Below are 288,358 nucleotides of genomic sequence, written 5' to 3' on the forward strand. Positions count from 1 at the left end.
AGACTAAACTTATCCCGGGGGGGGGGGGGGATAATTTTTTGTTATTATTTTTGAAATTATCCATCGATCAGACTCCGTTATTTTTTTCATACAACTTCAAATACATTTTAATGGCAACATTTGTTGGAGCTGACTCAGTTGAAACCAACGCTGAACCAAATGACGTCAGTTGAAACAATCTGAAACCTTGAATGGCTGTTTTATAGTTTTTAGTCTTCATTATAATTTCACCTCACTTCAATCACCGTATAATTATGTCTGCAAACATAAAAATATCCCATTGGTCATGGATAGGCTACTGCATACAGGGTTTTAAACCAGATTTTAAATTTATTTTTCATGCTTAGCAATTTTTATTCAAGCAAAATTTACTTTTTAAACATTCACAATTGATGAAAATGGCTGTTTTAATGTCAACTGTATTTTATAGCTCGTAGCCTATATGTCGTAGGGCCTATAGCATAGCATCTTTTCACATATAAACTAGGTGGGCAATTGCCCACCTAGTCCCTTTGCTTGCCCCCCTAGCCCTTTCTTTGCCCACCTAGTTTGAAATTAGGTGGGCAATTTTTAAGACTTAATTTTTGTTTAATTTAGATCCAAGTTAAAGAATGAACAGCTAAATCAGTGGTCCTTAACCGTTTTTTGGCTGTTACTTTTATCTCCACCCTGAAGTGAGTCAATTACCCCGACGATCAACTTTCAAAAACAAAAGCGTTTATTGCTATGTATTTCAAAGGGCTAACTATAACAATCAAAATGCAAAACAATGCTGAATACAAGATAACGATGCGTGGTAAACATTCAATGCGAAGTTTGGACCTGGACTTCAGCCGCCAGCTTTGTGATCCTGGGCTTTGTGGTAGGCCTACTGAGGGCGATTCTTATGTCGCTTTTGACATCCAGGCGATTGCGCTTCTTTATCTTCATTCCCAAGACAGTTGAAAACCTTTGTTCACAGCGATACGTTGTTGAAAAAGATGTCAGGATATTTAATGCCCGTGTCGCTAATGTTGGTGCGTTCTGGAGTCTGCCAAACCAGAAGGGTTCCAATCCAACTCTTTCCCCTTGAAATCAAGTTTCAAAACGCTTCGTTCATTCGGAGAGCGATAAATTCTTCTTTGGCCGGAAAGTCGTCATCATCCACCTTGCTGTCATCACATGTGAAGGGCTCAGTGTAACATTGGAGACTAGCCATGTCCAAATTCGGAAAGTAGTTGACCAATGTCCATCTTCTTGGCTTGCTGGCCTAAGTGGTCAGCTATGTCCTCCTTCAACGCCGCTTTCAACTCAATTCCATTGCCTTCGAAGTACATGTCAAGCGTCTGAAACTGCACCACTGTGCCTCTTCCAACTCGCTTGTTCCACAATTTAACCTTCGCGATAAATGCTGCTACGGCTACTTTGGTGTCGATCACAGTTACATTCTTGCCTTGAATTAAAAGATTGCCTTTGTTCAATTCACCAAAGATATCAGCCAGGTAGCACACTTGGGAAATTCATTGTTGGTTAAGGAAATATTCAGCCAAGTCGGACTTCTTTTCCATCAGAAAAACATGGACAGCCTCACGAAGTTCGACCAGGCGGTTTATCACTTTGCAACGAGACAGCCATTGTAGCCTACTTCTGTGTAGGGCACAGAAGTAGGCTATCTGTGTAAGCTATAGCCTATCTATAGCTTATCTGTGTAGGCTATATAGCCTACTTCTGTGTATAGCCTACTTCTGTGTAGGCCTACTTCCTACTAACTGTACTTAAGTCGGCCTATAAACTGACTGATTTTGTTGAAGTATGAATTTTCAAACTACGATAGGCCTACTTTTAGTGTTTTTGCTTCGTCCTTTATGCTAGCAGTCAACAGTTGTTGTTTTTGCATAGGTGTTTTTTTTCTCATACTACTTTTGTAGGGCATGATATTTTTTGATGTTTCAATAAAACCACAGGAATCCACTTTTTTGTTTACATTTTTGTGGAACTTATGCTTATCTTGTTTGCAACGTAATGCCGATGCTTTACATTTGTCACATTAAAAACACGAGAAGCAGCTGACTCGATGACTAATATAGTCTTTCGCTGCTTCCTGTCTGTTGTTGAATATATTTGTACCGGTTTATATTTGTACCGTATAGGCTACTATTTTTTGCAGCAGACAAAATAAAAGGTTTCTCTCTCTCCCTCTCTGTGTGGTACAGTAATACTTCGTGGGCTATCTTTCTCCCATCTTCTTGCATAACTCCTTGAAATGACGGTTGTTCAATTCCTTCGCTTTTATAAAGTTCACAACCTTCACTGTTTCCAAATCGGGTCTCGTTACCCCCCAAAAATAGGCAAATTACCCCCGGGTTGGGAACCGAGCTAAATGGAAAGCTTTAGCATACATTTAGAACTTATGAGCCTACCTTTGACCTTACGTATAATATCCTTAATGTTCCATTCAAGCAGATTAATTAGCAATTTGTGTTATGAGTATACGGTACCTCAAATTTTGTGTGAGATTCTAAATGTCTGAATTGCCGAAGTTTGTTTCCTGATTTTCATCAAAATAAAATACCAGCTCTTTAGAATCATCTAATTCTGCAAAGATTCAACTCATTATAATATCTTAGCAGTTGTGTTTCATATAGGCTATTAGCCTATCATAGTTGTTTCTTTTTACTTTAGTACCAGGCCCGTAACTAGGGGGGGCGCAGCCCCCCCTACAATAATGCTTGCCCCCCTGGCAAAAATATTTTAATTACCTTTGTTTGCTAACTTTTCAGTTTTATACCCTATTTTTTTGTGTTGTTTAATTGTAAACACTGTGTGTTTAATGGTTTGGTCGAATGTTGTGTTAAACAGACAGACTCGAGATTTATTGCTGGTAAGATCCAGAGTAGGCCTACACCAGTTTCCAACTGAGCTAAGCATTGTGATAGCCGATCAGTCTCCAGAATACTGTGCAGTTAACTGCCACTAAGCGTTATTAAAGTACCGGACAAGGGACAACCACCTTGGCATTTGCGTTCTAGGTAGCGGTATTGTCATATTCTGTCTGTTTACTGGTGTATTATATACAAAAATAACATGCACTTCCACTGTGATTAATTACTGACAACAGAATGTACCTCCGGGATACTTGCCAGGGTTGCCAAAAGATATTCTGGTAACCGGTCATAAGCATAACATAATAATCACATTTCAATACACTACATCCCTTCCTTCTTGGTTTAAAACGTAGTTTTCAAAGGCATTACTTCTTTTGATAAAAACAATTTTACATTAAATGATTATAACCGGTGATGATAACCATGAGCACTTGAACCAAAAGACGCATCATCATTAAGTTTCGATTACGTAAGCATCATTCATGCAATCTATGGTATACACAGATTAACTTATAAGTACCAACATTTACTGTCAAAAGCAATATAGCCATACCCCAAAGATCATGATTAACACGTTTGATTATACTTTTTACACTTTGAACTTGAAATTGTAATAGAGAACAATTAAATAGATTACCACTCAACTGACGTGACGTTTAAACAAATAGACATGCATTCCAAAGCTAGTCTTTATAACGAAAGAACAAAAGAAATCATAGACACACAAGTCTGCATTCTTAATAGTCACTTCAGGTTACATAATCATCAAAGCGGGAAGGTTTACTGACATTACGTGTCGGACAAGTACGTACAGGTATTGAGGACTCATTCGATTCAGCGTTCACGGTCATGTCCGCAGGAGGTGAGTTTACATTTTCATCACTGGTGTTCAATTTTTTAAAAAACGACGAATTTCGTGTCAATTGAACACCTTCATTGTTTTGTACTGTCACTTCCCCCCTTTCCTTCCTAACTACCTGTTGGGTAGCGCTATCAAAATTTGCAGAAAGTTTATTTGATTTTTGACTTTTAACCAACACTTCATCTCCAACCCGAATATCTGAGTCGACAGCACGTCGCTTAAAGTCAGTATATAGTTTACCGTCTATTTTACCCTTCCAGTCTCTGTCTCGAATTCTTTCATCAAAAATCTGAGGTTCTCGGCACAGTTCAGGTAATTTAGATTTCGTTTCTCTGCGAAACATCATACTGTATAATAAGGAGTAGAACCTGTAGAAACTTGCGGAATTGAACGATATGCCATTAGAAATTTGTTGATCTCATACCACCAATCTTTCTTTTCAACTTGAGCAACTTTGATTGCCTTTAACAATGTTCGATTTTGACGTTCCACCTCACCGTTTGCTTGAGGCCATAATGGTGTTGTTTTGCGGTGTATTACTCCATATTCTTCTAGAAAATCCTCAAATTCATTCGATACAAATTGTGGACCATTATCAGTTCGCAATGAGTAAGCAGTGTTGTACGCGTCATTGAAATAATTTGACGGTGTCAGCGTCAGCGCGAATTGCCTAAAAACTTTACGGCGTAAAGGACTGCGTAAGCTCTTAAAGAAATTGACAGCGTCAGCGTCAGCGCTAATTTCTAGCGCTATTTTTCGTCAGCACCTCATAAAACGGAAATATTTCAACCAAGTTCAGCCTAACAATAGCTATAAATAAAGAGCAGGTATTATGTTTTGAGACTGTATTGTAATTAGCTGCTCAGCCTATTAGTTATTTCCTTGCAGAAAAACAAGCATTTTAAAACGTTTGTCTGACAATCTGCTGCGTTTGGAACGCATATTCAGGGGCGCCGGAGCGATTTTTGACTGGATGGGCAGGAGTATGAAAAAAGGGCACTTTTGTTGCTGAAAGGCCAATTTTTTTTGTAAGTTTTAAGATAAGATATAGCGATAATGCTCATCTATCAGCTCATTGTCGAGTAATGATACAAGTGTCCGCTATACAAAGAACAATGGCACGGAAGGGCATAATGCTATTTTATAATGATGTAATATAACTTACTGTGATGGAGAATTTTGTGTCGTGAACATTATTTTGAGGCAAAAATAGAACATTATAATTAGGCTAATAGCATAAATTGTTATAATGCAAAGTGTGCAGTAGCTTACATGACCTTAAAAGGGCACCATTGCCCCCTCTTCCCTCCCCATCCACAGAAATTTGAGGGCAGGGGGCATTCGCTCCCCCTGCTCCCCACCGCTTCCGGCGCCCCTGCGCATATTGTCCTTTCCAAGTGAAAACATGCGTTCCACAGCAGCGCTGGCTGGTATTGGTGTGTTGTATTTCAAAAACAAGTTGAAAACGTTTAGTTGGAAAGGTATCACTGTTCCAAGGGTGCTGTGATAGTTTAGCATGTATAAATCTTTTAACGAGGTCCACTGCACCAACATCGCTCTTTTCAGGGGCATAGAGCTCTTGAAATAAAGTAGGCTATATTCAACGTCCGCGATGCCATTCATGGATTTTTCGCTTTCTGTCTCTGATCCCTCGTTCTCAATACATGGGTGATCACCATTTGGCGAAGTTCTTCCGCATGTATTCCAGGGAGCCATTCCAACCAACGCAAAAGCCGGTAATTCGGATGAGTCGCGCTGGCCAGAATAAGCTACATTGTGAAACTCTTATTGTGAAACGAGATTTTCCATGAAAACAAAAATGACGCTTAGCGCTTAAAATCGGCAAAATAGTTGACGGCGCTATCACTTCCGTCAACTGAAAAATAATTTGACGGCGCTAGCCTCAGCGTCAACAAAAAGTTGACGCCGACAAATGACGCCGTCAAATTGACGGCGTCAACGTACAACACTGTGAGTAAGGTACTCCAAACCTTGAAAACTTGGGCAGAATCGCTTGAATCAATTTTTTGCTTGTGATTGATTTCAAGATTGCAATTTCGTAAAAACGACTAAAGTAATCTACCACTACCAAAATGTTCTCACCTCTTGGTAATGGACCAAGAATATCTGCCGCACAATCTTGCCAAGGCCCACTTGGTGGCAATATCCGAGCAATTGGTTCTGGTCTGCAAAAGTCACTGGTGACTTGACACCCGTGACAAAGTTTACACATCTTTTCTGCATCAGCATCGATCTTTGGCCACCGCCCACCACACCTTTGTGCGTAATCGATTCTTTGTCTTGACAATGCCTTGGTGACCCTCGTGTGCCAAATTGAGCACCTTTTCACGCAATGTAGCAGGTATAACGAGTCTTGTCCCTCTGAGCAACAAGTTTCCATATGTACACAGTTCATTTTTTACATGCAAAAAGCTTGTGTCTGTACACTTGGACCAATTTCCTGAATGAATATAGTCCCTAATTTCTGACAACTGTGGATCAGCAGCTGATTCTTGTTCAAGTTCTTTTGTAGATAAAGCGACTGGCATACTTTGCAGAACAATAGATCTCGCATAATCATAAGGTTCTTTCAAATCTTTGCTTTCTTCATACGGCTCTTTATTTAGCCTTGACAATGCATCAGCAATATTAGTTTTCCCTGGACGATAGATAACACTAAAATCAAACGATTGTAAACGCAATACCCAGCGTTCTATTCTTGCTGATGGTCTTGATTTCTTCGTGTAAATGTATTGCAGGGGCTTATGATCTGTTTCAAGTTCAAAATGTCTTCCAAATACATACAAATTGAATCTTTCACAAGACCAAACCAACCCTAGAGCTTCTTTTTCCGTTTGGCTGTACTTCTTTTCCACATCAGACAAACTTCGAGATGCATAAGAAATGACTCTCCACACTCCATCTTGTAACTGAGTCAACACAGCACCTAGACCAACTGGAGATGCATCTGTCACAATTCTTGTCTGACAGTCATTCCGGTAATATGCCAATGTATCAGCCTTTGTGATCGCTGCTTTTAATTTCAAAAATGCATCTTGGTGTGCTTTATGCCATGCAAACTTTGCAGTCTTTTTGGTCAAGTCTAGTATAGGCCTTGCAATGGTTGCTAAATTTGGGATAAACTTAGCTGAAAACTGAACAAGACCCATGAATGATCTGACTTCACTAGCTGAAGTTGGAGGTTGTGCTTTTTGAATAGCTGCAATTTTCTCTGCACTGGGACCTACCCCTTGTTGGTGCAAGTCATGTCCAAAAAATGTAAGCTTTGACATTCTAAACTGACATTTTGTTTTATTCAAAGTCAATCCAGATTTTAACAACTTTTCCAGTACAACATGTAATCGACTGTCATGTTCTGTCCTATCTTTTCCATAAATGACAATGTCATCTGCAATGTTAGCAACACCATCGCAGTTCTTCAATAAATCCCAAATAATTTTCTGATATTTTCAGGAGCAGAACTCAGTCCAAACATTAGCCTTTTATATCTGTATAGACCTCGATGTGTAACAAATGTTGTAATATGGCGGCTCGTTTCATCCAACATTATCTGATGAAAACCCCATTTTAAATCCAACTTACTGAAAACAGTACCGTACTACCATTGAGTTGATACAACAGTTCTTCAACAGTGGGAATTGGATGTCTCTCTCTAACAATAGCCTGATTGGCTTGTCGCATATCAACACAAATGCGAATGTCACCATCACTCTTAGGTATGACTACCAATGGAGAGATCCAACTTGATGATCCTTCTGGGACTTCTATAATATCAGCGTCAAGCAATTCATTTAACTTTACATCTACCTTCTCTCTTAGCGGAAATGGTACTCTTCGAACAGGTTGAGCTACTGGATTAAGAGAATCATCAATATGCAATTTTAACTGATAATCTTTTAACAAGCCAACACCAGTAAATAAACCATCATATTTAGACACAATGTCACTATCAACTTGAGGCTCAACATTATTAGCACCAGATTTAATACCATTTACATGTATTGGACCAACATGCAACAAACCTAAAGTCTCTGCGGTGTCTTTTCCCAATAATCTGTGTCCATTGGTATCGGCTACCACAAAGTCAGTGTAGCGCTAGAGAGCTCTGTCGTCTCTGTCAACACATACTTTTTGTGTAACTTTTGATTCAACCTTTGCCGTAAATGTTCGTAATGTTGGAATTGGCTTCTTACTTCCATACGCGTACAATGTTTTAGCAGATTTCCTTGTAGTTGCATTAATATTACATGTCTTCAACCATTCCCAAGTTCGCTTGTTCACAATGTTGCATGATGCACCGGAATCAACTAACATGTCTCCCACAGACACACCACCAATGTTTAAATTTACACTGCACAGCCCATGTGCTGAACTTTTCATTGAAAAGACATTACTTGATGCACCAAATTCATTTTCACCCAATCCTGAATTATCTATTTGATTGGTATTAGATTTTAAAAAGGTCTTAGATTTTGCATTTCTTTGTTGATAAAACTGTGTTGTATTCCTTACTTTTGATCTGCATTTCTTTTGAAAATGTCCCAGATTTCCACATTTGTGGCACTTCTTCCCTCTTGCAGGGCACTGCCTGTCAAGTTTGAAATGACCAAATAATCCACATGCAAAACACTCTTGTGTGTCTTTGACATGTTTTGACTTAATGTTACTCTTTCTTTGCATAGGAACTGAATTTACTTCATGCCGCATGCTAGGTTCTAAGGATTTTCTTTCCATCATCTTAACCTGTGAATTAATTGCTTCATGTGCTCTAGCAATAGCTAATAACTTATATCATTTAACTGCACATCTCCTTTTTCCAAAAACTTTCGTCGTAAATTATTGGAATGACACTTATCAATTACTTGATCACGAAGTTGGGTATCCAATGAATCACCAAATTCACACATAGCTGCCTGTTGTCGCAGTCGGCTCATCATGTTTTTGCATCAATTGCCTAAAAACATGGCGTTCAAAAGGTACATTAGCCTTAGGAAGAAATTGATCATCCAACAATGTTACAGTCTCTTGAAGAGTTTTACCTTCATTGTCTGGAACCAAAGAAAAATAAATTTCTTGCACATCCAAACCAGCAGTATGTAGAAGCAGAGCCTGTTTCTGCTCATCACTGGTGACACCTTTTCCAGTGATATACAATGAGAATGCCCGTTTCCATCGCTTCCAACGTTGTCCCTGGCTTTGTGCATCACCATTGACATCAAAGGGTAATACAGCTGACACCTCGCAGGTAACTGCAGCTCCATTCATGATGCTCACTAGTAGTTTGGACAACACGATAAAAACAATTCACTGTCTGCTTGGACCTCTTGAACTAATAAGCTACAGATTTAAATATTTTCCTCGTCGCCAAATGTCATATTCTGTCTGTTTACTGGTGTATTATATACAGAAATAACATGCACTTCCACTGTGATTAATTACTGACAACAGAATGTACCTCCGGGATTCTTGCCAGGGTTGCCAAAAGATATTCTGGTAACCGGTCATAAGCATAACATAATCAATCAATCAATCAAGTTTATTTCGGCATAGCTCCACATTTATTTTCAATTTACATATCAGGAGATACAACAAATCGCTTTTTTTGATATGGAAACTACACCATGGAGGCACCGAAAAAACCATGCGGTTATCTAAGTCAAGGTGCCCCCACAATAAACGCCCACGATAAAAATTTTTATGTAAAAATACTACAAAAATAGGGCTACAATTACAATCGACACTTGCCAGTGCAACAAGGGCGATTTTAACCACCAGCTGAGGGTAAACATAACAAGCCCAAATCCTTCTCTTCAACAAAAGAAAAAATAGGCCGAAACTTACTGCACAATGAACACTTGCAACAAGGGCGATACTTTACAGAACTACACACAAGTTTCCTGAACTTTTCACCTTGAAAGCTTAACGAAATTATGATGTCACAAAATAAAGATTCAGCAAAGTTAAAAGTTCAGGAAACCGGCTTAGTGTGACCAAATGAATTGAAGGGAAAAAATTAAGTCCAAAGTGAAACACAACTAAGTACAATCAAATACATACTCCCATTTATTTTTTTAGATAAAGCTTAAATAATAAATTTTAGTTGAAGGTTATAAATATTTCACAAAAATTGAAAACGAAATAAAAAATTTGGTGATTTAAATGCATTTATAATTTCACAGAAGGTAGACTTAGTGAAAATAGTTTTAAAAAATATTTAAAAGCAAATTAAGGAGAAAGATTATACTATAATTGCAACAATTTTTATAACAAATTAAGCCACATAAATGAAGCAGTTTTGTAATAATACGAATTTTAATACACATATCCAATAAGGTCTGGCAGCACTGTTTTTAGAAATACAGGTTAGGCTACCAGCCAACAGTTAATAGACCTTTTGCACATTCAAAATCACCAGAGCGTGACGTTTGAGTTACGCGGAGTCTGAGGGTTGAGAATCGCTTGTTTGTTACGGTTTATGAAGGCGTTTCTTGTTATTGCAAGCAAGCGTGAGGTCGATGGCAGGTGAAAGTAAATTTTTTGTGTTTATGAATTGTTGTAGGTTATCGGTACACTTCAATTCTTGTTCGTTTTAATTATAGTGTTGGCTAACAGACTAGGAAAGGCAATTTAGGACGGCCATTGTGAAGCGTGTGCATTTTGACCGGGAATTATGGACCACGATAGTGGCACCTTGTCTTGCAACATTTTATTTTCATTCTGCATAACATAATATGCAACGAACCAACCACACTTCATTGATGATACCAAGCATAGTCACTGGTATTTTCCTATCGAAGATGTGAAATTGACGAATTTTTTTATGGTCCTCTCTATATGAATGAGATGGCGTGCAATACTTCGTTTATTCAACACTTCGTCCTCACTCATTTGAGGCCTTTTACCTAGGAACGGTGAGATATTCAAATGTAGACCAATACCATGTAGGCTAAGTCTTTTTCTATAAGAAACCCTTTATCGGCCATAACAGCATCATGAAGTGCAGTTCATTAGCAGCTATTTTTTGCTTCAAAAGGTGAAAAAATCTACTTTTCTGACATATTTCTTTGTCACTCATATTACTAGTGTACAACTGAAATACAAACATATTAGGCTACCCCTATTTGGATCAACTCCCACTAATGACTAATGCCTTTGCAGTGTTCGTACTTTTATAGTTCGTTTGAGACGTACTTCAGTGCAGTCGATGATGATCATGGTGCTTGGGTAGTCCTTTTTGAAGTCTGGCTTCATGGTTGCTATGATAACGTCACGATGAGGGAATAAGTTCAAACTAATCAACCTTAAATACATGAGGTGCATTGTACAGTATGTTACGGCCAATCTCTGTACAAATCAAACGTCATATAAAAACCGTTCAAGTCTACTGAATATTACGTCATGGAAATTCCTAAAACATGAGCCAAAATTGCACCAGCGTTAATAAGACTTGTGTCAGACCTGTTTAAATCTGTTTGGACCTGTTTGGGCCTGTTTAAACATGAATGCATTGGTTCACTAGCTCGAACACCTGTTGAATGACTTCATAATTGTTTTTCATTATTGCGTCACAGTACTGCATACGTGAATTTGAGATATTGATATCTATTCTGGTCATTCGTAAAATGATTGCTTGAAAGTTGGCCGCTCATTTAACTGTTGGCTTAGTGCTTGCTAGCTGGACAAAGGTTCCGTCTTTTATCCAATTAATCTGTATTGTAGTGACAGTTTTTTTTAGAGGTGTAGGCGTTACACCTATTTTCGATAGCCTCGGGCTAATTTTACTGGAATACACTGTTTGAATAGACGTTTCGAAAGTGTGTTTATTTTTGGGTCATTGCATGCAGACGAACGGATTTGGGAATCTTACGTTACAATTTTCCCACGAAGAGATTATGGTTTACCGCTGTGACCATAAAAAATAAAAGACGATTCTCTGTCTAGTGTTTGGCACAGAAGCACTTAGAAGCAAAAAAATAAAAGACGTTGTTGTCAGTTGGAACTTAGAAGCACAAAGAATAATAAAGAAGATCTTGTTGGTTGGTAGGCTACTGAAGAACTTTAAGCTAAAAAGTAAAGACATATCTTCTCAGTTTGGTACTGAAGAAAAATAACTTTGACAATCATTGGCAAGAAAGAAGATTAAAAGCAATCTATCTGTGCTTGAAGATTCAAGTGGAAGAATCCAAGCAAGTTTTGTGGACTTTTGGACTTCATATACTCGTACAGCTACGGTATCGTGCATTTAAATTCTTTTTTGTATTTTTACGGTCTTTGCAGTTAAGTTTTTTATAACTACTGTAATTTTGTGTGTTTGTGTAACTTAATTTTTTAATTGTTAAATTTAGCCCTAACATTTAATATGTCTACACTCGGTGGTGACAAGGACTCGACCGCCGTAGACTCGACTGAGTTTAAGCCTGATGATGTTCTTTGCGGTCGGGCAGGCCATTCTGGGGAGGGACCCAATAACGATGAGGCTAAGTCAGTTCGAGAGGCCCGGCATCTTAGACGGGATATTTTGACTCAAATTGGGAAACTTTCTGTGGCCCTAGGTTCTTTGAGTGATAAGCAGGAACTGCTAATTTTTCGATCTAACTTATCTACTTTAGAAGAGGAATTACGGCATTTCCATGCTCTTTTGAGTAAAATTGTTAACTCTGCAATCTTGGCAGAACTTCGTGATAGGGTAGATCCCGAATTTAACTCGTTAAAAAATAACTTCGAACAAAAAGAAAGTGATTTCTCAGATAGGTTAGATGCTGACATACATCCTGAGGATAGCGCCTCAAATGTAAGCACTAGGATGTCTGAGAGCTCGTCACGGATAGTTGCACAAATTAACCTACAGCTAAGACGAGAGGAGCTCCAGATACAAGCCGAGGCCGAAGCAAGAGCTGCTGAGGCCGCCGTGAGAGCTGAGGCCGAAGCGAGAGCTGCTGAGGCCGCCGCGAGAACTGAAGCCATACGAGTTGAGGCCGCCGCGAGAGCTGAGGCCGTACGAGCTGAGGCTGCCGCGAGAGCTCAGGCCGAAGCCAGAGCTGCTGAGTTCGCACTCAAAGACGCTCAGTTGAGGGCTGAACAACGTAAAGAGGTAGTTTTAGCTGAATATCGTTCTGAGTTGGGCTCCCGGCGTAGCTCTAGGAAGGGCTCTTCTAGGCATTCCAGAAGTGAACATCAATCGCAGTTTAATTTACCTAACCTTTTCCAGACGCCTGTTCAATCTGTAAGTGGACCAGTACAATCCACATCTTTTCAAGATGTTTCAGGAGGTCTCGGGGCCGCGGCTAAGGGTCTTCCGAAGGCTGTAGAGCCAAGGTCTGTGAATTATAACCGATCTCCTCCCCCAGAGCGTACAGGTCACGGGGCCGCCATTAGCAGTAATGCTTGGCCCCCTTCAAAGTTTTCTGCGCCGCTAGTTGCTGATCGCCCAGCTACACGTAATTTGGGTGGTTGTGAGAGGCGTATCGTGTCTCCTGATTTTAACGTGTTTGAGGATCGTGATCGGGCTGTGCATGTGACTGAGCCCACTCACCCCCTTAAGGGATATAGCTTGTCTTCTCCCGCTAAATCGAGTTCTCAACAACAGGATTGCTTTTTTGAATACCAAAATAGTAGGACGTTCTTCGATAAGGCGGCCTTGATTGGTTACGATGGTAATAATATGCCATTTGTCTTCTTTAAAAATCGTGTTATGGCCTTGATGGCAGCTTCGCCCTTTAAGGGAACTCGTTTGACTTTGTTGCAAGCAGCTTGTGTTAAAACAGCTGCACAAACGATTGCTAATTTGGTTTCTGACACTCCTGGCTTGTCAGAGGAAGACAGGATAGAAATGTCGTTAGCTCGCTTGTCCCAACGTTTTGGAGTTCGTGGAGGTCTTTTCGCAGAACCAGAAATTAGAAAGTATCGCTATGGTAGCAAATTGACTTCTATCTCTTCCAGTGATTTGAAAGAGTTTAAAGATGAATTATCGCAGTGTTTGCTTTACGCGCAAGCTTATGGTCAGCGTGACAAATTGGAAGGACGTTTTGTTTTGGATTTGGCTAAGCGACTCCCGTTTGACGCTAAGCAGCGTTATCTTGACTTTTTAGGTGATCAGTATGGTAGCACTGAGGAACCTACCTTTCAGAGTTTGTTTGATTTTGTAGTACGAGAGGAAACGCGCAAGTCGACTGATTTTAGCATTATGCTAATGGGCGATTCTGGTGAGTCGCAGCAATTTAAAAAGTTTGGCAAAGGAAAATTGCCTTCATGTCCGGTTAGGCAGACGTCGGTAAAACCCCATGATAATGTGATTTCAGGGAGTTCGCAGTACTCGACTGCTGTTGGCGCACCGCGCGGCGGTGTGGCCAGACGTAGTGACATACCGGCATGTTTTTGTTGTTCGTCACGTGGTCAAGTTGAATATCATTTTTTGTCTAACTGTAAAGAATTTTTGCGCTTGACACCTAAAGATCGGAGAGATGTCATTGTGAAAGCTGGCAAATGCTTGAATTGTTTGCGCCAGCATATGGTTAGAGACTGTAATCATGCAAATAACTGTCGTAAGTGTGGGCCTAACAACGATAGGAAACACTATTTTCTTCTGCATGATTTTTATGTGACGTCACGTGATTCTCTGGATTCGGTCGGTAAAGATGATGCTGGTGCCAGAGTTCCTGTGCGTAATGTTAAGATTGGAAATGTTAAAGCAGCCTTTAACCGCGTTACTGCTGCTCGTGTTTTGAATCCAATGACTGGCAAATTGAAGTTGGTGTATTGTCAGCATGATCCTGGTTCGCAGTTGACCTTTGTTTCGAGTGACTTGGTGTGCGAACTTGGTCTTAAACCGTATGATAAAGCGTCGTTTAAAATGGATACTCTGGCTGGTCAGAAACCTACTTGTGCTGACCTTGTTAAACTCAACATCCAGTCGTTAGAGACTGATGAACTGTTTTGTGATATAACCTCGGTGGTTAACCCAGCTTGGGCTGACGATGTTAAAACTTTACCCCATAAACAAGATTTAAGTGGTTTCCGTCATTTTCATGACGTGAATATGTTTCATTTGAATGATTGTAGTACTGTAGATGTACTGATTGGCAACGACAACGCTTATTTGATGTGTGCAAAAGAAGAGCGTGTTGGTGACAATCGTAGTGAACCGCATGCTTTGCTCACTCCTCTCGGTTGGTTGGCTTGTGGTGGTAAGTCACCCTTAGTTGAAAGCGTTGCTAAAGTGTGCAGAGTGCAGACGTCTTCAGAGTCGGATGTCATCTCTGGCTTTCAGCGTAAAATTGAGTCTCGCGATATGGAAATAGCAGACCTGAATAAAGTCATTCAGGATTTGACTTTGCAAAATGAAACCTGTGAATTGTCTCGCAATGATATTTTGGCTAGAGAACTTGTCGAACCGAATATTGAGTTGAAAGATGGTCGATTTGAGATACCTGTTCCGTTGAAGGAAGATATTGATCTACCTAACAATTTTGTGTTGGCGTCAGATAGAGCTGCTGCTTTAAGAAAGAAAGCTTTAAAACAACCTGAACTTCGTGATTTCCTTACTGACACCATGAAAGATCTTAAATCTAATGGCTATATTGAGCGTGCGGGTGAAGCAGGAAATGTCAAGGGATTTGAATGGTATTTACCATACTTTGTGACGTCACAATTAAAAAAGCGCATTGTTTACGATGGCAAGTCTGAATTTCGAGGAACTTGTGTTAATGATGTAATGTTTTCGGGTCCTGACTTGTTAAACCCTCTGGTAGATGTCTTGGCTAGATTTCGGCTTGGTAGATTTGGTCTCATGGCTGATGTGACTAAATGCTTCTTTCAAATAATGTTACCTGAGTCGCAAAGGGATTTGTTTCGTATATTGTGGTTTGAAGATGATGACCTTGAAAATGGTAGGATGGTACCATTTCGTTTTTGTGTACACCCTTGGGGAATAAAGAGTAGCCCATATATCGCTTGCTTGGCTATAAAGAAAATGATCGAGCAGAATCCCAGCAGTGCTGGTGAATTGACTCTCTGCAATATTGCAAAGAATATGTACATGGATGATTTTATATTTTCGGCTGATAGCTTAGAGGAAGCTCAGCAAATCACTCATGAATCAATTGCTTTGTTTGATAGCCGTGGGTTTAAACTTGTTAAGTGGAGTGCTAACAAGGAGTCTATGATTGTCTTGTCAAATTTGGATAATGAGATGCTTTCACCTTTGATTCGTGACATTGACTTTCAGACTGAAAATATGACTTTGCCATCAGCGAAGACATTGGGTTGTGTGTGGCAAACCGAGTCTGACGAGATGCGTATCGCATGTTCCTTAAAGCCCTTAGCTAAACACACGCGCCGAAGTATGCTCAGTCAGCTTGGACAAAATTTTGATCCGCTAGGCTTTGGAGCGCCATTTTTTCTAAAAGCACGCCTTATACTTCAGCAATTGGCGATAGACAAGTTTGATTGGGACACCGAGGTCCCTGATAGCTTTGTTAAAGAGTGGGAGTCGTGGCTTCGCTCTTTAGACCTGCTTAAGGATTTTTCGTTACCGAGATGGTATTTTGCAAACTCTGGTGTGTGCAGTCCTGATGATATTGTTTCATATCAATTGCATGGGTTTAGTGATGCTTCGAATCAAGCTTTCTCTTCTGTTGTTTACTTACGTAGACTGGTTAACGGAGTTCCGAGTGTGTCTTTCGTTCTGGGTAAATCTACCATTGTTGTAAAAAATCAGTTTTCTTGGCCGATAGCTAGGAAAGAGCTTGTTGCCGCTTTAAATACAGCAAGACTCGTGAAGCAGGCCTACGAGGCATTGAAGATGCCCGACTGCAGTAAGTATTTTTGGTGTGATTCTCGGACTGTGTTGCAGTGGGTTAAGAACCCTGATTTACGTTTGAATAAGTTTATTACGCGTCGAGTTGAGCATATTTTATTGTTGTCTGGAGCCCAGGATTGGCGTTTTTGCCCTACCGATATGAACCCAGCTGATGTTGGCACAAGGCCAAATCTTATTACAAAGAAAGAGTTTCGAGAGTTGTGGTTAAATGGTTCTAGTCTTCTCTATCAGTGTGAAGAAATTCCATCTGTAGAAAACCCCACTCCAGTACCTGTCCATAGCCTATATCTTCGTGACGAAGAGGGGTCGCTTGACGTTGCACAGGGTGGCCTTCACAGATTGATCGAGGCCGCACCTTCTTTGTATGTTATGAAAAAGAGAATTGCTTATTTGGTTGCTTTTGTTGAATTTTTGTGCTGTAAAACGAGAAAGCGTAGCTTTGTGAAGCCAAAACTGGACGCCTCTTATCTTAATAGAGCCTTAGACTTAACTGTGAAGTTTGTTCAGAAGAGCGTGTATGGCGATGTGTTACATTTAATGACCAAACGATCGCCGGATGCACTTGAGGAAGTGATAAAGCGGGGTAGTGTTGGCGCTTCGCAACGTGAGAAGGAACGCTTGAAGGAATTGCGTTCACTTAAAAAGTACAGACCTTGTGTAGATGATGCTGGTGTAATCCGCATTGAAGGGCGCTTAAGTAATTCTCCCGAGATTTCTCTAGAAGCAAAGCATCCGATTGTTTTGCCTTCGAAACACCCCTTCACTAGGCTTGTTGTACTGTCGCATCATAATCGAAATGCGCACTGTGGAGTACAGCACACTTTGTTGTCTACGCGACAGAAGTTTTGGATCGCTAATGGTAATGCTTCCGTGAAGAGGTATCTTAATGATTGTGGTGTATGTGTGATTGAGAAAGCTCGGCCTATAAGGCAGCTCATGTCTGATTTACCTTTGTCTCGCACAACTGCCCATAGGAAACCCTTTTTTGATTGCGGCTTAGACTATCTTGGACCATTGACCTTTGTTGAAGGTAGGAGTCACAAAAAAGCTTGGGGACTCTTATTCACATGTATGGCATCTCGCGCTATTCATGTTGAGCTGGTCACGTCATTGTCGCTGAGTGATTTTTTACTTGCCTTTACAAGGTTTACAGATTTACGTGGGCAGGTTAATGCTATCTATTCCGATAATGGAAGTACCTTTCAGGCAGCATCTAAGAAGTTACCCGAGTTGATAGAATCAGCTGAATTTCACAACGCCCTGAGACAGAGAGAGATAAACTGAGAATTTATACCTCCGTATGCTCCGGCGCAAGGTGGCGCCTGGGAGGCAATGGTAAAACAATTTAAAATCGCATTTTTTCACATTTTGGACTCTTCAATTCGTAAGCCCAATTTTATTGAACTGCTTACGTACACAGGCAGTGCCGTTCGGATCGTGAACGAACGCCCTTTGGTACCTTTGAGTGACGACCCTAGGGATTTTACTGTCATCACCCCTGCCTCACTTTTGACCCCATACTTAGACCCATACTGTGCTGTTGGGCAACCACATGATCGTGACCAATTAAGAAGGGATTATCGGTTCAATTTGTCACTTTCTCAGCAGTTTTGGAATAAATGGATCGATTTTTACTTGCCAGGTCTTCAGGGCCGGAAAAAATGGCTAAAAATGGCCGAGAATTTGGAGCCTGGTCAACTTGTAGTGGTAGGTTCTCTCCAAGACATTGGTAAACGTGGGAAGTATCAACTTGAGAGGGTGCATGAGGTAGTTCCACAAATTAGGAAAGGGAAGCCTGTGGTTCGTAGAGCCAAAGTTGCCGTCTGCAACTATGATGAGAGTACGGGGAAAGTGAAAGTAGACTACGTGTTGAGGGATATTTCGTGCCTCGCCCCCGTAAAGAACACCTAAGTGTTAGGGTTTGAGCCTGGTTTTGTCTGCGGTGGCCGATACTTGTCTGAGCCCGGAACAGTCGGTTATTATCGCAACTATTGTATATAGCGTCATTTAGCGTGTACCTATGGTACCAATTTCATGTATCGTCGTGTTTATTCTTATTGCTGTTCATTCTTTGCATGCCCTTTGTATTTGCGTATTAACTTAAACGTGAGTGATTCAAAAAATTTGTGTATCGTGTGTTTTATTCATTGGCTCACGATTGTCCTTCAATTCTTTTTTAGTTATGCCATGTTAGACTGTCATAACTAGGGGTCGCTATGTTACGGCCAATCTCTGTACAAATCAAACGTCATATAAAAACCGTTCAAGTCTACTGAATATTACGTCATGGAAATTCCTAAAACATGAGCCAAAATTGCACCAGCGTTAATAAGACTTGTGTCAGACCTGTTTAAATCTGTTTGGACCTGTTTGGGCCTGTTTAAACATGAATGCATTGGTTCACTAGCTCGAACACCTGTTGAATGACTTCATAATTGTTTTTCATTATTGCGTCACAGTACTGCATACGTGAATTTGAGATATTGATATCTATTCTGGTCATTCGTAAAATGATTGCTTGAAAGTTGGCCGCTCATTTAACTGTTGGCTTAGTGCTTGCTAGCTGGACAAAGGTTCCGTCTTTTATCCAATTAATCTGTATTGTAGTGACAGTTTTTTTTAGAGGTGTAGGCGTTACACCTATTTTCGATAGCCTCGGGCTAATTTTACTGGAATACACTGTTTGAATAGACGTTTCGAAAGTGTGTTTATTTTTGGGTCATTGCATGCAGACGAACGGATTTGGGAATCTTACGTTACAATTTTCCCACGAAGAGATTATGGTTTACCGCTGTGACCACAGTACGAATGCAGAACTAATACCAAACCTTGTGCTTTAAGTCTGTATAAATCAAACCCAGGCGAAGCTTCAACACCAGCAAAAATTCAATCTTCCACCGCTAATCTATGTAGATGCAGTGCTCCTGTAGCATTTTGAGGTATTTCGAAAATAGCCTCGTCATTAAGTTCTGCATCAGTATTTTGATGTGCATGCTTAGCTTTTGAAGCTGTATAATGCAAGAAATTATTCCTATCTTTGCCTGGCAAGATCGCTTCCAATACAGTAAAGAACTGGTCGAAGGTTGACACTTCTGTAGCCTAAGTTTACAACTCAAAAGAGTTTTTTTTTTCTGGCACATTATACTGAAACACTGATACACGCCTGTAAAGACCACAAAACAACAGCTCAAGCAAACGTTAAACAATTTATTCGCCTGCAAACTACACCACTAACCCTATCCCACAGCATTGTAAACAGCGGCTAGTCGTTCACGACTCCAACGTCACGCTCTGTTGGTTTGTTATGCAAAAGGTCTATTGTAGTGGCAATTTAACGACAAAATAACTATTTAATACAAATTAAAGTTGCATTTCAATAATAATTTAAATAATAATAATTAAAATAATAATTTTAATAAAATAATAATAATAATTAAAATAATAATAATTAAATAATAATCACATTTCAATACACTACAGGTATGCTTCTATACATGCAGTTTGAAACTCAGATTTGCAGCTAATTTATGGTTTTACACATCTGTTCGTGCCCTTTCAAGAAAAAATAAAAACTTCTTGGACCGTGAATCGCTCATTCCACTCAGCCACTGTATACGAAAGTGAAGATAGATATTCCATCAGAGGCAGAATTGCAAGTCGCAAAACAGTTCCTGCATGATCATGTGGAAGTTGCAGAACACCAGGATTCCAATATAGTACTGATACTGAAAGAACTGTACAATTAACGACTGACATTCCTGAATGTATATAAAATTGCCGCTACTGTGGCATCATTTGGGTCCAGTAGTGCGGTTTGTGAGAGTGGCTTCTCGGTCTTATCTCGGATAGACAAGCCTACACGCAGGTGTGTGTTCCAAGCCAACTTGGTTCTGTTGGCGTTTGAATAGGAAATGACCGAGAAAATGGACCTGAACGTTTTTTTTAATAGATTCAGTGAAGTCCATCCACACCTTCTGTTAAGGACCTATAACCTATCTTTGGCGAGGATACATTTCACTGATGGTGTGAAATAGATTCTCACTATTGTCATTAAAGGATTGATCTTGAAGAGAGGATTGTTGATTCTGCACTAGAAAAAATGAGGTGCATCGTATAATTATTTACAAAACGATGAGTGGCAGGTGCAGCAGCTGCAGCGCTATTTGATCATAGTTCAACGCCTATTTTCTATGTAGCCTAGCCTATAGGCCTAGTAGGCCTATATTTTGTGTGATTTATGCAGCTCATTAGAGGAAAATGTAAATAAACTAAAACAAACTCAAAGTTCATGAAAGGCAATGGATTAACTAACAAAAGAATCAACTACAAAATAATAAATTTTACTTCGGTTTCTATGCCAATTTTTAACCAGTTTATCACTAGTTGATGGTCAGATGTTTTAAAAATGATTTTGCTTCTCAATTTCTATGCTGTCGTCATTATAACTGTTTAAGCTACAGCATGTAATTCGCTCTATAATGCCAGTTCGCGCTGCTGTTTGCTAATGTAAACGTTGTATTACGATTAATGTTTTTGCGCAAATATACCCACATTGTGTACAAACGTCGATTTCGTACATGGTACGGAAGGTAAAAGTTGGGCCCCCTCTGGAATACTTATTGCCCCCCCCTAGCGCTCCAAGCTAGTTACGGGCCTGTTTAGTACAAGAGACCTCTGCAACTATATGTTGCTAGATTAAATTTTATTACATTATTATGTACAAAATATTGTGGGCGGGGATGAATATAGGAATCAATTATGGGTCTCAAAAGTTTAGTCTAGGTAGCCTATAATATGCCTTTTTACCCACAATTTGCCTGAGAAATCTTCATTTTCAAGCTTACATGTTTTACGCTCGGGAACAAAATGCCCTTTTTCCCATCATTTACGCGCAAAAAGTGCCCTTTTTAACATAACTCTCGCGTTAAAAGTGCCCTTTTTTGAAAATTTGCCCACCTAGTCCCAATTTGTGAAAAGATGCTATGGCCTATAGTATCATTGTTCATATGTGTTTTATCTTTTTCTCTCTTTATAACTAATTTTCAAATTTTCTGCCTCGATCCAGAATCAAACCACTGAGATTGAGGTAACCGCCGTGCTTATAATTAGGCTACCTTCAGATACCAGTTGGATGCTTTTATTAATTGAGTTACACTGCCGCTTACGTGATTACGTGAAGTAGGCAAAATGGTCTTGTTTATCCCATGTGGAAACCACTCACTTAACCTTGCAGGAGTTTACGCAGTGGGATCGTCGGAAGTTTCTGAACCATTTTTTGCTGTTGTGAAAAGGATTTATTTTAACAACACTGCTTTAATTCTTCTGTTGTGTGGAATTTTAATCAGGTTTTACGACGGTGTTAAGGGGGTGGGGGGCGGCATTTCGTGCAAAAATCCAAGGGCGGCATATTGCGTTGCTACGCCACTGAGTACCGGTACTGTAGCATCTTACAATTTTTTATAAAATATCAATGTAAGGCCCAAGTAAGAAGATGTTCAGATGCCAGAAAAAAAAGGTTTTGAGAACAAACCAATCACCAAAATTTCTTTCATACTTGCGATGTTGTACCTACGGTATCAGGATAAAGACGAGTAGTTATGGTATCCGGGAGGTAAAGCTTACCATAGGCTACTCAATGGAAGTAGAGGTTCTGATTCAAAATTATTGGCAAAATCTTGCAACGTTCTTAAAAATTAACAGTGGTGATCAGTGAAAAGACATTTGAAGCAAAATCTGTTAAACGCGCTATCGAATAAAACTTTAGTAAAACGAAAAGACATAATCCATTGCAAATTTGGACGCATGTTAAGACAATTTCACAACTTACTGATCAATGTAGAACAATTTAAACAGTACAATGTTAATGAGCTTGTTAATGTTAACTGAACTCTACTCTTAGACTGGTTGCAGTCAAGCTCGTGACATCTCCCTAAACAATTTGAATCTATAGCGACATAAAAGCTTGTGTTCTTAGAAATAAACTTAATTAAAACAAGTTTAGTAACTTGGTCTTGTCTTATGCAGTGGTTGTGGAAATGTTTGCATTAAATTCCGCTTTCTCGTGCATGTCATCTTAGGTATATTTTAAGCTCACTTTTTTACAGCATGTCACGTAGGCTATAGCTAGCCTGTAGTTTTTCAACAAAATTCTCAAAATATAAGTTTACTGCAGAGGCGAATTCAGTAAAGCAGCCTTAGGGTGGGCGATTTCAACAACAATGATGTGGATTATGTGTAGCGTAGGCTACATTAATCTAACCTTGCAAATACACCATGAATAAAGTTATTTTCTGTGTTTTAGCGTTATTCCCACAAAAATATATTTTAATAAGTGAACGGTGGTTGCGACAGCATGGTGTATTTCAACACGCAATAATCAGACGGAGATGTTGAGCAGTTTGCGTTATCTGTCCAGCGTTAAACCAAAATATCTGGGCTCAGTAAGTGGGAGGAATTAATTTATTGAAAATTTCTCTCCGCCACAGATTAAAAACAGAAATGTTACAAATTACAGTAATATCCGAAAAAAAAGGAAGTTTATTCAACCTTCCTGTTAAGATTTTTAGCCTAGCAGGCAATACAAAATTTTGTATGGCCAACTCATAAGCATACATGAGCTCATAGCATACACTGTATGCTATGACTTTTGATCGAAAAGCGTTGTCTAAACGAACTACCAAACTGAAAAACAGAAAATTTTGACAACAGTTTTGAGCATAAGCGCTGTTATAGGACATAAGGTTATCTGTTACGAGTGATCGTTACCTTTTATTAGACAAGATACTATGCTTATCGCAGTCGCCATGTACCTAATAAACTACACTTGACTTGGAACAGCAACGAAATCGCCTGGCGCCACGATGACGTCGCCAACGACACATGCTTGCACCCAAATGGGACGTTCTGTCTGCGGGATAGCAAATTTAATCTCCCATGGTCAGTCAGTGCAATAGACAAGCAACTTTGTGGATGAAATTCGATCAAAAGTGGTCACTGGTTAAGACGTTATTTGTTCATGAGAACAATACAACACGCAGTGTATATTTCACATACGGTACTACAAAATAATTGAACTAGATTTGTAGCAAACCAACAAACGTGTACTTTCTGAGAGTACTGTGACAAAAGCATAGAATTGACAAAACATTCGAAGAAAAGGTCTCTTGTTTGGTGAAACCCCAAAGTATATAAAAGTATTTTGGTTAAAATCATTCTTCAAGCGACGATTTACTGTCACCAGTTTGTTCTATACTTCGACCTTTTCCTTTATTTGAATCATTCTTCTTGGTGTATTCGTTTGGTAAAACCTTTAAAGCACAGTTCCGAGGAAACCAACCTCGTTCTCTTGCTCCTTGTTTAACTAACTCTTCATCAAGTACTTTGTTTCCATAAAGCCAGTACTTATTACCTCTGGATACAATTATACGATCTCCTGGCTTAATCACAATCCGTGGCTCATCAGAACAAGGTACTCCTAAGCATGTGCACACACCATGAACACATGGGAGCCAGTAACCAGAGTAAGATTTAATTACATCAAACGGCACTAGACGATCACGCTTCTCAATTTTTTGTTGAATTTGCTCAATTGTCAGTGTAAATTTTGTGCAACCTTGAACAACAGGCCAATCATATCCATTGCCCACTGGTGTACATCTGAAATTAATCACTTCTACAATATTTTGCATTCTCCCATAGTTATATGGATAAATAAATTTTGCACCTGGTCTCTCACTTCGGCGGTCTTCAGCTTTTTCTATGATCCATTGTTCTATTCCAGTGGTGTTAGAAACAACGTTTTTGGCCTGATGATAAAACAATATACTAACAGCAACAATTGTACCTAAAGCCAGGCCACTAGCAAATAAAGTCACAAAAAAGGCATTAAGAGAAAAATGAACAGGTTTGAGGGTAGTCATATAATATTCTTGTCGATAGTAAAGCTGATTCCAAATGGTTCCCACGAAAACAACAAAAGCATGAATACAGCCAACTGGAGCAAAAAATACAAACAAGACAAAGTTGGTGTGGTTAAAGTGTCCGCAGCAGTTGTTGATCCATGGACAGTGGTGGTCCATCTTCAATACACACCTTTTACAAACCCTGCAGTGATGCGCTCTTGGAGGCTTATAGCCTTGACATACTTGACAAAACTGCAAGTACTTTGTATCTGATTCATTTTCCGGCTTCCACTTCTTCGGTACATAACCAGGACCTCCTAAAATTGCCCTTAAAAAGTTTCTCATAATTAACACGAGCTCAATGGTAAGAATGATCACATTGAGTTTTCCAGCAGTGCTATCAGTTGGCATAAACCATATCATGCTGTCAATAAGAGAAACAAAATAGCACACAAAAATTATAAACAATGCTATTAAAGGACCAAAGTGAAAGATACGACGACAGGCATTCATGATCTATGCAATTTAGTAAAACTTTCCTAATGAACCTAGAAACAAGATATAAATTATTCTGATAACAAATTCGGCCCACCACCATTCAGATAGAATTGCAATATTTGACTATTGCAGATGAAATCCAATATCTTTTGCCACATAACATTTTTGAATGGTAAACAAGAGAAAAAATAGCACAATAACAGAGCTGTTAATCAATCGGTTAATTGCATTAAATAATTCTATTGTTTTATAAATTTCTATCATTCAATCACAAAAACAGAAAGTGTGAAATATGCTGTGCAAACCGTTCAATAAGTTAAAGTTCACAGAGGATCATGAAACTTTGATTTTGAACTCTAAGCTAAATTTACTTGAAATCGCTTTGATATACCAGCCTTGGTGGCTTAGTGTGTCCACCTCTGAATCAGTAGACATGACACTGTCGGAGTGTCGGGTCATGTCAAAGATTTCTAAAAAGTCGTAGGCCTACTGAATCTTATTCCTGCTTGGCACTCAGCAATGAAAATTATTCAGGTAACAATGTACTTAGTTGCGCCTCTATATGGATGCATTGACACAATCTGATAATTTTGAGGATCCAAATTGGCAAAGTGTGATCCATAGTTGGATCAATTACAATTTTTATTGAATGTAAATAATTACATATTTTCATGCAATTGTATTTTATTGAGACTTTTGGTTGTTGTGTAAGTGCAATTTCAAACCAGTTTAGTCCAAATTATAATTGTACAGTAAGGTGATTGATTGAGGGAATCTTTATCTTCGCACTTGAGAGCTTAATCTTGGCAGCTGCGCATACTTATAAAGGATTTGAACCACTGACGCAGGCCCGGTCACCAAGTTTGCAGAGATGTACGTATACCCCACAAATTCTACACCGTAGACTTGCGGCGTAGACTTTTTGTTTACGTGAACGCTTGTGGCCACATTTTTTTGGATAGTTTGCGCTTGAGGCTACGCCGTAAAGTTTTTGCGGTTTTTTAGCGCATAGCGTCAACGCATACTTTTTAATGTCTTTTTTTCGCTACAACACGCCAATACCTTCCAGCGCTGCAGTTGAAAGAATGTTTTCAATGGGCAAAGACATATTGAAACCAAAACACAGCAAAATGTCAGATGAACACTTTCAGATGCTTGTGTTTCTTTGTGGAAATTCAAAATAAAACTTGTTTGTTTCGAGTGGTTTATACCGTGTGAATGTTTGGCACCTAGCAAACAAAATTAGTCTACGCTAGTGTATGCGCTGACGCCGCCAACTTTTTTTACAAGTTGCATTGACACATACGGCGTATGGTTTTTTGAATGTTTGCGTTAACGCTGACGGCGTCAATATTGTTTATATGCACGTACATCATTGCAAGTTTGACAGAGTGAAGTTTCCGCTTTTGTTGTTGTCTGTAAATTATTCCATCAACCAGATGCCGCTGAATGAAGAGCTGTCTTTATTGTGTTGCTTAAGCGCATACCCCAAAAGTCGAATCAGCGTTAGTACACCCCGTTAGCACTGGATGCAACCTAATTCGTACCATGAACAATTTGTACTGTCAATTCATACCTTGAAAAGATTGAGAAAAAATTTTTTAAAAAGCCAAAGTTGCTGATCGGAGTTTCCGCAAAAAAACAAAAACTCTTAGGATCATTACCAGAAATTTTAAAATGTTTTCCGTTTTTCCGCAAACCTTCTTTTTAAAATGTTTGCGGAAACTGCGGAAAAACGGAAACTGCGATCAGCGACTTCGGCTTTGTTCTTTTTTTTCTCTCGATCTTTTCAGTTTGTTTGTTTGCGGAAACATGCTAACCCTAACCCTTTTAAAATGTTTGCGGAAACTCCGATCAACCCTAACCCTTTTAAAATGTTTGCGGAAACTGTGATTAGCGACTTCGGCAAACTCTTAGGATCATTACCGGAAATTTTAATATTTTTGCAGAAAAACGGAAACTGCAATCACCGATCAGCGACTTAGGCTTTGTTCTATTTTTTTCTCTCGATTTTTTCAGTTTGTTTGTTTGCGGAAACTGCAATCTGCGACTTTGGCTTTGTGCTATTTTTTCTCGATCTTTTCAGGGGGAAAATTTTAAAATGTTTGCGGAAACTGCGATCAGCAACTTTGGCTTTTTTTCTTTCGATCTTTTCAAGGTACGAACTGACTGTATGAATTGTTCATGGTACGAATTAGGTTGCACCCTGTGCACTTCAGCAACGCATTTCAAGACTGCTCTCCATTCAGTGGCACTTAGAGAATGGAATAATTCCCTGGCAACTACACTTCAACAACAAGAGGAAAATTTCACTTTGCCAATCTCTTTGGTTATTGGCTTTGTTTCAAAAGCCTCTACAAATATGTGAAACCACCAGGAATAACCAAGTACCTCTAAATACTGTCAGTGTTGCCGGATATTTTTAATTAAAAAAAGTGTTTATTCTATTGAAGTAAATTTGAATAGGAAATCAAAGAATTCAATGATACAACACTCCGGAACTGATACATATTTTCCACAACTGGAAAGCAAAAGTAGCTCGGATTTTACAGGCAAAACTTTCAGATCTGGCAACCCTTAAAAATTGTCAGGCATTGTCCACATTTTCAGGGATTGACAGGCATTCTAAAATAAAAGGTTGTCGAACCATAATCCTAATCTTGACCCTCAATTATCACCCTATCCGTAATCCCAAAAATTGGTGAATTTGAATTAGCGACCCTAACAATGCCCAAAAATGCCTGACAATGGCTATTTAAAGGAACCGTGAATAACTTATCAAGGCTATCCAGTCCGAGGATAAAGCTTCAAACTCAAACCAATGCCCTTTGATTTTACAGTTTCTTTGCTCGTAAAAAGTGCTTAATCAAAATTGCCTGTATGATCCAAGTACTGTTGTTGAGCTCCTATCTGGGTTTCAAAAGGGACTTCTTCATTGCAACCTACAACTATCAAGTGCAATTCTACTTGTCTTTGATAAAGTCATACTGTGAAAAATCATTAATGAACATAGCCTAATTATTGAAACGTTTAATTTTTGTTATGATTTAGTTTTGGATCTTCGTCCTCAGTCAGACTGATAAAGCCTTTGATGTTGATAGGTTATTCATGGCAATTTTGCATACTTGTAGTTGTAAAGGCTTTAAATCACTGACACAGGGACAGTTACTAAGAATGACCGAGTGAAGTATCTCTGATCACTGAATTTCGAATCACTGCATTCTGCTTCTGCACTTTAGGTTTGAAAATGACAAATCATATGTATCCAAATTACCAGTGTTGCCAGATGCTTTTCTGATTTCCATCATAAGTGACAAAGTCTGGTCCATTATTTATTTATTTACTCCAGTTACGCACACAAGTTACACATCTATATGGAGTTTCATGAAAAAAAAAGAAAAATACACGTGAAGGGGAAAGACTACAAACGTCTCAATTTTCCTTGTAACCTACAACAATTTGTAGCGCCTGCGGCTTTACTTATGTTTCCTTGCGTCTCAGTACCGTTGTGAAATCTGTGTTTGTTAGAAATTTGAAACGCTAGAATTTGGGCGCTGCCTTAGAATTTGTACCACTTACTGGGGTTCGATAATATACATGTACTTAGTTTTACGTCTTTTCAGCGTTGTGCATCTGCCGCAAGCTGCATTGCTTGCAGCACTGCGTTTCCCTTAAAATCAACCGCCAGAGAAACAAAAGTCAGTATCAGCCAAGGACGCCTTAAGTAAAAAACTGGAATGTTGCGATCTCGGGGTTTGTAACTTGAGTCTGAAGGATTAACGAGTTCTGGGCTGAAATAACTTCTAAAGAAGCTAGAAACACAATCTTGGATTCCCTATTGGAGTTTTTGAGGATGGCGAGTTCAATAGTGTAACTTTCAAAACCATCTGTGGTCATTTTCAAGGTCAAAATATTAGCCTATATTTTAAGGTCAAATTACAGAATTTTGGTCATTTTTGCGCATTTTTGCGTCTAAATCGTAAAGCAAAACTGTTTGAAAGAAGTCTGTGACGAAATATACTATTACATAAACATCATATGTATTTCTCAACACTATGGCCATTATCTAAAGGAGTCTATGATTACAATATAATATACAAATTGACAATACATAACAAGATGACACCATAATAGACAATGTCTATCACTAGTTGGAAAGCTTTTCTTGCCTCCTGAGGCATCCCAAAGACTTTTCTTTGTCACTTACATTGAGGACATAAGCTTTCAATAGAATGTTAGCTAAAGTAGTACAAGCAGCATTATTACTAGCTAAAGGTGCATCTACAAAATAATGATATCTAAAAAATAACAACTCAGCAAAATGAAACCGGCAACGCATTTCAGTCTTGTCATGCAAATTACAGCTATGATTTCAATAAAATGTTACGTCACAAAAGCTTGGAAAGTGCAAAAGCAGTTCAGTTCAGTTGTTTTTATTTCTGACCATCATATCAAAACAATACACGTCAACATAGCAAAGGTTGAGAAAAGGGTAGAAGCGACAAAACGCGAACGTTAAAACGTGCTTGAGATCGAAGTAAGTTATTGATTTGAAAGAAATTTGGCACGGTTGCAACACCTTCAGAAAAATTTAAGATATAAAGGGAAAATAAAAAAAGGAAATGTTACAAAAAAACAAAAAACAAATAAACAACATATATTTAGGCTATAGCTTTATTAGCCCACATAGCTTTAGCTGATATATTTAAGGTTTGTATGGACAGTTGCTATGAAGATCGGCCATGGTGCGTTATCAAGAGTGCTGATGGTCGTAAGGGGAACACGTCTTGATGCGTTTAGCTCATAGCAAAGAAGAGCAAGGCAGGCAAAGAAAACCCCACAAAGAAATCCTACCATGGGCAAAGCCATTTCAAGCGCAACGCACCATAGGCCTTGCACGACTCACAAAATAGATAGGCTATAACTTGACGACAGGAAAACAATGACAAAAACAAATAAAACAAACTAGCAAAAACAACATCATCATCTTACGGAAATTCAATTATACCCAGGGAAGTTATATCTTGAAGATATCAAGCGTGCTTTGATACAACTTGCGTTGATAAAGCGATAATTTTAGACCCCAGTCAACTAAACTCGTCACCTCCACACTGATCCAATGTTAGCAAACGTTGAATTAATGCAAAAACGACAGGCATCGCCTGCTGCGATGTAGTAGTGGCATGTCACAGTAATATGATAAATTTGGGTTAGGCTACTGTATGTTTTACACGTTAAACCATAACAAAATTGAAAGAAAAAAAATCCAATTCGGCATGTTAGAAAAATAGATAAACAATCAGACAATAGCATGACGATCCAGTCCAAGATATTGATATAAAACAACTATGAAATCACCAGAATATTTCCCAAAATAAATAAAAAGAACTTCAAAGAACTTACGCAGCGTAGAGAAAATATCTTACACGATAGATGCAGTAGGTGCACAATATCATATTTCGTCACAGACTTCTTTCAAACAGTTTTACTTTACGATTTAGACGCAAAAATGGGCAAAAATGACCAAAATTCTGTAATTTAATCTTAAAATATAATATTTTGACCTTGAAAATGATCTCAGATGGTGTTGAAAATAACACTAGTGAGCTCGCCATCCTCAAAAACCCTAATATGGAATCCAAGTTTGTGTTTCTAGCTTCTCTAGAAGTCTTTTTAGCTAGGACTCAAGTTAATCATTCAGACTCAAGTTACAAACCCCGAGCATGGGAGGTTCCAGTCCTTTACTTAAGGCGTAGATGACTTGGTAGGCTGTCAGTAGGCAGGGGCGCCGGAAGCGGGGGAGGCAGGGGGGGCGATCGCCCCCCTGCCCTCAATTTTTCTCTGGATGAGGGGGCAAGGGGGGCAATGGCGCCCTTTTAAGTTCATGTGAGCTACTGCACATTTTTCAATATAATAATTTCTGCTATTCGCTTTCAGCTTAATTACAATCTTTCATTTTTGCCTCAAAATAATATTCACACACAAAATTCTGAATCACAGCTAGGTTACATGATGCCCTTTCGTGCTATTGTTCTTTGTATACAGGTATGTAGTTTTTGTATCATTAGGCCTACACGATAATGAGCTATTGTGTAGGTGACTGTAAGTCACAAACATAATTTATTGAAATTCTACCACTCCTATGCTTTTTCAAAGACGGTTTTGTCACAACTATGTTTGATGTTACCACCAGCTGTGAAAATCAAACGCCAATGATTCGAGGCACCACTAAGGACTGTTTTGCATTGCATAGGACCAAAGGTAAGGCTGGATGGCCGGGTATTGTTGATGGCTGACTTATGAGAAAAGAAAATGTTCCTCGTGGTCTTGGTTTTACTTAGAAAAAAGATCTGAGTGATACAAATTTGTAGGAAAGTTAAGGAATGGTATAAACGTCTTAGCATAGCAAAGAGTGTGACAACCTGGAAGTTAAAATTGTTTAGAAAGAAAGTGTAAGTAAGCCGTTATGATATAGCGTCAAATTAGGAAAGGTGATTGCTGAACGCAGTTTTAACGCCATGAGGCGAGTAAAAATGTGGCTTAATTCGTACCACAATGACAGACAACAGCTAGTTTAAACAACCAAATATTTGCGACTATTCACAAACAGGTGATGGACACCATTGACTTGTTTGTGAATACTGTGGCTGTTGCAAATGAGCTCATTCGAGCATTCGACGCTCGTAAAATGTAGGCCTACTTTAGATTGGTTTGATATTGGTCCATATACAGTACGGTATACAAATTATCCGCGAACACTTTTTATACTTTGCAGCAGATTGTGATGCTATCAACGTAAAATTTATCTTTCGTTTCTTCTTGTTCAACCTATTTCAATATACAGTCGAATCCGCTTAATTCGGACACCGGATAACCCGGACAACCGCTTTATTCGGCCAAAATGCTCGGGAACGGAACAAAAGTAAAAATTGCACGTAAAAAACTCCCGTTAATTCGGACAATTCTCCGCTTAATTCGGACACAGGACACAGTATTTGAAGAATTACTGTACTATTTCAACCCTACATGTGTGTGTCACACAGTAATATTTTTGTTGAATCGCTTGGTATCGAAATACTGTACAGTACATCTAACCAGAAGTTATATTTTTGTGCGTTTTATGCGATCAGTGCCAATTACTGCAGAATATCGCAGCTGCAATTCATTTATTACGCAACAGAACGTTATTTTTAATGCGTTGTCTGCCTTTACGCATACCATGAAACTAGGGACAGTAGAATATCGGGATGCGCAATTACATCCGCTTTTGGCTTATCTGCAACACTAGAAGGGTTACGATTTTTTCTGATTTACAAAATAATGTACATTTTATCGGTTATATAAGAAGAATGAAGTTGGTTTTAAACTACTTTAAGGTTTTTAGTTGAAAACAAGCAAGCAACAAAGCGTAAAAAAATGTCAAATTGGCAATTGACCCTTCTAATGTTGGCGGAACAACGGAGTTGCGCGTCCCGTAATCTACCTTCCCTACATGAAACGAACAATTGATTTTCCGCTTAATTCGGACAAAGCCGTTTCTCCGCTTAATTCGGCCAAAAGTGAGCGGAACCAAAGTGTCCGAATTAAGCGGAGTCGACTGTATTGATAGCTCAATTGGTTAGCGCGTAACTTCTGGAACGAAGACGCTTCAAGATCAAGCGGCGCTGGTTCGACTCTCGGGGTGTGCGCTTGAGCAACGCACGCTAAGGACTGCTCTCCATTCAGCGGCATCTAATGGATGGAATAATTCCCCGGCAACAAGACTTCAACAATCGGAAACTTCACTCTGTCAATCTCGGTGATCGGGCCTGCGTCAGTGATTCAAAGCCTCTACAAGTATGCGAAACTGCTGGGATTAGGCTCTGCAAGAAGCTTACCCAGTCCGAGGACAAAGATTCAATCAATCAAATCAATATTTCATTCATTTATCTTCATCTGTCTCACATTTCAATTTGTAGCCTATGGCTAATAATAACGAACTGCCCAGCATTATCGCTATACCTTATCTTAAAACTTAAAAAAAGTGCCCTTTTTTTCATAATCCTGCCCCCCCCCCAGTCAAAAATCGTTCCGGCGCCCCTGTCAGTAAGCTATGGTTTTGTTAATATTTTAGTCAGTTCACCACGGATTTTTTTTCTTGGAATTCAGGGTGTTAATTTAGTTATGGTTATAGTCAGAGATGGGCGTGATCTTGATCTTGAAGATCACTTTTTTTGGTGATCTTGATCTTGATCTAAGATCACTTTTTTTTGTGTGATCTTGATTCCCCGGCAACAAGACTTCAACAATCTGAAACTTCACTCTGTCAATCTCGGTAACCGGGCCTGCGTCAGTGATTCAAAGCCTCTACAAGTATGCGAAACTGCCAGGATCAAGCTCTGCAAGAAGCTTTCCCAGTTCGAGGATAAAGATTCCACCAATCAATCAATCAATCTTGAAGAACAATAAGATCAAGATCACTTTAAAATTGAAGTTTACTTACTAGATAGAGGCATTTTTTTAAAACTCGTACTGTACAAAGTAATTAGTGGCAACTACTACCATTAAGCCACTGTTAATGTGATATGTGTCCAACAAAAGACGGTTTAGAGTCTCCATCTAATCTGGTCAGTGTTGCCATTTCAAATTTGAAAAAGTTTTTTGTGTTGGTCATAATAAAGAAGTCATCTTCCGTGTACTACTTTATGTTGACGTATAATAAATATGATTTAACTTTGTTCACAATTTCCATGTGTGAATTTTAAAGAAATGTTTGCTTTCTTTGATCCAGTTTTAGATGTTTCAAAAGTCTAGAATGGCGGTGTTAAAAAATTTAGAATCCAGCCGATTTTAGTCATGTTAAGTGGTTTATTGCAGCAAATCAACCAGACCAAGACTTGTTTAGGGTCCGAGTATGAAGCGGTTTGTCTGACCGCAAACCTCTGAACTTTTTTGATAGCAGACAACAGTATCAACGTTGCCAGGTGGATAAATGGTGCAATAAACTTTAACATAATACAGTGAAAGTTAAGAGTACTTAGTAACACGTATAAAAACTCCCACATGATTCAGACAAAAATTTGGTTAAAAATGATGCAGTTCAAAGATTATTTTTATTTATTTATTATAAATAAAAAGTATAAAACTAATTGCAAATTTTGCGACTTTTTCAGTACTGCTGTAATTGACCTCGGCCTTGGGTGTGACGTTGCGATTTTACGCAAACTACGTCAACAATTGATAGGCCTAATAGCAACAGTCACTAACTTAGTACAATTTTTAGGCCAGCGATCGAGTAGTTAAAAGTAAAAGTTAGCAATACCAATTATATACCTTTACCCAGGTTGCTTATAGTAATTATTTTTTGCAACATCATTGATCAAAAACTTCATTTTTTTCAAGTACATAAAAAGTGATCTTGAAAGTAATCTTGATCTTCAAGATCACGATCTTGATCTTCAAGATCACGATCTTGATCTTCAAGATCACATAGTTTGGTGATCTTGATCTTGATCTTCAAGATCACCTATTCTTGGTGATCTTGATCTTCAAGATCACCAATAGGCCTACTGGTGATCTTGCCCATCTCTGGTTATAGTTTAGTTTTCATGCTCTAAATCAGTTCAATTCGTTCTGTTTGTAATCAAGGCATTATTTGGCTGCAACTTTTCGACCTGGAAGCTCGTTCTTTCCTTAGCTTGTAATAAACTCATACTCACAGAAGAACAAGGTAGGCTATCATTCCTCAGATCATCCCCACTACCAAGCTGATAGGCTACTCGGGATGTTGCTGTAGCATTTACAGCTAGACATGGGCAGATGTTTAGACAATTCAACGTTGTTTTGTTTGTTTTATTATCTTTATCCTGCATTGCGGGAAAGCGGACTTGAGCGCTATGCATCGGTGTACGCCTTCCGACGTACACCTGACTCACGCTGCAGCCGACTGTAATGTCTGTTTCCGGTTGTCTACTCTACTTATGACTTAAATTTCGTACTACCCATTACTCGAAATCGATCACTGGGTAGAGGCAATTATCGTAAAGTTTCTTGCCCAGAGAAACAACAGCAAGTGCGGGTGGCTGGAGTCGAACATGCAGGCTCTCGACTGCGAGCCCAACGCGCTAACCATTCGGCCACTGCTGCCGAGTGGTTAGCGTCCGCTACATAAATTGATGACCTGGCGTGATGCGATGTTCTGTAACTATCAACCTTCGAAGAGAACCCGTCATGCTTACATAAATTGGTGACCTAGACGTGATCTTGCATCTTGTTGCTGTGAATTGTTGGACTAGGCTACTAGTTTACTACACTGTATTATTCTCTTCAATGGACGCTCTTCTGGCGACGGCGACGACAATTCTCACATCAACGTCAGAACTGTTCGAGCCATGCCGTCATTGGACCCGAGTTAAGTGGTGTAAAATTAATCGTGGATTGTAATGATTGTCAGTCACCGTTCTGAGAAAGACGTGAAACTGCATCCATTCTTTCGATTGCATAGTTACTCGATTAATTATAATTATTTTACCGTCCTGGGCAAGACGTGAAACTGCATCCAGTCATACAATCTTTAAACGTACCGGTATTATTCATTATTTTCGTGAATTTGCTGAGTCGGACTTCATCGGGCTACTTTAGCTTAATGTTTGCATTTTTGGGCTCATACGGTTCATTAGTGGTTTCATTTTAGATTGCTGTAAGCGCAACCAATTTCATGCAAAATTATTTTGTGCTTATGACATTCTTTCGCGTTTGCCTGAAATAGTGCATACGCCTGCCATTAGGCTATAACTTTTCTGAGCATGTGGCTGTTATGCCATATGTTTTGTTTTGCGTTTCTACATTGTTTGTCGTATCCAGGCTTACACCTGGTGATTGAAGATTTAGATTAAGTGAACGGGAAGGCAAGGAAGCCAATCTTCGTGTCCACCTTTTGGCATGCCTTTAAGTGTCCTGCCACAGACACAGCCGCATGCTCTTGAGTAGTGTCGAACCGGCGCCCTTTCGATTGCCGTTCCAGTGTCCAGTGTTCCAGTACATGTTGGTCATTTACATATACAGCTCACGATAATGGTGATCTACACTGTTGATGTTTGTGACTGTAGATTCTGCAGTATATGCACAGGCTATGCCAATGTAGGCTACAAACTTCAATTTTTCACTGGAGAATGTTCTGTTGAATTTATTTCAGTTGTTTTGTTGTTTTTTATTATAACAGCAAAAAACAATATATATCAAACATAACAGAGGTCTAGAAAACTGTAGAAAAACGTTTAATAGCAAATATGATCTTTAGCATAAGTTGCTAGTGTAAGTAGTCGTTAAAAAATATAGATTTTATGTAATTTTAGGCTGTGTTTGTGCTGCTAATATCATGTAAATGTTCGTACTTGGACTAGATTTTGTGACTTGTGTTGGAAATCTGAAAAGCATTTGGCAACGCTGGTAACAAAGTTATTTTTTTTTTTTTATAATTACACAACAATAACAACACAGATAATTTTTTTTTTTTTTTTTCTCTTCGCGCAACGCTCAGAGTTCAAGATGGATACCACTACATCTTGCAGGTTTACAAATTGTTTATATGGAATGGATTTGTTTCCTGTCTCATCATTAGTGCGTCCGCTCCGGGAGCCGTCCACACACCCAAACACTCAGCAGGCACACCATACTTACATGGAAGATACCTACCAGGGAGGCGAGGGACTCACTACGACCGAAGGGACCCACCGCGGTAGATGGTAATCTGTGGATGTAAATATTTGGTTAGTGGCTGCCTCAAGCTGATCTGCCTGTCTCAACTTTCCTCTTGCTGATCTTGGAGCATACTAGGAGATGGCGGGTCAAGCATGAGAACTAGCGCGTTTTGGTAGATAATTCATTTTTAAATTTTATTTGAGTTTGTTTGTGTGTGTGTATCTTCTTGTTGCCCGCTTCAAGAAGGGCACCTGTTTGGAGGAAACGAGCCACTGCAGTCTGACACCTCATTTGGCGGAGATGCCAGAGAGGAGCGGCCAGAGGGAGGGTAGCTTTCGCTGACCCCAGAGTCGTCTTGGAAAGGGCCGCTGCAATCCTGTCATCCCAGAGCGAGTGGGACAACGGAGAGGGACGGTTAAAGATCTCCCGCTGCAATCACTCTTCCGGCATCAGGCCGTTGCAGATGAGTGAGAGGGACGGGTTAAAGGTGGGTTGTTACGCCCTTGGCTGTCTAAACTTCTTCAAAGATGATCTACGACCGTACTGTGCTAGTGAGACCTACCGCTGCAATCAGTCATCCCTACCACCGAGGACGACTGAGAGGGCGGTTGAAGAGTGGATCTCGACTGGTTCTTCTTTCTTCTGACCGTAGGAGGAGGTTTGGAAGGAGTAGAAATGTCAGATGACAAAGGAATGTTATGCTTTTGTGTTATGTCTTTCGTTTTTGTCATGATGACCCACAGGGCTTGAATGGTGGACCGTTTTGTGTCCTGTATATATGTGTCGCCTATGTCCAGAGATTTCTTCTTTTGGATGATGGTGTGCTTGGCGACATTCATCATGGTCAAGAGAATCGGGTTGTTCTTTTGTTCTCCAGGGAGTTGGTTGTATAGGATCATGTCCTTTGTTACTTCTATGTCTTCCTTGGTTAGGTCAAGATATTGTTGTTTCAGGCGCTCCCATATTCCTAGCGCAAAGGAGCACTTGGTGAGGACGTGGGTCACATTATCTTCTTGTTTTCTGCAGAATTTGCAATTTGTTATTCTGTCAGAATGTATTGATCTATTAAAATCTCCCCATTTGTATCCTCCATGTGCAATCCGAAAGGACATGGAGGATAGGTGTGGTGGAAGGAGAAATTTAATTTCTTTATTTCTTAGAAGAATTTCGTTCCAAGGAATCTTCTTTCCGTTTTGATCAGTCTTGTCAATTTTCTTTTCATTTTGCGTTTTCAGATTGATGTAGATATTTTTGTAGGAAGTATTTTCCCAGTCGTGTTTCAAGCCTTTGAGTTTGCAAAAGGACTTGAAGATGTCCGCATACATTTCGTTTGGAATTGGAGCATGCGGAATGCTGTTGGAGAACAGATGAGGATTAATGTGTCTCATTCTGTAACTCAAATTGAACATGGCCCATTCGTGCCAGATTTCGGTGGCGTCTTCTAGTGTGAAGAGGTGGCGAATTCTGTCGATGCGGCTTGTTTGAAATTTTGATTGGATGTCCACCATGTTGATGCCTCCATCTTTGACAGGAGGAAACGTCTTGCTTCTCTGGAGCTGTTCGAATGGTGAAGGATACCAGAGGAAGTCGAAGAGGATTTTGTTTAGTTCTTTGATGTGTTGTTTCGTTGGCATTAGCACTCTACTGAGATGCAAAGTGACGGGTACTAAGAGAGTGTTGATGATCGAGATCTTTCCATAGAGGGAGAGTCTTCGTGGTTTGTGGATGTTGGCGATCGTTTGAGTTTTCTTGATGGCGGTCTGCCAGTTCATCTTGTCAAGTTGTGTTTTGTTTGTGCCTAGCCAGATGCCCAGGATCTTGACGTTGTTCAAGATCGCAGCTTCTGGAAAGAGTTGCTGAGCTCTTTGGGCCAGGTCAGGTTTGGACGCCAGGATCTGGGTCTTTCCCTGGTTCACTTTCTGGCCGGACATCGTCTGGTAGATGGCTAGTTCTTTGTTGATTTCCTTGAGAGATGGAATGTCTCTTGTGATGAATGTGGTGTCGTCCGCATATTGCTGGATTTTGATTGTCAGCTTGGAAAAGCGAAAACCGTTGATCAGATGGTTTTTCTCTATGCGTCGGGTGAGAACGTCAGCACAGATTATGAAATAGAGCATGCTGAGGGGACAGCCCTGTCGTATGCCCCTTTTAACGTTTATTCGTTTTGTTAAAGCTCCATTGATTTCTATTTTGCTTTTTGTTTTGTGGTAAACTAATGACAGGTAATTCATCATTATTGGTTTTACTCCGAGTTTCTTCAAGATTCCATAAAGGAAGGAGTGACTAACTCTATCGAAAGCTTTTTCAAAGTCAGTTATCATGACGTACAAGTCCCTGTGTTGAGTTTGAGAAGCTTCCAGGGCAGCTTGTATATTCATTGTAACATGCTCTATTCTGCGGTTTGGCAGTCCACATTTCTGATTCGGACAAATCAGGTTTGTGATCATGGGTGTGAGTCTGTTGGAGAGGATTTTGCTCAAGATCTTGTAGTCTGTGTTGAGCAGAGAGATCGGTCTCCAATTTTTGAGCTTTTCTTTTTCACCTTTTTTAAAGATTAACTTCACTTTTGCTTCTCTCATTGAGGGAGTCATTGTTTTTCTCAAGTAGCAATTTGTAAGCATCTCTAGAATGTCGTGTTTCAGGAAATGCCAGCATTTTTGGTAGAATAATGAGCCGAGACCATCTGATCCAGGTGCAGAATCCTTGTTAAGAGAATCGATGGCGGTTTTTACTTTTTTGAGACTGATCAGCTGTTCCGCTTGTTCAGCTGCGTCTTCCTCAATTTTGGCCTCTCCAAGAATGTTTAAGTAGTTGTTTTGTTCTTGAGAGTTTATGTTGTCTTTTACACCCCATAGGGAGTGGTAGAAGCTGTGTACTTCTTTGAGAATGTCTTCTTTCTTGGTGAGTGTTGTGTTGTTTGCGTCGTGTATCTCAGTGATAGAGGTACTTTTACAATTTTGTTCCTCTGCTTTGAAGAAGCTTTTAGATGGTTCTTCATCGCTAGTTGGGATAGTTCTGGATCTGATTTGCGATCCGACTGCTTTATAATCGTAGAAGTTGTTGATTTTCTCCAAGAATTCCGGGCGACGATCTTCCAGGACGTGGTCTGGATGAGCGTCCAGAGTGTGGAGCATATTTTTCGCTTGATTGTAATCTTCTCTACGCTTGAGTGCGACATCTTGCGAGAGTTCAATCAGTCGATTTTTCAACATTTTCTTGCCATGATCCCACCTTATAAGCATGTCTGGTGGTTCTATTTGTGGTACGTTTATGGTCCAGTTTTCCCAAGCCGTTTCGAGCTCTGTTATGACGTGAGCATATTCTAATATGCTGTTATTGATTTTGTATGAATATTCACCCCATTTGGTGTGTTGTTGATATTTTAGATGAATTATTGGTAATGTGCAGTGGTCTGATGATGTGAAGTATTCATGTTTGATGTTATGATAATTTTCAAGTGCATGTTCATTTATGTATATTCTATCTATCCTGGTCTTACTGTTGTGGTTTTGCCGCGTGAACAGTCTTTTGTAAGGATATTCTTGTCTGAATATGTCTGTCAATTGGTTATGATGTATTAATGTTCTAAGTGCTGTTTTATCCGGTGTAGTGAAGAAAAATTGCGGCTTAGCAGTGTCCAACGGATCAAGGATCACGTTAAAATCACCAAGTAAGACCACATGTTGATGTTCATATTCCAGCATAGCCTCGGAGAGCAGTTCAAAGCATGACTTTCTCTCTCCGTTGCTCTGCGGAAGGTATGCATTGAATATGTTTATGTTATTTTTACCACATTTGATGTTGAGGTGATGTATTCGATTTTGTACTATTGTGTGATGTGTGATTTCGGACCTATCGTGTATGTCCTTCTTTACGATGAACATTGTCCCTGCATAGAAGGGGGTTCTATCAGGTTCTATGTTTGTATATGTTATGTAATTGTTATGTTGAGCCCACGTCTCGAGTTGATCGGTGGGGATTCTGTGTGTTTCCTGAATTGCCAGTACAGAGATAACAAACACAAAGATATAGTACTCATCAGCACATCAGCAAGATGCATGCAAGTTCTAGCTCACAAACTATCTATGTCATGTGGTTCCATTTCAATTGGTGTTTTTTCAAATTCTTAAACTTTACGGCGATCACTCGCTCTGATTGCTGAGTTTCTTTTACCGTTTGAATAAACTGGGAAATTGTCGGGTTAGCTTCGGCATATTTGCATCGATAAACAACATATCGTGCGCATAAAAGTAAACAATTCAACAAATTAGAATTCACTGTTCCAAACAGAATCAACTGGTCATTAGCTATAACAGGGTATCTCAGTTTGGCTGATATCCAAGAAAAAAGCATCTTCCCAATAATTCTTTACAACATGACATTCACAAAACAAATGAAAGGTATTCTCCGTAGCAATTTTGCAAAATGTACAGAGGTTGCTCTCCTTCAGACCAAACGCAAACAACGCGTCATTGGTCACAATTGCTCTGAGGTTCAACTTTATTTGGAACGCTCGTAGTTTGCTCTCTAGCGTGCTGTAGTGTACAGATTTGTAAATGTTTTCTCACCGCATTAGGTTCCAATTCATTCCAGCAATGTGCTGCCATCTGTTTTGTTGCTTTGTCGGAATTAATTTGACTTTGTCAAGGTAAAAGTGATATGCAGTTTTTGTTGATTCGCATATTGTGTTTAGGTTGGATGTGAGTGTGGTAATGTTGGTGGTGTAGTTTGGGCGATTTAAATTGCTGTTTTCTCCATCCCAGGAAGGAGGTAATGATGAGATGAGTTCGATAAATTTAATAAATGTTTCGTTGCTGGGTGTCAAGTTGTAAGCTGAGCATATGTCCTCATAGGACTGGTACTGTCCGTTATGGTCTAGCAATTGGCCAAAAAAAAGAATTTGCGCCTCAGCTAATTCTTTATTATACAGAGATTTCCCATTGAGTTTTATTGACTTATTTAACCATAAGGGCTGATGCAAAGTCTCGGCGTGTGATGCGTTGTGGTGACAGTATAATATTTGCAGAGACTTCATGCAAGCAGAGGTTGACTGGAAGGGTATAATATTTTTGATTTTTTTGTTTATTGAAGTAAAGGTGCTGGTTGCTAGACACATGAGCATGGTTGGGGATACCAAAGCTTGTTCAACAATTTTCCAAGGAGCAGAATAATCTTCATCGAGCAGTTTGCTTATCCATCGAGATTGGAACGCATAGATGTAAGACTGTATGTCTGGCATTCCTATGCCTCCTTCATGTATATCACAGCAAAGAGTCATGCGACTTACTCGTTCCCAAGACGAGCCCCACAGAAATTGGAAAAGTTTTCTGTTGATGTTAGACAAAAGTTTTTTAGGCATCGAAACAGGAAGAGCGTTAAGTTTATACATCAACGTGGACGTCAACAAACTTTTAATGATTGTTTTTTTTCCCAATAATGTTAAGCCTCGCGAAGACCATATGTTTATCAAAGCTGAAATTTTCTGTAGACAAGGGTCAAAATTTAGAGTACCAATAGTTGTCGGTGATGCTTGTCTGACTGGGACAATAATGCCAAGGTAAGTAAAATTGTTTTCTGCCCAAGTTAGGTTCGGGCAAGCTAAGGGCTTGCTATTTCCAAAGTTTGTACCAATGTGAAAACCTGTAGATTTTGTTTGGTTTATTTATTATTTTACACCCGGAAAGTGAGCCGAACTTGTCAAACAATGTTAACGTATTACTTATCGTTTCTTCGTTGCCATCAGTGTACAATAAAGTGTCATCAGCCAGTAAAGAGGAGATTTTTATCTCATTGTCTAGCACTTTAATCTCCTTTATATCGTCGTTGGATCGCACGGCTATTGCAAGCATCTCTATGCATAGGGCAAAAATTGTCGGCGATAAAGGATCGCCTTGTCTCACACCTCGCTGAACATCAAACTTTTCTGAGAAAAAACCATTGTTGGTAATTACGCATGTAGGATTTTTATAAAAGATTTTGACCCACTCTATAACTTCGTTTTCAAATCCAAACGCTTTCAAGCATTCGAATATGAAATCCCATTCTAAGGTATCAAATGCCTTATAAAAATCTATTGAGAGTATTGTTCCGGGTATGCGTTTGTGTTCAGCGTAATCCATTATGTTAAACAATAAACGAATATTGTCTCCAATATATCGACCAGGAATGAAGCCTGATTGGTCACGAGCGACAAGCGCATTTAGATGCTGCTTAACTCTGTTATTGATTACTTTGCTAAGAATTTTGTAATCAGCATTCAAGAGGGTAATAGGTCTGTAACTATCTGGCAATAGTGGGTCTTTGTTTGGTTTGAGCAAAAGCGTTATTACTCCTTCGGACTGGGTAGGCGTTAATTGAGAATGCTGTTTTGTGAAACAGACAGATTTCATGAACACTTGCTTTATTTCAGGCCAAAACACCTTGTAGAACTCGATAGAAAAACCGTCTAAACCAGGAGATTTATTCTTTGCCATTTTTTTACTAGCACAAAAGCATTCATCTTCTGTGATTTCATTAACCAGCAAGTTGTCTCTGTTTACAGTTGGGATGGACAACGAAGAGAGAAACTTTTTGGTTTTTTGTGTCATAGAAAATGTACTTTGTGTTTTATATAAATTTTCATAAAAACAACTTAGAGTTTTAAGAATTTTTTTTGGGTTAGTCACGTCTGAATTATTCGACTTTAGACACGTTATCGTTTTTTAGACGCCTTGGCGTCTTTCCAAATTTAGAAAATACGCAGTGTTTTTTTCTCCTTCCTCGGCCCACCTGGCTCGACTTCAAACAATCGCTGCGCGGGTGCGAGCTTCCGCAAATTTATCAAGCTCAAGCTGCAGAGCCTTCAATGAATTTAACAACTCATCGTCAGGGCTTGCGTCAGAGATTCGTTGCTTGGTGTCTTCAAGTCGTTTTTCAATGTCGGTTTGCTTTGCCTTTAATTGTTTTGATTTATTAGCACTATATTTGATGATATGGCCACGCAGACCGCATTTTAAGGCGTCCCACAGTGTGTTGGGATTAACATCTGGTGTGTCATTATGACTAATGAACTCCCGAATGAACTCTTTTGTTTCAGTTGTAAACAAGCGATCGCTCAGCAGAGAGCCATTGAATTTCCAATATCCTCTCCCGCGCTGATTTGGAGATACGTTCAATAATAAATTGACTACGCTGTGGTCAGATTTTACGCTTGGTTGAATAGAACAGCTTTCGCATTGTTGGGTTAAATTCTTTGATACCAGGAAAAAGTCTAATCTAGAGGCAGTGAAGGGATTTGCTTGTATTCGTGTAAAAAGCTTTTTGTTTGGGAGCTTAAGTCGAAATATGTCAAGCAGTTGTAAATGCTCCATGTGGTGACGGAGTGTTTGACTGGAACGGAAGTTAATATGTTTTCGGGCACCTCCTTGCTTATCCAAATTTTCGTTTAAAACGAGATTGAAATCTCCACCCACGATTAAATTTTCGTGATCAATGCTTTCAAGAATTGAAAACAGGTTGTCGTAAAACTGCGGTTGGTCAATGTTTGGGCCATAAATGTTGAATAATGTGAGCTTGCACTCCCCAAATTTGATATTGCAGATAACGTATCTTCCATTTGTATCTATAGTTTTGTCCGTAATGCTATCCAATTTGTCTGAAAAGCGTTTCGAAAATAGAATTGCGACACCTCTGCTAGCTGAAGTACCGTGACTGAACAACACTTGACCCCTCCTTTCCATTTGCCAACGCTTTTCAACGTCAGGCGTGCTATGGGTTTCTTGAAGGAGAGCAACGTCACAAGCCTTATTTTTCAAATAATTAAAAACAATTTTTCGCTTTATCGTGTCCCCAAGGCCATTTACATTATAAGTGACAATCTTTAAGTTTGAAGTAGCCATTTAAATTGTAATAAAAGTGCAGTACATAAATCCTTAATATAAATCTTGTTTTTGAAAACACTGAAAACCGCATTAACACTGAAAAGGTTCCTTATCACATTCATACACATAAAATTCTTCACATTTACAGTACAAAATAACTCTATTGCATTTTATATTTTGGCAAACCTTACTTTTCGATTTTTCTGGCAAGGTGTTTAGCGTGTTACAAAAGCAAACAATGCCTTGCTTCTTGCATATACCACAATCGAAAGTGTTACCTTTTTGGGTCTCTGGAACTAAAAATGGAGTTGTAGGGTCACAGCATGCTTTCATCACCTTGAAGTTAGTTGAGCAGCTGGGGCAGTGGTAGGTCGAAGAGTTGTTCATCATCTTTCCTTCAACCTGACAGAGCGTGCATTTCATAGTCGTTTCTTGGCGTCTGTTTGTCAATTTGGAGTTCGGTTTTTTGTTATCTGGGCTTTCTAGGGGTCGTTTTGCTAAGGTTTAACTGTATTTTATAAAGATGTTTTTTGTATGTAGGCCTAGGCTTACTGCTGTTTGTCTTTGCCTATCCTAGGTTTGATTTGCTCAGCTATTTAGGCTACCATCTAGGCAGGGATGGAGGAACCATTTTAAAAGTAAGTGGGCCCAAAAGCGTAGCAGTCAAAGTTAATCAAACTTCTGGGGGGTTTCGCCCCCCAGACCCCCCATAACATTGTTGCAATCCTAATACTTCAAATCGTTTATAGCCTAGATTGTGTTTTCATGATTGCTTTTTGTGCCAACCAGCAAAAAATTTTCGTTTTGAGGCCCGATTTGGCCAAACATATTACAAATTTTTTAAATTGCTCTATAACACTCCACAAAATATGGCGATGTACACACAAATAAAAAGGCAAAATACACACACAGTTATAGGCTAATACCAACCTGGGAGAAATAATCTGCAGCATTATACAGTAGGCCTACGTGCATGCACTGCATAGTATGTAATGTTATCATTGTTTTAACCTTAGAGAACAATTAGATTGATTCATAGATTACTCCACCAATCACACGCTACCCCACCCACATGTGCTGCCCATCAACAGTTGGGCTCAACAGAAAAGTTTGAAGATTAGATTTCATCATTCACAGGCCAACAAAAATTTTTTTTTTATTAGGCACTTCATGTGAGAGTAATTTTAGGGTATTTCGAGGCCCCTGATTCCGAAAATGCACTTGCTTTTTTTCAAATTGGCTCTAATTTTTGAGATACAGCAAAAACATTTTTTTTTTGCAATTTTGAGCCCCTATAGATTTAACGTCGTGTCGTTTATTACATAGACAAAACTGAAAGTAATCCCAGGCACACTTCTGAGTTTTATAAACGCTATTTGGAACCAATCACGTTGAATACAACCCAAACAAACGGCTATTTAACGTTTACTGGCCTAGTAACAATCAAAATACGACGTGAAGCAAGCCTTAAGATACAATATTAAGATGTAGAATATAAAATCAAATGTAGTTATTACTATCTGAAGCCTTTACAAATTGTTTCACCTAACGGATCATCAGAAGGTCTGCAAAAAACATGTAAACAGTAAAGAATCGATAATTCTGAAAAGATATTAAATATTACAACTGTAAATTAATCTGCCAAAAAAAACTCTAAACCTGTCCTTCCTGAGAAGATATTAAATATTACAGCTGTAATTTAATCTGCAAAAAAAAAACCTCTAAACCTGCATTCCTGAAAAGATATTAAATATTATAACCGTAATCCAATCTGCAGAAAAAAAACTTAGAATATATATATGTAGAATATGTAGAATATATATATCTTGTGCTTTGCGTTAATATATTTGTTGACTTCAACAGTATCAGACTTACTAACTAAGCTACTAAGTACAAACAACAAAATACATAGGCTACATTGTTTGGCCTAACAAACTAGACGAATAAGCAAAACAAAGCCATCGATGAACAAAAGCAATTCTTTATTACGGTAGGCCTACTATAGCCTACTGAGCAACACCCATCAAGGTACGAAGGCCATTTACCGTATATAATTACAGAATACAAACTTGTGTTCTTCAATAAAGTAGCTGCTTAAAATTTTATCCTTGTTTCGGAAGAACGTAATCTTGGTTCGAAATTCAATTCCTGGTAGTTTCGAAAATTCGAAAAAACCAAGTGCATTTTTGGAATCAGGGGCCCTGAAATACTTTAAATTGACTCTCACCTTTTGTGCCAAAATTTTTTTGTTGGCCTGTGTAATCAAACTAGTGTGTATGAGTGAAGAGCTTTTTTTGGAACTCCTCTAATTTGCCGTTTTCGCTACCTTTTCGAAGAAATTTGGCTTTCAAAAGTGGGTGGGCCAGGCCCACCCAGAAAATAAAGTAGGTGGGCCCAGGCCCACGAGGCCCACGTGGTTCCTCCATCCCTGCCTAGGCCAGTGGTTCCCAACCTTTTTGACCTTGCGGCACCCTATCAAACAGATAAATTGTTTGCGGCACCCTGGCAAAACTGGATCAATTTTATGAGGTTTCTGTATTTCTAATAACTGCATAAAATAACACAGAATGAGTTGTACAATATCTTCAACAAATTGAACATGTTTGATCAGCTGTGATCTCCCATATGAACTGGTTCCATTTTGTTCTGTCTTTGTTTATTAGTACATGCTTTTTATTCCCATAATTTGCTTGATATTGATAAAATATTTCATTTTTAACGTCCTTTTGCCTTGCACCATTCCAGTCAACATTAAATTTTCCAACGAGTTGCTTCTTGCTAGGTATGTGTCCGAAATATCTCATAGCCTAATTATTTCTGAGGTTAATGTTGTTAATCAGACTCCATTTATCGTCTTTTTGTTGAGGAACAAATTCATTTGTTTTTCTTTCCATCCAGCTGATGCGTAATAGTCTTCTATGACACCACATTTCAAAACTTTTTAACTTTTTAGTGTTACGTTTTTTACATGTCCGAATTTCACATTCACATGTGGCAATTAGGAAAACGAGAGTTCGCAACAATCTTAATTTTGTTCTTTTACCAATTGAATTCTGTTTCCACACTGTTGTAAGTGATGTCACAGCTGTTTTTTTCCATAGCAATTCGCCTTCTAATTGTGCAGTAGGCTATAGCGCGCGTAAATAAATGTATTTATTCAAAAGTCAGTGTGAAATTTGGGTTTGACTTCTTGCACAAAGTCCCTTAATATCTGGGGGCACATTCGATAAAGCCACCAGTATTTCTTCCTCGACTATAAGCAGTCGTTCTCGTTTTTTAGTTTTTATGTTCGATAATAGGGAAAATCCACTCTCACATAGGTATAACGTGGAAACCTGCAGCAAAAGCACAATAGCTTTGTTTCCAACGCAAGGGTATTTATTTTAAATTTTTATCCAGAACTCGTCGAGAGGCATCTGCTTGTGAATAAGCTTAAAATTTCCATCGTTACGAATGTCAATTAATTCTTCTTCTTTAAGATTCAAAACAATATGAGAGTCCAGAAAAATGGATTTCTCGATTTCTTTGCAAAATAAATCATGAAACCTGGCAATAACGATGCATTTCAAACGTTTTTATGGAAAGAACAGCAACGAGTCAAAATCTCTGGTCACAACGGTAAACCATAATCTCTTCGTGGGAAAATTGTAACATAAATTTTCTGGATCCGTTCGTCTGTATGCAATGACCGAAAGAAACACTCTTCTGAAAACGTCTATTCAAGAATTGTATTTCTGTAAAAATAGCCCCAAGGCTGTCGAAGAATGGAGGAAACACCGTACCCACTAAAACTTGTCACTACAATACAAATTACTGACATAAAGACGGAAATTTCGTCTAGCTGGTAAAGCACAAGCAAAACCGTTTTAATATGCGACCAACTTTTCAAGCCACAATTTTAAGAATGACGAGAATAGATTACAATATTTCAAACGCACGTAACCATCTTCTGTGACGTAATAATGATAAGCATTATGAAGCTATTCAAGCATCTGTTCAATTTGGCTTACACCATATCTCGTAATTCAAGATTTAACGATGATGTAATGTTTCAACAGGTGTGACAAAGGTGATGCAATCTTTGCTTATTTCTAGCAAGTCCATGACGTAAAACGTCAGGTTCAGTAGACAACGGTTTTATGTGACGTTTGATTTGTACAGATATTGTCCGTAACATAGCGACCCCTAGTTATGACAGTCTAACATGACATAACTAAAAAATAATTTAAGGAAAATCGTGAGCCAATAAATAAAAACACACGATACACAAATTGTTTGAATCACTGACGGCTAGGTTAATACGCAAATACGAAGGGCATGCAAAGAATGAACAGTTGAACAGCAATAAAAATAATACACGACGATACATGAAATTGGTACCATAGATAGGCCTACTACACGCAAAAATGACGCTATATACAATGGTTGCGATAATAACCGACTGTTCCGGGCTCAGACAAGTGTCGGCCACCGCAGACAGAACTAGGCTCAAACCCTAACTCTTAACCCTTTGCTTTTCAACCTTTTTTTGCAAGTTAACTGCTCAAGGGATTGCTGTTTTTGGACCAAATTCAACCAGCTGTTACGTGTGATCTGCTGGTTCTTTTTGAACATAACTTTTACTAATGTGTAGAAAAATCACTTGTCTATAAGTTTGAAATATTAATAATCTGACATTTTGTATTCTTAACTTGATATTTCATTTTTTGCAAAGATACCCAAAAACGATTATTTTACTTTATGTTGCCGCCTTTTAATTACCGTGCTAATCCAATTTTACGCAAAGCGCTGCAAAACAATGAGCCCGCGCCAACGCAATGCGGAGTGTGTGTGCCAGCGTATCATATTAGATAGCTTAGCGTGAGAATCTTACATCGTGCTTTACTTCTGAAATCTTCGATGCAAAAAACCATAGATATTTTAGTGGTTGGAAAATCTGGCATTGTTACATTATGTTACAATGTAAACAATGACTGAAATTTTCAGTAAACAATGGCGGTTTACATTGTTGTGCAATGTAAAAATGACTAATTATATCGCCCTGATATTCAATGATTTATATTGTTTTCAGTATCAAATTGAAACAAAAATTGCATTTGTTTTTCAAAAGCCAATGCTTTCCGAAACTCATAATTTCTATATATTATGGAACCAAGCATCCCTTAGCAATAGTACCTAAACTATTAACTTTTTTGTTTGTGTGGTTTTGGCTTACAATCATAGAAAATTGATAGACAACAAAGTAGCCAAATTGGGTTGAAAAACACTAATCAATCCCAATTAGCCTACTTTGTTGTCTATCCATTGTCTATGATATTAGCTATGTAGAAAAACAAACTTGTAGCCTACAGCACATCACGTAATAAAGTGCAACCTTTTTTTCAATGCGATTTAGCAAAGATTGCGAGATTATGAAAACGAAAAGAGCAAGTTTTTTATTATTCAAACATATCCTGCACACATAAAATGTAATTGAATCTTTATGGCAATACTAGCAATCTGACGTGTGGAGTAAAGAAGCTATCAAATTGTGTTTACATCATTTACGTAATGTGTATGTATGTTTCAATAAATTGTAGGAATTGTGTAGGAAAGTCAATGTCATGAGATCATAAAAATACAAAAAAATAAACATAAAATAAAGGTTGATAAAAAATAGCCTATATAATTTCATATTAAAAGCCATTCATAGCTATATCCACTATCCAGTGGTGAAAATGTGATGAACAAAACAATGACAAAAAGTAAATGATCATCGAGTTTGGTATCTGCCTACCACCCAAAAAACACAGTGCAAAGTATCAACCTTGAATTCATAAAAACCAATAATCTACTATATATCGCTAATTAGGTTACACTGATTGCAGTTTCATGATAGATTTTCTCATGTTCTAAATGTTTTTTTTTTACGCAAGCATGAACAGTGAACAACTGAAAGTTGGTCTTCACCCATTTCTTTGTTCGAAAGAAGACTACATTTTATGTTTTGCAAACACTGCTGCTACGGTATGAGAATGTAATTTCGAATAAAATGATATTACACAAGGTTCTCTGCAACGACAGCACAAAAAAACTCTATCAAAGACAACAATTTACCTAATAGATCTACTAATACATGAATAAAGAACACGTTTGTGGAAGTTTTTATGTCTACGTAAAGCCTTCAAATCTAATCAGACACATTTACGGCAAATTTTGGTCATTTCATAGAATTTTGATTTATAGCCTATGGGTTTTGCATGTCTTTCGTACAGTAACGTATTGTATACAGCAATGGATATTTGTCGGATCGAACTTCTACTGTTTTCAATAATTTGAATGATATACATTTGGTGGTGGATAACTATTTCTCGAATCGCTAAAAATAAAAGATAGAACATATTCTTTTTGATGAACAACTGTGTGCTCACTGGCTGGTATATTATAGCACAAGAAAATGTTTGGGCACTGTACGATTTTTCGATGCAATGCTGTGAAAAAGGAGTAAAATGGTCTATTGTCCACCCAATAAAAAAATCGTTTCTGTTTTATATTGGTTTCACGTCTTGAGACGTTGAATCAATATAAGGAAGAAGTGATTTTCTGACTGAACTGCTCTAGCCATCAGCTCGGGACAAATTTAGGTCAAACAAAACAATTATGGAAAACTCCGCAATTTGGTGGTGGATTACTATGTCTCGAGTCGCTAAAAATAAAAGATAGAACATATTCTTTTTTATAAACAACTGCGTGCTCACTAGCTGGTATATTATAGCACAAGAAAATGTTTGGGCATTGTGCGATTTTTCAACGCAATGCTGTGAAAAAGGAATAAAATGATTTATTGTCTACCCAATAAGAAAATCATTTCTGTTTTATATGTATTGGTTTCACGTCTTGAGACGTTGAATCAATATAAAAAATAAGTGATTTTCTGACTGAACTGCTCCAGCCATCAGCTCGGGACAAATTTAGGTCAATCAAAACAATTATGGAAAACTCCGCAATTTGGTGGTGGATTACAATGTCTCGAGTCGCTAAAAATAAAAAAATAGAACGTATTCTTTTTTATAAACAACTGCGTGCTCACTGGCTAGTATATTATAGCACAAGAAATGTTTGGGCATTGTGTGATTTTTCAATGCAATGCTGTGAAAAAGGAGTAAAATGATCTATTGTCCACCCAATAAGAAAATCGTTTCTGTTTCATATTGGTTTCTCAAGACTACCTATATTGGTAGTCTGGAGACGTTGAATCAACATGAAAAAGAAGTGATTTTCTGACTGAACTGCTCCAGCCATCAGCTCGGGACAAATTTAGGTCAAAAAATACAATGCATAACTCCGCGATAGTCTCTCTGCTTGCGCATGTTGATTCACGGAGCAATTATGAGCTTATCGTTTGTAAGCGAAAAGAAATCGATTTCATGCTTTGCCAAACGTCGGCCAAAATCAGCAAAAATTTACTAAAATCTTGAATTTACAAACAAATTACACATCTTTTGCTATCAAACTTTACATCATCAGATCTGCCTTGCAATTTTAGAAAAAGTCAAGAAAAACCAAGTGCATGGCATTACTATGCTTCAAGTAATTAAAGGAAATGTGAGGGGGGGCCAGATCTGGCCTCACTTTGAGGATCAAAGTGTTAAGTGTTCTTTACGTGGGCGAGGCACGAAATATCCCTCAACACGTAGTCTACTTTCGCTTTCCCCGTACTGTCATCATAGTTGCAGACGGCAACTTTAGCTCTACGAACCACAGGCTTCCCTTTCTTAATTTGTGGGACTACCTCATGCACCCTCCCAAGTTGATAATTCCCACGTTTACTAATAACTTGGAGAGAACCCACCACTACAAGTTGACCAGGCTCCAAATTCTCGGCCATTTTTAACCATTTTTTTCCGTCTCTGAAGCCCTGGCAAGTAAAAATCTATCCATTTACTCCAAAACTGCTGAGAAAGCGACAAATTGAACCGATAATCCCTTCTTAGTTGGTCACGATCATGTGGTTGCCCAACAGCACAGTATGGGTCTAAATATGGGGTCAAAAGTGAGGCAGGGGTGATGGCAGTAAAATCCCTAGGGTCGTCACTCAAGGGTACCAAAGGGCGTTCGTTCACGATTCGAACGGCACTGCCTGTGTACGTAAGCAGTTCAATAAAATTGGGCTTACGTATTGAAGTGTCCAAAATGTGAAAAAAATACTTAGTCATATCGGCCACGAAACCAAATCTACTAAGCCGAAATTTAGCCAAGACATCTGCCAGAGGGTTTAACAAGTCAGGACCCGAAAACATTACATCATTAACACAAGTTCTTCCAAATCCAGACTTGCCATCGTAAACAATGCGCTTTTTTATTGTGATGTCACAAAGTATGGTAAATACCACTCAAATCCCTTTACATTTCCTGCTTCACCAGCACGCTCAATATAACCATTAGATTTAAGATCTTTTATGGTGTCAGTAAGGAAATCACGAAGTTCAGTTTGTTTTAAAGCCTTCTTTCTTAAAGCAGCAGCTCTATCTGACGCCAACACAAAATTGTTAGGTAGATCAATATCTTCCTTCAATGGTACAGGTATCTCAAATCGACCATCTTTCAACTTCTTATTCGGTTCAACAAGTTCTCTAGCCAAAATGTCATTGCGAGACAATTCACAGGTTTTATTTTGCAAGGTCAAATCCTGAATGACTTTTTTGTTTGTTTGTTTGTTTTATTATCTTTATCCTGCATTGCGGGAAAGCGGATTTGAGCGCTATGCATCGGTGTACGCCTTCCGACCCACGCTGCAGCCAACTGCAATGTCTGTTTCCGGTTGTCTACTCTACTTATGACTTAAATTTCGTACTACCCATTACTCGAAATCGATCACTGGGTAGAGGCAATTATCGTAAAGTTTCTTGCCAACAGAAACAACAGCAAGTGCGGGTGGCTGGAGTCGAACATGCAGGCTCTCGACTGCGAGCCCAACGCGCTAACCACTCGGTCACTGCTGCCGAGTGACTTTATTCAGGTCTGCTATTTCCATATCACGAGACTCAATTTTACGCTGAAAGTCAGAGATGACATCCGACTCTGAAGACGTCTGCACTCTGCACACGTTAGCAACGCTTTCATTTAAGGGTGACTTACCACCACAAGCCAACCAACCGAGAGGAGTGAGTAAAGCATGTGGTTCACTACGATTTTTACCAAGACGCTCTTCTTTATCCCACATCAAATAAGCGTTGTCGTTACCAATCAGTACATCTACAGTACTACAATCATTCAAATGAAACATATTCACGTCATGAAAATGACAAAAACCACTTAAATCCTGCTTATGCGGTAAAGTTTTAACATCGTCAGACCAAGGCTGGTTAACCACCGAAGTTATATCACAAAACAGTTCATCCGTCTCTAACGACTTGATGTTGAGTTTAACAAGGTCAGCACAAGTAGCTTTCTGACCAGCCAGGGTATCCATTTTAAACGACGCTTTATTGTACGGTTTAAGGCCAAGTTCGCACACCAAATCACTCGAAACAAACGTCAACTGCGAACCAGGATCATGCTGACAATACATCAACTTCGATTTACCCATCATTGGATTCAAAACACGAGCAGCAGTAATGCGGAGGCTGCTTTAACATTTCCAATCTTAACATTACGCACAGGAACTCTGGCACAAGCATCATCTTTGCCGACCGAATCCAGAAAATCACGTGGGGTCACATAAAAATCATGCAACAGAAAAAAGTGTTTCCTATCGTTGTTAGGCCCACATTGACGACAGTTGTTTGCATGATTACAGTCCCTCACCATATGCTGGCGCAAAAAATTCAACAATTATAACATCTCTCCGATCTTTAGGTGTCAAGCGCAAAAATTCTTTACAATTAGACAAAAAATGATATTCAACTTGACCCCGTGACGAACAATAAATGCATGCCGGTAAGTTTCTACGTCTAGCTTCACCACCACGCGGTGCGCCAACAGCAGTCGAGTACTGCAAACTCCCTGAAATCACATTGTCATGGGGTTTTACCAACCTCTGCCTAACCGGACATGAAGGCAATTTTCCTTTGCCAAACTTTTTAAAATGCTGCGACTCACCAGAATCGCCCATTAGCATAGTGCTAAAATCAGTCGACTTGCGCGTTTCCTCCCGTACTACAAAATCGAACAAACTCTGCGGGGAGGAAGACAAGCACCTTCACGTGGTCCCCCCCGTCAGTAACATACGAAATTATACAAAATACGTATGCGAAACGAAGCTTGTCAAACAAGAGCTAATGAGACTGTTCAGCGCAGGGTGGGTAGGGAAATGCCCTTTTTAAGGCACGGCAGTGCTCGCACTGTCGAAAAGTACCGACGACCCACCGTACCGCAGCTGAACACCGAGGGCATCACGGCCAGCAAGCTCAACATCATCGAGCACCTGGCCACCAAGCATCAAGCCCTCATCATCCTCAGAAAGTTACCACCGATGACGAACACCTCCCCTACTGCGCCGAACCTACCTACCTCGGCGTAACCCTGGACAGGTCACTCACGTACCGACGACACCTGGAGTCACTGCGCAAAAAACTATCTGCGCGCGTTGCACTTTTGAGGCGGCTGGCGGGTTCCGGCTGGGGAGCTGATGCGAAAACCCTTCGCACAGCTACCTTGGCCCTCGTCCATTCTACCGCTGAGTACTGCGCACCAGTGTGGTGCCGTAGCTCTCACACCCGCCACATTGACACCGCCATCAATGACGCACTACGCACTGTGACTGGATGCCTGCGTCCCACTCCAACGGACTGCCTTCCCATCCTTGCAGGCATCCAACCTGCTGAGCTTCGCCGTAAAGGAGCCATGATTTCCCTTGCTCGTCGCGCACTGGACCCCGACCACCTCCTCCACAGTACACTCCAGCGCCTACCTGGAGGACAGCAGCGACTGAAATCAAGACGCCCATTTGTGCCCGCCGCACGACAGCTTCTGAACAACGTTGAAGATCTTGGAATAAGTGCGGCACACTGGACGAACTACACATGGAACATGGAGTGGCAAAACAACACCTCCCGACTCCGTGATTTCCTACCCGACGTCGATCCCCACCCTCCGGGAATGTCCCTCGCAAGACTTGCGTGGGTCCGGTTTAACCGCCTACGAACCGGCGTCGGTCGCTTTCGTTCAGACATGTGCAGATGGGGTCTGGCTCCCTCACCGGGATGCGAGTGTGGCGCCACAGACCAAACAGTAGATCATGTCGTCCATGACTGCCCAATCCATCAACCACCACATGGAACGCTTGGACTGAAGGCCCTGGATGACGAGACTGTCGAGTGGCTGATGACATCATGTCCAAACATATAGTCCGGAAGAACAGCTCATACGACGAAGAAGAACAAACTCTGAAAAGTAGGCTCATTAGTGCTACCATACTGATCACCTAAAAGTCAAGATAGCGCTGTTTAGCATCAAACGGGAGTCGTTTAGCCAAATCCAAAACAAAACTTTCTTCCAATTTATCGCGCTGACCGTAGGCTTGCGCGTAAAGCAGACACTGCGACAATTCAAACTCTTTCAAATCACTGGAAGAGATCGAAGTCAATTTGCTACCATAGTGGTACTTCGTAATTTCCGGTTCGGCAAAAAGACCTTCACGAACTCCAAATCGTTGAGACAAGCGAGCTAACGACATTTCTATCCTGTCTTCCTCTGACAAGCCAGGAGTGTCGGAAACCAAATTAGCAATCGTTTGCGCAGCTGTTCTAACACAAGCTGCTTGTAACAAAATCAAACGAGTCCCTTTAAAAGGAGAAGCTGCCATCAGAGCCATAACACGATTTTTAAAGAAGATAAATGGAATATTGTTACCATCGTAACCAATCAAGGCCGCCTTATCAAAAAACGTCCTACTATTTTGGTATTCAAAAAAGCAATCCTGTTGTTGAGAACTCGATTTAGCGGGAGAAGACAAGCTATATCCCTTAAGGAGCTGAGGGGGCTCAGTCACATGCACAGCCCGATCACGATCCTTACACAAGTTAAATTCAGTAGACACGATACGCCTCTCACAACCACCCAAATTACGTGTAGCTGGGCAATCAAAAACTAGCGGCGCTGAAAACTGTGAAGGGGGCAAAGCATTACTGCTAATGGCGGCCCCGTGACCTGCACGCTCCGGGGGAGGAGTTCGGTTATAGTTCGCAGGCCTTGGCTCTAGAACCTTTGGAAGACCCTTAGACGCGGCCCCGAGACCTCCTGAAACAGCTTGAAAACGTGTGGATTGCACTGGTCCAGCCATGGATTGAACAGGTGTCTGGAAAAAGTTATGTAAATTTAACTGCGATTGATGTTCACTTCTGGAATGGCTAGAAGAGCCCTTCTTAGAACTACGCCGGGAGCCCAACTCTGATCGACATTCAGCTAAAGCTACCTCCTTACGTTGTTCAGCCCTCAACTGGGCGTCTTTGAGTGCAAACTCAGCAGCTCTCGCTTCGGCTCTCGCGGCGGCTTGAGCAGCTCTCGCTGCAGCCGCAACTCGTATGGCCTCAGCTCTCGCGATAGCCTCAGCTGCTTTTGCTTCGGCTTGTATCTGGAGCTCCTCTCGTCTTAGCTGTAGGTTAATTTGTGCAACTATCCGAGACGAACTCCTAGACATCCTAGTGCTTACATTTGAGGCGCTATCCTCAAGATGTATGTCAGCATCCAACATATCTGAGAACTCACTTACTTTTTGTTTGAAGTAATTTTTTACGAGTTAAATTCGGGATCTACCCTATCACGAAATTCTACTAAAATTGCAGAGTTAAAAATTTTACTCAAAACTGCATGGAAATGCCGTAATTCCTTTTCCAAAGTAGATAAGTTAGATCGAAAAATTAACAGTTCCTGCTTATCACTCAAAGAACCTAGGGCTACAAAAAGTTCCCCAATTTGAGTCAAAATATCCCTTCTAAGATGCCGGGCCTCTCGAACTGACTTAGCCTCATCGTTACTGGGTCCCTCTCCAGAATGGTCTGCCCGACCGCGAAGAACATCATCAGGTTTAAACCCAGTCGAGTCGACGGCGGTCGAGTCCTTGTCGACACCGAGTGTAGACATATTAAATGTTGGGCTAAATTTAACAATTAAAAAAATTAAGTTACACAAACACACAAAATATTACAGTAGTTATAAAAAATTTAACTGCAAAGACCGTAAAAATACAAAAAGAATTTAAATGCACAATACCGTAGTTGTAGGGGTATATGAAGTCCTACCACTTCTGGAGACTTCCAATCTAGGCTATTGAAAGTTCCACAAAACTTGCTTGGATTCGTCCACTTGAGTCTTCAAGCACAGATCGATTGTCTTTATTCTTCTTTCTTGCCAATGAATGTCAATGTTGTTTTTCTTCAGAACCAACAAAGAAACGTCTTTAATTTTTAGCTTGAAGTTCTTCAGTACCAACTGAGAAGAAACGTCTTTAATTCTTTTGTGCTTCTGTCCCACTCCCAACTGACAACACGTCTTTATTATTCTTGTGCTTTAAGTTCTTCTGTGGCCTACCAACCAACAAGTCCATCTTTATTATTTATGGTCAAAATGGTAAACCATAATCTCTTCGTGGGAAAATTGTAACATAAATTTCCTGGATCCGTTCGTCTGTATGCAATGACCGAAAGAAACATTCGTCTGAAAACGTCTATTCAAGAATTGTATTTCTGTAAAAATAGCTCCAAGGCTGTCGAAGAATGGATGAAACACCGTACCCACTAAAACTTGTCACTACAATACAAATTACTGACATAAAGACGAAAATTTCGTCTAGTTGGTAAAGCACAAGCAAAACCGTTTTAATATGCGACCAATTTTTCAAGCCACAGTTTTAAGAATGACGAGAATAGATTGCAATATTCCAAACGCACGTAATCATCTTCTGTGACGTAATAATGATAAGCATTATCCAGCTATTCAAGCACCTGTTGGCTTTGGCTTACACCATATCTCGTAATTCAAGATTTAACGATGATGTAATGTTTCAACAGGTGTGACAAAGGTGATGCAATCTTTGCTTATTTCTAGCAAGTCCATTGTTGTGTGTGACGCGAACACAACAGGTACGGTAATTGCGCCGGTGACGTCACGATTTTCCTAATCCACCCGGCAGGACTGAGCACTGTTAAAACACGCCAACTTGAAGAAATCACGCGGTTTCCGATGGCTGCTTCGCAGCAATGAAATTTAAATTGTTTTTCTGTCAAGAAATAACACAACATAAGACACTGGTCACAATTCAGCAAGCACAACAGTCGAACTGATAAACGTACCAAATTTGTTGACTAACAGTTCTCAATCCACTGTACGGTACACAAGTTCCACAGGTTGGCCAATGACGCACTGAATAAATAAATTCGCGATGTTACCTTTCACAATTAGTACGTAGTTACGTACCGTACAACCATTACGCTAGAGTGCTAGACCAAATCATTAGAAAACAAAGAAACGTGGTAATTCACATGGCCTAGTTAAGATCGGTTTGCGAGTATTTATTGCCATGAAGCTGACAAATTAGCGATTAGTCGATAATAATTCAGTAGTAAACATGAATCCACAATTCACGACACAAATCAATCGATCATACAATTCAGAATAATAAACGTACCGGTAGTATGACCGGATCAGTAAAGGCCAAATGATGCACTTGCACGGCGAAGGATTCTATAGCGATTGACTCTGCAATATTTAAGTTTGATATATTAGCCTAACAACAATTTACGCACACCAGAGATAGGCTACGTTACGTTTGTTCACGGTAGAAAGTCAACATTCAGCTACACAAAACATTATTACGTCACAAGTAGGCTCACCAGTAAGTTGAACTTTGAGAGATGGCAAGCTGCAAATATGGAAACAGACAGCCTATATGGTAGCCTACACGTAAATAGATATTACCATAGCAGTTGTCAAACTTAAGTCCTGTAGAAACACATAACAGAGAAACAGCTAACAAAGCATAAACAAACATCAACCAATCAATTTTTAGTCACAAACTACAGTAGCTAACAAGTTTGGCTAGCTGACAAACTAGCAGCAAACGAAATGTCTAGAAAGTCCCATGACAATTTCGTGGTGAATGTTGCCATTTACAAACCAGCGATAACATAACAATGAAGGGGAAACGACGCTAGGTGGCGAGTACACAAATTAACGGGAGTAATGCAATGAAACGAAAGGCAGGCCTTTCAAGGACCTGTTGAAAATCTAACACTCCCGGGCCAAAGAAGGGCCAAGCTGGGTCATTCTTTTCATGAATAAAAGTTTTTCAACAGTCTATTGCCATGTAGCAATTCAGTCTTTAGTCTCTTCCTCATCGCTCTGATCTTCCAACAGAATCTCAACGGTGTCTATTGGTGTCTCGTCTTCATCTGGATCATCTTCATCCTCTTGGACAATTACACAAAGTTTGGATATTGGTCTCTTCAGAGATCCGGTTGCAGTCCTCACTTCTAGGGAACGAACAACTCCGTGACGATCAGGAAATGTTTCAATTACTCTGCCTAGTGGCCATCGTTGTCTGGGAGCAGAGTCATCAATCAAAAGGACGATGTCTCGTCATCGGATATTCTCCTTTCTGTGAAGCCACTTTGTTCTTGACATCACAGATCGTGGGTATTCCTTAACCCACTGCTTCCAAAAGGTGTCTGCCAGAAACTGCACATGGCGGTATCGATCACTTGGTCGGTAGCCATCTCTGTCGCAGCTTAACATTGCGGCAAGTTCGCTGAAAAATTCAACTTCAATAAGTGGTTAGATGTAAGGGGTAAGTCGCCATCAACTTCCAGTTTCACATCGGTGAGAGGTCTTGAATTAACGAAGTCTTCTACTTCAAGAAGTAATGTGTGCAATGTGTCATCATCGAGTGGTTTTGGTAAAATGTTCATAAGAATTTGCCGTACTGTGCGCATCATTCTCTCCCAGGCTCCGCCCATATGGCTGGCTGTTGGGGGGTTGAATGACCATTCTATTCCTTGTTGTCGAAAGCTCTGGTGGACAGAGGCGTAGCAAGCGCCCTCCGACCGGAGGGGGCCCCGCAAGGCATAAGGGCCCCTAAAATGTTTGGGCGGTGCCTAATAATCCTAATCGCTGTACTGCGACTGCGAAAATATTCATCAATTTAAAGAGCTTTTCAAAGACTACCACCAACAACCTAAAACAAGCCAAGTTTGCTGTTTGCGCTACAAAGCTCTTTCAATCGTGATCTGCCTTCTACGCGCTGTGATAAGAGCAAATAACAACACGGTGAAAGAGAATGTTTGATTACGAATGTGCTGATGATTCGAGTTGTCTTCCTGTTGAAGAAAAATTCAAATCTCTATTTTTCTTGTTCTCACTAATCAAGCCATACGGTACCTTCTGTTTCTTCGCTCTTATTTGACCAACTCGTGGAGTGGTAGGCCTACAAGTTGTTTAGATTTCTGTATAATGCTAAAAGCCTAAAGAAGTGTCTCAGAGAAAATAAACTGGAGAATAATTGCAAAAATTTAAAAAGAAAAATGAAAGACATCGATGCCAACGAACTAATCATGGAATTGAATCGTTTTATTTATGTCATCGAGAAAAAGAGAGGACTTGTCACGGCAAGCAATTTTATAACGTACATATAAAAGAACAGCCTTCAGGAGATATATCCGAATCTTTGCATTTGCATCAGAATTCTTCTGACCACACCAGATACTGTCGCCAGTTCTGAAAGGACCTTCAGCAGAATGAAACTGATCAAGAATACCATGATAGATTACAGGCTTTCTGCTCTTGCAATTATCTCCATTGAAATTAGGATTGCCAGATCCCTGGACTATGATGCATTGATAAAACAATTTGCGCAGAACAAGGCTCGAAAGAAGTGCTTTGCGAAATTATAGAATACATGTACACACTGTCACTGTAGACCTATGTATACACAGTGGTAGGTGCCGCTAACGTAAAAGTTCCCGGCATCCCGGGCAACTGAAGAGGCGTCAGAAAAGAAGTGCAGCTGAACTTTAGGAGGAAGGCCGCTCACTTTCAGCTTGTAACAACGAGGAATCCTGATGTCTCTCAGGTGGAGCAAACTGTCTCTCCAGGCAATCCATCTCTTCAAATAAGATTCGTCGACCGCCTCATCCCATCCCAGCTTCTTCTGGCAAATACCGCTGTAAATGAGCCTTGCCTCAAGTATGACAGGTGAGACAAATCCAAGTAGGTCATAGAGAGAGTTGGTTATCGACAGCACCTTCCTCTTTGTAGGTGAATCCTCCGGTAAGTCAACCGTGAACTGGAACTCATCGCTTGTAACGTCCCAGTTTATACCCAAGACACGCTCTCTTGGGCTTTCTGAGGGCAACAAGTTAAGCATTGCCTTTGATTTTTCTTCATCAGGGAGCATCTTCATTATCTTCTCATTGTTGGATAACCACTTCGTTAAGCCACCCATACCCAGAAGCTTTCGTAAATCATGAACCAACTTGATTCCTACTTCTTCACTTTCAACCGTCACCAAGCAGTCATCAACGTAGAAATTTTTCATCACCACTTCAGCAATATGAGGGTCGAAGTACTTCCCGTGCTCTCTAGCGGTTTCGCGCAAGCAAAATGTTGTACAATTGGGAGACGACTTTGCAACGAAAATGTGCACTTTCATCCGATAAGCGGAAGGATCTTTGGATACGTCTCCCTTTGGCCACTAGAAAAATCTCATGGCATCGCGGTCACGTGGTGAGATCCTGACTTGGTAAAACATTGCTTCCACGTCTGAAATTATGGCTATACGTCCTTTGCGGAATCTCAGCAGGACGCCAACAAGAGAGTTCATGAGATCTGGGCCTTTCATCAGAAAGTCGTTTAGTGATCTTCCGCATGACGTTGCAGCACAGTCGTAGACTATACGAAGTTTGTCTGGTTTCTTTGGATTAATCACAGGATGGTGAGGTATGTACCACTTACGGCAGTCGTTGTTGATTTTGTCTTGAGGAATGATCTCAGCATAGCCTTTGTCCAAGGTGATTTGCATTTGTGCTGCATACCTTTCATGAAGAGCGCTGTCACGTTGTAGGTGCTTCTTCAGGCTGTCTAGTCGTCATAGAGCCATGTCACGGCTGTCTGGAAGCTCGACGGTGTCATTACGCCATAGCAATGGTAAGCGATAATGGCCGTCTACATGTTCGAGACATCATGTCATAAGCTATGGGATCTTCCCTCGAGAAATTAAACCCAAATTCTAACAGTTCCTTGTGGGTTCGTAGCAGATTCATCAGACCTTCCTTATCATAAAGGTCAGTGTCAGCTGTTGGAGATAATGTTTCTCCTTCATCAGTAATTATTAAATCGGACAAGTCTTCTACATCGGTGGGCCACTTCATGCCACGGACAAGAAAATTTGAAACGTCGGATTCAGCATCGAAATTGCCTAAGCCTGTCTCCTTTGGTCGAGTACCTCTAAGCAACCAGCCTAAGGGTGTCCTGACTGCATCAGGTCCTTGCTTCGGGTTAGGTGCAAAGCGGCTTTCAATGCATCGGTGGGCGACAGCATGGTCATTTCCGATCAACAGTGTAACTGTACCATGGTCCAGTTGCATCAAGTTAATGCCTTGGAGGTACTTGTGCGTTTGCAGAAACTCTGGAGAAGGCGCTGGAGTTGGCTTGGTAGGTATCTTGTCAACGACGATTACATCTGTCAGCTCTTGCACTTCGCTGCCAACCACTGGTAAAACTTTCAACGAAACAGTTAAAGAGTTAAAGGAATATGGTCCACTGTAGGACAGTGTTTGCACCTGGAAGTCACCAGATGGCTCAGCCTTCAGTTCAAGCATCTCTGCAAGTTTTCGTTCACAAAAGGTACGGTTTGAACCAGAATCTAGGAGAGCATAAGTATGTATTACCTTTCCTTCTCCTGTCACACGTACAGGGACGAAGTCCAAGTAAGTTGCCGAGTTGCTCGTTCTGGAATGGAAGGTTTCCACAACATTTGTGTTCCTTTCTGGTGGTCTTCTTTCAGGATCATCTGGCTGGCTGTCATTTCTTCTATTAGCAATGGGGTTAGGATGTCGTCTCTGGATTTGTTCTCCAGTTGTGGCCATATATCGATGTAAGAGAGAATGATGCAATGAGCTTCTGCAGTCAGTGCATTCACCTCGGCTTCTGCAGTCGGCACGTATGTGATTTGGTCCAAGATAGTTTCAGCACAGTTTGTTCTTCCTTACAAATTGCTATCGTTAGTGACAGATTTGGCTTTGAACTCTTTGCAGTGTTGCAAAAAATGTGTACTATCGCACAAGATACATTGTATGAGTTGCTTGTTGCCAATTCGGAGCTGTCCGGATCTTTTAGTAGGTTTTGTCACTACGTTAAACATAAACAGTGAAGCCTTTTGTTTCCCTCTGGTGTCAGGCTTGTTAAGTTTGTCGACTTCTATGGCGTGAAACTCTTTTTTTTAATGTCAAATTTTGATGAAAAGAGTTTTACGCCATAGATTGAATTAGCAATCCTAGATTCGTTCGTTATGAAGTCAGCAAAGTGTTGGAATCCAGCCACTTTTCCAGTGTCGTCATTGATTTTCAGAGCTTCAATTACCCACTTTTCTTTCAGAGACACTGGCAGCTTATTTGCAAGGCAGGTGATAAACTGCACGGTATCCAAGTTCGAAGCTTCGGTGTTAGAGCTCAATGATGAACAACATCTTTTTAACAGGACCGACAACTTTTCCAATTGCTCGGGTTCGTGGTGAGAAATTCTGGTAACAGCTCTCAAACGTTCCTCGCTAGCATGCGCAATAACGTGCGGTTGGCCATACCTCCGTTTCAATACTTCCCACGCTTCATCATAGCAGTTGTGACCTTCGCTGCTATCGGCAAGGTACCTTATTTGTTCACAGACTGCATCACAGCAGTGCTGCATGAGGTAAGACATTTTCCTGTCGGGTGTCAACCAATCAGAAATATGGGACTTAAAACGGTGCCAGAAAGCCCAGAAATCGAGCGGGTCACCAAAGAATTTCTTAACATCTGGTTTAGGTAGAAGTCGTTCTGAAAGATCAGATTGTCGGCTAGTATAATAACAAGGGTAATTTACCTTTTGGTTTGGCATTCTTGCAGATGTTGCAGTTGGATCTTGTTTGTGTCGCTCATCGCCGTGACGCAGAGGTTCCAGGTGTGTGTCTTTGTGAGTGAAGATTTGCTGTGGCAATCGTACGAGTGCCATTGATCCAATATTGATAACCGAAGAAGAATCATCTCGCCAGAGTGCGGCTTCAGTTTCGGCAGCTTTAATCTGACGCAGGTCTTCAGCTTCGGCACTCTCACGTTCAAAGCGAGCTTTATCCTGCTCCAACCGAGCTTTATCCTGCTCCATACGAACTAGTTCTTCTTCCTCTCGTCGCCTGGCATCATTCTGCTCTTTTGTCAAACGAGCTAGTTTCAATTTAGCATGTGCTTCACGTTGACGCAAACTATACATTGTACTCGATGACCGAATGCTTCCGGATTTGGAGCGGTGAGAATGGGTACGCGAGGACGAGTGATGTGAGCGAAATGGAGGAGTTTTAGTGTCTGTCCTCTCGCATTTCGTGAACTACTGTTTGGCTCTATCAGCAAATTCTTCTTTACCTTGAATGTAATCCCGTTTGGTTGAAAGGCCTCCTGGAATTTGATCATTGTCAGGGACATCGACACAAAGCACCATTAAAGAGGCATAATTTTTGTCAATTTCTAACAGGATAGTCTGTACTTCTGTGAGGTTTTCACGTTTGCTCATCAGCTGTTCACCACGCTTGTAACTGTCTCTCAAAGTATCAGCTGCTTGTTGAATAGCTTCGGCTTTGGAATCCATAACTGTGTATGCAAATCCGCTTCGTAACAGCATAAGCTAACTTCAGCAAATGAGAGATGTCACGTGACACTGATGGGAACTTGGTAAATAAACGCAAATTTGATCGTCAGGTTGGTGAAGATCAGCAGTTCGGTTAAATTGACGAAATCAGCTTCAGTTCAAAGATGGTTAAGCTTTGATGGTCAAATTTGAAAAACGATGTTGTGTGTGACGCGAACACAACAGGTACGGTAATTGCGCCGGTGACGTCACGATTTTCCTAATCCACCCGCAGGACTGAGCACTGTTAAAGCACGCCAACTTGAAGAAATCACGCGGTTTCCAATGACTGCTTCGCAGCAATGAAGTTTATATCGTTTTTCTGTCAAGAAATAACACAACATAAGACACTGGTCACAATTCAGCAAGCACAACAGTCGAACTGATAAACGTACCAAATTTGTTGACTAACAGTTCTCAATCCACTGTACGGTACACAAGTTCCACAGGTTGGCCAATGACGCATTGAATAAATAAATTCGCGATGTTACCTTTCACAATTAGTACGTAGTTACGTACCGTACAACCATTACGCTAGACCAGTGGTTCCAACCTTTTTGTCTTGGTGACTCCCTTTAAAAATTTTCGTAGATACCGCGACCCCCACTTATATTCTTTCCAAAATGCAAGTATACTATTAACAAATAATACAACAAAAGGAACCAGCTTTACCGTTTTAACAAGCATGGCTTCACAAGTGTTTCCCCAATAGTGTGAGGTTTCTTTTCTTTGGCAATTTCCAGTGCAACTTCATGGGACGCCTGAATTACAGCCACATTTGCCTGATGAAAGTTTCCAGTAGCGTCAAGCCGTTGCCGTTGAGACCAGCTTCATGGCATTTAAAGAATGTTGCATCCTTTTTAGCATGTTGAGGGTGTTTGGTTTCTAAATGGCGTTTCAATTTTGATGGTTTCAATGATTCTGCGCTAAGAACAACGTTGCAGAGAACACACTGTGGCTTCTCAACACCATTGGTCAATAAAGAAGTAAAGCCAAGGTTAATGTACTCTTCAACGTATTTTCGTTTTTTCTCCATGGAAAGATGCTCCATTTAACTATTTTTTAGCAATCTCGAGTATTGACTGATTTCTGTTGTCTAATATACAAGGCTACTTTGTTAATAGAGTTTCAATTTACACTTTTACAGCGAATAGTCCTAGTATGCGTTCGCTGTGATGTAACAAACGTGACTGTAAGACCTACAGTCACGCTTATTACGGCACAGTGGACGCATACTGATGCAATAATGTTGTGCTACAAGCAATCCGAATAAAATGGCTAGCGGACCGGTACCTCGTCCTACTTACATTCACTTTTGTTGTTGCATGAGCAACAGCTTCGCGACCCCCTATAAGATGCTCTGCGACCCCCTTGGGGGTCGCGATCCCCAAGTTGGGAACCGCTGCGCTAGACCAATAATCATTAGAAAACAAAGAAACGTGGTAATTCACATGGCCTAGTTAAGATCGGTTTGCGAGTATTTATTGCCATGAGGCTGACAAATTAGCGATTAGTCGATAATAATTCAGTAGTAAACATGAATCCACAATTCACGACACAAATCAATCGATCATACAATTCAGAATAATAAACGTACCGGTAGTATGACCGGATCAGTAAAGGCCAAATGATGCACTTGCACGGCGAAGGATTCTATAGTGATTGACTCTACAATATTTAAGTTTGAAATATTAGCCTAACAACAATTTACGCACACCAGAGATAGGCTACGTTACGTTTGTTCACGGTAGAAAGTCAACATTCAGCTACACAAAACATTATTACGTCACAAGTAGGCTCACCAGTAAGTTGAACTTTGAGAGATGGCAAGCTGCAAATATGGAAACAGACAGCCTATATGGTAGCCTACACGTAAATAGATATTACCATAGCAGTTGTCAAACTTAAGCCCTGTAGAAACACATAACAGAGAAACAGCTAACAAAGCATAAACAAACATCAACCAATCAATTTTTAGTCACAAACTACAGTAGCTAACAAGTTCGGCTAGCTGACAAACTAGCAGCAAACGAAACGTCTAGAAAGTCCCATGACAATCTCGTGGTGAATGTTGCCATTTGCAAACCAGCGATAACATAACAATGAAAGGGAAACGACGCTAGGTGGCGAATATACAAATTAACGGGAGTAATGCAGTAAAGCGAAAGGCAGGCCTTTCAAGGACCTGTTGAAAATCTAACATCCATGACGTAAGACGTCAGGTTCAGTAGACAACGGTTTTATGTGACGTTTGATTTGTACAGATATTGTCCGTAACAATCTCTTTCACGCTGTTTTTCCCGGGCGAGAAAACAAAGGCTTACCGCGAATTATCTACTTACCGCCAGCGGCTTTCCCACTAAGCGACTCCACAGAAGGGACCCGGGAAAGACTGCGAAACGCGAAACTTAGTTGTCTTTTTGCACCTTAGCTTTTCTTTTAGAACTTTCACATCTTAGAAAATCTGGTGCCATTCCGTTTATTTTTCTGTATCCACTTCTGATTAGTTTTCCTCCAACTTTCAATACCACGAAAAATATTTCAATCCACTAATAAGTTCTTGCTAAATATTGTTCTCATGTTGGTCACAACGGTAAACCATAATCTCTTCGCGGGAAAATTGTAACTTAAGATTCCCGAATCCGTTCGTCTGTATGTAATGACCGAAAGAAACACTCTTCTGAAAACGTCTATTCGAGAATTGTATTTCTGTAAAAATAGCCACTAGCTGTCGAAACCGAGGTGCAACGCGATACACCACTAAACTTGTCACTACAAAACAAATTACTTGGATAAAGACGAAAATTTCGTCCAGCTGGCAAGCACTAAGCAAACAGTTAAATATGCGACCAACTTTCAAGCAACAATTTTAAGAATGACGAGAATAGATTGCAATATTTCAAACGCACGTAAGCAGCTTATGTGACGTAATAATGATAAGCAATGATAAGCTATTCAAGCACCTGTTCAAGTTTGGCTTACACCTGTTCAAGTTTGGCTTACACCTGTTCAAGTTTGGCTTACACCATATCTCGTAATTAAAGATTTAACGATGATGTAATGTTATGCTGCAGCTGCAACGTTTTACAGGTCTTGCAATCGATGGTGCAATCTGCTCATTTTTTAGAAATATTCCATTACGTAATACGCTAAGATTCAGTAGACCTGAACGGTTTTATATGACGTTTGATTTGGTGAACAATTGTCTGGAACACATGTATTGCAATGGCTTTTTGGTCAAGTTTGGTTTCCCTTTCAACAGCGGTATTAAAAGCAGCATCGCTAATAAGGCTACGCTTGTTTTATCAAGAAAGCAATAATTTTTATGACATTAATAAATGTTGCATATACAGGGCCGTAGCCAGACCGCAGAGCAAGGGGGGGGGCAACTTTTTGTTAAGGGATAGCCGAAAAAACTTGAATGATTTTGGCATTTTAACCTCTTAAATACCGGTATCCACAAAAATTGCAATATTTCATATTAGTGTTAAGACCAACACTGGTCTCTTATTTTATCCTCTAGTTAAATCACGGCAACCATATTACAATAACCAACATAACACAGCAATTGTTGACTTGTTGTATAAATAGCGGTACTTGTTATGAGCAAAAACTTTAACTGGCTCGAAGAAGCTAGTGCCTAGGAATTTGATATAGTGTATATGATTACATTCCGCCTATACACCCGTGAACTAGTCTATCGCAATTGCAGTCGCGGATGTTTGGATGCAAACCGTCTCACAAACAAGTCTAAATCGATAGATTTCGATACAGAATGTTCAAAGGCCATAAGCACCAAGTTTGCCTGTCTTGGTTGTAACATGCTCCGTCTAGTGGGAGCGTCAACCCTTGTTAACACTGAGAGTGAGAATCCACACTCACAAACGGCAGTGCTAGATCCAAATGTAACAATATCTGCTGCAAGGTTGAACACTTCACAGATCAGAAAACTAGAAACAAAATTTATTTACACTGATTGGATTGAAGAGAAAAAATAAACACTGCTTAAAAGATTACGGGTTTATATTTTGTATGCGTTGTCTTCAAAAACCACTTGCTTTACCACTGCACATTTTGCGATTTATCACTGCACAAGTTTGGTTTATCACTGCACAAATTAGTTATCACTGACCCTTAGAATTAGGTATGGTGCCGAGAATAGCGACAGCTGATATCAAATAGCCTAGTTTGTACCGGTTTGTAGGCCTGCTAGAAAACCATTTCCTCTTTGTTAGGTTATCATTGTTTCTCAAAACATTTTTATTTTGCACAGTTTCTAACGATTTTTCTACCAACTTAACACGTGTTGGCCTAGGTTGAATTCAACATGTTGAAGTTGCCAAAGGAGGGGGTAGGGGGGGGGGGCGAAATTGTTTAATCATCTTAGCTGTTAACTAAACAAAACAATTGTAGTTAATTGGCCTAGGTTGGAGCTCTGCAATGGGAAAGATGGGCAAAATCATTATAATTGTAGCTGTTGCTCGAGAATGTTGGAATTTTGCCAGGGAGGGCAAAAAAATTTCCAAAGGGGGCAAGACCCTCCCTGGCCTCGGCTGGCTACAAGCCGGTGCATATACGAACCAGTCGAGAAAAGCGCAGGTTAAATAGGCTACTATTGATGAAAGTAAATCTTTACAAGGTTTTATTTATTTGTCAAAAAACGGTAGAACGACAAATTCTAAATGAACTAACGACAAGATCAAACAAGGATGATTTCCAACTCTCAAAATGAATAACGCCTGAAATTACAAGCCATTAATCAAGGTAACCAGGGGCGCCGGAACGATTTTTGACTGGGAGGGGCAGGATCATGAAAAAAGGGCACTTTTTTTTAAGTGTTAAAATAAGATATAGCGATAATGCTGGAAAGTTCGTTAATCGTTTTTCCCCTATTAACCATATAAATCGAAATGTGAGACAAATGAAGATAAATGAATGAAATATATTGAAATAGCTTAAACAAGTAGAAACGAAAAATGAATTTCACTTTCATAGCGTCACAATCTGCTGCAAATTAGGCTATAAAATGTGTCCACGGGATAATTTGTATACTGTACTCTATATAGAGAAATATCAAACCAATCAAAGTAGGCTACATTGTACGGGCGTCGGTTACTCGAATGAGCTCATTTGCAACAGCTTCTAAGTCAATGTTGTCCATCACCTGTTTGTGAATATTCCCAAACATTCGGTTGTTTAAATTGTTGTCTGTTATTGTGGTACGATGGCACATTTTTATTCGCCTCATGGCGCTAAAACTGCGTTCAGCAACCACCTTTCCTAATTTGACCCTATTATATCATAACAGCTTACTTACACTTTTCCTTCTAAAAAAATTTAACTTCCAGGTTCTCATACTCTTTGCTATGCTAAGACGTTTATAGGCTACCATTCCTTAACTTTCGTACAATTCTGTATCACTCAGATCTTTTTTCTAACTAAAACCAAGACCACGAGGGACATTTTCTTGTCTCATGAGTCAGCCATCAACAATACCCGGCCATCCAGCCTTACCTTTGGTCCTATTCTATGCAAAACGGTCGTTGGTGGTGCCTCAATCATTGGCGTTTGATTTTCACAGCTGGTGGCAACATCAAACATAGTTGTGACAAAACCGTCTTTGAAGAAGCATAGGAGTGGTAGAATTTCAATAAATTATGTTTGTGACCTACACAATAGCTCATTATCGAGTAATGATACAAGAACTATACATACCTGTATATAAAGAACAATGGCACGGAAGGACATCATGTAACCTAGTGTGATATAGAATTTTGTGTGTAAATATTATTTTGAGGCAAAAATGAAAGATTGTAACTAAGCTAAAAGCGAATAGCAGAAATTGTTATATTGAAAAATGTGCAGTAGCTCACATGACCTTAAAAGGGCACCATTGCCCCCCTTGCCTTCCCATTCAAAAAAAATTGAGGGCAGGGGGCGATCGCCCCTCTGCTTCTGAAGGTAACCCGGCTTGTACTAGTGATTTAAAGCAGGGGTGTGCAACGTGCGGCCCGCGGGCCAAATGCGGCCCGCGAAGAAAAATTGTGCGGCCCGCGAAGATGTGCCAATTTTGAATTGTGTGCGGCCCGCGAAACGTGTTTATAATTTAGTTTAGTCTGGTACATGTGAACAATTCATTGTGGAGTGGATTATTGTAATTTCGCACCTTCTGTTAACCATTTTAGAAATTTCCCACCAGCCACCGCTAATCCGTTGTATTTAATTGTTTGGAACGTCAGAAGATCAGAGGCGGAGCCCTGCTCTCGTCTCTGGTTTTATAGATTTTTTATTTGATCTCTTGCTTTAGACCTTTTGTAGAGCCGGCTTGCGTCAAATTTAGCAGATGCCTAATGTAAGCCTATACAAGCAGTTGGATCAGAACAACTTCAGCCTAGCGGCCCATTCCTTGCCAAATTTGTTGAGCCAGTCAAAATAGCAAATTTGTTAAAATTTGAAGTAAAGAAGTAGAAGTATTGGAAGAAAAAAAAATTGAAAAAGTGGCAATTGAAAAGGGCAAAAAAAAAAACAATTGAATGAACTCAATACAAGACTGCAGCAAAAAAACAGTACGGTATGCGAATGAGATGTATGGTCATATAAATGGCTTTATGAACAAATTACGACTTTGGAAAGCCACATACAGACAGGCAATCTTTTCCACTTTCCAACTGAGAGACCATGGAATGCATCCTCAGAAGAAAACTGAATTTGCAGACCAACTTGAAAAATTGTTGTATGAATTTTTAGCTCATTTCAAGGACTTCAAATCTCATAAACATTTGTTTGATATATTTTCTTCGCCATTCAACACAGACATTGACAAAGCACCAGGTGATATCCAACTTGAACTGATTGATCTTCAAGAGAAAACGGATTTGAAAGCCAAGTATTTAGAAATGAATCTTGGCGATTTTTACCGAAAACATCTCAACCAAGATGACTTTCTACATTTGAAAAAATTTATGGCTTCAAAAATGGCTCTTTTTGGCTCAACGTAGGCTATTTGTGCGAACAATTTTTTTCTAAAATGGGCGTCATAAAATCTCCCTATGGATCGGTTCTGACAGAAGAACACCTGGAAAATGGACTTCGAATTGCTACCACTTCCATTGAAGTAAATTTGGAAAAATTTGTGGGGAAAAGAAGCCAGCTGCAAACTTCTCACTGAACTCGTTCTGTGTGACAATAGATTTAAATAGCAGTTTTCTTCAGAAATTTATAAGTCTTAACTCATTATTTCTGCAAGGAGATCCCCTAATAATACCATATGAATATTGAATAACAAAAAACTACTTTTTTGTGCCTGCAACTACTAGAAATCATATGAAACATGCGGCCCGCGGTTTCACACAGTTATTTATATCTGGCCCTCCTGTAAAAAAGGTTGCACACCCCTGATTTAAAGCTTTTACAAAAATGGGGAAAACTGTCAGAATTCAAATTTTAAAGAAGCTTTCTCAGTCGTAGTAAGCTACAAAATCGTCTTTACGCTGGTCAACTGGCCAGTTTACTAACCGGTACTAAATTTCACGTTCAAACCTAATCAATTTTGAGGCTTGCGTCTGCATTAAACATAGAGCTAGATTACACCGCTAATGTGGTCCCCTTACTTTTCATTACTACCAAACCAAAATTAGTAGCCTACCAAAACCAACCGCTGGTGCTTACTGGTTAGTGGTTATGTCGCCATATAATCGTGCCTATAGTTCGTGACGTCTGACACACAGTACAGCGTAGGCTGTCGCTTTATTCCGCAACCGTCTATAACCTTTTTTTGTACTGTATTCTGCAACAAACAAACTATTATTGGCTTGCATTAAAATATCAAATCGTGTTAAAGAACATACTCTGAGCTCCATACAGCAAAAGCCGCTCTGGTCAGCCATGGACTGGCTACTGAGCAAAAACAATAGCAAATATTAATTTGTCATTGTATTCAATGTATTAAAAAGTCATGAATGCCAACACAAAAAAATAATCGCAATAATCATCAAAGAAATAAGTTTACAGTTATTAAAAAAGAAATGTAGATGAAAATTATTATTAATTTAGTGAATTGGTTAATAATTTAGCTACCGTAGCCTACATCAAAAGAACAACAATGACTTCGGTTCTTTAGGTGTACCAAAATTACTTTCTTGTTCCTAATCAGGACACAAGGGTATGTGGAAACTTTCAACTTATTCTTAATATAGTATACTTTTGTGTGGCTTAATAAAACGCTGAATTTTGTTATGTTGCTTAGATCTAGTTTCCCATTTTGTAGTAGGCTAGGCTACGCATTGGTATCTCGTGGTTCCATAATTAAAAATTAAAGTCACGTAAAATTGCGACTGTATTACAGTACAATCGAATAGGCTAGTTGTCATCCAAGTAGTTCGAAAATATTATTTTGATTAAAAGAAAATAAAGCGTAGGCTAAGTCTTCCAAAGTGTTCACTTTGAAACGAGATCAAACAGCAAGTTTTGTGCCAAAATGAAAAAGAAGAATTATGAAATCTTTCGTTCTGCACGAATCAGTAAAAAGTTGTTTCGAATTCGACACCAGACAATATCGCTTTTCATTCAAAATCGACACAAAAAATTGTTTCATGCAGCCCAGCCTTTCTGGAGGCGTAAAGCTTTGTTTTTGTTGTGTAAAAGCGCTTATGGTATGCTACAACAGCATCGACAAAGCTCGTTTACACTAGTTTGTTACCGGTACAACTCATGCTTTTGTTTTCGATTTAACAATTTAGTTTTCGATTTCAATTCAAAACTCTTTGGTAAATTTTTTTTAGATCAATAAATCATTTTTTTTATTTTTTAGTCAATATTAATTAGTTATTAGGTCAATAATAACTTGTCCGAGTAATAAGTTATGCTGTAGGCCTACTAAAACATGACAAGTAGACCTACATAATTATACTTTACAAATCGAAATAGAAGATTTCTTGTACCGTTCATACAACCAACAAATTTAGTTTAAACACCAATGAAAGCCAACAAAAACAGCTTTCAGTTGTTTCCTCAGTTTATCAAAAAACCACATCAATTCTTGGACACATACAGTAGCCTATACTATCCTTGCTGAGTGTTCTCATGACTACGTTGGATGGACTAACAGCTTGGTCCACAAGTAGAGAAATGCAAAGTTTTCTTTAACATCTTCCATTAAGTAGGGTAGCACTGACTTTTGTAAGAATCTATTTTTTAGCAAAGTCACTTTTTATCTTTTCGGAACTTCTAAAGTGAACACTGAGTTTCCTTCAGTCAGTTGATTTGGAGAGGATCCTTCAATTTCTTCATAAATAGCGCTGGTGCTGAGCTTGCCTGATGAGGGGCCTCCGGGGCTCAGCATTCCTCTGTCAGTGGTTGTGATTGTTGTTGACGCGCTTGGAGAACGCGTTGTTATCCCGGTTTCTTTAGTGTCTTTACTGTCCCATTTATCCTTCGATTTCTTTGATCCCCATGTAGACGATTTCTTGGCTGAAAAACTTTGCTTTGGCAAACCAACTTCTATTGCTCTTTGGCAGCAGAGAAATTCCATTGCTTCGGCGAAACATTGCGCACTGGCTGTCCTGAATTCTTTGTTGAAAACGTTGTAAATAAGTACGTTCACAAACCGTCCACAGATAAACACGTACGTTGCAATGAAAAATATCACCGATAAAGCATTGCTTGTGCACGAGTCGTTCGGGACAAGGGCCACTGCCAAAGTGACACCGAAAACGGGAAGGACAGTGATTGTAAAAAGGCACAAAACAACCGTTACGGTTCGAATTAGATCCCGATCAACTTTGTTTAGGTTTCGTTCGGACCGAACGCTCCTTCTGCGTGCTTCTCGCATGTTCTTTAACATTTTTCTACTTTGAATTGACGTCAGAATTGTCAGTATCCATGTCGCCACAAATGGAACTCCCCAAACAATGACGGAATAAGCGATGGCGTGAGCGTAACTGTAAAAGTAGTGGAGTAATTTTATTTTTTGAATTTTTAAATACACTATTTTGTGGAAGAACTAAAACAGTGGTACGTTAATCCATTATTAAGTTAAAATGAAACAACAAAAATGATATCTCTGAGAACCAATGGGTGAAAATGAAATAAATTTGCCATAAAATCGTTATTTAAAAACAAACAATCTTATTTCTTGACGCAATGCAGTATATATTTAATAATAAATCAATAAATAATAATTAAAATTCTCCTCACCTTTCAGCCGGGGTTGGATCTGAAAGCACTTCGAAAAACATATCTGGAGTTCTCTGAAAAACATAAAAAAAAGATTTAGTGCCATGCTCTACTTTCTTGTTAATATTTGCAATATCAACTAGTTTTTGTCATTCTCTAAGATCTGACATATAGCCTGGAAAATCATCTCGTATAGCACACTATCTCATACGCACACTAGTGAGCGATATAAAACAGAATCGAAACTAAAGTTTTCAATTATGTTTGTTGGCAAAACATCACAATGAAACGGTTTGTGTTAATGTAAAACCAACAAAGCCAACATTAACTTGAAAATCATTCAAATAGTCTCAAACAATCAACATTCTAAACCTAACGTAGGCTATAATTTTTAACTCAGATATACTGCAAACATTTCGCAATAAAAGAGTATTCTTACCGTAATGGGCAAGGGCAATATGATTGGTATGTACATAAACGTGTAGTACGATAAGCCGTATTGAAGGGCGTCTTTAGCCAGTATGGGTAGAAAGGCAACCAATAGAGAGAAACTCCAAATAAAAACAACACCGAAAGTAGCTCTCTTTGAATTCATGACGTCACCAATGCGGTACTTCATTGGCCATTGCACAGAAAGAAATCTATCGATTGCCAACAGCAGCAAACTGAAATATTAAAACCAAATTAAAACTCAGTCAAGTCAAGTCTAATCTAGATACAAAACTCATCTACAGTAAACACTCTGGAAGCATGCAGCCGGTGACTGATATAATTTGGAATTATGCAGCATGAAAAAAGCTATGCAATAATAAAAAACATTATCTGGAATGTTAAAATTGTAAGATTGCGAGATGTGGACAATATGGGGGTATGAAACTTCTTAAGATTAGGCCTAGACTAAAACGCAAGTTTAATCAAAGAAAGATCTTGGCTATTGCTATATTACTGCTTCATTAAAAGTGGTTTTTATATCTCACCTATTAACAGCAGTGATTGTGGACAAAATTCCAATTACTCCAAAAAAGATAGCAGCATTGGAATTGATTTCCCCAACGCTTGCAAAAACTGAAACTTCATAGCCGGAATAGACACGTTGATCGTAGTCAATTGTATTGAGTGTGTTGTGAACAATAGAAGGTAAAATGAAAACACCCGCGATTAAATCTAAGTAATGAAAGTAAAATAATTATTATTGATTATAGTAGCTTGGAAAGGGAAGTATTTTTCTTCATCAGTTATAATCTATTTGTTGTGCGTTGAATATACAACAGGATTGATTCTAGTCCGTATTAGCCTATAACTTAGTGTTATAAATATTTAGGCTACAAAGAAATTATTATCATTTTCATTCGTACATTTAGCCTTCACGTAAGGTAACAATGTAGATATGCTGATTTATTTTGTTTGCTAAACTCTTTGTTCTACATCATTCAGTCAACTATTAATTGTAAGAAAAGATGAAAGCGTCTTGAATTACCTGCTACAGCCAAAGAAAGCTTGAAGAAACCGTGAGGTTTACGAAGTGATTTGGTCCGCAATGTGACTGTTATAATCAAAACGTTACTGACAATAATTATGAGTGAAAGAATTATTCCCATGGCAGCGGCAAATGACATTAGCGAACGGTCGCAGGTAAAACTATAAAAATCTCTGGATAAGTATTTGATCGAGCAAGCCGGATAAACTCCACATTGCGCATAATTGAAGTCATTGAATATGGATTGGTTGGTCAAAACTGTCACATCTGTAAACAATGTTAAAAGTAATGTCAGTAATATGAACATTATAAGTTACAAGTAGGTTGACATTATCTGCAATCACTTCAAAGTAAGCTACAATCACTAACAAAGTTATTTGACCAAAATTAAATAAAAAAATAAATAAATTGAAGAGCCATTCCGGCTTATTGCTTTCCACAAAAGACAATTTAAATGCTGTTAAAATCTTGTAGCAGTGTAGCCTATATTAAAACAGGCTTAAAGAAGTTAATCAACAGTGGGACCCACCTATGGTGTCATCTCCAGAGTTACCGATTAATCGACGCGTGCCCTCCACTGGTCTGAATGCAGCCCGGACAAAAAATCTCTGTTGAAATGTTCAAAAAGGTGAGTTGTTGTTAAAGTTATGACAGACTATTGTAGTATTGTGCAAAGTAAATTACAAAAACGTTTAAGCAGTTTTATTTCATTATATCGAGTTTAATCTGAAGCGAGATAAATTGTAAGCCATTTCACAAGAAGCCTTGTTTTGTCCTACACAGCCGAGTCGTGAACATGTTCTGCCTTCGTGTCTTGTAATTGCGACAACCGACAACCAGTTGTAGCCTTAGAGCTTAGCATTCTTAAAGCACCAATAAGTCATTTCTTACCATTAATCGAGTGAAGTTATTTCCTTGCAAAAAGTTGACGACACAACGATGCGATGAAACACAGCTCAAAGGTAAAGTGAAGTTTTCTGTAGCTGTTGAGAAAAGCAATAACGTGGCGCCTTCCAATGTAGATAAACTCTCTTTTAAGGCCTTCCCTCCTGTACTGTTAGGTGAAGTGCTGAAGCAATCTTGCAACCCCAGTAGACACAATAGAACAATTAATCTGATTCGCAACATTTTTGATTTTGAATTCTGTCACAAAAATTATCTGAAGATGCTGCATATGCAAGATAAGGTAAAATTAAATTTCAAAGAACAAATGTTTGTGCTAATACAAGTAGGCCTATAAGATGCATTTATTGATGTAGCCAGAAAACAAACTAAAATATAATCAATAGTGACTGTCAAAGGAACTCATTGTATCCTACGTAATTCCTTTCTCTGAATGCATAAAAATAATAAATAGGTTTATTACACTGAAACGTCTTGCAAGCTCTGGTTGTTTCAATATACGTTTTTTCGTTTAGGTCTACATGAAACCACATTACTGTATACTCTACAAACTAACAAAACTATACAATTTTATAGAATCACCTTCGTTCTACTTATTTTTCCCAACTAAAAACAACTTGTAATAGGCCTAGCCTAATGTATAGTGAGCTCTATGCAACAAGACCTCCACTACCAGCGACTACTCACTACGGCTATACTGCCAAACTTTAAGTATGGGAAATCTGATATAGCAACAAATCGTGATATGACTGAGCAAGGTCCAGGAAAATACAAGGAACTGACGCAACAGCAGAGGGCAGTTTTTGTGTGTTTTGTCATTAATAAAATAAACGTTTAAAAGTAAACTACATGCTACTGATATGAAGAAAGTCGTCAAATTGCAAAAATTTTGCTTTCTGCCAAACTTTTGTTGAAGGTAGGATATAAATGTATAGTTGTACACCATGAATTAGTTTAAAAATGCAACGTACAAACCCCAAGGCAACGTAAATGCTTAATTATCCTATTGGTGGATATTATACAGACAAGACAAAGGTTTCTAGCGCAAAACTCTATCTTCATAACCTAAATAAATCCTAAAAACTTGAGGACGCACCTTGAAAACTTAGGTTCGTAGATCGCTAAATAGAGATCAAATTAAACCAAAAATATGTTATTATTTGGCACGATCCATTTTCTGTGCAATTCACAATCACCAAAGAAACATAAAGCGCCATGAAATAACACTGAACATTAAACTTTTGGAGAGATGTTGTGGTAAACTATCAGTTAGGTCTTGTACTAACTAGTCTACTCGGTATATACGTTTTGTTAGCGATTGTGCTGTGCAGTTTCTTTGCATATATTGCTTAGTCCTTTTCAAAGCATCAATTGTTGTTTGTCAGCATGGGCAGTTAGTGGTAATCATGTGTTGACTGGCCACGTCCGGGAGTTAACCGTTCTTTAACGTCATAAGCACAACAATTTACGCAAGTAGCGATTTCCTGCTATCAAATTTCTGATAACTTCTAGCAAGTGGCGCAATTTTCTGGTAAGCTTGCCAGAAATGTTTGAAAAATAACCAGAATCTCACAGTCCAGAAAAATCAACTTTCCATAGTAAGCTTCTATTTCTGACTAAACCGACCGGCTAGCTGACCTTTCTGTTCGGACTTTCAAACTTGGGATGATGAATGGTCATGATGTTGCTAGCCGTAAATATGAGCAGTTAGACACACTACATTGCTCAAGGCAATGTCGTGCATACACAAGCCTTCTATCGAAAGTGCTGAAATCTTACACCAAAACAGATTCATGTTTTGTGAGTTGTTTGCTTCAAATAAAGGCATCTTCAAAATAAACATAGAAATTCTGTGACAAAGGCAAAAGCCAACGTGTTTTTTTCAAACCTCTGCTTTCTTTACAAGCCTCTTTTGAAACAACGCAAAAAAATCATATTAGGCTACACCTACAGTAAAAGAAATTAATGCAAAGTTACTGCTAAAATGTAAGTACAGGTGATGTGACGTATCATTTTTTTAAAATCTACAATGAGTTATGTGGACTGTAAACTATGCCTTTGAGCTAAGACTGTAGCTACTCATACGTCATATAATTGTGTGTCATCTTTACTGTCCCTTGGCTATTCTTATTACTGCACGTCATTAGAGAACGACGCAATATAGTCAAGTTCACGTCACAACTCACCTACAGCGTTGTCAAATCAATGAGTACATTCACAAAGCAGTAAGTACCTGTAGGTGAGAATATGTGACCACGACGTAATTACAGATTACTGTTACATCTTAACTGGCCAGAGGAAATTTAAAATCGCTCGTTATGTTCTATAAAATGTCATCGTAAATAGAGCAATACGCGTGATCGAGTTAAATTCGTCAAATTCATTATGTCACGAAACAGCGTTTAAGATATTTGTTTAACTCTAAACGCTACAGGAATCACCACCATCGCTATTTAGCAACTATATTTTTGTGCATCACATCCAATCGCCCTTTTTGTTGTCTTGGTACAACAATACACTGCGAGCAACTTCCGAGTGCAATATGACGTAAGACAACTTGCAACTGACCTTTGGAGTCGTGCTATTCCTTCCTTACCGTTACGTAAGCGTTGGAATTGGTTCAATTTATAATTTTTAAATTTAAACTGACGTCGTGACTAAAGTACAAAAGGTGCACTGGCAATGCCAAATGATTTATTATGAAAGCAAGACGTGATAATCACAGAAAGAAAAAGATTCCTTCAATTAAATCAAACTTCAAGTGGTTTCATACCTTCGATAAAACAACATCAAACCAGAAAGCAAATACAGAATTCTAAAAAAAGTTAAGTTAATAAGATTTCAATTCTAATTCAAATAGGATTTCAATTCAATTCTTGTATTAAAAGAAACTGTATAAAATAAAATTATTACATTGACTGCAAAGTGCATAGTAGGCCTACATGTTTCAAATCATGCTCACAGAAAACTTGTGAATTTTGATTTTGAAGCAGCCCACATTATAAAATATTAATTAATTGTTGGTTTCTTGACTTATTTAAAACTCTAACTTAATGATGTTTAATGTGAAATACACAGCTCAGACCAAAAGTGACTGCTGAGCTGTATCGTTTAATTTCCATTATGGTCTTGCATAGAGCGCAAACAGACACTTAGCCTTCTAGCAACTTTGTATCAATGGCGGATTCTTAGCACGAGAATCATTTTGTTGGTAGAAAGGAAATTAAAAACGGAATTCTCAAAACTGATTTTTTCCTAATTTTGAATAAACCAGTTAAAGTAACTTTCGTGCTAATTGTTCCATCAAAAGAGAACTAAAAATGGCGATAGTTTTTTTTTAATATGGCGCAACAGCAAGATAGCAATAAAACAATAATAGCATATTTTTAAATATTTCAATTAAACAGCACCGAGAAAGTAAGCTTACAACACTCCTCTGTCACTGGAGTTGTAACATTTGTGATGTTTTGCTTTTTCACATCAAAATATCACAAAATGTTAATATTACCACAAACAATTTTATTTTTCTTGTTTTTTCCTTGCATGCCACACTCGCAGCTACACTGTTTGTCAAAGACAAATCAACCACCACAATGCAGCTAAAAATCAACACGAACTAATTCAAGTTAAAACGGTAAGAAAACGTACTTCTCATATGATGATCAAACGAAGCTTTTTATTAGCTTTACAGGGTAGTAGTTTAGTTTAGTAGCGTGTAGCGTTTTACTTATGAAATTGCTTAGTTGATTTGAATTTTTTGGTAGTTTGAAATTTTCACAACTTAGTTGAAGAAATTGCCACCTCCTATAAAAAGAAATATATAAAGAAAACAAAAAAATGCTAGCTATTGCAGGACGCCTTGCAAAGTCAAGAAACCAATCAATGAATAGTCAAAAGTTGTCCAGCAACAACACTTCAACACTCAAAAAACTTCTTTGCCAGTCTACCAATCTCGGAAACCGAACCTACGACAAAAGCCTCTGCAAGTATGCGATACTACCAGAAATAACCTATCAAAGGCTTTGTCAGTCCGAGGATAAAGATTGAAAACCAACGAAACCAGTGACGCTGCCAAACTAAAAATTTCAAAACAAACAAAAATTTTTACAGGGCAATTCTTTTTTGTAGCTTATGTCGTGAAACTTATATTTAACAGCATAAGTACTATATACGCAACCTGTTAGTAGGCTACATTTTTTGAAATTTAGTAGCTTATTTGCGGTTATTTTATGACTTTCTGACTCACGTTTTCAGCTTATTTTTCAGCTTATCTATTAGGCCGAATGTCACATGTGGCACCACTTAGACTTTGCTTATGAACTTTGGTCGCTCTTCACTGTAACCATTGAAGCAAGCAAAAAACAGGACAAATGTTTAAAAACGTATTTATTTGAACATAGACATGTTGAAAGCTATCTAGCCAGAGAATAGATTTTTTTGCGAGAGCCATTTCATTTTTCAAAGAAAAATGCTCTCTTGCTAATGATAAACCACCCAGAGCTGCTATAGGCTATATTCCGGCTGCATTGATTTTTCTTGCTTCACTGCTTTCGATTAACATATCAGCTAATTTGGACAGATTTTTCATTATAAACATAAAGTCTAGGTGGTAAGGTTACTCAGCTTTGTGAACCATGTAGCCTATATTGAATACCTCTTTTAGCAAAACTTGAATAAGCTGCAAGAATTGATTGGTACTTGGTATAGACTCTATAGAGCGTTGAGGATGGACGCATCACGCAAGCATTCAATAGTAATTGGCTCGTCGAGAATTGGATGGCTGGTGGAAGTGGTTTCATGCACTGCGACAGAAAACCGATGTTGTACAGTATGGAAAATGATTGAACCTATTCGAAAATTGCAGCAATAATAAAAACCTATTGCAGCAATAATAAAATCATAAGTTTTAAAACTGTTCGGCCACACTAAAAGATCACAATTCGGAATCAGCAAAGTTTGCACAGAAGGCAAAGTAGAAAGAAAAAGAAAACGTGGCAGACAACCAAAACGATGGCAAGACAACATTCAATCATGGACCGGACTCAACTTGACGACACTGGGCGAGTTGGCTCAAAATCGCCACTCTTGGAAGCAAATAAGCCATGTTGATGCGCAATCTGCCGCAGGCGGAGATAACGACTGATGATTGGAAAATGATTGAACGGCACACATCTGGCAGTTCTAAACTTCTGATACAAGTCAATAAACTGGCGCAACTTGGCACAGATGCAGATGAGTTAGGACTGTAGGACTCCTAATCCTTAATTTTTTATATGTTTTACTCCTTGTTATGCAAATACAAGCCAAAATTTTATGTTTATGACTTCATTGTCTAAGAAAAAAGACTAAGAGAGGAGGCCATGCTGACCTTGCGTAAGCCACAGCATTCTGCAGACATTGCAGTTTTAGTCAGGTTGTAAAAACTCCATCGTATCTACGATGCATTGTCATTAGTGGTGTACGCATGGGGAACCATTGGGCCATGCCTCTTCCCCTTCAAAGCATGTTGATTTTTTTACTGTTGTTGTGATTGTGTAGTACAAACATGTTGTTGTTCAAGAGTGGTCTTTGGTAGCAGTGCCGTATTAACCACTCCTTGTACCCCCGGGACATCTGTTTAGAGGTCCGCTCGTTTCAGTTTGTTTAATGTTTTCTTTGGCTATTTAAAATGAAAATATGTTGTAAATATTGCTACAGAAGTTTGATAAAATCACACCAGGCCCTATTTACCGCTTTCAAAACCCCGGTTAGCGGGCCTACATTTCTGTTAGAGCCCCAGCCATATCCACGTTTAGTTGGTGCAACGTTTTTCGGCAATTTTAAATAAAAGTGTGACAATACTGCTACAAAAACTCGACATTTTATAGCTCAGGCCGCATCAATAAGTTTTGTATTGTCGGTCATCATTTGGAATGACTAATTTAAATTAGCAAAACCAGTAAATATATGTTATTTTGTTGAGAGCATAAGACTTGTTCAAAATTAAATGCTTGTAAAATTAAAGTTGGGAACCTTTACTAAAAAGTAAAGGCCTATTTTTTTGGGGGGGTACTAGATGGTGCTCACACGGCCCTATAGGTTAGGCGATAATTTTTGTTTAGTACCGTAATAAATTGCATTTGATATTTAAACTTTCACAGAAAGGTTGGATTCATGTTTTAATCTGAAGACATTGCTTGTTGATCGAACTACTAGGCCTACAGTTTTACTTATCCGTTTAAGGCTACTATCATGCTTTTCATATTTACATATCTAATAATTCAATCAAAAAGTACAGTGACATACGCAAAGACTGTGAGAGTGTATATTTCACCAACAGATAGTCTCGGCCAGGAGCGCGAGAAGTAGGGGCACGGGAAGTAGGGGTGCTCAAGGGGCTGCAGCCCCCCCTAGAGCTAGTTCAGCCCCCCTGGAATTTTCGATAATTGCTTCAGCCCCCCCTAGAAAATTCTGACAATTTAAGGTACATAACATATTTTCAGAGAATTATTCGAACAATAATTGCTACGATGATTCGGAACTCGTGTTGCAAAACGTTTTTCTTGGGTTTTCTAATGCGCCCGATTCGAAGTCGGAAACGTTGTTTTCGTGTATTACCGTCTGGTTTTCCCGACTGAATTTACCGATTGAACGTCTTCAAGGCTACTGTTTTGACGGTGCAGCAAATATGTCTGGTTGCTATAACGGAGTGCGGGCCAAACTTAAAGCACTATGTCCTGGATCGTTATACATTTACTGCAGTAATCATTAATCAACCAATCATGCTCTCGATTTGATTTTGCGAGTCGCTGTAAAGGAGGTGAGCCGAGGATTATTGCCGATGCCTTAAACTTCGTTCAAAGTGTTGCAATTGTAATTCGTGAATCGTCTAAATGTAAATCTTTATTCATGTCGCTTTTTGGTTCGGATGAAGTTGCCTGCAATTTGCTCATTTTGCTGGGTTTGTGTCCTACTCGTTGGTGTGTTCGTGCTTCTGCCCTCGCTCGTGTTGTTGAGTGCTACCTTCCCCTGTCGCAATGTCTGACAAGCACGCACTGTGTGGTTTTATTTTGCGATTACAAGTTTTTCAGCCAGCAGAAACCGTCGCAAGACAACTCCATAACAAGAATATCTCTGCTTCTTCAGCTTTGGAATCCATCACCATTCTCCGCCAAAGGATCAAAAATCTCAGAAAAGATTAATTCGTTTCCAAGCTTATGAAAGCAGCGAACTTCTTTGCGTCTGCCAAATTCCTAAAGACGCCAAAGGATGCTCAAGTGAGCAAAACTCTAGCAAAATTTCGAAACACGGAGGAATCGGATGCTTTGTCGTCTGCGAGAGAAGAAGCGTAGAAACGGCAATACATCAAAACCTGTGATATAACACTTTTGACGTCACGTATTATGTTTTACGCAGACGACGTAGCTAGCTTACTCAACTCAATGAACCACGCGGATTGAGGGTACGTTCAGTGGCGTACGCAGGATTTTATTACGGAGGCAGCGTTCGATGTACTGTAATTTGACATATTTTTTTATCAAGAGTAGTCTAATGCTACTTTACAGTCTGACCAAGATTTAAGGTAGCCGAGGCCAGTGGCGCGGAAATTATTTTTCTCTAGGGAGGGGGGCTGAAGCTGCCGTAGTGTTGTCAGCTTCTGGGGGGCAAAGCCCTCCAGACCCCCCCCCCCCCCCCCTTGTGAGGGAGAGCATTTATAACTAGTAGTAAAACTTATTCGTCCTCTCATGTGAACAGAAAAAAACGACAACAAAAAACACACATTGTAAGCCTATGTTGTATCAAATCTAGAACGGCAACAACAAAGCAGCTGTTCAGGAAATTAAATTGAAAACGAACAAATTAGAAAGTGATATGAAAACGACAGTTTGTGGAATTGAGTTCTCACACGTTCCCGAAGATTGCTTTTTGCTCAGGTGTTTTCTCTATGAACTGTGTCAAGAGTTCTTTGACATCGACACTCGACAGTGCCCAAAATGTTTTGGTGGACATGCATCAACGCACGATGAGTAAGTTTTTTTTTGTGTGATTGAGCTTCTCAACCACGTTTTCAGGCGTCTTAGAACAGAAAAATAACGTTATGGTGATGCAGCTGAAACCGAGAGGCAAAGGCAGAGGTCCACAAATTTTCGCGTTTCTTTGAAAAGATCTATAGTGTTTGAGGGTTTAGTTGCGATAGTATCTCAGCAACCTTTTGAACGAAGTTTGCGGTTTTTTCACAACATCGCTGAGCAAGGTAAGTTTTATTTTTAGGCTATTTTTTCTGAAGGCATCGGGTAAGCTGATCTCAGTATCAGATCTTTCCTCATCGTTTGCACAGCTCAGAAGGACCTTCTCTCTGTTGGCTGCAGTAAGTAGATCCGCCTGGTCGAATCTTCGATCAAGCTCAGCTTGAACCAAATCAAGGGTTTTTGTCTTCAATACAAAATCTATCCAAATGAGTAAACTAATTGCTGCAAACTAAAAAAATTATCGTCAATGCAAGCTGAGTATGATAAGCTAATATTACACAATATGTCTTACTGGTTATTAATAACAAATAAGCGTTTTTTCAATTCATTTTTGTTTTGATTCGAAAAAAGTTTCGAAAGCCCCCATCCTCTCCCCTAGTACCGAGAAAATCCTGCGTACGCTACTGATTGTCATCATACCTTTTGAATTCTTGTGGTTTATGTTTAGTGTTCCACGAGATTTTTTTCCAAAACGAAAAGTGTTCTGTGGCACAAGAAAAGTTCAAAAACACTAAACAATACCAGCAGATATTAAAGTGCTGTTTCAACTTTCAGCAACGTACATTTTTTTATTAGGCTATTATTATTATTACACAACAATAACAACACAGATAACAAACACAAAGACATTTTACTCAGCGCATCAGCAAGATGCATGCAAGTTCTAGTTCACAATTTATCTATGTCATGTGGTTCCATTTCAATTGGGGATTTTTTAAATTCTCAGACTACGGCGATCACTCGCTCTGATTGCTGAGTTTCTTTCACCGTTTATATAAACTGGAAAATTGTCGGGTTAGCTTCGGCATATTTGCATCGATAAACAACATATCGTACGCATAAAAGTAAACAATTTAACAAATTACAATTCATAGTTCCAAACAGAATCAACTGGTCATTTGTTATCACAGGGTATCTCAGTTTTGCTGATATCCAAGAAAAAACATCTTCCCAATAATTCTTTACAACATGACATTCACAAAACAAATGAAAGGTGTTCTCCGTAGCAATTTTGCAAAATGTACAGAGGTTGCTCTCCTTCAGAGTTCAGACCAAACGCAAACAACGTGTCATTGGTCACAATTGCTCTGAGATTCAACTTTATTTGGAATGCTCGTAGTTTGCTCTCTAGCGTGCTGTAGTGTACAGATTTGTAAGTATTTTTAGGTTCGAATTCATTCTAGTAATGTGCTGCCATCTGTTTTGTTGCTTTGTAGGAATTAATTTGACTTTGTCAAGGTAAAAGTGATATGCAGTTTAGATGTGGTTAGATGTGGTTAGATTTAGGTTAGATGTGAGTGTGGTAATGTTGTTGGTGTAGTTTTGGTGATATAAATTGCCGTTGTCTCTACCCCAGGAAGGAGGTAATGATGAGATGAGTTCTATAAATTTAATAAATGTTTCGTTTCTGGGTGTCAAGTTGTAAGCTGAGCATATGTCATCCTAAGACTGGTACTGTCTGTTATGGTCTAGCAATTGGCCAAAAAAGAGAGCGAAATATTAAATTACAGCCTGGTCCTCTTGCTCCACCCAGCAGATTGCTATAACGAGACGCCGTGTACGCAAGAAAGATATTGGTTAAAAGCAAAAACGTTTTCACAAGAAAATTCATCGATCTTAGATTGAATGAGCAAGCCGAATGCAAAAATTCTGCTTAAAATTACTAAATGTTATTTCAGATATCGAACAATTTCTTCTTCAACATTTTTTAATTTATGGCTTTACACATGCAAAGTAGGTAGATTGGCAGACTGGCAGAGAAGTTGCTTCAAAATCAAAGTTCACAAACTTTCTGTGAGCATGATTTGACACATGTAGGCCTACTGTGCACTCTGTAGTAAACGAAATATTTTTATATTAGGCTATACACTTTCTTTTAATACAAGAATTGAAATCCTGTATATTCTAGATTTTGATAAAAGATTTATTTTCTAATGAAAAAATGACCAGCTTTCTGCGAATTTCTTACCATAGCGCAGGGCTTCCCAAACTTTTTTACTCATCTCCCAAAATTTCGCAACCCTTCACGGTTAAAATGATAAACAGTGCAAAATATAGCTTATATTTGTGATATTTATGGAAAGGTTTAATGCGAATGGAAACTTAAAACAGGCTAACAGTACCGTACTCAAAGACTGCTACTTTACAGTTTACACGTAACCTACTGGGAAATAAAACAAAAAACCAAACACAATTATTCAGATGGATGTGAGTGTGATGGATGCGACCGCTTTCTGCTACAAAACAAGTCCAGCGGTGGCTATAGACTAAAATGAGTTACATCTACTGTAATAGAATCATCAGCAAACACGCCCGCGCTGCCCAAACACTACTAGATGGCAGCAGCTCTGTATGTCAACATTGCAAATTCAGCATCCAGGATGTGGATCTCGTCAATGACAACTAAGCTATCAAAATCAAACTACAAAATTCAAACTTTTCTTACTACAAAAGGTGTGCATGAAAAACGGTCAGAGGAGAGAAACCAAGTATCGATGTGATAAGTGTGAGGTAACGTTTTGCCCTTCACCATGCTTCAAACACTAGGCTACCACACTAAAATAAATTATTGAGTGGTTTTTCAAAGTGTTGTTTTTACTGTATTTCTGTGTAAAAGACTAGGATTAGAGTTAGATGCCAATCACTGACATTGTTTTCTTTTGAACAAAACACCACTGCTGCGTTCTGTTTTCAAAGTGTTGTTTTATTTCTGTGTAAAATCACTGACTATGTTTGTTTTTGCGTTTGCCGATCCAGACTAGTTAATGAAGACACCAGGCAACGGCAGACTGAAGGAGTGACGGGTGCTTCAATGTTAGCAACAATGCGAGAAAAATACAGTTAAGTCACTTTGCGTTGTTACAACGCATAAGCGTTTTCTGCAGTGAAGTATAAGAAAAAAGAACAACAAACTGCTTCTCACAAAGGAAGCTTTAAAGCTGCATCAAGAAGTTTCTGCAACACTCTTATTGAGCAGCAATGCGGCATGGAAAGCTAAAACAAAAGAATGCGTTGCAAACTCAGTTTAGTGAAATGTTTGAGTTTTTTCTGTGTTATCCACATCATGACCGCGTGCAATGAGTGATTCACCTGGCGTCGGCACAACTTGCAGGCTATACTTTTTAGTTTAAAATGATAGATAACGTGAGAGAGCCTTGCTGTTTAGTTCATAAATCAAATATTTGTTTTGGAATTGAAAATTTCTTGTTTTTTTACTTCTGCCAGTAAATGATAATATTGTTTCTCAAAGCCCAGTGTAACCTATGTTAGGACCGTTTGCAATGTCAGCAGTGCTGTATTCGTAAAAAAAAGCACAGAGTATACGGTACTGTCTGTAATTGCATTAAATGGCGTTAAGCGGATTACATGATGTGGTATACTGTATGCAGATAGGCAAACTGAGAAAAACTAATTTTGAAATACCCAGAGCAAGAAACATACCGCAAGCATACATTGTCTGTTTAAAAGTGATCTATTGTGTTTTATGAATGCTAATAATGCTATGGTTTTATTTATTGTCGCTCTGTAACTCTAGGTTATTTTTTGCGACAGGGCTCATTCTTAATTTTATATCAGGTTTGAAATGTCATCGCATTATTACCAAACTGATTGTCACAGCATTATTGCAAGAAAAAACACAATCGGTACGGCTTTTAAAGTGTAACAAGACAAAGTCTCTATTTTAAGGCTCTATTTGCTATGAATCTGCTATAAAAGTAAATTGACATATCAACTGTGTGCATAGGCTAAGAAAGTAACAAATCGAGCTACGACGCTTCAAAACTTTGGGTTACCAAAAAGCTTTCAGCATTTTAGATTAAAAGTGTCTTTACGGAGCTCATTTTAAACTCAACAAACAAAATGTAAACTGAACTAACATGATGAAGAATGATGAACACTACTTCCTGACATTGGTACTACAAATCACCAGTTAAAACCGTGCCGGTATAGTATCGGTATATCACCCAACTTCATATCTTGCTTAAAATCTTTCACTGTACTTTTTTACAATACTTTTAACCTTTTCAAGCATTGTTTTTTTTAAAGCATCTCATTTTCTTGTTTATTTTGCAAACATTTAGTTTGTTTTATGTTTTAACTTTTTGCTTTTGAACTTGTTTGTTTTGAATTTTTCAAGTTAATTTGCAGGCAATTATCAAACAGGCGCATAACGCATATTTTAATCTGAGCCTCGACGCTGCGTTGTTTAACATTTCCTCATTTTCTCACTAACCTATCGATATGTTTGTACTGGTAGACTTAAAACTACTTAGGCTACCATAAAAAATGAAGTTCCTAGTGGGAGTTTTGATCTGTCTTCTCATTGCTTCGATTGAAGCCAGAAACAAGCATCGCAATAACAAGATGGCAAATGTTATGCATATAAAACAGGGTAAGTTTAAAATTTAGTTCTATAAACAAGCAGATTAGGCTAATAAAATATAGCCTACTGTATAAAGTTATCTGTCAACAACAATAATACCGTAAGAAAAAACATAACCCACATCAAATCGAAAATATGATTTCGTTTGCGATCAGTGGCGTCCGCAAAAAAGTGAAGGATTAAAACCCCGATTGTGCTTAATATTTTTATTTTTTAATGTTTTATTGTGACTGTTTTACTTGAATTATCGTCTGTAGGCTATGTTATCACCATTCAACTTATTAATGCATAAACAGGTTCCATTCATAAACATTACTTTAGTAGCCTACTGCTGTATCAGTTTTCGTGAATTATTACTTTTGATGCAAATGTAGTGAATGCAATGATAGTAGGCTATTGGCAGGCGCGGATCTAGGAGTTTTTTTCGGGGGGGGGGGAGAGCAGAAACTTTGAAAATTAATTAAAAAGAAAGAAAAAGATAAGCTAAAACAGATTGAACAATGATACTACGACATATACGATATGCTATAAAATATACATTAAAACAGCCATTTTCATCAATTGCAAATGTTTAAAAAATAAATTTTGCTTGAATAAAAATTGCTAAAGGTTGCACGTTAGCCCCGTTAGCTCAGTGGTTACTCGTCCGGCTCAAGATCACGTGGCGCTGGTTCGGCTCTCGTGGTATGAGCTTGAGAAACGCATTTCAGGACTGTTCTCCATTCAGCGGCACCTAATGAATGGAATAATTCCCCGGCAACAACACTTCAACAATCGGAAACTTCACTCTGGCAATCTCGGTAACCGGCTCTTTGTCAAAAGTTTCTACAAGTATGCGAAACTATCAGGAATATCAAGGCTTTGTCAGTCCGAGGATAAAGATTCTAAACCAACCAAGTAAATTTGAAATCTGGTTTAAAACCTTGTATGCAGTGTCCATGAAAAATTATTTTTCCTCTCCCCAGGATAAGTTAAGTCCACCGTGGGACTAATATCAGCTGTTTAGAAGCATATCAAACCAATTTCAACAATTCTTCACAAAATTTTGGTGGGAGGGCGGCCCCCTGAGCCCCCCTTAAATCCGCGCCTGGCTACTGGCCTACTTTGCTACCTTTGTATTTTTTTTAACTTTCTTGTACATAAACTTTGATGATAAAGAGCATTTGCATTCTCGCAAATTTGATTTATGGACATTGAAGCTTCAAAACTGTAAAACCGCTAGCTTAAAGAATATGTCTTGTTTGTCTTCGGTTTTTAATACAACAAATATATTTGTTTCTCCTCAGTGGCAGAATGCGCAAACAATACTTTGCACAATCCGGATGGAAGAAAATGCAAACGGGTGTGCAATGAGGACTGCAAACACTCTCTGATGTTAGTTTCTTGTTTGGAAAGCTGCTACAGCAGTCTTTCGAGAAGTGGAGTTGATAGTTTAACACGTAAAATTTTGGGTAAGTGTACGCTGTACGAAAAGCATTTTGCCTGTTGATAGCTAGTTTATGCATTACTATTGAACATCCAGTGCAGGAGCGCACAACCATTTTGCTATGGCCGCCTCATTGTAGAGTTTGTTTTGATAAGGTTACCATATTTTTATCACCAACAATAGGGACACACTGTTTTCTAAAATTTATTAATTGTTACTACGGTAGTTGTTCCAGACAATTGTTCACCAAATCAAACGTCATATAAAACCGTTCAGGTCTACTGAATCTTAGCGTATTACGTAATGGAATATTTCTAAAAAAAAATGAGCAGATTGCACCATCGTTTGCAAGATCTGTAAAACATTGCAGCTGCAGCATAACATTACATCATCGTTAAATCTTTAATTACGAGATATGGTGTAAGCCAAACTTGAACAGGTGTAAGCCAAACTTGAACAGGTACTTGAATAGCTTATCATTGCATATGGATTATTACGTCACAGTAGCTGCCTACGTGCGTTTCAAATATTGCAATCTATTCTCGTCATTCTTAAAATTGTTGCTTGAAAGTTGGTCGCATATTTAACTGTTTTGCTTAGTGCTTGCCAGCTGGACAAAACTTCCGTCTTTATCTCATTAATTTGTTGTGTAGTGACAATTTTTAGTGGCGTACGGTGTTGCGTCCCAATTTCGACAGCCTTTGAGGCTAATTTTACTGAAATACAATTCTTGAATAGACGTTTTCAGAAGAGTGTTTCTTTTCGGTCATTGCATACAGACGAACGGATCCGGGAATCTTATGTTACAATTTGTGACCACTAGTTAGGTTACTTGTGCATCGTCTATAACCAACGCCACCTAGAGGGAGGTCTCTAGGTGGCGTTGCTATAACTGCAGTACTATGCACAAGAAACGACGACAATAAAAATGAAAAAACACTAAGGCCGAAATTCGCCCATTCTCCCATTCTCCCAAAAGCTATTTACCTATATCTCTTCTCTGCAGCCCTTTTAAAATCTTCGAACGTGTCATCTAAACTCGAGTCGAACCAATTGGAGATCCACTCTTGTCTCGGGAACAAGCTGTGTTCTAACGTGGAAGGTCCACTGTAGACCAAGTCACTCTCATGACTCGATGACTGCTTTGAGGTAAAAAGAAAGACCGTGTTTCTCGACCTCACAGCTGCCTACGACATTATATAGCATCAAGGCTTTATCTGCAAACTGCTCGGCCTGCTCCAGGACTGGCACATAGTCCGCATGATCATGGAGTTCGTTTACAACAGAAACTTTATCTTCACTACCGGAAGTGGTGAACTAAGCAGGTGGCGACACCTTAAAAATACCGTCCCTCAGGATTCTGTCCTGGCTCCTCTTCTGTTTAACGTCTACAACTCATGGACCTGCCAAACACAGCTTCCGTGAAGTACGCCTATGCCAGTAGCCTACTCGTCAAATCGTTGGGAAACAATAGAACGAACCCTAAACCAGGATATGTCGACACTTTCGGCATACTTCCAGAGATAGAGATTGAAGCTCAGCGAAACCAAAACAGTGACGACAGCTTTCCATGTGAACAACCGGGAAGCAAAGCGTGAGTTCAAGATTAACACCGATAGAAAAACCCAGTTCTTCTGCCCAAACTCTTAATATCTGGACGTAGTCCTGGACAGGTCGCTCACTTACCGTCAACATTTGGAGAAACTACACAAAAAGATCTCAACAGGCGACTGATCGGCTCTGGCTTGGGAACTAGAGTTGACGCCCTGCGCATTGTCACCATTGCACTAGTTCACGCTCCAGCAGAATACTGCAGGCCTACACCTGTCTGGAGTGGCAGTGTCCACTGCTATAAATGACGCCATGCGTATCGTGACTAGATACATGCGACTTACACCATCGGACAATCTCTCTGTCCTTTCAAGCATTCAACCAGCTGAGGTTCGTCTCAAATAAGCAATTCCGTCTCTTTCTCTTTGCGCTTTAAACCTCAACCACTGGCTCCACTCAAAGCTCTACTAGTCTGCAAGCGAGCAACCCTGGCGACTAAAATCAAGACATCCGTTTGCATGGCCGCACAACTCTTGATAAAAACCGTTGAAAACCAATCCATCAGTGCGGCTATTTGGGCGGACCACAAATGGGAGATGGCTCCATCCGCGACCTGTGAGCGTTGCAGGGAGAAACAAACCTCAGACCACACCATCTGCAACTGCGCCAACGGGCATGAGCCAGATGGTGTGCGTGGCCGCCTACGTGAATTGGATAACAAATCAAGTCAGTGGCTGCTCGACACCTGCCTATGCATCTAGACTTAGTCGCCGCCAGTGCTCAAGGGTGGTAAATGGCAGAGTCCCTCGACCCTTGGAGTGGCGAAGAAGGCATAGCCTACACGAAGAAGAAAAAGACCTATGAGTATGAAAAATAAACAAAGTTTAGTGAGTGTGAACTACTTTTATCAAAGAATAAACAAATGTAGGCTAATACTTTTATTATAAAACACAAAAATGTTATCCGATTTAAATGTCGAGTTTAAACCATGCATATTTAATCGTTCGCTTATCTTTTTCCGATAATGTAGAATCAACGTTTACAATATCGTTAAACCGGTCTTATGAAAATATTAATTTTTGTGTTTTGGCATTTAACCTGCTTATAAGTGGGCGGTATACAAGTAATTTTGGCGGTGGGATGGCACATTGTGCTTTCCAATAATGTTTAAACTTGATAAATTACATTTGTGAGTTTTTTTAGTCAAAATTGATCTCAAATTTCAAAATTGATTTAACAAATAGGCATTGCATGACTTTTAGGTAAAACAAAGAAGAGCATTTATTCTAAAAAAAACACTTGGCAACACGACTATTAACACACATACAGGGATTACAGACCTATATTTTTTGTTACATTTCACATACAGCCCTACCCTAGGCCTATACTTTAGCCTACATCGACCTTAACTTGTAGCTTAATGATTATGTTTATTTCATTAAACTACTCATGTTTTGTCAGTGCTAATTGTTTTGCTGACTATGTTACACAGTTTCGCCTACATTTGTAAAGTGCAGAAAGCAATGCACTCAAGTGCATCGTGTGTGCCAAGATGTTAACATGCGCAAAGTTCCATCCTGCTTGCACAACAAAATCTGCATCTGCGCTGACTGCGTGAATAACTGGAGCAACAAGCAACTTACACGCAGTCGAAATCTCGTCTGTGCCAAGGGTAAGTGGTATTTCGCATAAAGTTTCTTAATTTTTACTATGTGCGTTGGGTTGAATGTTAGTTCTTTGATTGAAGAAGTTACTTTTTCCAGTTCAGTCTGATGAAGCATTTTTGCACACTTGTGAAGATTATGAAGATGGCATAGGGGGCTTCGCCCCCCGATACCCTCCATCACTTTGTCAAAAATCCAAGTCGAGTTACATTTTACAATTTAACTTTCGTGGCTGCGTGTGTTGTTCACCGGATCGCTAAAATCATTCAACTTGTCAAACTAGATTTTTGTTAAAAGTAGTTGAGTAAGCAAACCCTGGAATCAGGGCCGCGTTAACGAGTCTCCCACAAGTCAGCAATTGTGAACTGAGCAAGCGACAGCTGAGCAAGCGACAACTGAGCAAGTGACAACTGGTCTAGCAACATTTCGGCAAGTGGCTAAAAGTTAGAACGATAAAACTAACAAATAAGCAAGCCGAAACTTGGAATGTCACAATTCAGCAAATTCAGTTTGACAAGCGATAACCAAGCAAGTCCGACGTGAGCAAGTAAATTTCATTTGCTGACTTGGCAGTAGTTCAGGCCCGTAATTGCCGGGGGGGCTTGGGGGGGGGGCAATGCCCAAGCTCAAAGTAAGAGATACATAATTGTATGGAATTACCCATGTTTTGGCTGGAATTATCCCAATGATTCGAAATTACTGCTATCCAGCACCTTGTGACTTTATAACATATGCCGTGCCTTTGCCCGAAAAACCGCAAATTAGACTCATTGCAACTACAAATGTTATGTGCATAGCCTTTTACTTCGCAACAGCTTTTGAGCCCCCCCCAAGCTAAAATGTATAATTACGGGGCTGCAGTAGTTAAAATGTAATTGCTGAGTTGTCGCATGCCAAGTGGTCTGACAACCGTGTTTACCGTCTCTCGTAACGCTCGGCCGGGGGACGAAATTTTTTTCCCACGAACTTTTGCTACTTCGCATAGACTGTATTTATACATATATACATATTTATACATTGAGTTTGTATTTATACCGTGTGAACTGTGAATGAAAACATTTTTTAATGGCGCGTTTGGTTCAGCGGTTTCGCCTTTTGCCTTATAACCGTGAGGACATCGGTTCGACGCCCATTGAAGTCATTTTTTTTTCATTAGGCCTAGGTACATTAATTTTTGCGGTGCACAAAAACTTTTCAAAAAAAGTAAGGACGTTAGGGCTAATGGGTCAGGGTTAATTTTTAATCAATTCGGAAAATCTTACTTTGAGACTAGTGACCACAATCAATTTCTTTTCTCAACTTATTTAAACTTGACTAGACTAGGTGTGTCTCCAGGGCCCAGGCTGCGTATTTTTCAAGTTCAATGTTTAGATTTGGACCTAGAGGGCGAAAATCGGCTGCTGTGAGGGCAAAAATAGGTAAAAACAGTTACGCGCGCCGCGCGGTAACCAGTAATGGCTACACTTACAGAAATATGCAAATGAGACAGAAAGTTCGCGGGAAAAAAAAATTCGCGGCCAGGGGAGGGGCCGCAGCTGATTTGGGGCCGCAGCTGATTCTGAAAATACCCCAAAACCGTTAAAACTTTCTTGGCACCAAAATGTGTGTTGACCAGTGTAATCAATAGCTAATTAAATCATGCAACACCGTATTTACTGCTTTCCAAATCTCCAAATGGGGGCCTACCTGTAACTAGGGACCCACTCATATTTAGTTCGTGCAGCATTTTTCGGCTTGTAATTTTACTATTTTTTCCATTTTTGTAAAAAAAAATTCGATCGTTTCCCTTGCTCAACCACATTTCGTTCATCTTGCCGATATTGGGCAAGCATAGTTGGGGATTAAGAAAGTGGAAAGTTTTTTGTGTCTAAAAAACAAAATGATGCAATATTTTGAAGTAAACATTGCTCACTCAAATCTCAGCCAGCAAGCCCATATGGGCCCCATATACTATTTTAATGGGCTTGTGGGCATGTGGGTTTTATGTGGGTTTTTTTGTTTTTGCCATATGCGCCCAATATGGGCTTTCTTGCAGAATGTGTTGCTAAATGACAAGGTGGAATATAAAACTTCCAATCTTCAAATGCGTGATCATATAAATGCATTTTAAGAAATTTAGCCACATAAAATTATTGATCATGGGCTAAGCATGAAATATTGATGGGCTTCCCACTTTGTTTATGGGCAGACCATGGGCTTCCCACTTTGTTTATGGGCAGACCATGGGCTGCCCACATTTTTTATGGGCAGAACATGGGCAGCCCACATTTTTTATGGGCAGATCATGGGCTACCCACATTTTTCATGGGCAGGCCATGGGCTGCCCACATTTTTTATGGGCAGACCATGGGCTGCCCACATTTTTTATGGGCAGACCATGGGCTACCCACATTTTTCATGGGCAGGCCATGGGCTGCCCACATTTTTTATGGGCAGACCATGGACTGCCCACATTTTTTATGGGCAGACCATGGGCTACCCACACAGTGATTCAAAGGTTTGTGGGCAACCCATACTAATATGATATACACCTCGATCAGCATTTGTCTAGACTTTGAGATTTTTTAGTTGTCTCAAACGACTTTTGTTGATCTTTTAAACAAACACAAAATGAAATTGAACAAGCAAAATTACTGGAGGCACCTTGCTATGCATTGCGCAAAGCTCACTGCTTGCAGTTGGAGCACTTTGGCAAGGTTAGCAGTAGTACTATTTTTTGTGCTTACGTACCACAAATAGGAAAATGTCACATGGACCTATATACCTACTCGTGCGTTGTTGATCAAAATAAAACACATCGTGTGCACTGTCTGCAAGACGCAGTTGACGCTCTTGGCTTACGCCGATTGAGCACTTTACTGGGGGCACCTTGCTATGCATTGCGCAAAGTTCACTGCTTGCAGTTTGGCACTTTGGCATCTGTCTGCAGTTATATACCTGATATACATATGGGCAGCCTGTATTAGATTTATGGGTTACATATGGGCAGCCCATATTAGATTTGTGGGTTGAGTGTGAGCAACCCACATGAAACCCATAAATGAATATGGGCAGCCTATATGGGGGCAATGTGATGCCCGCGGACACAATGTGTATGGGCCCCATATGGGCATCTCACATGGGGCCCGTACATCAGCCCATATGGGTCCCCATGTGGGGCCCATATAGGCTTGCTGGCTGGGATAGCCTAATTAATTAATAATAATTAAATTGATAAATTTGAATCTGAATCGAGATAGTTTATGAAGCAAAATGTTATTTGTGAAGGTGAGGACACCTAAGTGAAATTTTCGAAGTTCTAGCCTGCTGAAAGGCTACAATCCTAGGCTATACAAACAATCCTTCTGTGTTGGTCAAAAAAAAGTTTTGAAATGGTAAGCTAACTTAAGTTTTAAACAAAACTTCTACCCCAGTCCAATTTTAAATTGATGAATTTGGTTGCATACAAAGCGTGCATCATAATAGAAAAAATATTGCTCCTAAAATCGCTTAAAAAGTGGCCAAAACAAGATTACATTTGTCAATTTTTTCTGGGGGGTATGCCCCCGACACGTCCTTTCCGTTTCATTTAATTGGACCTTAAGTTTAGAATTGCATTGTTCATTTATATTATAAATTTAGTTTGTTAAAAACTCTGGTCCATTCCCAACTTTTTTTAGATCCCCTTCTGCATTGTTAGCATAGCCAGTTAACTATTTTTTTTCTATGAAATCTTAAAAGTTGTTTACTTTTTGCTAAAATGATGAAAGTGATTTTTCCTCACATTGAAAGAGTTTGCCGCCCCAAACCGTTTCTGGTCCAATTTTTAAGAGCAATCACTAAACATAGTGACCCATTAGTGGATTTCGGCGGGGGGTCGAGATGGTGCTCACACGGCCCTGTCTGGAATAGACCTTCAGTCTCAGGAGCTCTATCACAACAAGTAGCCTACACTTCTCACAGAACTTCTCATTTACAAGATTTCAATTGGCTACGTTAAAAGTTACTTTAGAGTGTTCGACTATTGGCAACAACACCGGCAAATGAGAGCAACCATAAGCAGACCACAAAATAAGCTAAATCCTCAAGACCTCCAATTTCATACAGATTGTGCTTTATTGGAGTAATGGAGTAACACATGGGCTACCGGATTATAAGCCTGTCACAATACGATACTATAGCAATTGACGTAAAAAAGCAATAGAAGATTTTATTTGGAAAAACAAAAGTTTGTTTAAAAAAACATTTGAAGTGTAGGGAGGAGTAAGATGAGTAGACTACCTTTTTGCTCATTTTGTTTTTGCAAAAAAAAAATGGTTCGCAGAGGAAATTCTTAAAAGGGTTGACTTAAAGAACCAGTAAATTAGCTATATTTTAGATTGAGTTTGATCTCGTGAGACTTATATATTTTTATATATTAATATTTATATGCGTGATGCTCAACTGACCCCGACCAAAATTTATGGGGTAAGTTGAGCAATGACCTGGGGTAAGTTAAGCAACTCTATTAGGTTGAAGCATTCCCCTGCCAGTCTTTTTTATAATTGCAAGGCATTGCTTTGAAATATAACACTACATTATTATTTTATCCAGTAAAGCTTAAAAACACAATTTTAATGGGTAAAAAATTCAATTGCCTAGGCCCTACCGTACTAGGCTATTTCTTTTGGGGTAAGTTGAGCAACTGTTCCAACCTAGAGGAAGGTTTGGTTAGTTGAGCCGGGTAACGGTTGATTCATCCGGTTTTATCGCAACGTCGTGCATGATTAGTCAACCGTTTCATAACGAAAATATGGAAAAATTTGAAGTTCATCAGCACATGTAGTTTTAGGGATTTTCTACATGCAGAAAAATTGTGAAGCAGTTAAATGTAAAACGGTAGGTAAAAGTAGTTTTGACAGAAATAAGAAATGTGTTATTTTTTCCTACGATGTTTCATCGTTGTCTTAATCGAAATTCTGGGATAGGTAAGGAAGGGTAACTTACTCTTTGTTTTAGTAGTTCTCGTTACTTGATTAGGGACTTGAGCGCTATGAAGCATCAGTGTAGGCTACGCCTTCCGACGTACACCTGACCCACTCTGCAGCCAACTGCAATGTCTGTTTCCGGTTGTTTACTCTACTTATGACTTAAATTTGGTACTACCCATTACTCGAAATCGATCACTGGGTAGAGGCAAAACGCAATTATCGTAAAGTTTCTTGCCCAGAGAAACAACAGCAAGTGCGGGTGGCTGAAGTCGAACGTGCAGGCTCTCGACTGCGAGCCCAACGCGCTAACCACTCGGCCACTGCTGCCGAAAATGGCGGCCATGTTTACAGTTGAGCCACTTGGTAATGTTCACGGTTGAGCCATGTCTTTGTCATAAGGAATGTAGTTTATGAGCCGAAGGTCCTTACGTACTGCCCTAGTTTTGTTGTACCGTACTGTAATTGATGCGTAGAACTGGTGGCGTAGCCGGGGGGTGGTCCACTGCCCCCCTTAAACGTCCATAAAAGTAATTCTTTCTGTAATGAGCCAGTTTGAGGGTAATTTTTTAGCACTCCCCCCTTATATTTTTCGATGGAAACGCCACTGGTTGCAAATGTTCGTTTTCTTCACAAACCTTGCGAAATCCTTTCAGAAAGGTAAAAGCACCTTCGTGCAAAGTTTCCTATTCAATGATTCTTAGTGTTTTCAGTGGTATAAATTTCTGTTCGTTCAGTTTTCACTGTTATTTCATTTTAAGACACTAGACACAATACACAGTTTAAACATTTTTTGATTGTTTATTTGCAAGATGTTCAAGAGAAGAGTTTATTGTGTTTGATGCAGATTGAGCTCTGTTTTGGGATATCTTTTGGAAGTGAAATAATAGTGGATCAACCGTGAACAATGGGTGGATCAACCGTGAAATTTAGGGTATCATTTGAGCCGGCTGAGTGTCAATTTCAAAATGCCGATAAATGATATGAATCGGGGTCAGTCGCAAACACAAACATGCTCACAAGAACCGCAAAAGACTGAAATTTATCATGATGGATTCGGATTTTTGGTAAAGTTTGTCGTTAAATTTTTATTGCAGAAACATCGATTTCTGGCTCCCCATCTTAAATTTTCTGACAAAATTGAAAATATTTCAGAAAATATAAGACTAACTAAACTATTTTTTATTGAATATTCTTACTTATTCCTACCTACCGAAACAAAAAAACAAATTTGATATACATAGTGGAACAATAAACATGTTCAATTTTTTGCAAATAAAAAAAGAGGGGATTTTTTAACATAAACAGGATAATTGCATGTTATTGTAAACTCCTATTCTTTCTGGACATAATAATTATATTGACTGACGTAGCTTAGGATTAAGGGGGTTATATTCAGGACGAAAAAAAAACAACTCTGCAAACAAGTTTTTCCAAATACAGAGCGGTGCTCATCTTACCCCATTGCACACTTTACCCCAGTCGCAAACCTCCAATAAGCATACCAGTAACACAAGCCAATCCAAACTTTGACCTTTATTTCCATATTCCGACATAATTTTTTTAGCGACCCAGAAGTGAAACAGAATTGCTGAACAGAAAAAAAATACGTCCGCCATCAAATTGAATTTGAAATAAAAGTAGTAGGCCACAGCATGACTGAAAAACTTGAGTCATGTTTTTTGTTTTGTTTATTAGTTCATCAAGACAAATTTGTTTTAAATATTTTTTGACACTTTTGCTTCAAACAGCCCCACTGTGCATTACACTCTGTAAAAATAACGCAATTCAGTGAACATTGACCTGTGGTCCTAAGTAGACACTCTCGCTGGAAAGATGTCGCTTTGTTCTTAAACAAACTTTGTCACGGTACCAATTTTCACTTCTGATAAAGTTAAAGGCAATAGCCTATCAAAAACTTTTTCATTTAGATGTTGGCTGTCATTAAAATTAGGCTACAAATTTGGCCAGCCCTGTTATGCGCATGTACAGAGTGACAAACTTTAATATAAAATGCCTTCTCTTGGATGAGATTTGTAAAAGCCTTATGTACGAAATGCAGGGATGACCTCTTACATGAAACAAACTTTATCCGGAAGATTTATTTCAGTGACCAAGCTTGCTCATTAAACAATAAAATTTGTCTAAATGGAAATGTCAACACATTATCGTGAACCTTTCACTACCTAAACTTTCATATTTACAGCAACTGGCGAATGCGTCAATGTCATGAGTAACTTGCACGATTGTGTCGGAGATCATGATCCCCACCATCATCACTGAAGATCTGAAGCTGGGGATGTATGTGGTGGAAAGAACGGTCGACAGATAAACCGGCTTTCACAATATGTGTGCTATTCTGTATTAGATCATTTAACATCAAATTAATGTAATAAATGTAAATTTTCACAATTTGTTCTCAATTTTTGGAAGAAGAGGTTGATATTTTTGACTTTTGAGTATAACACCAGCAACGTTTAAAGCCGATAAGCTTCCAGGCAGCAAACCAATCGTTTTTTACAATGATTTAAGTCTGAAAACATAGAATCAAGGACAAGATTAACAAAGCACTGGATTAGTTGCTGCATCACAACACGGTTTTCAATAGGAAGTTAAAAAGTTGATATTGGTAAATAGATGAAAATTGCTCGCAATGACAGTGAGATACATCATATATTTCTGTGAGAGCCTTGAATCAGTTACATACATAACACAATATAAAATATGCCAATATGGACATCAATATATATGATGATATTAAAACGCTTAAACTTGTGCAGCAGCCGATAACATGCGCTTACGTTTGCTACAAATGATTTAGCAAACCCGTTTGAACTCTTTGTTCTTCGTCGTATGAACTCGTCTTCAAGCGTCGTCGTTTGAACTCTTTGTTGATTGTTGGATTCGAAAGCTGCTCTCTTTTCTAGTCAACAACCACAAATCGAACAAGTTTCTCACAAAATCTTAAGTCTTAAAATCGCAGATATTTGGTTTCAGATTTAAATCAATCTTCACCAATTTTAAATTAAACCTTGTTGGGTGGTATTCCAAAACGTGTTTTGCAGCTGCGTCAGATTGCCACTTAAAGCACCATCGAGGTTTAATATTATGTAAACTAACAATTTCACAACAAAGTTGTGCGGTGTCGGAGGGGAAAAGCAATGTGCAATTTTGCAAAATTAACCTCTCTCTGCAATTTTGAATTATGACTTCCTGTTATTTTTGACAGACGTAAACTGCCTTGAAACCTATTCCACATTTGGTATTGAGAGCGATTGTTCTTTTTTGATGATTGAGCAATTATTTCAGCTGTTTGAAAAAACAACGGAAAGTAATAAAGAGTAATCGTATTCCATTTTGTTTCCTCGATTGACGTACGAAAAGCTATTCGCAATGTCAAAACATCCCAGTCAGCAAATCAACTTGTGAAGACGTCTAATCAATGTAAAAAACAACTCATTTGCTGGCAGGGCTGATCAAATTTGTGTACAAGACTTCAAGCTGACTGGAGACCACTGCAGGACAATGTACAATAATTAGTTTTATTGATTCAGTTCTGACAGTTTGTTGATCATACAAAGAACTACCTAGACAGCAAATAAGTCGTTTTTTACATTGAGACGTTGAATCAATGTAAAAATGATTGATTTGCCGTCTGGAGGAATAGTCACTTATGAAACGATAAAATGTAGAAAAAAAGTTTAAGTTTTGTTTGAAAACAAGCCATTCAAACGCAATACACAGTACCGCAGTTTGACAAGTTTCCTTGCGTTGTTATGGTGACTGCAAGCAAAGACACCATAAAACGTTAAAAGTAATAACCAGCGGTGTTTTCGATAGTTCGACAAATTTTGCTGAGGCGTTTACGAGCATTGCAAAATGCATAATATGCAAATCGATTCTGAAATTTCATGAACAAAAATCTCTAGCCAATGCAAGTCATGATTCATGTTCGCTGCCCGCACGCTTACTAGAGTTGGCATTTAAATCATTAATCTTCGCTTCACAACCAAAACATTAAGGATATTAAAACACACATCTTTCAACACATCCAGTTATAATGCTCTGTGCCCACCAATATAAAGGCTCAACCAAGCTTATTTTTTATATTCAAAGTTAAAAATGCTTGCAACTGTTGTTTAATATATTTAAGCTTGAAGTCTTGTAATGGTGTCTTGTTATTTCCCACTCAGCGACCGACTGTAAATGCTACACATAAAAACTTCACACTCTTTTGAAGGAAAATTCTTAACAATTGTGATTCAACGTTTATCTTCAGCGATACTAAAGCTAAAGTATCGTATCTAAAGAGCGGATACCAAAGACACAGTGGGAAAAATGGTACTACGACAGTTTATCGAACGACTGTTGATCGAACGATAGTTAATCAAAACGACAGTTTATCGAACGACGGTTAATCGAACGACGGTTAATCGAAACGACTGTTTATCGAACGAACGTTAATCGAACGACTAACCCTAACCCTAGATAAAATTTGTTTCGGGAGATTCGTCGTCCAATAAACTGTCGTTTCGATAAACAGTGGGTCGATGAACTGTCGTTTCGATAAACAGTCGGTTCGTTTAACTGTCGTTTCGATGAATTGTCGTTAGATAAACTGTCTTTCGATAAACTGTCGTTCGATTAACTGTCGTTCGATAAACTGTCGTTTTGATTAACTATCGTTCGATCAACAGTCGTTCGATAAACTGTCGTTTCGATAAACAGTGGGTCGATGAACTGTCGTTTCGATAAACAGTCGGTTCGTTTAACCGTCGTTTCGATGAATTGTCGTTAGATAAACTGTCTTTCGATAAACTGTCGTTCGATTAACTGTCCTTCGTTCGATTATTGTCGTTCGAAATTAACTGTCCGTTCGTTCGATTAACTGTCGTTCGAAATTGTCCTTCGATAAATTGTCGCGTCACGGGGAAAAATAACTCCAGTTTATTATTGACAATTTTTAAGCAGATGCTTCGTTTGTGATTCTCCTCCAGTCCTTGCTAGCAAGTGACATCAAATTCTTGGCCTTGGAGTGATCTCGCATTACGTTTAGTTCAGAAACTCCAGCTAACTGACTGCTAGATTTGACATCGAGTTCCAGAAAGTGATTGGCGAGCTTTCAGAACACAATCGCCGAAAGGTTGGAGATTTTTTTCATCAAGATTGTAATCTCGCCAAGATTTTGATCGAGATTCAATCTTTCGCTAACTTGGTATGGACAAGCTCTTTGAACGATGAGAGAATCCTCACTTCCCTTTTGTCTCGTTCGATCTTGTTGAAGGAAGCAAGAGCACGCTTTTCGTCAGCGCTATAAATTTGATTTTCCTTTCTAAGACGAACGGCCTCCATTCTTCTGTGTCTACTGCCGCTCATGACGTAACCACTGTCTTCAAATGACGTAATTTCATTACTCGTTAGCCCGATTTCACCTGAGTACAAAATTATAATGACTTTTGTGTGAAAAGTTAACAATTGATCGCTGCATGAGATAGAACAAAGATAAAGAAAATAAGAGAATGAATATTGAAAAGTTTGGGTGTTCATCAGAATAATTATCGTTTCTAGCACTAGTTGCGAGTTCATCTGATAAAAGTAAAAGCAAAAACAAACAAGTTGATGAAACAAGACAAACAAGGCAATGCACTAAATCAGAAGGACGGAAATCTGTTGCTGAAAGCTTATAAATCGTTATTGTCTTGACAAGCAGGCTTTTTGCCTATTTGAACTTTATGTTTAATGTTGGAAGTTTTTACGTTATCTAACGTGGAAAGTAACCGCTCACACATTTTTTGGTCAACCTTTGAAATAATGTGTGTTTCATTTTTTCTCTTGCCTTGAACCGCACTGCAGCATAGGCCATAACTTCTTAAGCTTTATCTGTATGTTATTCGCTTTGAGGATGCACATGGTCACGGTGCGTGAAACGTCAGTGAGGCAATAAATCAACTTGTTTGTATTTGTTTTTACTTTCACTTTCATCAGATGAACGATGCAACTCGTGCTAGAAACGTCAAAAGTGAATACCAAGTATTGTTATCCAGGAGCCTCAGTTAGCAGGCTGTTGTTCAGAGAAAACACTCGTGCTGTAAGTTTACACAACAATCAACATTATGTACCTCTTCTTGGAATGCGCTTGCCGTCAACGACGTAGGCAGCCATGGCAGCTCCTTCCCCGGGCAACAGAGCATGACCAAAGCTAGAAAAGCACAAATATAATTTTTGCGAGGTGCTGTTCTAATAACGACTTTAACTTAATTGTCGGGGCAACGTTTTCACAGGGGCAGCTTCCGAAGAATTCAAAAACTAAGATGATTCAGTTGCTTCCAGAAATCTTATCAGTCCCCTTTTCCAAGTATTTCGCCAACCAAAAGTAAAAGCGGTAAAATAATACATGAAATAAAACTGTTTCAATATAGCTTCATTGAAAGCAAAATTGGCAAAGAGCCTATAAGCCAAAAGTACATGTGACACTATATGTGGCACACAACTATGTGACAATGCACATGAAGTTGAACAAAAGAGTGGCCCAGCAGCAAAATCGCAGAAATGTCCGAGCCAAACATCAGTCCAGCATTATATGCCAAATTATCACTTTGTCAAGCAACTTCATGTCTTGTTAAACAATGCTTCAGCATGCCAGGAAGACTGAAGGGTAAAAGATAATCTAAGAAACAAGTGCATAAATCTAACTTTTAATCTAAATCTAACTGCAGCTGACGCTTAAGAATAAACACAATTTTCTTACTTTTTCATTGCAACAACAAGCTATTTAATTACGCCGAAGCGCGGACTTACTAAAATCATGCAAAACTAAAATTGATAACAAGCCAAACAACGCAAAAGTTTGTTTCAGAAAATTTCCACTGAAATGAAACTTCTCTCAGTTGAAAAAGCAGCGAAAATTCACTTCCCAGTGGCTTCAAATACGTCACGGTGTGATGCAACAACGCCTTTACCAACAAGTCACAGTTTGTGCATGATAGAAATAGACAACATTTTTTTCCTGTTAATTATATTGAAACTGAGCTCGCATTTGGTTACGCACGTTATAAAAAAGCTAAAAGTTTTGAACGTACTTCAAAGGTTTATCTGAAGAATTTTGCATCGATTCCGGCAGTGGGCCAATGATGGCGTCTGGAGTTTTGATTGGAACGTGAACAGGAACCAGTTCCCCATCGGAGTCTTCTATTTGCTCAATTTCTGTTCATTATTTGAAACAAGATTAGACACATTGCAACGAAAAGCTCGTTGACCAACATAGTCAGTCACTTCGTGCGAAAGCTAAGTTGATGAAAACTTTTCATGCGCTGAAGCAGACAGTTATCACAGTAGGGTGGTCCATGAAAACACTTTTTTGGAAGTTTGTCGGTGTCAGGCGTTTAAAGTGTTTCATTTAGTGAAAAAAATATCACATGCAAAATAATTTAATTTTTTTTCTTGTTTAGAGGTAGCTCAAACCCCCTCTTTTTCTGCAGGGGTCCAAATGGTTCCAACGTCCATATCTCATGACCATGACTAACCATAAGTGGTAGAAGCTTCATTTAAGCATCAAAAGAAGCAAAGTGTATGGTTTCCTATCCAACTTCAATGCATCATATAGCTCTAGCTAATCTAGATTTCACATTAAGTGCACAAAACTGATTTTCCTACAAAATGGAGGAAAATACTGATATTCACAACACATTAGTGCTGTCAACATAAATCCATTGCACTAAAGTAACTGGCTACTACTTTTATGCAACACACGGATTTGAGTTGGTGAAATGGCAATCAATAACTGCAATTTCCAATCTATGTGACAATGCAACAAATCGAAATATTTTTTTCCACTTTTGTTACTGCAATTATAGCTGATTACAAAAATTATATCATGCAGGCCTCGAAATATCCGGCGGTCATGACCTCCGGAATGACCTCGAATGTCTGCCGAAGCCGACTCATTGGTCGGTCATAAATGACCGCCGCAAAATTCTTGACAAAAATAGAGCTAATGCAGCAAAAATATATTTTAAATTTGAATTGTTACAATTGTTTGTTTAATGCGAACAAATACGGAGTTGAAACAATAATAGTACAGGCAATTGCTTTAAAGATCACATCAAAGTGGCGTGGTTAACGAGCTGATGGCATAAGTAGTCATTTTTACATCATTTCAACGCCTTGCAATGTTACCTTGAAATAAAGTTATCTGAACTTTCGGCAGGATATGTATTCTAATTTTAAAAATGATGATTATTGCGTTACATTGATCGTTTGTTAAAAAGAAACGTCACAGAGAAGTACATCCTTGAGGACTAACACTATTGAGTCACTAATGCGCATTTGTCTGGACGGTCCTGAGCTGGAGATTTACGACCCCGCACCAGCAGTAATCGCTTGGCACAACGATTCTATAATGAGAAAACCACCCAATAAGTGATCGTAGGTGCTTTTGTAATAAGGAAATTTGGATTGTTGTTTTCAATTGTGTTTATTGCGTCATTTCACGACTGTCATTAACGCACTGATTTATTTGCAAGCAATCTGCTCTAGTATACTTTAGGGTCGGTTAATTAAGCCATCAACCATTGCAGAGTTATTCTGTTGTAGAAAATCTTCTTCTACAAACACGACTACACAATATTGTAGTGTGATTTTGTGTAAAATCTACATGCAAAAAATATGTCCGGTTGAGATATTAAATGTCCGCTGAAAGGGCCAGTCCGGTAGGACATGCTTGACCGCCAGAAAAAAGTACAAATTTCGAGGCGTGATGTCATGTTTGTTATTGCATAACTGGAAAAAAGAACAGCTAAGGGATGATTACCGGGAGTTTCTGGAGTTGGCTATGATTTTTCTTGATGAAGTATCCCCAGAGGAATCAAATTCATGGCTTCTTGACCAAAGCACCATGCCAAATCGATGAGAAAAGTGATTTGTACCTTGAAAGTTTAAGTTTTTCGAAGTCAATGCAACTCACACAGTAAACCAAAAAGAATTACAAAAGTGAGAATATTTACAACGAGAATTTATCTCAAAGCTTGGATAGAGGCACCATTTGCAGCCTGCGCTCATAACAACGACCTACTTCTCAGGAAATCGTTGGTAAATTACAAGAAAATTAATAGACATTTCCAAGGCTGCTTTAACATAGCTGGCATCTCACATTTGGTATTTGTCTTAATTGAAGCATGCCATGCTTATCTATAGTAAAACAGCTAAATGAGATTAAGGATCATGCAGAACTTAGTAGAGCAATCATTCAAGGATATTGCAAATTAATGGCAAAAGACGAAGATCAGCTCCAGTACCTTCTTCAAGTTGTACAGCAGCATAGGAAAGCATTTCCTGACAGCAAGAAGGGCGTTTCTTACATAAAAGGAATACAGTAACATTTAAATGAAAGATGAACAGCTTCAATGATACTCGTTTTCTAGCATATTGTGTTGTTTGTATTACCAGCCATCATTCTAGGGAGAAATCAACCTGCTCATACGCCGACGATTCTAGGGATTTAATGTAGCTACAACAACACACGGAGTAATATGCCACAAAATTCCAGTCATGCGCTGGGTAGCTCGAAGAAGCAATGACTCATTTAGTCCATTAGAATGTAAGCTCACTCACTTACATTGTAACACCAACACGGCAGTAACCATTGTTGGCTTATGGATAGTGGGTATCCTTCAGCCAACTCTTTATGACCCACAAATCCACAATCCCACATGGTGTACAACATACTAAGCTGTTATTCAAGTGGAGCCTGCCGTATATTCACATGTTAAGCTACTGTACAGAAATTGTTTACGTGTTGTTATTTCACAAAACCAACCGCTTGTTGCATAAAAGTAGTTGCCAGTTACTGCAGTGCTATGGATTTATGTTGACATCACTAACATTTTATTGTGAATATAAGTATTTTGCTGAAAAATCATTTTTTTTTTCACTTAATGTGAAATCTACATCTGCATTAGAGACCTATATGACGTATTAAAGTTGGACATTCTGAAACCAAACATTCTGTATCTTTTGATACTTAAATGAACCTTCTACTATTTATACTTCATAAGATATGGACGTTGGAGTCATTTGGCCCCATGCAGAAAAATGAGGGGGCTTGAGCTACCTCTAAACGTGAATTTTTTTTTAAATATTTTGCATGTGACTTTTTTTTACCAAAAGGAACACTTCAAACACCCGGTACCAACAAAATTCTAAAAAAGTGTTTTTAAGGACCACCCTATTATCACTTATCACACTGATAAAATAGCCGATTCGTGTGAACCTGTTGTTAGCCAGCACATGGGCCCATATGTAGGCTATACCGAGGCCTGTTGCTCGTAACAAAAACAACGGCTATCATGCGCATCTCACCTTTGATTATCAAAGGTTCTGGAAGAATCACTTTCTTTTCCTCCCACTGTTCATCATTGGAGCTGGAGGAAGAAGGGGATATTTCTCTTTTTCGTTTCTTCTTTTTATGTTTTTCACTTGATCTACATAACAATTAATCCAACCGTGATTCATGTTATAATCAAACCATGATGTACTTTCACATGTTATCCGACAATTTTCAAAGAGATTTTACTAAAGATTTAGCGTCTTCTTTAGCTACGGAGCTGAAACTAGGGTGGCAGATTTAAATCAGTCTGTAATTAGATAGATATGGCGTTGACCAAACGGAAAATCACCGCCGAGCGAGTATCTATGTCCGTGCATCTTTTTAATACTACGGGTAATTGCAGAGTAATAAGCTTAACTCGTTTTTACAATCAAATTTTACACACAGCAGGGGAACCAAGGATTTTCTATAAAGACATAGAATAGGAGAATGATATAAAAATTTAACATCTCCAGTATTGTCTAAGGCAATCGTTACTCAATACAAAATACTGGTTAGGATTTGTGCCGGTAACCTGCTTAACTAAAGAGCTCTCACACCGCAACCCAGATCAATGAAACCTCTTAAGGTGCATACAGCGACTAATTCGTGAGGTGGTCTATCAAAAGTGACGCAATGAGTTTGTGGATGTCTGGTATGTAAAAATTTGGGTTGGGTGGACGAGCCGGGAAGCAGGGTTACATACAGCTATACAGCTGATCGGCACAGTAAACACGAAACAATGCTGTTCAGTGAAAGAACTACAGCTCCATCTGGGGGTCAATAGATTGCAGAATTTCCGTGAATACAATGAAAAGTATTTCAGTTGGCAGGCTAACTCATACACTCAGTCAATCCCGGTTGTATTTTTGTTAAAAAAATCTAGAACCTACGTAGTCAGTTTTAAAACGTTGCATTACATTACGAACAGACATTTTATGACAGTACTTCGCCTTCTTTCTCTTCTTTTTCTCTTTTTTCGTTTTTCTTTTCTTCTCTTTTCTGCTTTGAACGGAGGAAGAGGATTCGTCAGACGAATTGTCATCCAAAGAAACCTACGACAAAACTTGATGACTTGAGAAAAACACATTTGTAAGAACTAAACTTTGTAGTGTTTTTAGTTGTGTGACAAAGCAAGACATCCGTTCCCTTATTAACTCTCACAATTTTCTCAGAAGAAATGCTGTCTACAATGTGTCCTACCCTTTTCGTTGTCATTCAGTACAAAAATAAAGTTATTAAAAACTAATATCTAGTTTGCTGCTGCTGTTTGTTGGTTGCTGATAAAAGTACCACCACATATTACCTTTGATTTCTTTTTTCTTTTCTTGCTCTTCTTATTGGCTTCTACAAAACAATAATATTATTCGCCGTCAGACAAAGTAATAAAAGCCGAACGCAAAACCATTCCATCAAAGGACACATTTATAACAAGTCAATTGACCGTTGTGATTGTAAGAATCTTTATCCGCGGACTGAGAAAGTTTCTTTGCAAGCTTAATCTTGGCAGTTTCGCATACCGTACTTATAAAGAATTAAATGAGGTGAAATCAAGTCGGTAGCAACAGTTCAAGCAACAACTTCACCATACGGACAAGATTTTATTTCAATACAGCACATTTGGTTGAACAAATACGAAGAAAAATAAAGCTAAAGAGTATGCATTGTCAACCCGGGTGATCACGGAATGGCCCGTTTCGGTGAGTCCGATTCGGAGAGTCCGATTCGGAGAGTCCAATTCGGAGAGTCCAAATCGGAGAGTCCAAATCGGAGAGTCCAATTCAGAGAGTCCAATTCAGAGAGTCCGATTTGGAGAGTTCCCTATTCGGAGACAGCCTTTTTCGGAGAGTTCCCTATTTGGAGATTTTTTGAAATTTTTTTTTTGAAAATTATTGGGTATTGTAGCCTAATTATCATTGCCGCTTTTACATCGTTTTAACGTCGCTAAACGTTGAAATCGTGCAGAAAAAAATAGAAATAAAATGTTTGAACAATTAAATGAAAATTCGTCATGTCAGTTCAGTTGAATTGTTTTTATTTGTGACCATCATATCAAAAACAATACACGTCAACATAGCAAAGGTAGAAGCGACAAAACGCGAACGTTAAAACGTGCTTGTGACCGAAGTAAGTGATTGAGTTGAAAGAAATTTGGCACAGCCGCAACACCTTCAGAAAAATTTAAGATATGAAGAGAAAATAAAAAAAAGAAAATGTTACAAAATAAATAAATCATGTTCATGTCTATAAGTTAGTACTTTTGAATAGTTAAAATGATTACCGGTAGTTTGGATCAACAAATGTGTGGCCTACAGCTTGGATTGCAAGGAAATTATCGGGTACCGTAGCCTAGTTATCCCTACCAGCAAAAATTTGTTCCAAGAACCCAGTTTCTAACAGTTCATTTTTACATTGCAGTAACAGATAACCAAATGTGTGGCCTATCGTTTTAACGTCGCTAAACGTTCAAATACCGTAGCCTAGTTATCCCGACCAGCAGGAATTGCCGTTTCTACATCGTTTTAACGTCGCTAAACGTTGAAATAGTGTAGAAAAGAGAACTTTAGCTGCCTAGGATACGCATACTAGGATATTCCACAATATCGTTTCTTTTATGGTTGAAATTATCGAAGCTTTAGATGAGTGGGGTTTAGACCTAACCATTGAGATCTAAAGACTAAAAAGCGAATTAAATTTATTTTTGAACTATTAATGTTTGCTCAGATAAAATTGACATGTATCCTGCGTCGCCTTCTGCATGCAAACTTAGAATATATTAGAATCCTAAACTAGTACAAAATTCTAAATCCAACGACGCCTTCTGTTTATTTACAGTAGAGAATTTTGTATTTTACAGTAGAGAATTTTGTACCAAAACTACAATCGGAAATTTCAACAGCACAGTTTTTATTTGTTACAGACAAAGAAACCACAAAAGGAATTTTTACATTAAAAATGATAACAGAGAGATGTGTCCGATCTCCAGATCTTTTCAACGCTTACAGTGGGATGGTTTTGAGAGACATCGAACAAATGAATGGAGTAAAGGTTGGGGGACAAAATGTAACAAACTTGAGATACGCTGATGAATGATGATACAGTCTTGATAGCAGAATCTGCAAGCGATCTACAGGACTTATTAAATTGTGCTGTCAATAACAGTACACCAATAGTCATCATAACACACATTATTACCTGATTTGTTGCCGCACAAGTGTGGATGCGAACCTTGCATTTCTCATCACGTCGAGAACAACGCCAGTATTTCTTAAGCCTGTCTGCACTATATTTTTCTAGTTGAAACATGTAGCCACCATGTAGAAAAACCTCACCTTTGCGTTGCGTACTAATCGATTCCTCTGCCATGATCAAGTAACATCAACTGAGGGTCTAACGAAGGAACTAACCAAAGGAATTCCAGGTCATGTAGCCCAACGCCGAAACCCAGGTTTACTCTAAACTGCCACTTAGGGTTTTTTTTAACTTCATCTTTTATGGCAAACGCTATTTGGCAACTGTCTTTTTTTAGTTGACACGTTTTCGCTGAGACTTTATCTCATTAACCTCTATTGTTAATCATGAAAACTGTTGTTTTGATGTAAAACACATATTTTGAACGAACCCAGACAACAAAATTCGTCATTTTTACATTGATTTGAACGTCTGCAGACGTTGAATCAATGTAAAAATGACGGATTTTGCCGTCTGGGAAGGCACTCAAAGGTAAACACTGGATAAAATGCAAGAATGCAAAAGAAACGATATTGTGGAATAAAATACAAAATTCTCTAAATAAACAGAAGAATCGGACATACATCTCTCTGTTACCATTTTTAATGTAAATATTCCTTTTGTGGTCCCTTTGTTTGGAACAAATAAAAACTGTGCTGTTGAAATTTCCGATTGTAGTTTTGGTCTCAATCTCATCATCATGATTCGGAGTAAGATGTTTGTTAGGTGATTCACAAGGCTAATTGTTCTGTGGAGTAAGCATTCTGTTGCTCCGGTTTTCTTTGGTAAAGTTATGAATATGGAACGTACCATATCACTAGGGTCTTTCCGGTGTCATAAATATGATTTAAGATCTCAGTGGTTAGGTCTAAACCCCACTCATCTAAAGCTTCGAAATCGATAATTTCAAGTATAAAAGAAACGATATTGTGGAATATCCTAGTCAGCAAAAGTTCTCTTTTCTACACGATTTCAACGTTTAGCGCCGTTAAAACGATGTAGAAACGGCAATTTCTGCTAGTCGGGATAACTAGGCTACGGTATTTCAACGTTAAGCGACGTTAAAACGATAGGCCACACATTTGGTTATCTGTTATTACAATGTAAAAATGAACTGTTAGGCTAACTGGGTTCTTGGAACAAATCGAGGGGCTTCTGTGAATGTTTCCTAGTTTCAACGTATCCTAGTCAGCAAAAGTTTTCTTTTATACACGATTTCAACGTTTAGCGACGTTAAAACGATAGGCCACACATTTGGTTATCTGTTACTACAATGTAAAAATGAACTGTTAGACCAGTGGTTTTTTCTATCAAGCCCCCCTTTAATAATGGTCATGAGCCTCGCGACCCCCTAGATTTTAAATAAGTATCATACTAAAACATTGCATTTTTGTCTGTTTATTGTACACATCAGTGAGATACTTGACACTGCTTCTTAGCAACTAGATTTTTAATGCGAGGTTTAACTCCAAAGAGTGAACAACGTAAATCTCCAACTTTCAACCTGTTTCTGTACTTGGTCTTGATAGCAACGAGAGCAGAAAATGCAGCTTCACAAAGATACGTGGATCCAAACATTGTTAGAATTCGAAGAGCCCGAGTTGCGATAAGAGGGTAAACAGGAAGGTAATTGGCCCAGAACGTCTCAAGTTCCAGTTCTTTGAAGTCTTCTTTAGCTGTGGAGTTGAACTTCATCTCAAGAAACTCCTCTTGTCCTTCTTCGAAAATATCAACTACTTCGCATTGAAACGGGTTTCTGATAAACTTCCAGGTTTCACGCTTCTCATCCAGATCTGGAAAGTATTTGATGAACTCCGCTTTCAATTCATTAAGGTGGGTTTATATTTGTTTCTTCAACTCAGACTCAGTCAAAGTTACCATCTTTGAGAGCAGAATCCAAGTTACTAAAGCTCGCTGGATTTCTTTGTTCAATTCGACTCTTCCAGAGGTCAAGTTTAGCTATAAATGTTCGAATGATGTCATGATGCTTAATGATGTTGATGTTTTTCCCTTGAAGCTAAAGGTTGAGAGTATTCAATGCTTTGCATATAAATACAAATAAATAGAATAAAATACAAAATATGACAAACAACATTGGTCCTAGGACACTAAAGTAATTAAAAAAAAATTGAAATTGTTGTAGAGCTCGCGCCCCCCTGAGAGAGGCTTCACGCCCCCCCGGTTAAGAACCACTGTGTTAGACTAAGTGGGTTCTTGGAACAAATTTTTGCTGGTCGGGATAACTAGGCTACGGTACCCGATAATTTCCTTGCAATCCAAGCTGTAGGCCACACATTTGTTGATCCAAACTACCGGTAATCATTTTAACTATTCAAAAGTACTAACTTATAGACATAAACATGATTTATTCATTTTGTAACATTTTCTTTTTTTTATTTTCCCTTCATATCTTAAATTTTTCTTAAGGTGTTGCGGCCGTGCCAAATTTCTTTCAACTCAATCACTTACTTCGGTCACAAGCACGTTTTAACGTTCGCGTTTTGTCGCTTCTACCTTTGCTATGTTGACGTGTATTGTTTTTGATATGATGGTCACAAATAAAAACAATTCAACTGAACTGACATGACGAATTTTCATTTAATTGTTCAAACATTTTATTTCTATTTTTTTCTGCACGATTTCAACGTTTAGCGACGTTAAAACGATGTAAAAGCGGCAATGATAATTAGGCTACGGTACCCGATAATTTTCAAAAAAAATTTCAAAAAATCTCCGAATAGGAAACTCTCCGAATCGGACTCACTGAATAGTAGCAGACCCGATGATCAAGCCTATGTCAATACAACAATCTTTCGCAAACTTCCATTGCATTAAGTCTTACGTACAAAATCTACAAGGTCTATGGAATTCATGGGTTGATACTGGTCCAACACTCCAACAGATACATATATCACATAATATATAATTTAATAAACCAAGTTTTACACGTTGCTAGCTTTCGCCGCCCATTCCTCTTCGATACCATTCTGGCACACCGCAAATTGTAATTGTACTTCTCTTTCCAGGGTGTAAGAAAAAGTGTTTATAAAAGATTTTTGACACAAAGGATATACCAATCAAACAAAAACCGTAAGCATGTCTTCAAAGTAGCCTACCTTTCTTTGACGCTGCCTTCTTAATTTCATCTTTCCCGTTGCCTTCAGTTGAATTGTTATGATGCTTGTGTTTGTGAAATCCCAGCTCTTCGTCCGAACTGGAACAAATAAAAAGATTAACTTATTGAACAAGCACCGTGAAGTTGCAAATATTATGTCTTGATAAAAGTTGCGGAATTTCTTCAGTAGCGCTCGTTTACAAAACAACTCGTTGTCATAACATCAGACGTTCCTCAGTCAACAAAAAAAAACGGCAATCACAAAATTACGGTGCAGTTTCTCATCGTACCATTAGCAAACAGACTGCATGTGCTTTCGTAAGCAGGTCGTATACCCATCACCTATGATGTACGATCAGCAATGAATTCAATCGAGTATGGACTATTTACTTTAAAATATCCTATTCAACAGATTCATTGCTGGTGGATTTTCTCGTTCCTAGAGGTTGATTGGAGCCAGCGTGATGTTCGTAGCTCAGTTTAGAGAGTTTTGTTTTAAACTTTGCCGTATTATCGTTCACGTATACTGTTTATTGAAACTTACGCAGAATCTGGTTCTGATGGTGAGGAAGCCCATACCAACGCCACACCCTTCTCGCTTATCTTTGCCCGTTCCTCTCTCCGCCTTTGTCATGCAAAACAACATTTGCTACATTTTATGCCAGCAAATACAGGTTTGATGAAGTAAAAGTGTAGGCCTACCACACATTCGCTGGAGAAGACCAGTTGGACTATGCGACGTGACAATATCCGAATGAAATATTTGTGCGGTGATTTACCCGGCTACTAATTTAGTAATCTCGTCTTCGGATGGCCTCTCGTTTACCCCCCCGCCGCAACCCCCAAATTTCTGCCTACTTCAATTGCCATAACTCAAAAACCACTTTAGATAGACATGGGTTGTTGGGTATCAAATTTATTGGCATATCCCACTTGAATTCAAAAATGCTGCCAAAATAACAATCTAAGCAGAACATTTTTTTGCTTGTGCAACGTAAGAAAAGCAGTTAGCATGAATAGCCAACATATGATGTAAACATTGAACAACCAAACATAAGTGGCAATTGACACATTGACCCAACACCAAAATTAATCACATTGACACAATATTATCAAAAACCATCTATGAAGTAATAGGACATTACAATAAGTAAAGCAGGGAATCACAAAACACATACTTATGTAAGTCAATGGAAACAGTGTATTGCAGGCAACTCCAAAGCAAGTGCTGCAAAAATTGTATATGCACTGATTCATAGGCGCCGACTTTTCAAAAAACTTTGGGGGGCGAGAAAGGTGATGACGTCATAACCATAACGCAATTTTACTCAATTAAAATAGTCTTTGATTAAGCTTAGTGTCTTGTTTATATTGACACCTAGGTCGCAAACCGAATTTATTACAATCGCTGCTTGAAACGATTAGTTTTACGCATGCAGTGCGTAGTACCTAGTCGTAAAAATTTTGATATTGTTAGCTCATAATTGGAGCAGTTGGAAAACAAGCCGATTCATTTCCTTTTCGTGCGTGCGAGGGAATAACAACGATCAAGACCAGTGGTTCCCAAACTTTTTCAGCTTGTGGCACACTGGAAAAATTATAAAACGCTTGCGGCACACTTACAAGAGAAGAAACGCTGCTTTAAAAAAATATTTTCACGTGTTAATACGATGGATGTGCTTAATTGTTTATACTAACATATACGACTGAAACAAGGTTACGTTGTCGACAAACATACTCGCATTTCATCGTAAATTCTAAGCAGTCTCTCTTGTTTACAGCTTATAACTTCAGTCAAAACAGAAAAGCCATTTTCACATAGGCCTAGCCTTGAAGATGCAAATGGCAATATAATTTTGATTGCTTTTGCACCGATCATGGAATAGGATTTGGAAGCAGACAGCCAAAACTCATCCAAGCTTTTTTGAGGAAACAGCGTTTGAAAAAACGGGTCGTTTCGTAAATCAATGAGCTGTTCTTCTGCTTCTGCAGAAAGATTGCTTGATTCATTGTTTCCAAATGGTGGGAAGTAATGTTGCAGTGCAATCTGAAGTCCAGACAATGTGCTCATGATTTGCGGAAGGATTTCTTGTTTATGAGTTGATTCATTAAGAGCAGGAAACGAATCAAAGACTTTCTTCGAAACTTTTATTCCCCCCCCCGCATTGAAGGAAAACCATCAGTACAAACGCTCACTCAGCTACTACTCCATTTCATCTCAGAAAGCAAAATATTTTCATCTACCAATTTGAATATGTCTTCCCCTTTGGTTGTGCCCTTCAATTCGTTGCAAAACAAACATTTATTTACCAATGTTTCAGTGTTAATGAAGAGAATAAAAGCCAGCAGATGAGATTTCCCAGTTCTGTCAGTAGATTCGCTTGTAAAGACCACAGTACAGACAGCTGGTTGTCTGTAGCAACAAAGTGTTGGCGAACTTGATCCTTTAAATATGAGGATAGCTCTTATACATCCTTTGTGAAATTATATTATTTGACAACGGAACTCTAACTTTTTCGAGGGAAGCACTACCAAACATTTCTTCAACAACAACGGCTAATGCTGGTCCAATTACTGTTTATGACGTGGCAATTACCCTACTGTATCGGCAATGCCATAGTTGGTTTCATCGTCACATGTGCTTATTTAGGCTATCATTTATTGAAACAGTTGGAGCGCTTTTAAGTCGCATGTGCTTGTCTGCATGCATGGCTGATTTTAAATATTTATAGGCCTACAGTTCTTTTCCAAAATTCCCAAAAGATTCGCGGCACACTTGAGAATCTGTGGCGGCACACTAGTGTGCCGCGGCACACAGTTTGGGAATCACTGATCAAGACAGTGAAGTTATCGAAATAAAACGCAAAAAATCATGATTTCAAGCAGAGTGGAAAACCACCATCAGTTTTATTAACTTCGTTTTGTTTTGCTAATTACTTGCATTCAAAGCGTTAACAACGGCGAAGTGTTTTCTCTTCTGTTTTTTGTCGAAAGTCTTTATAGTCTTTTATCGAATACCGTATATACTCGAGTGTAGGTCGAGATGTTCGCAAGTGATTTTCACCTCAAAAAGACAGGTTCAACTAACACAGGACAAGCTGTTGTCTCCAGCTCGGCAGTTTTCAAAATGAAGGCACTTAAAATCATTGTCGACGTAGATTACGGAGTGTGAAATCGTGTCGGGCTGTCGGCCTAAGTAAAAGTTTTGAATACGTTTATTTGCAGTGATTCAAACTTAATTTTCAAATTTAATGATTTCTTGTCAATTCTAAACTTTATGCATTTGTTGAGCAATATGCAAAGCTCACGAGACAAAACAGCAGAAAGAGCTGTTTTAAGAGATCATTTTTTTTTTAATTTTTGCGTGTAGGTTGTAATCGTTTTTATTACGCAACATTCTATAATCGTTAAAGTCGATGTCAAACCTTAGCGGTCGCATAAAACAATGATGTCAGGTTAGCTAGGTGATAATAGCGGTAAGAGACGTCGTTAATGCAGGCAATATCTGCGACCAAAACCATTAAACACCTTTTCTTTTATCGGTTTTCGGTTTAATTCTCACACATTGCGAAGAAAACAATGCGTTCTGTTGAATCATAATTGTCTCTTAGCGGGAAGACCTCGTTGAAAATAGCGCGTCTAATTTAGCTGGTTTACTTAATATCGCAGTGAATAGTTACGTGACTATTCCAGCAGCGCAAGTTACTCTACCATCTACTTTGAAATTTCCATACCGTATGAGCAGTGTTTTTTTTAAGGTGTTTGGGGGACCGAAACGGTCCCCCAAATTTCTCCAGCGGTTTCCCAAAATTTGGACTTGCAACTACAGTAGAAAAGTAATGGTTGTTTCTCGCTATGTCTTGTCGATAATACGAATATAGCCTACGATCAATAGTTCACGTCCGGAAAAAAGAATAAGTGGAGGTACAGCTAACAGCTGAATCAAAGAGTTATTCCCAAAAGAAGTGCACCTTCGATACTCGTCAATGTTTATTTCTGATTTATGGCGCATAATGATCAGTTTTTACGTGTGGAAACATAACAAGCAGAAGCCAACAAGCACACTTTGTGTGATTGTGCAGCAAACTTGTTTGGCGGCCGTGTTGGGTAGGCTGTTTGGTCGCTGTCACAATCATTTAAGCTGTGCCTTGTCGAATAATTCATTTTATGTTGCGTTGATTGTATGTAGTTATGGCTATTTTTTGGTATTTAAATGAAACACTTGCGGTCTCTTAAAACTACTTAGCGGTCACCCAAACCAAACCTTAAAAAATGCGATCAGCTGCTGTTTTGCGGGCAAGAGCAACGTGGGCTGTTTTTTTGCTTTCGGCGTTCTTTAAGGGGTCTGCTACTATTCGGCGAGTCCGATTCGGCGAGTCCGATTCGGCGAGTCCGATTCGGCGAGTCCGACTCGACTAGTCCGATTCGGCGAGTTCCCTATTCGGCGAGAGCCTTTTTCGGCGAGTGCCCTATTCGGCGAGTTTTTGAAATTTTTGAAAGGAAATTATCGGGTACCGTAGCCTAATTATAATTGCCGTTTTTACATAGTTTTAACGTCGCTAAACGTTGAAATTGTGCAGAAAGGAATAAAAATAAAATGTTTGAACTATTAAATTAAAATTCGTCATGTCAGTTCAGTTGTTTTTATTTCTGACCATCATATGAAAAACAATACACGTCAACATAGCAAAGGTGTAAAAAAGGTAGAAGCGACAAAACGCGAACGTTAAACGTGCTTGTGACCGAAGTAAGTTATTGAGTTGAAAGAAACATACGCGCCGACTTCAGGGGGGGCCGGCGCCCCCCGTAAATTTATGGTTGAGGGGCAACAAAAATGGTGATGACAAGTGGTGTTTCAAAGATAAAACACTTTGCAAAGGAGATTTAGATAATTTAAACGGACTTAAAAAATGCGGAAAGCAAGAAAAGCCTACGTTGCTCTTGCCCGCAAAACAGCAGCTCGCATGGCTATCTCATACGGTATGGAAATTTCAAAGTAGATGGTAGAGTACTGCTGGAATAGTCACGTAACTATTCACTGCAATATTAAGTAAACCAGCTAAATTAGACGGCTTGACGCGCTATTTTCAACGAGATCTTCCCGCTGTGAGATCAATTATGATTCAACAGAACGCATTGTTTTTGCAATGTGTGAGAATTAAATCGAAAACCGATAAAAGAAAAGGTGTTTAATGGTCTTGGTCGCAGATATTGCCAGCATTAACGACGTCTCTTACCGCTATTATCACCTAGCTAACCTGACATCATTGTTTTATGCGGCCGCTAAGGTTTGACATCGACTTTAACGATCATGGAATGTTACGTAATAATAAGAACGATTATATCCTACACGCAAAAATAAAAAAATGATCTCCTCTTTCTGTTTTGTCTCGTGAGCTTTGCATATTGCTCAACAAGTGCACAAAGTTTAGAATTGACAAGAAATCATTGAATTTGAAAATTAAGTTTGAATCACTGCAAATAAACGTATTCAAAACTTTCACTTAAGCCGACGCGATTTCACAATCCGTAATCTACGTCGACAATGATTTTTAGTGCGTTCATTTTGAAAATTGCTGAGCTGGAGACAACAGCTTGTCCCGTGTTAGTTGAACTTGTCTTTTTGAGGTGAAAATCACTTGCGAACATCTCGACCTTTACTCGAGTATAGCCTACTGTATTCAATAAAAGACTATAAAGACTTTCGATAAAAAACAGAAGAGAAAACACTTCGCCGTTGTCAACGCTTTGAAAGTAAGTAATTAGCGAAACGAGGTTAATAAAACTGATACCGGGTTTTCACTCTGCTTGAGATCATGATTTTTTGCGTTTTATTTCGATAACTTCACTGTCTTGATCGTTGTTGTTCACTCGCACGAAAAGAAAATGAATCGGCTTGTTTTCCAACAGTTCCAATTATGAGCTAACAATATCAAAATTTTTATGACTAGGCGTAAAACTAATCCTTCCAAGCAGCGGTTCTAATAAACTTGGTTTGCGACCTATTTGTTAATATAAACACGACACTAAGCTTAATCAAAGACTATTTTAACCGAGTAAATAGCGCTATGGTTATGACGTTATCACCTTTCTCGCCCCCCAAGGTTTTTTGAAAAGTCGGCGCCTATGGAAAGAAATTTGGCACGGTCGCAACACCTTCAGAAAAATTTAAGATATGAAGGGAAAATAAAACAAAGAAAATGTTACAAAAAAAAAATAAAATAAATCATGTTTATGTCTGTAAGTTAGCACTTTTGAATAGTTAAAATGATTAGTTTGGATCAACAAATGTGTGGCCTACAGCTTGGATTTAAAAGAAATTATCGGGTACCGTAGCCCAGTTATCCCAACCAGCAAAAATTTCCGTTTTTACATCGTTTTAACGTCGCTAAATGTTGAAATCGTGTAAAAAAGAGAACTTTGCTGACTGGGATACGTTGAAGCTGAGAAACATTCACAGAAGCCCTTCGAATTGTTCCAAGAACCCATTTAGCATAACATTTCATTTGTACATTGATTCAACGTCTGAATACATTATCTTAAAAATGCAACGTATCGTAGGGCTTCTGTGAATGTTTTTCAGTTTCAACGTATCCTAGTCAGCAAAGTTCTCTTTTCTACAGGATTTCAACGTTTAGCGACGTTAAAACGATAGGCCACACATTTGGTTAGCCTTTTCATTCTGTTACTACAATGGGTTCTCATTTGTTGATCCAAACTAATCATTTTAACTATTCAAAAGTACTAACTTATACACATAAGCATGATTTTTTTTGTAACATTTTCTTTGTTTTATTTTCCCTTCATATCTTAAATTTTTCTGAAGGTGTTGCGACCGTGCCAAATTTCTTTCAACTCAATAAGTATGATACTTCGGTCACAAGCACGTTTTAACGTTCGCGTTTTGTCGCTTCTACCTTTTTCTACACCTTTGCTATGTCGACGTGTATTGTTTTTGATATGATGGTCAAAAATAAAAACAACTGAACTAACAATGACGAATTTTAATTTAATAGTTCAAACATTTTATTTTTATTCCTTTCTGCACGATTTCAACGTTTAGCGACGTTAAAACTATGTAAAAACGGCAATTGTAATTAGGCTAGGCATACGCGCCGACTTCCGGGGGGCCGGCGCCCCCCGTAAATTTATGGTTGAGGGGCAACAAAAATGGTGATTACAAGTGGTGTTTTAAAGATAAAACACTTCGCGAAAGAGATTTAGATAATTTAAACGGACTTAAAGAATGCCGAAAGCAAGAAAAGCCTGCGTTGCTCTTGCCCGCAAAACAGCAGCTGATCGCATGGCTTTCTCACACGGTATGGAAATTAAAAGCAGATGGTAGAGTAACTTACGCTGCTGGAATAGTCACGTAACTATTCACGGCAATATTAAGTAAACCAGCTAAATTAGACGCGCTATTTTCAACGAGGTCTTCCCGCTAAGAGACAATTATGATTCAACAGAACGCATTGTTTTCTTCGCAATGTGTGAGAATTAAATCGAAAACCGATAAAAAGAAAAGGTGTTTAATGGTCTTGGTCGCAGATATTGCCTGCATTAACGACGTCTCTTACCGCTATTATCACCTAGCCAACCTGACATTGTTTTATGCGGCCGCTAAGGTTTGACATCGACTTTAACGATCATGGAATGTTACGTAATAATAAGAACGATTATATCCTACACGCAAAAATTAAAAAATGATTTCTTAAAACAGCTGTTTCTGTTTTGTTTCGTGAGCTTTGCATATTGCTCAACAAGTGCATAAAGTTTAGAATTGACAAAAAATCATTGAATTTGAAAATTAAGTTTAAATCACTGCAAATAAACGTATTCAAAACTTTTACTTAGACCGACGCGATTTCACACTCCGTAATCTACGTCGACAATGATTTTTAGTGCGTTCATTTTGAAAACTGCCGAGCTGGAGACAACAGCATGTCCTGTGTTAGTTGAACTTGCCTTTTTGAGGTGAAAATCACTTGCGAACATCTAGACCTTTACTCGAATATATATCCTACTGCCCTACTGTATTCAATAAAAGACTACAAAGACTTTTGATAAAATACAGAAGAGAAAACACTTCGCCGTTGTTAACACTTTGAAGGTACGGTAAGTAATCAGCGAAACGAAGTTAATAAAACTGATAGCGGGTTTCCACTCTGCTTGAGATCATGATTTTTTGCGTTTTATTTCGATAATTTGACTGTATCATTGATCGTTGTTATGCACTCGCACGAAAAGGAAATGAATCGGCTTGTTTTCCAACAGTTCCAATTATGAGCTAACAATATCAAAACTTTTATGACTAGGCGTAAAACTAATCCTTTCAAGCAGCGGTTCTAATAAACTCGGTTTGCGACCTATTTGTCAATATAAACAAGACACTAAGCTTAATCAAAGACTATTTTAATTGAGTAAAATAGCGTTACGGTTATGACGTCATCACCTTTCTCGCCCCCCAAGGTTTTATGAAAAGTCGGCGCCTATGAGGCTAGAGTACCCGATAATTTCCTTTTAAAAATTTCAAAAACTCGCCGAATAGGGCACTCGCCGAAAAAGGCTCTCGCCGAATAGGGAACTCGCCGAATCGGACTAGTCGAATCGGACTCGTCGAATCGGACTCGCCGAAACGGGCCATTCCGTTCTTTAAGTGCGTTTAAATTATCTAAATCTATTTCGCGAAGTGTTTTATCTTTGAAACACCACTTGTAATATCCATTTTTGTTGCCCCTCAACCATAAATTTACGGGGGGCGCCGCCCCCCGGAAGTCGGCGCGTATGCACTGATTGTACTGTGCTTCAATGATGTTTTCCGTCCTGGAGGATAAAATTCAATGACGACAACACAAGTGGAACATGAATCATGAATAGTAACACAGCAATAGCTAACGCTCATTAAGTAGGACATGGATAGCATACTAAGGCCCTTGCCCCTTATATATTCTAAGATCTAACTTGAGTTCAAGCTGAAACTCAAGTTTGACGGTCCATGTATTTGGTATACCATAGCCCAAGTCCAACTTGCTGATTTATTCAGCAGCATGTATCAGGATTCAAGATAGTCTGCAGCGTACCTTGTTGTGGTCTGCCTGTAGACACCATATAGGAAAAGTCATTCTGTCTCAAATTTTCAGTGATCTAAAATTTGAAATTACCAAATCTCCTGATATTACACTGTTCCTTCGCTACAAGAAGCATTTTGAACTCTTGCCACACAAAAATATCCCTAAACCACTTGCAGGTATAAACATGACCAGTGGTAATGCGCAATGTAAAAAGTTTAGAGCAAAAGCAGAAAGTCCTGAAACTTTTTTCTGCTCAGCATACTTTCCAGAGGGGTGATTATTTAGAGTTCATTGAACTCTGTCGTATTTTCCAGGAAAATTCACTACAAGACCCAATGGCCAATAACCTTCAAAAAGTCTGGAGCTTTGCATCAAGCCAGATGGATGGCAAAGCTGATTTACTCCATTAAGATATGTCTTCTGGAAAAATACATTGGAGAGCTTCCCCCTGGCACTGTTACTACCACTAAACAAACCTCAAAGATAAGAGGCTTTGTCAACTTCGTCACTCTTGTGTATTCTCAGTGGTGGTTGACATGTTCATCACCCACTGATGCTCCATGGAATGATTTGAAGTTTTGCAAAATGCTGTTCACTTACAGCAGTGTTTCCCAACCTGGGGGTAAATTACCCCGGGGGGTAATTTGCCTGTTTTCGGCGGGTAACGAGACCGGAGGTTGTAAACTTTATAAAAGCGAAGGAATGGAACAGTCGTCTTTACAAGGAACTGTGCAAGAAGATGGGAGAAATATACGAAGTATTACTGTACCACACAGAAGTACGATGGCTGTCTCATGGCAAAGGATAACCCGCCTGGTCGAACTTCGTGAGGCTGTCCATGTTTTTCTGATAGAAAAGAAGTCCGACTTGACTGAATACTTCTCTAACCAACAGTGGATTTCCCAGCTGTGCTACCTGGCTGATATCTTTGGTGAATCAAACAAAGGCAATCTTTTAATTCAAGGCAAGAATGTAACTGTGATCGACACCAAAGTAGCCGGAGCAGCATTTATCGCAAAGGTTAAATTGTGGAACAAGCGAGTTGGAAGAAGCACAGTTTTAGACATTTGACATGTATCTCGGAGGCAATGGACTTGAGTTGACAGCGGCGTTGAAGAAGGACATAGCTGACCACTTAGGCCAGCTAGCCAAGAAGATGGACAACTACTTTCCGAATTTGAACACGGCTAGTTTTCAACGGTGCACTGAGCCCTTCACATGTGATGACAGCCAGGTGGATGATGACGACTTTTCGGCCAAAGAAGAATTTATCACTCTCCGAATAAACAAAGCGTTGAAACTTGATTTCAATGGGAAAGGCTTAGAAACCTTCTGGTTTAGCAGACTCCAGGACGCACCAACATTAGCGACACGGGCATTAAATATCCTGACATCTTTTTCAACAACGTATCGCTGTGAACAAGGATTTTTAACTGTCTTGGGAAGGAAGACAAAGAAGCGCAATCGCCAGGATGTCGAAAGCGACACAAGAATTGTCCTCAGTAGCCTACCACAAAGCCCAGGATCACAATGCTGGCGCCTGAAGTCCAGGCCTGACCTTCGCATTGAATGTTTACCACGCATTGTTATCTTGTATTCAGTATTGTACTGCATTTTGATTGTCATAGTTAGCCCTTTGAAATACATAGCAATAAACATTTTTGTTTTCGAAAATTGATCGTGGGGGTAATTGGCTCACTTCAGGGTGGAGATTAGGGTAACAGCCAAAAAAAGGTTGGGAACCACTGACTTACAGCAACCTTAATGACTGTATTGAGTGTATTGCAACCAGTGCTCTGAAGGCATTAAAGAGACACCTTTGGTACTTGACAAAGGAAATGATTCCTTTTTCTCTATTCAGTAAAAACACTCCTGTGAAAGAAAAGAGGTTTATTGCTGATCAATTGCTACAATGCATTGATACACAGTCACTCAGCCATCCCAAAACAGCGACATGGATCTGGGTTTGGAAAGCCAAAATTTCCACGACACCTTGGGCCACCAAGGCTTATTGATTTAAATTGGACAAGGGTTATTGATTTCATGGTATTTTTTAAACTTGTTGAACCTGAACCATGAATTTTTGCACATGCCTGTTAATGAATGGCATGATAACAGCATCTTCAAAGAAAACCTGGTAAATGTCCAAGGAGCCAATGTAATTAATGACTGCGCTGAAAGTTATATAAAATTAAGCTCAGAACTCTTAGGATCTTCTCACAGCTAAGACCATTACCAAGACATCCGCAAGTGGCACAAGAACACAGAAAGTGTCAACCATCTCTTCGCAAAAGAAGCACCCACTGATGATGATGCCCAACTACCTCTTTGAGGATTATATGCATGCATCATCAATCATGATAATATGCTAATCAACTGGCTTGGGGAAAATCGTACTTGCAGTTTTTGAAAAATGTAACTAATTGCAGGATTATAGAGAACTTAAGCCCGTATTCGAAAATCCAACTTGAGTTCAAGAAGAAACTCAAGTTTGACTTGGTCCATGTACTGCATTTGGTATACCATAGCCCAAGTTTAACTTGTGTTCAAGCTTGAACTCAAGTTGGATCTTAGCATAATATAAGGGCCTTAGTATGCTATCCATGCCCTACTTAATGAGCGTTAGCTGTTGCTGTGCTACTATTTATGATTCAGCTTTGGTAGAGAGTTTACTTTGTTGAACCATAGAGAAATAAAACATAGTAAGTTTAGAGGGTTTAACATACTTTATTTCACACAAAATATAACATAATTAGAATAAAATAAACTCAAACGTTTTCGACACGTACGTGTGTCCTCATCAGGAATTAAATCTGCAATACATAAAATGAAAAATCGTAAGATAAATTTGACTATGCACTGTAACTGTAACGACACTCTGGACTGAAAGCACAAACTGAACAAATGATACGAGAATGATTGCGAGTAAATTATGCGGTGGGAAACAGATCACATGAGATGTAGACTACAGGCATTGGACAAAACAATTAGAACACACACAAAAGGAACGATGAGCCACAGGCGAATAACTGCCGGTTGAGAGATGGATTGTTACGTTTAATTCTTAAGGCTTCCATGATCTTAGTCTGAAAATCAGATCTGACTCGAGAGATGATTTTAAATTGGTCGATCGAGACATTGTCAGTGCACGTTTCACAAGAGGCGATGTGCTCTTTAATTGCACTTTTAGTTGTTAGGTTTGGGTTTAAGTGCTCCCCGGTCCTTGTCAACAAATGTCTGGTTGACATACCAATGTATGTCTGGTTTGCGTCACGCAAACAACTAAATTTGTACACAACATTTGAAGAAAGAGCAAAGGGGGTAGGCGACTTCAGTTGAAAATATTGGTGCACTTTAAATGTTTTATACACAGGATGAATGTCACACGAAAATTTCTTTTTTATAAGTTTAGCTAGGTTTTTCGCGAAAATTGTTGAATATTTTCCTAGAAAGGGTATATTAATAAAATAACTAAAATCTGCCTCTTCAGGCGTGTCTTTTGGTTCATCAGCCATGAAGGTGTTTAAGACTTTATTGAAAAAGTGAGAAGGATATCCATTTAAATAAAACATGTTTTTTAATTTCTTGATTTCTTTCTGAAACAACTGATCATCAGAACACACCAAACGAGCACGAGATAACAGACACAAGATTAAACCAGATTTCCATTTGCTAGGGCATAGAGCGTTATAATTTAAAGCAAGCCAGTGTTGGTAGGTTTTCGCCAGATCCAAGTGTCAAAAGAATTGCGTTTAATTTCAATTTCAACATCTAAAAAAGCAATAAAATTAGTTTGCGTTCTTCTGGTGACTATATACTAGGTTACCTCGTGATGTTAAAGATGATAACTAGCTTTTGTATTTCCGACGTTTCGTCAGTCAGCACGACTGACTTTATCAAGGTGGCTAAAACAGGTTAACACAACCTGTTCAGCAACGATGGCACAACACAAAAACATACTGATAAAATGAGTAAAGTAAAGCAGCAAGAATCAGCAAGAACGCAAACTAATTTTATTACCAAATGCCTGGTGAACAGTCTCTCTCTGTTTTTATCTAAAAAAGCGATGGTATTATTGGATTTTTCAAGTGTAAATTCGATATTTTTATGTTGCGAATTTAAAAGGTTTAAAAATTTTGAGCACGATTCATCATCATCAAAAATCGCGAAAATATCATCAACATAACGTAAATACAGTTTGGGATAAAAATCACAATAAAATTCAAATATTTTGGTTTCGATGTGTGCCAAGAAAAAGTTTGCCAGTGTTGGGCCCAATGGGGAACCCATGGTGACGCCATCTATCTGTTGAAACAAACTATTTTTGTACAAGGACATGCCTTCTGTGGCTAAATGTAATAATTTTATAAAGTATTTTTTCGCAATGGGCGGTCGATTCGGTTGGTTTTCACTAAAAATATGGTCAGCAATTATAGTAATAGTTTCTTTCAGAGGCACGTTAGTAAACAGAGACACAACAACAGTTAGAAAACAGATTCTCAGTGCAGATTCGCCTTAATTTATTGGGAAGATGACGAGGAGAGTAAATTAAGTCCTGAGGTAGATGGCTGAGAATCTGCATTTATCTGTAAAAAACGTCTTGTTTATGCATCCGTATCAAAAATTAATAGGTATGTTACTTTAAAAATCATTGGGCTGTTAAGCATACTGGGAACAAACATACATCATACTTTATTACCTTTATTCGATTCTTCAATGCATAATTCTTGAAGCGTTTCAACCTCTTTCTATCAAGAGGTCCAAGAGATGCTGGTTGGTTTGTTTCAGGTAATTTAAGAAACTGTATACCTTCTGCCTTATCTTCTGGTAGCAATGTTTTGTTTTTGTTAATAAGATTTTTCGGCATTCTTAGCAGATATCATAAATCGTGTTGTCAGTGTTTCTCGAAATTTAATTAAGGCAGCAGATTCCTTTTTGGCATGTTTGTATTTCTTGTATTCATCAACCAAACGAATAATTTTGTTTTGGACATTTTGTTTTGTCATCAGTGGAATGCAAGCAGGCTGCCATACTTTTGCTAGACATACTGCTGTATCCCAAGCTGCGAGCTTCCCACTCTGGTGGTTACGAGGATTTAATTGAAGATGATATATGTATTTCTGAAGAACATCTCCAGTAGTTGGTCTAAATTGTCCTTCCTTAAAATGTTTTAAAGGCTGCAAATTACCAAGCAAACCACCATTGTTCATTTTACTCTTCCTCAGCTCCATGATGGATACATGAATACACACGGAATATTAGACAGTAGAAGTGTATACAATACGTTATATAATCATACAAGATACAAGTAGAAAATGCTAACTGATCAATAGTGAAACCTGAAATGCATTACAGAAGGTTATCGTTAAGTTCAACTGACTTAATCCATTTTTTGTCACATGATTTAGATACATAGACTACATTATGCTGGGTGAGAGATGCTATTGAAATTGTGGCGGACCGTGACCATCTTGCACTTGATCAGAGCTCTTTCCGAGCAATGAAGCGTGTATTCTAACATCAAGTGCAATGGGTACCCAGATGTTAGCTACATTGAGATGATCGGTTCCACGTTGTACTGTATATGACTCCAGGCATTTAACGTTTGTGGTGCCTAAGGAATACATCTCGTTGTAGAAATGAAGCGACTGCGACAAAATCATTCATGCATGACTGTTCGTATTAATTTTTTAATAACTTTTTTTCTGTTGCTCTGAGACACTTTTTAATATATTTTTTGAACTCCTTACCCCCAAAAACCCCTTAACAACAACTTTCACCATTTTTCTAGTATCATTTGGCAATAAATTAACAAAAATCAGTCATGCGTGACTGCATAATCTGGGTACTTAACCGGTCATAACTCTGGTACCGATTATTGTCCAATTTTAATAATTTTTTTTTAAATTCTTCAGCAGAAGAAATGCTTTCAGATAATCTAGATATCAGCATACTAGGTTAAAAGTAAAGGGTTTTTAAAGGGGATTTTTGTAATTTTTATGAAAAATTGTTGCTAAGCAACAGCGAATAACTTCCCAGACGTTGATCGAAAAAAATTTTTATGCATATTTTTGAAATCAGCATTGAAAACCTATGCAGAAAAGTCACAATATAGATGAAAACAAAAGAAAGTTTGGGGATTGGGGAGGTCTACTGCTCAGTGCTCAACCAAAATGTTTTCTTGAACTAGCCTATGCGATAAATGTAGTCATATCAATGACCTAAAACGTATTATCACGGAAATATTTGAAGAAAACCTGCTCGTTGATTCAATCACATACAAAGCATGGGTGTCTGTTGAAATAAATAAATAAATAAAAACAACTGAACTATTGACCGCACACATTTGGAAACCTTAATAGACCCCTAGACAAATTTGTAGAGAGCCTGTTGGAAAAACTATTGATCCTTCAAAGACATGATTTTATAGCTAAGCAACAATCTGCAAGTTTGAATCGAATCAAACAACAAATTGATGGCTCTGTTATAATTTTGGGTGTTTTTGCTGAAAATTACTCTTTTTTGTGCAAGATGCTGCTCAAAGTTATCATTGGACATGGACAAATATGCAGGCTACCATTCACCCATTGTAATTTACCACAATTTTCCTACTGCTGAAGATCCATCTACTTTTCTGAAACACATTTGTTTGGCCATAATTTCTGATACTCTTCAACACAATACTGTAACTGTTCACACCTTTCAACGTCATCTATTCAAATATTTGCAATCTTTTAAGTTTCTTGTAAAAAGGCAATCTACTGTATTTTACCATCACATAGAAAAGGCCGCTGTGATGGAGTAGGAGGTACCATAAAACACTTGGCTGCCAAAGCCAGCCTACAAAGAGTGTCTGATGACCATATTCAAACACCAACGCAACTTTTTGTTTGGGCAGAAAAGAGCTTAACAATAAGTGAAATGTTTGTATGTTGAGGATGAAGAAATTAAACGAAATGCATCGGACCTTGAAGAAAGGTTTTCCCATGCAAACCCGATTCCAGGTGCACAAAAATTACATTTCTTTGAACCACTGACGAAATCTACTGAGAAGCTGATGGTCAAAGAGTATTCATCGTCATCCAATTTTTCCACCGTTACAATCAACAACAAACACAGTTCAAAAATTTTACAAAGGGAAGAAATTACCTCATATGTTACATGTGTGTATGAGAAGAATTGGTGGCTAGCATATGTTTAGAAGAAGTTCATGAGTAATGACGAGCTTGAACTAAAATTTCTGCATCCACATGGTCCTGTATCATCATTTTCATTTCCAAGAAAAGATGATGTTCTGATAGTGCTACGCAATTCTCTACTTTCATCAGTGGATCCTCAAACTACTTCAAGCTCTGGAAGGACATATTCCCTCACCGGCAACGAGTTGTTGCATGCCGAACAGATGCTAGCTTTAAAACGTCAATAGCAACTTGAACAGTGAACTAACGTGTAATGCAGTGTTCCCACCAAAGTCAGTTATTTATGTAAAATATATATTTTAAGCAATTTTCTAGGACTACATCTAAAAGTTTTTAAGGTTTTGTGCAACTTAGAACTTTCATTTGAAATCAATCAGCATATCAATTCTGTTGATTAGGAGGTGTGTCTACGATACGTCATTTGGTGGACATAGCCCTATACAGTACCGGTACTTTCTACTTCGCATGCAAATTAACAGTACGATCACGATAACAAAGATTCAGTGTTCATGCTTTTTTGGCATACTGGTACTCGATTTTTGTGGTTTAAAATGAAAGTTAATGCATTGCTATGAAATAGCTGCTGCTTGGAATTTGTGCCAGAACTTTCGTTTTCGCGATAATGTTATAATTTTGCATGCAAAGTATAGAGCCATGCCCACCCAATGACGTAAGCACACCTCCTAATCACCAAAATTGATTTGATGATTACTTCCAATCAAATAAAGTTGCATAATTTTCATTGGCATGTTTGTAAAGTGTGGATTTTTTGGTATTTTATAAACTACAGTTAGCTTTGAGTGGATTTCCCCTGTAACAGAAATTAATATTATTAAAACCTTGGAGGGAACATTGATGTAATGTATGTATATCAGGCCTCGAAATTCACGGCGGACACTGCGGACATGTCCGCCGTCACAGCATGTGATGTCCGCGGGAAGTACCACCTAGATCGGTCATATTTGTCCGCCGAGAAATAACACAGGAACTAGCGATACAAATCGTCATAGCACGAACAATTTTTGCGAGAATGTAATTTCCCACGCATTCTAGCACGCATCTAGAAAATGTTAATATTGTATCGTATCCCTTAGTTTCCATTCAAGCAGGAAAAGTTTCGATTTTTACGTTGCTTCGATTGATGACATTGAATCAGCGTAACATAGGTGAATTCTTCGCCAAGAATCGATGGGAGTACGGGTACTTCTACACTATTCACGCGCAACTTAGTTTAAGTCTTACGTCACAATGTCTGGCTATGATCTCCGAGTAATATTGATAAGGCAAGGTTGGTTACAAAATTTGTTAAGCTTTGATATTACTGTAAGAAAGAAAAGGCCCAGGGAAAATTCTCTTTCGTTAACATGACGCGCAAAAATAAACCTAAAGAATAAAGCCTAGTGAAACTTTGCACAGCAGAAAATAGTAGCGTTCGTGTAGATGTTTTCCGACTCGTGCCCAAAGCATTGTGACGCAAGAAGCCACAGGACCTCGTTTCGTGGAAGTTAATCAGTTATGCGGGTATCAAGCAGCTACAGGGCGCTTTGACTCTTCCAGCGCACGTCGTTGGTCTGATGAAAGCCTTTCAGAGTGACTTCACTGCAATTTTAACAAGCCTTCTAAACCGTAGCTATAGTTCTCAAATGGTGAAGAATTATCAAGATAAAGTGATTAAGCATGACGATCGACTCTAAAACTGGTGTGTCCGCCGTGAGACTTAATTTGTCCGCCGAGATAGCTGCTCAAACCGGACACGTTTGTCCGCCGTCAACAAAAACGAATTTCGAGGCCTGTATATTGTATATTTTTGACTTGTTCAAATAAAGTGACCAGCTTTTATTGTTTGTATATTTTATTAGTAGTCTAGTAGCGAGTTATGTCCACTAAAATTATTTATATTTGCTTATAGTTAACCTCTGAAGGTAACGGTCGACAATGTCATTACTTAATCATGAATTTTTATCATTATATCTTGGCTATTGGATTTCATCTTTAGAACCTACAAAAAGCTATGTTGTATAATATTGTTTAAAGATTTTCTGACACATGCAATACAAACTGCTACAGTAACCAACTTCATTCCTCAAGCTGAATTTGTATTTTTCAAAATGTTGCAGCATTGCGAAAATATAGAAATAATTTAAATCATCTGCCTCTGTATAACTCCCGGTCTCTTCTTGCTTAATTATATTAGACACACTGTATGAAACCTCCTCTTCATCGAAGCTGTACTTATTTATAATTAAGTTATCTCAGCATTTAGCTTGTTACTAATTCCCATGTAAGCTATCCTGCAGATACGTATAAAAAATTTAGTAAGGATCAACAGAAAAAAAAAAATTGACTAAGGAAAATAAAATTATTAAAAAACACACAGAATGGTCAAAACACAACACAATATTTTGCATGGCTGTAGAAGAAGAATCAAATTAAAAAATAAATAAAAAAATTTTTGATTTTGAAAATATATATTTTTGCTATGCTCGTCGGAAGTTTACAACCAAGAACACAACATTCCTCTTTCATTATTAAATAAAGTTTCATTATTTTTAAATAGATTGATAGAGCTTAAAATTGCCTTTCAAATGAGCTATCAACCATGTCTCTACAATGAAAATTGGCTGAGATATGAGTAAAAATGTGAAAAATGGTGCCATCAAGTGGTGAAAATGACTAAAATTTCAAATCACTCTATCTCGAAAAGTACTCGACGTAGAAAAACAAACTTTTGGGAAAATGATTTTTTCATACATTTTTACTAATGATGTGATTTTCATCACAATCGGTGTCGTTGAGGTTTTAAAATGCAAAATTTTGTGTTGATTTCATTTGTTTTCACCCGTATAAAACATTTAAAGTGCACCAATATTTTCAACTGAAGTCGCCTACCCCCTTTGCTCTTTCTTCAAATGTTGTGTATAAATTTAGTTGTTTGCGTGACGCAAACCAGACATACATTGGTATGTCAACCAGACATTTGTTGACAAGGGCCGGGGAGCACTTAAACCCAAACCTAACAACTAACAGTGCAATTAAAGAGCACATCGCCTCTTGTGAAACGTGCACTGACAATGTCTCAATCGACTAATTTAAAATCATCTCTCTAGTCAGATCTGATTTTCAGACTAAGATCATGGAAGCCTTAAGAATTAAACGTAACAATCCATCTCTCAACTGGCAGTTATTCGCCTGTGGCTCATCGTTCCTTTTGTGTGTGTTCTAATTGTTTTGTCCAATGCCTGTAGTCTACATCTCATGTGATCTGTTTCCCACCGCATAATTCACTCGCAATCTTTCTCGTATCATTTGTTCAGTTTGTGCTTTCAGTCCAGAGTGTCGTTACAGTTACAGTGCATAGTCAAATTTATGTTACAATTTTTCATTTTATGTATTGCAGATTTAATTCCTGATGAGGACACATGTACGTGTCGAAAACGTTTGAGTTTATTTTATTCTAATTATGTTATATTTTGTGTGAAATAAAGTATGTTAAACCCGCTAAAGTTACTATGTTTTATTTCTCTATTTATGATTCATGTCCCACTTGTGTTGTCGTCATTCACTTTTTATTCTCCAGGACGGAAAACATCATTGACAGTACATAGGTAATTTTTGAAGGACTTACTTTCGAGCTGCCTGCAATACACTGTTTCCAGTGACTTACATTAGTATGACTTGAATTTGGAACTACTCATTACTGTATGGAGGCAATCATTTTGACCTTTGTTGCCCAAGAAAGCAGCAACACAGTGGTTTCAGTAGCTGGAATTAATGTAAACACTCTTTGGTGCGAAGACCGATGTGCTAAGCACAACACACCACGTTGCTGCCTGCTTTATGGAGGTTTTGTGATTCCCTGCTGTGCTATTACTTATTGTAATGTCCTATTACTTCATAGATGGTTTTTGATAATATTGTGTCAATGAGATTAATTTTGGTGTTGTGTCAATTGCCACTTATGTTTGGTTGTTCACATCATATGTTTGGCTATTCATGCTAACTGCTTTTTGTATGTTGCGCAAGCAAAACATTTTTTTTGCTCAGTTTGTTATTTTGGCAGCATTTTTGAATTCAAGTGGAGTATGCCAATAAATTTGATACCCAACAACCCATGTCTATCTAAAGTGGTTTTTGAGTTAAGGCGATTGGAGTAGGCAGAAATTTGGGGGTTGCGGTGAGGGGGTAAACGGGAGACCATGACATTAAAAATTATTGTAAGGTTATTTTTTCCCAAAATAGAACAGAATTAACTTAGAGACAGATCAAAATTCAAATAAAGGGAGCAAATGAAACACCCTATTGCGGGGTCATGAAACCCCTAAACTGTTTTGTGAGACTCTACTTGTGAAGCTTTAGTTTGAAGTAGTCTTCCCGATGCTCTTGCACATTCATTAGGGACATGTTTAAAATACTTTCTTACATTGAGCTGAACTGATCTGCTTGGTCGAGGTCTTGTCTGTGGTGCCGATGTCTTTTTTTATCGGAATGACATTGATTGTCTGCTGAATCATCTCTCGAGTGGTGATGATAGTGGTTAAAAGAGTGTCTTTTCCTGCAAAGTAATAAGTGATTATGATGACGTATCAAAGCTATCAAAAAGATTGCCGTAATTTCGAGCGACAGAGATCAAGGAAGGCCAAAATTTTCCATAAGTACTTCCAAAGAAATTTCATTCTTTGGAAGTACCACATTTCAAACGAATGATTACAAATTCAAAATATAAAAGAGATAAGAACGATCCAAACGCACAGAGAAATGCTCGTAAATAAATATTTCAGGAAATCTCAAATCGGTTTTCGACTTACTTGTCTTTATAGCTGTTATGATCATCGTAACGACCATAACTGGTGTCTTTTTCTCGGCTGCGAGATCTTGAATAACTCCGAGGCATGTCAATTGAAAATGTTTTGGTTTTACATTAGCAAAGAAAAGTATATTAAATTCACCTAAAATAGTAAAAACAATTCTAGTGTTGTGCATCGTGCAAGTGAATGATGATAGGGCAAATCACGATTCCATTGAATGATAAGCTCTCCAAGTGATGTCACAACTAAAAACAAATCAATTCTGCAAAAAGTAACTGCAAGCAGTTCAAATGCTACCAGGAACAAAGAGATATGTTAATATCAGCATTGGTTGTAAAAGATAGCAAAACAAAATATAAAACATTAACACTTAGCAGCAAAAAGTGATGAGGGAAAATAGCCCAAACTATGCACAGTATAATGTTAATAACTCAAATGGAAAACTGGAACTAGAAAAGGTGTGTTGCTTGAAAATTCGTCATCATTGTTTTGGGAAATAACATGATATTGGTAACTACAATATTTTCATGATTAGTAGCCTAGACAAGAAATCAGCAATTTTGAAGGCAAACCTTAATTAGTGAAAAACCGAAAAATGAGACATTTGCATTTTAAAAATTCAACAACAGGTTGATTAACAAAGCAACACTGCAAATCAAATCACACGTAAATACCAGTACCCTGTAAGATATATGAAAGAACGAACACCAAAGTAAACAACACAAACAGCTGTGTTTTTGCATCACATGACTTTATGCACAAATAGCAAAAAAAAAACTTTTAAAGTGTACTGAGCTTAACTAATTAAGCATTGAGCAAAAATGTAGCAAGCGTCTTAATAATTCATGTCAAACACTATATGTCTATCATATATTTTTTGCGATGGAGCTGTTCAAACGAGTAACTATAAACGGTTTGAATATTGACAGCGAAGCTCAGATCAGTACACCACCTTGATTTTCATGCTAAAATATATCACCGGATGGCCCCTGTACCGTTGAAAAGACGTTTGTATTGAATTCTTAACTTCAAAGTTTCCAAGTAGATTTCGTTGTGAACAACTCGTAAACTATTGGAACAGAAACGTTAGTGCATGTGTGGCCGTGTTGGATACTTTTATCTCAAATATTTCATTATGATTGCTAAAATAATTAAAAGTAACTAAAATACAGCAGCGGATAAGTTAATGTATGGCACGAAAACTTATAAGAATTTATTAAAAGCCGGCAGCGATTTCCCGCAATTAATTTAGGCAATTTCTTTTATTTAAAGTGAAATTCAATAAATTGCATAACATTTTCGCGTATTAGAAAGTGAAATTAAAATTGCAAAGGCTAATAGAAATTATGTGGAGGACTACACAATCAGCACGTATCACAACGCAAACTTTGTAGCATACTAAGAATATGCGCCATCATTATATATAACTGCGCAACACGAAATAGAAGTCATGCAGCACCAAGGTCACTACAATATGTCAAATGAGACGGAGTGGCTGACTTTAGACCAGCAATCGGCATTAACAAATATGCGACTGGATCATCACTACATCAGCTATGCAGAAGATGAATGCTGAACCACCTTCATGAGCCATCTTTCAGCGCATTGTGTTTCCTTGAGTACATTTTCTGAATGTATTGATAATTTTCTGTGTTCAGGTTGCTCCCATAAAGCAAGTACGCTGTAAAAACTGCAAAAAATACAATTGACACATCAGACTGCAATATTGAATCGAAATGGCCCGTTTCGGCTAGTTCGATTCGCTAACTTCCCTATTCGGCTACAGTCCGATTCGGCTAGTTCCCTATTCGGCTACAGTTTTGAATTGTATTTTGTATTTTAAATTGAAATGAAATTTAGCGCAAAATATTTGAACTATTAAATTGAAATGTTTGCTCACATAAAATCGAGGGTCCACGTCTTTTAGGCGCAGACAGTTAGGCGTCGGTCAAATAGGCGCTCACACTGTGGCGTCAGGATATTTAGGTGCGGAGAACTGTGGCGCCCGTTCATTTAGGTGCTATTCCTAGTAAAATCTGCAGATTGTATCAGCTCAGTTTTGGCAAAACGTAGGAGGGGTTTTGACGGAAAACTAAGTTACTCTTCACTCAAGCCTACCACCCGCTTGAATATAGGTTACGGTATATTTTTTAATGATGTTTAGTGCAGTTATTATTTGACTTATATAACTAAAAGTGAACTCAGTCATGTTCGGAAACTTGAATAATTTATTGATAAAGCTTACATTTTGTGTGAAAAGTATTGCCGGTTAAAGCAGTTTTCACTCACGGAAGCCATGTCTGACATATTTTTCTGTTTAATATAACATTTTGTCTGAAAAGCATTGCCCCATAAAGCAGCTTCACTTTCTGAAGCCATGACTAACAACAAATAAATGCACACGCATAAACAAAAGAACATATTTTTCAGTTCATTATAACATTTTTTGTGAAAAGCATTGCCCCACCTGCCAAGCTGATACAATCTGCAGAATTTACAAGGAATAGCACCTAAATGAACGGGCGCCACAGTGCTCCGCACCTAAATATCCTGACGCCACAGTGTGCACGCCTATTTGACCGACGCCTAACTGTCTGCGCCTAAAAGACTTGCTCCCAAAATCGACATGTATCCTACGTCACCGTCTGTATGCAAACTTAGAATATATTAGAATCCTCAACTATTACAAAATTCCAAATCCAACGACGCCTTCTGTTTATTTAGAGAATGTTGTATTTTATTCCACAATATCGTTTCTTTTATAGTTGAAATTATCGAAGCTTTAGATGAGTGGGGTTGAGACCTAACCACTAACCAGGGGCAACAAAAATGGTTATGACAAGTGGTGTTTCAAAGATAAAACACTTTGCGAAAGAGATTTAGATCATTTAAATTTAAACGGACTTAAAGAGTGCCGATAGCGAAAAATAGCCTACGTTGCTCTTGCCCGCAAAACAGCAGCTGATCGCATGGCTTTCTCATATGGTATGGAAATTTCAAAGTAGATGATAGAGTAACTTACGCTGCTGGAATAGTCACGTTCTATTCACTGCAATATTAAATAAACCAGCTAAATTAGACGCGCTATTTTCAACGAGGTCTTCCCGCTGTGAGATCAATTATGATTCAACAGAACGCATTGTTTTGTTCGCAATGTGTGAGAATTAAATTGAAACCGATAAAAGAAAAAGTGTTTAATGGTCTTGGCCGCAGATATTGCCTGCAATAACGACGTCTCTTACCGCTATTATCACCTAGCTAACCTGACATCATTGTTTTATGCGACCGCTTAGGTTTGACATCGACTTCAACGATCATAGAATGTTACGTACAAAGAACGATTATATAATTTATAACCTACACGCAAAAATAAAAAAAAAAGCGGTTTCTTAAAACAGCTCTTTCTGTTTTGTCTCGTGAGCTTTGCATATTGCTCAACAAGTGCATACAGTTTAGAATTGACAAGAAATCATTCAATTTGAAATTTAGGTTCAAATCACTGAAAATAAACGTATTCAAAACGTTTACTTTTCGACGCCGTTTCAAACTCCGTAATCTACGTCAACAATGATTTTGCGGCAGTAAAAATGTGTTCATTTTGAAAACTGCCAAGCTGGAGACAATAGCTTGTCCCGTGTATAGGTTGAACGTGTCTTTTTGAAGTGAAATTCAATTGCGAACATCTCGACTTACACTCGAGCATATACGGTATTATATTCGATAAAAGACTGTAAAGACTTTCGATAAAAAACAGAAGAGAAAACACTTCGCCGTTGTTAACGCTTTGAAGGTAAGTAATTAGCAAAACGTGCGATACGAGGTTAATAAAACCGATAGCGGGTTTCCACTCTGCTTGAAATCATGATTTTTTGCGTTTTATTTCGATAACTTCACTGTCTTGATCGTTGTTGTTCACTCACACAAAAAGGCAATGAATCGGCTTGTTTGCCAACTGTTCCAATTATGAGCTAACAATATCAAAAGTTTTACGACTAGGGGTAGTGCATGCGTAGAACTAATCGTTTCAAGTGCCAGCGGTTCTAATAAATTCGGTTTGCGACCTAGGTGTCAATATAAACAAGACACTAAGCTTGATCAAAGACTACTTTAATTGAGTAAAATAGTGCTATGGTTATGACGTCATCACCTTTTTGTCCTTTGAAAAGTCGGCGCCTATGATTGTGGAATAAAATACAAAATACAATTTAAAACTGTAGCCGAATAGGGAACTAGCCGAATCAGACTGTAGCCGAATAGGAAAATAGCCGAATCGGACTAGCCGAATAGTAGCAGACTGCAGACACATATTGAATATATTGTGAAATAATTACGATGATGTTACAACACTACTTTTTGAGTCATTATGTGGTAGCAAACAAACTAGTACTGAACCAATCATAATTGAATTACCAATACATTGCCAATTATTGTGGTTTCCAAAATACAGCAGTAAGATTCAAATGAAACACATATTTTCGCAATTAACAATGCAAACCTGGTTTGACTAACGAAAATTATGGACCAATATTTGTTCAGATAATCTTCATTAAAAACTGTCTAGCACTTAAAAGTAAACTTACATGATGAGAGGAGGAAGCGATCAATAGACATGCATGGTACAACCCATAATACAACCAACAATCCACATAGAACTGGATGACGCATGTTCTTGAAAAAGTCTTGTGCTTGACGAGTTTTTGCCGAAAGAGGACAGCCAAGGTTATTTGCCATGTAAATTACCTAAAAAATACAGTCTTTGAAATTAGAAACACATCTTTATGACGCAGTACGGAATGACTTCTACACTCCACAGGATGATGTCATGGACCATTTGCCATTAAGTCAAGTGGTGGCATCGTTAATTTACACCGAAGTTCATATTACCGTTCCACAATTTTAAGGAATGTACCGTATCAAAATTATGGAGATGTGGGGACTTGTAAAGTCATTAAGGACCCAATCAAACTAAATGGTGGTCACCACACTCAAGTTTCACCCTTGTTTGGGTTTATCAGTGGATTTGATTCCCACTCAAGACAACATGGAACTGGACTACTGAGACAAGGTGGAAGATCGAATATGGCGTCTTTCATTTTCGTTTAAGCAAGCAGGGTCTTAAGGAATATATATATATATATATATATCAATAAATACAAATCAAATCTTAAAACTTGTGCAACAAAGCAGCATTTCAGTACTGTTTATTTGATTTTGTTGGTGAAAAGTGATTCAGAAAGTGCACCATGTTAAAAAAAATATTTACGCAATATGAATATCAGTCGCTAAGTCAGATTTTACCTAAACTTTTAAAAAAACAGCAATGAAATTCACAACATTCTAAACACAAAAAGCAACATGTCACTGTCAATAAGAATAACAGTAGACTTTGTTTAGAGAAAGATATTTTTGCACTGGTTGGTCGTAAAATAGCATTAGAGAAACAATATAATTTGATATTGGTGTTTGATCATAGCTGTCATGTTTATAAGTATATATATATATATATATAACTACAACAAAGATCAGAGTATTATCATACACGTTCCTTACTTGTTTAGTGCCAATTAATTCAGTGAAGTCAAGAATATAAATCGTTGAAAAGATGCTGAGCCATCCCAGCACATGGAATATCTGACACGCCAACACAAAAGTATCACTCTCAATTTTGTTCCAGAACAAAGGCAGATTTGGTAAAAGTACAAACCAATATCTCATCAAAACCTGGAAGAGTGCAAAGATAATGAACTAAATGTTCCTGTAGTTTCAGACTTCAAGTAGGGGTTAGACCAGGGGTGGGCAAACTACGACCCGCGGGCCGCATGCGGCCCGCGAGACCATCTTATGCGGCCCGCCAGCACTTGCAGAAACTACTACTCATCACTTATTGTTTTAATTAAACAGCTTACATGACAAAATATCATTCCCTTTCCGAGTGTGTTTTTCTCTTCACTTTCAGTGCGTAAACACACACTCGTCAGTGGGCATGCATTGCAACATGCTCTCACGCATTGTTTGATGCAATTGTTTGATCATAAAATACAAATACGGTAGCGGCTACCGTAGGCCTACCAGTACTTCTACTTTCCTCCAAATAGCTTTTCATTGTTATTTGAGACGCACTGTTTAATGTTTTCTACTTCGACAGGATTTTTGTTAAAAAATAAAAGATTTATATTTTTACTCTGTTAAAATAATGAGTGCTGTTAAGAAGCGAAAGATTGAAGATGAAAGTCGTGTTTTCAATAAGGAATGGACTGTTAAATACTATTTTATCGAAATTGAGAATAAAGCAGTTTGCTTGTTTTGCCGTGAGTTTGTGGCTGTTTTCAAGGAGTACAATTTAAAAAGACACAACCAAACCAGAAGATTGTGAAAAACTGTGAACAGTTGCACAAGTCTCATTAACTTTTGTGATGATGATTGCATAGCTTTAAACGTAACTGAGTGTGAAATACAAAAATTGTGTTTAATATGAATATGCGTTTATTTACACAGCGGGTAAATTTTCCTACTTTGTAACGAGAGTGTGCGGCCGGCTGGCTGCAATATTTTTTTAAATGTAGCCCTCAGTACAAAAAGTTTGCCCACTCCTGGGTTAGACTACTATGTGAAACAGATGAAAAGTCCTTTGGCAACATCGGAGCCTTGTAAAACAAAATTACTATGAACTAAAAATATTCCAAAACTAACATATTGCTAAAACTACCGACACTTCTTTTAGAAATGCTTGAGTGTTAACATGTTTGACAGAACATATTTCTCAGGTTGCAATATTATCAAATATAGTTACTACTCTTCTAAAAACCATAACAACCTGTTTAAACTTTAGCGGGATTTTCAGAAGGTTCTTATTTAAATAGAAACTAAATTGTAAAGATAAATATTCATATTACCTATGCACACAAGTAATTCAAGTATTAAACAATAAATACTATCAACAGTATAATACTAGGGGTGGGCAAATCCAGGTCGATTTTTCAGGACCCATTTTTTCTAATGCCATTTGGGCTGGTAAACATGAATCCGTTGATTTTTTTGCTCTATGACGTCATAATAGGTTGGTTCAGTGGCCATTTTCAAAATGGCGGCCAAAAATGGCTATTTTGCTCTCAGGACATACGAGTGAGACGAATATATCTGTGCAATATGTCTAAACATATGTTTTGAGGGTCAAAAATTACAATAAAAGCACTTTTAGCTACCTGGCATGACACCTTCTTGTATTTTTCTGCAGAAAAGATCATTTTTAGGTTTTTATTTGTGTATTTATTACGCCAATGATCGTTTGAGCTTCTTGTTATATGCAACCATGTTACCAGGAAGATTGAGAAGGCACTTTCAAACTGCATGGAAGTTCACGGATATTCGTTTTTGTACTTTTAGTTCGTGGCTGTTGTCAACTTCCGCGAACTTCGTTCACTGGACTTCACACATGAAGCGAAAATGGCGCGCGAACTTCCGTCAGCTCAAGAAAACTTACATCCCGATTTTTTGTTTCGCTGGGTCCAGGTTCTTGTGATTGAGGAAAGGAAGAGAGAATAGCGAGAACTGGATAATCTAGAGAGCATAGAAGCAATGAATTGTGCAGTCGACACAGACAAGGATGTCAGCTACGAGGCTTCTGAACCATTGACATCCCAAATAACATTTCCCAACAGAAAGCTTCGTTGGTCAAAAGAGTCAGCTGAGAAACAAACCGTAACATCAGAAGAAATAAAGTTCCCGTCAGTGAAGGTGAGGACTAGACGAAAATCTTTCAATGAGACAGTCATACGTTGCTTGGTCCAGTGTTTCTCAGAAACGGCCGCATCACCCAATGAAATATGCAAACTAATCGTCAACGTAGCTAATATGATGTTTGGTCAACAATGGCGAACCGAGAACGAGAAAAACTGCAATGCCGGGAACAATTATGATGATGGAATGAATAGCGATGACGATAATGATGATGAACCTGACCAAACAGTACGTGATCTGACTTACGTACTCCCAAGTCGACGTACGATATCACGTTATCTGGAAGATGCATCGTATTTGAATCTCGAGTACGTCGCGCGACAGCTGCTGCATAAAGATGATAAAGTTATCACTACAGGCCTCGATGACACACAGAAAGCTGCCGGTCACCGTCATTACGATGTTAAAACAGATCACATTACAATCGTTGGAAATGCTGGTGATAAAAGGTCATTTACTACTGGTTACGTGGAAAATTTGAGTCATTCCAGGGAAGACGGAGCGATAGCGTACAGTTTCAAATTGAAAACCTTAGCTGTCCTCGCGAACTGCACTGTGAAGGATATCAAGAGTCAAATTGACTTTTGGATGTCTGATCGGGCGGCTGATTGTAATATTTTACTGGACAAACTGGACATAGACACCAACAAGCGATTAAAATGTTGTGCTCACATAATAGCCTACTGTGTGTTGACCACGGCATAGATAAAGTGTACAAAAATGATGAGCAGAAAGTTGGATTGCAAAATCTCTTACCACTAACTGTTGGTGAGAAAGTCTTCGGCTCCCATGGCACATCAGTTCATACCTTAGGACTCATAGCACTCGCTAAGTTGTTTTCGCCAAGTCATGCGTCTCACAGTGTTTCGCTTTACAATGACTATACACAGTGGATGGAAGATAATAATATTGATTACCGAGGATTCAGAAGATTTGTATCTAACCGATTTGGGCGTATTGCAGATTTAGCGCGGTTGTATTTGCAACATCGTGTGCACATAGATGCGTTCTTTAACCAAGGGGTAGACATCAACAGCAATAAGTTGGTGCTTGCAGTTGCCGCATACGTTCAGAATGAATGGTTCACTCGATGCTCAGAAATCTACACCAAAATGGGAAATGTAATCATATTCCCTCTGATGCAATTTTTGGGCATTGATGAGACTGACAACAAGGTGTGGCATGACGACAGAAATTGGAATGGTGTGAAGTTATTTTCTTATCAAAAATTGAATGTGATGAAAGAAGTGAGAAGGCAAACCAAGTGGTCTGGATAAGTTGGAAGCTGCGGTGATGGGGGAGGTTATTGATTCTGTGGAGAGGAAACTTTCGGCAGTTGAATTCCTGTGGCAAGATGTAAACGTGGGCGTAAATAGAGAAGCACTGAAGCAGGCACCACTGACAAATTTGGGCTGCGAGTCACAGTTTGCAAAATTTGACAATCGTATAAGAGTTACAGGTGGGAGTACGTCTGTTACTACACACTCCCGGAAAAATGTGGTTTTTACAAATGGCTTACTGGTGGACTCCAGCTTTGAACAAAAATCTGTATTGGAAAAGAAAGCACGCTGGAAATGGGCAAGATGCTCAGAAGAAGTCAACAGCGCGAAAAAACTGGAATCGGACTTTCTGGCTACTGTCGAGGCAACAAAACAGCTTTCACTGATTAAAAAAGCAGATCTAAAGAACAAGAAGACACAGAAGACCTTATGTCAGATCGACTTGTGTAAGTTGCATGGCGGTCCAGTTACAAGTACATCACTTGATTTATTGGAATGTTTGAGTGGAAAACAACTTTTAGCCGAAGTTAGCCATCTTCGACTAACTATAGCACCCGAAATTCGACAAATGAGACGAGTTAAGGCGGCTGACAGACGATACCGGGTTGAAAAATTTGGTGCAGAAGAACTGAAGTCCTCTATTAAAAATGTACTAAACCAGTATCCAACATTACGACGACTGTGGACTCTCTTTTGAGCAGAATTATGTGAACTGGCATGAGTAATTATGCGGGAATGATTGTCAATGAGATATTCGTATGATTATTTTCTGTTAGATGGTGAAACACACTAAAAAATTTTAATTTTTTATGTAAAAAGCGTTTTTTTTCGTACTTTCAAATGATATCGCCACAATAATGCAGTGAATCGCAAAACTGAGTTAATTTTTAGAATCTACGCCCCAAACAACATATATTTAGACATATTACAGGACCCATATGATCAAATCTTCATCTGATTGATGGAAAATATCAATTTTTCAGCGGCCATTTTGAAAATGGCCACTGAACCAACCTAAAATGACGTCATAGACAAAAGAACTCATCGGATTCTTATTCAGAGAGAAAAATGGCCATGAAAAAATTGGGTCCTGGAAATACTATTATCAAAATGCCTTTATTTGCCCACCCCTAATAATACAAAAAATGTAAAATAACAAACTGACAGACCTCTAAACTCCAGCATGAAGCGATGTTGTATAGTGATCTGTGAAGAACAGATAATCCCAGATAATTGGTCAGACTTTTTAGAATTGCAGATGCCATGATTGAATGAATGATGATAAATAAACAGAGAAGAGCCACATCGCTTAGTACTTTCTCAATGATGTCGTCTAGAAATTTAAATAAACAGTCACATATGCACCAGTGCCTCAAATCCAGTTTTAAAAGCGCTGCAGTGTTGCCAGACAGAGATTTGTATCTGAATTTGTAAAAACATCCTTGGCATTGAAGACAAAAACTTGTGGTTTAGTAAATGTTGAAGTTCTTGGCTAAAAAAAACTTAACCTGGGCATTGGAAAACACCTCGGTAATTTTTTTTTTACTTCTTTTTAAATCAATTGACATTGGTGAAACAAAAGTATTAAAAAGAGGTGGACCTTTTTGTTAAGTTTTATTATAAGGGCTTAGTGTAACGAAAATAGTGTGGTGAAATGCTCATGCAACTTTTTTAGATTTAAAAATGTCTCCAAGCGACAATTCTTCATGTGGCAACACTTCCATGAATCAAAGCTTTTATATGTGATCGGCTCTATAAGGATTTTCTACTGACTAGGCCAGTGGTTAAAGCTGTTTTCAGTGGGCTACTGTCTACTGTGCACTAGACTAAAATCAGAATAATAAATTCATAACAATCATCATAAATTTTTTCAATAAGTTCTGAATTAAAGTGTCATCATACTATCCATGCATCAGCACAAAACTGTCCTAAAAATGTATTGCTTTTCACCATCACATGATTGTGTGAGTCAGCCTTCTCATCCCTATTGACTATGAAATTGCTTTGATGCTGAAGACGACATACGCTTTTTCCCAGAATTCAAAGTAATATGGACAAAATGCAGCAAAAAACTTTTCATGAAAGTTGTGTAAATAAACTGTGAATTAAAATTTTGTGTTATTATCACTTTGTGTGTTTCATTGCATAAGTTAAATGGCCACCACCAAAATTTTACGAGTTCAATAGGCCATGAGCAGAAAAAGATCAGAAACCACTGGACTAGGCTTAATGCTTACATTAGTCAAAATAACAAATATTTTTAACCAACAAATTTCTTAATGGTTTCCATTTCTTGTAAAAATTACTGGAAGCTAATAAAAATTTTCTGACAAACATTCTCGCTGCTCGTTTTGAATTAGCCTCAAAGTTTTGAAATTTGTGAAAATTCTGCTTTGATTTTTTACACTTCAAGTCATTATCCAGTTGCTTCAAAACATATAATACAGTTTTTAAAACAACCTTCTCTGTTTTTGCTTTTTACTAAAACTGGGAAATATGTTGCATTACAATCGCACACACAATTTTCTGGTCTTCACTTCAAATTCAATGAGAGTTGTCAAGGAGATTATGGACATGATTGTGCACATGCGCAACAAGTGCGCTGTAGCAGTGTAGATGGAATGGCTATATGTATGGGGTCTGCTACTATTCGGTGAGTCCGATTCGGTGAGTCCGATTCGGTGAGTTCCTAACCTCTAACCCTAAAACGGCAATGATAATTAGGCTACGGTACCCAATAATTTAAAAAAAAAATTGAAAAAAATCACCAAATAGGGATCGGACTCACCGAATCGGACTCACCGAATCGGACTCACCGAAATGGGCCATTTCACACAAAATTAGATCTAGAGATGTGTATAATGATGAGCAATGATGGGGACAGCTTTTTGATCTTGCTTTGGTGCAATTTAGTTTTTGGATTACATATTCTAAAAATAATCAAATTCAACACCGGGGCTGTAGTTCAGAAGTTACTGAGGTCTAGGAGTTACTAGGGTTTCCAAACATTTTACTAAGTCTTTTTCTGAAAAATAATTAAATTTTAACCCCTAAAAAAGTTAGTGACAACTATAAGCGTTGTTTAATCTTACGTAGCCCACACATTAGTATGAGACCAATAAGTTAATTAAACGTAGGCTAGTTTAAAATTGTTTGCTTTTGGATTGTTTGCGGGCCAGCCTGGCAGCTTTTCTAAGTTCTAGTCTGGCAGTATCGTAACTTTTGAGCTGCAACCATAGACTGCAAGTCTCCAACACTGCCGTAGCAGTCCAGAAGTTATTTCCATTGTAAGAGGGAATGCTGTTTCGAATTTGGCTTGAGAAAACTTGTAAATGAGCAGAATTGTTTTACTCATTTGGACGAAGTGTTCAAGGGACGAAATAGGTTGCACCCAAGCATAAACAAGTTTGCCTTGAATCAGATTGAAAGATTACATTAAGGCCTGTGCCCTGTATTGAAGATCACCATGATTCAAGTATTTTAAGTGATGCCTTGCTTCAAACATAATTTTTATCCAAACAAAACAATAATTTTTGTCACAAACTTTCGTTTTCACTTTTATCTTATATTTGTTAAAACTGCTGCAACTATCAAATCTGCCAACTGTCGTTTAAGTACTTCTTGTCTAGGAGTATATAACTACTGGACCGTTACACTGGTAATCAGTTTCATTGCTTGATTTTGCAAACTCTATGTAGCTTTGGTTATGCAAAACAAAAATTTTGTGCTAACTCCTGCACTATGAAAGATACCGATACCGTACCTTAAATATACAGACATATCATTAAAGAAGCTGCTAAGCATGACAACTTTTCAGCAATATTATTTTGACAGCTTGGCAGTAGACCAACTTGCCAAGAAAAGTAACCAAATGTCTAAAACTAATGGTGTCAATTTCAAGTGACCATATAGCCTTGTTCAGCAAGGTGAGATGGCACAAAAGAGTGCTTGTGTTAAGAAAAATTGGGTAAGTCATGCAACTAAGAAAAAATGCACAGCATCAATCAACACCGCTAAACTTTTACAGTATTTTATCAATTATCATACATTAGTTTACAAACATGTTGGCATCTAATTTTTAACATAAACAAGCCTACCAAATTATAAAAAAAAAATTACTAACAATAAGTATCAAAATCAGGGATATCTAAAGAAGGGGATACAAAGGCTCAGAGCGATTGCTGATTCTCATGACACTAGAAGTAGAAGGGCGGTAATTGGTACCGCGTTAGACATGCGGTTCTTTTTAAAATTGCAGCAGCTCAGCTACACAAAACAGTTGAAAGGTTACCAGTCAGCTGGGTATTCTTAACAATACCCTTGCCGTTGGCTAAGTGGGTCATTCCATGCCAAACTTCCTGGATCCTCCAGTTTGACCCTCTCCGAATTTGCTGAAAATTGGACAAAAGGTTGTATAACATGATTGAGCTAAAATTTGAAAATTTTAGCTCAAAATCTATTGTACTTTCAAATTATGACATTTTTAAATTGGGTACACCACTGCGCTGATAAGCACTTGGTCATTTTCGGCCATTTCTAAACAAGCATATATCTCTCATTGCAAATTTAATCTACTTCATTTTTGGCAAAATAAGACACTTGTAGGTATATTACATGAATCCAGTTTCAAAATTACATTGTCTCAAAGCATTTTGCAAATATGGAGGCCCAAAGTGTCCCCATTTTGATGCAAAGACAAATTTTGAACCATATTAAAAAAAGCCGGAATGGCCTGTTTCGATGAGTCTGATTCGGTGAGTTTCCTATTCGGTGAGAGCCTTATTCGGTGATTTTTTTTAAATTATCGGGTTCCGTAGCCTAATTATCATTGCCGTTTTAGGGTTAGGGGTTAAGTGTTAAGGGTAGGGGTAAGGATTAAGGGGTAGAGGTTAAGGTTGGGGTGAAGAGTTGGGGTTAAGGGTTGGGGTTAGTGGTTAACGGTTAGGGATTAAGGTTTAGGGTCTTATGGTTAAAACAATGTAAAAAGCGGCAATGATAATTAGGCTACGGTACCCAATAATTTTCAAAAAAAAATTCAAAAAATCACCAAATAGGGAACTCTCCAAAAAAGGCTCTCACCGAAAAGGCTCTCACCAAATCGGACTCACCGAATAGTACCAGACCCAAAAAAGCTGTAGCTTCCATACAAAACATAGCATTGCATAAACATTAGGGTGCATCATCTGCCCCTCTTTTTTTTCTTTGATTTTCTGCAGTGGATTAAAATGTTCCTTTTTATGATTGTTGAAGATGTGCAACTTTTCAGAAGAATTCATTAACATCTAGGGGTACCACAATTGGATTAAATTATGTCATTTTTTGTTATTTTGGGGTCATTTCATGGCTACTGGTACAGTTGTGGAACCATATGTCGTAGATTTTTATAAAATTTCATATGTAGAAACTCTGTGCAATTCTAAAAAAAGTGATACCAATTTTACCGAAATCGGCCCAGTACTTTTTGAGATATCGATGATTGAAAACTGGCCCTTTTCGTGATCGCTCATGCGTAAAAATTAACTGCAAATTTTGTTTGACCTATTAGGCTATTATGAAGGTGTTTCAAATGGTAACTTGAAAATTCCAATGCATATGAGTTATCCAAAGTAAGGAGATTCTGAAAAGATATATTTTTTGTTTGTTGCTATATCACTATAGGCCACCAAGTGGCTAGTTTCACACATGACTCTTTGTGATCAGTCATGCATGATGAAACTTTGATCGCTTATAGCAAAAAACTCTCTACTTCGATTTTTCTGCAACTTGGCTTAGATGAAAGATAATTTTCTTGGCTTTCTAGCTTCCAGATATGAAGTGGGATAATTGAGTAAAAATGAGATAGTTTGCTGTATTAAGTGTACCATGCATTTTTAAAAGTGAAAGAAGGATGGGTAGCACAGTTTAAACAACTGACTGAGGGGAGACGTTAAAACCAATTCCGTGGCCGGTTACAACGTCTTATACAACAGTTACAACGTTAAATTGGGATTCTCATGAATTAGACAAACACAAACTGAATGGGTTCCGGAAGCTCCTGCCAAAACGCACCATTTTGGCTTTAATGTGCAAAATTTTGACAAACCAATCTTCATATCTGGTTGTCTCTTTTTCAACTCCTGATACAACTCATTTAGTGTCACCAAAACCAATCTTCCAAAACCTCAACCTGCCTCAACCACGTCGAAAAAGGGCTTTCCCTCAAGAGATTATTGATTCTGTGTTGAAGTTCTATGAAGATGATGAATTTAGTAGGTTACTTCCAGGTCAAAAGGATAAAGTGTCTGTGGGCAAAAAATGCTATCAACAAAACAGATTGGTTTTGGTGACACTAAGTGAATAGTATCAGGAGTTTAAAAAGAGACAACCAGATATGAAGATTGGTTTGTCAAAATTTTGCACATTAAGGCCAAAATGGTGCGTTTTGGCAGGAGCTTCCGAAACCCATTCAGTTTGTGTTTGTCTAATTCATGAGAATCCCAAAGTTACTGATAGAGGCGGGAAATTTGGCAGAATCTTACAGACTTGCATTCTTTAATGGTCTGTGATATTACCTCAAGAGAATGCATGTTTTGCAAGTGTGACCACTGTCCATCTTCAGAAGTTTTGAGAAGCCACCTTAACTCGCTGTTTGAGGATCATGATGAAGACATCACTTTTAAACAGTGGACAACAGTTGATAGAGCAGAAATTGTTACGATGATCAGTTGATCACGAGTGTTTCAGATTTCATAGAAACCTTGATTGAGAAGCTGGTCTAACTTCTTTCACATAGTTGTGTGTCCAAAGTACAATTAAATTATTACAAGTCCAGAAAAGAAAATTTGTAAGAAGGTGATGTTTTCATTGCAATGGACTTTTCAGAGAATTATTCCTTTCATGTGCAAAATGAAATCCAGGGCTTTCACTGGACACATGCCCAAGCAACTGTGCATCCAGTATTTTGCTATCACAAAAACACCGACTCCGACATGGTTGAACACTTATCCCTTTGCATTCTATCAGACATACTGGTTCATGACGTGCAAATGGTGTATTACATTCAAATTGCAAAGTTTCAGCGTCTTGTCAAATTTATCTTGTCGTGCTATGGCTGGTACTGGTTTTTAGCACCGTGCCAAGTCAACGCACCAACAAACAACTTGCGCTTTATTGAAGTCTTACACCAATACAAAGAAGAAGACAAGCTGGTAGCAGAGGTAGCGCTCAAATATTTCATGCTACACACATGGTACTTGTCTGGAGAACTTGCTCCCTTTGCCCTTTTCAGCACCAAGACACTGCCAGCTGAGAAAGCAGCAATGGCAAGAGCAATACTAAAGAAAATGAAAAGTTTCAGACAGCCATTAAAAAGATTTGTAGAAGGTTTTGGAAAACCAAGATTGATTCCAATGTTGTCAGCCACCAAGTTGGCTGATCTAATCAATGAAGATTCCTAGTTCCTTTTTGCGGCACTAAAGCTTGGCCATTGTACAAGTTTCATGGACGAAGATGTTCTTCAGTGAGACAGCTGTCCTTCATATGCAGCTTGCTACACAGTTGTAAGGCAGCTGAGAGTAGTGAATGATATAAAGCTGAACGAGGCGGCGTCAAGCTTGGATGCGACTATCTTTCATCGGCAAAGTCTGAACAGAGATTCCCAACTGTTCTGCAGACTGTTGAATGCAGCTATCGGCAGTGTCCGAATTTACGGAAGAAGGAAATGAACAACAATGTTTAATGGATACTGCATATTTTGTTGAGCAGGAAACTGTGCCTTTTCTAACTGTGTTATTTCAATTCGGAAAATACAGAATTTTGCAATTTCAGCAAAACAATGTGCATTTATTGGTGTTTTGTGACCAAAACAGGGAATGTTAAAGTTTAGATAAAGTTCAGCGAATATTTTTTTGCAATAAAATGATCAAAAGGTGTGCAGTTTAGAGAGAAAAACCCTAAAATGAATGATTTAACGCTTTTGGACTAACGGTACATATGTGCACCACAGACATGCCATCTGAAACTAGGCTTTTCGCATTTTTCGCTTGACGTCTATATGTCAAAAATTCATTTGCGATGTGGTACCCCTAGATCCAAATCATTTCGCATAAAACTTCACAGGTGTGTTTACTTTGACAAAAGGAACACTTCTGACAACTGCAGAACAAAATTTAAACGAAAAAGGGCAGATGATGCACCCTAATAAACATTGCACATAAACATTGCACAAAACATTGCAACATTGCACAAAACATAGCATTGCACAAAACATAGCATTGCACATAAACATAGCAAAACATCCTGAAAGCTCCCCTCTTACTGCATTACAACTTCATTGAATTTGGAAAAAAATTCTGCTTTCAATAAAAAGTTGTTTCATGTCAAAATATGGACCAGCAGCAAATTTTGCTAAAATACGCCATCTTGTGGTGAAAAAATGACCCCGTCAGACACTGTTTTCAAAAAAAAATTTTTTTTTCATCTTAGAGATTTTCATAAGGAACTAATCTTCTGAGTTTCAACTTTGTTCCGCAACTATTAAGGGGTGAGATGCAATGATGTTTAACCCCTCTTAATATCCATTTCAAGCAATGACAAAAACATCAACATTAACTTTTAAGTTAGCCAATTGCACTTGTTGTATCGTAAATGACAAACAACTACAGCACATTGTACAAAGGAAGCAAACATTCAACCTAAAATGACTGGTTGCCTTGTAGGCTACTGGAATTTGACTTTTTTGTAAATGTAAAACTTGTAAATGTGTTTGCATGTTAATTTTCCTCAATGTTTGGGTCTTCACAACTTTTAATCTAAAGCATTTACAAGGCTAAAATTTGGTATTCTGAGTAAGAAGCAGCCATAGTTTTCATGTCTACCATCAAAATTGCCAATTTCAAATTAGTTTTAGAGATAGAACGTCTCAAAAATTGAAATTTTTTACATTTGAAAATTTTTGAGCCATTTTTGATGTCCGCGACAATAGTTCTGTGACTATTGGTTTGGGAGATAGCAAACATCAAAAATTGCTTAAAAATTTTCAAATGTAAAAAATTTCAATTTTTTCAACCTCAACACCAAACGTCAGGAGCGATGGATTGAGACAGTCGAAGCTATAGACTTTACCCACTCCAGTCGTAAAGCATGGAACACGATCAATCGCCTGACTGGAAGAAGTTCCAGAACTTGTTCGAAATGTCCTGTAACACCTAATGCCATTGCATCGCAGGTTGTGGAAAATGGACGACACCAACAAATAGACCGCAAATTTCAACGCAGACTCTCAAGCCTCACATCAGAAATGTGGAAGGATGACACGCGTAACAACGAACTAACTGAAAACTTTTCGACCGAAGAAATGAATGAAGCCATAAAGTTACTGAAAGCAGGGAAGGCCCCAGGACCAGACCTGATTCACCCCGAATTCATACAAAACTTAGGAAAGGAAACGATTAATTGGCTACGAAATTTTTATTCTCATTGCATGCGAACCCTAAAGATCCCTAAACTCTGGCGGAAAGCATTGATTGTTGCAGTCCCAAAACCAAACAAACCGGTAACTGACCCAAAGAGCTATCGCTAGAGATGTAAAAAAACGTTTTTTTTTGTTTTTAAAAAAAACGAGCTCGTTTTTTTTGTTTTTTATCGTTTTTTTTGTTTTTTATTCGTTTTTTTTGTTTTTTTTGTTTTTTTTACCTATTTTGACATTAAATGTCACAATATGCAGCAATTAGGGTAAACTCATTGCAATAGCGTCTCTTTCAACAAAGAAACAGTCTCATAACTCGTATAACTTACTGTAAATGAGACTATATGTCTGGTATAGGCCTATTTTTTCATTGCAATTTTGTAGATCCCAAGTCTCGACACACGAGCCATAAAGATTTCTCACTGTCTCAAATAGCAGTAACAGTGTCCTATGGTTGGCACATCTCAAGTATTGTCTGTAATTTGGTCGAGCCAGTTGTTAAATGCAGTACCACACTCGTGTACAGTTTTGAAGCCACCTGGGATTTTGGTTAATGGGCAAGTTAGGACCAGGTGGTCAGTGTCTTGTTTTTCTACTTAACAAAGGCACTTTTGACCAGCACTCCACACCTTTTCCAGTACAACGTCAAGAGGTTGTTCCAGTTGATGTGCATTTGGTGCCAACTTGATGAAAATCACACAAACGGTTCTCGAGTTATAAGTGAAGTAACCTTGGCCACTAGGTGGCTTCATAGATAAGGAGCAATAGAGAAATGGCAATATCTCAAGAACCGCTCAACATATTTGGATAATATTTAGCTCTACCCCATGTTTTCTGGGGTGGGCTATTTGTTTATGAACATTAAAACAAGTTTTGGCAACTATTTTTTCAGATAAAAAGAAATTAACCTCTTGTCGTTATGCACCAATAAAACCATGATGCGTAACTTTAAAAAAAAAATGGTTTTTTAATTGGGTAGAGGAAAAATTGATGAAAAGTTTGGCAAAAGCAGTGTAGTGCTAAAGCCCCAACTTTTAGCCCAAATCACATTTAAATGTAGTGAAAGATGGAAAAATTTTGATGTTTTTTGTTTTCCCTGAAGAGGTTCAATACTCCATTGTGATGTCATAGTCATGTTTGTTTTCCCTTAATCACACCATTGTGCTGTCATAGACATTTTTAAAAGAAGTATGGTTGCACTTATCTATCCAAATTGAACTACTGTAGTTTTCAGGACTTTGAGACTTTAGCACTTTTCTGTTTTTGCCAAACTTTTCATCAATCTTTTCTCTACCTAATAAAAAAAAAAAATTAAAGTTACGCATCATGGTTTTATTGGTGCGTAACGACAAGAGGTCAATTCTCACTCCTTTCTACTCCAGCGTAGTTCCCAAATAAAACAAGTTTTCATCTTTGATGTTTGTTTTGTATCTTTATCCTGCATTGCGGTAGCCTAATATGGGTAAAACTTTATTCTTGTCAGGAAAAGTATTATGAAGCATTTATTCACTATGTGAACACTGCGAGCAGTGCTGAAAAACTCCACTTTAAAGGGAAACTTTCTTCATTCATGGTTAGTAGTTACTAGCAATAGTTAACATGGGTGGTGGGCATTTGAAAGGAACATTAACCTAAACCTTTTCTGACAAATGCACTGACTTTTGACAGCTAAAAATATCAGTGATAAGATCTCTTGCATTATGTCACAAATGATCTGCAGGAAGCATCAATGACAAAGTGTCTAAGACCTTACAACACACGAAAAGAATACTTCTGTTTCAACATTTATAAAGCATATTTATCGTTGTTAAGCTATCAGTTAAAAAAAACATGTTTAAACAAGCTATTGGCAATAGCTTGCATTAGTAAATTACCACAAACAAGGTAATGTGTGTTCTGAATACTACCATCTTGTTTTTGCCAAAATTTCGTCAACCCATTGAGTGTGTACAAGAATAACCAGTAGGCCTACCAGTATACTAACATCGTAGGCTACCTTCCATAAAGGGCACTTCCATAAAAGGAAAAAGAAATTAACTCATCTACATTATGTCATGTATCAAATTGCATTAATTCAATGTTTGTTAGGTCTACTGCCACAAACATGCCTGAGAATGAAGAAGAAAGTGAAACAACGTAGGCTATAAGGCTATGCAAAAAACATATGCTGCTGCCAAGCACACACACTTAGGAATTTCAGCACACCAACAAAACCAATTTTACTAGTTTAATGTTTTTCAAGAGCACTATAATGAAACTAAGCTGCAAATTGTAAAAAATTTGCAACTTTTCCAGAAAAATATGAAAAAAAACAAAAAAAACAAAAAAAACCAAAAAACGCGTGTTTTTTTTGGCCCAAGTTTTTTTTGAAAAAAAACACGTTTTTTTTAAAAAAAAACGGTTCGTTTTTTTTGCATTTACAACTCTAGCTATCGCCCCATCTCCCTATTGTGCGTGCCATTCAAACTACTGGAGCGCGTCTTACACCGACAAATGGAACCCGTTATTGACCCCAAACTCCCACAAGAACAGGCGGGGTTAAGGAGAGGAAGATCAACAGTCGACCAAGTAACCTTGCTGACACAAAACATCGAAGATGGGTTTGAGGCCAACTTGAAGTCAGGAGCGGTCTTCCTCGACCTTACTGCGGCATATGATACTGTTTGGCACAGGGGTCTCACTTACAAACTGCTGCAGATAATCCCAGATAGACACATGGTTAAGTTTATTGTAGAACTCATCTCCAACCGCAGCTTCATCCTTAAAACCAGCAACAGCCGACAGAGACGTTTAAGAAATGGAGTTCCGCAGGGATCTGTTCTCTCCCCAATGTTGCTCAACATCTACATTTATGACCTTCCAAATACTTCCTCTAATAAATACGCATATGACCTGGCTATTCTTTATTCTCACGGCAAATGGGAAACAGTGCAGAACACCTTGACTAAGGATATGGACATTCTATCTTCCTATCTGCACCAATGACGCCTCAAGTTGAGTGAAGCGAAGACGGTGACTTCTGTCTTCCACCTATGTAATAGAGACTCAAACAGGAAAATTAACATCCAAAATAACGGCCGAACACTTCCTTTCGAAGCCACACCCACATATCTTGGAGTTCGACTTGATCGGTCCCTTACATACCGCAAACACCTAGAACACTTAAGCGGAAAAGTGACAGCTCGTACTGCTCTCATGAAACGTCTTGCTGGTACAAGGTGGGGTGCTAGCCCCTCAGTGCTGAGAACAAGTGGTTTAGCCTTAGTCTACGCCCCTGCTGAATACTATGCTGCTACTTGGTGCAGAAGTGCCCATACTGACCTTGTCGATGTACCAATCAACAACTGCCTGCGAACTGTCACAGGTTGCCTCCGCCCAACTCCAACTGACTGTTTGCCTGTCCTTGCAAACATTGAGCCAGCTGCACTACGGCGCCAACGTGCTATTCTTTCCCTGAGCCGTAAAGCCCTAAACCCTGGCCATCCGCTACACACAACCACGCTGAGATATCCACCAAAGCAGCGGCTAAAATCAAGAAAGCCATTTGTACGCGCTGCACAAGACCTTCTGGAAGCCTCTGGTGGAAGCCCTAGCAAACAGTGGTGCCACGCGGGTGGTGTGAACAATGGTCAAGCAGCACGTCCCCACTTCGCCAAGTATTCAGATCCCTGTCCGAAAACCAGCTGGGACATGGCTAGGGATGGGCAAAATAGAATAATTAGCTATTCTAGAATATTCTAGAATACTGAAACCGAATATAGAATACAGATATGTATTCTAGAATAATTGACAGTTTTTACCATTGACACATTTTAATGATTTTAATGACTTTGCAAAAACAATGAACATCACAAAAATTGCTTATCGCAGTGTAACTTTCACCAGTCAAACGAGATCTCAACTTGGTGGCAGTTAAACCTGCACTTGAAAAACATCTCTCTAAAGAAGCAGATGTAGCAGGTACACAAAAATATTTTGAAACTAACTGACAGAAACAAGAAAATTGGTTTTTGTTTTGCTTTCCATCAAACAAGGGCGTTTTGAAGAGATGTGGTGAATGCTTTCAACAACGTGAGATATGTATCTATTTCTGAAGCAGGGGAAGCCAAATTTGCTGATTCATCTTCACTACTGCAAGCAGCATCTTCAATCCCACAGCTCAACAAGTCGTCCATGTCACTGTACTGGCATGTACGGTATTACAGGCCCGTAGCCAGCCGGGGGGGCCTCGCCACCCCACCTAAACATTCTTGCCCCCCTGGCAAAATCCCAACATTCTCGAGCAACAGCTACAATTATAATGATTTTGCCCATTTAAATTGTTTCGGCCCCCCTAAAAAAAATTGCACCCCCCCTTGCTCTGCGGCAGTACAGTAAAAGCTAAGACAAAGCCCCCGTACGTAGCCTACTTCGGCAAGGAGGGTCGCTAATTCGCACACCCTGTGGTCGACGTTGCCCTGCATATTTTTTTTTTTTTTTTTTTTTTTTTTTTTTTTTGATGAGTGGGAGCTTACGATGTTGCATACGAGAGTGGGAGCTCACGATGTTGGTATTCTGCCAGCAAGTCGACCTTGTATTCTACCAGAAACAACTTAGGTTTGTGGTACCAAAATAGAGAAAAATCCTGAAAGCGGATTAAGCTGTTTCGTAGCACACTTCCGCAAGACTGTGAGGACTACAAAGCGCTTGACAAGAAAGATCTCTTTAATGCGAACAATGAAACTCGTGCGTTTTTCCGACGCCGCATCGCACTGAATCGATAAAAATTCTACTTTCGCTGCAGCGAATTCGTTGCGATCAAACGGACTATTACGAAGTAGATCGTTAAAGCGGTTTCAATTATCCGATTTCAAATGCATTTTGAAACCGGTTAGACTCTACAACCGGTTATTCTATATTCGGTATTCTATTTTGCCCATCCCTAGACATGGCCTCTCTAGACTTGCCTCATCAAGGAGTAACCGTTTGCTCACTGGTGTTGGACGTTATGGTGCAGACATGTTGAGTTGGGGCTTGGCAGAGAGTGCTGCCTGTGAGTGTGGCGAAATGCAGACGGCAGCCCACATTATCAAGGATTGCCGGCTATATAGACCACCCCATGGTATGGAAGGCCTAATTTCCATCGATGACGACACCAGGCAGTGGCTAACCAACGGATGCCCTGACATATAGCGACAATACGAGAGGAGAAAAAGTGTCTCATTTTGCCAAAGATGAAGTAGATTAAATTTGCAATGAGAGATACGGGTACTGTATATGCTTGTTTAAAAATGGCCGAAAATGACCGAGCGCTTATCAGCGCAGGGGTGTACATAATTTAAAAATGTCATAATTTGAAAAGTACAATCATGTTATATAACCTTTTGTCTGATTTTCAGCAAATTTGGAGAGGGTCAAACTGGAAAGTTTCAAAATTTCAGGACGTTCGGCTTGGAATGACCCAGGTGTAAAGCAAGTATACGGGTAGTTGAATTAACAAGTGATTATGAGCATTTATTGATTATTAAATACCTGGTGGTAATAGTGCAATGCAGGTTGTCATAACAAAGTTTATTAAATTACTATATGTGCCAATTGCAGTGTTGTAAGTTGACGCCGTCAATTTGACGCCGTCAACTTTTTGTTGAGGCTGAGGCTAGCGTCGTCAGTTTATTTTTTAGTTGACGGAAGTGATAGCGCCATCAACTTTTTTGCCGATTTTAAGCGTCATGCGCTATGCGTCATTTTTCATTCTCATGGAAAATCTCGTTTCAAAATAAGAGTTAAATTTTGTTTGACGTTTTAACTTTCAGACTGATAGCATGAACAATCTTTTGCTGTGGCAGCTGTTCATCTATCCAATTATGCAGTTTCAAGTTTGTTTATTGTATCATGGGAATCTGAGTTGAGAAAAGTTGTAATCGAGAAAAGATGAAGTCGTAAATACCGTAGCTAAAATAATGCTAGAAATTAGCGCTGACGCCGTCAATTTCTTTAAGAGCTGACGCAGTGCTTTATGCCATAAAGTTTTTAGGCAATTCACGCTAACGCTGTCAATTTATTTAATTGACACGTACAACACTGGCCAATTGTCATTTTACCATAAACAGAAATTATTTAAGATAAATAGAAGCCCTTCTATTGTCAGACGTAATAAAAGCCTTCGTATCCCCTTCTCTAGATATCCCTGATCAAAATTAGCTAGTAATAAACAAAGAATTCACAGATGTTTTTCTTACCTTCAGAGTTGAGGACTGGAGTAATATTTGCAAACAACAATCCACTCTTATTGCATGTCAGAAATAAGGTAAATTTAAATGTTGTCTTAATAAGAGAGTACACAGAAAAGACATTAACAATCAAAAATAAAAATGTCTTTAATGTCATGGTCCCGAGAAATATTGGTAATCTTTTTTCATAAGCCGGCCTGATTAAAAGAACATTGCATTTGCAGATGAGTTCATTGGGCTGTGCTGTATAATGTTACGTCATCGATTGTGATCCACTATTAGGAAAATGAAGGGTGAAAAGTGTTTACATCATTTTCGTGTGTTTTATAATGTACTTTTATTAATTACACTTCTGCTATATATGTACCTTTTTATGGTACGTATATATTTGGATTGGCTTTGAATCTTTATCTTCGGACGGACAGAGCCTTTGATAAAAAATATTCTTAGTAGTTTAAGATAAAACCGCTTGAAACAATGTTTTCACGGTTAATCTGAGTAAAAAATCGAGTGCTGAATGTTGAGACTTATACAGTGCACGGTAACCAGATTTTCAGGCATAAATAGCTTACTCAATTTCTTAGATGAAACAATTTCCTTTATTTCACTTTCTATCTTAAATGTTTCTGAAAGAGTTGCCCCATGCCAAATCCTTCAACTTAAACTTACTTCGGTCACAAGCACGTTTGAATGTTCGCGTTTTGTCACTTATACCTTTTTCTCGATCTTTGCTATGTTGACGTGTATAATCAGTAATACAGTAATAATCAGGCTTTTATTTGCGCCCATTGCGATAACATGCGATAACACTGCGATCACAGATGCGAGATGCGATACAACAGACGACAGGAAGCAGCGAAGTGACATATAGTCTTCGAGTCAGCTGCTCCCCTTATTTTGGCTTGCCTTTAAGTGTCTTTCGCCGAGACACAGCCGCGTGCTCTGGAGCGGTGTCGAACACACGTCCTTTCGAGCGTCGCGCAGACGTTCTCACCACTCGGCAACGTATTGTTTTTGCTGTGATAGTCAGAAATAAAAACAAGTGAACTTAAATCAGGGTTGGGTGATTTCACTGATGAGTGGTTCTCTGAAACCGAGCTGCAGACGACAAATAAATCCACAAATACGAACGAAATCTAGGCCAAAATCTGTTTTTCCAAGCGTTTTCATCATTTCAAGTGTACATAAAAACCAAGGATTTTACAATTAAATAAAATAAAATAAAATAATAAAATAAAATAAAATAATAAAATAAAATAAAATAAGGATTTAAGGAGCTACATTTGATTTAAAAACCAAGGATATACACTTTGAATCTTTTTGGATTTCCTGCAGAAGATGTTTGGCCAGTTGGAAAACTGTTTCTCGCTGTAAAAATGTGTAGGCTCTGGTAACACTGGAACTGCTGTCTAAGGTTGCCAGATTGGGCGCTTTTACGCCCAATTGGGCTACTTTTGATTTCTCCAGGCGCCAAAAATTCGTGTTGGGCGCGCTTTTTTGGTTGGCGCCCAATTGGGCTACTTTTTTTTTAAAATATAATATAACTTTTTATGTAAAAATTATATCATGTTTAAGATGTTTACCTAATTCGTAGTTATTTCATAGAGGAGCAGCGTTTTTGGAGGCCTCGGTCAAGCAGGGTTACCAATTTACTAAGTATAAAGATGCCAATTTTCAAAAATGTACATGTTTAGGCTTTAATATCTGGCAATCTTGGCAACTTAAGTGATTCATGAAAATGTAGTGGGCATCAGTTCAGTAATTCAGTTTGTTTTTATTTCTGACGATCACAACGAAAAACAATATATTTTAAACATAGCAAGGGTCTAGAAAAAGGTAGAAGCAACAAAACACGGATGCTATAACGTGCATGATGCCAAAGCAGGACAATCAGTTATGGCATGGTCGCAACTCGCAACACCTTAATAAAGTTTTTACAAATGTAGAAAGATGAGAAAAGAAAGGCTAGTGAAATTTTTTTTAACAATTTATATGAGTAAAAAAAAGATAGTTTCTATGTTGAACGACCAAGGTGGGTTATCAAAACTGTTGATGGTCTTGAGGGGGACACTCTTGATGCGTTAGCTCATCACGAAAAGCAATTAAACCATTTTTTGTGTTGTTTGGTGTGGAACCGGTACGGTACTTGTTTATAGTTATTTTATCAAACAGTTAAGTGAATGCATGGTTGCCCATCTGTCTGAAAGATGTGAAGAACTGAAAAAACACTTATAATTCTGGACTGATGATCAAGCGTTCTTCAATAATTTTGTATAATAGCCTATCTCTTTGCTTGGGCTCCAATTTGGGCTCCATTTTAGAACCCCCAAAAAATTGGGCTACTTTTGGGCTACTTTTTGCATAAGCTTGGGCTCTTTTTTATATTAATTTCTGGCAACCCTACTGCTGTCTTGTCTTGACCAAACTGACGTTTGGGACGGGTGATGAACCAGGGTTACCAGATTGGCCTTTTTAAGGCCAAATTTCTCGAATTTGGCTTTTTTTAAAGCCGTTTGGCCTTAGAAATTAGACGTTTGGCCTTTTTCTAGATTTGGCCTTAAATTTGGCCTTTTTTAAATTTAATCTTCAAAATGCATAATAATCAATATTTCTCATATATCGTAACTTTACCAGTTGAAAACCGTATTCACCACTGTTTAATACATGTTCTATATATAGCCTACTTGTTAAATACAGTACTTGTAATGTGTAGCCTACTTGTTATAAATAAATTTGTGATGAGCAAATATATTATTGATCATAGACTTGTTACAAAAGAAACTTTTTTTAATAATTACTGTAGTAATGTTCATGATACATACAATATCATTCATTCATTTATTTGTAGTCATTAACGTGTCAGGGACATAAAAGATACTAACTAAGTATAGTAACTACAATAGTCGATATAGGCCTACCAGGACGTTAATAAACGGGAAATGGTGGCAAAACCTTGAAAGGTTTAAAACGTGCCGGAATAGTAAATCATATAGTAGCCTGTAGGCTATGTCTGTAGTTAGCACGGCCACAAAACCCAAAAAACAAACAGAAGCACACATGTAGCAATAAATGATAGCCTAATGAAAAGTGTTGTGGTTCGCATTTGCCAGTACCAATATTGATGTGGATGAGCAGTCATCATAATAAAAATAGGATGGAGAAAAAAAAGCGGACATAAAAGAAACCCATCCTTAGGCAAAAGCTCGTTTCGATGCGGCCCAGGAGAGCAAAGTGTTGAGCTCTTCCCATGGTCAGACTGCACATCACGCAGTAGCCTACGACGATTGAGGAATTTAGACGACATGAACGTAAATTATTCAATTATGACGATTTGAATTTAGCTTTATTCACTGACGACATTTTAATATTGATTGCCTTCATATTTGACCTTCTTATGAAAAGTGTTCAGCTCTGTTCGACACTATAGTAAGACTCTTTCCTGTTGGACCATTCCTTTCATACCTTGCTATTGGTAAGGTATTGCCTTTGTAGCGGACGTCGAGTGGTCTGAACATCCGCCCATACCTAGCTGTAGCTGCTACAGCAACATCCCGGGTACTAGCGTGTAGTGGGGATGATCTTGAGAACAATACCTTGCTTCTTTTGCGAGTAGGAGTCTATTACAAAGAAATGAATGAACTTCCACGTCGGAACGTTGTTGCCGAAAAAATTTAAATGGGCAAAATCATTATAATTGTGGCTGTTGGTCGAAAATGTTGGGATTTTGCCAGAGGGAGCAAAATTTTTTTTAGTGGGGTGAGGCCCCCCTGGCCCCCGGCTGGCTGCGGGCCTGGCAGCATGTGTCAAATGCACAACACCTACAACAACGTAGGCTAAAACTACGTATGTAAAACTAAACCCTGATAAGTGGTAAAAATTCCTAGAAAACGCCTTAATTTTCAGCCAGCGTTTCAAATTCCTACCAAGCACAAATTTCACAACGGCAATTAGACTGTCTAAAGCAAACATGAAAAAAGACCGCAGGCGCTAGGCCTACACCTCCTAAGAAAATTTTCCACCGGATTTTTCTTGTATTATTTTGACATTAAGACCTTTTCACAGTCTGACAACCCCGATTACAATGCTTATTTTATCTTGTTTAAGTTTGGCTTATTTTTGGCCTTTTTTCTACCTATTTGGCCTCAATTTGGCCTTTTTTCTTGTTGAGTTTGGCCTTTTTTTCAAATTTCAGTCTGGCAACCCTGTGATGAACTGATGATGAGTTGTACCGGTAGTTTTTGTTTTGTGAGGACTGGTGATGGGGTGTCTGACCAGTTGGAATGCGACAATTCAGCAAGTATATTTCAGCTACTGTTCAAGTCAACAAATTAGATTATCAGCTTGCAACGAGTTTGCTTGGTTATCGCTTGCTATACTGTATTTGTTGGTTTCTGAATCTGACATACTGGTACCAAGTTATGACTTGTTTAGTTTCATAAATTGCCAACTTTCGCCACTTGCTAAAATGTTACTAGCTCAGTAGTAAGAAACTGGACTGTTGAGGTTATGAAGGCACTCTTACTGAATGAGTCCTATATACCGTACTGTAGGCTATTAAGATTTAAAATTGTGATAAAGTTGCATATGTGTCTATTGTCTGTAATAGCCTAGCTAAGATTTATTGAATAGATATAAACATGTTTTCAGAATCATTGTACTGATAATAATTAATATAACAAGGCTAATTGGTTAGTGAAAGAATGCGTACCAGTAGATTACAAGTCATTAGCAAGTTAAGACCTGTACTGCCTGTCATTGTTGGGCTTTCATTGGGAATTAGCATGAGCATACTGCGTATGCCAATCAGTCACGAAGATTGTGTCCATGTTTCCAAAGATCATATTGACAGAAAATTAAGCTCTATTAATGGACAAAAGGTAATGTTTTCAAACCATTTAAGACTTTATACAGAAAGAATTTAATAAAGCTTAACAATGATGTAAATATACTGGTACCGGTACATACTTTTATGCAAAAAGTCTGCAACTATAGTGTTTTTTTCTTCTTTTACGTTTCAGCACATGCAATATGCATAGATGGCTGAGTGGGTAATGTAATATTTTATCAAGTTTGTTTGTCATATCTTTATCCTGCATTGCGGAAAGCGGACTTGAGCGCTATGCATCGGTGTACGCCTTCCGACGTACACCTGACCCATGCTGCAGCCGACGGCAATGTCTGTTTCCGGTTGTCTACTCTACTTATGACTTAAATTTGGTACTACCCATTACTCGAAATTGATCACTGGGTAGAGGCAATTGTCGTAAAGTTTCTTTCCTAGAGAAACAACAGCAAGTGCGGGTGGCTGGAGTCGAACATACAAGCTCTCGACTGCGAGCCCAATGCGCTAACCACTCGGCCACTGCTGCCGGAAGTTCTTTTTATTTGCAAAACTACTAATAGAGTAGACTACATACTCTACCAGTTACCTAACTGACTATAATCAAACTACTGGAGCTACTAGGACGATATCATATAAAAGTTATTTTTTCTCTTTCTTTTCTAGGTTTGGTGGCAATGCATTTTTAAGATAGTATTTTCCAAACAGTGTTTTATCGATGCATATTTTAAACCTATCGGTTTTGTCATCTTTTCCTGTTGTTGGTGCCAAATTTATGTGTTTCCTGTATTGTTCTCTACATTTTGCACCATCAATGAAAAATATATTGAATTCTCATTGAGGTGTGTTTACATCACCTGCAACTGCTTAATATCGGTTTCATTTCTGTCAAAACTGTTGATATGAAATCCCGACCGCCATGAATCTCGCTTCTGTCAGCGCATCTAAACAGATTACTCCTCTGCCAAACGAACCAAAATGGAAATATTCCATTTCGAACATAATGAAACGTCATGTAAACATAGCCTAAATGTTTAGATTTAGGCTTCAGAGGTTATTGTTATCAGAACCTCTGAAGCTCTGTGTACTCTACATCACTCAAGCATGACGTCATGCACTCAGTGCATCTTTTCCTAAAACATAAGTTTGCACATGTACCATAAACGCAAAAATTGACGCCAATAACAAAAATGGCAAAAACTATTTCTAAAAATAACCCATAAAATTTTTTTTTAAATGAATGTCTTTATTTTGTACAGCTACCTGTACAGTGTAGCCTACAAGTAGTTGCAAAAAAAATGTGTGCATGCAATCAATATAATATTTCCTTAAACTCAGCTAGTATGAATAATTAGTAGGCTACACTAAAACAAAGTTTGACAAGGTTGCATGCAATTTTATTCAAAAAAATGGCCACATCCTTTTTTAGCAAAGAAAAATTCATCTAGGGAACTTCTCAAATTTTAACACTATTGAAAAACTTAAACAATTAGGAAGCTTTGGCCAACGTTTGCCATTCTCTAGCAGGAACATCCGACCAGAATGTTGATTATGGTACATCACTGTAAAAATGATTGTTGTTTTTAAGTGGTATGTAATTAACTGATTTAATCTGTTTATTATATATTGTATTCTGGTTCAGCCATTTATAAACCATACCGGTACTTTTTTTATTACTGTTATATACATGTAACTATATATGGTACATTTTGGGGGTCTGTTACTATTCGGTGAGTCCGATTCGGTGAGTTCCTAACCCCAAACCCTTAACCCTAAAACGGCAATACTAATTAGGCTACGGTACCCGATAATTAAAAAAAAAATGAAAAAATCCCTCGTTAAGGGATCAGACTCACCGAATCGGACTCACCGAAACGGCCATTCCGACATTTTGGTTTGGTAGACTATCTTCTGTGTGAATACTGAATACTCATGCTTGTGTTTAAACATTCATTCTATCATCTAGCCTAGTTGTTTTTGAAATTACATAAATTTTAACTCTTGACTTTGCATAATGATTTATGTATGATTATTACATAATTAAATTTTGCAGGACATGAAATTTTCTCCTTATGATCCCGACAATGACAGTCTTGACTTCAAGCAGATGAGTGAAGAGGATGCAAAGAGATATGTTAGTTTTCTTAACAGCTAGCTTTAGCATGTTAAAATAATAGTTTGAAAAAGCTATCTTGTTGCAGTTAGGCATTGTTCCTAGCTAATGATTTTGCATACACTTACTGGATACAAAAAATACAATGCCGAATTATGAAGCTGGCCATGTTTTTATGCTGCCATAAACTAAACTTTTTACCCAAGGCCATAACCTTTGTTGGTCTCTCCTTACTTTTTGAAAAGTCAAGTTGTTTGGTTTGTTATGATAGCTATGATAGATGGAGCTTCGGTAGAGAGTTTGTCTTCTCAGACCATAGGCATACGAAGCCAAGCAACATGATCAAATTTAATATATTCAGGTTTATTATATTTACAGAAACACAAAACTACACAACAAATTAAATATCGACATTGCAAGATGTCCTCTTCAGGAATAACATACAGTTTAACTACATCTGAATACTGAATAAAATACAATGCTTTATGAACTCTATAAACAGGAAAAAACAAAAGCTGCCCAGTACTTCTGACTAGCTCAAACTCAACGATATAGGCTATACGAGTCACAGGTAACTGCATCAAAAGGTGTTAAACAGATCACAAGATGTGGTAGAAAGGCAAGGTGCGGAAAAGTAATTTTAAATTATAGATAGCAAAAAAGATGAGCCGCAAGCATGCAATTGTCTGTAATTACCACACGTCTTAAAATTTCCTGTTTTATCTGTAAATCAGGGTTGAATTTGAAATTACCGGTAGTGTTCCTTCTTTTGAATTTATCAGTTTATATAATAGGAGGGTGAGTTAAATTTGGCTTTTTATCAATGTTATAATTTTCTTCACTGCTAAGCATCAAACAAAAGGTATATTATATAACCTTTATTTTGTTATTGTGCAGAGGAAGGATCGGGAGTATGCTGTACCGGTCTATGACTCTTTGGAAGATTTTGAACCGAGAATTATTACCGATCCAGAGTTAATGCCAAAAATTAACCCAGATTTAGAAGGAAATAAGAGGAAGATTGTTCGAACCCGCTTCATCAGCACTGAGTTGGGGATAAGGGAGAAATTAGTGTCTGCGGTATTGACCTCAGCAAGCACATACATGGATTTAGGTATTTTGTCTCATTTTTGGTTTTAAATGCATTTTTGAGAGCTTGTTAATTTGTCACTGTGTCTGTGCTGTTACAGTTTTGAACTGCATCCCTTACTCGTGGACGTCGCGGTACAGTAATACTATCTGGACTAGAAGCCAAATGCTAGGCCTCATCATGCACGGAAAACAGGATTGCCATATTGGCGGTTTTGATGGCAAATTTTAGAAATTTCAGCGCTTTTTAATGCATTTGGCTGGCTACTTGAATTTTGGCATGTTGATATATATATTTTTTTTTCAGCATTGTAAATAGTTTAAAAAACTCTAATTATTATCAATGCGCAGTAGGCTATTTATAAAACATCAGGTTTGAAAAGGTAACTTTTCCCGAATCTTGATTATACTTTTCATAGTATTACATTTTGGGCTGGTTTTGTCCAGCATGATTACTATCATAGCCAAAGGTGTTGAGACCGTGCCATAGTTTAATATGAAAGTGTATTAAAAAAACGTCAAGTTTCTAGTATTTGGCGTTTAAAATTTGGCATCGTAACCTAGTCTGTTTTCAGTATCTCGCATTGTAAAAGCTCCTAATTTTCACAGGGGTCGCTTTCAACAAGACCTACTCGCATCACATGAAGAAAGTTATATTCTTTGATGGTTTGAGTGAGGAATCGAAGCTGAACCCACCAAAAGCCCAACAAATGTCCTTGATTCTGCATCCAAGCACCTATCCAACACAAATACTATACCAAACGTTAACCTACCTTTATGATAAGTTCAAGTATGCTTAAATTTGTTCGATTAGATGCATGCTTATGATGGTGCAACCGCAGTATTCATTGACAGAATACTTTAAGTAGTATCATTATTTTTGAAGTGCATTGTCAATATACATACTCATTTTTAATTGCATAGATTTAAATACTACTATATCTTAATAAATTCAGAAAACTTTTGTTATTAAACTTTTGTGGCCTCTCTTAAAAGGATGCCTGGTAAAACAACTAAAGCCACAATGGGTTATTGTGTGAAGTCTGGTGACGTTAACGGGTGAATCATTTTGCTATTTTATGAGCAAATATTTAGTTTAGTTTGCATGGTAATTTGTTTGTGGACTTTTGTGGATCTAGATATTTGAAATACCAATTTGAACCTTAAAAAGGTTCGCTAATTATAACACTCTTCTTTTTCCCCATTACTTTTCTTCAACTTTCGTCCATTTTGCCTGTCGACTTGATTTAACAATGAGACTACGACTAATCTTCCATAGAACCGATGTTTTTCGTCTTAGTTACAAAGCGTCTGCTTTTTAGAAACGAGTACGATTGGTACTTCATCACCACCGATGGAACCTACGGCCAGGCAGATCGCATCAATTATATTGTTGACCGTATCAGCATCAACAGACGCCTGTACATGGGAACGCCTGCTTCCTACACAGATAAGATCGGCCCAGTCACTTACTGCAGAGTAAGTCTTGTATTAATTATCAATGTGTTGTGTGAGGCATGCAGGCCTCGAAATTCGTTTTTGTTGACGGCGGACAAACGTGTCCGGTCTGAGCAGCTATCTCGGCGGACAAATTAAGTCTCACGGCGGACACACCAGTTTTAACGTCGATCGTCATACTTAATCCCTTTATCTTGATAAATCTTCGCCATTTGAGAATCATAGCTACGGTTTAGGCTTTTTAAAATTTCAGCAAAGTTACTCTGAAAGGCTTTCATCAGACCAACAACGTGCGCTTGACGCCGTGTAGCTACTAAATATGATGATGATGATTGTTAAAAATTTGAATTCTATGGACTTTTTGTGTCTGATGCAAATAAATAATAAAAAAATAATCCGCCGCATAACTGATTAACTTCCGCCGAACGAGGTCGTGTGGCTTCTTGCGTCACAATGCTCTGGGCACGAGTCGGAAAACTCTAACGCGTAACGCTACTATTTTCTGATGTGCAAAGTTTCACTATAGGCTTTTTTCTTTAGGTTTATTTTTACATGTTATGTGAGCGAAAGTGACGAAAAGAATAAACAAAACATTAGAAAAAGCACAATTATTTTTCCCCTCTCCATGATGCGGTCGCCTTTTCAAAATAGTATCAGTATTCCACGAGACCACGGCAGGCTCGGAGTTATAATCAGCGCAATCAAGGCCATCCAAACCTATGCTTATGATGAGAGCTTCAATAGCATCGATCTTCAAAGACGTGCGCCAATCTCCACGAGATCAGTGCTTGTCGTTAAGATACGTGATACCGAGATCTATTTCGTGTCTTTTCTCCAGACCGGCTAGTTGAGGGAAAAACGTAAATGCGAGCTCTTCTTTAGCGATGAAATATGCGATTTCAAACAACCTCTTTTGATTTTTTTCGTTGTCACTCATATTGTTGATGGCCTTGATGATCGGAAATTGATGGCTTGGGGTAAACGATATGTTGTGATCTTGGACAAAGCTAATCCTTACATTCGTTGTTCATTTAATATATGCGTCTATCACCACTAAATTTCCTAGTAGTAGGTTCATCGCCCTCATTCTCACTTTCAGAATTTTCCCTGGGCCTTTTCTTTCTTACTGTAATACCAAAACTTAAGTTTTGCTGCATCTTGCTGTAGTAGCCTACTCTTATAATCTAACTTTGTAACCAACCTTGCCTTATCAATATTACTCGGAAATCAAAGCCAGACATTGTGACGTAAGACTTGAACTAAGTTGCGCGTGATTAGTGTAGAAGTACCGGTACTCCCATCGATTCTTAGCAAAAAATTCACCTTTGTTACGCTGATTCAATGTCATCAATCGTTAAAGCAACGTAAAATTCGAAAGTTTTTCTGCTTGAATGGAAGCTAAAAGATACAGTATTAACTTTTTCTAGATGCGCGCTTGGAATGCGATAATTTCGCATTCCCAGCGCAAATTATATTCTTGCAACAGTTGTTCGTGCTATGCAATGACGATTTGTATCGCTAGTTTCTGCGATATTTCTCGGCGGACAAATATGACCGATCTAGATGGTACTTCCCGCGGACATCACATGCTGTGACGGCGGACATGTCCGCCGTGTCCGCCGTGAATTTCGAGGCCTGGGCATGATAGACGACTTATATTGAGACTAACATATGATGAAACTAACTTATACAGTACCCTTTGAGTTTTGCATTTTCATTACAGTGTTTTTATTCAAGAAAATCATGTTAAAAATAAAACTTGGGTGCTGTAAATATATATATACCATTAAATTCATCGCAAGCTTCGTTTTCACATAGTTTGCATGGCTGCTGAGTGCTGAGGACTAAATAGTCACATGCGTTAGGCAACAACGGTTGTAACTTGTAAGGAAAACTCGTTTTTAACGATGATACGTCACAACTCACACTGGTGCGCTTTGTGCACAATTGTTTAATAAGTGAGGACTGAGGATAGATGGGTAATAAAGTTAATATTGAAAGCAAGTTTTATCAACTATCGTTAGCCGAGTTTATTGCCTGAGCAGATCTGTTTGAATAAAACAATGTCATGTATAAAATTATCAAAAAAAGTTAATTACTCAGAACTCTTAAAGACTTTGTCAAGGAATGGTTAAAGATTAAATACCGTCTGTAAATCAACTTTTGACGTTGTGTAAGAGTAAACGCGCGCTGTGCAACAACGGATGGCCGATATTTGCATAATCTTCTTCGGTATGTTTACGCATGGCAGTTTTGTACCAACAAAATTTGAACTAATTTTTTTAAAAAATGTCGTTAAATCCTTTCGCTGTTTGGAATTTGTGGAATATAATGTTTTTCTTGCCCCTCCTCTTGACGCTTGTGTCGAAGTTTGCGGCCATGGCCGGCATTGCTTCCCAGGTGAAAATCTTCTCAGAGTGCGTGAACGTTTAAATGACTTCAATTCTCTGGTTCAACCAAGTGTGACGATTAATGTTTCCATTACAAAAGGCTGCACTTTATCATACAATGCTTGCCAACTTCTGTCCCACTTTCACTGACAGCTTTTTTTCTGGCTTCAGTAAAGTCTTTTAAAGTGTTATTGCAAAATAACAACGAACAAAACTGAAATATGAGAAAAAAAACTATTTTGAAGTGGTGCCTTAAAATAGATTTGTTGTTTTCTGCGTTAGTATAGAGCCAGTGGTTCTGAACGTGGGGCTTGCGCCCCACCGGTGTGGTGTGGAGATTTAAGGCAAAATGAACCAATTTCTTGATTTGCCTAATCTTTATCATTTCATTTCAAATCGACTGTAAATACAGGTGCACTTCTGCACTTCCGGTACCAAATTGATTGCTGGTTCGCTTGTTTACATTGAAAGCTTTACTAAATACTTGTCATTGTATTATGTCACAAACCTAATATTCTTGAAAGAAAAAATTGCTGTACTTTTTTAACTTGCAAATAAATTGCAGATCAATGCTTTTTCTGAACGCAGAGTTTTCTTCCGCCTAGTACTGCTAACGCTAATTTATTTTCTGAATACAAAAAATACCCTCGTTTAAATATTTGGCAAATCAAAAACTGACAGATTTTCCGTCATCTTATTTAGTCGAATGTGGCTTTAATGTTGCAGATTTGCTGCCTGCTAAGAGAAGTCAACTAGAAATCACCAAACGTGGTGATTTGAGACTGAAGCTGACTAAACTAGAACCTCTAGTGCTTATCAAACAACCTGCATCAAGCGATGAGCTCCCATTAACAATATTATTTAGTATGTCAATAAACTTCTGGTAGGATCTGAGATTTTTTTAAAGGCAAAAGTGGGAACTGGGTGAAAAAAGGTTAACCACTGGGTAGCCCCAGGTCATTGCGACAGAAACGCTTTTGCATGACATGTGGTCATTTTCACAATTTGTACGCTCAAAGGCCGTAAAGATCAAATCTTGTGTCATCGCACTTTATTTGCTAATGGAACACCGCGTAAAACTTACCGTTCCATACGATATTCAACAATGGCTATCATAGACAATGGCTTAAGTTTGCAGAGGTATTGTAGCTTGAATATTCTTAACTCGTATCAGTTTGAAATACTTGACCTGTCTTCTCGAAGAGCTTTTTGAAGTGCAAATTTCTGCAAGGCGAAGTAGAGCGTGAACTTCCACACGATTTCTCTGTTTGGTCTTGATGAGATATAACGATGAAAAGCTTTTCTCAGATAGGTAAGTTGTACAAAAAAATCAGCAGTAATAATTCATTGCTTCGTCACTGAGCTCAGGATAATCGTTTTTAAGCGAAATCCAAAATTGTGACAATGGCAAGTCTTTATGCTTGGACATCAATGTGGTATCACAGAAAAGTTCAATCAGCGATTCTTTCTCAATGGCGATTCTTTCTCAATGAAATATAAAATTGTAAGATATTTGGCGAACCGGCAAGAAAGTTGACGCGGACCGGCGATTGAGAACCACTGGTTTAGAAGACACAAAAAGGAATCTGATAAGCACAAAAACTGAAATTTGAAAAAAAATGGAGTTTGGCCCTTTTTTGAATTCACGTAACATTCAATTTATTTGTAACGGCCACGTGTTAAGCTTTCTATGAGTTAAAACGTTGAAACGTTATTCATTGATAATAAAAACTAAAAATTCTCGATTTCCGTTTAGCTCTTACCCAATATAACGTTTAAATACATGGCACATTGTCCGAGTTAAAATAATACCACCTATCGAAAATACGTTTGCATGTAATGTAAGCGTAGGCATCACAGACAATCGGAAAAATCCTAAAGAAAAACTACAATTTTTTGTTATTTTTGTGCTAGCATTGGGTAGTTGGAGGATAAAAAGGATTTCGTGGTTGGGAAGGCAGAGAAGCTAATTTTCGTCTCCCCCATAAATATTTGTGAAGGAATTTTGGTAAATGACAACTCCCAGTACTTAACGATTTTATCTACATATGGACGGTGACACTTGTGGGGCTTGTACCAACGACTCAGATTTTAAAAAAGCTTTTCTAAGAGGAGCGAAATGACACGCTACTTTGTCTGAAAATATCATCTTGCTTAAGAAGTTCTGTTCGTTTTGGACTTATGACTCACTCAAAACAAACATGATGGAAAACTTTATATATATAATCATGATTGTTTTTTTGTTAGTAAATTACAATACTGTAGTAATTTTTTGTAAAAACAATATTGCAATTATACATTCGTTTTGCAAAACGTTAGCTCGATATAGTTGAAATAAATCATTAAAAATATTTCGTTTTCACTTTATTATAATAAAATACAACACTGCATTTCAGAGCAAGAATGGATTTTTGCTGTCTCGACTGTTGTTACTTGATTTAATGGCTTTTGCCAGCCACTGCTTGAAGGATCCAGATATAAATGAAATGGCACCCGATATGTGGCTGGGGAGATGCATGAAACGGGCCACCAGAGGCGCCGTGGAGTGCGTGGATGAAGAGGAGGTATGCTGTATTGAGTGTATGCATTGTGTTGTGATCGCTCAACCATATTAAAAAGCATGACCTACTGTACTAAACTATTCGACCTCTGACCAGCTTTATGGCTGTTAATCTGCCACGTTTGTGGTGTATAGATACTGTCGCTTTTTCGACAGATTCACGATTTTCAAGTATTTTCAGGTTTAACTATCAACGGGGGCATCTTTTGCATGATGGTACTCCCTAAAAATTGTAACTTTTGTGTTTTTAGATTCTTTTCGGTGGCGTAACGGTATTAATTTTTTCCGTCTAGATCACTAATTTAATCAAATTTACAAAAGTGTTTTTTACACATTCGCCATTGGCTATAAATTTGTGTTTACATCTTGATCTCTGGTTTCTCATCATTTGAGCTACGTTAAGCATGTTGGAAACTAATCTTATTGTATGTTGATCTGTTGAGCAAAGTTTTTCACTCAGACATGTGATTCAAAACAAAATCGAAACTGAAGAAGTTTCAGTCGTTAATGATTTGTGTGCAGTTTATTGACTATCGTTATGCTACAGTATTGATAAGTCCTCAAAAATTCAGAAGAAAGCTAAGTATTTTTGTTACTTGCTATTCATAGGTAGCGGCATGTATCTTTGAAAAGCGCAAAAATCCGGCAATTTTTTCATATTGACAGTTTTCTTTTTGCCAAAAAACTAATTTTTAATCGCCTGAACCAGGCATCCACTGTCTCTGATGAATGTTTAGTGGGCATGAAAAAGATTGTTATTGTGAGTTAAAAGAGACATTGCATTTTTTGTTATCACGCATACAGTCGCTGCAGCCACATTCTACTTGACTGATCAAGAAATTTCAGTTTACTTTTAAAGCCGTTACATGCAGACAGTATCATACTGACAGACAACACAATATTTTTGTCGGTTTAACTTTACCCAGATGTCAAAGCTGTTTTTCTTTCGGATTATTTACATATGTTGAAAAATGTGCCACAGATACTTTTTTTTTAATTCAATAAACAAAATTTATTTTGTTTGATAACAATGGTATATTTAATAGTTTAGTTTCTATGAATTTTAATTTAAAGCTTTGGCAGATGATTCACTTTCAAATTTCTCTTTCGTTGAGATCAAATAGCCAAAAATGGAACTGAATGGTAAAAGAAAACAAAATATTCCTACTAAAAGATTTTGTACTGCCTATGGCAAAATATAAAGCAAATGCTACACAGCTCCCACAGGAACTACGTCATCGTTTCGCCAAGCACAAAAGAAATGGTCGATCACAATTATAGGGCCGTTAGAAACGGTTTGTTGTTGCATTCTTGGTTAAAATTTGATTAATCAATCAGCAACTATTAGGTAAACTACCAGCAACAGCACACAAACGACCTGTTTTAGCTGATGCTGCTAGTTCGTTGTTGTAGTAGTGGTTTGTCACCAGCTTTTGTTCGTCACTATTTTTGTAGCTAGCGTTTGTATCTACATTTGTGAGGTAAACAACGATCATGCTGCTAAAAGCGAAACTCAATCTACTGCATACCAGCAACTGTTTTCAAGTCTGGCAAGCTGATAGTGTCTGCTTTGAGCCGACACCCCGTTCCAGGTCAGTTTGCCAAAACAGTTGACGTGATAAGTTGAACAGGATGCCTGATTCGTCGTCTGTCTTGAATGAACCTCATTTTTCTAAAGTGCCTACTTTAAACATGTTTTTCTAAATGGTATATACTTCTGCATATTCGAATTGTTCAATATGGTACAGTGGTTAATGGTCATATGGTGTCTTTATTGAGAATTTTCACACATCACGTGAAGGCAAAGTGGTACCCTGGCACGGCAACAGGCACTGTGCATTGTACAGTTATGCTTTTCGGTTTATGATTAATAAATCTCCGGACTTGTAATGTCTAGCTGTATAGCAGAGATATCACAATGGCTAACTGTTTCTATCTTGTATATAACGCGATAATAGAACAATGAAAGATGCTTGATAATATCATGACGTGCTGACCTGTGACGTATGTAGCCTATATGTATATAATATATATGATAAAACAATAAAAACTATTAATACTACAAAAAGTGCTCAATGCTAACCAAAAAAACAAATCAAAAATTCTATTTGAATAAGAACTTCTGCTGATCCGTATAGGTGAAACAGGCTGTTAAGGATTTAGATAGTAATAACTATATTTGATTTAATATATATGATAAAAACGTTCATTTAGATGGCCCTCATGTCTGCCAGAAGTTGCATTACAACATATGAAGCAATCTGAATTTTGCCAGTTGCATGATAGTGTTATAATGAAGTTTATGTTTTTCCTTAAATTCCATTGGCTTTCAAAAGATTGTTCATAACGGACTGTTTCGTATTAAGTTGACGTTGCCAGCTTCTGCAGGCTAATTGCTGTGAGATCAAGTAGATTCAATAAAATGGATTTATTTTGTTATCAGATGCATAAGAAAGGAAGTAACTCAATTATGATTCAACAGAACGGATTCTTTTGTTATCAGATGCATAAGGATCGAAGTAATTCCGCTCATTAACACATGAAAACTAGCCTCTCCAACTTCCCGCTGCGTGGTTAATCAACCCGAAAAAAATTAATTTTGTCATGCAAAGCAAACAAGTTAAAGACAAAATCTTGTCTCGCATGTAGGTCAATCTTTGTTTATTGAGGTGAAAACAAAAACCACTTGCGAAGTCTCGACCTATCCTCACTCAGGTGTTCCATTATGGCCATACGTATCGCCCACACGCATCTTGTTTGGGAAGCAAACGAAATTTCTTAGATCCTAATGACAGAAAGCAAAAGATTTTTTAACGAATGAACATTGCCTTTTGAACTATTTCGCTTCAAACTGTTCCAGTATCCAGCAACGCTAAAATACGGTAATTTGAAAATAGATTTTCCAGACAAATGTTTTGTCCAATCGGTACGTTTTGCAAGCTCCCGCCTCCCATGTACTGTAATTATAAAGATACTTTAAATTAAAGGTATACTGTAATCAAGCTACAAAGGAACGTGTTGTTGGTGTCGCCTTTTTGTGTGTGCTTAGCTTCTGTTTTCTTTTTTCAAATATATGTTGGATAAATATTGCGTCACAACAAGTTCCCAGTAAAAAAAAATGTAATAGGAGTTAAATTTTGATAAACAAAAGTATCTGTAGACGGCAAGGTGGTATGCTCAATGGTGAAGTAGAATTCGCATCAAGTGGTCTTGCAGTGAGATGGACTCTGCGGTGAGATGTCTTTGTGATAAGTCAGCCGCCATCAGTTGTCTCGCGTGAGGTGGGTCACGACAGAATACCCTGATCCCAATCACATTTCATCATAGCATGTTGCAAGTGAAAAGTGTCAATTGTAAATTGCTAAGTGGCTTTGTCCGCGTCCTAACTTGCATGGTAAAACTATTCAATAAAAAAATTACTTCACTATGATATTTAGTTGTTAACCCTGACCTGTTCGACACATAGGTGGAGTTGGGAAGTCGTCTCTAGTGCCATGTCTTTGTTTGGCGTGAGAAACAGGCTGGAGGTTATGTGTTTTAGCTACAAGAATCACGTGGATGCCTAGTGATAGTCTTTACGTATTTGTGTATCAATAGAAATTTGATCTTTTATATTTGTTGTTCTATCATTCAATGAGTTTGTCCTACAAAGTTGTATTGTTAGTTTGCACACGTTTATGCGTGTCAGGAACGACACGGACACGGATTGTGGCACTTGAAATATTTCAGAAAAATCTTCTTGACGCTCAAGTTTCGTCGTCGGCTCCACCTCGTGTCCGAGCATTGGTTTCGTCTTCAAATCGAGTTTGGCTTTGGATGGTGATGTCGTATGTGGCTTTGAAGGCCCACTCTATGATGGAAAAGACGTGGGCAAAAGTCACATTGTGTGGAGGGTGGGGATGTGGTAGTTTTAGCTTTTCTTTTCTAGTGTTTTGCTGTTCTTAAGCTTTTTGTATTCTGTTTTTTTCGAAAAATTCCCTGTCTTTCTTACTTCTTTTTCTCCAAAGCGATCTGTCACTAGCAAGTTATCTTGTATCAAACCAGATCAATGTTTGCATGGTTGAGGGAGACTTTCAGCTGATCTTTGTATCTCAATTTTAATCTTTCGGGAGGTTTTTTTCCTGTCTCCAGTTCACCATAAAGCATTATTCGAGGAAGCCTTTTTCGACATCTGCTACTGGTCCATCTACACGACATGTCATGTCCAGCAAAGGCAGTGTTGCAATCTGGGTTTTTTTTTTCGGTCATTTATCGGTCATTGACCAATTTTTTAGCAAAATGTCCGAAAAAAATATAGTTGATTCGGTCAAAATGTCCGAAAAAATATATAGTCAATTCGGTCAAAATGTCAAAGGTTTGAGTTTTGCTGATGAACGTTGAAAAAACGTTTGTCTGTTCTAAGTTTTCTCAGATAAAACACGACAACGTTTCTCAGCGAAACTTAATGTTGTAGCTGGTCAGGAAGTGCAAATTTTAGTTTGTATTGCAGGGCTTGAAATTCACGGCGGACATGTCCGCCGTCACAGCATGTGATGTCCGCGGAAGTACCCTTTGGTCTAGATTGGTCATATTTGTTCGCCGAGAAATAACACAGGAACTACGGATACAAATCGTCATTGCATAGCACAAAGAATTGTTGCGAGAATATAATTTCCCGCGCATCTAGAAAATGTGAATACTGTATCTCTTAGTCTTAGCTTCTATTCAAGAAAGAAAACTTTTGATTTTTACGTTGCTTCAACGATTGATGACATTGAATCAGTGTAACAAAGGCAAATTATTTGCTAAGAATCGATAGGAATACCGGTACTTCTGCAGTAATCACGCGGAACTTAGTTCAAGTTTTACGTCACAATGTCTGTGTCTGGCTTTGATCTCCCAGTAATATTGATAAGACAAGGTTGATTACAAAATTAGATTATACGAGTAGGCTATATTACAGCAAGATGCAGCAAAATTTGTTAAGTTTTGGTATTACAATAAAAAAAAAAGGCCCATGGAAAATTCACTTTTGCTCACAAGACACGCAAAAAATAAACCTAAAGAAAAAAGCCTAATGAAACTTTGCACAGCAGAAAATAGTGGCGTTAGTGTACAAGTTCTTCGACTCGTGCCCAGAGCATTGTGACGCAAGAAGCCACACGACCTCGTTCGGTGGAAGTTAATCAGTTATGCAGTTTAAGCAGATACACGGTGTTGTGACTCTTCAAGCGCACGTCGTTGGTCTGATGAAAGCCTTTCCGAGTGACTTCACTGATATTTTAAAAAGCCTTCTAAACCATAGGTTTAGTTTTCGAATGGCGAAGAATTATCAAGATAAAGTGATTAAACATAACGATCGACGCTAAAACTGGTGTGTCCGCCGTGAAACTTCATTTGTCCGACAAGATAGCTGCTCAGACCAAACACGTTTGTCCGCCGTCAACAAAAACGAATTTCGAGGCTTGGTATCAGCTACTTGAAAGGAAAGATTTTCATTAGAAAAAATGACCGAAATAAATAAAAAATGACCAAATTTTTTTAAGTCATTTCGGACAAATGACCGAAAAGTCTCAGCGAAAAAAAAAACCCAGGTTGCAATATGGTGGCTTCTAGGCTGGGCAACCTAGCGCGATCGAGGATTGCATCGTTGGTGAGACGATCTTCGCAACGAATGCCTAGCATTTGCCTCAGTTTCTTTTGCTGGAAGTTTTCAAGACGTTTGATGTCACGTCGGTGGGTAGAATATCCCAGTTTCACAAGCATAGAGAAGAGTGGATAGAACGACTGCCCGAAAGACCATAATTTTTGTGCGGATAGCATGGTCGTTGAAAACACGATGGTTAAGTCTTCCACAGGCATATCGGTATCCTATTTTTATCAGTGTTAACTTCTATTCCAAAATGCTCATGAGTGTAGCTGTAGATTGTGGCTTTCGTTTGGAGATCATCATGAGTCCGAGCAGGTGTAGCATTGTCATCCGAAAACTGTAACTCATGAATTGTAAGAGCAGAATTTTCAACGCGGAAGTGGGCAAGATTGAAGAGCCCTTCGTCTATGCGACAGCACATGTTAATGCCAGTTGAGGTTCGAGGGACTACGTTTAGCATTGCAGCCACACACAATGAAAAACATGTAGGTGTAAGAACGCATCTTTGTTTGAGACCACCTGTAACTGGGAATGGATTGGAGAAAGTGTTTTGGTAACAGACTCTGCCTAGCATACCATCATGGAGAGCACGGATCAGGGTAATAAAGTTGTCAGGGCATCCAAATCGAGCAAGAACAGACCACATAGCAGGTCGAGGAACTTTATCAAATGCCTTCTTCAGGTCTCAAAAGACAAGTGAAAGAGGTTGTTGTTGTTGACATTTTTTTTGAATTGTCGAGCACAATAAATTATATCTACAGTGCGCAACAAGGCCTAATAGGTAGGGGAATTTATGACATATGGTACCCTTACCCCAAAAAATTGCAACAAAAGGTTTTTCAACTGATTTGATTAGTATTGGGTGTCAGTGTTAACATATTCAAAATCTTAAGGGATCTAACTTCCGGAAATTGGTTATTTTCAAGATGGCTTTCACGATGGCCGCCAAACCATTAAAATAACGATAAATTGACCATAACTCGGTCATTATATGACCAAAACACGTAGTGTCTATATCTAGGTTTTTATACCCTGTGAAGTCAATGAGACCATTCTGCATTCATGCAGTCAGCTGCATCTTTTAGACTACCCACACTGCTGACTCAGTAGTCAGTAGGTCCAAAACTTTCTTTTGTTACATCGTAAAAGCTGCGCTTATCTCGTTGGTCGGCATATTTTTGCAGATCTTCAACTTTCTGTTGCTACCACTTGTTTTTGGAATGGCCCGTTTCGGTGAGTCCGATCCCTTAACGAGGGATTTTTTTATTTTTTTTTAAATTATCGGGTACCGTAGCCTAATTATCATTGCCGTTTTAGGGTTAGGGTTAGAGGTTAGGAACTCACCGAATCGGACTCACCGAATAGTAGCAGACCCACTTGTTTTGGGCCTTACGAATTCCTTTTGGGCATGCTGTGCAGCTTGTCAATGTTTTAGTTAGTTGCTTGGAGAAGGATTATTTTCAAAAGTGAGTCTTGCACAACATTTAATTTCAATAAGGTTGGTGTTTTCAAACCAGTCTTGCTTTTTCTTGTGTTTGTAAGCAATTGTTGCTTTAGCTGCAGCGGACATTGCGTCTCGGAGTGTGGTCCATTAATCTTCAACTGTGGCGTTATTTGGAAGGTTTTAATCATGCAGGTTTTTATCAATAACTTCTTGCAAGGATTGCAAGGTGTTGGGATCATAAAACTTGCTACAGTCAAAACGGCGATGGGGAATGTTTGCTGAGATGCGTCTGGTTGGTCTACGGATTTTAATGTTCAGACGGCGGCCACCCCCACTAGTGGGGAACAAACCGACGATAGATTATGATGATGATGACGGCATATCGGAAGGCAGTGATCTGTCCGGCAGTCATCTGCTCCTGGCATAGAGCGTGTAATTTTCCTGTCTTCTCGGTCCTTTGTTCTTGTGATGACATAGTCGAGGGTGTCTTTCAGCATAATCTTGACTCTCAAGTTTAAAATATCTTTATCGATCCTGAACCGAAGGATTAGACTGCCTACTGCTACAAGGATGAAAAGAATAAAATAAAAAATACAAAAAGAAAGGTTTAATAATAATAACATCTCTATATTGTTTAATTGTGATATCGTACTATTACTATCCCCCTGTTTCACTTAAAAGGTGTACAATTTGAAACTTCTTGAACTGGAAACAGTCGCTGAAGAGTTTGAATAATGTCGTTTTTAATTTCAAAGATTTTTGATTCGAACATGATACATTGCAGGTGTTGGTAGAACTGTTTGTTTGACTGCTTATGGTTGGGAGACAATTTATTCATACAAAAAACTTGTGTTTACTACAAATCTATACGTGTGTTTGTATTGATACTCTCTACATTGCTGATAAGTTTTTTACCAGTTCATTAGGGATGATGTTCGTAGAGAAGTTTACTTTGGCGAAACATATTGTTTTCAAACACCTCAAATCTTTATGTATATAAATATGGAAAGACAACTTCGTTGAACATGCATAATTTGTTGTATGCTTGTCAGTAGTTTCACTTAACTTTTGGTCTTAATTTATCATTGTTGTCGGCCTTTTCTCATACCTAATGGCGCTTGTCGCACCATCTAAACTTCTAAAGCATACAATCACGTGCTTTCTCATGAAAACACCTGGTTCTAATACCAGTGCAATAAAAGTTATGCAATTTAATGGTTAAGTGATGCGGAAAAGAAGTGGGCAAGAAAACACACGTGCGCTTGCGCGACCACGAAAAATCACATTTCTGCAACAACTAGGAAACCTTAAATACAGAATAAGACTGTTCGCCAGTCATTTGATTATAAAATAATTTCTTGCGTTTTGTTCTTTTCAATGTCTTGTGGTACCAGAAGAACGCAAGACATTACTTCACAGTAAACCTTAAACATAAGCATCATTATGCATTATAAATATCTTTCCATGGGCATGATCGTGAATGGAAAATTATACGCAATATGATTGTGAATGTGAACGCCTGAAACAGGAATCATACTGCGGAAAGTACAAAAACTATTGCGTTCTATAGTTGTTGTTTGTATGTCTGTTACCGATAATTTGCAAATTCAGTTATATAGGCTACATGTGTTTGTCCATGTACACTGTACACAAGTGTACAGCCATGCGAAACATATTAAGGGAATCTGATTGTTCTTTTGCCAGGTGGTCATTTACTACCCCCACTATAGTTTTTGCCTTAAACTTATGATACTGTTCAGTGTTCATTTTGATTTTTGAATCCATCAATCGACAGTGATGGTTGGATTTAAACCAACTTTAATCAGAGTTGTTCCACGTTGATTGACATTCTATTGTAAGCTGTCTTCCTGAAACTCACAAACAAGATCATATTATCACTGGGTAAACAGCCAATTACAATGATTGTGTTGACACAATCTCATGTTGACACAATCTCATTTTGTAGTATAGCTTTAAAGTAAGTAGTTTGGAACTTTCCTGGAAGTACTTGGCTTGAACTGAGGAGAAAAACAGAAGATATTTCAGGTGGAAGGTATTGTAACACCCAGTAGCGTTGACTGGGATCCAAAGAATACTTTTACATTCGGGCCCGGGGTGGTTTTAGGAACCCGGATCCCCTTAATTTTTCTAAACAAGACGAAACGAAAATACTGCATATTCTTTTGAGTCCTAACGCTTTCTTTAAAAATGTTTCGGGCTTTTTTTTGGGCTTGGAGTTATTATTCTCTTAACGGCCCTGGTAACACCATAGAAAAGAAAACTGCTGCAAAGATATATGTGTGCGGTTGTAAAACTAGACGACGCGATTAGTGAAGCGATCGGCGCTGTTCTGATTGTAGAAACTCACTTTTTTGTTGGACCCAGCACTGATATACTGTATATACCAGTGGCATAGCCAAAGGGGGGGTTTTGGGGTTACAACCCCCCCCTTTGGCACGCGTGTGACGTCACGATATTGAGAATGATGCTTTCAGTCTAAAAAAAATTGCCTAGTTTTAAACAAAATTGCATTAAAAGAGCGAGTTTTGCCAATACCAAACATTCAAACATCTCAGCCAGGAATTAGCAACAAGAAAACACAGAGACTTAGCTTTATTTCCGAAAAATGCCGAAGAAAACATGATCTTATTCTTTTGCTATGCTACCAGACAGCACCATTTTACAGGAATATTCGTACCCACATTTTTGTTGAAAATGCTCTCAGAATGCACCAAATTCAAAGTAATTTTTCAAAAATTTTTGAGGAGGCCCCCCACACCCCCCGCCGCTGGGTGGTCAAACCCCCCCCCCCCCCCCCCTTCAAAATTCCTGGCTACGCTACTGGTATATACATTAATGCTTACTTGCACTCTTTTACCACAAATCATTTAGGAAGTTAACATGGACCTGGGCACTGGCGTCAAACTACCTGGTGATTGCTTAGTTTTCGCGACAGCACTGCACAGTGTGTTTGTTCACAATGATACAGCTCATTGCATAACTTTCAGTCTTTCAATAAGTTCTATATGGTTGGGAATCATCTAAAGACGCGTTGTTAAGTCCCACACCTTTATAAATCCTTAGTCATGCGTTAATAGATATAATTTTGTCACCGATTTTTTACGACTATTTTGTTGCAGACATCAATAAAAAACTTATTTTTTATGTCAAATTCAATAATTAAACTTTGTTGTGTAATTCAGTTTAATTGTTCAGTATAATTTCTGTTTATGCCCGACCGCGCTGCTTTGTGAATTCCAGGGTAAAACATCGGACTCACCACGACATCAATAAACCACCTGTCGTGTTCGGGCAGTGGTTGTCTACCATATAGGACAGGGGTCACCAACTAGCGGGCCGCATGCGGCCCGCCACGCTGTATCGCTGCGGCCCGCGAAAGGTATCAGCGTACAAGTATAACCAAAAATACTTTTCTTGAGGAGTTAAAGAGCACGAAGGCAAAAAATACTTTCCGGGAAGCATATTTTCGTTTTGCATACGATTCCACCGACCGACCAATCAGATTATAGTTCTCAGTGGGGTTTGCTTGAAGTTATTCCAATGCGATGTCCAGCCACACTGATCCAGTGGTTGATTAAAACGTCTGTTGTCGAATTTGTCTGTGAGCATAGGGTTGCTTATTTTAAGTTTGCAAATGTCATGTAAACACTAGTGTGCAATTGTGTTTCACGAGCAGTGTTCTCTCTATGCAAGTTTTTGTTGGCAAAATAGGTCGGTGAGCCAACTCAATTTATAATTAATTGGCAAAATATTATATATAAATTTAAAGACTTTTTCTGATTGTATTATGAAAATATTTAGCTTAGTAGGCCTACTGCAAAATGTTTTTTTTTTTAAAGAAATATGGAACACTTCACGATTTTGCGTGTCATCCTTGCGCAGGGGCCGTGCTAATTTTCTCTGTATCGTTCCAATTTTAGTATATGTTCTGCCGAAGCAAGTCCTGCAAAATGTTGTTAATCAACAATTCTTGCCATGCTGATAAGCACCGCAAGTGACAGTTGTCTAATAGTCAAAGAAAGACGGTTTTGTAGACTCTCACAAAAAGGATGAAAAACCAACTCATTGCTTTTTTAGAGGGAAGACTGTTCATGAATTACGATAGAATTACGATTTTTCGGTGATTTCCACAAGCGTTTGTTTCATGGTGCCTGGTTTCTTTTTCCCTGTTATTGGAGCCTATTTTTCGCTGATATGTTTGCAGGTCACTATTGTATGCAGCCTGATGAAACTGCGGCTCGTCTCTCTATAAGTGCGCAAAACAAGTGGCCTCGTTTATTAGGCATTGTTAAAAAGTCAAAAGTGTTGTAAAAGGAGCTTGGCCTGCCAGTAGCGTCGTTCGATTAATTTTGTTCCTGCGGTATTCTAACATATTAAATATGAACAACATGTAACGCTGGATACTGGGTACGAAATGCGTTCTTTTCTAGCATAAGAGTCAACCTACCTAACATTTTATTAGTGCGGCCCGCCACAGCTCTCTTTAGTGCCAAAGTGGCCCGCACGCAAAAAGGTTGGTGACCCCTGATATAGGATATGATAAACTTAAACTCTTGAAAAACTGTTACGACACACCTTAAAACTTTGCAGTTTCATAACATTTAGATTGAAAAAAGTCCATTTTATTCATAGACCTCATAAAGGGTTATGATTCTATGATTGGGGCAGCTATGTGTCCTAAGAATAAATCAAATTGAGCAGACCCGCCAAGGTTGCCGTTCCTTGGCAAGTTTTTTATCCACTGATAACACCACGTTGACGACGCTACATACTGTGTATCGGTTTTGAAATATAATGGCAGGTCGCATTAAATCCAATTTATTGTTGAATGAAATCCTGGCAAGAAAAATTGCTATCAACTGGGTAGGAAACTATCCAGGTTGAAAACTAGTTTTCTCCAACATGCGATTTGACGTGGTGTTGACCCATCAAGCAAAATTGATTCATTGCATTGATTCAATGCAGACGTTAAATCAACGTGAAAAGGACGATTTTTCTGCAATCAGTTAGACTTCAGCTGTTTAAAACACCAGGAGACTTTGTTTCGCAAAGCACTTTTGGAAAGGATTTCGGATTCGCAAACACTACAAGAAATTATTATCAATTACAAACGCAGTGTGCCAACTCGAAACCTGTGTGGTTTAAACTTTAAGCCACTCGACACTGTGAGACGTTTCACAATCAAGCTTTATGCATTGTTACTTTAATCATTCGAGTTTTGAAAACATGTGGAGTTTGCAGTTCTTGTAAATCATAAGGCAAATATTTTTCTTTCCCAACAATTGTTTCCTTATTTGCATCGCTCCATTGTTCCCAAATGTTGCGGAAATGTTGATGACTAGGTTATTTCAACATAACAGGTGGTAAAGTGTCAAGAAAATGGTTTTGAGATGTAAATTACAGGTCTTTTAGAATGTGTGGTAAACGTCATTGGAGATATAAAAAAGTGCAAGATCTTAATCAATTTGTACAAGATAGACAATAGACATGTCGTCAAAGATATATTTTTGAAAACGTAACAACATGTTCAAATTCAACAAAAAGTTAAAAGATCGGAACTTTGCTTGTTTCTAACTCTGCGTCCGCCAATATTACATTTGCGTACACCAACATCCGTTACTTACAATTGTATTACTGTTTAATAAACCTGTGTTTGAATTGTTGAATATCCAGTGATCTCACGTTGGTGCCAATCTTATTATAGTTAAACTGAATTTTAGCAAATATTGACCATCTCAACTGCAGGATCTCCACCTTATCAACAAACAAGTCGTATCTACAGCCAAACGTATTTATAACTCATATTCACCACTTTCATTCGTTGATTATCCTTTTATTCTGTCGTTGCTACCACACATTAAAATTTATTGTCGCTGTTTTTTCTCATTACAGTCAGCCCTACCTACATTTAAGGCCTAACCCAGAAACAAAAGCCTAAACTTAAGAAAAAATTATTCGAGACTTTTTATATTTTAGGGCATTTTTTATCGTTCTTACAATATACCGAATGAACGCTTGGATTTTGACCCCGAAACTGAATCGTCATCGGAGTTTAAAGACGCTGTCACTGTCGCTGAGGTCACCACTCCACAAACGATGTACGCGCTGCACAAAAGGTTTTCTCAAATTGAAATCGAGAAGGCTTATCATGAAATTACTGAAATTCAAGTAAGTTAATATTTTACCTGCGAGCTATCTATTGACTTCTAAGTACGTCATTAATAGTACAGTTTTTTTTTATATAATATCAAACGAAATTGCATTTCATTGCTGGAACACGCTGCTCACCTGAATGTCATTACAAGAACAAAACTTATCAAAATTGTTTTTACAAGTATTTCAATCTTTTTGCTGTTTATTCTGCAGGAGGAAATAAAGCAATTGGCTCCTAAACTTCCGGAGGGAGAACGAGATTTGTCTTGGCCAATTGGGATCAATCCTCCTTTCAAGCCATCATCAAGATGGGACATTATTGTCTGGGAGTATTTCACAGAAGATTACACTCTCACCTGTCCTGGTAAGAGAAAGCAGAATGCAAACAGCCACTCCTATGTTAGGACATGACTGATGAAGTTCAACAACAGATAAACATGATATATATGCACAGCACTTTAAAGCATCTCCCCTGTTTTCATTGCTCTTACACTTTTGTGTTTGTTATATGGTTAAAAAAGTCACCATGGAGTTACAGGCTTGAAGTAATATGACGTCTCTTCTTTAGTTTGAACAACAACATGTGTGCTTATATATAAAGCGTTGCCTTTATGACAGAAATACGTTGCTCACGTTTCTTTACAATACAGACAGTTTCGGCTCGAGTTATCTTGAAAAGAAACGAAAAGAAACTAGAAAGCATTTTCAAGCTATGTACTATCTTATGCTAGTATGCGTTGAATAACAATGAAAACGCAACAGCTTTAAGCTGAAGTTTAATAGCAATGGCTTGATTCTATTTGAATGAAACAACTGATATCCGTGTACTTCAAGCGGCGATAGAAATTTCTAATATGGTGAACTCCAAAGCATTATTTTGAACATTTACGACACTTTGCCATGTTACCGAAGAATTACAATTACGATGCTATTTTCCACAGGAGAAGTTCCGAAATGTGAATTGTCAGGGATTGATAAGGTGGATGTCCAAAACATTCTGCTCATTGCGCTGGATCGGCTCAACGAAAAGTACAATGACAAGGTGCGGTGCAACTCATGCCATGCTGAACGGCTTGAAGTCGTGAGCTATGTTTGGTTCTATGCCATTGATCTGGCCTCGAATTGATTTCTGAGGTCATGTTGATTTTGAGCATTTTTGTTGGATATTGCAATCCAGCCAGTGGTATTGTTATACATTAACTCCCGGCAATAGATTTTACTCTCACGTGTGTTGGAGTAATGACGAAATTGCTGGATTCTATAATAAATTGTGACCATGCGTAAATATTTAATATGGTAAAGAATAGCCGCTTCATGGGTTTGATTTAAGTTGCGTATTTCTTTTTGTACTCGTAGTTTTGCGTTCCGCTTCAACCACAAGCGTAAATTATCCGTCATACTAACAGAGATATTACCTAGGGATTGGTCATTTCAAAGAAGAAATTGGCGAACGGTTACAGAAGATTTGATCCTCAACGAGGCATGGAATATATTCTTGACCTGATACTGGATGTGGTTGTTGAGGGCGCCAGTGAGCCCGTGGAGATTAGTCACCGGGTTGAGCTGCTTCGTCCACTAAGCGAGGCAAGTGATGTTGAAAATTTGACCATTTTCTTACTAAACATAAATATTTTGTTTCAGAATTAATTGCTTGACACGCAAGGACCCACCTAGCAAAGCCCGCTCTTTTCACATTGATTCAACGTTTACAGACGTTAAATCAATGTGTAAGGAGCGGATTTTGCTAGCTGGGGATATGGCCATCACTTGATCTAACCTTATTGCAACGTTTTTGAACGATAAATCATTGTCAGAGGTGTTTGCGGTTGAATTATTTTGCAACACTGCTTTTTGTAGGTTGAGATTGTGCCAATGCCTTACGTCACAGAAGCAGTAAAGGTAGTTATCATCCTACCACTGACCGTGCAAGAACGCAGCCAATTTCAACCCTTCATGGAAAAATACGCCAAGGTTGATCTTTTGTTTTTATATATAAAGCGATTATTTTAATTTTTTCTTTTTTGTGTCTGACTTCTTTGCTCTGATATTTTATACTTATTTTCTTAACACAAACATCAATTAATCAATCTATGCTGGCTCCAGACGCTCCATGCTTTCCGTCAACTTAAAAACGACAGGTTTTCAAAATCAAGTGTGTGCTCACAGACCCGTTCATCCAACCCGTCTAACCTCAGCTCGTAAACGTTGTTTGTTTACATCATTTCAACGTCGCCAGACAACGTTCTTTCATTGCCCCAGGTGTGCCTGAACAGTGATGATAACGTTGCACTCACTGTCATGTTTATCTACAACCCGGAGGACGCTGAGCGCATACACAGTGACGACATATACGCACAACAGAAGTTGCTTCTTCAGCAGTACGAGGTAAGTTTGTTGGTTGGTCAATTTGTCGTTTTGCCTGGAGACAAGTTCCCCCTTGAAATGAATTATCATAACCCGATCTAGATGTTCAACAGCTGTTAATCTATGAAGCTTTATTGTAGTTGCTAAAGTTGACGTGATATAATGAAATGTCTTCGTCCTGCACTTTCTAGACCCGGTACAAACAGGGAAACGAAGGACAAAAGTTGATCCCATGGTTCAGTATCAAGACTGAAGTTCCATCTCAGGTAGCATTTTAAACGATCTAAAGTTTTCAAACTGTTTTTAAATTTTGCGTTTAGTTTTAGTTATTTTAAGTCTAACCCGACTCTTGAACTGAAAACTTTTGAAATTACTGGCTTGTTGAAGTGACAGGTAATTTCAGTGCCAAGACGAATACCAACACATGTTTCTATGAATATAGTACAGCATATGCCAAGACCAGCTCAGCTGAGACCAGAGTGTATAGGTCACTTAATAGTTAATAGGGATTGTAGATCATAGGGATGCGAAACTTCATCCGCTTTTGGCTTATCCGCAACACTAGAAGGGTTACGTTTTTTTGTAATTTACAAAATATTTTACTTTTTAGAGGTTATATAAGAAGAGTGAAGTTGGTTTTAAAGTAATTTAAGGTTTTCAGTTGAAAGCAAGCCAGCAGTAAAACGTTAAAAATGTCAAACTGGCAATTGACCCTTCTAATGTTGAAGGAACAACGGAGTTGCGCGTCCCGTAATGTACCGTCCCTAGTCACTTAAGAATGCTTGAACGCTGCTCGCCGATGTGTTTTACGACTTGTTTCAATCGTTACAGAATTCCCCTACAAAAATGTATTTTGAATTTTTTTTCAGTCAGTCCTTAAACATGGAAGTAGCATCAGATATAAACATGGCTATTTTTTCTTTCCGACTTCAGTTTTCATTTATTTCTAATTAAACTACGAATGTATTTTTAGTTGAAGACCATGGACATAACGGCGAAGAAATACCCCACGGACACCCTGTTCTTTCTCACGAGCGCCTCTGCAAACATGAACATCAACTTTCTCAACCGATGCAGAATGAACACCATACCAGGCACGTCTGCTTCGGCTTATTTTGAGTATTCAACGTTTAACTGCAACAGTGTTACTCCGACCCTTACAACTGCTGGAACTGCGTTCACTGAAAAGGGCACTTGCTCAGGATCAAGAGGATTTCTTTTCGTTGGGCATCGGGGCCGAGGGTTTATCCTTCTACCGCCCCGTGTGCGCAATGAGTTACGGGCCTGGTTGTTTCATTCGCTTAATATACTTGAATTACCATGACTCACTACGTGCCGTTAACCAATCGGTACTAGACCAAATCAGGTTTTATCAGCGGTGGCGGACAATTGAAAACACACAACAGTAGTCACGTTTCTATTTTTTTACTTTGCTGGGTAACATGTTTCGATGTGACTTAAGAAACTTTTTGTTTCTGCGTGATAATTGCAATATTTCGAGAGAAGCAGAAAGTTTAGCGAGATACAGAAACCGGATTAACTTGAGCTTTGCTGGACGCAAAATAATTAAGCCACTTGTGGAACAAACGAATATTCTTCACAACAGCCCTAAGCGTCAATTGCCAGTTTACCATGCTTGTGATCACTGTGCAGTCTAACCACTAAAGTAGATTTCTTGCATTAATTTCTGTACATGAAATTACTTAAAATACAAAGCATTCCGAGGAAAGCTCGTGGATCAGATTGGAACACTGATTAGGGACCACTGATTTTAACCAAATAAAATTGGTCTTTTTTGTCTAATGCTTGCATTAGTTAACAGGAACATAAAAAGTTAAAAGCAATGCCTTTAAAACTTTCTGATATTTACCTATGTAAATTTAAGACATGTAGCTTTAGTTTTACATCAAGTATAGGTATTACTTTCTAAAACCTCTACAGCCTGTTTCATAATTTTATTTGAATTAGAACCTTCTGATGATCCCCCTTTTAGGGTGAAACAGGCTGTAAAGGTTTTAGAAAGTACTAACTAAGAACTAGTCTATAGTTCAGTGGTTCCCAAAGTATGGGTCGCGACCCAAACATGGGTCGCGAAGGGTCAGAAAATGGGTCGTGCAGAGACGATCTAAATCTGCCAAAATAGGACTGTTGTAAATTAATTTATAAAGAAACTTTTTTTTCTTCTATTGAGTTGTTTTAATCCCAACATCGACAGTATTATTGCATCTTACACTTTTATTTGGCTTCTCTTCTATCAATCAATTATGGCCAACAGTTTTACCGGCATTCAAGTCACTTCCTTCAACAAATCACGTTAAACGTAGATTATTCTCTAAGTTGACAATTTAAGATTTCTGAACTATTTTTTTAATTTGAAGTTAGTTTTTATCTGCGACCCTGGTTGCAGGGAAGCCGCTACGTAGGCTGTGTTATAAAATGTTGTCAAACGAATACTTAAAGAAAAACAAGAAGAGACATCCGACATGTGCAAAAAAATGAGCGTAGGCTATTTTTAAGCACCAAGAAGAGGCACTGAAGCCAAGCCGGTTTGACTCTCCAACGAATCCAGCACTTTTACTTACCCTCTGAGCAAGACGAGCTACAGTAGGCTACACCACTTTACAACTGGTTGTCTGTGTCTTGTTTATAGCAGGCATTTAAATAATCGGGAATCCCAGCGTCAAATGTCTGTCTCGCTAAAAGGAAATCCTTTACCATATTATACTGCAAACCCAACGTACCTTGGAGTAAAACTTGACCGGCAGTTGGCCTACAGACCCCACATCGAGTCACTCCGTGCCAAGGTTACCTCGAGAAATAACCTCTTGAGAAGCCTTGCAGGAACAGGATAGGGAGCCCGAGCATCAACCTTGGGTACAAGTGCACTAGCCTTGGTCTACAGCTCAACCGAATATGCCACAGCTGTGTGGAACCGTAGCAGAAACACAAAAAAGATGGATGTATGCATTAATGACACCTTGCGCATCATCACTGGCTGTCTCCGCCCCACACCTACTGCTTATCTACCAACTTTGGCTGGCATTGCTCCTGCTCATGTCCGTAGGGAAGATGCCTCTCACAAACTGGCTTTGCATGCAAGACTCGATCCTCAACACCTTCTCCACAGTCACTCCCGAAGATATGGACCAGTCAGACTTCAATGCCTGTCATCAAGGCGCCCATTTCATCGATATGCTACACAGCTTGTGGATAAGAACTTCAGCTGCATGGAGACATGGTCCCAGGAATTGAACGAGCTGCCACATATCACTCCCCAGTTTTCAGTTATACCAGCACTCTCCATCCCTCCTGGAGCATACCTCTCAAGAAAGGCATGGGTCACATTGAACAGGATCAGATGTGACGTTGGCTGCACTGGAGCTAATCTGTTTAGGTGGGGTTGCATAATACGCCGATATGTGTCTGCGAAGCGGTAGAACAAACAATGCAATACCTACTCCACGAATGTCCCATCTTACGGCCTCCAAGTGAAAACATCGGTACCGTATTTGACAACCGGACCCAACTACCGTATCATGGCTGCACGATGAGGCATTGCCAATCTAAGCTACTACAAGTCAAACGAGAGAAGAGAAGAAGAAGAAGAAGAAGCAGGCAAACATTGCAAACACAGTATAGACTGCTGAAATTGTTTATACAGATTTTCTGCGTCTTGGGTCGCGAGATGTTCACCAAACTCATATTTGGGTCGCGCTCAAAAAAGTTTGGGAACCACTGCTATAGTTGATGTAATTTGCTCTGCTTGGCATTGAACACTTTTTGTAGTATTAATTGTTTTATCTTTCATTTATATTCAGGCTGGCAAGCATTTTTCCCTTTGCCGTTTTCAAGTTACAATCCAGACATTATATACAAGGTAAGCATTTCTTTTATGAACAAAACAAGTTGACTCCCGTCTGGCTACCAAAGAGCTTTGCAGAGATTACTGAACTTATACTTTAATCATTCTCTGATCACGTCATTCATTGCCAATGCTTTCATTATAACGACTCAGGCGTAACGTTACTTACGTGGTGACATAAAATGATTTTTCTGGACGCAGAAAGTTCCTGTCCCGGAGCAGATTGAAATTAAGCCCACCAACGGACATTTCGACGCGTATTCGTTCGACGAGGTTTGCATCTACAACTCTGACTACATGGCCTCGCGAACCAAGATGGCCGCCTCCGTTGCTAATTTGCAAACCAAGAAAACTGTGAGTATTGTTTTACTGCGAAAGGTTGATGCCTTTTCAACGTTTACTAAAGCCAGTACAGATGTAAGATCAGGCAATATGACCAGATTCGGTACAAAGATTTGTCGTATTGTTTAGCTAAATAGTTCTTTTAAAAGTAAAGGGAACATTAACGGCGAAAGATAAGACCCATTTAAAAAATTTGCCATCTGTTTTACCTTTGTGTAGTGCGTTACAAACACTTTTTACCGACCTGTCACACAATTACGTAGCCTAGGAACACAGCCAATGTTCACAGGCCCCGCTGTGTGCAGGTGGCTCATAATGTTGTTGGTTCGACTCCCATCGAGCAGTGTCTTGGCAGTATACTTGATTGTATGGTTTGTGTGAGCAGCTGATTTTAAGACTGTTCAAAGTGTCATTCGCTTCTTTTTGCATATTTAATATTTGTGGTTGTTGTAATGTTAAAAAGAAATAAAATGGTTTTTATTTAATTTATTGAAACTTATTCAAGTGATAACGGTTCCATGTTTCATTTTATGTGCACTCAGGTCCCAGACCTTGTCAACACCTTAGACATCTACGACATGCTGATAGGATACTCACAGATCCATATATTTCGAGCTGTGGAGCCCATGTTGACTCGGAGATATATTCACAGGTAAACGAAAGATGCCCGAAGTTCAAAGTCTTTGTAAAATCATAAAGTTGATGTTGCTCTCGTAACAACCATAGATTGAAAAATTCTGCAAGAGACTGCTAAAAAATGAAGATGGTTATGTAAACGCTTCGTCAATGCATGAAGATCTTATAACAACTTCATCAATGAAAACTGAAGCGTGAGAGCAAAGCTGCGACCCAACCTTATACAGGGTGATCAAACCAAGTGTGGACAAATATTTATTGAAATAACAGTACATCCAAACAGGAAAAAAATTACACATATAACGAAAAATACCAAGAAAAGTATAAATAAACAAAATGTACTCTTATTTTTCAATATATCCTCCCTTTGCCTTCACCAAACGCCTTAGTCTGTTGTGCACTTGACTGCATGTGCAACGTATGGTGTCTCAGACACCATACGTATCAATTCCTGGCCTTCTTTTGGCCAAAACCCTGACGCATTCTCCTTATACCAGTCCTGGACAAGATTCGCTGTGTGGGACGTAGCCCCGTCTTGTTGAAGAGTTATTCCGTCTTCTCTAAATGTTGCATTGAATCAGGGAATCAATTTCTTCAACATTTTCTAATAAACATGTTGATTAACTTTTACTCCTTCTTCAGGGAAGAAGAGGGAAGTTTTTTCACTAGTTGAAGTTACCTCACCCCAAACCATCACAGAGGCTGGTTTCTGTCTCCGGAACGTCAGCCTTTCATTCCGTGGGGTATCTTCTTCTTTGCATACATACGGTCATTCTGATGATCATGCACAGCCTGGACAGTGAATAACTTTTCGTCTTTCCCAAAATTTACAAAGTTGTTTAGCCTACTGCAGTGCGGTTGAAGGCAAGGAAAAAAAATGAAACACACATTATTTTAAAAATTGGTCAAAGATGTGTAAGCGGTTACTTTCCACGTTAAATTACGTAAAAACTTCCAACGTTAAACATAAATTCGAAGCAGTGGAGACCAACAACTCCAGGCAAAATTAAATTAGAATAACGTTTCCAACTGTGTTCAAATAAGCATGAAGCCTGCGTGTCAAGACAATAACGATTTATAAGCTTTCGGTATTATATTTCTATCGTTCCGGTTGAGTACATTGCAATCTTTTGATTTATGTACTGGTAATGTTTATAAAGCAACTTTCTGCCGTGGTGCGTTCAATTTACGTTCTCTGCACCAGTAGGCTGCAGTACGGCTTTCGTTAACCGCGATAGAGCGAAGATGATAAAATGAGTGCTAACAAAACAGCTCACGTCATGACGACTCAAACCAAGTCACGTGGAACTCTAATAACACTCCCCCATGATGTCCAAATCATCGTCAACAAAATAATCATTAAAGCGAGTTGGCAATCGTCTCTGACGCGCTGAACGTGCGCGGTCGAAATGTCCTCCGGTTCACCAGCCCCCGTCATTCCTGGGTTAACGACTCCAGCGTCATCGCTGAAAGACCCAGAAATACTTGGCACAAATCCGTGATCATCGGGTGCCAAAGGCATAGCAATAAAGTTCTTACTTTCGTCTCTGCTTTGGTGAGTCCATCTTCTGATATCACGCACGTGTCAGGGCATTTCATCAACTTCGATGTTGGATTTGGAATTAACTCCTGTGACCCTATCAGGATCCCATGAAGAAGTACAACGTGCACTAGGAGGTTTAACTCAGACCTGAACACCAACAGAAAATTTACAGCGCATCGTCATCGCATTCACCATCGTCCTTGTTCATTTCAGTTTTCTTTTTAAGGAACGGATTTCGCCATTCATATGGGAAGAGTTTCCTTGATGGAATTATTCCATGATTACGATGGGGAGTGACATCGTACCAAAATACACAGTATTCAATGCTTTTTTTTGATCTTGCAGACATCCTCTTTATTGTTCTATGGTTACGTTCTACTACGCCATTTCCGGAAGGCTTGTAGGCACATCGAAAAACTAATTTTACCGACCATAACTCACAAAATTCCCGCATATGCTTTGATGTAAATGATTTAGCGTTGTCGCACAAAATCTCAACTGGTGGGCCAAACTGGGAGAATATTTGCCTCAATACAGACACAACTTCGATCTCTCACTTCCAATTATTCGCCATACGGCAAATCGACTTGGACCACAGTCAACTACTGTCAGATACTTTTGACGGCCATGATGCGTCACATCCATTGCTACACGTTGCCAGTCCTTTTCGACACTCAGGTTTCCCTCTTCAACTCTTATCGGGCTTGGATCAACTGACTGACACTCACGGTAGCTCTTCACAACGCGATCTGCTTCTTCTCTGGTAATGCTCGGGTCAACTTTTCTTGCGAAATACAGTGTAGTGTCAACACCACGGTGGTGTAAAGCATGAGATTGTACAGCAACACCAGGGCTTTGCGATGTGCTCTCGCCAACAGCAACAGCACCAACTGCTTTGGTAGAAGACTTTCGTAACCACTGCTTTGGTACGCGTGTTAGTGCATCAGCTTTACTTTTGGCGATAGTTAGACTTTCTGAAGATATTTCTGATGAGACAACTGCAGCTGCAACAGATAACTTCCCTTCATTCAAACATAAATTAAAATGCTTCAAAACATCAGTTCCGACTATGACGTCAACATCAGGTACCATCGTTCGGGTTACTACGCATGGCACTTCAACAGTTTTTCCAGCTAATGACAAAGTAACAAAAACTGCACCCTTGCAATCTATCATTCTTCCATCTGCAGCCATGATACGTTTAGATTTACCAACTCTACCTGCCCGTATCGTTGGTCCTACTAAGGTTTGCGTGCAACCACTGTCAATTAACGCACAAGCCGATTGTCCGTTAACTTTAATAATCATCGTCGGAATAATTGCGCCGTTGACGTCTCTGGGGTCATTGCTGGCGCACGCAAAGCCCCTTTTGCGTTTTCCGCGTAATTGCAATTTCGCGGGATATGCCTGGTTTGTTGCAAGCATAGCAAATAATTCCCTTTGGACAGTCTTTCCGGTAATGCGGACCTCCACAAGCAAAGCAACCCGCAATGGGCTTGCTTCCATGACTTCTCGCGACTGCTCCAACTTCAAACGAATTCACCCTTGCGGTGTCAGACATCAAAGCACGGGAGATTTGTACTATTGCGCTTAAATAAAGTGGTCAATTTTTGGTGTTGCTCTCAACTGAGAAGCAACCTTAGCCGGTAGCCCCATCACGAAAGCAAGTTTAGTAATTTCCTGGCGATCGTCGCCAACACCAGCTAAATGCAGCAATCGCTTTAGATCTGCCAAATAGACGTCCACAGTCTCACCATTCTCCCATGTTCTTCTTCGAAATTCATCGAAGGCTAAAAATTTGTCCTTCGCAAATGCACTTCTCAATGCTTTTTCAATTGCATCGGCATCTTCTTTTCCCCCCCACTGTTTCGGCGATGTTCTTTGGCCTGGGAATTTATGTTGCGTTCAGTTTGGCCAATGTAAACTGCGTCACAATCATTGCACGAAATTTCATAAACAACACCACATTTATGTGAAAAGGGGTAGGGTCTTTTGGTATTGATAAAATATTGCCGATGGTTCGAAACGGTTTCATAACGACTTTAACTCCGGCGAGTTTTAAAGTGATTTGTTTGTTTTCGTTTTTCTTGTTATTTAAGAAAGTGACCAAGTTGTTGGCGCGGTTGTAAAGTATTTTGGGATCTGTGTTGAAGTGGGTGGTGTGTACTGCATGTACCTGTTGGTGTGTGTCCGTTTTTGTAAATAAAACATGTTGTACATATAAACGGTGAGATGACGCAGCGGATCAGGCGTTAAAAATGCAAACCGGAGTCGATTTCCGGCTAAGCTGGTTGTTAAAAATACCGCTCACCTCTACCTTGGGCACGGGTCGGCAACCTTTAGCATTAAAAGAGCCATTCGGTCTCGTCTCCATCAAACTAAAACCTGCCCTGAGCCGCACCATTCGGCCTCGTCTCCATCAAACTAAAACCTGCTATCAGCCGCACCATCTACATGTAATTAACTGCTTACAGCAAAAACCTAACGCTTGCAGGAAAGCCTTTTGTTCGTGTTATTCGGCCGCACCCTGTGGAACTGATTTGTAGTTACCATTCCAACAGCTGTCAACTTATTAACATGACTGGGAAATTTAGCTATACAGTAATTGATTTAGCTACACTGACCAGCTGCAAAATACCATTACTAGCTGCAAAGCAAACCGTAGCTACAAAGGTAAAGTGTTGCGCCTCCTTGTCGCAACTATTCGTTTTTTGATTATTGCACCACAATGGTTTAATTGTGACACGAACTAATACAAAAAAGTATCACGTGAGCCAGAGCCGCAGGTTGCCGACCGCTGACCTAGGGTGTAACTAATTGGGTGGGCACAATTGCTGAAGGTGGCCGAGAGAAAGGAACTGGGTACCCTACTGTTAGTGCCGATGGCTTAGTACAATGAGAGCCTATCTTTTCATACCCGACACTTGAATCAAGTATGGGACCACCTTTACCTTTACAACATCACAAAACTTCTTATGTTCCGCTTTTTTATTTAGAACTTGTAATTCGCGTAACGGACAAGACATCTACCAACGATGTGAGAGGAGCAATGCGGAGGGTCTCGCATCCCGGACACAATTGGCGATGGAGTTATTCCCTGACGATCCTTCCAAGCAGTAGATTTTTTATGCTATTAACTGGTGCGCTTGCGTTTCTGCATGGTCACGTCACATGCCCTGCTGCTTTATTTAACTGATGTTAAAAGGCGAAGTTGGGTTAGAGCCAAAAACGGCATCCAGCCATTTTTTGTGGTTGCACAATGCACATATTGTGAAAACTTTTTTGTATTGATGTTTGGCTCACTTAGAAGCTAAACCGAATTGAGGTGGAAGCAAGGCCAAAGACAGCCTCCGCAGTTAACTTGTGTCGAATGTCAACGCTATTTCCCGCTGTACTCTGGTGCAATTTTTTTCCGTCTTTTTAAGTATATCGTTTTCGTATATTTATTGATAACGTGTGTTCTATCATTTCGTAAACAGCAACACTAAAATCCTAAACCGCCTTTACGTAATTAGTGTCTGGTCTCGATAATGAGTCGCGAGCGGTTTCTTGTCACTCCAATGATAACTGTTCTTAATGCTACAATTTTTGTACTTTTTCGTTTTCAAACTATTCTTTGCATGTCAGTGCGTTTGCAATCTCACATGCTATTTTATAATCAAGTAACATATTTTCCCACCGACAGTACATCATTTTACTTTGTTCAATGTAGAAGCTGCCTATTGAGAGCTGTGAAATGAGCAGATTTATTCTGTAACTGAAGAATTTTTTCAGCTTTACTCTCATTTACCCCGGGATGACTTTCTAAAGGCAACTTTTACGCCACCAGCTATTTTAGGCTGCAACATGGTTATCGTAAAAAAATGTCCTGCCTGAAGTATGACCCAGTTGCCATTACATACATTTTTGAGACTATTATAGCATTTACCACGTATACTGAGACTACCCTACTGCGCACCTTCAGCTGTAATGGCCGTTAGCTATGAAAAGCAATAAACAAGAACTCACGTTAAATGAGTGATTATGTTAGCTGGCAACTGCATAACAGGCTACTACGGGTTGTATTACAACCTATGGTGAAGGCACATTCCACGAATATATTTGCAGATTTTGACATTCGCGGTTATGGCTGGCTCCATAGGTAAAGTGTCAAAATGTATTTCTGAATAATGAATTGATACTGTTTCTGTGCACATTCAATAAAACGCTTGTGATCAATCTACTACATGTATTGTTAATTAACGTTTTGCTACATAGAATAAAACACAAAATTATGCGTGACTTGCTTGTAGATGCAGTGCAGATGCGAGTGGACTATTTTTATTCTTGAAAATAAAAAATTTTCAATATTAGTTTAGTGGTCTCGGTTGAGAACATTAAATAAACGTTACATGCTGTAGAATGTAGATGTTACCTGTGATGTTCGTTACAATGCAGTTACACAATAATTGTAACAGTGCTCTTCAACGGGAGTTTCGTGAGTTCAAAGGGTACCTCGTTTTTTAAGAAAATTGCTTTGTTTCAACAAGCTATACTGATGGGTCATTGTAAATATTTAGATAACCGTGTCGCACTCACGCTTCAAGTAGGCTAGTTAGTTAAACAAAAGGTTGAGTGCAGTCATTTCAGTACATAGCCGAAAAAGACGTTGGTCGTTGATACTTATTGCGTCACTGTTTATTGTTATAATTACTCTAAATTTTTGTTAGTGGGGATTCCGTGACAAACGCGAAAGTAAATCAGGGACTCCGCGATGACAAGAAGGTTGAAGAATGTTGATCCAGATTTCTTTTTGCATTTTGTATCTATAGGTTTATTAAGTTGGAGGTCGATTCCCTTCAACATGTCTAACCGACTCGAAACAGGTTTAATGGGGAAATTGGCAGAAAGTTCCTCAGGATCAAAAACCTGACTGATGCCGTTGTTCGTACGAGAACCAATTACATAGGCCAGACTTTCAGTTTTAAGTGGGCATTGTTTTGCTTAACTGCATATCTTCACGTTGCGCAATTCCATTTTCTCATGCAGAGAATGTATTGTATTGTACACAGAGAATCATGTATTGAAATATGTGACGACTGATTCACCACCACGTCCTTCAATGCAAATACAACGTACAACTCAGGAGAATGGCGCATTTATCAGTTGACATAAAACAACAGAAGTAATTGTCTATCTCGTATCCTAACTGCTGGAAGCAAGTATCTCACCCATTTTAGCGCTTTGTACGCTTCCCATGCTTTCTTCCAGTCCGCTTGTAGATTTTGCCATATGGGTATAAAAATAAGACACTTTTTCAAGTACCGTAGGCTACTACACGAGAAAAAGAATCTAGTGCACTGATTGGTATGACAGAGTATAATATATGATATCTTACTATACAGACACAGTATATGACAATTATATATAAAATATGTCAAACCTAGGGATTTATATTAGGGGGTTTAAAACTGCATCCAGTTTTGGATTTTTAGCCACATTAAAGTCTTGTTTTATTTTTTTTAAATGTTGTACTTTTTATAAGCTATGCGGGAGCAGTAAAGTTAGTTTTAAATCAACTTATGGTTTCTCGTTGAAAGCAAACTTGAAACAAGAATTGGTCCTTCTAGTGTGGCGGGAAACCACAGCTTCGTAACCCGTAATATAATGCTCTAAGTAAAATTACCAAAAAACAAGTAAATAAAAATGACATGACCTACACTGAAAGAGAAGTATCCTCGTGAATTAATTCAAAAGCAATGAGAATCAGAAAAAGACCTACAAAATAAAAACTCGAACGTTTCATTGTTATAAAACATATGTGGGATATTATAAAGTACGTTAGATCTTTCTCCGTAACTTGCTTCAACCACCATTTTACGCAAACACTAAACTCATCACATTAAAATAAATCACCTAATATGCAGCACATACATAGCATTAAATCCATTAATTACGAAAAAAGAATAGTTTCTCCTATTTGTTGGGTGGTCACACCAACACAGTAGATGCAGTGCCCTGCATATGTCAAATGTATGTGTGACCACTCAACAAATAGAAAATATACGAAAGACTGATAATAAGGTTGGTAATGTAGCGATCAACGTGCTCGGTTTGGCAGAGATGAGACCCAGTAAGTAAACAACAGTACTCACATCTGGAGACAGCCAATACAAATCAATCAGTGAGCTAAGTTGAAAAAAACGTCACTTTCATAAGTATAAGTATCCTAGTCAAAAAGAAATAAAGTTTATAGATGTAGCCTAGAACAAAACATATGAAAAAAAATTGAAATGACTCTAGTACTTTGAACGGGTGGCATGAATCTTGCAAGAGCAAGTCTCAGGGATGCAGACAACCGGTATGATTACACCTTCAGTTGATAATAATCTGCCAGTGCATCTCGTAGTTTAATGTAGTCGTCCTTGCAGTTATAAACGTTGGCAGAAAGTCGAATCCACATTTTGCAATCAAAGTTTTGAAAAGCAGTCTGCACCGAGTACTTGAGCCAAAATATGACTATCAAGGCATCGGCAGATTCTGGTCTGCGATAACAATAAATAATAATCACATTTTATTTTGCCCGAACGTACATTACAATAATCACAGATGCAACAGAAACTGGAAGCAGCAAAGGGGCATGCAGTCATCGTGTCAGCTGCTTTCAACTATTTTGGTTGTAAAAATACACAAAAACACCTCGGTATTAAGTGACCATGTAACCAAGCTAAAAGACGTTTTTTCGGCTCGCAAGGTGTCCTTGCTCGCAGCTCATTGTCTTGACTGAGCTCTTCACAGATAGAAGTAATTTAACTTAAAATCTGTGTGTGGACAAAAACTTAAAATAATAGAAGTTTCTCTGCAATTTCAAGAGTTTCTCTGCAATAAAAAAAATATACAACATGCGAAAGACTTTCCAACAACCAAGATGGCGCTGTCTTAGTTTGAAAGCAAATCTTGTTAGTGACCGAGGGAGCAAAAATAGTTTCTGAAAACTACAAGCATCACAATTCTGAAACCATTTGGGTACAATTATGTTCCAAGAAACACCATTTTATTTTTCAGAAGACAGAGCGCCCGTTCACATTTCTGAGTGAATTCAAGATTTTCTCAATAAAAAAACCATTTCAGACTTTTGAAGCAAAGAATAATGACCTGGAGTGACCTTATTCAGGCCTTGATATAAATCAAATGAATTTTGACATGGGATGTTTTGGTAAAGAGTGCAAAAAACGTGATTGAAAAAACGCTATTCATGTTAGCCTGGAAAGTCTATAGCGGATATATTCGCGACAAATTTCTACTGTAACATTCCCAGAAGTAGTTTTTTCAGAACTAGGTTTATTATGTATCTGTTTAAAATAATAACAAATAGTAGTTACAGACGAGACCATTTGTGTAATGTAAACTAACGCAGTTTCTTGTCCATTGAGGGGTTGGAGGATATCATGTTGCAATCCATATATATATGTGGTGGTACCATGCAATTGGTGTTTTGTGGTACTCTACTACTCGCACCAGATACACCAATCGCACAATGCGAAAGCGTAATAGACTGATACAAAGGAAAATAATTTACGTGACAGAAGCGAAAGAAATGTCTAAAACCTTAACACCAAATCATAACACGAATCATTTCTGGTGTAATGCGCGCACAAACATAAGTACAGGTCGTAAGACCTTTTCAGTTTACACCAAAGCAGCACAACACTAACGTGTCTTATAAACACTAAAGCGTCTTACTTGAGGTTAACGGGCCAAGTAGGAAGTTCGACTAGGGCCATGCAAGGAGCCCTCATGTCCGGAGGAATATCCAAAGGCTTGGTTCCTAATGCTTTGCATAGCATAGGTACAGCCCAGCTCAACAACTCTTCAGCATAGCCAGTGAGCCCTTTCTTCCATGAAAAAAAGCATTATAAACAAACTTTATCTGAAATATTTCTTATTATCACATCATCATAAAGTTTTTACGCAGTATCAAATAACTTATTCACCAAAAGCACACAATAGTTAGTATTTAGCTAGTATTAGTTAGCCTAAAATGTTCTACGTTGAAAACTGTAATTTTTTCAACATACCAAGCCACCGATTTCCTCATAAAACTGAAAAGCCGTTGGAAGAGTATAGAACGAAGAATAGTCTCTTGTGCCCAAATACCCAAACCGATGGTGGAATGTCATCAGGGAGTTGGAAGTGATTAAAGGCCTTATCTGTCCTCGATACCTTGGAGATACCCACATGAATGCACAAGATCGTGAAGAAAAAGCCCATTTATGAAAGTTACCTGAATTAAATTACAAGAAGTTTGATGTTAAAGCAATTCAAAAATAATAAATCGTATACTAGCAATAGCGCACGCAAAAATATTTCATAGGGTTGGATTTTTAAATAATATTACATGAGGCTATGTTACACAAAATTGTGAAAATCTACTTTCAAAAACTACCAGCAAAGTTTGATGGCTGCCTGGAGTAAATACAACTGCCATGGCCTTGCACATGAAACCATACAGGTATACAATACATTTTACTGAGTAGTTGTGTGAAATTCATGAAACAATGTTTTAAATGAAAGCTTGGCAAAAAACGGAGCCAAGGAAGATTCTTTCAAACCTGAGCGAAACGATGACAAGATGACGTAAGAAATAACACGTTAGATTGAAAACTGTTTAAAAAATCCTGTTCGCAGTTACGAGATTGGCACTGCAAGTTAGTCATAGCATAACCCACAAGTTTTTACTATTTGATAGCAATGAGAGTATTTAAAAGAAAAAACACAATCAGCAACGAGTAACATCAAGTCTGTAAAAAGATCGTTATGCAATATGCATCAAATATATTTACTGTTCAACCAGCCCACAGTTGGTTTGAGCCTATAGTACAGTAGCAGTATGAAGCAAAACCATACCAACGTAGAAATCTGCTCCCAAATCATTCATGTCAAGCTTGATCTGCCCTGGAGCGTGAGCTCCGTCAATGACAGATATCACATTGTATTTCCTGCATAGGTCGACAAGCTTTTTCACTGGCATCACAACCGCAGAAGGACTTGTGATGTGATCTGTAAATGCATATAAGTTGTGCAACACAACAGCACTTAACAGACGCTATAAACAAACAAACCATACAACTAACGTGATCGATTTCGAGTAATGGCTAGTACCAAATTTAAGTCATAAGTAGAGTAGACAACCGGAAACAGACATTGCAGTCGGCTGCAGCGTGGGTCAGGTGTACGTCGGAAGGCGTACACCGATGCATAGCGCTCAAGTCCGCTTTCCCGCAATGCAGGATAAAGATGATAAAACAAACAAAAACAAACAAACAAACTAAATGGTGAGAATAAGTAGGCTAATGAAACCATGTTCGGTGTTCGCTGCTGCGTAAATGCATAAAGTAAATGAACACGAATCAGTCTTTATGAAATGTTATAAAATAAAGTATTGATCAATAAAAGTAATTATGTTTTATTGCTTAACAGTTTATGAACATTAGGGTTGCATCAGGAGCCTTCAACTTTTCTAAATTAACTTCTGCCTGGTAATAAACTATTGCAGTTATGTAAAAATAAGACAGCTAATTTTTTTTAATGTTTAATCACTGTTTAGGGGACTAAGAGTGTAATGCGAGTTTCCAAATCTAAATAAGGCTCAAAATATCTATAGTTAACACAGTATTTATTGAAATCCTGACTGGTAATAGCAGTTTGTATCACAATACAACATCTAAAGCATCACAACTGTAGTCAAGGTGCCGTCATCCTATAAGTGAAATCTTATGTATGTAGACCAAGACTATGTGTGTTCAGAGGTTAAAACATCCCAACCTCCAGAATGTAAACTTTTGTTGAAGTTTCCAAAAAAATTGGATCTTCCACTTTAAAGCTGGTTAACTTCAAGATAACCAGCAGTGAGGTGGAAAGTGTTGCACATCTGATGCTGTGCCCACCTATAACTGTTATCTTAATGTTCTTATTTTCTACGAACTGTTTTTCATAAAGTTGGACTATGTCATCGTGACATTGGATAGGAAATGTGATGGGAAGATACCTTCTCTTCAATCCTGTAAAACAGATTTGGAAAGTAATTAATCTTTGGTGTTTTACTGGAAGAGTAGAAAGCCATATTATGTGTATAATGGCTAATACTTTTCAACACGATTTGGTTTGGATGTTTTAACTTGGCTAATAATATTAGCCATATACATAAACAGCAGTTTTTTTCAGGTCAGGCAGTAGGCTATGTTACCACAACACAAAATAAAAACTAAAGACTGACTAAGAAATATTTACAGATAATACAGAAATGAATGTTATTACAGTATATGAATCGATATAAATATTACATATACTTGTGAATATTCACATACTACACACAAATTAGCCACATAATCTGAAATTATGCTGCATTTCTATAAAAAAAATAATACTACTTTTATAATATTGAAATAAGTCCTAACAATTTGTAATGTGAGACCGTCAGACCACTCGGCATGCGACAACTCAGCAAGTGTTTCAACTCATTCAGCTACTGCCAAGTCAGCAAATGAGCTTTACTTGCTCAGTTCGGACTTGCTTGGTCATTGTTGGTTAAACTGATTTTGCCGACTTGTGACATGCCAAGCTTCAGCTTGCTCAGTTGTTACTTCCTCAGTTTTATCATTTGCCAACTTTAGCCACTTGCTAGCTCAGTTGCCACTTGTTCATCTGCTATTAATGTGTACTTGGCGTGTGATAACATTTTCTCTTTTACGTCCTTACCATGGAATTGCTCCATTTCTTCAGCAGTATTTTGCACAGCAAGGTATGTATGTGATGTAAGCAAAATCTCTGATTCACAATCAAACTTGAGCCATTTCAAAATGCAATTGGTTCCTATTATGCAAACAGTACGGTAATGAAACTTTAAAAATGATTCAAAGCAGCATTTAGCTGATCGAACAAAGCACTGTGAAGAAAATGGCTAATACTTCAATTGTTGTGGAAACAACGCATACACACAGCACAGTAGGCCTATCATATTTATCATTTTAAATAATAGGCTGAAATGCAGTGAAATGGCATAATTTATTCTTAAACACTTTTTTTATTAAACCAACTAAAATAATGTTGCTGAATATAAGTTGCAATCAGCGACACAGAACTATAAAACAAAACACTACCTGTAGTCGCATTATCCGTGACAAACAAGTCTTCAGGGTTTGCACCAACAAAACTGGCAGCACAGACTACAGCCTCTTGGTAGTATTTTGCAAGATTTATTCTGAACCACACATCTGGCTGATCTTCTTGCTCTTGTAATAATCTACCAAGTAAACATAGTAGAGATTAATAAAATGAAGTAATTATAACCATCATCCAAACTCGGTTTTGTCTTCACTAGCGGGGGTGGCCGATTTCTTCAATATACATTTCTCAAAACTTTAAAACAAACTGCAAAAAAGTTATGCAAGCACACATATGTTTTTTTATTAGATTAAAACTATAAATAGGTTGCTTTAATTTCTAGAAAACTTACTCAAATCGTTTATTCATCACAGATGTTGGAGCCAATCCATAACTACCATGATTGATTCTTGCCCCACAATTACTTTTTAAAAACAGCTTTTGTACTTCTTCTGATCCAGGTTGCAACATTTTGGAAAAAACAAAGCAGTACCGTAGTACAATACAATGGAGACTTGCCCTAGTAGCTGCAATGAAAAACAAGAATGAGCTCCAGCCTTTCATCACATTGATATGATTTATGCAGCATAAATCTTGTCAAATAGGTGATCTGGCAAAAATAGTTTCAACAGCCAAATGCTCATAAAAGAACTTAAACCATTGAGCAAGCCAATTTTGAACCAACGCCCAACGTGTAATGTTGTTGAAAGTTAAGAATTTTGCTTTTTTAGCTTCAGTAAAAGTTGTGAATACACTGTTTTTGTAATAAAAATCAAAAGTTCATTGCGTACCAGCTGGAAGATCTTTGCGTTCAACAAATGATATGCATACCATTGAAAGTGCAGTTGGTTAAGCAAAGTGTTGCAACCGAACCATATTTTATGACGTCATAATTTTGTTATGTGATTTTTTTCCAAATTTTTTTCTATTAGGTTAGTATGGTAGGTAGGCAATAACTATAGGTCGGGGCATATGGTTTGACCCCAAAAAAATTCCAACAAAAGGTTTTTCAACTGATTTGATTCTAAGTTTTGGGTGTCAGTACTAACATATTTAAAATCTTAAGGAATCCAACTTCCAAAAAGTGGTTATTTTCAAGATAGTTTCCAAGATGGCCGCCAAACCATTGAACAAAACAGTAAATTGACCATAACTTGGTCATCATATGACCAAAACATGTAGTTTTGGTATCTATATCTAGGTTTTTATACCCTGTGTGAAGTCGATGAGACTATTCTCAGAATTGTTGAATTATCTGATAGCCTATAAATTCAATATGGCAAACCAAGATGGCCGCCAAACCATTAAAATAACAGTAAATTGACCATAACTCGGTCATCATATGACCAAAACATGTAATTTTGGTGTCGATATCTAGGTTTTTATACCCTGTAAAGTCAATGAGACTATTCTCAGAATTGTTAAATGATCTGATAACCTATAAATTCAATATGGCAATCCAAGATGGCTGCCAAAACAATTAAAAATGTACAATAGCAATGTATTGTTTATTAAAAAACCTGGTAAATTTCTATATATATTTGAATTTGGGTAAACTGAGCAGGCATAAAGAGTTTATGCGATGTGGTCATGTAGACTCTTGACATAATTAGCGTAAAGAAAGCAAATGGATCAAGTATTACTAATGCTCATCGCTGTCACTCTCGATGTCATCGTCTGTAATTATGTGATTGCTGTATGGACACATGAATCAGTTTGGCATGGTCCACATCCAACATGGAATGGTAGACCATACCTCCGGCAACTACAGTGAGGTGGACACGATTCGCAATTGCAGTGATCCTTTCCAGTAGCCTAGGTTGTCCGAGGCAGCTTTCATGTCCGTCATGATTGGAACCAGGCGCGGATTTATAGGGGGGGCCCAGGGGGCCCGGGCCCCCCCCGAAATTTTGTGAAAAATTGTATTTTTCCGCATCAAATGGTTTGATATGCTTCTAAACAGCTGATATTAGTCCCTCGGCATCACAATTGATGAAAATGGTTGTTTTAATGTCTATTTTGTAGCATATTGTATATGTCGTAGTATCATTGTTCATATCTGTTTAGCTTTTTCTTTCTTTTTAATCGATTTTCAAATTTTCTGGCCCCCCCGAAAAAACTCTTAGATTCGCGCCTGATTGGAACCATCTGATTATTGTCTACTTTCAATCCCCAGTCTAGAGCATCCATACCATCGTCAGTAGCCTACCCATCCTGACCACAGGGGCGCCGGAACGATTTTTGACTAAGGGGGCAAGATTACGAAAAAAGGGCACTTTTGTTTACTAAAAGGCCTTTTTTTTAAGTTTTGTAGGGACCCGAATGAATTTCCATTGTTTTTAGCTTTCTACAAAATGTAATTCTCACATAACATTTGCGTCTCTTAAAAAAGGCTCACTTGTTGTGCACCGAGATAATTTTGATGGATCATTTTTTACTCAAATAACCTTCCACTGACAGCTTTCCTCAAGTGATTCTGTTTAATGGCAAGTCATCGCTTTCAATCTTCTCTGCTTTAACAAAACGTTATATCCGCAGTTCACCTCTGCGGCGGAATCTCACCAGGAGTTCACCCTAGTTCGTAAACATTGTTGAAATTTGCCAATTTTAACTTACGTAACTGTTTGCTTTTTCCTTTTTCTGAAAGTGGTTTATATACCTCTGCACAAAACAATTTTAACTCAGACTCATAATATTATTGAAAATTATCTCAGACTCATAAGATAACTTTCCAAAATTCAAAATCTAAATTCAATTCGAACTCACGAATATAAGAACTTGAGACTCATTGTGTTACCTTTGTACCATCGAAGCTTTGTTACGCCAGCAGCGTACGGTATCTGCTGTCATCAGGGGAATAAACATTTAATACAATAAAACATTACACCCCTGCATTGGTGCCCCGAGCGTTGCCTTGGCAAGAAAGAAGTAAGAAGAGAACAAGAAAATTCAACCAAAAAGGAGTATTAGTTTATATAGTCAACTTCAAGCCGAAGAACGAAAATCAAAAACTTTCCGCAATACAACAACATTCCATTCCAACATTCCATCAAAGAAATCAACTAACGGCAAGTGCTCATTTTAATTTTGTTTTTAATTTACCAATTGCCTTCCATCCTAAGCCCAATTTTCAAATGGAAGCGTTAATGTTTTATCTCCTATTGCTAAATATTTTCTCATTTACAACGCTATTAGACGTTGTAGAAACTATGTTGATAATTAACTTGTACACTTGTCTCTCATACATTCCTGCATACTGTATTTTAACTGTTAAGCAAAAAGCGCTTTTGCCTAATTCACAAAAACAACGTTATTTTACATCGATGATCGTTGATAGAGACAAATGCCTGTAATTCAAAAGCTACAGCGAGTAATTTTGTTGACGACTTCGCCTTCTAATCACAATGCACTAACAAAATGGCTTGTTGGAATGAATGAACACGTAGTATTTTTGTTGACAGCCTTTTTGGAAAGTATAATGAATTGGTACGCGTTAAACTCTCTCGCATTTTCTCTCATGGCATTAGTTTTTTTACTTTTTATTGAGGTCTACCGGGCATGTTTTGACATTGCCTGAGAAATAGCACAGTCTATTCCGGAATGTCTCGATTCGGTGAGTCCGATCCCTTAACGGGGGATTTTTTTATTTTTTTTTTAAATTATCGGGTACCGTGGCCTAATTATCATTGCCGTTTTAGGGTTAGGGGTTAGGAGTTAGGGGTTAGAGGTTAGGAACTCACCGAATCGGACTCACCGAATAGTAGCAGACCCGTCTATTCTCATGTATATAACAACATTGCTTAGGCCCTCAATCGCATCGCAATACACTGCAACTATAGCAGGTTTTTTTTGCAGCTCAAGCTAAATCGCTGGCTGTACTTTTTGCCGAAGCTTTTTGCAACTTCATAAACGAAGTTCAACTTCAGCACAGTGCCACCCTTCAGTTGTGGTCAGATATTTTGGTTCTCGTCAATAAATCGCGTTAGCCAAATGCATGTGTGTTTTTCTCTCTTCGTTTCAATACTCTACGTCTACATTCTTTCAACGTTATCTTGCAACCTTTTTATGTTTCTTTACCTTTTTCTACCTTCCAGATGGTACGTCTAAATTATCTCTAATTTGCTACCAATAATTAGACTGTTAGCTTTTTTTCGGGAAAAGAAGTCCTGTAGTGAGTGCTGCTGTTATTGTTAATTGCTCTTGCGTGAATTAATTCGCTTTGCATTGTTTTGATGTCGTTTTCTATATATTATACTGTTTTAGCTAATTTTGCAAAAAAATTCCTGGGGGGCATGCCCCCGGACCCCCTAGGATACACGTGCCTTCGGCACGCTCTAACCCCCCACGAGTTATATTGCTTCCCTTGCTCAACCAACCAGGATACGCCACTGGTGTGGGGTCAGGGTCACCTTGGCCGTTCAATTCGTGTACCTGTGCCAGCATATGTGATCAACAAAGTGAGGAGAAGTTTTCGAGGTAAGTTTATGTTGGATTCAAGTATCCGGACCTTCAATAAGATATTGTTGCATGAAATCGAATTTCATTTACTTTGAAATAGTAGCCTAAAGTACGGATTGGTATACAGCAAATTAAAGCCTTCAAAATGTTTCTGAGTTCCCAAATGAAAAACTTGGCTCTGAGCATTTTGGGTGCCCTACCTGCATTTCAATATTATTACCGATAATATTTTGTTTCATTCAACGTACGTCTTTGCACTATGGGATTGTTATAACGGTTATTTTTTCCAAAGGTCACGTCGAAGATTTAATGGAGTTGGCAGTGGCACTTACGCAATCAGAAAAGTTTGACATCATACCGAGCTGAGTGGGAGAGTATATCTGTACCCAAACGCTGATGCTCTGAATTTTCATGACCAGACCCCATTGATGCGGCTGCGTTATGCCTTTCTGGGTTTTCCGCTTCAAAACTCTCCTATTTTGTTTGATAAGTCCATAGTTATTGTTGCTACTTTTACCATTATCTTGAAAACACAAACAGCACTATATAGCCCATGCATAATTTTTTATACATCTTTTCATGGGGAAAATACCTTTTAATGAAATGCATTAAACGTAGTGGAAACATCAAACTTGAAGTTTGAAAAATGCATTACAAGTAGGCTATTCTACATGTTTAAAATTTGTCGATTAATAGAGAGTGAATTACGATTTTTGCTTTTTTATTATTGTTTTTCTTGACCTGATATTGCAGTTACAGAAGACAAATTTTTGCCTGTTGCTGTCAATGCTTTACTAGTATTTTTATGTGACCACTGACCAGTTATTTTTTGGCATGCAGATGCAGGTGTTTTCAATGAATCGGCTTGGAACATCACAGCACAGCTTGTTCAGCATTTTCAGAAACTGCTCGATACATCAATTTTATCACCAACGTTTGGAAAGTAATGTCTTTTAAAACTTGCTTTAAAGGTATGTACAGTCTGTGGAGGTCAAAGACACAAGCAGTATAGTGCAGATATGCAGTATAGTGCAGATATATTAAATTTTGGTAATTTTTTCAGGAGAGAAAGAAAGAGATCACAGTGTTCATGCTATTAAGCATCAGCCATGTCCTGGACGACGAGACTGTTGAGTGGCTGGTGATTTCCTGCCCTCCAATCTAGCCTTGAAAGATCTGCTCATATACCGATGGTGAGCATCAGCCATGAAAAATCATGTCGAGTTGCCTTTTTATGAAGGAGGAAACAAAAATTTTGAAGAATGGCGTGTTTGTGGAATGGCTGGGCTTTCGAACGAGACATTCACAGCTTGCATTCAGTCCATGGGAGTAGTAGTTGAACTTTCCACCTACCTTCAAATCAATCATGGTTTTGATTATCTGCTTTCAGGCAAGATTATGTGCAAGTATTACTGTATAATCGCCAAGTCAGGTTTTTCGTTTTAAGAAAAAACAATTTTTTTGTTTCAAAGTTCTAAAAATCCACATTTTCAACTGCTTAAAATTTTTATTTTTTGTCCTGAAAACACCAGGAATGGCATTTTAGAGCATATAAAAGTGCAAAATTTTCTGGGGGGGCATGCCCCCAGACCCCCCTAGGAGGCTCGCGCCTTCGGCGCTCGTCCGTTTCTGTCACTTTATGACGTCATATTTAACATCACCATTCACAGCATCCCCATGGCCAAAAGTCAGGAGCCGCCACTGTGTACTGCACATCAATTTGTCCACCATTCACAGTGTTTGAAACAGAAAGCTGTTGAAGTCGTCTTATAGAAGGCAAAATAAAAAACTTCTTTAATATCTTGTACAAAGAAGTGCTCGTCAGCTGCCACAAGTAAGACACAGTTATTAAGTTGCTGGAGTAACGGCGTCCTTGTTTTGCTACGAGAAGCAGGTTAAGCTGTTCACATATAAACAGAATTAGTGATGCATCTGAATGGCCATCATCTCCGCAGTCAGACAGTGTCTCCGCTGATAGATAGTTTTGTAATGCAGATACAGCAATGCTGACAAAAATTATACGATTGCTGGTATTTTTAAAATCTTGTTCATCCATAATAGATTTGCAGAAAGCTAGAATATTCACCAATTCAGAGGTGGTTTTCAATGATTGAGACTGCAGCAAATGCTTATAAAAATGTGGTGGTACTACAACCAAAGAAACGAATGCAGTAACTTTCAAGCTCTCAGTCACTATAACAGATCCAAGCAGCTGGAGGGCACTTGCAAAATCCTCAGCATATTTTACATAATGAAAGACAACTGTGGTTTCTTTAAAAACAGTTACAAATCCAGAAGGTAGATGAAGATGCGCATCTTTCAGTTTGGCTTTAAGTGATGCAAGGTTATCAAAAACGTCTTGCTGAAGCAAGCGCTGATTTTGCTGCTGGATTCTTTCATTTTCCACATATCGCCTTGCTGACGCAGTACTCGCAAAAGTAGCACGGGTTGAAGAAGATGGTTTCGAAAGGTATCCTGGCAATTCTGGAAATACATTTGGAACAGCAGTGGATTTTACGCGTAAGCGCTTTAACTCTTGCGTGTCTCTGGCAAGACGTCTATTTTTGCAAATTTCTGAAGAAACCTGTATAAAATCCTCTTCGTGAAAATGTTTTGCACACACTTTATGTGTATCTGATACAATCCAATCCTTACGACGAGGAATAGCTTTAACCCAACTTTCTCGTAATGCTGCATCTTTGGGAAATCCAAATAATGTTGTTTTAGTGGTATCAACTTTCATAGTTAGAGAAGTAACCAGTCTTGCAACCAGGTACACAACATTTAAACCCCATAGTCTCAGAAAGGAGGTATTGTTTTCAAAGTAGAATATGAAATTTTTCTTGCAGTAAAGTATTAGCCTGAAAGAAATAAAATGTACATACTACTAATTATTATATGTAAAATTGTTCATATGTGTCTTTCAGACCCTGAAAGTCACATAGAAAAACTTAACTATCAGTTGTGTCGGAGCACCTAATCTAAACTAGATGCCACCAATGAGTAAAATGACATCCAATTAGTAAAATGCTGAAATGGGTGCTTATTGGCCAAAATGTGCCGCTTAATAACAATTGTGGGCCGTTGCTTTCGCAAGGTTGGCCGATAAAATTATTTGGCCCGGTTTTTCTTTTAAGTACAAGGCCAATTTGAAGTTCCAGTCCGCCCTTGCCACTAGGTTACCATACCAGTTTGTGTATCGTAACATTACCGCTGGCAATTTAATAATAATAATAATGTTATGGTTTTATTTATTGTCGCTCTACAACAGCTAAGGTCTTTTAGCGACAGGGCTCATTTTTAATTTGTATTAGGTTTACGATGTTATCACATTATTACCCGACTCATTCTCACTGCGCTATGCAGGATAGAACACAATCGGTACCGTTTTTAAAGTCTTCGGTTTGACCCGACCTGGAATGCTTTCATTTCAATGCTTGTATCAACCACTTTGCCCCGCAAGCGCTGATCGACGCGGTGCGTTTTCAGTACGGTAAGCACGACGCAACTGTTTGTTGCTTAACGTTGAACAGCGTTATTGGTCGTATACAGCTTGTATGATTTGGTGAATTCCCTGAAGCTTCTGTTATCTAAATCAGAAATAATTTGGCTTCAATAAATCATCGTTATGATTCTGTTTTCTCAGCGAAAAGCAGATCTGCTTACAAGCAGTTTCGAGAAAAGTCTGTTCAAACTGGCTATTTACATTCAATAAGCCTTTTCACATTGATTCAAGGCCTGGACACGTTGAATATATGTAAAAAATGCTGATTACTCCACGCCGGCTAGATTACCCAAGCAGAAATCGTTTTACATTAGTTCACATGCTTTTGAAGAGTCTCAAAATTGAAGAAAAGCTTGTTTGTTCACAACTGGTTTTAAATAGAGATGTACCGATACCAAGATTTTGGCCGATACCGATCCCGATACCGATATCACTTTTTTAGGCCGATACCGATACTGATGCCGATATTTTGGCCGATACTTCTGGTGTTATAAAAAGAAGCAATTTTGGTATTTGCAAGGAATTATATTAAGGTTTTAGTAATGAAAGTTCCCCGTAATTGAGGACTGGGGTATAAGGGAAGAAACATCACATCATAATTTGGGTTTCTGAAAAGTTAATAAAGTGTTTGGGCAAACTCTCCAAATAAGCTATCATAATTGATAATAAGATGTAAAATGTAAACCAAGTGATTTGTGTAGTCGTACAAAAACTATTCGACAAGTAATGTGCAACCTAAGGGCACTTGTCGTTTGGTTGAAAAGCTTTAGCAAAAATGTATAATTTTGCATCGTTTTTACGTTGCTAAACGTTTAAAAAACCCGTGTAACTTGGTTGTTTTTAGTAGGCTGGTTTTATCAGTTTGTGATTAAATTTCCACCTTTCGTTGTTATAAACTCACCAAGCTTAAACAATGGGACTACAAATCCTCACTAAACTAATCAAAATGGTCTTGTTGCGCCTAAGATGAGAACCTCATTGTGAAGGAGCGTTCTTCCCGCTATCAGCACAAGGTTGAGCACTCACCAGTAGAGTGAGCTGTTGCGATTCGCTAACCACAATGGTGTAGCTTCCACACTAGCCATTATGTTTCAATCCTTGTCATTGTCAATTCTTGCTACAAAATGGCTGCCGAGAAACATTATAGTTGATTGGATGGTCTAAATGGCTAGCGTGGAAGGTACACCGTTAGGCTATGGTTAGCGAATCGCAACTGCTCGCTGTACTAGTGAGTGCTCAGCCTTGTGCTGATAGATGGGAAGAACGCTACTTTCTTCACAATAAGGTTCTTATCTTAGGCGCAACAAGACCATTTATTGATTAGTTTAGTGAGGATTCGTAGTCCCATTGCTTTCATTTTGAGGCTACTTACTCTGCCATGACATTGTTTAAGTTTGGTGAGTTTATTACAACGAAAGGTGGAAATTAAATCACAAACTGATAGAACCAGCTTACTAAAAACAACCAAGTTACATGGGTTTTTTAAACGCTTAGCAACGTAAAAACGATGTAAAATTATACATTTTTGCTACCTGGGTAGTCTTGGCCTGGGTTTATCCTCTGCTGAGAGTAAAAAATAAACACTAATGATAAGTATTGGAGAAATTGAGTCTCCTTCATAACTTAAGAATCGAACAACGCAACACTGCTGAAACAAAACGTTTTGTTTGAGTGAAAGAATCACTGTAAGCAAACAATGCCAAAACGTGCGCGCATGAAGTCATGGGAGTGTGAGGTATCAAAAATTTGAACAGGTTGTTATTTTTCAACATCAATGTGACGTTAGTTACTACTTTAAAAAATCTATATCTTTGCTTCTGCAAAAAATCCGCAGCAAACGCCTTGTTTTTGCATGTTTAGTATCGGCCACAGTATCGGCCAAATTTTGCCGATACCGATGCCGATACCGATACTCAAAAAATGGCCGATATCACCGATACCGATGCCGATACCGATATATCGGTACATCTCTATTTTAAAGACTTGATTTTTGATGCACACTTTCTCCGTTTTCGGGTCTTTATTAATATCAAACAAAAACATCTGTATTAACAACATGAATGCTTATCAGTATGCCAAATACAGCAGAGACACATTTTGACAGTGCCACGGGATGCAACCTAGTTCGTACCTTGAACCATTTGTACAGTCATTTCGTACCCTGAAAAGATCGAGAAAAAAATTTAAAAAAGCCGAAGTTGCTGATCGCAGTTTAATAGCACAAAGCCGAAGTCGCTGATCAGAGTTTTCCCAAACAATTTGAAACAAACTCGAGGGTTAGGGATAGCGGAAACTGCGGTTAGTGGAAACTGCAAACTGCGGAAAAATGTTTGCAGAAACTGCGATCAGCGAGGGTTAGGGTTAGAGCATAGATTACTCTATGGTTAGAGTTAGGGTAAGCGGAAACTGCGGTTAGCGGAAACTGCGGAAAAATGTTTGCGGAAACTGCGATCAGCGAGGGTTAGGGTTAGCGCATAGATTACTCTATGGTTAGGGTAAAGGTTAGCGGAAACTACGGAAAAATGTTTGCGGAAACTGCGATCAGCGAAGGTTAGGGTTAGAGCATAGATTAGTTTATGGTTAGGATTATTTTTTAGGTTAATATTTAAAATGCTTGCGGAAACTGCGATCAGCGACTTCGGCTTTTTTAATGTTTTCTCTCGATCTTTTCAGGGTACGAACTGAGGGTACGAACTGTTCAGGGTACGAACTAGGTTGCATCCGTACCGTATTGAACTCATTCTCACATGAACACCAGCTTGAGAAACATCATACGCACCACTGATCCAGTTGCATAAAATTGTCGAATTTAGAACTTATATAGGCCTACACACTTGTTTCTCCTCTCGTCTTTGGCTTTGAAAGAGAAAATGAAAGAAAAAAATACATCATGACCGGGCAAGGTCAAATACTAGTGTTTTAGATTAAAAGACCGAGTCGGTCGAATAGCCACTGCCTAAATATAAGTTGTGCTTGAATATCCTGTATAAAAAAACACAACATGCCAAAGCAGCATAGCCGCAATGTGTTGCAGAAATTTTGATTGACCACAATTAATGCTCAATTTTTTGTAGCAAAACTTCTCAGAAAGATTGCATTATTTACTTTCCAAATTCAAAGCTAAAGTAAAGTACACCCGAAACAATGTCTTTTCAAAACCTCGTTTAGAGTACTCTGTCCAACTAGGAGTACAGCCTACAAGCATAACAGATATCAAGGGAGTACAACCAGTGGTCCAACCTTTTCTTTGACCTTTTCTTTCGAAACTAAAATTCGGATTTTGGAATAAAAATTTAATTTCAATTCAAGACAGTCAGGAAGAGTTGCCAATCTGTTTATCTTAAATTGTTTCCACCAAAATCGGAGCAATCAAAATCAAACCAATTTCGGTGATACTTAATTTGATGTTAATGTTTATAAATGCAAAACCTCAAAAATTCACATTACATTTTGTTTGACAAAATGAAGCATGATTCCAACTTTGTGTTTGCAAAACATTAAGGATGATTAAACAAAAACGTCCGCTTCATGTTTGACTTTGGTCTAATTTTTAGTGCAGAAATAGGGATAGCAATTTTCTTAACTGTGCCATTTCAGTTTTTGAGTTTGAACAAATATTAGCCTGTTTATTTTGAAGCTCGTGTTTCGGGTAATATTTGTGGTTAGGGAAATCACTATACTACTAGAAAACGTTTGATTTTGTTTTAATTATGTTATATACTTTTTGTGTAGAAAAAGTATGTTAAACCCGCTAATAAGGTTGGTTCAAAGCTTCTACAAGTAGGCCATGCAAAACTGCCAGGATTAAGCTGTCACAGAAGTTTTCGTAGTCCGAAGATATAGACTCAAAACCAACCAACATAGGTCGTTTGTTTGAATCTTTATTCTCGGCTTTCTTACTCTGCGGATGGAGATTCAAACCAGCCTGTAAGTAACCGTTATAACGGTTTGTTTTCAATGTCTCTACTCTACATGTCTGTGGCTTGGGGCTAACCCTTTTCTTTCACTGAAGTAGTGTGCTTGTCTCTGGTGCACACCTGTGTGTATGTGTTCATGGTTTAGCTTATTGTTTATTCTTGCATAGTTTCATATTTTTAAATTTTAACAACTTTGGAAGTCGTGCAAGGCCAGGTGTGTCGCATTTGAAATCGCTTCGCCCGTGGTAGGATTTCTTAGTAGGGTTTTCTTTGCTTACCTTTATTGCTCTTCCAATAGAACAGCAAACGACAGAATGGTGTGGAAACATATGTGAGGGCCATCTGCCAGCAGTGGCATGACCGGCTGACGATGACAGAGATGTACGTATACGCCGCAAATTCTACGCCGTATAGGCCTACTTGTGGCGTAGACTTTTTGTTTACGCTAACGCTTGCGGCCACATTTTTTGGATAAGTTAGTTGTCGCTTAAGGCTACGCCATAAAGTTTTCGCGGTTTTTTAGCGCATAGCGTTAACGCATACTTTTTAATGTCTTAGCTGTTGTTTGTATTTTTTTTTTTATTAAACTTTCCAAATTTTGAATAAGTTGAAAGAATTTTTTCAATGGGCAAAGACATATTGAAACCAAAACGCAGCAAAATGTCAGATGAACACTTTTAGATGCTTGTGTTTCTTTGTGGAAATTCAAAATAAAATTGTTTGTTTCGAGTGTTTTATACCATGTGAATGTTTGGCACCTGGCAAACAAAATGAGTTTACGCTAGTGTATGTGCTGACGCTGACGCCGTCAACTTTTTTTACAAGTTGCGTTGACGCATACGGCGTATGGATTTTCGAACGTTTGCATTTACGCTGACGGCGTCAATATTTTTTGTATGCGCGTACATCACTGGATGATGATGATGAATATAATTATTAAAGCTATATATAGCTAGCTAGCCTGTAGGCCTTAAGGTGTGCGTGCTTTTTTTAATTTTTTTATAAAGAACTCTTTTTTATTTCCTTTTTGTCTCAAATTTTTGTAAAGCTGTTGCGACCGTGCTATTTTTTTAAACTTTATAACTTAATTCGCTCTCAAGCACATTTTAACGTTCGCATTTTGAAAAATCACAGAAGTGAATAGGTTAGTAGCCTAATCATTTTTATTGCTATGGTGTGCTTGCCGACTAAAATGATCGATTGTAGTCTTTCGCTATCATCTTGAATGCGCCATAACCTAACCTATAGTTCAAAATGAATTGTTTCAATAATTTTACTCACGCTGTTAGTTATGGCGTTATTGAAACAAATAAATTGACTTGACGTGTTCCTCCGACCTTATAGAGACAGGTAGCAAATGATAAGGCTCAAGAGAATGAGTTCCTCTCATTGGACACCGAAGGCGGGGCAATAGAATATTATCGTCGTGGGTGCTCTCTGCTCTGTGAGTTGCGGTATCTGGTTGTTGGCATTTGCTCAGCAAATGTAAATTACCAGGACTCGCCACTGGGTTGGCAGCATGAGTAGGCCTACCTTCATGTTGAAACGACAGCACGAAAACTTTTGTTCAAATCGTTGATAGAACCTCGATCCCCACACAGAAGGCTTAATAGGCTACCGTGTTGTTGGCCGTGCTGTGTGGGTCGGGAGTAGGCTACAACTCCGCTCCATTGACGTTTTCATAAAATTAGTTTGTTGGCAAATAAAGTTCAGTCGTTGTTTTGTGTTTGACCATTGCTTTGGTTTGGTTTTGTTTTGAATTTTTATCCTAAGACTGACAAAGCCTTTGATGGGTTTGATTCCTGTTAGTTTCGCATTCTTGTAGAGACTTTTGACCGAAAGCCGGTTACCGAGATTGACAGAGTGAAGTTTCTGATTGTTGAAATTTTGTTACGGGGGAATTATTCAGTTCGCTAAGTGCCGCTGAATGGAAGGGCAGTCCTGAAATGCATTGCTCAAGCGCACACTCCAAGAGCCGAACCAGCGCCGCATGATCTTGAGCCAAGCGCATAACCACTGAGCTAACGGGGCAAACAAGAACAACGGCGGACAATGACGTCACAGCAATAACAATGCAGGCTAACACAGCTGAAGTCCAAAAAAGGAAAAACCCATAAAACACCAATGTAAAAATGTGATTGAGACAAAAATAATACAACGGGTTTAAGTTTAAACAATTCAGCCTTGTGGACTTAAGATTGGAAAAATTAAATAGGCTAAGGGAAGCTAAAAATGAAATAAGCCTTTGTTTTTAAGATTTCTGTAGGCTGAATGAGATGAATAAACTAGCCTACTTGAACTTGAAGGGAGACGTTGAACAACTGATGTAAATCCGGTCATCGAGATTATCAAAGTAAAGCTTTTGAATTTTTTTTATCTGTAAATTATTCCACCCACTGAGTGCAGCCGAATAAAAAGCACTCTTTATAAAAAGTCGTTTCTGTCAAGCGCACACCTCGACAGCCCAAACAACGCTGAGTGATCTTGAGGTTTTGTTGTGTATCGCTACGGGTCATTGCTTTTAGTTTCGATACATGGTCTGCGGAAAGTTGCATGGATGCTTAAGTATTCAATGAGGCGTAAACTCTCGTGCTAAGACGTGGTTGTATCATAGATATCTTATATATAGATATGCAACTCAGTGGTGCGTAACGATGTTTGAAGGCTAACAGCGTAGCTATGGCTGTATGCATTGACCTCAAACTTGGCACAGCAAAACAACTTTATTTTTAATATATTTTTTTGGTTTTTGTTTAAATAAAACTTTCTTCGTTTTCAAGTTGACGTATGGATTGCTTGTGATGACGTCACATTCTCGTTCCGCATGGACTGCTTTATGGAGATTCTGGCGATTGAAAACAAATCACAGTCACAGAGAGTACCTCTAAATACCCATTGTCAGGCATTGTCGGGCATTGTCGGATTTTTGGGGGGTTGTGGAGCATTTTCAGGGGTTGTCGAACATTTTCAGGGGTTTCAGGTATTGTAGAGTAGGCTAACTACTTTCAGGCATTGTTGGGAATTTCTAGGCATTGTGTAGGATTTCCAGGCATTGTCGATCATTATCAGTGGTTTACAGGCTTGTGAGGCATTGTCGAACATTTTCAGGCATTATCGAACATATTCAGGGGTTGTCGAGCATTTTCAGGGGTTGTCAGGCATTGTAGTGTAGCTACTTTCAGGCATTGTTGGGAATTTCCAGGCATTGTCTAGGATTTCCAGGCATTGTCGATCAATATCAGTGTTTGACAGGTTTGGTGGTCATTATGGAACATTTTTCAGGAATTGTCGAACATTTTCAGGGATTGTCGAGCATTTTCAGGGGTTGTCAGGCATTGTAGAGTAGCTACTTTCAGACATTTGTTGGGAATTTCCAGGCATTGTCTAGGATTTCCAGGCATTGTCGATCAATATCAGTGTTTGACAGGTTTGGTAGTCATTATGGAACATTTTCAGGGATTGTCGAGCATTTTCAGGGGTTGTCAGGCATTGTAGAGTAGCTACTTTTAGACATTTGTTGGGAATTTCCAGGCATTGTCTAAGACTTCCAGGCATTGTCGATCAATATCAGTGTTTGACAGGTTTGGTAGTCATTATGGAACATTTTTAGGCATTGTCGAGCATTTTCAGAGATTGTCGAGCATTTTCAGGGGTTGTCAGGCATTGTAGAGTAGCTAGTTACTTTCAGGCATTGTTGGGAATTTCCAGGCATTGTTTAGGATTTCCAGGCATTGTTGATCATTATTAGTGGTTGACGGGTTTGTCAGGCATTGTCGAACATTTTCAGGGGTTGTCTAGCATTGACAATGCCTGGAAATCCTAGACAATGCCTTGAAATTACCGACAATGCTTGACAATCCCTGAAAATGCTCGACAACCCCTGAAAATGTTCGACAATCCCTGAAAATGTTCGACAATCCCTGAAAATGTTCCATAACTACGACAGGACGCTTCAACATGCGATTTTTCTTCCATAAAGGATGCTCAAGATGAGGCCATGTGCACACGCTTTATTTGCTCCGTCAGCAATGAAGCGGTGTTGAAATCTTTGTTCAAAGTAGACGCTGAAGAATTAAGCTTTGCCAAGGCCATAGGCTACAAATTTCCTTGGAGACAGAAGATGCTGCTTAGTTAGCAAAAGAGACAGTTTATGGATCGAAGACGTTTACACCTGGCCAAGTTAACGCGGTCGAGGAAAAGAGACAATGGCACAGAGGACAAACTAATTTCTTTAACCATAGAGAGCGACCAGATCCGAAAAGAAACTTACAGTGTGGACGCTGCGGGAAGAGGGGTCACAAACACACTGGAAAAGATTGCCGTTTCAAAGATTCCATTTGCAACTACTGCAACAAGAAGGGACATATCGAACCGGCATGTTTCAAGAAGAAACGAACTGCCCATGTTAAGGTGATTTGTAAAACTAAATTGCAAAAAGTAAAGGTAAAGGTCCCATACTCAGATACTGAGCTTTGGGGAATGAGAAGATAAGGTTCTCATTATACTAAGCCTTCGGCACTAAGGAGAGTAGGGTGGCCAGTTCCTTTCTCTCGGCCGCCTTTACTTCAGCAACTACGCCCACCCAATTTATTACACCCTGGGTAGAGGTGAGCGGTGTTTTTCAACAACCAGCTGAAGCCGGGAGTCGAACCAGGTTTGCATAATTGGAAAGCCAACGCCTTATCCGTCGCGCTTATCCGTCGCGCCATTGGAAAGCCAACGCCATAGTAAAAACCACTAATAATGTGCCTCAGCTCCAACAATGTGTTTTTATTGATAACATGATGTTTAGTTTTGAAGTTGATACTGGAGCTGGGGAGAATTTCATGTGTAAACGTCGTTGGCTGCAGCTTGGCAAACCACCATTGCAACATTGCAGTTCGAAATTCGAGTCCGCTTCCGGACACAAATTGCCAATTATGGGCATTATTCACCCGAATTCCGTTACGACAGAAGGCTCTAAAGTGAACTGTAACAATTTATCGTTTATTGTGACAAATGTAAATGATTTGAACTTGGTAGAGAGGCAATTTCTAAATTACAAATTTCTGTAGATGCTTTGATATCTCCTGCTGATACTAAAGTGTGTAATTTGAATGGTGTAAATCATGTTTTTGATAACCTTTCCGCAGACACATCTCTCCAAAATGCTTGTAAGCAACTATGCAATGAGTTCCCTGACCTTTTTAAACCAGAATTGGGGTGTTTGAAAGATTTTGAGCTTGATGTCAAATTTAAACCGAATGTCAAGCCCGTGTTTTGCAAGCCCAGACCAGTACCATTTGCCATACAGTCTGATGTAGCCCAAGCGTATGACGCTGGCATTGCCAAAGGGGTTTGGAAGCCAACCCAGTTTAATGATTACGATACTCCTGTGGTACCTGTACGCAAGATAAAACTTCCAGGACAAAGCACAGCATCCTTCCGAGTTTGTGGAGATTATTCCGTTACCGCCAACTCTCAGCTGGAAACACATAGACAACCTCTTCCTCTACCGGAAGAGCTCATGCACAAGCTGGGAGGTGGTTATGGGTTCACAAAGATCGACTTGGCTGATGCCTATAATCAAATACCACTGAGTCCAGAAAGCCAAAAGAAGCTTGCTCTGAGCACCCATCAAGGAGTCTTACTCCAGATGAGATTACCTTTTGGCATCAGCTCAGCTCCTGGTTATTTCCAAGAAATTATGGGTCAACTCACCTCTGATTTGAAAGGAGTAGCCGTTTACCTAGACGACATTTTGGTGAGTGGACACAACGCCGAGGAGCATCTGCAAAACTTGAGAGCTCTTATGCATCGCTTGCAAGAAAAGGGTTTAAGATGTCGTCTGGAAAAATGCGCCTTTGCTCAACCAAGCGTTGAGTACCTGGGTCACCGGCTATCCAAGACAGGACATAAAGTGGATGCAGTTTTAAAGATGCCACCACCAAACGACGTGTCCAGCCTGAGGTCTTTTCTTGGTTCCGTGCAATTTTACAGCAAGTTTTTGCCAAACCTATCTTCCACGACAGAACCACTTCACAAGCTCACACGAAAAGGAGTAAAGTGGCAATGGGAAGCAGAGCAGGAAGAAGCTTTTCAAACTCTAAAGAAGGTGCTCTGCGCAGGTTCTGTATTGGCTCATTTCGATCCTTCTCTGCCTGTCGGCATATCATGCGATGCGTCAAGTGTCGGAATTGGAGCGGTACTCTTCCATCGTTTCCAAGATGGCCAAGAACGACCAATCGCCAATGTGTCAAAAACATTGACAGATACGCAAAGGCGTTATACCCAGATACAGAAAGAAGCGCTAGCAATAATTTTTGGATTACAAAAGTTCCACCAATATCTTTACGGAAGAAAGTTTATTCTAATCACAGACCACAAACCACTACTGGCATTATTCGGGCCAAACAAAGCTACACCAGCTTTAGCAGCCAACCGTTTGGCAAGATGGTCACTCATGTTGAGTCAATACGACTACTCAATTGAGTATAGGAAAACGCAAGAGCACGGCAACGCTGACGCACTCAGCAGGTTGCCTGCGGGAGAAGACGCCATCTTTGACGGAAAGGAAGAGGAAGAGAACACTCTTGTAGTGAGTACCATCAAAATGATAAACGCTCAGCTGAATCCAACAGAGTCTGGAATGATCTCAAAAGAGTCTCTCAAGGATCCAGTCATCTCAACGGTAATGAGATACACCAGGGAAGGATGGCCTGAATCAAAGACGTCTGAAGCACCAAATTGTGACGTTTACTCGACAGAAGACTTCAGAAGAATCGCTCCATCATTGTCTGTAGAGAATGGCTGCTTACTATATGGAGCCCGACTAGTCATTCCACGAAGTATTCACAAACAAGTCCTGGAACTTCTTCATCTTGGGCACTTCGGGATACAAAGAATGAAACAGCTGGCACGGTCAGCAGTTTATTAGCCCAGAATCGACCACGACATTGCAGAAAACTGTCGTCAGTGCACTGCATGCTCCGAACATCAAAACAAACCGGCAAAAGCAATCAACCACCCGTGGGTGTTGCCAGAGAAGCTATGGAGTAGAATTCATATTGACCATGCAATTAATTTTATGGGACGCAATTGGCTACTTATTGTAGATGCGTACTCTAAGTACCCTTGCATTCACCCAACTACATCAGTGGGAACGCAAGCTACAACTGAGCTGCTGGAAAAAGATTTCTCACATTTTGGCTATCCACAAATTCCACATACAATTGTATCGGACAACGCCACAAGTTTTAAATCTGAGGAATTCCAGCAGTGGTGCAAAGAAAGGGGTATAGTGCACTTGACAGGGGCACCTTATCACCCAGCAACGAACGGGGCTGCAGAACGGCTTGTCCGGTCGTTCAAGCAAGCACTAAAGAAGTCGAGCTTGCCACCCAAGCAAGCACTTCTAGAGTTTTTAATGCTATACAGAAGAACACCGCTATCAAGTGGCTTATCACCAGGTGAACCGCTTTCGGGGCGCCGCATTCGTGCCAAGATTGACGTCATGCTACCGTCACCAGCCCACTTCGCACAAAGTAAGCAAGTGAACAAGCAAGGAAATGCGGAAGCACTTCAGGGCGTGGAAAGACCTAAGTTCGAAGTGGGAACCCCCTGTTATGCGCTGTATTGCGGACCCCGACAGACACAAGACCCTAAGTGGGTCCCAGCTGTGGTAACGAAAGTGTTCGGTAGCCGCAGTGTAAACGTGCGGGTATTACCCCACGGTCCGATGTGGAAAAGGCACATCGAACAGCTACAACCGCGTTTTGACCATCCAGCAGATGAAGCAGATGTGGAAACATCCAATCCGGTCCAACAACCACCAAGAACGTCTTCAAGAAGGCGTAAGATAAAAAGAATGTTTGAATGTTAACTCTTTTACAGGTTTTCAGAGTAGAAGGGAGGTGTTGTGTATCGCTACGGGTCATTGCTTTTAGTTTCGATACATGGTTTGCGGAAAGTTGCATGGATGCTTAAGTATTCAATGAGGCGTAAACTCTCGTGCTAAGACGTGGTTGTATCTTTATGCAGTGAAAGAGTAGTTCGTGAAGTACAGTGCGTTGTTATTGTGTTGTCTGACTTATAAGCGTTTCGTTCAATATACAAAAAACCTATATCTTACCGAAGTATCTCCTGACTTGATAACGAGGCAGAAGTAAGAATACAACAGGTTTATTTGTATGTTCTGTTTCATAAGGTTGGAGCTTACCCAACTAATCTAACTGAGCTAATTTATTCATGGGACAAAGCACTAGATGTCTTATTTTTGTCTAGGACATTTGAGAGGGTAATTTAGGCTCGTTACCAATAGATCTTTGCGCCCCTGCCCTAAACACTTTTCAAGGTTTCACAAACACACACTGCATTGCATCTAAAGAATACACGTTTTTTTTTCAAGTTTTTGAGCCTCTTGGAAAGGTTACTGGAATTAAAATTATTCTCTACCTGAGTTCAAAAATACCCCCTGATAGCCTATAGGCCTATCATTACAAAGTTGTATTTTTATTTCGGAACAAGTCACCACACAATAACTGTAAATAATGTACTGTAGCAATTGTAGGCTATCATCTTCCATCTGCACACCAAATAGAGCAGGAGATGTGCATGCCTGGTGTGTTGGACCATTGGACGATGAGACCAAATAGCCTACCAACTTATTTTCTCATTAGTAGCTTTATTGGTGTAGGAACAAGTCTAGGAAAGCCATTTTCAGGGGGCATGGTCTTCCGACAAATCAAAGTTGCAGCTAATGCTACAAGAAAGAAAACGGTCAACGGACAATATTAAAGTTAACGCCTGAATAAAATACAATAGGCTAGTAGGAGTCTAAAGGTCTTGCTTAAGGAAAAATAATAAATTTGACTATGCTTCAGTCACATTTTTCGTATTTTGTTGCCCAGTTAGGCCTAATATTGTTTTGCTATGATGAATATTTTGTATTTGACATTGTTATTGCAAAGTTAGATTTCTATAGATTTATAGTTAAAAGTTTTGTTTAGTTGAAACAAATTTTAAAAACCATTATTGACGACGACGACTACAAAAGAATTCTATTTACAGTGAAACCCCGCTTATACCCGACCGCCCACTGGGCCGCATTCAAGCTATCGCTTATTAAGCGGAATTTAATCGCTATGTTATTTTTAAAGGTAGGCTACTCTCGCTTGAGACAATTGCTTAGCCTTAGAAGTTTGGTGTTTGGTGCCTGTGGAAGTAAGCCAACTTTACAGCTTCGTTTGAAACAATCTGGCTTAAACAAATGGTTTTTACGCGACAAAACAAACCGACAAATTACGTGAACATTGTCACAAAAGAAGCATCTTTTAATTGGTGTTTTTTAAACAATTTGAACAAAACAAAAAAAGAGATTTTAATGAAGCCCACCACAAAATGGAATGATTCACAAAACGAAGTTGAGCGCTGGAGATCAGCCTACCAATTATTTATTATAGCTTTGGTAGAGAAATAATTCTTGAATACCATAGACCAGTGCTATTCAACCGGGTATGCTGTATACCCAAGTGTAACCAGATCAAAACTAGGGTATACAGCTGGAGAAGGGTATACAGCTTAGATCTGTGATAGTGGAAGTCACAACAGAGACAGAGCTAACACCACGTTATGTCCAACTTGCCGAAACAATGCAACAACAAGCTAGCCATTAAATCAACTTCAATTCTGACGTTTTTTGCACTTTTGCATGCGTAGGCTACCCACTACCCAGACAACAGAATCCGTTAATTTTACATTGTGAATCAATGTAAAATTGACGGATTTTGCTGCCTGGGTGGTTTCTTGTGCATAGTTCAAGACTACTATAATCACTTTATAACAAACAATTAATTAATTATTAATTTTTTGACTTCCTGTGCACAATTAAACATTGCTATTTGTGAGGTACGGTATACGAAGTTATTAAAAGTTTAAAAAAGGTGTACCACGGACAAAAAGGTTCAAGAGCACTGCCATGCTCATAGACAGATAATTGATAGCAATTTAATGGGATTGAATTGCATAATTCAAAAACAATACCGTACATAAAATAAAACTATACATAAATTCAAACGTTTTCGGCAAACTTTCTGCCCTCTTCAGGAAAATAACTAAGTTAATTCATCCAAACAAAAACAAAAAAGAATTCGTGAAATGTTAAGAATATTAGCCTATTATTAACTTTGTCATTTATTATTAACATATCATTTATTATTAATGTTTCACGAATATTTGTTGTTTTTGTTTAGATGATAGAATAGTATAGCTTTGGTAGAGAGGTAGGCTACTTTTTAAAAACCATAGACAGACAATCGATAACGTTTGAAATTATGTATCTATTTTATTTCTGTATTAATTTTGAATTATGCAATTCAATGTTATTAAGTTGTTATCGATTGTCTGTCTATTGTTTAGATGAATTAGTTATTTTACCGACGAGTGCAGAAAGTTTGCCGAAAACGTTTGAATTTTTGTAGTTAGGCTATATTTTATTTTATGGAGCCTATTGTTTTTGAATTATGCAATTCAATTATTTATTAGCCTACTACCATACGGTAAAGACTAAAAACCGATTAAAGGTCACAAGCTTTACAATAGCGTATTACAGTCTTTCTATAAAGCAATTTATCATCATAATAACTTAAATTAATGTTGTAGAATGTAGAGCTTCAATTGCTAATCTTGGTGAGAGTTTTAAGTGTATAGCTCAAGAGCGAGGCTTACATAATTATGAGATCTTGGCTGGCATTGAATCATAAACTTGTTGATAACGACAAAACATTTGTTTTCCTTGATCCTAGCTGACTGGTTTTATACCACTAATCGTTATTTGAAATGACAGCCTATTTATAGACCATTGGGTTATGATGACGTCTCTTCATATTTGTAGCCTACTCACGTAGCCTACCTAAAAACAGCCCACTGCACACTTTTTGTTTCAAAGGTTGAGTTTTAAACAAAAAAATGAATAAAGGGTCAGTATCTACACTTTTCCGACCAGGAAAGGCGGTTTTCCAACCTGGCCAGTGACGTAGCTAGAAAGATAACTTTATAGGGGCAAAAGCAACTGTAGGGAAGGCAAATATCTTATTGCCAGTATTTGAAATAAAAAAGTTTGTTTAAAAATGTAGCTGCTGAATACAGCCAAACATTTATGAAACGTCATTCAACATATAATACAATGTCATTAAAACATTGTAGCCTAATAGCATTAAAATCCATTTTTAGGGGGAGGGCAAGATAGAATTTTTGAGCGATTACTTCCCAAAGCCCACTGTTCCTGCACATGTCAAGTATGACCAATCTTTTTAAAACTGTCAATGTAAGCCTCGCACTGTCAGCAACGTCTATAAAATTCATTTGTAGCCTAGTCAATAGCCTTTTTAGGGGTGATGAAACAAATGTTCTTTGGAAGAATTAAAACATGACTAAATTCTGTTCTATAAAAACGTGATTAAAAATGAAACCAAATGTGAATTTTCACAAGCAAGTTTAATTTGAAACGTGCAATCAAAACGAAAGAGTTTTGTGTCGAAACGAAAGAACAATCTTCAAACTCATTTGTGTAAAGAATGTAACGAATATGGTCCAAGGGGTTTGATTAAAATTTACAGATCATTTTATACTTTTCGAGTATCGAACTCCTATATCGCAGTCGCAGTATGATGAGAAATCAAATGCTTTGTATGCTCGGTCCCATCGTGACCCAGTTTCCCTCAGAAATACATACATTCTATTTCTTTTCGTCAGCTGGTATGACGTATTATGGCATACTTCCGGAAAGAAAAGATGATTCAAGCGAGTAAAAATGCAAGACTAAGACTCAGTGTAAAACGATCGAATTTGATTGCTGTAGATACCTGCGTGGACTAATTGCTTTTGAGTTGCAGAGGTAGATGAGAATGACTTATTGAAACCAGATTTACAAAAACTTGAAGAAAAGTTAGGCTACTGATAGTCATAGCCTACATGTAAAGTGCAGCCTGGTTCGTAGCCTAGTAGGCTATACAAAATAAGTAGGATGGCAAAATCACAAGCTACAGCACTCAAGATAAAAATAGGCCGATTAGCCTTGAAATCACACAAATGCAGTTTCATGCAATTTTCAGGTTTCAAATTAAAAATGCAAAGGAGGTTAGGCTACAAACAAGGTGTTGCTGTTCAGTGTGGACTGACTTTCACAACGTAGTTTAATGTGTAAGTGTAGTTATATTATTTTATAGGCTACTTAAAGTAAAAGGCTAAAGTTTAAAACTCAATTGCATGAATCAATTTACAATTGGAAAATGTGGACCTCCGCGGATCTCACAGAAGGCTTGATATGTTAGCCAAAGTTTTTTTTTTTTTTTTTTTTTGTTATTGTCGTATCCAGGCATAGGTTTACAACTGATAGTTGAAGATTTAAATTAAACAGACTGGAAGGCAAGGAATTTAATCTTCGTATCCATGGCTTCAAGTGTCCTTCTAAAGACAAGCCCAAAAACAAGCCCCAAAGACAGGGCTACAGCCCACACACACTTGAGTGGTGTCGAACCGGCATCCTTTCGAGCATCGTACCAGGGCTCCAATCACTTGGCGATGCAGATGAGCTGGTTAACATTTGCAGAGACATTATTAAATCTACCGGTAACTATACAATTGTACAAAATTACATGAAAGGCAAAAACAAAAATCTAAAAATCCTATCATTTCAAATTACAAAGAGAATTTTTTTTTTAAAGCGAATATACTTGACCTAGTTCTCGCTGTTTTATTACTGAAAGAGACACCTATCAAGATACAGTAGCTGGAAATCTGTACGAGCATATTCCAATATAATGGTATGATGAACCAAAGGTTTGAGCCAGAGATTCAAAATAAAAGCGACAGAAAGAAGCAGCTAAAAATTTACATTTAGTTTGACGGAAGGGTCATCCTCTAGGTCAAGAGACAAATGCATTCTTAGTTATGACTCCTCAAACTTCCATGTCCACATAGGCAAAAAGATGGGCCTGATCTTGAAGATCAAGATCGTGATATTCAAGATTTTTTTTTTGTGATCTTGATCTAAGATCACTTTTTTGTGTGATCATGAAAAATCAAAATTGAAGTGTACTTAATAGATAGAGGCATGTTTTTAGAACTCATACTGTGCAAAGTAATTAGTGGCAACAAGAGCTGTGGAGTCGGACGAAAAATATACGACTCCAGCTACTCGGTTTATAACCAGTGCTCTCATAAATGAAAACATGAAAGTCCCCAAAGCTACGTCTAAAAATCCCTAGATTACATCAAAATTCCCTAAATCATTATTACATTCAGTTTCACGTTCAGAAACAAAAAACAAGACTTAAGCGGTTTAAATAACAACAAACCATTCTACATGACTTTGTTGTTAGTGGGCTAAGTCTCAAAGCAAAAAGCAGTATTTTAAATTTACATTGATGTTTAACATTACAGGGATAGCGTGAAGATTTACCAATGCTTATCACATATGCTAAAAATGACATAAACTGTGCACGACTAATGACTTATTCATCAGAGCTAATTCGACTAGCAATTAGTTCATGTGCTTCAGCATCTGTAGCTGAACTCTTCACAGCCCTTGCCAACTTCAACAATTTAGCTCAATCACTTAAACCCAGTTTGTCAGCTGATAAGTCAGCTGACTTCATACCTTGTTGGGTGTGTAGCAAACCAACTAAACTTTCTCTCTTTAAACTGTTCTTTTGGTCAGTTTTAATGTCCTTCAAGCCCGTAATAAAAAGTTGTTCAACTGGGGCATTTGAACATGGCAGTACCAGTAATTAGCAATTTCGTGTTTCCTCTTTGCTAAATATGAACTCAAATATGGAAGAAAACTTCACAAATAAACTTCCATTCATTTTGTAAGCGAACAAGACAAAACTGCTAAAATCCCTAAATCATCAAAATCCCTAAACTTGTCCCTAAAATTAGTCAAAAGTCCCGATTTAGGGACAAATTCCCGTAAAATGAGAGCACTGTTTATAACGGTAACGCCTAGAACAGGGCTTCCCGGTTGGGGGTGCTCGCACCCCTTGGGGGTGCGAGTAGCTGTTGCTGGGGGTGCGAGAATCCACCGAGGAAGAAGAGCTATACCGTATATAGAGATGGATTTTGTTTAACGAGGGAGGTGGTGATTATCTCTTCAGAGCATTCTATATTGGCCTATAGGCTACAGCACAACAACAAGAAAATACCACTCGACAAGTTGCTGATAACAAAAAGGCTGTGGTCCGAACGTCACGTGATTGGTGGCGGGATAATGCGATAATATTGTATCAGCAATTTGCTCATTGTTAGCAATTTCTTATTCAATTATATAATTCGGGGGAAGGTCTTGACCTACGAGCCACTTTTTAGATTTTTTGCGTTAACTTTTTTTTTGCTAAAGGTAGAACGCTCAAATTTTTAAAGGATTTAACACAACTATTGGGGCAGATTATTGGCAAGTTTCAGATCAATACCTTAAATAGCGTAACAGTTATAAACATTTTCCTAAAAGTTTCCAAAGTGGTTCAAGGGTCATGCTGGTAATGACCCATGAACCACTCCGAACAACCCATAAGCCACTGCAATTAAATCAACTAATTTTGTTTGATTGCTGTTATAAAATTTACTTTAGACGCAAAAAAACACAAGCATACAAAAAGTAGCTTACAGTAGGCTACAAAAGTACTATTAATGGACCAACTGAACAACTCCCCCCCCCGCCCCCCCCCCCCCAGCGAAATCCGTAGTTTTTCGCCCCTCCTAGCATAGCTCGTAAGGGTGGAAGAGGGAAATAGTTTGGCTTAGCACAAGTGGGGGAAAGATTTCAGCAGACCATTTTCCCTTCCCCACCCCATTTGGGGTTTTGCTAGGCAGGACGGAAAATCTACAGATTTTGATGGGGGGGGATTATTCAGTTGATCCTGATTAATAAAACACATTAGATGCTGCTAAAGAAATTGTTCTCAGTTTATGCACTTAACACAAAACCCAGAGATTCATAGACAAAACCTATTCAATGTTGTAGCAGGTTCAATCTACAGAGAAATGTTTGATCCCTTGTGTCCATATAGTGTAGGGACAGTAGATTACCGGGACGCGCAACTCCGTTGTTCCGCCAACATTAGAAGGCTAAATTGCAAATTTGACATTTTTTTCACGCTTTGCTGCTGGCTTGCTTTCAACTAAAAACTTTAAATTACTTCAAAACCAACTTCACTCTTTTCATATAACCCATAAAAAATACATTATTTTGTAAAAAAAAAAAAAATTACCTTTCTAATGTTGCGGATGAACGAAAAGCGGATGTAGTTACGCATCCCCAGTGGGGCCACAAGGATTTGATGGAAGAAGTAACAATACGACATCAAATATTTGCCTAGAGTGAATGTCTCCAACAAAAGGTTCAACAAAATCATTTCCCTTCGGATTGCTTCTCAAAAATGACATCTCTACATCATCTTTTTCTTTTGTGATCTTTCCAATATAGTGCACGTCCCGCTTCTGACAAAACTTATCAACCACAAAGTTCCGAATGCTAACCGTAGTTTTGTCTTTCCTATCATTGATCGTGTCGTCCACCTCATTTTCATCCAAACTGTTGTCAGTAAGATGCAGAATAGTTGCATTTTTAGCTTCACTTTCCGAATCGTCTGATAGCACTTTAAAAAGATTTCTCTTTTTTCTTTGTCCCATCTGAGCAGATTTTTTTGCAGCAACCTGGAGGCTTACCGTACATCTTCAGCAGCATTGGGTGTGGTAGCATTTGCTGCTGCTTTAGCCGGCGAGTTAGTGATGACTGCTGATTTTACTCGCTTAGGCCTACGGTTTGTCACTTTTTTCTCAGTTAAGCATGTGGAAATGGCCTCACCTGTTCTGGTGTTATGCCTGCCTTGTTTGTGCTGCATAGCGTGGTTCGGTCAACATTGTTATCTCTTGCTGCTGCACGTATTTCTTATTCTGGAGAACATCTTAGCTGTGCCATTGGCATTTCAAAGCCAGTGAAGTCTCCCCGTTTTTTGCTTAACTTTGGTCTAGGTGACATTTTTGATTTTTATGCTAATTGTTACGGCCAATCTCTGTACAAATCAAACGTCATATAAAACCGTTCAAGTCTACTGAATATTACGTCATGGAAGTTGCTAGAAAATGTGCCAAAATTGCACCATCGTTCATAGACTTGTGTCAAACTTGTTTGGACTTGTTTGGGCCTGTTTAAACAGGAAATATTACATCAGCTTTAAACACCTGTTGGAATGACTTCATAATTGTCTTTCATTATTGCGTCACAGTTACTTTCTACGTGAATTTGAGATATTGATATCTATTCTGGTCATTCGTAAAATGATTGTTTGAAAGTTGGCCGCACATTTAACTGTTGGCTTAGTGCTTGCTAGCTGGACAAAAGTTCCGTCTTTTATCCAAGTAATTTGTATTGTAGTGACAGTTTTTAGGTGTACGGCGTTGCACCCCCTCGTTTTCGGTAGCCTCGGGCTAATTTTACTGGAATACACTTTTGAATAGACGTTTCGAAAGTGTGTTTATTTTTGGGTCATTGCATGCAGACGAACGGATTTGGGAATCTTACGTTACAATTTTCCCACGAAGAGATTATGGTTTACCGCTGTGACCATAAAAAATAAAAGACGATTCTCTGTCTAGTGTTTGGCACAGAAGCACTTAGAAGCAAAGAAATAATAAAAGAAGATCTTATTGGTTGGTAGTCTAAAGAAGCAAAGAAAATTAAAGACATTTCTTCTCGGTAGGCAACTGAAGAACTTTAAGCTAAAAAGTAAAGACATTTCTTCTCAGTTTGGTACAGAAGAAAAATAACTTTGACATTCATTGGCAAGAAAGAAGATTAAAGGCAATCCATCTGTGCTTGAAGATTCAAGTGGAAGAATCCAAGCAAGTTTTGTGGACGTTTGGACTTCACATACTCGTACAGCTACGGTATCGTGCATTTAAATTCTTTTTTGTATTTTTACGGTCTTTGCAGTTAAGTTTTTTATAACTAATGTAATTTTGTGTGTTTGTGTAACTTAATTTTTTAATTGTTAAATTTAGCTCTAACATTTAATATGTCTACACTCGGTGGTGACAGGGACTCGACCGCCGTCGACTCGACTGAGTTTAAGCCTGATGATGTTCTTTGCGGTCGGGCAGGCCATTCTGGGGAGGGACCCATTAACGATGAGGCTAAGTCAGTTCGAGAGGCCCGGCATCTTAGACGGGATATTTTGACTCAAATTGGGAAACTTTCTGTGGCCCTAGGTTCTTTGAGTGATAAGCAGGAACTGCTAATTTTTCGATCTAACTTATCTACTTTAGAAGAGGAATTACGGCATTTCCATGCTCTTTTGAGTAAAATTGTTAACTCTGCAATCTTGGCAGAACTTCGTGATAGGGTAGATCCCGAATTTAACTCGTTAAAAAATAACTTCGAACAAAAAGAAAGTGAGTTCTCAGATAGGTTGGATGCTGACATACATCCTGAGGATAGCGCCTCAAATGTAAGCACTAGGATGTCTGAGAGCTCGTCACGGATAGTTGCACAAATTAACCTACAGCTAAGACGAGAGGAGCTCCAGATCCAAGCCGAGGCCGAAGCAAGAGCTGCTGAGGCCGAAGCGAGAGCTGCTGAGGCCGCCGCGAGAGCTGAGACCATACGAGTTGAGGCCGAAGCGAGAGCTGCTGAGGCCGCCGCGAGAGCTGAGGCCGTACGAGCTGAGGCTGCCGCGAAAGCCGAAGCGAGAGCTGCTGAGTTCGCACTCAAAGACGCACAGTTGAGGGCTGAACAACGTAAGGAGGTAGCTTTAGCTGAATATCGTTCTGAGTTGGGCTCCCGGCGTAGCTCTAGGAAGGGCTCTTCTAGGCATTCCAGAAGTGAACATCAATCACAGTTTAATTTACCTAACCTTTTCCAGACGCCTGTTCAATCCGAAAGTGGACCTGTACAATCCACATGTTTTCCAGCTGTTTCAGGAGGTCTCGGGGCCGCGGCTAAGGGTCTTCCGAAGGCTGTAGAGCCAAGGTCTGCAAATTACAACCGAACTCCTCCCCCAGAGCGTACAGGTCACGGGGCCGCCATTAGCAGTAATGCTTTGCCCCCTTCAAAGTTTTCTGCGCCGCTAGTTGCTGATCGCCCAGCTACACGTAATTTAGGTGGTTGTGAGAGGCGTATCGTGTCTCCTGATTTTAACGTGTTTGAGGATCGTGATCAGGCTGTGCATGTGACTGAGCCCACTCAGCCCCTTAAGGGATATAGCTTGTCTTCTCCCGCTAAATCGAGTTCTCAACAGCAGGATTGCTTTTTTGAATACCAAAATAGTAGGACGTTCTTCGATAAGGCGGCCTTGATTGGTTACGATGGTAATAATATGCCATTTGTCTTCTTTAAAAATCGTGTTATGGCCTTGATGGCAGCTTCGCCCTTTAAGGGAACTCGTTTGACTTTGTTGCAAGCAGCTTGTGTTAGAACAGCTGCACAAACGATTGCTAATTTGGTTTCGGACACTCCTGGCTTGTCAGAGGAAGACAGGATAGAAATGTCGTTAGCTCGCTTGTCCCAACGTTTTGGAGTTCGTGGAGGTCTTTTCGCAGAACCAGAAATTAGAAAGTATCGCTATGGTAGCAAATTGACTTCTATCTCTTCAAGTGATTTGAAAGAGTTTAAAGATGAATTGTCGCAGTGTTTGCTTTACGCGAAAGCTTATGGTCAGCGTGATAAATTAGAAGGACGTTTTGTTTTGGATTTGGCTAAACGACTCCCGTTTGACGCTAAGCAGCGTTATCTTGACTTTTTAGGTGATCAGTATGGTAGCACTGAGGAACCTACTTTTCAGAGTTTGTTTGATTTTGTAGTACGGGAGGAAACGCGCAAGTCGACTGATTTTAGCATTATGCTAATGGGCGATTCTGGTGAGTCGCAGCATTTTAAAAAGTTTGGCAAAGGAAAATTGCCTTCATGTCCGGTTAGGCAGACGTCGGTAAAACCCCATGATAATGTGATTTCAGGGAGTTCGCAGTACTCGACTGCTGTTGGCGCACCGCGCGGCGGTGTGGCCAGACATAGTGACATACCGGCGTGTTTTTGTTGTTCGTCACGTGGTCAAGTTGAATATCATTTTTTGTCTAATTGTAAAGAATTTTTGCGCTTGACACCTAAAGATCGGAGAGATGTCATTGTGACAGCTGGCAAATGCTTGAATTGTTTGCGCCAGCATATGGTTAGAGACTGTAATCATGCAAATAACTGTCGTAAGTGTGGACCTACCAACGATAGGAAACACTATTTTCTTCTGCATGATTTTTATGTGACGTCACGTGATTCTCTGGATTCGGTCGGTAAAGATGAGGCTGGTGCCAGAGTTCCTGTGCGTAATGTTAAGATTGGAAATGTTAAAGCAGCCTTTAACCGCGTTACTGCTGCTCGTGTTTTGAATCCAATGACTGGCAAATCGAAGTTGGTGTATTGTCAGCATGATCCTGGTTCGCAGTTGACCTTTGTTTCGAGTGACTTGGTGTGCGAACTTGGTCTTAAACCGTATGATAAAGCGTCGTTTAAAATGGATACTCTGGCTGGTCAGAAACGTACTTGTGCTGACCTTGTTAAACTCAACATCCAGTCGTTAGAGACTGATGAACTGTTTTGTGATATAACCTCGGTGGTTAACCCAGCTTGGGCTGACGATGTTAAAACTTTACCCCATAAACAAGATTTAAGTGGTTTCCGTCATTTTCATGACGTGAATATGTTTCATTTGAATGATTGTAGTACTGTAGATGTACTGATTGGCAACGACAACGCTTATTTGATGTGTGCAAAAGAAGAGCGTGTTGGTGACAATCGTAGTGAACCGCATGCTTTGCTCACTCCTCTCGGTTGGTTGGCTTGTGGTGGTAAGTCACCCTTAGTTGAAAGCGTTGCTAAAGTGTGCAGAGTGCAGACGTCTTCAGAGTCGGATGTCATCTCTGGCTTACAGCGTAAAATTGAGTCTCGCGATATGGAAATAGCAGACCTGAATAAAGTCATTCAGGATTTGACTTTGCAAAATGAAACCTGTGAATTGTCTCGCAATGATATTTTGGCTAGAGAACTTGTCGAACCGAATATTGAGTTGAAAGATGGTCGATTTGAGATACCTGTTCCGTTGAAGGAAGATATTGATCTACCTAACAATTTTGTGTTGGCGTCAGATAGAGCTGCTGCTTTAAGAAAGAAAGCTTTAAAACAACCTGAACTTCGTGATTTCCTTACTGACACCATGAAAGATCTTAAATCTAATGGCTATATTGAGCGTGCGGGTGAAGCAGGAAATGTCAAGGGATTTGAATGGTATTTACCATACTTTGTGACGTCACAATTAAAAAAGCGCATTGTTTGCGATGGCGGGTCTGAATTTCGAGGAACTTGTGTTAATGATTTAATGTCTTCTTGTCTTGACTTGTCTGACTTGCTAAACCCTCTGGCAGATGTCTTGGCTAGATTTCGGCTTGAAAGATTTGGTTTCGTGGCCGATATGACCAAATACTTCTTTCACATTTTGGACTCTTCATTACGTAAGCCCAATTTCATTGAACTGCTTACGTACACAGGCAGTGCCGTTCGGATCGTGAACGAACGCCCTTTGGTACCTTTGAGTGACGACCCTAGGGATTTTACTGTCATCACCCCTGCCTCACTTTTGACCCCATACTTAGACCCATACTGTGCTGTTGGGCAACCACATGATCGTGACCAATTAAGAAGGGATTATCGGTTCAATTTGTCACTTTCTCAGCAGTTTTGGAATAAATGGATCGATTTTTACTTGCCAGGTCTTCAGGGCCGGAAAAAATGGCTAAAAATGGCCGAGAATTTGGAGCCTGGTCAACTTGTAGTGGTAGGTTCTCTCCAAGACATTGGTAAACGTGGGAAGTATCAACTTGGGAGGGTGCATGAGGTAGTTCCACAAATTAGGAAAGGGAAGCCTGTGGTTCGTAGAGCCAAAGTTGCCGTCTGCAACTATGATGAGAGTACGGGGAAAGTGAAAGTAGACTACGTGTTGAGGGATATTTCGTGCCTCGCCCCCGTAAAGAACACCTAAGTGTTAGGGTTTGAGCCTGGTTTTGTCTGCGGTGGCCGATACTTGTCTGAGCCCGGAACAGTCGGTTATTATCGCAACTATTGTATATAGCGTCATTTAGCGTGTACCTATGGTACCAATTTCATGTATCGTCGTGTTTATTCTTATTGCTGTTCATTCTTTGCATGCCCTTTGTATTTGCGTATTAACTTAAACGTGAGTGATTCAAAAAATTTGTGTATCGTGTGTTTTATTCATTGGCTCACGATTGTCCTTCAATTCTTTTTTAGTTATGCCATGTTAGACTGTCATAACTAGGGGCCGCTATGTTACGGCCAATCTCTGTACAAATCAAACGTCATATAAAACCGTTCAAGTCTACTGAATATTACGTCATGGAAGTTGCTAGAAAATGTGCCAAAATTGCACCATCGTTCATAGACTTGTGTCAAACTTGTTTGGACTTGTTTGGGCCTGTTTAAACAGGAAATATTACATCAGCTTTAAACACCTGTTGGAATGACTTCATAATTGTCTTTCATTATTGCGTCACAGTTACTTTCTACGTGAATTTGAGATATTGATATCTATTCTGGTCATTCGTAAAATGATTGTTTGAAAGTTGGCCGCACATTTAACTGTTGGCTTAGTGCTTGCTAGCTGGACAAAAGTTCCGTCTTTTATCCAAGTAATTTGTATTGTAGTGACAGTTTTTAGGTGTACGGCGTTGCACCAGTCATTTCGATAGCCTCGGGCTAATTTTACTGGAATACACTTTTGAATAGACGTTTCGAAAGTGTGTTTATTTTTGGGTCATTGCATGCAGACGAACGGATTTGGGAATCTTACGTTACAATTTTCCCACGAAGAGATTATGGTTTACCGCTGTGACCACTAATAACATATAAGTAAGCTATAAATGTAAATTTAAAAGTGATTAAAAAATTATTAAGTCATTGTGCGACATTTTGAAAAGAGGCCTACAGCATTGGTCTGTTGGTTTAACTACAGGAACAGGCTAGTACTATAATAGTAGTAGCTGAGTACGCTAGCCTACAAAGCTAAATTACACTTAGCCTAAACCTTACAGCAAATACACCTATAGGCTACAGTCCTATATAGTATGACATAAATGGCATCACCCATGAACCATGGCTCAAGAGTCATGCCCCTAGGTGGCTCATCGGTCAAGACCAACCTGATTGGCATGCTTTGTACCAGAACTAAAAAATTAAAGCAAGTTATTAGCCACAGTCTGACTAAGATTCAGCACTAATGCCTACCATTGCATATCCGAAATACAGCTTCCTGCACTGAGCTAAACCTTAGGTACCAGAACAAAAAATCAATGGCACCAAAATTTTACTCTGGAAGGCTCAAAACAGATATTTCTTAACAACTGAAAAACGCCTTTCAGCTATAACCCAGAATTTTCCATAGAACCTTCTGAGACATTGGCACGTTCAGAAATGGTACAAGTTGGCGCTAGAGTGCAACAGAATTTTCGTTAAAGGGGGTGGCTCATGGGTCAACCCGGTTCATAGGTCAAGACCTTCCCCTACACATTGGGTCGTTTTTCACGTTTTTTCACGTTTCACGTTTTTCACGTTTTTTACAGCTTTTCACGTTTTTCAAGTTTTTCACGAACGAAGTTTTCAGCCGGCAGCAGTGGCCGAGTGCCGGCAGCAGTGGCCGAGTGGTTAGCGCGTTGGGCTCGCAGTCGAGAGCCTGCATGTTCGACTCCAGCCACCCGCACTTGCTGTTGTTTCTCTGGGCAAGAAACTTTACGATAATTGCCTCTACCCAGTGATCGATTTCGAGTAATGGGTAGTACCAAATTTCAGTCATAAGTAGAGTAGACAACCGGAAACAGACATTGTCGTCGGCTGCAGCGTGGGTCAGGTGTACGTCGGAAGGCGTACACCGATGCATAGCGCTCAAGTCCGCTTTCCCGCAATGCAGGATAAAGATAATAAAACAAAAAAACAAAAACGTTGTAGACTGTGGATTGACTTACGAAAAGGAAAGTGTCAGCAACTAGTCAGGCTAAAAACAGAACTGATATTGGCCTGACTAGCAACTTGGTTTTTCTGTCAATTTGAGTGAGCTAAGTTGGGCTGATTGGCCATTGGCATTACACGCCGGTGGCCCTTGCAACAAAGGAATGGCAGAGGCAGGAGAAAAGTCAAAGATCTTGATTAATGCCATTATGTTCTCAGTTTGTGTTATTTCTTTATTTATTCACTTTTGCATTTTGCGTTGTTGAAGGCTGCCCTTTTTCCTATTCGTTAGCCATATAAAGGCCGGTGAGCTGCTTTTCTGAGTTGTTTTCGTGCGTATTTTAAATTTTTTTCTCAGAACCACTTCTCTTCAAAACAGGGGGTGCGAGATTGACTTCATCAATCTCATGGGTTGTGAGGTGATAAACGAATCGGGAAGCCTTGGCCTAGAACATCACACAACTAAGGCGAAAGAACCATGTCCATTGAGTCCTGTCTTTGTCATGAGTTACCAAGGGAGGGTGGGGGGGACTTATATATCAGTCCCAGGTATACAAGTCCCCCCACCCCCCTTGGTAACTCATGACAAAGACAGGACTCAAGCTGCGTGGCTCTTTCGCCTTAGTTGTGTGATGTTCTAGTTGTTACCGTTTATAACTTACCGAATACCGACTCCAGTTTCAGTGTTGCCAGGTTTTTAAGGGTTGCCAGATTTTTCTTATTTTTTTAAATATTTATTTTATTTTAGTTATGAACAAAATTGAAACGGCGATCGTCATAAAAACTAACAAGAACCAACACTTCTATTTTCTGATAAAGTTTTAAAGCGCATTCCATTGAACAAGAAACAATATTTAAAATACTAACATTAAGCCACTTTCAGGCGCGGATTTATGGGGGGCAGGGTGCCCCCCCACCCCAGAATTTTGTGAAGAATTGTTGAAATTGTATGTTTCCGCATCAAATGGTTTGATATGCTTCTAAACAGCTGATACTAGTCCCACGGCGGACTTAACTTATCCCGGGGGAATAATTTTTTGTTATTATTTTGATTGAAATTATCCATCGATCAGACTCCATTATTTTCTTTCATACAACTTCAGTTAGCCTACATTTTAATAGCAACATTAGTTGGAGCTAACTCAGCTGAAACCAACGCTGATCCAAATGACGTCAGTTGAAACAATCTGAAACCTTGAATGGCTGTTTTATAGTTTTTCGTCTTCATTATAATTTCAATCAATTACCGTATATGCCTGCAAACATACAAATATCCAATTGGTCATGGACACTGCATACAGGGTTTTAAACCTGATTTCAAGTTTACTTTGCATGCTTAGCAATGTTTATTCCAGCAAAATTTTTCTAAACATTTACAATTTATGAAAATGGCTGTTTTAATGTCTGTTTTATAGCATATCGTAGCCTATATGTCGTAGTCGTAGTATCATTGTTCAATGTTCATATCTGTTTTATCTTTTTCTTTCTTTTTGATTTTCAATTTTTCTGCCCCTCCCCCCCCCCCCCCCCAAAAAAAAACTCCTAGATCCGCGCCTGGCCACTCTTACTAGGATATTGTGTCCAACAAAAGTCCATGAAAAGTTTCAACCTAATTTGGTCAGTGTTGCCATTTCAAAACTGAAAACGTTTTCTATGTTGATCATAATAAAGAAGTCAATGTTGACGTATGATAAACAATGATTTAACTTTGTTCACAATTCTGTTTTGTAAATTCTAAAAAAAATGATTGCTTTTTTGACCCAATTTTAGATGATTCACCGGTATAGGTTGTGTAAAGGGGTTTATTGCAGCAAATCAACCAGACCGAGAATTGCTTAGGGTCTGAGTAAAACAGATATATTAAATGTGAAAACCTATGGTGCCTCTTTTTGTATAGGTTTTGTATTTTTGTTCGGAGCGGTTTATCTGATAGCAGACCTCTAAATTTTTTGATAGCAGACAACAGTTTCAAGGCTGCCAGATGGGTAGTAATAATGCAATAAACGTTGATGTAATCCAGTGAAAGTTGAAACTACTTAGTAGCACGAATCAAAGTTTTCCTTATGAACCAGACAAAACTTAAGTGAAAAATGATGCAGTTTATAGGCGTTTTTTTTATAAAAAGAATAAAACTAATTGCACCTATTCTTCGTGATCTTGATCTTCAAGATCGCCATAACTGATGATCTTGTCCATCTCTGCGCTTAGGTAAGGAATGCATGGTGAAACGTTCAGGCTACCCATAGTCCTAAGTTTTTGTTTGTACTCATTGCTTTGACCAAGTTCGCTCGGATAACCCAAACAAAAACCACAAACAGCGCATACCACAAAGAAATACGTGACAAGACCAAGCAGCGATATTCAACTTGTAAGCAAATACAAAGTTCTTGTTTATTTTCTGGCGAATTTCCGCCATGTTTTCATGTGCTTTTTCATCGACTATCACTCCGAAAACTTAAAAACCTTTCTGTTGTTAAAGACTTTAATCTTGCCAGTGTGGGTCTGACGCTCAAAGGAACCCGAAATTCATGTTTATGTTGAGGCATAGAACTATTTAATGTGACATTAACTTCAACAGTTAAGCCATATCCATTATACAATTCAGATAGAATCCTAAGAAATACCTTTATAGCCTAGCCTACGCCACTGCTACAACCAATAACAGCAAAAATAAAATGCTAACTAAGTTGAAATGAGGTAGCTATTGTAGTAACAAACAATTTGAAGATGAGTCGAATGCCAGTCCGCACAGCTGATGTATTTAGTAGAATATAAGTTAGCTTTTAAGTCAGTAGACATGGGTTCGATACTTTTATTAGGCCTGAGACTTTGTTACAGATGTAGCCTACTAAACAGGGGTCATGGACTATTGTATTTTGTACGATGAACTTTTTGAATGAAGAACGATTGTCCTACAATAACAATAACCTACTCTCGGGTTGTGCGCTTGAGAAAGGCACTTTATGCACTGGTCTCTATTCAACGACGTCGTTGAACAGATACCGTAGCCAGGGCCGGATTTAGCCTAAGTGCTGCCCTAGGCAGATGAGAAAAATGCCGCCCCCTAAAAAAATTTTCGATGGTGATTTTCGATACAACACAGGCACTTGTTCTCACATGTCCTCAATGTCGCCATTTTTATAAAACTATGTGAAACTAAAGTTCTTTCGTATACTATTCTTACTTTTTGGCTTGTTTACATACTTTAAGCATCAAGGCAAGTACACAAAATAGCCTGCAACTTTTCCATCAACCTAACATTGACTAAAAACATTTTTTCTAGGCTTCTTCAAATTTACTAACAGTGAAACAAACCGAACAAAGATTAATAAAAATTGCACAGACAAAGTCTAGTCCTCCATACTAAGCGAGACAGATAACTAAAAGAAGCGCTAAGCAGCACATATTGTTGAAAACCAATCAAGCGTGAAGTACTCTAGGGGCGATGACTTGCCATACATGACTTGCCGCACTGTTTATAAATGTGTGTGATGTGATAACATATTTATTAATTGCTATATATCTGAATATATCTGTTGTGAATTATTATATTCACGTACATTATTATCAATGTAATATATTCCATAATATTCGTATATTTTGCCGCCCTAAGAAACTGCCTACTCTGCCTACTGGTAAATCCGGCCTTGACCGTAGCAGATGACATAATTTACAGACGTTGTGGATTCATTTTACAGCTTTGATCTATTTGGATTGCATCAAGGTCTGCCACAAACAATGGTAGAAACATTAACTGCTCTAGGCTAGGCCACGACTGACGTTGCATTCATGCAAATGTTGAACGTTTGGAACACCAGAACACAGAAAAAAAAAATCATGTTTTGGTCATTGCGGTTTGATTAGCTAAGTAGCCTAGTGATGAGTTTGAATTAAAAGCTATATTCACTTCATTCCTTCCTTTACTGCATTTCCCACAAACAAAACACTTCGCCAATCTTGTTGCGGCTCTCTTGACATTAGCACATCTTGCATGTACCCACTTTCCACATTCCTTGCATTGCATTGAATTTCTCATCACACGTTTTGTGCTATTCGACACAACGGGTTTCTTTTATAGATAACATAACCGAAGTAGGCTACTTTAATTGTCAACGTGTTTGCAAGTTTGTATTTATGTCTGACTTATGCACTTGTTGTTCCAAGCTTGCAGAAATGTTTTGCAATGTAAATAAGGATTAGTAGACAGATAAACACGGTTGCAACTTGACTTCCATCCACTAAAAGGGTTTCTGTGATTACGTAATGGGCGATTTTGCATTTGCATTCACAAAAGCACACAACCCAGCTGGCAAAACTCGTCGTTTTTACATTGATTCAACGTTTGCAGACGTTGAATCGAAAAAACGAGAAGCGAAAAATATACTAGAGTAGTCTATCACGAGTCACGACCGCACTGTTTGATTTGTAGTGATGTAATAATACCAAAAGTAGCGATACGCACGTTGTTACGTTAAATAACTCAGAGGGAAAAGTTAATTTTGGGTTGATTCAACGTTTGAGTCAGCACAAATCTATTTAATTTTCCTGGCGGGTTACATTGCGTACCCGACAGCAAAAATCATCATTTTTACATTGATTCAACGTCTACAGACGTGAAGTCAATGCAAAAATAACGAATTTTGCTGCATGCGTAACAATGCCCAAGAAGAAATTTACGTTTGTTTTACATTAATTCGACATCTAGCGACTTTGAATTATCATAAAATAACGTTAACTGTTCAACCAGGTACCGGTAACAAATTAATATCTCACTGCGAGATGATTGCCTCGATTTACGTTTACACGAAAATAATTTCGGCACAATTGAGATACTTCGAGCAAACACAACACGAGTCTGTTTGATAAAGAACTAGCTGTCAGAATCGGAATCATAAGACGCTGTATGGGAGGATGAAGCTGTAGCATCGTCACTGGAATACTTGAAGACGCAAAACTGCCCGTTCATGAACGCGCAATGCCATATGATCAGAAGTATTATTTTTCTTTTCTGCCGAAGAACCATTTATCTAATTTCGTATTGCTTTCTTAACTTGACCCCGTAGTTTTTCTAATTCCGATTTGTTTCCGTCATAAAATTCTTTACAAGTTTTGCAAAATACCACACTAACTTTTCCTTCTGTTTGATAATCTATAGCAGGTAAATTCCACTTTTTAACTGTATCTTCTTTCACGATGATTTATATTCGCAACGACACCGGTAAACAATAAGCATTCGATGAAAAAATAACATGTGCGTAACAATTAAGCCAGTATTCATAAGGTGGCAAACTTTTTACAGTTCACAATTGAGCATTGTCAGCGCATAAAATAGCTTGCGTGATGCTCTGGGCTACCGCCGTGTGACACGCGATGAAGAAGCGCATAAAATTTCGTTTGATTTAACATTAAAGCATACGGCAATTGTCGCAGCAATCCAACGTGTGTTGATTTGGCGACGGCAATGTTTTTGCCGTCGTAGATGGAATCACTTAACCAGCGTGCGATTAAAAACTTAAAGTAAGTGACTCTGATGCCACACAACTTGTGCGGTAACTCGAAGCTAAACGCTTATAATCTGACTCTTGTGACGTCATATTACTATTCGACAAACAAGCGTAGAATTTTTGGTCGTTCGACAAGAAAGAAAAAATCGCAGCCCTGGCTGTGTAGATTATGGAATGTGTACCAATGGAAATAATCATGTGTTTTCTACTGCTCATGTTTTTAAACTTTCAAATATTTCTTAAAATTTCATCACGTTCTTGAATTTTGTTATACCATAAGTGTTTTTTATTCATGCTTGTTTTAAAGTAGAGATGTACCGATACCAAGATTTTGGCCGATACCGATCCCGATACCGATATCACTTTTTTAGGCCGATACCGATACTGATGCCGATATTTTGGCCGATACTTCTGGTGTTATAAAAAGAAGCAATTTTGGTATTTGCAAGGAATTATATTAAGGTTTTAGTAATGAAAGTCCACCGTAATTGAGGACTGGGGTATAAGGGAAGAAACATCACATCATAATTTGGGTTTCTGAAAAGTTAATAAAGTGTTTGGGCAAACTCTCCAAATAAGCTATCATAATTGATAATAAGATGTAAAATGTAAACCAAGTGATTTGTGTAGTCGTACAAAAACTATTCGACAAGTAATGTGCAACCTAAGGGCACTTGTCGTTTGGTTGAAAAGCTTTAGCAAAAATGTATAATTTTGCATCGTTTTTACGTTGCTAAACATTTAAAAAACCCGTGTAACTTGGTTGTTTTTAGTAGGCTGGTTTTATCAGTTTGTGATTAAATTTCCACCTTTCGTTGTTATAAACTCACCAAGCTTAAACAATGGGACTACAAATCCTCACTAAACTAATCAAAATGGTCTTGTTGCGCCTAAGATGAGAACCTCATTGTGAAGGAGCGTTCTTCCCGCTATCAGCACAAGGTTGAGCACTCACCAGTAGAGTGAGCTGTTGCGATTCGCTAACCACAATGGTGTAGCTTCCACACTAGCCATTATGTTTCAATCCTTGTCATTGTCAATTCTTGCTACAAAATGGCTGCCGAGAAACATTATAGTTGATTGGATGGTCTAAATGGCTAGCGTGGAAGGTACACCGTTAGGCTATGGTTAGCGAATCGCAACTGCTCGCTGTACTAGTGAGTGCTCAGCCTTGTGCTGATAGATGGGAAGAACGCTACTTTCTTCACAATAAGGTTCTTATCTTAGGCGCAACAAGACCATTTATTGATTAGTTTAGTGAGGATTCGTAGTCCCATTGCTTTCATTTTGAGGCTACTTACTCTGCCATGACATTGTTTAAGTTTGGTGAGTTTATTACAACGAAAGGTGGAAATTAAATCACAAACTGATAGAACCAGCTTACTAAAAACAACCAAGTTACATGGGTTTTTTAAACGCTTAGCAACGTAAAAACGATGTAAAATTATACATTTTTGCTACCTGGGTAGTCTTGGCCTGGGTTTATCCTCTGCTGAGAGTAAAAAATAAACACTAATGATAAGTATTGGAGAAATTGAGTCTCCTTCATAACTTAAGAATCGAACAACGCAACACTGCTGAAACAAAACGTTTTGTTTGAGTGAAAGAATCACTGTAAGCAAACAATGCCAAAACGTGCGCGCATGAAGTCATGGGAGTGTGAGGTATCAAAAATTTGAACAGGTTGTTATTTTTCAACATCAATGTGACGTTAGTTACTACTTTAAAAAATCTATATCTTTGCTTCTGCAAAAAATCCGCAGCAAACGCCTTGTTTTTGCATGTTTAGTATCGGCCACAGTATCGGCCAAATTTTGCCGATACCGATGCCGATACCGATACTCAAAAAATGGCCGATATCACCGATACCGATGCCGATACCGATATATCGGTACATCTCTATAAAACCAAGTCATTTTACATTGATTGAAGGCCTGAATACGTTGAATCTATGTAAAAGAGGCTGATTTACTGTTTGAAGAACAATATCTGCCATTAGAAGTAGTTTTATATCAGTTTACAAGACCTTGGTACAGGGTCATTCCATTATATTTCAGGTCATGAAAAAACCAATACTCTTGGAAATGTTTCATACTTTGGCAGTAAGTTCACAATCATTAACTGAGCACACCAAAAAAAATTTTTTTGAGATTGACCGAGTGGTTTAGAAGTTGTGGGGGTTTGAAATTCACCACCTGACCGGGGCATCGTGCCCCCCCAAAACTCAAATTTTGCTAATATCTCGTAATTTATAGCTAAAAAAACAACCAAAATATGTAGAATACCATTTTTGGGGGCAAGGAATCTGAATTTCCAATCAAAATTGGTGAAAAGATATCATTTATAGATGAAAACAACGTTTCAAAAATTTTGGGGGGGATAACTTTGGGGGGTGCTTTGGCCATGTAGCCATGACCAAATTCAAAAATTTTTTTTCTGAAATTATTTACCTGTTCATGTTATGCCTTTATGATGAGTTATTTTAGTTGTTCCATGTGTTTTTTGAGAGGGACTGCAGTTTAAAACTGATACTCAGTTTGGCAAAATTCCAATTTCTTTGATATGAAGTTTTGGCATTTTTGAAACAGCAAATTGTAATGTCTGTCATCTGACAGTGATTTGTTTCAATCCATATGATCAAAAAAGTTAAAAGTATAATTAACTCCCATAGGTACAGCTTAGAAATTATTGAGTGAGCATCAAGTAATAAAAAATACACCAAATTGCACATCAGTCTAGTTAAAAGGTTTTTCAAGTTTGTTCAGTTCTTGCGAGCTACAAGTGTAACTTCTACCATTGGATGTAGAAGGTGGAGTTAGTTTCAAAAGTGCAGAAGTGGGTGGCATCCAGCATATATCGTCTTTTCCAAACCAAACTGTTTAACTCCTTTCCTGCTGAATAATAAAAACATCATAGCCAGGCAGTTTTCTACTTCAATGAAAAGTTAGTTCAGAAATGATAAGGGTGCAGGCAGGTGCTGGATTGATAAGAAACGGTAGCAAAATCTTGATCAGACTAGCTGTGTGATATCAACTGAATAATAAAACATTGGTAGTTTGACACATAAAACAATTCTTAAAGAAATAGACCATAATATGGCTGAACCCTGCAAATATTGTGACCAAGCATCAGTTATGTTTCAATTATTTTCATTTTTTTGATATGTATGGGTTGATATTTTCGAAGTTGAATATTTTGGTTTATGCAAAACTTACATCAATCAAATTTCGTGAAAATATTATTCTTCAATTGCTTTGTTTGAAAAAATTTTTTTTTTGGGATCTTTTTCTCAGCGCTTCGAAATATTCCCCCAAACTTAGCGTATCAAAAATAAATTAAGAAAAACTTTAATCCTAAATTACCATTTGAAATGTTCATCTTAGCATATTTTTAATTGCAATTTAAATTAGGGGCGGATCTACCGGGTGGGCCTGATTGGTACAGGCCAACCCAGATTGACAGTGGGCAAATCCAAAATCAGATTTATGAAAAAAAACATATTAATGTTTAATACTAGAACAAAAATTATAAAAAACAAAAATTATAACAACTGGTAAAGCAGATAACATAAACATCAAGATCGAAAATCAAGAAATTGAAACAGTGAATGAATTCATATTTTTAGGCTCAAAAATAAGCTGAGATTCTAATAACTCACCAGAGATAAGGAGAAGAATAGCGCTGGGAAGAAATGCATTTGTTGGAATGAATAGCATTTGGAAGAGCAAGGATATAAAATTAGAAACAAAAAAGAAGCTGATCAAAACTATAATATTCCCAATTGCAACTTACGGATGCGAAACATGGACAATGAACAAAACAGACAGAAGAAAGATTGACGCATTTGAATTGTGGTGTTGGAGAAGGTTACTGCGTGTTCCTTGGACAGCCAAAATAACAAACGAGAAAATTCTTGAACAAATTAAACCGGACATATCCCTAGAAGCTAGAATCGTAAGGCAGAAACTTTCATATTTTGGCCACATAATGAGAAGCAAATCAATGGAAAAAGACATCATGCTTGGTTTGGTGAGCGGAGGAAGAGGAAGGGGGCGCCCGAAAACAAGATGGCTTGACACGATTGTAAATGACAGTGGCATGGGAGTGCATGAATTGAAGGAGGCTGCATGGGATCGAGAGATGTGGAGAAAGGTGACGTATAGAGTGACCGAGAGTCGTAAACGACTGAACGGATGATGATGACTAGAACAACCAAGTGGCACTGAATTGTCTGCGGCATCACTATTTCACAGCATTTGTAAGAGATATTCGGTAACACTAAGTTTTTGTGTGCTGGGCCGCCGTGGCATTATTGGTGAAGGCCCACCAAGATATTTCTTAGGCCTATCCATAAATTACATTCTGAATCCGCCACTGAATTAAATGAATTCCTTGGATCTTAAATTGGTAAAATGCATGTTTTCAGTGCGAAAATCGTTCAAGGTAAAGAGTTATTGTCAAAAAATGAATGCGCAAAATGAAAAAATAGCTGTGCTTAGCTTCCAAAATCCTACTAGTGGGCGAAAATTTAAAGTGCTCTATCTCGGCCCCCAATGAAGATACTTCAAAAAAATTTTTTGCTCCTTTCATCATTTTTTAGTATGTACAAAATATGTCAAAATAAGCAAAATCTGTGACTAGTGGTTACAAAATTTCAAAAAATCTGATGATTATAAATGGAATGCCCCACTGTACAATGTTAAAAAAGCATTTAAAATTGGCAGTGGCTATTTGACCGGCTCCGGTCTTTGAATCTGAAACACTATTTGACCGGTCATGACGTCACTACATAAGCGCTTTTTTCTTTTTCTCTTTCAAAGCAACAGACGAGAAGCGCCGATACAAGTTCTAACTTCAACACGTATTCTTCAACTCAGTCCGTGGCGCGTGCGATACGTCTCCGGCTGCCAATCTAGAGGGGATGAGTTCGATACCATCCGGAAGCATTCTTTTTTTTCATTTTTTTTTGGCAGTGGCTATTTGACCGGCGCCGGTCTTTGAATCTGAAACACTATTTGACCGGTCATGACGTCACTCTATAGGCACTTCTTTCTTTTTCTCTTTCAAAGCAAAAGACGAGAAGAGTGCGTATATAAGTTGTAAATTCGACGATTATATTCAACTGATTGGGTGGCGCGTGGGTTACGTCTCTGGTTGGTGTTCCAGAGGGAATGAGTTCGATACTTCGCGGAAGTGTTTTTATTTTTTTTTTTTTTTTAACTAAATTTTGATCCGAAGTGACTCAATCGTAAGGCTGCTGCATTTTTGTAGTCAATTTTTATTTTCGGAAGCCTACAGCCCAATTTTTTATGTCTTTTCAACTATGAGTAATAAAGTCAGAGTTTTTTAATTTTCTTGATTTTGAGAATTTGTCTGGATAATTTTCCGTTCGTCATAAGAGGATGTGACCGTGTTTTCCGAACGACGCAATACATTTTTGCGATGTGACCGTGTTTGCCGAACGACGCATTACATTTTTGCGTCGTTCCGCTAACACGGTCACATCCTCTTATGACGAACGGAAAATTATCCAGAGAAATTACCAAATTCAAGAAAATTAAAAAACTCTGACTTTATTACTCATAGTTGAAAAGACATAAAAAATTGGGCTGTAGGCTTCCGAAAATAAAAATTGACTACAAAAATGCAGCAGCCTAACCATTGAGTCACTTCGGGTCAAAATTTAGTTAAAAATTAAAAAATAAACAAATAAAAAAAAACGCTTCCGCGAAGTATCGAACTCATTCCCCCTGGAACACCAACCAGAGACGTAACCCACGCGCCATCCAATCAGTAGAAGATAATCGTCGAATTTACAACTTATATACGCACTCTTCTCGTCTTTTGCTTTGAAAGAGAAAAAGAAAGAAGTGTCTATAGAGTGACGTCATGACCGGTCAAATAGTGTTTCAGATTCAAAGACCGGCGCCGGTCAAATAGCCACTGCCTTTTTTTTTTATCTAAATTTTGACCCGAAGCGCATTTTTGTGGTCAATTTTTAATTTGAGTAGGCTACAGCCCATTTTTTATGTCTTTTCAAATGTGAGTAATAATGTTAGAGTTTTTTTAATTTGCTGGAATTTGAGAGTTTCTCTTGGTAATTTTTCGATCGTCATAAGTGAACGTGTGTTGCCGAACGACCCTACATTTTTCTCTCAAGTTAGTTATATACAATACTTCTTTAAAAAATGGTTTTACCATTATCATTTCTTTTAAAAGAAGTATGATATTGTATATAACTATTAACTAACTTGGACTGTAGGCTACTCAAATTAAAAATTGACCACAAAAATGCGCTTCGGGTCAAAATTTAGATAAAAAAAAAATGAAAAAAATAATGCTTCCGGATAGTATCGAACTCACCCCCTCTAGATTGGCAGCCGGAGACGAACCCTACGCGCCACGGACTGAGTTGAGTATACGTGGTGAATTTAGAACTTATGTCCGCGCTTCTCGTCTCTTGCTTTGAAAGAGAAAAAGAAAAAAGTGCTTATGCAGTGACGTCATGACCGGTCAAATAGTGTTTCAGATTCAAAGACCGGAGCCGGTCAAATAGCCACTGCCTTTAAAATTTGCAAAATTTTAGAAAGAATTTTGACCGCCAGTCCAGGCAAGGAACAATATGGAACAACAAAATTGGAGTGTGTTTATCAAAATATAAGTCCAACTTAACATCCCCCCCAAAAAAAATGTTTTTTACACCTCAAAAAATATTTACAATCAAATTACTCCAAAACTACATGTTTTTCTTATATTCTGTTTGCAAATTTGGATTCCTCATCCCCCAAAATGGTATTCTACATATTTTCATCAACTTCCTAGCTTCAGTATAACAGATATTGGGGCATTTTTACATTTTGGAGCTGAAATACTGCTACCGTGCGGTTAAAATTGAAAATGGTGTAACTTTAAAACCGTTCGACCAATTTCAAAAAAATTTTTTTGTTGAGCTCAGTGGGTTGCCATCTCTCACATATGTCAAAATCAACCAAATCGGAGAATATGGGTGGCATTTCCTCTAATTTTGACCTGAAATATAATGGCAGGCCTCGAAATTCACGGCGGACATGTCCGCCGTCACAGCATGTGATGTCCGCGGGAAGTACCCTTTAGATCGGTCATATTTGTCCGCCGAGAAATATCGCAGAAACTGGCGATACAAATCGTCATTGCATAGCACGAACAACTGTTGCAAGAATATAATTTGCGCTGGGAAAGTGAAATTATCGCATTCCAAGCGCGCATCTAGAAAAAGTTAATACTGTATCTCTTACCTTCCATTCAAGCAGAAAAACTTTCGAATTTTACGTTGCTTCAACGATTGATGACTGTTCCAGACGGTTGTTCGCCTGGTCAAACGTCATGTAGAAACCGTTCGGGTCTACTGAATATTACGTCATGGAAATTCCTAAAACATGAGCCAAAATTGCACCATCGATCGTAAGACCTGTTGAAACCGGTTTAAACATGAAATATTGCGTCGCACGAACTGCTGGCGTGCCTTTGAGTTATCACAAATTTTTCTGATTCATTCTCGAAGTTGTTTGTTGGAAGTCGGTCGCACATTTAACTGGTTTATTTGGTGCTTGCTAGCTGGACAAATTCTCCGTCTTTTATCCAAGTAATCTGTATCGTAGTGACAGTTTTGAGGTGTAGGCATTGCATCTCCATTTCGATAGCCGCGGGCTAATTTTACAGGAATACACTTATTGAATAGACGTTTCAAGAAGTGTTTCTTTTTCGGTCACTATATGCAGACAAACGAATCCGGGAACTTTATGTTACAATTTTCCCACGAAGAGATTATGGTTTACCGCTGTGACCATAAAAAATAAAAGACGATTTTTGTCAGTTGGTAGGTCAAGAAGAAATTAAAGCAAAAAATAAAAGACGAGTTCTTGTTAACTGGTGGGCCAAGAAGCACTTGAAGGCATAAAAATAAACGACGTGTTTGTTGTCAGCTAGTGCAGAAGAACTACTTAGAAGTACAAGAAATAATAAAAGAAGATTTGTTGGTTGGTAGTCTACACTCTTACAGAAGCAAAGAAAAGTAAAGACATTTCTTCTCAGTTTGGTACAGAAGAAAAATAACTTTGACAATCATTGGCAAGAAAGAAGATTAAAGACAATCCATCTGTGCTTGTAGATTCAAGTGGAAGAATCCAAGCAAGTTTTGTGGACTTTAGGACTTCATACTCGTACAGCTACGGTATCGTGCATTTAAATTCTTTTTTGTATTTTTACGGTCTTTGCAGTTAAGTTTTTTATAACTACTGTAGCCTAATAATTTTGTGTGTTCGTGTAACTTAAATTTTTTAATTGTTAAATTTAGCCCCAACATTTAATATGTCTACACTCGGTGGCGACAAGGACTCGACCGCCGTAGACTCGACTGAGTTTAAGCCTGATGATGTTCTTTGCGGTCGGGCAGGCCATTCTGGGGAGGGGCCCAGTAACGATGAGGCTAAGTCAGTTCGAGAGGCCCGGCATCTTAGAAGGGATATTTTGACTCAAATTGGGAAACTTTCTGTAGCCCTAGGTTCTTTGAGTGATAAGCAGGAACTGTTAATTTTTAGATCTAAGTTATCTACTTTAGAAGAGGAATTACGGCATTTCCATGCTCTTTTGACTAAAATCTTTAACTCTGCGATCTTGGCAGAACTTCGTGATAGGGTAGACCCCGAATTTAACTCGTTAAAAAATAACTTTGAACAAAAAGAAAGTGAGTTCTCAGATATGTTGGATGCTGACATACATCCTGAGGATAACGCCTCAAATGTAAGCACTAGGATGTCTAGGACTTCGTCTCGGATAGTGGCACAAATTAACCTACAGCTAAGACGAGAGGGGATCCAGATCCAAGCTGAGGCCGAAGCAAGAGCTGCTGAGGCCATCGCGAGAGCTGAGGCCATACGAGCTGAGGCTGCCGTGAGAGCTGCTGAGGCTGTACGAGCAGAGGCCGCCGCGAGAGCTGAGGCCGAAGCGAGAGCTGCTGAAGCTGTACGAGCAGAGGCCGCCGCGAGAGCTGAGGCCGAAGCGAGAGCAGCTGAGGCCGCCGCGAGAGCCGAAGCTAGAGCTGCTGAGTTCGCATTCAAAGACGCTCAGTTGAGGGCTGAACAACGTAAAGAAGTAGTTTTAGCTGAATATCGATCAAAGGTGGGCTCTCGGCGTAGCTCTAAGAAGGGCTCTTCTAGGCATTCCAGAAATGAACATCAATCGCAGTTTAATTTACATAACCTTTTCCAAACGCCCGTTCAACCTGTGAGTGGACCAGGGCAATCCACACGTTTTCCAGCTGTTTCAGGAGGTCTCGGGGCCGCGGCTAAGGGTCTTCCGAATGCTGTAGAGCCAAGGTCTGCGAATTACAACCGAACTCCTCCCCCAGAGCGTACAGGTCACGGGGCCGCCATTAGTAGTAATGCTTTGCCCCCTTCACAGTTTTCTGCGCCGCTAGGTTTTGATCGCCCAGCTACACGTAATTTGGGTGGTTGTGAGAGGCGTATTGCGTCTCCTGATTTTAACGTGTGTGAGGATCGTGATCGGGCTGTGCATGTGACTGAGCCCACTCAGCCCCTTAAGGGATATAGCTTGTCTTCTCCCGCTAAATCGAGTTCTCAACAGCAGGATTGCTTTTTTGAATACCAAAATAGTAGGACGTTTTTCGATAAGGCGGCCTTGATTGGTTACGATGGTAATAATATGCCATTTATCTTCTTTAAAAATCGTGTTACGGCCTTAATGGCAGCTTCGCCCTTTAAGGGGACTTGTTTGACTTTGTTACAAGCAGCTTGTGTTAGAACAGCTGCGCAAACGATTGCTAATTTGGTTTCTGACACCCCTGGCTTGTCAGAGGAAGACAGGATAGAAATGTCGTTAGCTCGCTTGTCCCAGCGTTTTGGGGTTCGTGGAGGTCTTTTTGCAGAACCGGAAATTAGAAAGTATCGCTATGGTAGCAAATTGACTTCGACCTCTTCCAGTGATCTGAAAGAGTTTAAAGATGAATTATCTCAGTGTTTGCTTTACGCGCAAGCTTATGGTCAGCGTGACAAATTGGAAGGACGTTTTGTTTTGGATTTGGCTAAGCGACTCCCGTTTGACGCTAAGCAGCGTTATCTTGACTTTTTAGGTGATCAGTATGGTGGCACTAATGAGCCTACTTTTCAGAGTTTGTTCGATTTTGTTGTACGAGAGGAAACGCGTAAGTCGACTGATTTTAGCATTATGCTAATGGGCGATTCTGGTGAGTCGCAGCATTTTAAAAAGTTTGGCAAAGGAAAATTGCCTTCATGTCCGGTTAGGCAGACGTCCGTAAAACCCCACGATGATGTGATGTCAGGGAGTTCGCAGTACTCGACTGTTGTTGGCGCACCGCGCGGTGGTGAAGCCAGACGTAAAAACCTACCGGCATGCATTTGTTGTTCGTCACGTGGTCAAGTTGAATATCATTTTTTGTCTAATTGTAAAGAATTTTTGCGCTTGACACCTAAAGATTGGAGAGATGTCATTGTGAAAGCTGGCAAATGCTTGAATTGTTTGCGCCAGCATATGGTTAGGGATTGCGTTCATGCAAATAACTGTCGTAAGTGTGGGCCTAACAACGATAGGAAACACTATTTTCTTCTGCATGATTTTTATGTGACGTCACATGATTCTCTGGATTCTGTTGGGAAAGATGATGCTCGTGCCAGAGTTCCTGTGCGTAATGTTAAGATTGGAAATGTTAAAGCAGCCTTTAACCGCGTTACTGCTGCTTGTGTTTTGAATCCAATGACTGGCAAATCGAAGTTGGTGTATTGTCAGCATGATCCTGGTTCGCAGTTGACGTTTGTTTCGAGTGACTTGGTGTGTGAACTTGATCTTAAACCGTACGATAAAGCGTCGTTTAAAATGGATACCCTGGCTGGTCAGAAAGCTACTTGTGCTGACCTTGTCAAACTCAACATCCAGTCGTTAGAGACAGATGAACTGTTTTGTGATATAACTTCGGTGGTTAACCCAGCTTGGGCTGACGATGTTAAAACTTTACCGCATAAACAAGATTTAAATGGTTTCCGTCATTTTCATGACGTGAATATGTTTCATTTGAATGATTGTAGTACTGTAGATGTACTGATTGGCAACGACAACGCTTATTTGATGTGGGCAAAAGAAGAACGTGTTGGTGAAAATCGTAGTGAACCGCATGCTTTACTCACTCCTCTCGGTTGGTTGGCTTGTGGTGGTAAGTCACCCTTAGATGAAAGCGTTGCTAAAGTGTGCAGAGTGCAGACGTCTTCAGAGTCGGATGTCATCTCTGGTTTTCAGCGTAAAATTGAGTCTCGTGATATGGAAATAGCAGACCTGAATAAAGTCATTCAGGTTTTGACGTTGCAAAATGAAACCTGTGAATTGTCTCGCAATGATAAGTTGGCTAGAGAACTTGTTGAACCGAATATTGAGTTGAAAGATGGTCGATTTGAGATACCTGTTCCGTTGAAGGAAGATATTGATCTACCTAACAATTTTGTGTTGGCGTCAGATAGAGTTGCTGCTTTAAGGAAGAAAGCTTTAAAACAACCTGAACTTCGTGATTTCCTTACTGACACCATGAAAGATCTTAAATCAAATGGCTATATTGAGCGTACGGGTGAAGCAGGAAATGTCAAGGGATTTGAATGGTATTTACCGTACTTTGTTACGTCACAATTAAAAAAGCGCATTGTTTACGATGGCAAGTCTGAATTCCGAGGAACTTGTGTTAATGATGTAATGTTTTCGGGTCCTGACTTGTTAAACCCTCTGGTAGATGTCTTGGCTAGATTTCGGCTTGGTAGATTTGGTCTCATGGCTGATGTGACTAAATGCTTCTTTCAAATAAAGTTACCTGAGTCGCAAAGGGATTTGTTTCGTATATTGTGGTTTGAAGATGATGACCTTGAAAATGGTAGGATGGTACCATTTCGTTTTTGTGTACACCCTTGGGGAATAAAGAGTAGCCCATATATCGCTTGCTTGGCTATAAAAAAAATGATCGAGCAGAATCCCAGCAGTGCTGGTGAATTGACTCTCTGCAATATTGCAAATAATATGTACATGAATGATTTTATATTTTCGGCTGATAGCTTAGAGGAAGCTCAGCAAATCACTCATGAATCAATTGCTTTGTTTGATAGCCGTGGGTTTAAACTTGGTAAGTGGAGTGCTAACAAGGAGGCTATGATTGTCTTGTCAAATTTGGATAATGAGATGCTTTCACCTTTGATTCGTGACATTGACTTTCAGACTGAAAATATGACTTTGCCATCAGCGAAGACATTGGGTTGTGTGTGGCAAACCGAGTCTGACGAGATGCGTATCGCATGTTCCTTAAAGCCCTTAGCTAAACACACGCGCCGAAGTATGCTCAGTCAACTTGGACAAAATTTTGATCCGCTAGGCTTTGGAGCGCCATTTTTTCTAAAAGCACGCCTTATACTTCAGCAATTGGCGATAGACAAGTTTGATTGGGACACCGAGGTCCCTGATAGCTTTGTTAAAGAGTGGGAGTCGTGGCTTCGCTCTTTGGACCTGCTTAAGGATTTTTCGTTACCGAGATGGTATTTTGCAAACTCTGGTGTGTGTAGTCCGGATGATATTGTTTCATATCAATTGCATGGGTTTAGTGATGCTTCGAATCAAGCTTTCTCTTCTGTTGTTTACTTACGTAGACTGGTTAACGGAGTTCCGAGTGTGTCTTTCGTTCTGGGTAAATCTACCATTGTTGTAAAAAATCAGTTTTCTTGGCCGATAGCTAGGAAAGAGCTTGTTGCCGCTTTGAATACAGCAAGACTCGTGAAGCAGGCCTACGAGGCATTGAAGATGCCCGACTGCCTTAAGTATTTTTGGTGTGATTCTCGTACTGTGTTGCAGTGGGTTAAAAACCCTGATTTACGTTTGAATAAGTTTATTACGCGTCGAGTTGAGCATATTTTATTGTTGTCTGGAGCCCAGGATTGGCGTTTTTGCCCTACCGATATGAACCCAGCTGATGTTGGCACACGGCCAAATCTTATTACAAAGAAAGAATTTCGAGAGTTGTGGTTGAATGGTTCTAGTCTTCTCTATCAGTGTGAAGAAATTCCATCTGTAGAAAACGCCACTCCAGTACCTGTCCATAGCCTATACCTTCGTGACGAAGAGGGGTCGCTTGACGTTGGACAGGGTGGTCTTCACAGATTGATCGAGGCCGCACCTTCTTTGTATGTTATGAAAAAGAGAATCGCTTATTTGGTTGCTTTTGTTGAATTTTTGTGCTGTAAAACGAGAAAGCGTAGCTTTGTGAAGCCAAAACTGGATGCATCTTATCTTAACAGTGCTTCAGAGTTGGCTGTGAAGTTTGTTCAGAAGAGCGTGTATGGCGATGTGGTACATTTAATGACCAAACGATCGCCGGATGCCCTTGAGGAAGTGATAAAGCGAGGTAGTGTTGGCGCTTCGCAACGTGAGAAGGAACGGTTGAAAGAATTACGTTCACTTAAAAAGTACAGACCTTGTGTAGATGACGCTGGTGTAATCCGCATTGAAGGGCGCTTAAGTAATTCTCCCGAGATCTCTCTTGAAGCAAAGCATCCGATTGTTTTGCCTTCGAAGCACCCCTTCACAAGGCTTGTTGTACTGTCGCATCATAATGGAAATGCGCACTGTGGAGTACAGCACACTTTGTTGTCTACGCGACAGAAGTTTTGGATCGCTAATGGTAATGCCTCCGTGAAGAGGTATCTTAATGATTGTGGTGTATGTGCGATTGAGAAAGCACGGCCTATAAGGCAGCTCATGTCTGATTTACCTTTGTCTCGCACAACTGCGCATAGGAAACCCTTTTTTGGTTGCGGCTTAGACTATCTTGGACCTTTAACCTTTGTTGAAGGTAGAAGTCACAAAAAAGCTTGGGGACTCTTGTTCACATGTATGGCATCTCGCGCTATTCATGTTGAGCTGGTTACGTCATTGTCGCTGAGTGATTTTTTACTTGCCTTTACAAGGTTTACAGATTTACGTGGGCAGGTTAATGCTATCTATTCCGACAATGGAAGTACCTTTCAGGCAGCATCTAAGAAGTTACCCGAGTTGATAGAATCAGCTGAATTTCACAACGCCCTGAGACAGAGAGAGATAAACTGGGAATTTATACCTCCGTATGCTCCGGCGCAAGGTGGCGCCTGGGAGGCAATGGTTAAACAATTTAAAATTGCATTTTTTCACATTTTGGACTCTTCAAGTCGTAAGCCCAATTTTATTGAACTGCTTACGTACACAGGCAGTGCCGTTCGGATCGTGAACGAACGCCCTTTGGTACCTTTGAGTGACGACCCTAGGGATTTTACTGTCATCACCCCTGCCTCACTTTTAACCCCATACTTAGACCCATACTGTGCTGTTGGGCAACCACATGATCGTGACCAATTAAGAAGGGATTATCGGTTCAATTTGTCACTTTCTCAGCAGTTTTGGAGTAAATGGATCGATTTTTACTTGCTAGGTCTTCAGGGCCGGAAAAAATGGCTAAAAATGGCCGAGAATTTGGAGCCTGGTCAACTTGTAGTGGTAGGTTCTCTCCAGGACATTGGTAAACGTGGGAAGTATCAACTTGGGAGGGTGCATGAGGTAGTTCCACAAATTAGGAAAGGGAAGCCTGTGGTTCGTAGAGCTAAAGTTGCCGTCTGCAACTATGATGAGAGTACGGGGAAAGTGAAAGTAGACTATGTGTTGAGGGATATTTCGTGCCTCGCCCCCGTAAAGAACACCTAAGTGTTAGGGTTTGAGCCTGGTTTTGTCTGCGGTGGCCGACACTTGTCTGAGCCCAGAACAGTCGGTTATTATCGCAATCATTGTATATAGCGTCATTTTTTGCGTGTACCTACTACCTATGGTACCAATTTCATGTATCGTCGTGTTTATTCTTATTGCTGTTCATTCTTTGCATGCCCTTTGTATTTGCGTATTAACTTAAACGTGAGTGATTCAAACAATTTGTGTATCATGTGTTTTTATTCATTGGCTCACAATTGTCGTCAATTCTTTTTTAGTTATGCCATGTCAGACTGTCATAACTAGGGGCCGCTATGTTCCAGACGGTTGTTCGCCTGGTCAAACGTCATGTAGAAACCGTTCGGGTCTACTGAATATTACGTCATGGAAATTCCTAAAACATGAGCCAAAATTGCACCATTGATCGTAAGACCTGTTGAAACCGGTTTAAACATGAAATATTGCGTCGCACGAACTGCTGGCGTGCCTTTGAGTTATCACAAATTTTTCTGATTCATTCTTGAAGTTGTTTGTTGGAAGTCGGTCGCACATTTAACTGGTTTATTTGGTGCTTGCTAGCTGGACAAATTCTCCGTCGTTTATCCAAGTAATCTGTATCGTAGTGACAGTTTTGAGGTGTAGGCATTGCATCTCCATTTCGATAGCCGCGGGCTAATTTTACAGGAATACACTTATTGAATAGACGTTTCAAGAAGTGTTTCTTTTTCGGTCACTATATGCAGACAAACGGATCCGGGAACTTTATGTTACAATTTTCCCACGAAGAGATTATGGTTTACCGCTGTGACCAATGACATTGAATCAGCGTAACAGAGGTGAATTCTTAGCTAAGAATTGATGGGAGTACCGGTACTTCTACACTAATCACGCGCAACTTAGTTCAAGTCTTATGTCACAATGTCTGGCTTTGATCTCCGAGTAATATTGATAATGCAAGGTTGGTTACAAAGTTAGATTATAAGAGTATAGGCTACTACAGCAAGATGCCGCAAAACTTAAGTTTTGGTATTACAGTAAGAAAGAAGAGGCCCAGGAAAATTTCTGAAAGTGAGAATGAGGGCGATGAACCTACTACTAGGAATTTTAGTGGTGATAGACGCATATATATATTAAAGGAACAACGAATGTAAGGATTAGCTCTGTCAAAGATCACAACACATCGTTTACCCAAAGCCATCAATTTCCGATCATCAAGGCCATCGACAATATGAGTGACAACAAGAAAAATCAAAATTAAGAGGTTGTTGGACATCGCATATTTTACCGCTAAAGAAGAGCTCGCATTTATGCGTTTTCCCTCAACTAGCCGGTCTGGAGAAATAACACGGAATAGATAGATCTCGGTTTCACGTATCTTAACGACAAGCAGTGATCTCGTGGAGATTGGCGCACGTCTTTGAAGATCGATGTTATTGAAGCTCTAATCATGCGCATATGTTTGAATGGCCTTGACTGCGCTGATCATAACTCCGAGCTTGCCGTGGTCTCGTGGAACACTGATACTATTTTAGAGAGGCGACCGCATCACGGAGAGGGGAAAAAATAATTGTGCTTTTTCTAATGTTTTGTTTATTCTTTTTGTCACTTTCGCTCACATGACACGCAAAAATAAACCTAAAGAAAAAAGCCTAGTGAAACTTTGAACATCAGAAAATAGTAGCGTTACGCGTTAGTGTAGAAGTTTTCCGACTCGTGCCCAGAGCATTGTGACGCAAGAAGCCACACGACCTCGTTCGGTGGAAGTTAATCAGTTATGCGGCGGATTATTTTTTTATTATTTATTTGCATCAGACACAAAAAGTCCATAGAATTTAAATTTTTAAAAATCATCATATTATCATCATATTTAGTAGCTACACGGCGTCAAGCGCACGTCGTTGGTCTGATGAAAGCCTTTCAGAGTGACTTCGCTGAAATTTTAAAAAGCCTAAACCGTAGCTATGGTTCTCAAATGGCGAAGACTTATCAAGATAAAGGGATTCAATCAATCAATCAATCAATCGTTTATTTATCAAAAAACAAAACACAAAAGTGACATAAAACAATAATACATACAATGTTGAGGTTTTGTTATTGATAGGGAGACAACGAAACGACCATACGGTCAACTAGTCAGTTGCCACCCTGGAAAGAATAATTTGAGTTATGAAACTAATCAACAATTTAACCAAATTAGTTACAATCAAAAAAGAAAACACAAACAAGACTAATACTTCGACTAGTAGCTTACAATTAATTGTCAGCTTCATAAAATTGTGTGCGAGATTTTCCAACAAATAGTAATCATGAAAATCAGTGGACACTGGACACCATGACAATAGACATTGTTGAATGTAAGAGCTTAGGCCAAATGAAGACCCACTTATCAAGTATCATAACTTTGCAAAGCTGATGCTTTGCTATGTTTTTTGAAATCATAAAAAGATAACTTTTTGAGATTGCTTGGAACCTCTGACCACACCACTGGTCCAAATACTTGTATGGATTTTTTGCCAAATTCTGTATTAGTGCGTTTAACAAAATAATTATTGTTTGCTTGATATCTAGTGTTATGGTTGTGGATGAGTGAAGAACTTGTGAACAATGCACAGTAGGCAGAAGGGTACAAGTTCATGCAGACTCTGAACATGTGTTTTTTTACTTCCAGTGTACATATGTCTTCCAGCTTTAAGATATTCATTTAAAAAAATAATGGACTGGTATGGGCTCTATAATCGCTTTTTGTGATTATTCTTATTATTCTTTTTTGCATTTTTCTGAGAGGGTCTAGAACTTTGTTGCAAGCTTTACCCCAGCTAGTAATGCAATATTGAAGGTGGGAGTAAATTAAAGTATAATAAACGGTTGTCAATGTGTCTGAATTCACATAATCTGTCAGTTTTAATAGTGCCCAAGAACCCTTTGCAACTTTCCCACAGACTTGTTCTATGTGGTGTTTCCACGTTAACTTATTATCAATATAGACACCAAGGTACTTGATTTGATCTTTTTGCTGAATTGGTTTACTCCCAATCTTAATGTTAACATTTCTTATTTGTTTTTTGTTTGTAATAAGCATGTATTCTGTTTTTGTAAAATTTATTGATAACCTGTTAAGTTTCATCCAAGTGAGAACCTTTTCGAGTTCTGTGTTTACATTTTGTTGTAAGTCATTCTCACATTTGTCTGCCATCATTAGATTTGTGTCGTCAGCAAATAATTTAACAGTCATTTTTGTTGAGTTTGGCAGATCATTTACATACAACAAAATACATATCACATACATACATACATACATACATACAACAAACGATCAATCACATACATACAACATACAACAGGCTCAAGGATTAAGTATGACGATCGACGTTAAAACTGGTGTGTCCGCCGTAAGACTTAATTTGTCCGCCGAGATAGCTGCTCAGACCGGACACGTTTGTCCGCCGTCAACAAAAACGAAATTCGAGGCCTGTAATGGAATGACCCTACAGCCCAAAAGCCGGCAAAGATTTTCGCAAAAAAAACATCGCTGCGTATGTGGTTACAGCGGTAAACCATAATCTCTTCGTGGGAAAATTTTAACATAAAGTTCCCGAATCCGTTCGTCTGTATATAATGACCGAAGAAACACACACTTGAACTTCTTTTCAAACAGTGTATTTCTGTAAAATTAGCCCGCGGCTATCGAAAAGGGGTGCAACGCGATACACCTCTAAAACTGTCACTACGATACAGATTACTTGGATAAAAGACGGAGAATTTGTCCAGCTAGCAAGCACCAAATAAACCAGTTAAATGTGCGACCGACTTCCAACACACAACTTCAAGAATGAATCAGAAAAATTTGTGATAACTCAAAGGCACGCCAGCAGTAGCGCGACGCAACATTTCATGTTTAAACCGGTTTCAACAGGTTCGACACAGGTCTTACGGACGATGGTGCAATTTTGGCTCATGTTTTAGGAATTTCCATGACGTAATATTTAGTAGACCCGAACGGTTTCTACATGACGTTTGACCAGGCGAACAACCGTCTGGAACATAGCGGCCCCTAGTTATGACAGTCTGACATGGCATAACTAAAAAAGAATTGACGACAATTGTGAGCCAATGAATAAAAACACGTGATACACAAATTGTTTGAATCACTCACGTTTAAGTTAATACGCAAATACAAAGGGCATGCAAAGAATGAACAGCAATAAGAATAAACACGACGATACATGAAATTGGTACCATAGGTATTAGGTAGGCCTACACGCAAAAATGATGCTATATACAATGATTGCGATAATAACCGACTGTTCTGGGCTCAGACAAGTGTCGGCCACCGCAGACAAAACCAGGCTCAAACCCTAACACTTAGGTGTTCTTTACGGGGGCGAGGCACGAAATATCCCTCAACACATAGTCTACTTTCACTTTCCCCGTACTCTCATCATAGTTGCAGACGGCAACTTTAGCTCTACGAACCACAGGCTTCCCTTTCCTAATTTGTGGAACTACCTCATGCACCCTCCCAAGTTGATACTTCCCACGTTTACCAATGTCCTGGAGAGAACCTACCACTACAAGTTGACCAGGCTCCAAATTCTCGGCCATTTTTAGCCATTTTTTCCGGCCCTGAAGACCTGGCAAGTAAAAATCGATCCATTTACTCCAAAACTGATGAGAAAGTGACAAATTGAACCGATAATCCCTTCTTAATTGGTCACGATCATATGGTTGCCCAACAGCACAGTATGGGTCTAAGTATGGGGTTAAAAGTGAGGCAGGGGTGATGACAGTAAAATCCCTAGGGTCGTCACTCAAAGGTACCAAAGGGCGTTCGTTCACGATCCGAACGGCACTGCCTGTGTACGTAAGCAGTTCAATAAAATTGGGCTTACGAATTGAAGAGTCCAAAATGTGAAAAAATGCAATTTTTTTTTTGTTTGTTTGTTTGTTTATCTTTATCCTGCATTGCGGGAAAGCGAACTTGAGCGCTATGCATCGGTGTACGCCTTCCGACATACACCTGACCCACGCTGCAGCCGACGGCAATGTCTGTTTCCTGTTGTCTACTTTACTTATGACTTAAATTTGGTACTACCCATTACTCGAAATCGATCACTAGGTAGAGGCAATTATCGTAAAGTTTCTTGCCCAGAGAAACAACAGCAAGTGCGGGTGGCTGGAGTCGAACATGCAGGCTCTCGACTGCGAGCCCAACGCGCTAACCACTCGGCCACGGCTGATTGGTTAACCATTGCCTCCCAGGCGCCACCTTGCGCCGGAGCATACGGAGGTATAAATTCCCAGTTTATCTCTCTCTGTCTCAGGGCGTTGTAAAATTCAGCTGATTCTATCAACTCGGGTAACTTTATTTGAAAGAAGCATTTAGTCACATCAGCCATGAGACCAAATCTACCAAGCCGAAATCTAGCCAAGACATCTACCAGAGGGTTTAACCCTTACGAGGTTGGGCTCCTTGGAGTCCTACTCAGTTTGGGGGGGGGCTGTCGATTCTTCTTATGCTTTAGGAGTGATATCTCTGTTATTTTTTAAGGTACGGTTTCAAACTTTGGGAATCACTTTGTAAAATTATTTACGCTGAGCATATCCGAAAATTAAACCTATGTGAATTTTAGAACTGCTCATAGACGTTGAAATGTTGAGGTGACTTATGACTTTTGGATCATTTTGCGATTAAAGCAATTGTAGCGTGAGTTTACACATTATTTTTTGGTAGAGTAATGAAGAACATGCATTGCAATGTTGTGATTAAAATTATTTTACATAATCTCAATTTGAATCTATATTTTTCATGCAAAATAATAACTTTTCCCACGCTCAAAATAAAGCTCGCTGCTTGACTAAAAGAACAATGCTTCATCAATTACATGCAGTAATGAGATTTCTGAACGCGTGTCACACCAATTTGGATTATGATCTTGTGACCTCGGTTCCAAGAACAGCAACTCCTACGCTTTATTAACAAATGTAGACCAGCTGAAGAAGCAGGGTGGCGTTTATCAAATACTATTATGTAATCCACGAAACGAATGGAAGATCATGCGACAAGAAACGCGGTATAAATGCAATGTATTGTAGTTGCAACAGCGTCTCTCAATGTAAGTTCAATGTGAACTCGGCTACATACAAGGCTAGTACTAGGAGTAAGATTACCCGATAAAGTCGATGATGCTCTACAGTCTACGTAAACAGAAGTCAGAAAGAAATTCAAAATAAAACAGTTACGGTTCATTAATTAACAGAACGTCACAACGCTTTTCATCAAAAGGAAAATCTGTAATGCCTCGGGTCATTTTCTTGTGGATTCAATAAGCTCTCTAAGATTCATATGCCACACACTAAAATCCAAACAATATTTAGATTTATTCAAAGTAATATTTATTATGCGTCAAATCATTGTGAACCTGGAGAAATACCTTAAAAAGAATTAGCTGCCTAATGGGCGTTTATGCGATAAAAATGTCAGTTTGGCAGCAAAATATTGATAAGTATTTTGATTTGGTTACAGCAATACCGGACTGCAGCAATTGGCACAAGGCTCTTGCAGCAACGTTTTTCAACTTGATTCAATGGTAAACCAACCTGTGTTCTGTCAGGTTATGTACACACAAGTTCAGAAATATTTAGGAATATGCAATGAGGCACATTGAAATTACAAGTGGCTGCACATTTACAGTTCGATAATACGAGAAATTGAATACAACGCTAATACAATCATTTCGACGTGGATTCAACATTGCAAGACGATGTAAACATGCGCGGGTTTGCAATTAGATTACTTCTCTTCTGTCCTTGTTTGTATAAAAGTCATAAAATCAGTCGTTGTATCCGTGCTAAAATTCAGCTATGCTCAAACCGCATTATATTGATATTTTCTAAATAGAAAATGGATTTATAAAATATGAATACAATACTGTTTCAGCATATAAAAATGCTGAATTTTACATCGAGTATTACGATTAGTTTTATGACCCACTTTTTATACAAAAAAGGATAGATGATTTTGATAAGCAATCTAATTGCAAAACCGCGCATGTTTACAAGTATTCAAGGTCTTGATATGTTGAATCAACGTAAAAATAGCTATCTGTCTAATGAAAGGAAAAAAGGAAAATCTTTTATTGAGCTCCGCGTTTTATTTAGGCTGTGGTTGAAGCCAATGTTTATAGAACCGCAATCATTCAAATAGTTTATTCTGCGCAAAAGCAAGCTTGACATACTCGTATGGAATGTGCAGGACATAAAGGCTTTTCACAGCACTGACATTGGCCACGGTTTTTTGGTAGTTTATTTTTTCTGGCTTTGGCACCTTCTCCCATAATAGCGTGTTTGCATACGTCGCATCTACGTCGTGTCGACGATAGTTGGGGCAGAGTGGCCCTTCTGCCGCTTGGAGTTGTTGTTGAAGGTTGTTTCCCTATTACTGCTTCAATCTTATCTATGGTGTGATAGTTCAGGCCCTGGAAAGATCGCGACTTTATGAATGGCTTCACGAGTTCCATGGCAAGTTCCCAATCGAAGTCGTAGGATTTTCGCTTGCGTGGATCAGTCCCTTCATTTAGTGCTAAAACTGTAGATGCGTTGACGCGGCAAGTATCCAAAAAATAAGCAAACGCAGTAGTTGTCCACCTTGGGGACTTCGCTTTGCACGTAAATGAACCAACCCATCCTTTGGTCGATGATATCGGTGCCACCCTTTGTGAAGTCGTAAAGCTTATACAAGCCTGGCTTCTTTTTGCCGTCATCCTTGGTAATCCCCAATAAAGGTTGCATGGTCGTCAACATCAACATATTCCGCATGCCAGAACTCTTCGTTTTTACTACATAAGAATGTAGGCTGAGATCAGCCTCACTTGTCTGCCAATAAATTTCGTACGAAAATTCCTCCCTACCACTCACTTCCAGGGGTATTCCTCTACGTATAGCGTTGAGGGTTCCCACTGACGTTATACCCCTGTCAAGCAACCACTGCGCGAGTGGTATGGAGGTGTGCAAGCGGTCATACGAAATATTCCGACCTTGAAGGTCACCGTGTTGTTCCAGGCTCATCACCATTCCTTTTACCACTTCTTCTGTTCCACGAACGTAAAAATGAAATGGCTCTTCCTTCGGTTTACCTGAATAGACCGATGCCGCAAATGTGTATGGGAATCTGCTGGTGTTTACCGACTTGAACAGAAGGCCATATTTCGCAGGCTTGTTTGGATTATATTGCTTGAAGGCAACTTGTGTCCTCATGGGGTATAGCGTTTCGTCCAACGACAAGTAGTCACCTGGAATGACATGTTTGCCGCAGTTTACGTTAAACATTTCGAAAACGACTCGAAATGCGGCAAACCGGTCATTCTTCCAACGTTGCGGCCTAGTATTTTGGTCGTCGAACGAAATGTTCGAAATTAAAATTTAAAGCGGTTCTTGCTCATTGTTGCTCTAAGCATGAGATGCCCTTGCATTTGATTGAACAATACATCCGTGGAATGACCAGACTGTCCTAAAAGCCCCCGAAAATACCCTTATCCAACAAAGGCCAGCATCTCCTCGTTGTTGGTTGGGCCAAAATAGCAGTACCTGCTGTCATCTAAAATAATTCTCTCTGGCAATTGAGAAATGAGTGTGGCAGTTTTTCTATTTGTTTCTTGAACAATAGGCTAATGTTCAAAATGTTTAAAAAAAAAAAAATAGTTCCCATGCTTGCCGAGGAGTCTTGGCTTCTTTGGCTTTTCCTCTAACACCAGTCGGGCCAGATATAATGTTAGCCCGGCCCCTTCTCCCATTGTGCACCGGTCTCGCATTAGACCAAGTAATGCTGACGCCACTCTCTTGTCTGTTCTTTGGCTTTTCTACAAAAGTTGTATAAGACTTCAGTGTGTCGGGAAACTCGGGCATCATCGTAGTTGTTCATGTCGAGAGAGGAATCTATGCTGTTCACCAGTCTTTTCGATGTTATAATCCGTCGTGGTGGCGCAAACTCCGGTTGAACATCGCCCATGGAAGGTAACTGATCGTCAATCTCGATCGGAATTGCTGTTGCGGAAGTTGACGGAGAAGAATCCGCTTCTTCATCTGCATCGGAGTGCCATGAATCTCCAAATCATCCGCCTGGCTTTCGTCGTCAGAATCCAGTAAAACATGTTGCAGTATTTCTTCAGCACTGAATCCTTGCCTTGCCATGTTTTATTTAAAAGTGAAAAGGAAGTAATTTTTTTAATAATGGCGTTGAAATACTAAAGAAAATGTATAATGAAACAAATTGTTAGTCACAAAGAAACTACTTAGAAAAAAGCTGTTATACAGAATTATAAAAGTCAAGAATAAACCAAAACTTTGCAATATAATAAATTGTCAGACCGTTGTCAAAAATTGTGAAGTGCACTTTACATATTTACTGATGATGAAACTACATGAATATTATGGTTATCTACGGTGATTCAGATTAGCTTCTTGAGCAATGCTTTCACGTTTATGATAAACTACTTGTAGAAGGGAAATCCAACAGGCGTTTGCATAATTTCGTCGTTTAGCGACGTAGATTCGACGAAAGCGGCATAATAATTAGTAGGCCTACCTGGTATCAATATTGGCTGTTTCTGCAATGTTGCGTTATGACCATGAACGCCACGTGGCTTGAAAAACAACATTGTAACGCTGAATAAAACCATGTGCATGAAATTGATAATCATCTAATAAAATTATCTCTGATGTAAATTCAACGATTGGGCAATGGTATGTCTCAACAAAATTACCAAATATTCCATCATGTTGACGGCTAAAATGCATTTTTGAACCTAAACCGAAAAATATAGATGCGATGTTCATCCATAATTTTTGATATTTGTTTATATGTTTAGTGAAAATAAGCTGTCATTCTTGTTATTATATTGAAAATGAAAAGAGCAGTTTGCAAAACGTCTATATTACCATGTATGCGGTTTCATCTATTTTGATTGTCCCTTGCTGTAGGCCTACTTAGGCAAGTTGTAATTATCACAATCTAACTTTTCCCAACTATGAGCACTATATCTCGATGCGCATTTGTGTATTGTGTGAAAATTTTGATGGTGTCCAAAATCAAATATTATTTACAAAATAACTCGGTCTCTTAGAATATCCTCATATGTCACATCAACAAATACTTTCCTGACTTACCAATAGGCCTAACTAAGGTAATAAAGAAACATTCTACTAACGGACAGTTCAGTGATAAAAAAAAATCCAAAAGTTTGATATTTCTTGCAAATGCAAACAATATAAGTTTTTCATGACAAGATGAAGTTCAATAGCATTACAAGAATTCCATCACCATATTCAAAAACAACCTTTCCATTACTTGGGTTGACCCTTGCGATTACTCCGCATACGGGTTATGTTATGTACCACTATAGTTCACTGTACTGCCGATTGCCTCTAAACCATGAAAAAAGTTGCATCTGTTTGCGGTTATAAGTTATATTTTTTTCTAAATTCAACTAAAACAGCTATTCGCATTATGAAACAGTTGGATAAGTGCTATAAATCAAACTATGGAATAAGTTTGTTTCCCTATAAAAACGCCTGCCTGCAAAATGATACCATGTTCATAAAAATTACTGGATGTACATAACGCAATATACTTTATGATGTTATATTTTCTGATTATACATTTCCAGTCCTTGTCACAGACTGCATAATTCTTACTCATTCACTTTCAATGTAACTGAAAGTAGTTGTTACATAAAACCTATATATCACACGCGCTATCAAGTAAAAGCGTTCTATTTTACATTGATTCCATTGGCTCAATATGAGATGGCTACTTCTAAACTACACTTATGAAGGCAGAGTCTGCAATTACTTGAATTTTTGCAGGTGTTACCTACAATAAATGATGTGATTAATTGAGTACAATTCTCACACAACTCAGCCAAATCGTGAATATGTCTAGTCAATCAGCGCTGACATAATGCTGGATGCATTATTGTTTATTGAATAATTTAGTAAATATGCGTAACTTCATCTGTTTGTTATTGTGAGACGAAACTAGGAAGAATGGAAATAGAAATGGATAAAATAAAGGTATTTTTATTCAATGTTAACGCGCTGCCTCGTGTCATTATCTAACTAAAATATCTCTCGCCGCTAGCCTATGTCGATTCATCGTTTTCTGACGTCACGTCCATTCGACAATAAACGATTTCTTTCATGCATTCTCAGTTTAGGTTGGCAGTTACCCGCCTTTCCGTCGATTCAACGTTGCAAGACGTCGCATAAGTTCACATCTTTAGTTTGGTAAACGGAGATAAGATTTTATTGTGACATTGCTATGTAAACTTATATTTCACATGAGACAACTTGACAAGTAAATACACAAGTTTTCACAATTTATGACGAGTTATAGCACATGGAAATGTTACGATACAATTGCTTTGCAAGGTACTGCATTGCGGATTAGTTTATCAGTGACAGTGAACCTGGTACAAGAAGCCTCGAATATATTGATTCAACTAAGCCGCATGACGTATAAACGTGGTAGAACGATCGTCCTTTTCACAAAAGCGTGATGTTCTGGTTTATCCTACACAAATGAGAAGCGTATTGCATTTCAAATCTTTACATGTCGACTTGGAAATAAATGTTTACAAGTATATGTGAGAAGCTTTGGGAACATCGACGCCTTTTCTGCTTTTGATAGTGAGTCGGACAAAAGGAAAGACTTGAAACCAAATAATATGTTACAGCGCAGCTTCTACAGTAGGTAAATTTCAAATTATTCAAAAAAGTGTTGTGGCCCAAACAGAACAATCTAAAAGCAGTCCACAACATTGAATATGTCACGAGAAATGAGAGTGAAACAAAACAAGTCGATCACTTTCAATACTTATCTCACATTTAACATCAAATCTACTCCAAATGACGCTGAGTCATTGCAATAACGTTGTAGCCTATGCTTTGTTGGATTGAAAGGACATCATTGTCTGCGAAAAATAATTCTCGCTGTTAGATTTTCAACAGGTCTTAGAAAAGCCTGCCTTTCGTTTTACTGCATTACTCCCGTTGATTTGTGTATTCGCCACCTAGCGTCGTTTCCCCTTCATTGTTATCGCTGATTTGCAAATGGCAACACTCACCACGAGATTGTCTATGGAACTTTCGAGACGTTTTCGTTTTTGCTGCTAGTTTGCCAGCTAGCTGAACTTGTTAGTTACTGTAGTTTGTGACTGAAAGTTGATTGATTGATGTTTATGCTTTGTTAGCTGCTTCTCTGTTATGTATTTCTACAGGACTTAAGTTTGACAACTGCTATGGTAATACTTATTTGCGTGTAGGCTGAATTCCATATTTGCAGCTTGCTATCTCTCAAAGTTCAACTTACTGATGAGCGTACTTGTGATGTAATAATGTTTTGTATAACTGAATGTTGACTGTCTACCGTAAACAAACGTAACGTATCTCTGATGTGCGTAAATTGTTGTTAGGCTAATACTTCAAACTTAAATATTGCAGAGTCAATCACTATAGAATCCTTCGCGTACAAGTGCATCATTTGGCATTACTGATCCGGTCATACTACCGGTACGTTCATTATTCTGAATTGTATGATTGATTGATTTGTGTCGTGAATTGTGGATTTATGTTTACTACTGAATTATTGACCAATAATTTGTCAGCCTAATGGAAATTAATTCTCGTAAACCGATCTTAACTAGGCCAAGTGAATTGCCACGTTTCTTTGTTTTTTAATGATTATTGACCTAGCGTTATGGTTGTACGGTACGGTAGCCTACGTAATAATTGTGTAAGGTAACATCGTGAATTTATTTATTCAGTGCGTCATTGGCCAACCTGTGGAACTTGTGTACCATACAGTGGATTGAGAACTGTTTGTCAACAAATTTGGTACGTTTATCAGTTCGACTGTTGTGCTTGCTGAATTGTGACTAGTGTCTTATGTTGTGTTATTTCTTGACAGAAAAACCGTATAAACTTCATTGCTGCGAAGCAGTCATTGGAAACCGAGTGATTTCTTCAAGTTGGCGTGCTTTAACAGTTGCTCAGTCCTGCCGGGTGGATTAGGAAAATCGTGACGTCACCGGTGCAATTAACTACCGCACCCGTTGTGTTTGCGTCGCACACAACATCGTTTTTCAAATTTGACATTAAAGCTTGACCATCTTTGAACTGAAGCTGATTTCGTCAATTGAACCGAACTGCTGATCTTCACCAACCTGACAATCAAATTTGCGTTTACTTACCTAGTTCCCATCAGTGTTACGTGACATCTCTCATTTGCTGAAGTTAGCTTATGCTGTTACGAAGCGGATTTGCATACACAGTTGTGGATTCCAAAGCCGAAGCTATTCAACAAGCAGCTGATACTTTGAGAGACAGCTACAAGCGTGGTGAACAACTGATGAGCAAACGTGAAAACCTCACAGAAGTACAGATTATCCTGTTAGAAATTGATAAAAATTATGCTTCTTTAATGGCGCTTTGTGTCGATGTCCCTGACAATGAACAAATTCCAGGAGGTCTTTCAACCAAACGGGATTACATTCAAGGTAAAGAAGAATTTGCTGATAGAGCCAAACAGTGGTTCACGGAATGCGAGAGGACAGACACTAAAACTCCTCCACTACGTTCACATCACTCGTCCTTGCGTACCCATTCTCACCGCTCCAAATCCGGAAGCATTCGGTCATCGAGTACAACGTACAGTTTGCGTCAACGTGAAGCACATGCCAAATTGGAACTAGCTCGTTTGACAAAAGAACAGAATGATGCCAGGCGACGAGAGGAAGAAGAACTAGTTCGCATGGAACAAGAGAAAGCTCAGATGGAACAGGATAAAGCTCGCTTGTTCGCTCAGTTGGAACAGGATAAAGCTCGGTTGGAGCAGGATAAAGCTCGCTTTGAACGTGAGAGAGCCGAAGCTGAAGACCTGCGTCAAATTAAAGCTGCCGAAACTGAAGCCGCACTCTGGCAAGATGATTCTTCTTCGGTTATCAATATTGGATCAATGACACCCGTACGATTGCCACAGCAAACCTTCACTCACAAAGACACACACCTGGAACCTCTGCGTCACGGTGATGAGCGGCACAAACAAGAACCAACTGCAACATCTGCAAGAATGCCAGACCAAAAGGTAAATTACCCTTGTTATTAGACTAGCCGACAACCTGATCTTTCAGAACGACTTCTACCTAAACCAGATGTTAAGAAATTCTTTGGTGACCCACTCGATTTCTGGGCTTTCTGGCACCGTTTTAAGTCCCATATTTCTGATTGGTTGACACCCGACAGGAAGATGTCTTACCTCATGCAGCACTGCTGTGATGCAGTCTGTGAACAAATAAGGCACCTTGCCGATAGCAGCGAAGGTCACAACTGCTATGATGAAGCGTGGGAAGAATTAAAACGGAGGTATGGCCAACCACACGTTATTGCGCATGCTTGCGAGGAACGCTTGAGAGCTGTTACCAGAATTTCTCACCACGAACCCGAACAATTGGAGAAGTTGTCCGTCCTGTTGAAAAGATGTTGTTCATCATTGAGCTCAAACACCGAAGCTTCGAACTTGGATACCGTGCAGTTTATCACCTGCCTTGCAAATAAGCTGCCAGCGTCTCTGAAAGAAAAGTGGGTAATTGAAGCTCTGAAAATCAATGACGACACTGGAAAAGTGGCTGGATTCCAACATTTTGCTGACTTCATAACGAACGAATCTAGGATTGCCAATTCAATCTATGGCGTGAAACTTTTTTCATCAAATGTCGACAAACTTAACAAGCCTGACACCAAAGGGAAACAAAAGGCTTCACTGTTTAACGTAGTGACAAAACCTACTGAACGATCTGGACAGCTCCGAATTGGCAACAAGCGACTCATACAATGTATCCTGTGCGATAATACACATTATTTGCAACACTGCAAAGAGTTCAAAGCCCAATCCGTCACTGAACGGGAGCAATTTGTAAGGAAGAACAAATTGTGCTTAAACTGTCTTGGACCAGATCACATACGTGCCGACTGCAGAAGCCGAGGTAAATGCACTGAATGCGGAAGCTCATCACATCATTCTCTGTTACATCGGTACTTGGTCACAACTGGAGAACAAATCCAGAGACGACACCCCAATCCCATTGCTAATAAAAGAAATGATAGCCAGCCAGATGATCCCGTAAGAAGACCATCAGAAAGGAACACAAATGAAGTTGTAGAAACCTTCCATTCCAGAACAAGCAACTCGGCAACTTACTTGGACATCGTTCCCGTACGTGTGACAGGAGAAGGAAAGGTAATACATACTTATGCTCTCTTAGATTCTGGTTCAAACAGCACCTTTTGTGAACGAAAACTTGTAGAGATGCTTGAACTGAAACCTGAGCCATCTGGTGACTTCCAGGTGCAAACACTGTCTTCGAGTGGACCATATTCCTTCAGCTCTTCAACTGTATCGTTGAAAGTTTTACCAGTAGTTGGCGGCGAAGTGCAAGAACTGACAGATGTGATCGTCGTTGACAAGATACTTACCAAGCCAACTCCAGCGCTTTCTCCGGAGTATCTGCAAACGCACAAGCACCTCCAAGGCATTGACTTGAAGCAACTGGACCATGGTACAGTTACACTGTTGATCGGAAATGATCATGCTGTCGCCCACCGATGCATTGAAAGCCGCTTTGCACCTAACCCGAAGCAAGGACCTGATGCAGTCAGGACGCCCTTAGGCTGGTTGCTTAGAGGTACTCGACCAAAGGAGACAGGCTTAGATAATTTCGATGCTGAATCCGACATTTCAAATTTTCTTGTCCGTGACACGAAGCAGAACCCTGCTGACCAAGCATCAAGGGGCATGACGGCCAAAGCCTTGATGCATTCTGGGATGTGGCTCAATGGCCCAGATTTTCTGAGGAAACCCCCAGAAGAATGGCCCAACCAAACCGCTCAGCAACCACAATCTGAAGATATCTTTGCTGCTTACAAACCAAAGAGGAAAATCGAAACCTTTACTGCTTCTACAACTGAAAGCCAAGGAACAAACAGGCTAATCTCCTACTTCTCATCTCTGCGCCGACTGAAACTATCAGTAGCCTGGTTCCTGAGATTCAAATCGTACTTACTGATGCGCATGAAGAACGAAACCCAGATTACACTGAAAGGACCAATCAGTGTGCCAGAACTTGATGAGGCAGAAATTGAGTTAATCAAATACGAGCAGCGTCAGAGTTTTCCAGCCTGGATCAAATCTCTATCCAAAGGAAAACATCCAAACATGCCCAAAGCCAAGAGGATCCCACTCGAAAAACTCAGCCCTGTCCTAATGAAAGATGTTCTACGTGTTGGCGGAAGAATCGACAGATCCGACTTACCGTTCGAAACGCGACATCCTGCTATCATAGCTCCAGAGCGCCACTTAACGGACTTGATAATTGAACATTGTCATACCAACGAATCGAAGCACATGGGTGAAAGCCATACACTGAACAATATTAACCGAAAATACTGGATAGTTAATGCCAAAGTTGCGGTTAAAAGGGTACTTGCAAGATGCCTGCCTTGCCGGCGAAGGACCGCAAAACCTAGACAACAGCTCATGGCAGAACTGCCAGAAGCAAGGTTACAAATGTCACAGCCACCATTCTCACAGACTGGCGTTGACTTTTTTGGGCCGCTAAATGTCCGAAACAGACGAAGTGACATTAAGAAATACGGCTGCCTTTTCACATGTCTCACAACTAAAGCCATTCACTTGGAAGTGGCACCAGACTTGACAACTGGCGCATTCATAAATGCCCTACGGCGTTTCATAGCTCGCAGAGGCCCCATCAAGAAAATCTTCTCTGACAATGGAACCAACTTTGTGGGTTGTGAAAGAATCTTGAAGCAAGCCATCGATGAGTGGAATCAGAACCAGATCCACCAGAGCCTTCGACAACAAGGAATAGAATGGTCATTCAACCCCCCAACAGCCAGCCATATGGGCGGAGCCTGGGAGAGAATGATTCGCACAGTACGTCAAATTCTTATGAACATCTTACCAAAACAACCACTCGATGATGACACATTGCACACATTACTTCTTGAAGTAGAAGACATCGTCAATTCAAGACCACTCACCGATGTGAAACTGGAAGTTGATGGCGACTTACCCCTGACACCTAACCACTTGTTGAAGTTGAATTCTTCATCGAATTTACCGCCAATGTTAAGCTGCGACAGAGATGGCTACCGACCAAGTGATCGATACCGCCATGTGCAGTTTCTGGCAGACACCTTTTGGAAGCAGTGGGTTAAGGAATACCCACGATCTGTGATGTCAAGAGCAAAGTGGCTTCACAGAAAGGAGAATATCCGAAGAGGAGATATCGTCCTTTTGATTGATGACTCTGCTCCCAGACAACGATGGCCACTAGGCAGAGTAATTGAAACATTTCCTGATCGTCACGGCGTTGTTCGTTCCGTAGAAGTGAAGACTGCAACCGGATCTCTGAAGAGACCAATATCCAAACTTTGTGTAATTGTCCAAAGAGAAGAAGATGATCCAGATGAAGATGAGACACCAACAGACACCGTTGAGATTTTGCTGGAAGATCAGAGCGATGAGGAAGAGACTGAACTGTTACATGACAATAGACTGTTGAAAAACTTTTATTCATGAAAAGAACGAGCCAGTTTGGCCCTTCTTTGGCCCGGGAGTGTTAGATTTTCAACAGGTCTTAGAAAAGCCTGCCTTTCGTTTTACTGCATTACTCCCGTTGATTTGTGTATTCGCCACCTAGCGTCGTTTCCCCTTCATTGTTATCGCTGATTTGCAAATGGCAACACTCACCACGAGATTGTCTATGGAACTTTCGAGACGTTTTCGTTTTTGCTGCTAGTTTGCCAGCTAGCTGAACTTGTTAGTTACTGTAGTTTGTGACTGAAAGTTGATTGATTGATGTTTATGCTTTGTTAGCTGCTTCTCTGTTATGTATTTCTACAGGACTTAAGTTTGACAACTGCTATGGTAATACTTATTTGCGTGTAGGCTGAATTCCATATTTGCAGCTTGCTATCTCTCAAAGTTCAACTTACTGGTGAGCGTACTTGTGATGTAATAATGTTTTGTATAACTGAATGTTGACTGTCTACCGTAAACAAACGTAACGTATCTCTGATGTGCGTAAATTGTTGTTAGGCTAATACTTCAAACTTAAATATTGCAGAGTCAATCACTATAGAATCCTTCGCGTACAAGTGCATCATTTGGCATTACTGATCCGGTCATACTACCGGTACGTTCATTATTCTGAATTGTATGATTGATTGATTTGTGTCGTGAATTGTGGATTTATGTTTACTACTGAATTATTGACCAATAATTTGTCAGCCTAATGGAAATTAATTCTCGTAAACCGATCTTAACTAGGCCAAGTGAATTGCCACGTTTCTTTGTTTTTTAATGATTATTGACCTAGCGTTATGGTTGTACGGTACGGTAGCCTACGTAATAATTGTGTAAGGTAACATCGTGAATTTATTTATTCAGTGCGTCATTGGCCAACCTGTGGAACTTGTGTACCGTACAGTGGATTGAGAACTGTTTGTCAACAAATTTGGTACGTTTATCAGTTCGACTGTTGTGCTTGCTGAATTGTGACTAGTGTCTTATGTTGTGTTATTTCTTGACAGAAAAACCGTATAAACTTCATTGCTGCGAAGCAGTCATTGGAAACCGAGTGATTTCTTCAAGTTGGCGTGCTTTAACAGTTGCTCAGTCCTGCCGGGTGGATTAGGAAAATCGTGACGTCACCGGTGCAATTAACTACCGCACCCGTTGTGTTCGCGTCGCACACAACACTCGCTTTAGATGCATTGGCATCAAGTCTTATGTTTAATTTTACGCAATTTTTACCGCAAGCGACGGTAACTCATCGTATCAAAATTGAAGCTTTTCTTGTATCGACGTCGCTTATAAGCCGTGGTGAGAACAAAAGGTCCACGCATACTGCCAATTTCCTTCACGCTGTGAAGCAGTTAGGATTAACGAGACATGGGCCAAATTAATTGCTTTCATCCAGCTGGTGGGAAAATTTTGAACAATAGAATATGAAATATTTCAGAGGATGTGCTGAGAAATGCCTTATATCTCTCAATTTATAAACTTTATTCCCTCAAAATTTCAGCTCAATAGAGGTGAATGAAAGTTAGGAAAAGTCAAGAAATCTCGTAGTCGCAACCTCAGTGGTTTTAGAGATACAACTGTTGATGCAAAAAAGTTGAATTGACAGCCCCCCCCCAACCTTCAAACAGTTAACAAGTCAGGACCCGAAAACATTACATCATTAACACAAGTTCCTCGGAATTCAGACTTGCCATCGTAAACAATGCGCTTTTTTAATTGTGACGTAACAAAGTACGGTAAATACCTTTCAAATCCCTTGACATTTCCTGCTTCACCAGTACGCTCAATATAGCCATTTGATTTAAGATCTTTCATGGTGTCAGTAAGGAAATCACGAAGTTCAGGTTGTTTTAAAGCTTTCTTCCTTAAAGCAGCAACTCTATCTGACGCCAACACAAAATTGTTAGGTAGATCAATATCTTCCTTCAACGGAACAGGTATCTCAAATCGACCATCTTTCAACTCAATATTCGGTTCGACAAGTTCTCTAGCCAACTTATCATTGCGAGACAATTCACAGGTTTCATTTTGCAACGTCAAATCCTGAATGACTTTATTCAGGTCTGCTATTTCCATATCACGAGACTCAATTTTACGCTGAAAGCCAGAGATGACATCCGACTCTGAAGACGTCTGCACTCTGCACACTTTAGCAACGCTTTCCTCTAAGGGTGACTTACCACCACAAGCCAACCAACCGAGAGGAGTGAGTAAAGCATGCGGTTCACTACGATTTTCACCAACACGTTCTTCTTTTGCCCACATCAAATAAGCGTTGTCGTTGCCAATCAGTACATCTACAGTACTACAATCATTCAAATGAAACATATTCACGTCATGAAAATGACGGAAACCATTTAAATCTTGTTTATGCGGTAAAGTTTTAACATCATCTGCCCAAGCTGGGTTAACCACCGAAGTTATATCACAAAACAGTTCATCTGTCTCTAACGACTGGATGTTGAGTTTGACAAGGTCAGCACAAGTAGCTTTCTGACCAGCCAGGGTATCCATTTTAAACGACGCTTTATCGTACGGTTTAAGATCAAGTTCACACACCAAATCACTCGAAACAAACGTCAACTGCGAACCAGGATCATGCTGACAATACACCAACTTCGATTTGCCAGTCATTGGATTCAAAACACGAGCAGCAGTAACGCGGTTAAAGGCTGCTTTAACATTTCCAATCTTAACATTACGCACAGGAACTCTGGCACGAGCATCATCTTTCCCAACAGAATCCAGAGAATCATGTGACGTCACATAAAAATCATGCAGAAGAAAATAGTGTTTCCTATCGTTGTTAGGCCCACACTTACGACAGTTATTTGCATGAACGCAATCCCTAACCATATGCTGGCGCAAACAATTCAAGCATTTGCCAGCTTTCACAATGACATCTCTCCGATCTTTAGGTGTCAAGCGCAAAAATTCTTTACAATTAGACAAAAAATGATATTCAACTTGACCACGTGACGAACAACAAATGCATGCCGGTAGGTTTTTACGTCTAGCCTCACCACCGCGCGGTGCGCCAACAACAGTCGAGTACTGCGAACTCCCTGACATCACATCATCGTGGGGTTTTACGGACGTCTGCCTAACCGGACATGAAGGCAATTTTCCTTTGCCAAACTTTTTAAAATGCTGCGACTCACCAGAATCGCCCATTAGCATAATGCTAAAATCAGTCGACTTACGCGTTTCCTCTCGTACAACAAAATCGAACAAACTCTGAAAAGTAGGCTCATTAGTGCCACCATACTGATCACCTAAAAAGTCAAGATAACGCTGCTTAGCGTCAAACGGGAGTCGCTTAGCCAAATCCAAAACAAAACGTCCTTCCAATTTGTCACGCTGACCATAAGCTTGCGCGTAAAGCAAACACTGCGATAATTCATCTTTAAACTCTTTCAGATCACTGGAAGAGGTCGAAGTCAATTTGCTACCATAGCGATACTTTCTAATTTCCGGTTCTGCAAAAAGACCTCCACGAACCCCAAAACGCTGGGACAAGCGAGCTAACGACATTTCTATCCTGTCTTCCTCTGACAAGCCAGGGGTGTCAGAAACCAAATTAGCAATCGTTTGCGCAGCTGTTCTAACACAAGCTGCTTGTAACAAAGTCAAACAAGTCCCCTTAAAGGGCGAAGCTGCCATTAAGGCCGTAACACGGTTTTTAAAGAAGATAAATGGCATATTATTACCATCGTAACCAATCAAGGCCGCCTTATCGAAAAACGTCCTACTATTTTGGTATTCAAAAAAGCAATCCTGCTGTTGAGAACTCGATTTAGCGGGAGAAGACAAGCTATATCCCATTAAGGGGCTGAGTGGGCTCAGTCACATGCACAGCCCGACCACGATCCTCACACACGTTAAAATCAGGAGACGCAATACGCCTCTCACAACCACCCAAATTACGTGTAGCTGGGCGATCAAAACCTAGCGGCGCAGAAAACTGTGAAGGGGGCAAAGCATTACTACTAATGGCGGCCCCGTGACCTGTACGCTCTGGGGGAGGAGTTCGGTTGTAATTCGCAGACCTTGGCTCTACAGCATTCGGAAGACCCTTAGCCGCGGCCCCGAGACCTCCTGAAACAGCTGGAAAACGTGTGGATTGCCCTGGTCCACTCACAGGTTGAACGGGCGTTTGGAAAAGGTTATGTAAATTAAACTGCGATTGATGTTCATTTCTGGAATGCCTAGAAGAGCCCTTCTTAGAGCTACGCCGAGAGCCCACCTCTGATCGATATTCAGCTAAAACTACCTCTTTACGTTGTTCAGCCCTCAACTGAGCGTCTTTGAGTGCGAACTCAGCAGCTCTCGCGGCGGCCTCAGCTGCTCTCGCTTCGGCCTCAGCTCTCGCGGCAGCCTCAGCTCGAATGGCCTCAGCAGCTCTCGCTTCGGCCTCAGCTCTCGCGGCAGCTTCAGCTCGAATGGCCTCAGCAGCTCTCGCTTCGGCCTCAGCTCTCGCGGCAGCCTCAGCAGCTCTCGCTTCGGCCTCAGCTTGTATCTGGAGCTCCTCTCGTCTTAGCTGCAGGTTAATTTGTGCCACTATCCGAGACGAAGTCCTAGACATCCTAACATTTGAGGCGCTATCCTCAGGATGTATGTCAGCATCCAACATATCTGAGAACTCACTTTCTTTTTGTTCAAAGTTATTTTTTAACGAGTTAAATTCGGGATCTACCCTATCACGAAGTTCTGCCAAGATTGCAGAGTTAAAGATTTTAGTCAAATAAGCATGGAAATGCCGTAATTCCTCTTCTAAAGTAGATAACTTAGATCTAAAAATTAACAGTTCCTGCTTATCACTCAAAGAACCTAGGGCTACAGAAAGTTTCCCAATTTGAGTCAAAACATTCCGTCTAAGATGCCGGGCCTCTCGAACTGACTTAGCCTCATCGTTAATGGGGCCCTCCCCAGAATGGCCTGCCCGACCGCAAAGAACATCATCAGGCTTAAACTCAGTCGAGTCTACGGCGGTCGAGTCCTTGTCGCCACCGAGTGTAGACATATTAAATGTTGGGGCTAAATTTAACAATTAAAAAAATTAAGTTACACAAACACACAAAATTATTAGGCTACAGTAGTTATAAAAAACTTAACTGCAAAGACAGTAAAAATACAAAAAAGAATTTAAATGCACGATACCGTAGCTGTACGAGTATGAAGTCCTAAAGTCCACAAACTTGCTTGGATTCTTCTACTTGAATCTACAAGCACAGATGGATTGTCTTTAATCTTCTTTCTTGCCAATGAATGTCAAAGTTATTTTTCTTCAGTACCAAACTGAGAAGAAATGTCTTTACTTTTCTTTGCTTCTGTAAGAGTGTAGACTACCAAGCAACAAATCTTCTTTTATTATTT

The 288,358-nt window shown here is 38.9% G+C and overlaps 9 protein-coding genes and 1 non-coding gene across 11 annotated transcripts; 3 read left to right on the top strand and 7 right to left on the bottom strand.

Annotated features, from left to right (window-relative positions):
- Positions 1 to 23,005: 23,005 nt before the first annotated feature.
- On the bottom strand, positions 23,006 to 25,157 carry LOC145768429 (palmitoyltransferase ZDHHC6-like). Its single transcript, XM_082579920.1, has 2 exons — positions 24,507 to 25,157; positions 23,006 to 24,380 (listed from the first exon to the last, which is right to left on the bottom strand). Exons 1-2 carry the CDS (start codon positions 24,976 to 24,978, stop codon positions 23,773 to 23,775), a joined length of 1,080 nt encoding a protein of 359 aa, XP_082436046.1. The 5' UTR covers positions 24,979 to 25,157; the 3' UTR covers positions 23,006 to 23,772.
- Positions 25,158 to 62,166: 37,009 nt separating this feature from the next.
- LOC145769045 (uncharacterized) lies at positions 62,167 to 62,493 on the bottom strand. Its single transcript, XM_082580642.1, has one exon. It carries the CDS (start codon positions 62,491 to 62,493, stop codon positions 62,167 to 62,169), a length of 327 nt encoding a protein of 108 aa, XP_082436768.1.
- Positions 62,494 to 73,269: 10,776 nt separating this feature from the next.
- On the bottom strand, positions 73,270 to 78,158 carry LOC145768741 (uncharacterized). Its single transcript, XM_082580322.1, has 7 exons — positions 77,887 to 78,158; positions 77,525 to 77,603; positions 76,996 to 77,262; positions 76,496 to 76,682; positions 75,958 to 76,183; positions 75,540 to 75,592; positions 73,270 to 75,283 (listed from the first exon to the last, which is right to left on the bottom strand). The coding sequence occupies exons 1-7, from the start codon at positions 78,121 to 78,123 to the stop codon at positions 74,554 to 74,556; spliced, it is 1,779 nt and encodes a 592-aa protein (XP_082436448.1). The 5' UTR covers positions 78,124 to 78,158; the 3' UTR covers positions 73,270 to 74,553.
- Positions 78,159 to 90,363: 12,205 nt separating this feature from the next.
- Positions 90,364 to 102,509, top strand: LOC145768095 (uncharacterized). The gene is made up of 4 exons (XM_082579568.1): positions 90,364 to 90,519; positions 91,797 to 91,961; positions 94,980 to 95,159; positions 102,304 to 102,509. The coding sequence occupies exons 1-4, from the start codon at positions 90,414 to 90,416 to the stop codon at positions 102,378 to 102,380; spliced, it is 528 nt and encodes a 175-aa protein (XP_082435694.1). The 5' UTR covers positions 90,364 to 90,413; the 3' UTR covers positions 102,381 to 102,509.
- Positions 102,510 to 103,293: 784 nt separating this feature from the next.
- LOC145768093 (uncharacterized) lies at positions 103,294 to 138,052 on the bottom strand. Its single transcript, XM_082579566.1, has 10 exons — positions 137,882 to 138,052; positions 137,497 to 137,628; positions 117,351 to 117,431; positions 116,808 to 116,905; positions 111,767 to 111,807; positions 111,409 to 111,515; positions 110,454 to 110,575; positions 107,177 to 107,300; positions 106,217 to 106,296; positions 103,294 to 105,529 (listed from the first exon to the last, which is right to left on the bottom strand). The coding sequence occupies exons 1-10, from the start codon at positions 137,965 to 137,967 to the stop codon at positions 105,294 to 105,296; spliced, it is 1,107 nt and encodes a 368-aa protein (XP_082435692.1). The 5' UTR covers positions 137,968 to 138,052; the 3' UTR covers positions 103,294 to 105,293.
- Positions 138,053 to 138,721: 669 nt separating this feature from the next.
- LOC145768094 (nurim-like) lies at positions 138,722 to 162,647 on the bottom strand. The gene is made up of 5 exons (XM_082579567.1): positions 162,562 to 162,647; positions 148,068 to 148,231; positions 143,432 to 143,602; positions 142,462 to 142,621; positions 138,722 to 139,571 (listed from the first exon to the last, which is right to left on the bottom strand). The coding sequence occupies exons 2-5, from the start codon at positions 148,161 to 148,163 to the stop codon at positions 139,465 to 139,467; spliced, it is 534 nt and encodes a 177-aa protein (XP_082435693.1). The 5' UTR covers positions 148,164 to 148,231; positions 162,562 to 162,647; the 3' UTR covers positions 138,722 to 139,464.
- Positions 162,648 to 167,205: 4,558 nt separating this feature from the next.
- On the top strand, positions 167,206 to 203,454 carry LOC145768238 (chondroitin sulfate glucuronyltransferase-like). The gene is made up of 18 exons (XM_082579725.1): positions 167,206 to 167,429; positions 169,446 to 169,526; positions 170,403 to 170,619; positions 171,204 to 171,384; positions 171,917 to 172,073; positions 176,839 to 177,006; positions 190,073 to 190,264; positions 190,463 to 190,613; positions 191,191 to 191,291; positions 191,669 to 191,833; positions 192,107 to 192,220; positions 192,509 to 192,634; positions 192,805 to 192,879; positions 193,587 to 193,707; positions 196,432 to 196,490; positions 196,677 to 196,829; positions 197,360 to 197,469; positions 201,993 to 203,454. Exons 1-18 carry the CDS (start codon positions 167,253 to 167,255, stop codon positions 202,114 to 202,116), a joined length of 2,472 nt encoding a protein of 823 aa, XP_082435851.1. The 5' UTR covers positions 167,206 to 167,252; the 3' UTR covers positions 202,117 to 203,454.
- On the bottom strand, positions 187,934 to 188,038 carry LOC145769757 (U6 spliceosomal RNA). The gene has a single exon (XR_014289076.1). It is a non-coding gene; the product is annotated as a U6 spliceosomal RNA (small nuclear RNA).
- Positions 203,455 to 203,973: 519 nt separating the features above from the next.
- LOC145768239 (uncharacterized) lies at positions 203,974 to 210,661 on the bottom strand. Its single transcript, XM_082579726.1, has 8 exons — positions 210,491 to 210,661; positions 210,135 to 210,277; positions 209,734 to 209,847; positions 208,923 to 209,036; positions 207,883 to 208,035; positions 207,054 to 207,259; positions 206,719 to 206,870; positions 203,974 to 205,520 (listed from the first exon to the last, which is right to left on the bottom strand). The coding sequence occupies exons 1-8, from the start codon at positions 210,607 to 210,609 to the stop codon at positions 205,343 to 205,345; spliced, it is 1,179 nt and encodes a 392-aa protein (XP_082435852.1). The 5' UTR covers positions 210,610 to 210,661; the 3' UTR covers positions 203,974 to 205,342.
- Positions 210,662 to 281,366: 70,705 nt separating this feature from the next.
- LOC145769444 (uncharacterized) lies at positions 281,367 to 284,119 on the top strand. Of its 2 annotated transcripts, XM_082581087.1 has the most exons (3): positions 281,367 to 283,394; positions 283,524 to 283,916; positions 283,990 to 284,119. In XM_082581087.1, exon 1 carries the CDS (start codon positions 281,441 to 281,443, stop codon positions 282,974 to 282,976), a length of 1,536 nt encoding a protein of 511 aa, XP_082437213.1. In that variant the 5' UTR covers positions 281,367 to 281,440; the 3' UTR covers positions 282,977 to 283,394; positions 283,524 to 283,916; positions 283,990 to 284,119. The 2 variants fall into 2 exon arrangements, with proteins under 2 accessions (XP_082437213.1, XP_082437212.1); XM_082581086.1 differs by having other exon boundaries at positions 281,367 to 283,916.
- Positions 284,120 to 288,358: the final 4,239 nt, after the last annotated feature.

The sequence above is a fragment of the Aplidium turbinatum genome, chromosome 4 (genome assembly GCF_918807975.1).
Source record: "Aplidium turbinatum chromosome 4, kaAplTurb1.1, whole genome shotgun sequence".
Lineage (NCBI taxonomy): Eukaryota > Metazoa > Chordata > Ascidiacea > Aplousobranchia > Polyclinidae > Aplidium > Aplidium turbinatum.

Coding starts and splice junctions, on each gene's coding strand:
- LOC145768429 (XM_082579920.1), bottom strand. CDS start 24,978: ATGAATGCCTGTCGTCGTATCTTTCACTTTGGTCCTTTAATAGCATTG. Junction 24,381..24,506: donor GGGAACCATTTGGAATCAGC/TTTACTATCGAC, acceptor TTAGTATATTGT/TTTATCATCAGGCCAAAAAC.
- LOC145768239 (XM_082579726.1), bottom strand. CDS start 210,609: ATGTTGCAACCTGGATCAGAAGAAGTACAAAAGCTGTTTTTAAAAAGT. Junction 210,278..210,490: donor GTGATGAATAAACGATTTGA/GTAAGTTTTCTA, acceptor TTTACTTGGTAG/ATTATTACAAGAGCAAGAAG. Junction 206,871..207,053: donor ATGAGGAAATCGGTGGCTTG/GTATGTTGAAAA, acceptor TTTTCATGGAAG/AAAGGGCTCACTGGCTATGC.
- LOC145769444 (XM_082581086.1), top strand. CDS start 281,441: ATGCGCATGAAGAACGAAACCCAGATTACACTGAAAGGACCAATCAGT.
- LOC145768238 (XM_082579725.1), top strand. CDS start 167,253: ATGCGTACCAGTAGATTACAAGTCATTAGCAAGTTAAGACCTGTACTG. Junction 177,007..190,072: donor AGTGCGTGGATGAAGAGGAG/GTATGCTGTATT, acceptor TTTATATTTTAG/GGCATTTTTTATCGTTCTTA. Junction 192,635..192,804: donor TGCTTCTTCAGCAGTACGAG/GTAAGTTTGTTG, acceptor TGCACTTTCTAG/ACCCGGTACAAACAGGGAAA.
- LOC145768094 (XM_082579567.1), bottom strand. CDS start 148,163: ATGGCATCTGCAATTCTAAAAAGTCTGACCAATTATCTGGGATTATCT. Junction 143,603..148,067: donor CTTCATGCTGGAGTTTAGAG/GTCTGTCAGTTT, acceptor GCACTCTTCCAG/GTTTTGATGAGATATTGGTT. Junction 142,622..143,431: donor AATTAATTGGCACTAAACAA/GTAAGGAACGTG, acceptor TGTATTTTTTAG/GTAATTTACATGGCAAATAA.
- LOC145768095 (XM_082579568.1), top strand. CDS start 90,414: ATGAAGTTCCTAGTGGGAGTTTTGATCTGTCTTCTCATTGCTTCGATT. Junction 90,520..91,796: donor TGTTATGCATATAAAACAGG/GTAAGTTTAAAA, acceptor GTTTCTCCTCAG/TGGCAGAATGCGCAAACAAT. Junction 91,962..94,979: donor TTTAACACGTAAAATTTTGG/GTAAGTGTACGC, acceptor TATGTTACACAG/TTTCGCCTACATTTGTAAAG.
- LOC145768093 (XM_082579566.1), bottom strand. CDS start 137,967: ATGCCTCGGAGTTATTCAAGATCTCGCAGCCGAGAAAAAGACACCAGT. Junction 116,906..117,350: donor CCATCAGAACCAGATTCTGC/GTAAGTTTCAAT, acceptor TATTTGTTCCAG/TTCGGACGAAGAGCTGGGAT. Junction 107,301..110,453: donor AGAACCTTTGATAATCAAAG/GTGAGATGCGCA, acceptor AATAATGAACAG/AAATTGAGCAAATAGAAGAC.
- LOC145769045 (XM_082580642.1), bottom strand. CDS start 62,493: ATGCAAATCACCTTGGACAAAGGCTATGCTGAGATCATTCCTCAAGAC.
- LOC145768741 (XM_082580322.1), bottom strand. CDS start 78,123: ATGTTGCGAATCAGATTAATTGTTCTATTGTGTCTACTGGGGTTGCAA. Junction 77,263..77,524: donor CTCTGGAGATGACACCATAG/GTGGGTCCCACT, acceptor CATTGTTTACAG/ATGTGACAGTTTTGACCAAC. Junction 76,683..76,995: donor GCTTTCTTTGGCTGTAGCAG/GTAATTCAAGAC, acceptor TTCATTACTTAG/ATTTAATCGCGGGTGTTTTC.